At 35.9% G+C, this 234,401-nt stretch overlaps 2 protein-coding genes across 2 annotated transcripts; both read left to right on the forward strand.

Moving 5' to 3' along the window:
* Positions 1 to 3,792: 3,792 nt before the first annotated feature.
* Positions 3,793 to 140,210, forward strand: LOC150095644 (pescadillo homolog). Its single transcript, XM_090409919.1, has 15 exons — positions 3,793 to 3,992; positions 10,293 to 10,372; positions 22,432 to 22,585; positions 29,874 to 29,983; positions 33,062 to 33,189; positions 39,375 to 39,508; positions 56,066 to 56,182; positions 63,066 to 63,131; positions 68,936 to 69,019; positions 72,217 to 72,350; positions 99,853 to 99,978; positions 108,992 to 109,176; positions 123,815 to 123,922; positions 131,621 to 131,850; positions 140,050 to 140,210. The coding sequence occupies exons 1-15, from the start codon at positions 3,969 to 3,971 to the stop codon at positions 140,143 to 140,145; spliced, it is 1,776 nt and encodes a 591-aa protein (XP_090266045.1). The 5' UTR covers positions 3,793 to 3,968; the 3' UTR covers positions 140,146 to 140,210.
* Positions 140,211 to 155,193: 14,983 nt separating this feature from the next.
* On the forward strand, positions 155,194 to 185,340 carry LOC150095645 (glutathione S-transferase theta-1-like). Its single transcript, XM_090410021.1, has 4 exons — positions 155,194 to 155,354; positions 171,182 to 171,269; positions 179,357 to 179,507; positions 184,794 to 185,340. The coding sequence occupies exons 1-4, from the start codon at positions 155,243 to 155,245 to the stop codon at positions 185,115 to 185,117; spliced, it is 675 nt and encodes a 224-aa protein (XP_090266147.1). The 5' UTR covers positions 155,194 to 155,242; the 3' UTR covers positions 185,118 to 185,340.
* The last annotated feature ends 49,061 nt before the right edge of the window (positions 185,341 to 234,401 follow it).

Genomic DNA, 234,401 nt, shown 5'->3' on the forward strand with positions numbered 1-234,401 from the left:
TTTGTTGTTTATTTAGTCTCATTAACAGTAACTTCAAATAGTTTGCTGGAGCTAAACGAGCACTGGCTATCCCCTTTGGAGAATAAAAGGCGTTAGAGGATGTATCTTTTAATTTATTTTTAATGGAGTCTAAGAAGATAATCAGTTCTTAGTGAATAATAGAAAACATCAGCATTACAAGGAATCGTGCTAATGTAGGGGCTCTTTACGAGGATTTGAATAGTCTAGAAAAGTGAGCAAATAAATTGGGTAGTTAGTGTAAATGTTTAAACTCTAGAATTCACAGATGGAAAGGTGCCTATTCTACAATTGGAATATAAATTAAAACGATTAGGTGCAAAACATGTGACGTGTTCGTTTGAATGGAGGTTATGTTTTTTGGACATATGACAACATTGTTTTTCCTTTCTATGTTTTTGCTTTCTTCCACCTACGAAAGTTAATTGGAGACCTATAGTATATTCTGTACTGTGGATGAACTAAGGATATAATTATATAATCATAAATCCTTTAGTCATGAATTTAAAACCTTAAATTCCTTACTGTATAGTAATTTAATTAAATTTTATTGTTGAATTGTTTCTGGATGGACGCAGGAGATTATCGGGCCCTTTTTATTCCATCAGACGACGTTCCTCATACGAATGAATTGCAGTTTCTTTCATCTAGAATGGTGTTATTATGCTGATTGCTTGGTTTAGATTTGTTATGTGTGATGATTAGTGACAATTAGACGCGTTACTGTTGGCATTAACGTTTTTTTAGAGTTTTTTTACGTCAACTGAGGCCTGCAAATAATAATTATTGAATAATCTCATTTTATTCTGTATTAAATTTCTCTTTCATTTATCGTGCTTATGACAGTCTAAGTTTAATTATGATAGCAGTGTGTAGAATAGATAACTTGTATGGGTAGCTTTATCTTGAAAAGTTCAACAACAAGCATTTAGTCTTTTGGCAATGTTTTTAATACTGATTTCTGGCATTTTGTCAATGTTTTTACATATAGAAGCAAGTCCATTTTAGGATTGATTCTGGTCTCCCAGTAGAACGTTTCTAGGCACTATATTTTTGCTTCCCGCCGACAAATTATTCGATATTTGATGCTCAAAAAGGCGTCATTTTTGTTTTACTTACATAAACTAGGTGCTTTAACTCTGCATTGAACTAAAATGAGTATTGAATTTAGACTGTTTGCGATATAATTAGTCTTTTGGCAATGTTTCTAATACTGATTTCTGGCATTTTGTGAATGTTTTTACATATAGAAGCAAGTCCATTTTAGGATTGATTCTGGTCTCCCAGTAGAACGTTTCTAGGCACTATATTTTTGCTTCCCGCTGACAAATTATTCGATATTTGATGCTCAAAAAGGCGTCATTTTTGTTTTACTTACATAAACTAGGTTCTTTAACTCTGCATTGAACTAAAATGACTATTGAATTTAGACTGTTTGCGATATAAATTATGATTAAACATTACGGGATCGCGGCAGTTGCACACCGTACGCCTTCCCCTGTGTTTCTAAGGTCATCAGTAGACACCATTTATTTAGATTTCATAATCTAATCTACTATTGTAATTTAATCGTAAGCTAGTGCTCTTCCATTGCTAAGGGAAAGCATCAACTTTTCTTCCCTCAATTTTCAACAGTGAATTAATTCCAAAACATCTTATCTTATTCCTTTTCAAAAAAAAAAAAAAAAAAAAGGTCCTAGATGATGCATTTTTATTTATATTTTATAAATTTCCGTTTTGAGTATCTCAAAAATTTGTAATGCTATGGATCAGTGTTAAATATTATTATAATGAGTCTTATTTGAAGTCAAGACTCACCTCAGAAGTTTATTTATTATTATTTCACACCTTCATGAAATATCAGACACAATACCTGACTAATTCACAAAAGTACAACTCTGCACCACCCTTTAAATATATTAGGTAGTCCTCTAATGCCTTTTATCATAAATTGAGTAGGCTATTTAGCCTTAACTAACATGTGAAGATATTTTTGCAGCCAATCTCCTTCTTAACCATCACACATATGTTGTAACGTTATTAGCTGCTACTTTTGTTCTTAACCATAACCCCATAGGTTATTGTCTGAAATATTATGAATTACACAGTCGTTTTTCTTGAGCTGTAGGATTGCAGTTCTCAGTTGCTGTATAAAACTAATACTTGGCGTACGAGAACTCCACTAACTCTGAACCTATACTAGGCGACTATAACCGTCGTCTATCTTCTGGCGACCTAGCATGGTGGATGCAATTGCAAAGAGATGCATAGACCTAAATAAATAAATATCAAAAATTCTGTGAACCCCTCCTATTTTCCGTAGAGTGTAGTAAGACGTTTTAGCCCTATCTTTTGGACACTGAGGGCAATCAATATCCACCGTTAGCCTATCAGAGGTTGCTGGACCAAGAATATTACTAATTTAATGGCAATGCCGCCTTCCCCTGTCCCCTAACATCAATATATTATTATTATTATCATAACGGGTTTCGCTATGGAGTCAGAAGACATCGCGGGAGCCCCTGCATTAACACGCTAGCCATTATTCACGCAATACCTGTCATACATCGTAAACTCATTCACAGACGAAGCACTCACAACCCCCCTTTGGCAACCCACGCCACAAATTCACTACCTTCAAATTATTGGTTACACAAACCCTGGAATCGGTCTATGATTTGTGATATTCTTCGGCCAGCTATCTATGATTTGATACCATTGGCGATTGAACTTCTCACTCACCTCCAAAAGTTGGATAGGGCTAAACTGGTCTCGCCTACTCTCTCTTTTAGGGAATAAAAGATGTTAGCTGATCTTTCTCCTTTTTTTATTGTGTATAATTTCAATCTGATTTGAGTTCGAATTTTCCTCTGCAAAATAGCAGAGAAAAAAAGTGAATCATTGTCTACTATTGTGTGAGACTAACTAATCTTTTCAAAATGCCTTACAAAATTTCCTGGTGTCATTCGAAATTCAGATCCACGCGTTGCCTATTCTACTGACTAATCCGACTTACTTTGATCTTCGTTAAATAAATATTGTCATTCTATTCACTTTAGAATTTAAAAACATTGTTAATTTCATTAACAATGTTTTTAACTCTATATGGCATTAATAAGGCCGCATTTGGACTATTGTGCACAGATCTGGTCGCCAGGATGTGATGCGAAAGTGGTAGAGAGGATTCAGAGGCGGTTACAAAGATTGTTGTAGGTCTGTGGGATGTTCCCTATGAGGATAGATTGATGATCTGTGGGCTCCAAAAACTAGCTGATAGACGTAGGAGAGGAGATATGATAGAGGTATTTAAATTGTTAAAGGGATTTTAGAGGATTGATACTGATGATATTCTTAAGACCAGTGCAGGATGTGAGAGAACGAGGGGCCATCCCTGGAGATTGTGTAAGAGTGTGGTTAACAAGGGTATTAGGACTAGATTTTTTACTTGGAGGGTTGTGAATGGGTGGAATGCTTTGCCAGAACTGGTTGTGAATGCTTCAACTGTGAATGAATTTAAGAAGAGGTATGACAGGTATTGTGTAAATAATGTTTAGTGTGTCAATGTCGGGTCTCCGGCGATGAGTCTTTTGACTCCATTGAGACACCATTAAAATAATAATAATAATAATAATAATAATAATAATAATAATAATAATAATTAAGCTTTTCCTAATTTTAAACTCTACCATATTTACTGTCCATCTAATTTATTATTTAATATTTAATGTTCGTGTAACCGATGTGTCCTTTGGTAGATGGCGTACTGAACACGTGTTGTATTTTAATATTTTCTATTTGCACGAGGCCATGGATTTTATGAAAACATTAATTACTTAAATTTGAGTCGTATGCTATTTTAAAAAGCTATTACAGTTTGAAAGGTTTAATGCTGCATTTACAGATGCAGTATTATATTACATCTTGAGGAATTTCAAGACGAAATATCAGCAATGGCAAGAAAGCCTAAGAAGAAGGTAAGCAGTCATAGTTTCTTGTAATGTGGATACTTGATGTGTAAGACTTCCAGTAGATGATGTTAATAAAACATGTAAAGCTCTCTCTCTCTAACACTAACAGCATTGACACCAGGCATATTCATCTATTATGGATCATTAGCTAAAATAAAGCCATATTCAATTACAGTACTTTTTTCTAGGAAATGTCTGACTGCTATGAAGTTCTGTGTAGAAAACCTAAGCGACAAGCGTCATTATACTGACCAATACTGAATGTGTTGTCTGGTTGGGTTAGAAGCTCACCAGAGCGCATTATCCAGTTACTAAAAGAAACCGAAGATCAAAAGGCCGAACTGCTGTATCGGAACTGACCAGGAATACGGAGAATTCATACCTGGAATATAACATAATTAACCTAAAAATCATAATATTCATATTTGTGCATTATTAGAGACAAAAAAAACGGCAAATTGACTTATTATTTTTTATGGGATTTCCACCCATGAAAGGTTGTAAACTTATAGTACATTGGTATTTTATGGCTTTTTTATATATTTATTTTATTTATTCAATCCAGGAACTCTGCCCTAGAGACTAATTTTGAAATTTTTTCAAGTCACCTGAGTTCATCAATAAGTGGAATGATGAACTCGCACCATATAATGCAATTCATCCTCCTCCTGAAGACATTAACAAACCTCCATGTCCATAAGGATGTGAATCAATAACCTATTGGTTGAAAAGTGGAGCTGCTATCCACTCAGCCAACATAGTGAGCGTGTGTTTAATTACATATTAACATATATAGTGCAGTAGAAAAAGCATCAAAGGGAGTTGAAAAATACATAAAAATATAAGAGAACAAGTGCAAAAATATCATTATATATCAAGTAGAATATTTCATTTAAAACTGAAGGAAGAATCAAAATGTATTAAATATTCTTAGTATATATATAGTCTGGAAGAAGAGAAACCAAACTGTAAAATAAAGGATATTATAACTAAGGTTTCTGATCTCTGGAATGTCGAATGAGGAAAGTTTGAGAAGATGCAAATTACAGAGTAGTGGATAGGAGGAAGGGGGTGATATGATAAGGACCTACAAGTTAGTAAGGGGTTGTTATAGGATCAATGTTGGAGAGGTTTTAGAGCAAATGGTGGGAGATCAGGGGAGAACCAGAGGACATCCCTGTAAGCTGTATAAGGAGGGTGTGACAAGCAGGTTTTTTGCATGCAGAGTTGTGAATGATTGGAATGCCTTTCCTGGAAGTGTGGGTGTCTGCAGAGAATTTGTGTTTAATGCATGGTATGATGAGCTGTGTGTATGACAAAAGAACCTCCTAGATGAGTCTTTGACTCCATGGAGGTCTTGGGATAATAATAATAATAATCTACAAAATATAATAGACAAAATAATTGTATGTGTGGAAATTTAAAGAATTGAACTTATGGCATATTCCTTGTATATGCCAAATATTTAATAGGGAAATAATGAAAGTAGAACAAATCTGTAGTCTGAGGTACAGTTTTATATGAATAATAATAAAATACAACATAAAGTAATATGGGAAAATACCAGAGGACAAATTTCTAACTGATCATATTATAACTAATAGTGAAATTATCCTATAAAAATGTTGATATAACAATTATAGCATCATTAATCTCAAATTTCAAAACCTTAGCTGTAAATCCCACTTTTCCAGCTTATTCAGATCCTCTTGAAGAACCAAAACATCAGCACTATTAATAACAACCTTCCCAGGTGTCACACATCTGCAAACAACTGAATATCTCACAGTCAAGTGTCCAGTATCATTGACATAAAGATTGAACAGTAATAGTCTCAGTACTGAATCCTGTGACTCTGCTCCACTAACTTCATATCCAGACCTATATATTGCAACTTAAATATCAACTTGTCATGTGTTACCCTGTCAAATACCTTTGAAAAACAAAGTACTTCTGCATGACAGCACATTCCTTAACCCTCATCCACTGCTCTTTCAAAAGAGCTTTAAGTAAGACTTTTAATGGGATTATATTAATCAAGTGCATATAATAAACAACTAAGTTATACCAACCAGTTTCACCAACTAAGGCTGTTGGCATCTTCAGGGTACATAACTGATGTAAGGCACTAAAAAGTAAAAAACTGTTACAAACTATAATCAACCGATTCCAATTATATTAAACAAAGAACAGAGCACGTACAATACATTCATACAGCGTGGATGATATCACTTGTTGTTATTTAGGAACGTTCTATAGTTGGCACTATAATTCAGTTCTGGTGAGTTGAAGGATCTGATAAGGGTCTTCCAGATCATGGGCAAGATTAGTCCTTGGTTCCTGTTAAGGTTTTGTATACAGCAGGCAACTGTTGTGGCCTCCTTAAAAATTCGGGAGCAGAAGTCCTCCATGTAAGGAATTCTGCTTCTATCCCACTCTATGGTATGGTTCGTTCTTGAGAAATGAAAAGCTAACCCCGATTTTTCTTCTCTGTTATTATTGACGTCACCTATGTGTTCTTTTTGCCTAATTTCAAGGCTCCTTGAAGTTTGGCCAATGTAATTCAAGCCGCATGAGCAGGGTATGTCCAGCATATTTGGAGAAAGGATGGCTATCTTTAGAGATCTTAAGAATTGTCTAAACGTTTCTGTGGGTTTAAAGGCCACTCTTATTTTATGTGGTCTAAGGAGTCTAGCAATCTTATTGGAAACTGTCCCTAAGTATGGAATGACGATGGTAGAAATATAACGTACATCATCTTGTTGTCTTTGTCGGGGTTCAGAGAAAAGTATCTTATGGACGAGTCTTCGAGAAAATCCATTCATGGTAAGGTTGGTGGATATCAGGGATAGTTCTTCCTGGAGGTCTCGTTGATCTGTTGTAAGGAGAGAGGCATGGTTCTTCAACATGTATACAATACTAAGTTTCTGAGAAATGTGGTGGCAGGAAGTGAAATGTAAATAACGTCCTGTATTGGTAGGTTTGCGGTAAAATGAGAGGTTGATACCACCATTCAGAAGCTTCTTAATTAAAGTGTCCAGAAATGATAATTGGTTATCTTTTTCAAGTTCTAGAGTGAATTTGATTGCGTGGTGTAGAGAGTTGATTTTGTTAAGAAAGTCGAACAGGTCCTTTTTTGTGTGGTTCCAAATGATAAAGATATCGTCTACGTATCTCCACCATACTGTGGGTTTAGGGTCTGTTTGAGTTAAGATTTTATTTCAAAATCCTCCATAAAGAGATCAGCACAAGATGGAGAGAGGGTTACCCATTGCAAGGCCAGTCAATTGCTGATATATGGTTTTATTCCATAAGAAAAAGTTTGATGTTAAACAATGACGGAACAGAGAAGTAATGTCTTGTGGGAGTAAACTTCCTAAAATGTTGATGACTTCCTCCACAGGGATGTTAGTGAATAGAGATGTAACATCCAGGCTGGCGAGTAAATCCGTATTGGAGATAGAGATGTTGTTCAGTTTCTCAACGAAATGTTGCGAATTTGTGGATGGAATCAATTCGCCAACTTATCTGTTATCTAAACACCTGGCAGGCCTCCTCAAACCACACATCCATAATTCGGATACTTATATACGAAATTCGCAACATTTCGTTGAGAAACTGAACAACATCTCTGGCAAACCGGCCCCGTGAACACACAGGATACAGCCATAGGATATAGTATGGCAAGGAAGGCAACGGGAAACCACTTTGCTCATAATCATCTTCCTAGTATGATAGCATATAGCTACCCCCCCAGCTGTATGGCAGAAGGAAATAGATAGATTTATTGCCGGCCTGGTTGGCCGAGTGGTTAGTGTATCTGCTCTCCACCCAAAAGGCTGCTGGTTCGAATCCCGCCATGGGCATGGATGTCTGCGATTGTCTGTAAAAATACTAGTGGTGGCGATGGGCGGTAGATGGCATTGGTGTATATGATGATGGTAGTTGCGGTTCATAGTAGTTGGTGGATTGAGTGGTGGAAACAGAGAGTTGTAGAGTAGGTGCCCTCCCTCGATGAGTCTTTGGACTCCCTGGAGGTGGCATGTAATAATAATAATATATTAATTAATTCAAGATATAGAAATGTAATAAAAAATGCAAAAACTTATCCTGGGGAGACTGCAATAGTGACCATAACCTGCTCACAATTAAAGTAAAAATCAGATTAAAAAGAATAAAAAAAAAGAAAATGCAACTAGAAAACTAAGAATTGATGGACTAAAAAAAAAAGATATCAGAGAGAAAAATCAAGCTGAACTAGAAAATAAGATCAGCAGTATTGATACTGATAGACCCCCTAGAAGTAATCTGGACTGATCTAAGAGAGAAAATCAAGGAATGTGCTAAGTCTTCTGGGTGAAGCAGAGAGGAGAGGAAGGAAGTCCTAGATTACTGAGAAGGTAACTCCTCAGTAATCCAAGTAATATCTTACAAATGAAATTTTTGATAAAATTCCAGAGTATGTTAAAAGAAGAATTTGAATGGTTGGATGTTGATAACACCTTGAAGTGGTGGCTACAATGACAGTGTCAGGAATATGTCAAGCTGCTTGCGATGAGAACTTTAAACTAATAGAAGAAAGTGAATCTAATTCAAGTATAGAACAAATTTTAGAAGCTCCTCCAATCAATGCAAGAAGCTCTACGAATACTTCGTCGCGGTGTGCAACATAGAGCAACAAACTTCGAAAGGCATTACGAGTATGAGCAATTTATTCATGAACTACTATATTCAAAGACACAACAGACAACACTAGATAAATGTTTTTAAAATAAATTTTATGTTGTAGTTTATTAAAAAGTTGTTTATAACAATAAATTGAAATAAATGATGCAATTTTTTATATCCTTTGCTTAATGTTATCAGCCGGTTATTGTTATCGAAAAGTGATCACAATAAGCGGCATTTACTGTGTGTGTACACAGGTATCCCTTGATTAACGCACTTAATTAATCCCTTGATTAACGCACTTAATTAATCCCTTGAGGTTACCGTAGATATCAAAATCGCGTTAATCAAATCTAATAATCAATGGTAAAAATTACAATTCGTCCATGATCGATTACTGTATTAATAATTCGTTTCATATGGTACTCTTTTAGGAAAGATAAAAAATGAATGCAAAGTAAATGTTTAATAAATGGTTTTATCTACATTAGTTAATGCATTTTTTTTTTATCAAAAAAAAGTTATCAAGAGTCGTTTGAAGAGTTTTAGTTTTTTACTTATCAGCATAAATTCTACGATAGCAAGCAAAATGACTCTAGACATCAGCAAAAAAGCATTCTGCGATTAACATCTGGATCCATATCCATTACTTGCTGCTTAAGCAATTCTAAACTGCGAAATATTCCATTTAGTTTTTTGATTGTTATCTCCTTTGGAACCTCATCTTCACATTCTATTTGTTCGTTGTCTTCGTATGCATGTTGTTGTTCAATTTCAAGAAGATCATTGTCACTGAAATCTTTTTGAATTTGAATCCAATAATTCTTTAACATCTTCTGCATCAACACTATCAAAATCAAGGTCTTCACCAATGCAAAGATTTCTTCAACCATGTTGTTCACAGGATTTTGAAAACTACTTAAGTCATTAGCGCATTCTGCAAAAGGTTTTTCCAAACAGCTCTCATGCAGCTAGAAGACAAGTGTCTTCTAACTCCTATGAGTCATGAATGTTTTCAATTGCATGCTTAATGTTAAAATTTTTCCAAAATTCTTGGAGCATAATCGCATTTTCTCCTGTTGTTGTTTCTACTGCCTTTGAGAATGCCTTTTTAAGAAAATAGGCTTTGAAAAGTTGCAGTGATGCCCGTGTCCATGGGATGCAGCAATGATGTCGTATTTGGTGGAAAAAAATAAACCGTTCGCATTCTCACACAGATCGTTAAGAGAATTTGGATTAAAAAATTAGTAAATTTTTTGGATGAAAAATTATCTAAGAACATAATTTGTAAATACAGCAGAACAATTGGAGCTTGTAATACATCCGCTCTTAATGCTTAATGGAAGGAATGACGTCATCATGCTCATGACTTTCTTTCTCTCAGCCAGGAAACACTCCTCGAGGCTTGCATGTTTTTGCTTGGTAAATTCAAAGGCGGGTTAATTAAAACTTGTCACGTATATAAAGGGATTGTCACAATTAATTTTGCTGCGTTAATCAAATCTCCTGTTAAGCAAGGGTGTATGTGTGTGTGTATATATATATAGTAATATAATAATAATATAAGAAGAAAAAAATTTATTAGTTTATAAGTATATGCTTAGATATATAAACATTTTATTATATACATTTTTTTAGGGAGAAAGTGGTGCAGCTGCCACTTATATCAGCAGGAAACAGGCATTAAAAAAACTTCAGCTATCACTTAAAGACTTTAGGTTAGTTTTTTTTCTCCTCTTGTTTCCTTTTTTTTTTTTTTGTTAAAAAAAAACCTTGATTATACCTTTCTTAGTAGAAAATAAAAGCATATTTTTTAAAAACTTTTTAACTTTAGAAAATACTGCTATTTATTTTTCTTAATATAAAGAGTTATATTTCTTATTGTTTATATATAAATGCTTTAAACTTGATTTTTTAAATAAGAACTTGAATAATTCAGTGATTTATATTTATTTATTTTTAAATAGCATAAAGTGTTCTGTATTAAAAATCAACCTGGTGCTAGGAGATAATTTTGCTAATTAACTGTAGAAGGTATGGTGTCCATTAGCATTCTAAGTTGTGTGAGTTAGAGATTATTCTCTCTTATTTTTCTTTATTCATGTCCAGCACATTCACTGGATCTGAGTAGCTTACTTAAGAAATTGACTGTATCACTGTTGTCTATTCGGTATCTTTTCTGTTATCTATTTTTAAATACTTTTACTCTAATAGTTCTGAGTGGTTGGTGATCTTTCTTGTTAATAATAATAATAATAATAATATATATACAGGGGGTCCTCGACATGCGTCATTTCAACTTTATGGCGGTAATCCCATAAATAATTTAAAAAATAAATTTTGACTTGAAGCAGCACGACATAAAATTCAAACGTCGTGGGCAAACTTGTTTGTGAGCATAGCGGAAGAATAGGGCGTTACGCAGCGTTTGTTTGGGAGAGGTGGTGTCACTTGGATACCACGTGCTTTGTTTACATCCGCTCTCTCACTTTTGCGTTCGTGTTTTTTTTGTGACTTTTTACCCTTCAGTATGGCTCCCAAACATAAGGCGGACTCTTCCGATGGCAGTGTGTCGAAGAAAAGGAAAGCCATTACATTAGAAGTGAAATTAGACATTATTAAAAGGACAAAAAAAGGGAGAAATGGCAATGAACATCGGCCATGCGTTGAACTTAAGTTGTCCCACAGTCAGGACTATTATCAAGGATAGAATTCGCATCCTTGAACACGTGAAAGGATTGGTGCCCATAAAATTGACTGTGATTATGAAAAACGTAGTAGGCTCATGATTGAGATGGAAAGGGGCTTCTTGTTCTTTGGCTGGAAGACCAGCATCAATGCTGTATCCCAATTAGCCTCATGTTAATTCAAGTAAAGGCGAAAAGATTGTTTGAGGCATTGAAAAGTGAAAGGGGGGGAAACAAGTGCAGGTGAAGAGCTTAATGCTAGTAAAGGTTGGTTTATGCGGTTTAAGGCTCGGGGCAATTTACATAGCCTTAAGGTGTAAGGTGATGCTGTTAGTGGTGATGATAAAGTAGCTGGTGAGTTTCCTGAGAGGTTGGCTGAGATAATAAGGGGCTACAGTGCTCAACAAGTGTTTAATGTGTATGAGATAGGCCTATTTTGGAAACATATGCCTAATCGTTAGGTAAGTAACTTGGGCTATGGTAATTCCGACTTGCATCGAAAATAACCTTATGTCGGTCCTTAGGAATGGATCTCCGACATAACTCGAGGACCCCATGTATATATTTATGAGCCTCCATAGCTCTGTCAGTATAGATGAAGCCCTTTGGTCCAAAAGACCTGGGTTCAATTCCCATCAGTGATGCGAGGAACCTTTATCAAGTCTCTTTCGATGAAAAGTGAGTTAGCCATACACAGGTAAGGTTTTTTTTTAACCTGGAAGCTTGGGTTTTTCATCCCCCAGAACAGGCAAACTGGCCCCATGAATGCACACATCTACAGACATAGGACACACCAGGAGGCATAGGGCTAACCACCTTATCCTCAAGTTACATTTGTGGTTGCGAAGTCCAAGAATATTTGGAAAAGTCGTGGGCACTTAAGTGCCTGTTAGAACCAGATAGGGTATATATACACACACACACATATATATATATATATATATATATTTATTATTATTATTAAGAGAGACCTCCAGGGAGTCAGGGGCTCATCGAGGGAGGCCACATACCACACGCACCAGCTATTATACTTATTCTTGCATTCATTCACACTGCTTGCACACACAACATTCAATGGCAATCCATTCTGATCACTTACCACCCTATGAGAGAAAAATCTAGCCCTCACCCCGTTTTTTAGTGACGTTCATTCTCAGTTTCCAAGGATGCCCTCTTGTCCTTTTCCTACCCTCCATAAAATGAAAAATTCCATCAGCTAAAATCCTTTATTACCCTTTTAGAAGTTTGTAAGTTTCAATCATATCACCCCTCTTTCTCCTGTTTGCTAGTGTCTGCAGTCTACAAATTCTCAATCTGTCTTCATAATCAGTATTCAATAATCTGGTATCATTATTAACACTCGCCTTTGCATTCTCTCCAATATATCAGAATCACAACAGAAACCAGTAGACCAGACCTGCACATAATAGTCCAAGTGAAGTCTGCAAATACTACATATCAGCAGCATTCCTCATTAACCTACCTATCTTTGCATCATCAGCAAATAGTTGTATGTTGCCTGTCAAATCCTTCAATATCATTAATGTATATATTGAAAAAAAGGACCAAGGACTGATCTTTGTGGTACACTACTAGTTACCTTAAATCTTGCAGACTGGCATCCCCTGTATACCACTTTTTGATATCTGTTAGTCAGATATCCTCATATTATTATTATTATTATGTGACACCTCCAGGACGTCCAAAGACTCATCGAGGGAGAGCACCTACTCTACAACTCTGTCTCCACCACTCAATTCACCAACTACAACGAACAGCAATTACCATCATTATCTGCCGAAAAGTCTCATTCAAATAATGCCACTCAATGCTTTGTTGGTACTACTACTAATATAAATGTGAATGAATGTAGAAATAATTCGAGTGGTTTCTCTAAAGAAAGTAAAGTAATACAGGGATTAACTTTACCTATTGAGAAACTTTTAGGTGCAGCAATTGCTCAGAAGTCTTCAAAATTAAGTTCATTTACTTTGTACATGTAACTATAATGTTCAGATTTCTGTACAAAGGGGTATGTAGAATTTGTCCATAGCAGATGCTTTGAAAACAGACCCATATTTAATAACCACTCATAGATTGGAAACTGTTGATCAAGGAATATTGATTGATTCCCTCCAAAGTTGTTTATGGTTAGATTCAAAATCGTCTTTAAAGGAGATTGTTGTTCAAACATATGAAACAGAACAAAGCAAAAATGCCATACATAGTATTTTTGAAAGAGAAACACCATTATACCTTGAGAAAAAGTCTGAAAATCTTTTGATACCTGAACAAAATGAAACTGCAGCTCAACAAAAGATAGTTTTAGAACACCCAAAAAGTGAAAACAATTCATTATTTATTATTCAAACAGTTGATATTGAATCACATTTTCATGTCCATGCTAATATTTTGTAATCCAAACTCCTATTCTCCAATTAATGCAACAGTCCTCCATGTTGTATTCTGTAATGCCTTAGCAAAATCCAAAAGTATCTTGGTGTATCCATTCCCCTTGTCTAACTTGATGGTAATATTGTTATAGAATGTGAGCAAGTTGCTAAAACATGACCTTCCCTTTGTTGCTCATTGCAAAGTAGAGATTCACTGTCAGCCTATTTCTGAATGTGAGCCCTGACCAATGTTTCCAAAATCTTCACCACCACTCCTGAGATACCGATTGGTCAATAGTTGGATATATCGATCTTTGCACCACTCTTGTGCAATGGGATTACCATATATTCTTTGCATTTCTGTGGAATCTTTCCTGCTCTGAGACTCAAAATATATAGCCTGGTCAAAGGAATAGCCAGTTCAGCTGAACACTTTTAGCACCTGTGCTGATATCTCACCAGTCCCTATTGCTGAATTCTTATGTTTGTGCTCTAATACTTCCTCTTTATACACCTGAGTTTCTTCATTCAGTGAAGAGGTAGCAATGAGCTCATTAGTTGAATAACCTCTTCATCTGTCACCCTCAGACTATATGCATTCATTAGATTTATTCTGTCATATTCATTCTTTCTTTAGCTTGCAGAGCTAATTTCTTTTCTCATAATTTTCATACCGGACATCATCCTTATGCACACAGTATTCTTTCAGCATCATCTGTTTCTTATGAATCTTTTGCTTAATAAGATTATACATCCATTTGACTTCTATCCTATTTATTCTTCAAACTCTTGGGATGCATTCTGATATTGCATCATTTTAGTATTTTTTTAAATGCCTCATGCACTGTTGATGTTCTTCCCATCCAGCGACCGATGTCATTCCATTGAATTCAGTATACTCCTTTAATTTTTTTTTTTTTTTAGTAGGCATATTTAAATAAATTATAATACTGGAATAAACTCACATAAAATATTTTATTAGTATAATTTTTGTCTAAGTATCAAAAGCATCTTCAGGAGATGTAAAAAGCTAATCGAGCAATAACCGACAATTCCGAAAGGTGTTACCTAAGTAGCTAATGTAAGATAATTAAAAACTAAACTCACTCATATCCAAAAAGTCGCATCCATTTCTCCTGCACAGCCTACACATCGAATCATTTGCCATCATAGTCTATTTTCTTAATTCATTTTTATCATATCAAGGTGATATACTTGCTATTTTCACTTTCTCACTCTTCACTCACATCTTCCAACAACCCTTTCATATCCCCTCTCAGTGTGTGTTATTTTATTTTAATGACAAAACTATCTCGATTTTCGATGATGTTATGTACACTAATCATAATGTTTGATTATATTTTATATTATTGTAATAAAGTGTACTATAAACTATGTAATTTATTTTTTTTTTAGTGACAACATGTGCAAACCTATAATATGATGTGCCATAAATGAAATAAAAAAAAAAAAGCATAGATATAAAAATTATACACATTTTTTTTCATTGCCATCCTTTATTTTTGAGGGGTTTCAAGTTTTTGATCTACTGTTCTAATTAGCACCTTTTGGTATACTCTGTTAATAAATATCCACTTCTTTCATTGAATGAGGACTGAGAGTTTAAGGATTGCTTTTCGTGACCCATTCAGAAGCTTAATACTAGTGATGAATTCAGAAGGCAATCATCTTTTCTAACAAATGATTTAAAAAAATGTGAATTTTCAGTTAAATATATCAAAAACACTTACTCATATGTATTTTTTTAATTAAAAAAAATTTAAATTTTGAAATAAATATCATCAGTGAAAGATTGTCTAAATCTTTTTTATTCTGTCTAAGATCTTAATTTCCCTGTTTGCTAACTATTCATCTAAAACTAGTCTAGATCTAATTCATCTTAAGTTTTATCATGCTAAATAACACCGAGAGCAAACTAAATATTAAGTAGCTTATAAACCACCATCTTCAGACTGCAAAAATCTCAAGTAATTACTATTAACAGAGACCCCAAGGGAGTTGGGGGCTCATTCAGGATGGCCATATATACCTGCACCAGTTGTCATCTCTCTCTCCACTGTATCAGAATCGCAATGGAAACTAGGAGACCAAACCTGCACACAATAGTCCAGATCTTATCACAGCCTTGTAAAGAGGCAAAATGACTTCCTTACATGTGAAAGTTCATTTCAGCATTGCAGTTATTCTCTAAGTTGTATTTGCAATCTTTGCTATATCCCCCCTCCAACTGTTGTTGGAAATTATTCAAATTGTAATGAACAAAATAATTAAGTGAGAAATCCATAATAACTTGGCCTTGTAAGAACCATGTAACTTAGCTTTATATGAACTTAATTAATGCTTTTAAAAGGGAAGTTCATTCTATTTGCATAGTCTGTTGTGTATTTTCTGGCCAGTTTGCTTTGCAGAATGAAAAAATCGAGTTTCTGGGATGAAACCTTTCCATTTCTGTATGAAACCCAGCTAACTCACCTTCAGCTAAAAAGACCTTATAAAGTTCTTCACATCCTATATAGCAGGGGTGGCCACAACATGATGTGCATCACACAGCTCTTCACAATTTACCAGGAAAAAATAAACAAAAAGAGAAGAGGAAGAAAATAGAGAAGAGAGAGAAAAAAACAGGATTAATAAAAATTACTGCAATTAAAAAGTTTAATTTGAAACACATTAAATGAAGTTTACTTTGAACTATTAAAATAATTTTAAAGTTGAAACAATAATTTTAGTTAGTTATTTACTAGTAGAGGCCTTGTATGTATTTTCTTAATAAGCTCCTTAAAATTAGGTGTGTAATTAGTCAAAGCAGTTCTTACAAGCTCATTACAATCTCGCCATGTGCACGCTCACTTACTCCCATACCATCGCATCGGTCAAAGGATGCGGCTCTTTTAAATCTTAATGGAATTATTTTGGCTCCAAAAGTATGCATATTTGGCCACCCCTGCTATATAGGATTTGAAACCAAGTCAACTTTCTTATCAGAGAACATGTTTATTGCTGCTGATGTATGGAAGCCTTTGTTAAAGACATTGCTTAATCTTTTTGCAGTTACATTTCTACAGCATCACCACCCACTTTTCACTATCAATCCTGTAAGTGAGAAAGCCATGATAACTTATGGCTTAGTACCTATGATGATAAATTTATGACCGCAATCTCACTGAAGTTGTGATTGGAGCGTAGTACACTTGTGATATTGTAGGATTTCAAATTTCTTCAATTGCTTGTTTTTAACTTTTGTTAATAATATAACTACTTTGCCTTCATAGAGTCGAAAATCTCATCATATAAGTGCAACCTAGCTATTAATACACCTTCTTGATATTCTTTAAATTCATTTGAGATCAATGCACTCTCTATGGCAAAGCATTCTACTCACTCAGCATTACTGAAAATGCCTTTCAACTGCCTTCCTGCTCTGCTATGAAAAATATTGTGCAGATCAGCAAGTCATGCATTAAACTAATATAACTTCAGTTATGAAATAAAATTATTAGTTTGACATTTGTGAAAATGTTATCAAAGATAAAATTTAATACAAAATATTTTCTGCTGTAAAAGTATCTTCCCTTGATTTGATAAGCATATCTGCATGCTTATGATTAATTTTCACTAATAAATATAATCAATACAAAGTGAAGATGGAATTACTGGTTGTTTAGGTTATGCGAGTATATTCTATATAAAAACTATTGGCTTTGACTAGCCTGCATGTTACACAGGAGGATAAATCTGTGATTCTGAGAAGAAAATCATGTTACCTCTATGTGAAATCAATTAATTACGAAAGAAGGCACTATTTGGTATAGATAGGGTCATGCTCATTTATACTCAGCTACATTTAACACTTTTTTTGTGAATTCAACACAGAATACATAAAATCTGTTTTACATTATTGCATTCAATACTTGTTGGTGGATGTAATAATACTTGACTGATAAAATGATGTAAGCAGTGTTTAATATGTAGCGATTACTAACTAGTATGTATAGATGAAAACTACATCTAATTGTACGAGGTGGTATCAAAAAGTTTCGAGACTAGCTCTGTTTACGAAAAATTACTTTATTTATCTATGTTTACACACTATCACCTTCAAAATAGTCCCCTTGCATAGATACACCACTCCCAGCGTTCCTGCAACTTCTGGAATGGGTCCTGGAAGTCTTCTTTTCGAAGTGTGTCAAGCACCTTCTGCGATTCGTGCTGGATTTCCACAATGGTGTCAAAACAGTGACCTTTAAGCTGGATCTTCATCTTTGGGAAGAGGGCGAAGTCCGCAGGAGCCAAATCCTTCAAGTAGAGTGGGTGCAGAAGTTAGATCATGTTGTTTCCGGCGAGAAACTCACGTGTGGGAAGAGCTTGGTGATATGGTGCATTGTCATCGTGGAGCATCCAGTTTTTCGCACGCCACAGATCCGGTCATTTTCGCCGAATGTCCTCCCTCGGATGCCTTAAAACCTAGCAGTAGAACTCACTATTGATGGTCTGGTCTCTGGGGACGAATTATCGATGCACTTGGTTGAGCTGCAGCCCTGCCTCGCCTTTTTTGGTTGTGGAGATGATGGGCTCTTCCATTGTGAAGACTGTTGCTTCATCTCAGAGTTGTACCCGTACACCCAAGTTTCGTCACCAGTAATGATCCTTGACATGAAGGATGGGTCATCCATGGCACGCTAACGGAGTTCTTGCCAGACTTCAAAGTGGTGTTCCTTCTGTTTCTGGATCAGCAGCCTGGGGACGAACTTGGCAGCAACACAGCGCATATTCAAATCACACGTGAGGATTGCCTGAACTGTTCTGTATGACACACACAATGGCAGCAATGTTGTGGAGTGTTCTCCGACGATCCTCATGTGCAAGTTGCCGAATGGTTTTGACATTTTCAGGGATTGAGCTCGTTGAAGGTCTTCCTGATCTCTCGTCGTCTTCCAGTGATGTTCTTCCACTCTTGAAGCACGTGTGCCACCCAAAACACCTGGAACGACTCATTGCAGCATCGCCTTAAACTTGCCAAATTATGTCAGATGTCTCTGTGGCAGATTTGCCCAGTTTCACGCAGAATTTCACGTTCACTCTTTGTTCTAACTTGCTGTCCATGATGAAATCGCAGTTGTTGTAATGCACGTGGTCAGAATAGCACCAGTTGCACAGCTCCTGATGTACACAGGATGATGTCTTTTGGCACACTGACTTATGAAGGTCAATGCTTCCTGTGACTGTGCGTGCAGCCTTTTGCTGCTATCTGTTGATGTGTTACAAAACTAGTCGCGAAACGTTTTGATGATTAGGAAGCCAGTTCAGCAGAACAGCACCATGAAAATGTCTACAGAAAAAACAGAGACAGATTGGCAACAGGAAAGTGATCATAGTGAGCTTTTAAGAGAGGGAGTTAACAGTTATTAAACAGATTGCTTCTGGATGAAATCAAGAACTGTTAGAGATTTTTTGATCCACTACCTGAAATGTGAAAACAATGTTCTAAAGCTGGGCAGATTTAGGATATGTATAGGGTTAGCAGTTATAAAGTGAAAAGCAGTTCCTTGAATCAAAAAAACACCCAATTTTTTTTTATAATTCATGAATATTCAACTTAATGATTGAAGAGTTCTGAAGAATTAGATATGATATGGTATCTATTTCTAAATAGTAAATGCAATAATCTTCTTAGGAAATCTATTAGTAAAGTAGAAAATATGAAGTATATTTGAAAGTAGAAGATAAAAATTGCAAAACTGAAAAGAAACACTGCACATATCGGTGTTTGTTTGTAGTGCTACTATTATAAACCATTATGGAGAGATATCTGAAAATAATCCTTGTAGTGGAATAGTAAAAGCAAATTATTTTCATGTACTAGCTGTTTTAATGAATGGAAAAAGTCTATGAAACAGAAGTAGGATGCAAACTGGCAGAAATGAGCAGATGATAAAATATGGAGGGAAAATTGTTGATGTTAGAAGAATTAATTCCAGGAGTATTTCTGATATACATCAGGGCAGACAAATCTAGGTGAGAAAGAATGTATAAGTGGAACTCATGCTAATGAAAGTATTTCTAATAAACAGAACCTTACCTCCAACCTGCTCTCACTTACTTCTATTAGCAGTAAAATTATTTATGAAAATTACAAACAGCACTGCCCATAAAAATGTTACTTGAATATGTCTTGACTGGAGCAAGGTGCAAATACTGAAAACCAACAAATGTAAGAATGAAAAAAATTCTGAAGCATTCATACTGGCTAATTTAGAGTCTTAGCAGTTATATTATTAACAAAAGTTAAAAGCAAGCACTTAAAGAAATTTGAAATCCTACGACAGTGCAAATGTACTACGCTCCAGTCACAACTTCAGCGAGATTGCATAGTCGTCAATTTATCGTCACAGGTGCTTACAGAAGAAACTAAGAATGCTTCATAACACTTTCATTCATGATCATAACTTTGCTGTTACACCTAAACAAGTTCCAAAACTAGAAATTATGATGAACATAGAGCAGGATATCTATAGTCATCCGCCTTCAATAGCCAATAATTTAGGAATAGCTAGCATCCTGATCAAATCTAACTCACTTAAAAGTAATATACCACAGAATGAAATAGTTGCTTTAAAAAAGTTATATAAGAATAAAAATATTGTGATTACTAAAGCTGATAAGTGAAATGCTACAGTTATCATCAATTAAGAGGATTACAACAGAAAAAAAAAAAAGAAATGCACAATCTCCTAGTTGACAGGAAATTACAACACAGACAACTGTATTAACTAAAATAAATTTAATTAATACTTCCAGTATTTCAGCAGTCAAATTGTCATCAATAGGAAATAAAATAAAAAAAAAAATAAAAAATACAAGAGCTGTGCAAGTCCTAAATAGTGTCTTCTAGTATGCCAACTTGGATGTCCTTGGCTGTTGGGCTGAAGTGTAGAGGATGAGAGCTTCCCAAATTTGGTACAGTTTCATAAAGCAGAAGCAGATTCAAGGAAAAGCTTTTCATATTTATATTTGCTGTAATGGAATAGAGTGGCTTTCTTCCAGTGTATTCTAAAGCAGGGTCAGCAAGTCCTGAGTGGCTGTAGTGATGAAAATGGACATAGTCCTTATGTTCAGCAATTCTGATGTTGGCTCTCCTGCCTGTTTGCCCATATTAGGATAGTTTACTACTATAAGGAACCTGATAAAAACCTGGTAGGTCTAAAGACTGAGGCTGGTCTTTAGTGGAATGGATAAAGGATGATAATTTTTTATATGGTCTGTATGTGGTTGAAAGGGTGTGCTTTTTTAAGATTTTTGTTAGTTTTTGGATGTTCTCTGGATATGTGGAATAGTGATAACTTTGATGTAGTCTGCTGTGGAGAGAGACCTACCACCAGACTTACCAAATTATTATTTGAGGCACCACTATGTCTCAAAAGAAAAGTCCATAAATTATTGAAAAACATGTCTTCTTGGCCCAAAGAAATCATCAACAAAATAAAACCTGTTTGTGTTGAACCATTCCATATTTATGGAGTATACCTAAACACCACAAATCTAATATTCCCCTATGCCCTATAATTTATAGCATAAGTGGTTCTACTTATAAACTTGCTCAACAGTTAGCTAAGTTTGTTCCCTCCCCGTTTACTGGCAACTTCTCTACTTTTATTTTTTTTTTAAAAAGTCCATTTCAAATTACTAGTCAGAAATCGTATCCTTAAAAATTCAGACATAATAGTTAGTTTTAATGTCATGTCTTGATTTACTCTAATATACCACTCTTGATTTAATAACATCTAAAAATCTCTCCCAATATCTTTGAATTATTCAAATTTACTATTATGCATGCAGATTACTTTGCATGGCAAGAAAAATGTATAGACTAATGGTACTGCCATTGTTTCCCCCCCATCCCCCCAAACATACAAGATCAAAACATCACTATTCCCTATGTCCATGGTACATCTGAAAAGATTGTCAAAGTATTAATAAAATATGACCTTCACACCACATGTTAAATTAGCAACTCTGATCTGCTCTCCCAAGGATAAACTCCACTCCCTGGTATATCCTGTAGTGTATGAAGTTTCATGTGAGTGACTATGATTTGACATACTGTGGACAGACTAGAAGATCTGTTAACATCCACCTTAGAGAACATTAAAAAAATACATTCACTACCATTATTTTGGCTAGTCTAGACTGGCAGATCATGCTTTTGGACACCCTTGCAAACAAGATTAGATGAAAGAAAACAAATGTACTATGTAAAAGTTCATTACAGGCCAGAAAGATTATTTTTAGAGTCAGTCATGGCTATGAAGTATTCTCGTAGCCTGAACAAGTATGGTTGCATTAATTTGTTAAGAATTTGGGGTGCTTGTGATAAACTCCAACATGGCTGTAATACTTCTTTTTTACAAAATTAGAGGGCACCAAATGAGTAGTTTAGATCTTTTGTCCATTACAATTTGAATTGTTTCATTTACCCATTGTTGCATATTAACTGTAACATGTAGTGTGCTTTAAAGATGCTGGTTTGAAATCCAGTGAAACATAATCCAATTGATAAACATTTTATATATATATATATATATATATATAATTTAGTTCATTTGTTTATGTAATACCATTAAAATAAGTTATGCATTTTAAAAGATATTTGTAATATAAATTATTTCATTTTTACAGACGATTGTGTATACTGAAAGGGATTTATCCTGTTGAACCAAGACACAAGTCTAAAGCTAACAAAGGAAGTTCCACAAATAAAACATATTACTATTTAAAGGACATTCAGTTTCTTGCTCATGAGCCACTTATTGAAAAATTCAGAGCTTTGAAGGTAATATATAATTTAAAATAATATGCTAAATCTTGAATTCATTTTAAAGTAAAAATACCATCATTTCAGTATGCAGAATATCTTTATTTATTGTTTATTCTTATGAAACTCATCAGGTGTTTTGAGAATAGAAGCACATCTGCTGAAAATTAAAACTTTGCATGCATTTTCTATTCAGAATTATTAAAAAGATGGGTTTTATTATTTCTAATTAAAGCCAGTAAGTTTGTTAAACAGAATTGTTTGAAAAACTAAATGACTGTTGCTTGCTGTTTCATATTTTCTGTACGTGCTTTTATTCAGAACCAATCTGAAGATGTCACAATTAACAATCACACAGTCATACTTTTTTTTCTTGTGTTTCTCCATGTGAATTTATGTGTTCTTTCCGTCTGAATTTATGCACATCTTTATGTTGGAATATGTTGTTAGTGATGACTAATTCGTGATACTTATTAGGAATCCTTTTCATCAAATTTTCCCATGACTCTTTGAATGGGATTTGTTTTTATCAGGTAACCAAAAAAAAATTCATGTGGTTTTTTAATAAAAATTAAACAAGTGCAGAAATTTTCATAAGATGTTTTATTCATTAAAATAAGCACCTTCACAATCTACAACTCTTTTCCAGTGAGATACAAGTTTGTAAATTCCACTTTTATAAAAACGTTTTATCTTTAGAAGTAATAAACCTAGCAACCTTCGCTTCAATCTCTGTTTTATTGTGGAACTGTATTTCGCATGTGACTGTCTAGCATCAAAAAAAGATAATCGCTTGGAGAAATATCAGAAAAATATGGAGGATGAGGGAATATCTCCCAACCTAAAGCATAAATATTTTCACGGGGTAAGTTTTGCATTATAAGGTTTTGTGTTATCCTGTAGGAATAGCACTTTCTGTCGATTAACTAGTCTTGGCTGTTTCTGAAGTAATGCATCCTGCACACACACACACACACACACACACACACACACACACACACACACACACACACACACACACACACACACACACTTGAGTTGCATCGAATAGATCTCAGCCATAATTTTTTGGCCTGCAGCGAGAAACTTGTAGTGGACAATACTGGCTCCAGTCCACCACAAGCAAAGCATAATCTTCTGGGGATGAAGTGGTGCCTTTTATAGCTTAGTACTAGATCGTTTGGTGACATCGAATGATAACTTTGCTTCCTGTTAGAGTACAAGATCCTTTTTTCATCACAAGTGAGCAAGTAAATCAAAAATGACTCATTTTTATGACGTGAACAAAATGGGAACAATGAGACTTATTTGTAGCTGCAGTCCCACAGAGAGTTCTAGTAGAGAAGTAAAAAAAATTTTCAAATCAACAGCCAGTTCAATTGATATGAACAAAATAGGAAAAATCAGTTATTTTTGGACACCTAAACAGCAGAGTATTAGGTAACCAAAAAAGTTTGTGAGGTTTTTCGTAGAGTTCACTGTAATGATTTTATTTTATTTTGTAGTGGTTTGCAGAGTGCAATTTTTTATGTTCAATTTGTCTTCGCTTTCACATAATTGATAGCCTTTGAAGTTTGTCATCTAATAATGCATGTGGGACCCATTTGCTTAGCTTCCATGATTTCCCCAGTTGATGCAAGTGTAAACAAATTATTTCACCACTCACTTTAAACATTTGTGAAAATTTTTGACATGTTAATCTTGAATTATTTTCAACAGTAGCACATAATTTTTCATTATCAATAATGGAGGGTCTTCTTGAACATGGTGTATCTTCAAGTGATTCATCACCAGAAACCAATCTTTTAAACCATTTCTGCACAGTACATTATGCTACGGCATCGTTTCCAAACTACAATTATATTAATGGACACTTCTGAAGCCTTCGAACCAAGTTTAAATTTGTAAAGCAGAAAAGCCCAAATTACACCAGGTTCAACTGACATTTTAAATGGGTTCAAAGTCACAGCAAAAGAGTACATTCTAAGTTAGAGCACACTGATTGACTGACACATATCTGCCTTACAGCGCACATAAAAAATTGCACTACAACCGCTACTAAATAAAAACAAATCATTGCAGTGAACTCTATTGAAAACCTCACGAACTTTTTTGGTTACCTGATACTCTGCTGTTTAGGTGTCCAAAGATAATTGATTTTTCCTATTTTGTTCATATCAATTGAACTGGCTGCTGATTTGAAAATTTTTTTTTACTTCTCTACTAGAACCCTCTGTGGGACTGTGGCAACAAAACCTCTGTGGGACTGTGGCAACAAATAATGTCATTGTTCCCATTTTGAAACTTGCTCACATCACTACTTGAATATGGAAATATGACTTCTGCATTACTTCAACTTTGGTATCACTTCTGGGTCTGTGGCTCCCACTGAGACCTCAATAAAGGTCGAAACTGGTCTGGGTAGTGGCCCTTTTCATAATACATTGCATTATATGAGGTGATCTGAAAAGTTCTTGGCCTCGATCATAGATGGCAACACTATTGGCAAGATTTTTTTTTTCTAAATTGGTATGTCATAAGGCATCCATGTAAAATTGCAAGTCATTCTATCAAGTAATTTGGTTTATACAGTTGTCTGAAGCAAAAGTGTTGTCTGTATCCCTTGAAATGGATAAAATTGAGTATCGTGCAGTTATAAAATTCTTCGAAGTTCATAAAAGTTTATAGGCACTCTTCTCCTTTGTTTTCGACAATTAAGAAATGGGCTGCCGAGTTTAAACGTGGCCGTACCAGCCTTGAAGATGATCCACATGAAGGACATCCAAAAAGTGTAACAACACCAGAAATCATTGACCAAGTGCATGATATGGTATTGGATGACCGGTGAGTGAAATTGCTGAGACTATAGGCATTTCAAAAGAACGTGTAGGATATGTTTTGCATGAAGAATTGCAAATCAAAAAGCTTTGTGCAAGATGGGTACCGTGCTTGCTCACAGCAGATCAAAAACACACTCGCATGAAAATCTCTGAACAGTGCTTGGAGCGTTTTAACAAGAATAAAACTGATTTTGTGCATCGATTTTTTACTATGGATGAGACTTGGATTCACCATTACATGCCAGAATCCAAACAGCAGTCAAATCAGTAAACAGAATCTGGTTGTTCAGCACCAAAAAAGACAATGTCGATTCCATCAGCAGGAAAGGTCATGGCATCGGTGTTTTGGGATGCTAAAGGCATTTTGTTTATTAATTATCTTGAAAAGGGTAAAACAATAACTGGGGAATATTAATCCGATCTTTTAACCAGACTAGACGAAAAGATTCGTGAGAAAAGATCCGGTTTGTGGAAGAAAAAAATCATCTTTCATCAGGACAATCCATCTCCGCACAAAGATGTTTTGGCAATGGGAAAATTAAGGGATCTGCACTATGAATTGTTGGAACATCCACCCTATTCCCCAGACTTCCTTCGAATCAAGACGTGATTGCAGCTGTGGTGGGGTATTTTGTAGGTCTTACTGAGAACCACTACAGGGACGGGATAATGGCACCGGAGCATCTCTTGGATAAATGTAGTAGTCTTAAGGGAGATTATGTTGAAAAATAAAAATAATTTTTGAAATTATAAATTTGTTTTTTCATTATTAGGACAAGAACTTTTCGGCCACCCTCATAAATGTCCATAAGGATATTTGTGTTGCATTATGGGATACTAAGGCAATTGATGTTGAATATTATAGCTACATTTTTCTTTTCACAATCATTGTTGTCTGAGTATAACATCTTATAAGTATTATAAATTTCTCACGTACTTTGTTCTTTGTCTTAGTACATTGGTTACTTAACTTGGTATTTTTGTATTTCTTCTGCAAACTCCACATCTTCCATTGATGCCTCTTTTGTAGTTGGTGGCATCTATCTTCATTTCTGTTGAGTTTGAGTGTGTTTCAGAACTGACTTTTCATTGTTTATAGATAGAAACAACTTGGGTCTGTTTAAGTAGGCAATGCCCTATCCTCGTTATTCATTATTCAGTTATAACAGATACCTAATAACAGACCACTAGAAGGTGTGCAGATTGGACATTGGATCTGAAGTTCCCATCACGTCTCTTTTCTGTACAGACTGCACCCTATTCCTTTATAGGTTAGGTCTTTTCCGGAGTTATTATTTTCTCAGGCAGTTCCATAGAATCCGACTGACTGCTGCAAGCCTGCTCTATTGTTCACACAGTTCAAATCACTTCTTGAACTCATTCACTGATGCACTCACAACTGCTTTTGCAACACAATTCCAGTCATATGGTACCTTCTAATCAAAAAAATTAGTCCTAATACTCTTGCTAAGTTTCACAATTTCCAGAAGTGACCCCTTCTTTCTCCCTGCCATGTATCAAAAAAAATCTTCATTGACAATCCTATAAAACTCATTTGATATATATTCTTCTATCACGTCTCCTTTTTTGCCTATTATCTAGTTTTTGGAGTCCACAGACCTTCAATCTATTCTGGGATTGAGGAAGTGATGGAAAGGATCCAGAGGTAAGTGACCTGCTACAATTTTGGTCACTTACCACTGGATCCTTTCCACCACTTCCTCACTCCCATAGATTCCAGATGCCCAGATCTGCATGCAGTAATTGTCCAGATGTGACCTTATAAAGAGGAATAATAACCGTCCTATCCCTGCTTGTCAGTGTGTGTTCAACAACCATGTACCTTTGAATTATGCATTCTATACTTCAACTACAATACCCCCCCTCCTCCAAAAAAAAAAAAAAAAAAAAAATTCTGGCCTCATCAGTTTTCTGCAGATCTGTTCCATCAATCCCAACGTGCATAAATTTATACTTGATCATGTTAAACGGGTAGTCATGATCCTTTGCCCATACTGCCAGTATTTAAGTCATCCTGCAAAATCTCTACATCATCTCTTTATTGACTATGGTTATTCCTAGTATTGCATCATCAGCAGACAAACTGAATATTTCCATTAAATCATTTCCTATATCATTGATTTATGAAATAAACAGTAGATGGTTGAGGCCTACAGTTTACCACTAGTCACTTGGCCTTCTCCTGAGTATGCTACTATTTGATATGTAACAATCAATCACCCTTTATCCATATGACCTGCTTTGTATTCTTTCCCATTTGCTCCAGTTTTTTTTATGCAGTAGAGTTCCTGTCATTTGCAAAGTCTAGCAGTATTGTATAGTCATTTCCTTTATCCAGCTTAATTTATACAAAATAGGTAAGTAAAAAAGTAAGCATATTACTAAGGTAAGACTTATATAGAGTATCATATTCCTGTCCATCTAGTCTTGAATTCTTTTCTTAACTTTTACAACTACTCCTGAGATTGGCCAGTAATTTATAACTTCTATCTTGGAGCCATCTTTATGCATAGGAACCATTTTACCCTCTTTCTTCTGTTTTGGAAACTTCTTAGAGCTGAGGCTTAAATTAAACTGCTTGGTCAGTGTAACTGTCAGATCTCTTGGGCATTCTCATAATACACTGGCTGATATCCCATCTAATACCTTGGCCATATTTGCATTAAGGTTCTGCAATGTCATAAGCACTTCCAATATGTCTGTTCTCACATCTAGCTGGAATATTTCCACTCTTGGATGGTTATACACTTGCAAAATGATCTCAGTAAACTCAACTCTTTTGTTTGCTGCTGTTATATCCTTAACATCACCAGTCATTAAAATCATCCTTCTGTAGTCATTCTTCCTCCACATAGCAAAATAACTCTTTGAGAAATTTTTTTTGGCTTCATCTCATAATGTGCTTTAGCCTTCCTTCCTGTGGCATAATCACTTGTCCTAATCACCTGCTTTGTAGTTCCCTATGTGACTGAAAATTCTGCATGTCTGCAATCCCCTGGGTTAGGACTGCATGATCACAATTTCCCAATTGGAGTATGGCTATCTTGGTTACTGCTAAGTTCTCTGATATTCTTTCCAGATCAAGCACATGTTCCCTCGGATGAAATTCCATTTCTTTCTGTAACTATTCCTCCTTCCAGTCTGTGTCCCCTTGATTGAATTCCCCATTATAATTACTTGTCCTGCACTCAGTGCTAATTTTCCAATTCATGCCATCTACATTCTCACTCTCATACTCCTGGCCTATATCAACAACCAACTGTATATTTTATTCTGTTAGCTTCTATCTCACACCAGATAGCCTCAATTGAACTGCCCTCTGCATCTCTATTATCATGATGCTCTCCTCTCTTTGGCTCATTTCTGTTCTGCTATCATTAGCAAAACTCTTCCCCAATCCTGTTTCCTATGAAAATACTGTACCTACCCCATGCTTTCTGTTCCTTTGTCTATATCATCTTCTATCAACTAAGTCTTATTAATGCCTAACTTTTTGGTCTTATTGAACCCATCAATGCCAAAAACACCTCTCCTTTATTCTAAAAACTTTTGGCAATAGCATACATCAACTGCAATACCTTCCCTCCCCTTTCATCCTGCAACCGTCTTCACACCTTGTGTTAATTATCCTACTAAAGTTAAGAGTCTGGGAGCTACATTCAGCAACATGTGATCACTCTGCCTCTAGGTTGCCTGGACTCACACTTACCTGCACCCCCCCCCCCAAAAAAAACCTAGTTTACCTGACTGTGCTGGTGAACTCTCACTTAACAACACTTCTCAAGGCACCAACTCTGAAACCATTCAAATGTAAGCCATCTGCATTGCATAAGTTCTTTCAGCTACTCTTTCATATTTTTACATACTGCACTTATCACCTGATAGCTCATTTGCAACTGTGAAAATAATAATCTCTTTTCCTTTCTCTCTGCATCCTTAACTTTGCCGGGTAATATAATCTCATCAATCTGTCCTCAAGCATTCAACCTATCATGCAATCTCCATACAAAACTATCCTTGTCCTCCCCCTCTTTTGCTCTTTCATATCAATGTTTATCATGTTTATCAATGTTTGCTGCAAGCCCCCCCCCCCCCCCCCCAGAATCTTTTTTTGCTATCCAGTTTAAGAACTGTTATTCTGTATAATTTGCCAATTCACTTTAATGATGAATTCACATTATAAAATACATTCAGATTTATTCAGCATGTTTTTCATGTCAGTCAGCCAGTAATAACTAATTATTTAATAATTAATTTATAGGAGAGGTATAAATTTATTTTAGCTTTGTCCTTTATTAAACAGCTGTGCTTTCATTATTTATACAAATTCAGCACAGTTATTGAAGAAAAGGTATCAGAAAAGTTGTATATTCTGCAAGGTTTTGCTTATGAATGATTTATATATTATTTATACTGTACATTCCAAGCTTTTTTTTTATCTGTAGGTTTTTATTAAAAGATTACGAAAAGCAGTTGGCAAGAAAGATTCAGAAGCAGCAACAAGGGTCAGAAATAATCAGCCCACTTATAAACTTGATCACATTGTTAAAGAAAGGTAAATTATATGTGCAATATTTTTAGATGCTGTATCTATAAAACTTGCAGTTGTAATGTGGTAGAATTTTCATTTTTTAATTTACTTCACTGTAAAGAAGTGCAGTAAATATTTTCTATCCTATAGGGATTAGACATCAGAAAAAGTGCAGTAGTATGAAAATGACTTCATTTTGAAAATAGCTTATGGGTTGAATTTTCAAGAGAAAAATTATTTAAATTACTGTATTGGTTCACTTTATTCCAGTAGTTTACAATAACAATGCCATTTGGTTGGATAGTGCTCCTGAGTTTGAATGCCATTTAAGATGTGAAGAACCTTTACATAAGGTCTTTTCAGCTGAAAGTAGGTTAGTTGATGTTGCAGAGCTGGCAGGGTTTCCAGAAGTGGAAATCCCCAGCTCCACATCAGCTGTTTTTCATCCCACAGAAATAGACAAGTTGGTCTTAGAATATATGCATTTGACATACATGGTAGACTGCTTAAATTAGATGAACCACCATGTCTGAACATTACTTAGGATTATATACTCAATGGACAAAACATTAAGGATAGGGGTGATGTGAAGTTGACACGGTCATTCCCCTAGCAGAGTGAAACATACTTAAACTGAACACAGATGGTAAATAGGCAGACATTGGGGCTTCCCAACGGTGTATCGCATTCAATGAACATGGTAAATGTGGCAACTTTGATTATGGACATTTTATCAGCACAAGACTGATGAATCATTATATTGCCCAGATTCTGTATCAAGAATCTATTGCAAGTATACCATCAATTGATGTATCAGCACTCAGTGAGCAAGTGGTAGCTGACCACATGCCATTGATGACCAGGGTAGACGTAGACTGTTCAGACTTATACAGACCACAGGGTAATGGCTTCACAAATCACATTCAGTTTCAATGTTGGAGATCCAAGCAGCATCAGCGAGCAAACGATATGGCATACCATGGGCTACAGGACTGACATTCTAATCATGTACCACTGTTGGCAGCTCTTCATCAGGCATTGTGCCTTGCCTGGTGTTGGAACATCAAACTGAACCTCTGCAGAGTAAACCAGAGTTGTGTGGTCTGATGAATCTTGTTATCGGTTGTACTGAGCTGATGGGAGGGTGTGGCGTTGACAGCATGAGGTCATTGCCCACATCGGCTTTATTCAGAAGACGGCTCTGTGATGGTTTGGGGAGCCTTCTCATGTGACACATTAGGTCCCTTAGTGTGTGTGTGTGTGTGTGTGGAGAGGTCTTTAAACACTGTGAGCTACCAGAATGTGCTGGATGATCACCTACACACTTTCTTGGCCTTTGTGCATCCTGCAGCCAATGGTCTGTTTCAGCAGGACAATGTGTTGCCTCACTGGGCAACAACCACTCAAGGCTTGAGGAAAATTCATCTGAATTTGTGACCATCCAGTGGCCCCAAGATATGATTTAATCTGATTGAATCTCTCGGATGCCATAGAGCAAAATATCAGATCCCCGTTTCAGGGACCGACGTCTAAAGTGCAGTTGTAGACACTGCTGTAACAGTTGTGGCTGGAATTGCCTCCGGCATCTGGTGGAGTCAATGCCTCGGAGAGTACAGGTTGTTATTTGCTTTAAAGGAGAACTAACATGCTATTATTTAAGTATCTGCAATGTTTTGTTCATTTAGTGTATTAAGCTAAGTTACTTGGTCTGATAGGCCATTGAACCAACATATTAAGGTGAATGAAATAGTAAAGCAAAGCTTTCTTAAAAGGAGACACTAAGTAAGGATTTCTGTGCCTCTTGCTTATGCTTTGCCTGCCTCTGAATATCAAACACCATGGAGATCTGAAGAAAAGCATGTCATTGCTACGTTTGACATTTTGATTAGAAAGGTAACATTGTAATTATCTCAATAAACAGGTGTTGTCTGGTCTTTTTTAATTCTTGTGTCTCCTTATTTATATAACAATGACTGTTTCTCCCATCTCAAATCCAATCCATACCTTTGATGAAAGTGAACTTCCTCTTTCTCATTTATCAAATAGTGCTTAAGGCTTGAGAACTACCACTTCTGTCTCACTTCTGGTATTAATGTTCTCTACATTTCCCAAAACATTCTGGGATATGTCAAACAAAAAAAAAAGTTTAAGAAGCTATTATTAAACAAGCTATATCTTGCTTTCTTGCTCCTGCTGGGGAAAAGGAGAGAGAAAAAAAATCACTTCACCTCTCCTTTCCTTTGATAATACCCATTTCCTGAGATAAGGTCAGATTTCTCTTCTCAGGTTGTCATTTACCTCCAGCATTTCTTGACACGATCACATCGTTAACTTTCTCAGGATCCAAAATCACTTCCCCCCCCCTTCTGCTTAAGCATTGCTTCTTTCCTGTACATCTAACTTTTCATGAATCCTTGATTTCCATTTCTGTAGAATACTGTTCATATACAAAAAGATCTTCCCTGAACCTGAACTGCTTTATAGGCTCACTCTGGCTTTCAGGTAGCCTGATTCTGTTATTCTGCAGGTATGGCCATGGAAACTGTTCTGCTAAACTAGCATTTGTGCATCATCCCTTTTTGCAGGTTTATCTCTAAGTCATCAGGAGATAGTGTCTGTAGTCCAAGTTTGTAATCTTTCAAACAGCTGTTTTGATGTTCTAGGATTACAATCTGCAACTGCTTGAGAAGAATATTGGTAAGTTTCCTCTGAACCTACAGTTATTAGCTCACACACAGTATTAATGACCATAGGTGCTACAGCCTTTCATAAGTGGGGTTAATATTTTTTTTAAAAAACAAAGTTAATAAAAATCAATCAATCCTTGAATGCCTTTTCATTTTCCAAAGGCAGTTGTTGGCATCCTTTAAACTTCCACTTTTGGGAAGTGGAAGTTTAATTATTTCCACACCACTAGATGATGGGATGATGTTCCTAATCCGGGCTAGTATTTATATGTACTTGTCTAGTCTACAGTTGATTTTGTTGAATTGCAGTATATTGAAAAGATGTTTACTTCCTGTATCATGTTGTTTATTATTTATGTATTGCTAATTTCCTCATATGAATTTGTTACTTTACCAAGTACTTGTATTTTTGAAGGTATCCAACATTTATTGATGCCCTTCGTGATCTTGATGATGCTGTTTCTGCCTGTTTTTTATTTGCAACATTTCCAAAAAACAGGCTTTTGAAAGTTGAGCTAATTCATTTGTGTCGGAGATTAACAGGTAAGTTCATTTATGCTTTCTGCAGACTTTTGCAGTATATTTTATAATTGCATACTTTTAGTATAAATTACTGTATTAAATATTTGGTAAGTGCCCAACACATGGAATCCCAAATGAGCACACACACACAAAAACTTTCTTTGTTATCATTAAAATAATTATGGTAATTCTTAATTCTCTCATTATTTGAACCTAAAATGGAGCTAGATATTCTTCTTGAGATAGCCAAGATAAAATGCATATGCATGGCATCTGTATTAAATTTCAGAAGTCTTAAAAACTGTTTTAGTTACCACATTTTGAATATATATTAAATTTGGAGTATGTGTAACAACCAAATGATCTGCCTAATTAACATTAATGAGCCTGTTAGTCACCTGCACATCAAGCGGACATTAAGATGTCTGGGAGTGAACCACCATAGGTAAGGGTTAACGTGTGGTTCCCCTCAGAAGGCAAGCCACCATGGTGCAGGAGACATGCACTACAGCAAATACCACTATAACAAACTCTGGAAAAATTCAAGCTTAAGTTCCATAGAACCAAAGTTGATATAAACTCATTGCAAAAATAATGAAGACTCAAAAGCTTTATGATAGTAAAGTGAATTTCATAACAGATGGCATCGCAATCCATGTCCAAAAATTTTCATTCACTAAACAAGATGTTGTGGTGTGGGTCTATCCATAAGCATAAAATAAGAAGGAAAGAAGAAAACAAGATACCTTTTAACTTTAACCTAGAACATCGATGTGCAATATTTGCATTGGTGTGGCAATAAGCATGAAAGGGGATCATGTGTTTACGGGGGGGGGTAACTATGCATAATGTGTGGATTGATTGCTGAAAACCAGCAGCTGTTGTGAATAATGCTATGGGAAGAACTACTACATAAAATTTATTAGCATTTTGGGTTTAATGTAGAAAGTGTATTGACAGAAACTAAATTTAAAGTCATATCATGAATCATCTGTAAGCTGGTTGTTTTTATTTTTGTCTTCAGTTATAGCACAACAAGAAAAAATAAACTAAGGAGAGATAAGTTGCTATTTTGATTACCACAGTGCACAACTGGTACTTAAGAATTAAAAAGAAAGGTTAATAAATATTTAATAGGTAAGACAACATCATTTTCTTCTGAAAAGAGAAGTGAGATTATTTCGATGAGAAATCTGTGGTGAGAAGCAGAACATGAATGAAATCATACATACATAAAGTACAAGGTGACAACATAAAAAAAGTGCAAATTCCAACAGTAATGGCAAACATATAAGATAGAAAAAGGAGGATAACCAGAGTAAGAAATTATAAAAATGAAAATTCAGAATTATCATCATCAAATTCCTGATATGTAGCCTCAGGTGGAATATTATGCTATTGTTACATGAAAAAAGTTGCATCATTACTAAACTTCTTATTGGCAATTTTCCTTAAAAGTAATCTTTTGTGTCAAGAGTCCAAATAATCAGATCTCATATATCTCAATGGGGTGCTTAAGGGTTACAGCTGGATAACTGGGAGGAGACCTCCGCATAGCCTTTTAAAGAATATGGAGAATTCTTTAAAAGACTATGCAAATTCTGACCTATCTACCGCCTAATCCTCATCTCGTGCACCCTGTTTAGTATCTGCTTGGATACTGAATGAATGAGGATGGGCTAGCAATTTGGGATTTAGCAGACCAAATTAATTATTAATTTTTTTTTTTGCTTGAACTATAATGTAAAGCGATGGCACAACATGACAGAATTTCATGCCAGTTGGGGCATTGTTCAATTATACAACTTGATTCCCCTTTTTTTTTCATCAGGAAAAAGGGTGAACAGCGAAAAGTCAGCTACTGGAACAAATCTCAACTCACCATCAGAAGAGTTCAAGATGAGCACCATCAACACAAGAAACATCAATGGAAAAGAAATGGAACTAGTGAAATATTTGGGAAAAATTAAATGAAAAGTACAGTTCAAAATACAAAGTCCAGTACAAAGATCTGGTTAATTCAAATGAAGTAAATATAAAAACGTGTTCTAAAACAAAAGGTTTTAAATTTCAGTGGTTACAAAGACATTCTTCAAATTGCAGATAGAATGACACATGATGAGAACTAATATTAAAATTAATAATCATTAATAAATAATAAAAAAACATATGGGGGTGTTTAACGGTAAAAGCTGAATTACAGAGAGAGAACTCCACATAGCCTTTTAAGGAATGTGGGGAACCGACCACTGCTTCTGACCTAATGTCCAATCCTAACCTCGTGGAGCACAGTGTTAGATATTTACCTTTATACTGAACTAATGAAGGTGGGCTAGGAATTTGGGATTTAGCCAGCCAAATTTTATTCTTATTGGCTTAAACCATGATGCAAAATGATTGTACAACATAACAGAATTTCATGCTCGCTGGGACTTCTACCAGCTAAACAAGGCACCAGTTGTTTTCGTCATGGAACCAGAATAGAGAACCAGGGATCACTCCTTGAAGCTGTGTAAATGTGGTTAGTAACAATGTGCTAACTAGTTTTTTTTTCTTGGAGAGTGATGAATAAGGTAGAATCATTGCCAGAAACAGATGTGAATGCCATGACAGTGGATGAATTTAAGGAGAGATATGATAGGTGGTGTGTGTATAAAGGTTAGTATGGATCTCCTTTGAGTCTCTTCAATCAGCAGAGATAACTGTATAATAATAGTGTTTGCCATTAATGCTCTGCGTATATCAACTTACTATTGAATGGTTTGATCTATGATTGGAGAAATAATTTTAAAAAACTTCACCACAAAATGCTTGTCATAATTTACTGTCTCTGAATGGAAAACATATTACATATGTTCTCGCAAGATAGATTCCCACTGCATTAAGTGCATTCATGCTATGTATGTGAAACATTTTTAAAAAAAAAAGTGAAAAAAAAATAAGGATTATGTTTTTATGAAATGAAAATAATAAATTCAGAAGTTTGAAGAAAGTTTTTCTTTTAATATAACTTTTCAGTAATAATTTTGATAAGCATTAAGTATTGATACATCATATCAGTGTTGGAGGGTTAATGAAGGAAGAAAGAATAAGAATAGGGATAAAAGTAGAAAATGACATAAGGACATCTAAAAAAATTGAAAAGCATAATAGGGTTGCCATTTTAAATGCAGAGTGAAGAGTAATGAAAATAGAGCAAAGTGAAAAATTGCCTTTTCACTCGAATGAAAAGCAAAGGGAAGAAGAAAAAAAAATTGCATTTTCTGCCTTCTTCCTTTATTTTTGTGGTTTATTGTTCTTGTTCTCTGATGGTGTCTGTGGGAGCAGCTAAATATTGGATCCATAATTAAACCAAAAAGTGAGTACTGTTGTTTCCTTCCTTTTTCAATGGAACTGTATTTTTCTTTCAATGTTATTGTAATATTTTAGAAATTTGACTCAATGATGTTACTATCATCGAGCCAATTAGTCCGGGTAATCGGTTCACCGATATCCCGGACTAATCGAGGAACTAAATGCATACAAAAAATGATAATGGGTTCCAAAAAAAAATATTCTTCCTGTCTTTCAATAAATAAAACGAGATTCATAAATTCAAATATCTTTATCAAAAATAATTAAACAAAAAATACATGTTTTCGTAATTCATTTTTTATTCTCTAAAAATTGCAATATCGGTGTCTGCACATTTTTCTTCTTTGGTTTTTTCTCTTCATACATTTCTTTGTAGCAACGAATTGCATTGTTTATTGTTCGGCGAATTGTAAGGCTACGTTCAACTTCCATAATATGCTTGACAAGGTTTCAACCATTCCAATAATTTTTGATAGCTGTTAATTCTTGTGCAGGCACTTCAACACAGTCGTCGTTGTCTAAGTTGTCCTCCCGCTCTTCATAAGCTCGTTGTTCATCCATGTTAATAAGTGTTTCATTATCCAGTTCATTAGTGTTTGATTCAATGCACTCAATTACGCTGACGGAAAATCTAACTCTTTGAAATCAAGTTGCTGTCCGATTTCCATTATGTTATTAGTGACGTCAGCAAAATGAGTTTCAAAACCAATGAAATCATTTGCACAATGTGGTATGATATGTTTCCATACTGCTCTCATATGGCTTGCCATTAATTCATGCCATGCTTTGGCTATATTTTCGATAATGTTTCTGATGTTGTAGCTATTCCAAAAATTCCGTTAAAGTAGGCGCATTTTCTCCTGTTGTAGCTTTTATGGCTTGCGAAAAAGTGCGGCGTAAATAATAGGCCTTAAATGTCGCAATGATACCGTGATCCATTGGTTGGATCATCACCGACGTCGTATTTGGTGGAAGAAAAGTTATTTGTACATTTTCATTTAAATCACAAAGACCAGTCGAATAACCAGAGACATTATCTAAGATTAATAAAATCTTAAAATCTAATCCTTTTTGTCTGCAATAACGTTCTGTTGTAGAGCAAAAATAGTTGGTGAACCAATCTTCAAATAAAACTCTTGTGACCCATGCTTTCTTATTTGAATGCCACAACACTGGGAGATTATTTTTTGATACATTTTTAAGAGCTCTAGGATTTTCTGCATGGTACACAAGCATCGGCTTTAATTTGAAATCCCCTGCTGCATTTCCACCTAATAACAGTGTGAGACGGTCTTTTGAAATTTTATATAAAGGGCATGACTTTTCATTGGCTGCTATAAAAGTGCGTGATGGTAACTTTCTCCAGAATAATCCCGTTTCATCAACGTTAAATATTTGTTCATCTTTGTAGCCACCTTTTTGTATGATTTCACTCAATTCCTTCGGATATCTTAAAGCAGCCTCTTTATCTGCACTGGCAGATTTGCCAACAATACGAACATTGTGAATACCAGTTCGTTGCTTAAAATGAAAAAACCACCCACGACTTGCCGTAAAATTTTCACTAGTTCCCTGAACTTCGTTTTCTATGTCATCAATATAGTATGCCTACAAATTCGAAATCCTTCAACACTTCTGTGCATGTCAACAGGAGGAGAATCCATTCCGATAATAGGGTAATCAGTCCCTATTGTGGGATGAGTTGTTTATTATTATACGTCAGAAAATTAACTTTTCTTTTATGATCATTGTAGTTAACTATGTTGCTTGTATAACAGTTGGAAAATTTTACATATAAAGCACGTGATTTCGCATGTTGGTGACCAATTCGTATGTCTTTCATTTCTTTCTCCCCTTCAGCATGAATCGACTATTCTTGGCAAGGTACCAAGCAGAGATCTACAAACTGTGGGCAAACTATAGTCTTCAAGTCATTGTAAAGACTTAATGCTTTGGCTTGAATTTCCATTTGACTAAGCGGAACTCGCTTTTGAGTTAAGTCTTCGATTCATATGGATAATAGCCGCTCCATATTTACCATTCGAGTGCTTCTGGTTTTAGTCACTATTTTTGATAAATAAGAAGCCATAGCCATACCTTGCGATTTGTATTGATCTTTTTTTTTGATAAGTTTTCAAAATGATGACTCGTCCATTTCTTTTTCATGGCCTATTTTAGCAAAGGATGCACCTTCTTCATGAAGCTTGATTATATCGAGGCTTTTGTTCTAAAGTGAGCCATTTACGTTTCTCGGTGACAGAATCACTTTCACGTTTTCTTTGTGCACTTGTTATGTAGTTTTTTTTAAATGGGATTAAAATTTAATTATCTCAAATCAACTTTACCGTAGATTTGCGCATCGAAACCTGATAGACATAAAAATTAATTCAACATTAAAGTTCACAAACTTCCACTGCTTACTCGTACTATACATTGCTTACACATTAAGATGTTGAACACAATGCTGCGTTTACATTCTCACCGAGTCTAGGTACATACATATACAACGGGGAACCTCCAAAAAATTGAAATATCGTATCGCATAACTTTAAAACCGCACAAAAAGAGACTTGACTGTATAAAGGGAAAAAAGCGAACATTTATGTATAAAAAAATAATTTTGTGTTCTAATTTTTTAGGATTTAAAACCAGACTGATCGAAGCTGGACTATGATTTGAATTAACTGCATAAAACTGTATTTTCCATTAGTCTTTTTGCTTATATATAAATAAATATTTATATACACATAAGCTTGGAAACCCAAGATTTTAGTCTATTGCTAATGTAGTATTGAGAATTAGTTATACAAATTGATAGTGGCTAAAGCTGAAGTTTTTTTATTTATTTCCAGTTGAATTCTTGCACTATGTTATACAGTCTAGATCATTGAGAAAGGTATTTGTATCAATTAAGGGTTACTATTACCAAGCAGATATTATGGGTCAGACTATAACATGGATTGTCCCACATCCATTTAGCTATCAGGTAAATTTTGTTTTTCTGATTTTTATAACTTTTCAACTGGCAGTTTAATACTTTCAAAAATTTCATAGCTGAATTTTTTTTAAAAGCTTTTTGAGAATTGGCTGACAACATCACAGTTGCTGACACAGTGCCTAAGGCTACACTATCTCCCAAACACTGATGGAATGTGTAAAGTGCTGGTCCCAGAAACCATGAATAAAGGACAGCACTGACACGTGTTAACTTCATCACATAAAATATTGTCTTTTAGCTATTATAAGGTTTGCTGCCTGAAGCACTAAAATGGTATTTCTTTGATCAGTTACAAATCAACTTGTTGCAAAAAATTCATGTACAATATTTTTGCAGGTGGAAATCACCTTTTCATTTTACATTTAATGAGCAGTTTTAATTTATTCTTCACAGATGGATGCAGCAGTTTCCATCATGTCTTCGAACTATTTTTGTAAGGGGCAATTTAAGTTACTGCATTTATATTGTTTACTTTAACTTTGGCATTTTATAAAATGGTGAAAAATAAAATGTTTAAATTGCAGTAGTGCTAAAGTAATCCTGCCTCATAACGATATCATAATGTATAAACATTGGTCTGATATTAGAGATCAGCTACTGATTTTATATTCAACTTCCATTATGGAAGTCTACTTCACTTAATAGATTTATAAAATAAGTTACTCCAGATATCTGGAATAACTTTGGCTTCAATCTGTCACCTTTATGAACTGTGATTCCTTTTGTGGTGTACCATCTCCATTTCTAAAGTTTCTTGTGGAAGATGTTGACTGAAGAAAGCCATGCTAGTAAAATCGCAAGTGTTGATGCAAAGAGTATATGTATCTATTTTTATACAAGCTCCCTGCGTATTCACTTGTTTTGATAATAATCATAATTTTAATAATGACATTTATTTCACAATTTCTCTGAATTGAAAGTATTGATTTGAAGGAAAATTATGAGGACCAAATGAGAGATAATAACTTTTAATATGTGGGATATCTGAATATTCTAAACATATGGGATTTAACTCATATATTTTATTAGAATGATAAACTTCTACATGTTTCACTGTATTATAACTAATAACATCTTCAGGATGTTAACGAGATTAGAAAAAGTGTAAAAAAAAAAAGGTTCAATGAACTCCTAACACAATATATTTTGGTATTTTGGAAAATATAACACTGTAGTATGAAGTACCCACATGAAACATCTGGCATATTAGGTGTAAGCTTCATCGTTGCAAATAACTTTCAGATGGTTGCTAGCATAGTAGAGATTCTGATATGTTATATATGAGAAACTTTCATTTGTTATAGAATGACATCTTGATTTCTGTTCAAGGTGATTTGAGAAAATATAACTTGAGTTGATTCCTTAGAAGTCCTTAATGGAATGTCTTCTAAGTGTAGCACATGGAAGTGGGCCAATTCATTTCTTGGTATTCTGTAAAGATGTGGGAAGTGCAACCAGTTTTTTATCTATCTCTCCTATTGCATTCACTGTTACTCATTTTATATTTTAAAACTTCCAGTTTGATATGTTTAGGCTTTTACCACAAGAACAAAAAATCTCATTATACACCAGGGCCTTTTAGGAATGAAATGTTATCTTTTTTTTTAGAGAATGTAGGAAATTTTGTAAGAGCCAAATGGTTCTTAAACCAGCCCTCAAACCTGTTGTAAAGCTTGAGATGCACCTGTATCCAATATCCAGTAAGGAAATGGAATTTTTGTATTTCATTTCGGTGAGTGCTCGTATAAGTTTCTCAGAGGAACAATAATTTGTTTAAAACTTCTTTCGAATAGCCATTTTAAAGAAATTGTTGAAAAAAAAAAAGTAGTTCATTTTTCTTTTTATTTTCATCATCTTTACTGAAGCTTGAAACTTTAAGATTATGATAATTCTCAACTCTGTCAACTCCATTTGCTATTCATAATGAGTGAATAAACTTCTTAAGACTGGCTACATGCTGGCAAGTTCTCACAACAAGTCTTAAATATAAACTATATATGAAGGGTGTTTGAAAAGTTTGGTAAATTTCTAATAGATGGTAACACAATTTGTTCATTCATACCAGTGTTGGCACGTATCATCTTTTTCATGACCCCTTGCAAAGTTTTAGTCACGTGCGATGCATAGTTCTTGTTTGGCAAACATTTAAAATGACCGTGTTCACATTTTTCATAAAAATGGAGAAAAACGAGTTTCGTGCAGTAATAAAACACTTTTATTTTAAGCAGTGGACGGCTGTGCAGATCAAAGCCAAATTAGATGCAGTTCATGGGGACTGTACCAGAACTAAAAGCTATTTTTGGATAAATGAGTTTAAACGTGGTCATAAGTTCATCGAAGATGTAGCACGCTCCGAGGTCACTACGAAGGAAATGATTGACAAAATCCATGGTATCGTTATGGAAGACCACTGAGTGAAAGTGCGCGAGATTGATGAGATTGTAGGCATTTCAACTGAACGAGTGTATAATATCCTGCACGAAAAATTGCTCATGAAAAAGCTGTGTGCATGATGGGTGCCATGATTGTTGACTGTCGATCAAAAATACATGCGAAAATACATTTCAATGCAGTGTTTGGCTATGTTTAGTTGCAATTTACAGGATTTTTTGCGTCGATTCATGACTATAGATGAAACTTGGATCCACCACTACACACCTAAGTGTTCAAGCAGTAGTCAAAACAGTGGACAATGCCTGGTGAAAGAGCAAGCACTAAAAAAAGCGAAGACCGTTTTGTCAGCTGGGAAGGTGATGGCCACTGTTTTTGGGATTCCCAAGGAATTATCATGATCGACTATTTGGAAAAAGGTAAGACAATAACAAGAGTCTATTATGCGTCATTGTTGGACCGTTTAAAAAAAAGAACTGAATAAAAAACAGCCAACATTGGCACACAAAAAAGTGCTCTTTCATCAGGACAATGCACCTTCTAACACATCGGCCATCACAATGGCAAAATTGCACGAATTGGTTCCACATCCACTGTATTCTCCGAACTTGGTCCGTGTGACTCCTTGTTCCCAAACTTAAAAATTTGGCTTGGTGGGAAAAATTTTCTTTGAACGAGGATGCCATCAAGGCTGTCAATGACTATTTTGTACAATTTGGCAAATCCTACTTTTTAAATGGGATTTAAAATGGGAAATAAAAGTGATTTTTTCCAAAAAACGTGTTCAACTTATTTTTTTATCAAACTTTTCAAACAGTTGTGGAAGAAAAGCTTAGTGAAAAACAAGCTGAATTCAGGCCAAATAGATGCTGTCAGGATCAGATCTTCACTTTATGGCAAATAGTTGAGAAAGCATTAGAATATAACAAAGATCTGTATTTAAGTTTTGTCGATTTGGAAAAGGCATATGACAAGGTGCCAAGAGAGAAGCTATTCAATAATACGCTGCAGTTATATGGTGTCAGTGGGGCATTACACATCAAGCAATACTTAGTCTTTATTTGAGTTGTAAGTCAGCAGTTAGAATTGAAGGTAGTACAGGAAGATGGTTTAATGTTAAATCTGGTGTGAGACAAGGATGTACATTATCCCATCTGTTATTCATTATCTATATGATCACATTATGAAGGAAAGTGGTATTAAACATGATATCAAAATTGGAGATGTTAATGTCAGCTCTTTGCTTTATGCGGACGATGTACTTCTAAATAAATCTGCTACAAGTCTGCAAGATTCTCTGACTAAATTGAATAGCTGTTGTAATAGATATGGTATGAAGGTCAGCAATAAAAAGACAAAGACAATGAAAATAGGCAGAATCATTGAAAATGTCAACTGTGTTGTGAATGGAGAACCTGTGGAACAAGTAAAACATTTCAGCTACTTAGGCACGATTTTTAGTGAAGATGGTAAATTAAATATGGAGACAGACAACAGAATCAACAAAGCTGGTATGGTAGGAATTCAATTGAATAAATTCATATGGAATAAGAGAAAAATTAGTTGGAACACTAAATTAGCTGAGATTCAACACTGTATACAAGACAGTGTTGAAACCTGTTTTAACTTATGGATCTGAGAGCTGGGTCAGAAATAAAACACTTGACCAAAGACTAGAGACCACAGATATGAGAGTCCTGAGAAAGATTAGATGCATTAACAGATGGCATGAATGGCAATATCGTATTAAAAACGAAGATATTAGGAAAGAAGTTGACATTGTCAATATCCAGTAATGTGTTAGCAGAGCTAATCTCAGGTGGTATGGTCACTTAAACAGAATGGGAGAGGAAAGATTAGCAAAACAAGTGTTCTCTGCCAGGTTGGCAGGAAAACGACCGAGAGGAAGACCAAAATATAGGTGGATCGATACGGTACAATGTGCCTTGGACGATAGAAATATAAGATCTGATAATGTTGGAGTCTTGACAAGTGACAGACTGATTTGGAGAAAAATTGTAGATACGAAGTTAGTAATGATGTAAATTTTTCATGTAGTACTATCATATCCTGTACACTCCTTGAGGGTACATGTCAGGAATTTGATGACTTTTCAAACAACCCTCATGCTGTATATAATGTCCCATTTAGACTGTATTAGCATTTGTTTCTAACATTTGTATGATTTTCCAACTGTTTGTTGCATAGTAAAAATCTGATCATGAAAATTCCTATTATCCCCAAATCCAGCTTGTTCTTCCCCAAATTTCTCTTCATCGATTTTTCTTAGCTTCTTTAGGATGCTTACAATCTTACCTGGAGTAATCAATAAGGAAATTCTTCTGTAATTCTCACATTGTTGTATATCCCTTTTTTTTTTAATAGATGCTCTGAGAATCAATTCCAATAATTTTGAATGTGGTTTTCTGAATTATTCACTATAGTAACTGCATAATTTTTTTCACCTCCATATTTGAACATTTCTGGTCATATGCCTTGTATTCAAGTCGCCTTTCCACATTTGATATTTGTGATGGGCTTTTCTGCCTTTTCCTGACTGTATTTCTGTTGAATATTTCCTATTGCTGCTCTGTTACTATTTGTTTCACTTAAATCTTTCAAAGTAATTTGAAGTGACTGGAAAAAAAGTTCAATTTTTTATCTCTAGAGCAGAGTTTTCAGACTATGTAAATAAATAAATAAATATTAACATATAAAATTAATTAAAAAAGTAGGGAAAAAACCTTTTACTAAAAGTTTACTAAAACCTTGTGTGGGTATGATCCACAATTAAAAAAAAATTTTTTTTTAGTTACCCATATATCTAGAATATCTTTAGTTTTCATGTCACTTTGATCATCTCTGCTCCTTTTGTACTCTTTCTTTGCTTTTAAGATAGTCAGCAAAAATTTTCTCAACTTATGATATTTATTTTCTATATTATACAAGCATTCTTGTGGAATTTTTTTTTTTTTTTAAGAGCATTAGCTAGCTAACTTTTCAGGAACTTGCAATCTGATTTCCTCTGTCTGTCTCTCTCCCTCTTTTTCATGACTACCATTTCTTGTGTTCACCATATTCTGATTTTTTTATCTTTGTAGACAGTTCCACCTTCATGCCTCCCTGGCAGACTCATTCTTTCTTCAGATTTTTGTTTGCCACTGAGTGTCAGAGGTTTGATTCTTGTTTTCACTCTTTCATTTTTCTTGAAAAATATTTTTAAATTTGAGTAGAGTTCATCTCTGAAAGTTGCTTGATTTTGAAGAACTTTTATATAATTTGTTTTTTTTTATGATATTTGTTTGCATCCAACTACTATCATTAACACCATGTTGAAACATGGTGCTAGTGATGATTTGCATAGGAATATATTGGTTTTACATGCACAAAATGTAGAATGACTAATAAATATATCATTAGCACTCTACATAGGTTCATGCTTTAATAAAAATTAATAATAATTTTTCTAAAATCAATTTTCACATTCAGATATAACATTCATTATTAATACTGTCTATGATTATTAAAATTATCCCTATGTTAATCACTACTAAAATTTTAAACTATAAAATTTTAAAGTTTCTTACTGGCTGTTTGTCTCAGAAAGTACTTAATAAATGTGTCTCTCTACTTCTTCTCTTCTGTCTAAGATGGGTTGAGTCTTCTCTTGAGCAGGATCTTCCAGTCTTCTCTATTCCTTGTGTTCAAAAAAGTTCCTTATAAGTTCTGCATCCCAAGATGGTCTTTATTAATTTCAGCCAGGTAATTCTTGGTCTTCCAGGTCTTCTTTTTTCAGTTGGAAAAGTGTTGATTAGACGTTAGGAAGTCTGTCTGCATCCATGCGTACAGTGTGTCCAAACCATCTCAGTTGTTGTTTTCTAATTTTTTCTATTATTGTCTTTTTATACAATAGTTCTTGTCTGACTGTGATGTTTGTTTTCTTTTCTATCCAACTTATTCTATTTATTTTTCTTAAGCATTTCATTTCAAATGCCAGCAGTTTCTTCTCCTCTCTTTTTTTAACTGTCCACACTTCTGCTCCATAGATGACTGTTGGTATAATTATTGCTTCATATAATTTGATTTTGGCTTGTTTAGATATCTTATTTGTTTTCCAGATTTTCTGTAATTTTCCCATGGTGGTCCATCCTATCGCTATTCTGTGTTTGATTGTTTTGAGTTCATCTATTGTTTCTGTTAGTTTTGATCCAAGGTATATGAAGTTGTCTACTTCTATTTGTTCTCCGTTTAGGGTGGCTGAGATGGTAGTTTTTGTTCCTCCCTATTTTCATCACTTTTGTCTTTTGTATATTTATTGTCATGTCATATGTTTTACAGGTTTCGTTTAGCTTGTTGATCAGCTTTTGTAGTTCATTTGGGGTTCTTGCAAGAAGGACGAGATCATCTGCATATTTGATATTATTTATGTTTAAACCATTGACATTGATTCCAGACTCATTGTCTATTGCTTTCTTTACAACTTCTAGATATATGTTGAATAGGCATGGGGATAATGGGCATCCTTGCATTACTCCTTTTTGGATCTCTATGGGTTCTGTTGTGAGTGTGTCCTTTTTAATTATTGCATTTGTCTTAGAGTAATATTTTATCAGAAACTGTATTATATATTTGTCTATTGCTTTTTCTAGTAGAATTTTAAGATGGATTTCTCTGTTGATGTTATCAAAAGCTTGTTTAAAGTCCACAAAACAACAATATAGTTCTTTATGGTCTTCCCAGCTGAGCTCTGCTAGTTGGTGCAATGTGAAAATTTGGTCTATTGTTGAATAGTTTCCTCGGAAACCAGCTTGTTCTATGCCTATCATTTCTTTGTAGGTGTTTTTTAATCTATTTTGTATAATTCTTATAAATATTTTATAGGTGTGAGAGAGTAAATTGATTGGTCTGTAATTTCTGCAGTCTCTTTTGTCTCCTTTCTTGTATATTGGGATGATCTTTCCAGTTCTCCAGTCATCTGGGATCTCTCCTGTTTGTAGTATTTTATTGAATAGGGTTGTTAAATATTCTATTGATATACTGCCTCCATATGACCACAGTTCAGTAGGGATAGTATCAATGCCTGGTGCTTTATTGTTTTTCATCTGTTTTATTGCGTATCTAACTTCTTGTAAAATTTTTGGGTGATCATTATTTTCTTCTTTTGTTGGCATTGTAGTTTTGTTTCCTTGGTGGAAGATAGTCTTAAAATGGTTTGACCAGATTTTTCTTATATGTTCAATATTCCTGGTTTCAGCCATCTTGTTGTTTATCATTGTTACTGCTTTTGCTGAGAATTCCTTTGTAATTTCTCTTACAGTATCATGGAAAACTTTTAGATTGTTTTGTTGGTATGCTTCTTGGCATTTCTTAGCTTTTTCTTTGGCTTTTTTGCATAGGTTGTCAACTTTATTTTTTAGTGCTCTGTATTTTTCTCTATTCTCTTCATTGTTTTGTTGGTTTACAAATATCTTGGCTTCTCTTTTCTCTTCTATGGTAACTATGATTTCTTGGGTTATCCACGGTTTGTTTATTTTGGGTTTGGAACCTAGAGTGTCTTTTGTGATTGATAACACTGTTTCTTTTCCTTCTTCCCAGTATTTTCCGCTGTTCTGTAAGATGGAGGGTTTTAATTTCAAGCACATCTGTTCTAAAAATCGACTTCTGTTTAAGCTGTCTTTTAGTTTTGATCGGCTGATAATTTCTTCTTTTCTGATATTATTTTTCCTGTTGAATTTTATCTTTACTTTGGCAATTAATATTTCGTGGTCAGTGTCAAAATCAAAACTTCTTAATGTTCGTACATTATTTACTGATCTTTTCCATTGTTTGTTTATGATGATATAGTCTATGCAGTTCTTTATATTACCATCTGGAGATGTCCATGTATATTTATTATTAGGGCGTTGATAGAACAATGTGTTTGTAATCATTAGATCGTTTGCTTTACAGAAGTGGAGTAATTGTTCTCCTCTGTCGTTAAGCTCTCCGTATCCAAATTTCCCCATCACATCTTTTTTGTCTGCTGTGAACTGTCCTATTTTAGCATTAAATCTCCCATCACTATCATGAGTTCTCTAGTTTTGGGATTATCTATTTCCTGTTGTAGTTCTTCATAGAAATTTTCTATTTTTTCTTCTGAATGGTTACTGTCTGGTGCATATATTTGGATTATTTTAATTGTTTGACCTTTTTCTTTTGCATGAAGTTTGGCTGTTATTATTCTAGGAGACAGTGGGTTTATTTCAATTACTGAGTGTGTAAGTTTCTTCTCTGTGTATGTTATCTTTTCTTCCTGAGAAGTACAGTCTTCCTTCTGGTAAATCCATGAATCCATCTCTGCACCAGTGTGTCTCTGATAAACCTAAAATACTCCATCTCAGTCTTTTTAAATTTTCCTGGACTAATTGTAATTTTCCAGGTCGGTATAATGATCTTATGTTGAGGGTGGCTACATGTTTCACATCCTTGGCTGACCACATTGCTGATTTCTCACCTACTCTATGTGGTCTTTGAGTAGGCGCGTCGGTTGTCCTGTACGCAGTAGCACTATCTCGGTTTGTAGACTTTCTCCTGCTCATGAAAGTTACTGGCATAATAATGTAGCCAGCTTGCCATGCCTCTGCTACATCCTTTGGTCCACGGCTCTTTATTCTTTATTCAGAGCAACCCATTTGGGTTTCCCCCCATCTGCCACCCGGGGATGCGCCTGGTAGGAGTGCCCCCCCCCCCCCCCCAAGAATGTGTCTCTACACATGAAATAAATTATTATTATTATTATGGGCTACTCCAAACAGTCCTTAGACTCATCGAGGAAGGCTCCATATATGATGTTAAGAACTATTCAATATTTGTGCAGTATCTCTCTAATACTTTGCTTTGAACTTATTCACAGTCATGGCATCCACAACAGACTCTGGCAACCTATTCCATTCATTCGCTACTCTCCAAATAAAAAAAAACTTAGTTCTAACACCCTTGCTAACTATACTCTTACTCTGTTGCCATGGAGGGCCCCTAGTTCTCCCACCACCAGACCTGTTCTGAAAAATTTCCTCTGAATTAATATTGTAAAAACACCTCATTAATTTGTAGGTCACAATCATATCATCCCTTTTCTGCCTCTCAGCCATTTCTGTAACCCACAAATTTTCAACCTGTCATAAATTTCATTCCACAGATTTGCTACAATCTTGGTCACTCGCCTATGGTTCTCCTCTTCATTCCCCAAGAAACCCAGGTGACTAGATCTGCACGTAGTAGTCAAGATGGGGCCTTATCAGGACTCAGTAAAGAGAAACAATAACCTGCTTGTCTCTGCTCTTCAAAGTATTCTTCAAGTAATATGAGCTGCTTTAGCCACTTTTGCTATGTGCCCTCTAAACTTTAACTCATTATCCACTAACAATCACAGTCATCAATTTCCTGGAGTACAGTTACAGCTGGTAATGTTTTCATCCCAAAATGCATAACCTTACACTTTGTCACATTAAACCAACATCCATTCTCCTTTGCCCAATCTATTCAAGTCATTCTGCAAAATTTTGACATAATCAGCATCTGTATTAACCATTGCTCTACCCAACTTTGCATCATCAGCAAACAACTGACTCCCAGATCCTTTCCTATATCGTTAACGTACAAATTAAACAGTAGCAGTCCAAGAACAGAACCATGCTGCATGCCACTACTCACAGACCTTCTTTTGGACTCTACTCCTGAATAACTACTCTCTGATATTATTATTATTATTATTTGTCACCTCCAGTTAATAGTAAAACAGAGGAGGGAAAAAAAGCAGTATAAAGACTTCAGTAGGGAAATACAAAGAGAGAGAGATAAGATGGAAAAAGGAAGAGTGGTTAGATGAAATAGGTAAAGATACAACAGCAAAGGCAGAAAGAAAGGACATAAAAGGTGTTTATAAAAACATTAATATGATGACAGGAAGGAGAAAGATGCTAAAGACTGGAGCAATCAAGAATGAAAGAGGTGAAATTCTGATAGAAAAAGAGAAGATGTTACAGAGATGGGAAGAACATGTAAGTAAACTTTATAAAGACAGGGAAAGAGGAGAAAATCAAAGGAAAGAACATAGGGCAGAGACTGTGCATCATGAGGGAGGAATTGAATCTAGCAATTCAAAAGATGAAAGAAGGAAAATCGCCTGGAATAGATGGTATACAGATAGAACTTATAAGGAATATAGGTGAAAAAGGTATGGAAGTGTTATGGCAAATTATTAATGGAATTTATAAGGACAAGAATTACCAGAGTAGTTTAGAAGATCAATTTTTATCCCCATTCCAAAAAAATATGGGAGTTTTAGACTGTAACAATTTTAGAACGATAAATCTTATAACTCACATAGCAAAAATTCTGATGCAAATAATTTTAGAGAGAATTAGGAATAAAATAGAAAAAGAAATGAATGAGGAACAGTTTGATTCAGAACCAACAAAGGAACTAGAGAGGCTATAACTTGTCTAAGAATTATTGGGGAGAAAACACTAAACCATGGTGGAAAGTTGTTTTTGGGATTTCTAGATTTTGAAAAGGCATATGATACAGTGAAACATGAAAGGCTTTCTGACATTCTAGAAAATACTGATATTGACTCTCATGACTTGGAAATTTTAAAGAGATTATATTGGTCACAAATAGCGTCAGTATGTGCAAATAGAGAGGAAACAGGAGAATTCCCGGTGGAGAGAGGAGTCAGACAAGGATGCAAGTTAACACCATTATTGTTTAACTTTTATAGTGAACAAATGTTTAGAGAGGCACTTGAGGATGTAGAAGAAGGAAAATAAATGGAAGAACCATTAATAACTTAAGCGGATGATGTAGTGGTGATGGCAGAAAGTGAAAATGGGTTACAACAAATTATTCAAAGAATTGAAAACTCTTGTAAAGAGTATGGACTAAGAATTAACACAAAAAAGACCAAGATAATGATAATGGGTAGAAAAATAGGAGATAATGTAAAAAGAAGATGTGGAGGAAAGATTTCAATATTTAGGTAGCTGGATCTCAGAGAAAAGAACTTCAGAGTTGGACATTAGAAATAGAATAGGCTAAGCTAAATCGGCATTTATGGAAATGAAGAGAATTTTAATAAACAAGAACACTAAAATAGCCATTAGAATTGGAATAGTTAAAGCAACAGTTTGGAGTATTGCAAGTTATGGAAGTGAGTCATGGATACTCAGAAAGAGAGATATGGAATGAATTAATGGATTGGAAATGTGGTGTTATAGAAAGATGGAAAAGATTAGCTATACAGAAAGAATATCAAATCAAGAAGTTTTAAAACGAGTTGGGATGGAAAGAACACTGCTAAAGAATATTATGCAAAGAAAGACCAGATTTGTAGGCCATTTGAGAGGTTCTTTGGGACACCTGACAAGAACTATATTACAAGGGAAAGTTGAGGGGAAGAGAAGACGAGGAAGACCAACTAGAGAGTGGTTTAATGACATCGTGGAATGGACTGGTTTAAGAATGATGGAAGCAACAGACAGAGAGAAATGGAGAAGAGCTGCTCATCTGCTGCAACCCTCTTGCTAGAGGATGCTACCGGACAACGATGTCACCTCCAGAGAGTCCAAAGACTCATCAAGGGAGGGTATCCACTCTAAACTCTGCTTCCACCACTCACAATCCACCAACTGACTGCAACTACACCAACACCATCTACCGCCAACCACCACCACTAGTATTTCCACAGACAATCACAAACATCCATGCCCACGTCGGGATTCGAACCCGCAGCCTCTTGACTGGAGAATCGACGCGCTAACTACTCACCCAGCCAGGCTGGCTTTCCCTCAGTCACCCTCCTATTCACCTCACCAACCCTACATCCATCCCCATGTGCTGCTGTTTTCTGATTAGAATTCCATGTGGTATCCTGTCAAAGGCCTTTGCAAATTCCAGCACTATCACTATAAACCCATTACCTTTATTCAACTCAGCTGCCACTGTATTATAAAATCCTTCACAAAATCATGCTGCCCCTTCCCATACAGTATCCCATTTCCATCTATCCATTCCTGTTATTTGCTTTTGACCAACTTCTCCAATACTTTGACAACTCCTAATATGCTGATGGGTTGGTAATTTGCTACATCATTCTTGGAGCCTCCTTTATTCAATGGAACTATTTTCCCTTCTTTCTGGACTTGGGACTAACCCAGAGCAGAGATGTAGATTAAACAATATGGTCAAGGGAACTGACAATTCCTTTGCCGCTTCATGTAAGACTCGAGCTGTTATACCATCCATTCCCCACAGCTGTATTCACATTTAGGTTCTGTAATATGCTATGCACCTTCATTTCATTTACTTCTGTTCCCATGTAAGCCTTTGCTACTCTCATTCCTGCAATATCACCACCTGGATGATATACTCTTTGAAAAGTGTTCACTTAGTAATTCTACTATTTTGGCTGATTCAGTTACCTCCCTACCATCAGCATTCATTAAAATCATTCTGCCATATACATTCTTTCTTTTACTTGCAGCATATCGAAAGAACTATTTGGGATTATCTTTAGCCTGCATTGCTAATTTCCTTTTATACTCTGCTTTTGCCTTTCTTACCATACTAGTTACCCACCTAGGTAACTTGTGTCGTAAGCATGGTTATCAATCTGCACCATTAAAAGTTTTTACATTTGGCAATAAGATTGTCACAGTTTATGGATAACTATATTGTTAAGTAGTGTGACACTTGTCACTTCACTTAGGATTATCTTTGTTTTTTAATAACTGTAGCAACAGTAGTGAGGTAAGTTTAGCCTGCTGCCTGTCTCAGTGTTCTATTTGATCATGGACTCAAACATTAAATTTAATCATTTCAATGTTAGTATCTAATCTAATAGATTTACAGATCTTTTTTTCAGTGGAAGCAACAGCACTTTTACTTTGATTTTTTTTACTATGTTCTATTTTTTATTAATTATATCTATATATATATATATCCGTACACTGTAGGTAAAGGGCACTATGTCCATTTTTTTATGCATCCGAAGTAAACAGCTACTTGTCCACTTAGTGCTCTTTACCTTGTGATACCATGATGGCACATAGTGCCCTTTCCAACTGGCTAATCTACTTTTTATTACACACAGGAGATAGTGCTTTGCACAACTGAAAAGAGCACGAAACAAAATATTAAAATATACCTAAAACTCAATTCCGTAAAAAAAAAAAAAAAAAAAAAAAAAATATATATATATATGTATATATAGACATAGTGCCCTTTACCTCCGGTGTACAGATATATATATATATATATATAATTCACCTATTTGGGTAGCATACAACATGGATGGCCAGTCTGTGTTGCATGCTACCCAACAAACATGATATTAAAGCAACTATTGGCCTTCAAGATGAAGTGTTACAGAAAACTTTGGAAGAATCCATATACTGCACATGTAACAAATGACAAGGTTATAAGGAAAATCTGCTCTATTTCCAGAACACAAGAAAATATCATCACTAAAATGCATTAGAAACAGCTCCAGTGGCTAGGCTGAGTGGTTAAATCAGATATTTTACCTAAAAAAAAGCACTAGAGGGCCTGACTTCTGATTAAAAAAAAAAAAAAAACTGGGAATGACCTAGAATCACTTCTGGATAGATAATATTAGAAAATGAACAAATTTTTATTCTCCACCTTGTTAAGGAGATCCTAAGACAGAAAAAGAAGGGGGAAAGAGAGAATATGTTTGGACTCTCACCTTTATATTGCCCCAACAGTCTACATAGTCCAGAGACCCAGCTCTCAAGACCAAACATGGAACTTTTTCAAGCCACTTCAGGCCTTCATTAAGTGGGGCAGTGATCTCACACCAGGTTATGAATTTTATCTCCTGCCTAAAGATATTCACAAACATCCATGCCATGAGACAATTTGGACTGCAATCCATCATGATGAACTGACACTACTCTTAAAAAATAATTCACCATAACATTAAAATTCTCAACACTTAATGAAGTTTGATTAAAGGGTAAGCAATGTATGGTCTACCTTTAATTCTAGTTCTTGGCTGTAACAAAACACCAGGGAAGCTTTGTTTAACTAATGACATCACAGCTTGTATTACATTTGATCATCGTACCATCCAATTTGTGTATGGTTTTAACCAATACAGGATACAGTTTTATCAGCAAAGCCCTAAATTGCCAGCTCTTCCCATTCATTCATTAACTAGGTATGAAGAGGTTCAATCTTCACCACATTGAGGTGAAGATTGAACACATGGACTAAAGCACTGGTTGGTTGGCTGTATTTCATATAAGCTATATGGAGGTCTTCTCCCAGTTATCTAGAGTTATCCCATAAGTATTCCAGAGAAATGACAAGAAATATAAAGACTGTACTAATTATGCAAAGATGACATAAGACATGAACCTGAGAATGCATCATTATATCTCATGATATTCCACTTCTGTATCGATCCTAAAATCTTTCCAAACATTTGTGTAGCTACTTTTAGAAAATAACTTAGCTTGTCTACATTTTTTTTCTATAATCTTAGCCAGGAGCTTTATGATTTCTTTGTTTCTTGAACTGCTAATGTGAATATGAAGCAGTGTTGCATTGATTTTCTTATAAAAGAAAACGGCTTAAGTTTATTTTAAAATACTGTATTAAAGTGAATTTTAAGTTTGCATTGATGATACGCTGTATATGAGAGAGATTTTTTTAGATTAAATAGTAATCAGTGCTTCTTGTGATAGATTTTAATAGTTTTTAGGTTAATTTTCTAATATTGTTTGAGTTACAGTGTATGTGTAAATTAATGTATTTATATTATTTTATTTTTTTAACTTTTTCTCTGACTTGAACTTGTATTTTGTAGGATGATTAACAAGTTGATTATGTTGAAATATAAACCTAGATCAAGGTTTATATAAAGTTTACTTTTAATAACGTATAAAGTGAATATTGAATGTACAGTCATACCCCAACTTATGCGAATCCGGAGTTACACGGTTTTTTATATGTACATATTCCCGTCCCGCTTCACGCCTCACCACTAATCGTATCTTTCCGGCGCCAGCCGCATTCGGCAGTGTCGCACATGCTGTGAACAAGCACTGACGTGTTTCGTGCAGTCTCCATTTATACACGATTTTTATAGTCTACAAACCTTGCGATTGTTTAATGCTATGTTCTTGGTAAATATTTTATCACATAAAAAATAATAATGTCGTCCAAAAGAAGCAAGTCCGATTCTTCTACAGCTACTAAGAAAAGAAAAACATTAACTTTGGAAACAAAACTCAACATTATTAAGGATTTTGAAGGCAGAATGAAAATTTGTTTGCTAGCAAAGAAGTTCTACAGGAATCGACAGTAAGAACAATCATAAAAGAAAGGTTTTCAGATTTTGGAGGACATAGATTCTAACGAGGAACGAATTGTAGCCACAAGGCAAGGAATAAAAAAATCATTAGCTTGCTATGAAGAAATTTTGCATGACATGAAAAAGACATAATGCTGTCAGACGAATCTATTGGATTTTAGGAAACCATCAACATCGAAATAACTTTCTTTTTTTTTTTTTTTTGTGTACGAAAAAACTACAATTATAATTATATTTCTTAAAAAATATAGGTGTTTTTGTTAACCTTTGGTCCCTATTAACTAATATTTTGTATGTTTGTATATATAAATTACATGCAAAATTATATCCTGAGTTACGCGAATTCGACTTACGTGCCTTTTGTTGGTCCCACCTACTGTGTCACTTCATTGTATGACTGTATTTGAATCTAGATGCATATAGTTTATGTGAATTTCACCCATTAAATGTTTTAAATTGATGTATGTTAGTATTATGGGCACACTGAGTTGGATAATCTGCTCTGGAGACCAAATCTAGAATTTATTTGTAGCCACTTCTATTCATGTAAATGAAGTGGTAATCTTATACTAAGTGATGAAATTTATCTTATTGGATTTATTTTAAAATCGTATTGAAACTACTCAATACAACATGATGCAGTTTTAGAAAACATATATGTAAATTATGGTATACTTTATTCAGTTGAATATGTTGACTGCAAAAATGTTGTTTTTATGTACTGTATAAAAATTCTGCATTATTTTATTCTTAAATTTTGATTTATATTTATATAGCATCCTTCAGAAGTTGATTTCAAGATAATGGTCACCTTCACAGAATTCTATGCAACATTATTTGGTTTTGTGAATTTCAGATTGTATCATTCTTTGAATCTGTTTTATCCTCCCAAGGTATGTTTCCTTTTCAGCAGTATTTTACAAGTACTGTAAATAAGAGGGATGGGGGGGGGGGGGGCTGAGAAGTTCTGATAAACACCTGGAACAAAAATATTTTCTGATGAGGCTTTTTTCTCAGAAGATTGCAAATAATGCAGCAGCACTGTAAGAAGTGTATCGCATTTCATGAGGAATATGTAAAATAATGTGTAAGTTACACAGTTCTTCCTGAATTCTTTCATGGTGATTATCAGAATTTCTCAGCCTCCCCCCCCCTCTTATTTATCATATTTATGACTTGCATAATATTTAATAAAAACCAGGTACCTTCTGGTGGTTTGACAAATAATGTAATATACCCACTTTCTGTTAATGATGTAATCAACCATCTTATAAGTAGTGTAGTGCCTTTATAGTGAAAAAAGTTTTTCCTTGCAATGAATTTGTGTTATTCACTTGTTTCCCTTAAAACGTATTATTTATTATATTAGACTGTATTATTTTAAATTATGCTACACATGCTGTATTTATTTTAAGTTTTTTTGAACTTTATCTGTGACTTGATTCTTGAACTTATATTTTTCAAGAAGATTAACCAATTAATTATGTGTTGGATAGTAAACGTGGATAAAGTTCAGTTTTAATGTGGTTATTGAATCTGAATAAATATACTTTATGCAAATTCCCATTAGGTGTTTTAAACCTGTGTCCGTTTAAAAGGAGAAAATAAGATATTTCACCTTCTCCTTAAAGTATTAGGCTTATTGTGTCAAGACCATAAATTGGTTTCATATAAACCTCTTTTAAAGTCCATTAACATCTCTTTTCTTCTGAAGGGAGCAGGCGTGATTGTTCTAACCCTATCTAACCTCTGGAGACTGAAGAGCAGTCAGTCTTCACCCTTAGCCAATCAGAGATAGCTGACCCAAGACTATCACTAATTTTAAATGGCAGACATGTTCTTCCATCTCATGGTCCCTTACTTTAGCACAGTGTGTTATTGACTGAAATACTGTACAGCCACAGAAGCGAGAGCTGTTGCTGGCAGATTTCTAAGAAGAGTTGTTCATGTTGAAGGGGAGAAAGGAATAAAGCAATATATGAATGCATCACCAACATGCGAAATCACGTGCTTAAACGTAAAATTTTCCTAAAAGAAAAGATAATTTTCTGACGTATAATAATAAACACTCATCCCATGAAACGCACATTGATTACCCTATTATCGGAATGGATTTGCCTTCTTCTGCCATGCGCAGAAGTGTCGAGGGGTCTCGCATCTGTGGTCACACTATAGTGTGGGTTATACTCGTACAGTCAATTGTTTTGAGTTTCAGGATTATAAACCAGATTCTGGGAGGGGGAAACCCTATGTGCTTGTGCCAGAGATTGACTAACTCTGGAACCGGTTTGAAGAAAAGCTTAGAAAAAGCTCCCCTAGTTGGCAACTTGAATTGAACTTTGAACACTCTTTCTTCAGTCAGTCTGGTGCTGTGGATGCAAACACCATTTTCCACAGAGCGACACAGGCCTCTTTTCTGTTTTCTAAGAAGAATGTTCTTTTATTCAATAATGATTGTTATGATTAGTGTATACTTTTTTCTTTTTTTTTTTTTTTTTACATAGTGATAAATCCTGGACATGCTAATATTTCGTTGGATATCACTAGACACATTTGTTTTCTCATAAAACATAGGAAGATTCATTTTTATTTATAGGAATAAATGAAATATTACTCACTGTATCTGTTCTTTCTGAAGACTGGAAATGGAAAGAAATTCCTTGTATAGTGAAAAACATCCCCTTCACAAACACCATATTGCATAGATATAAGAAAAACAGATAGGAATATGATTGCTGTCTCTGCACCTCTTCAAAAAAAAAAGAAAAAAAAAAGCCAATCGATCAAAAGTGAAACACCTAAGTGCAGCTTGTTTCTTTGTATGTGTATGCTCCAGATGATGACCTTAATGTGAAGGTCGAAATGTCGAGTGATTATTTTGGTTTATGTTAAACTGAAGTTTTACTCTAACATGATAATCTCCATAATTTTTATGATGAATTCTGATCACTGTGTAACCATGAAGGAAAGCATATTAACTTCAGATTTGAAGACCTGTAGATTGATCTTTAGTAAATGCACAACAGGAAAGATTGTTTCAATTTGTTTTGTAGGTTTTAGCTTTGAAATTGTGTGGTATTATAGTAAAGGCAACTAAAGGTGTGAAGCTAGTGTATTACAAATGGAAAATCTGAGTTTCCAGGAGGAAAAACTTACATGATAGTTGGACAGGTTCAGATGTAAAGTAACATCTAGAACATGATGGGGAGGTGGGGGGGAGAAAGCCTAATTTTTCTTGGTTGTTGAGGAGGAGATATGCAAAGAAGAGAAATTCTATCTTGTCCAGAAATTTGGATCTTGTGAAAAATAAGAAAAGGTTCATTTTCCCACAAGAAATAAGATAGGGGTGAGTTTTATTAGCATTGAAACAGAATCCCACTGAAGATTGATTTAGAAATTAGAATTTAGGGTTGTAGAAATAGATATTCTAGGGATTGCATGATTTAAATAGTGCAAGGTTTGTCAAATAAGAAAGAGTATAGTATATTATCTTCAGCAAAGATACTGGATTGGATTCACAGCAAACTGGAGAAATTCACATTTCCATGAAAGGTCATGAATTATAGTACAAGTACACTAAACACTAGATAACCTGGTATCCCTATGCTAGAGACTTGTGATGGTAGCTTCACACTGAATAACAAAATTCATCTACTACATTACGTATCCTAAATATTGATGACTGTTTATTAGTTGTTTCCAGGTAGCATGGAATTTTCCATTACTCTAAGGAATTGAGTAATGGAAAAGTGAGTAATTGGGTGGTAATTTGATAATAAAGATTTGTCACCCTTTTAGGAATAGGTTGAATGTGGACGATTTTCAAACTATAATTAAAACTTTTTTAAATAACGAAACCTATGGTGAGATCATAATTAAAAGAAACACACGTATCAGCCACAGTGAAAATTGTTTACTTATAAAGATTTCATCCTAAGTATCTTAGGACATTGTCAGTAGAGTAGTTTAAACAATAATAGGAATAACATATAGTTCGGGCGCATGATTACAATAGAATCTCATTAAACGTGCGTAACATGTTACAGAAGTAAAATAAAAAAAAACAAACTAATAATAATTATTTTACACAATTTTGTATGACAGTTTCCCATACTTTAGGAATAGTAAGAACGTCGTTGCAGTTTAAATTTGATCTGTGTGGTAGGGCTTCAGAACTTTCTTTATATAAACATGAATGTTTATATAAAGATCTATGTAAAATTTTAGACTTTTCCCAATGGATCCTATGGCTTGGATTTTCAATTCCGTGTTGAAAGAGGCCAGATTTCTGCAGTTTAAAAAGACAAATGTGGTCTTGATGTTCTTTGGACAGACCTACCTGTCTGTCCAAAGTAAGACAATTTGCATGAGCATGGAATCTCATAAATGCCAGGCAACATCAAAGGTGAGAGTTTGTCCTTAGGAGAAGGTAACAAGTTGTAAATTTGGTTGATAGGTTTGTAAGTAGTGGCAAAATTGTATTTCTTCATAATTTTAGAAAGACATTCGGAGATGTCTTTGATGTAAGGCATGGGAATCCTATCATCTTCTTCCTGCCTGGTTTGATGTGTGGAGAAGTGACTGATGATTTTTTGAGTTGTTTTAGGATTATATCCATTTAGGATGGCTGTATTTTTGATGACTTCTAATTCTTGGTTTAGAGATTCTTCAGAGAAGCAGAATTTGTGTACTCTGGAAACTAGTGATTTAATAATGCCAGATTTCTGAGATGGATGATGAATGGAAGAATTGTGAATGTAGTGACCTGAGAATGTAAGCTTGCGAAAGACAGATGTAGCGATGGAACCATCTTCTTTTCTTTGAATGTGTAATCTCTTTTTGTATCCAAAAAGGAGCTACCCTGTGAAGATTCTTTTTCTAACGTTAAGTTGATGCGATGATGAAGAAGGTTAATTTTATCTATAGTATTAATTTCAAACTATAGTATGAAAAGGCAAAACAAGTTGGCAACTTTTTAGTATGCATAAATTAAAGACTTAATTCGGTATCTTAGTCAAGTAAATAATTGTTTAATATCCGACATGTTTCACTGACTAATATCTGTCAGCATTTTCAGGGATACACTGGTAAACAATGGAAAGTAACAAAAACTAGGAAACTAACAGACAATTCTAAAAATTATATAAAGTTATCACTGTGCGTGATACAACACGCGTGTCGCAAGTACAACCTTTTATTTGTTAAGATATTTATTGTAATTTTCATGAAAGTTCATTTCTTTTTGGTTGAATGATCTAATTAGAGTTTTTCATATATCTGGTAGGATTAGGCCTTGATTCTTATTTAGGTTACCTGTTGAACGGGCAGCTTCTTTGAATGTTCTGGAATGGTAGTTTTCTTCTATGTAGGGCATATGACTCATATCCCATTCAATATTATGGTTGGTAGAAGCAAAGTGGGAAGAAAGGTCTGATATATCTTGTCTGTTATTCCTTACATAGCCTATGTTCTTTCTTTCTTGTTTCAAAACTTCTAGATGTGGCTATCTTTCGGGGATCTTATAAACTTTTGAATGGTCTCAATAGGTTTGAAGGTTACTCTGATATTATATGGTTGTAGAAGAAGAAGAGCTAATTTTTTGGATATGGTACTAACAAATGGAATTGTTATAGAGCTGATGTATTGGGTTTCATCTCGTTGTCTTTCTGGTATGTCATTAAAGAGAGTCTTGTAGGGTAGCCATTTAGGGATAGATCTCTGGATATTTTCATTAATTCTTTTTGTAAGTTGCCAGGGTCTGTGGTATACTGTATAGCTCTTTTTTTAAGCATATGGATAATTCTGAGTTTCTGAGATATGTGGTGAGAGATGAGTCGAAATGGAGGTAGCGTCCAGTGTTGGTAGGTTTACTATATACTGACAGGTTGATGCTATTGTCAGTTTGTGTCTTAATAAGGATGTCTAGGAATGGAAGTTTATTATCTTTTTCTAGTTCCAATGTGAACTTGATAGTGTTGTGGAAGCAATTAATTTTGTTTAGATAATCCTTTAGTTCTTCTTTTTTGTGATTCCAAATGATGAAGATATTGTCAACATACCTATACCATGTGATTGGTTTAGGGGTAATTTGGGATAAAATTTGAGTTTCTGAATTGTCTAAGAATAGGTTGGCACAAGAAGGAGAGAGAGCTACCCATGGCTAATCCAGTAAGTTGTTTGTGGTAGGTTTTTTGCCATGTAAAATAATTTGGAAAGATGTCGATGACTTCTGAAACAGGAATATTTGTGAATAGAGATGTAACAATATTATCTTCAGAGATACGGGTGTTTTTTTAATTTCTCCAAGAAATGTTGTGAGTTCTTGATATAAGAATCCGTGTTGTGAATGTGTTCTTGTAACATTTTGGCTAGATATTTTGATAGTTTGTAAGTAGGGGAATGGATACCATCTACTATTGGACGTAGTGGTGTACCTTTTTTTTTATGAATTTTGGGAACACCATATAGTCTTGGAGTTAACAGATGTATAGATTTTAGTTTTTGATTTAGTCCACAGGCCAGTTGGTCATATCATGTAATAGTTCATTGGTATCAAGATGGTTTTTGTGAGTAGGATCTGTGTTAAGAACATCATAGACAGATGTGTCCAATAACAGATTATTGATCTTTTCTTCATATTCCTTAGTATTTAAGATGACAGTGTTGTTGCCCTTGTCTGCTCTCAGTATAATGAATTCTTTGTTGTTCTTTAATTTGAGTAGTACTTTTCTTTCCATACTGCTAGAGTTGGTGTGAGAATATCTAGCAGGAGCAGAGAGGATTAAGCTGCTTTTTAATCATAGGTCATTGGCTATTGTGTGTGGAAGTAATGAGAAGGCTTTCTCTAAGTTGCAGATAAAGTCCATTTTTGGAATAGTAGTTGGTTTTAAGGCGAAGTTGAATCCTTTTTTGAGAATAGAAATCTCTGGTTTTGTTAAGATGTGATTAGATTGGTTCACAATGACTTGGTTGTCTGGTAGGGAATGTTTAGAGTTGATGTGATTATATTATAGTGCATTAAATTTTTTAATTTGTGTCTTTTTACTTAGATTGAAAGTTTTTGTATAACTTTTGTGAATCATGTTGTCCAAAAGTTGCCAAGTTTCCTCATCTAGGTTATTAGAAACGTCTGTGAATAAGTCATAGCATTGAGAGTCTATTTGGTTGAGTATGTATCTCAAATGACAAATTATTTCTCTAAGTAGAACGAATGCTGTATTGTGGTAAATGATATTAGCTTTTTTTGACTTAAAAAGTTGTTTTTGGTAAAGAAATTTTGGGATAATGTTGTTGTCATGACACCTTTTTAAGAATGTCAAATGGTTCAAATACCTAGCCTTTTTACTTTTTAAACTTTCAAGATTGCATACCTTTCGTTTTGTGATTTTGTCAATTCTATTTATATTATGACCTTTTTTCTTGACCACTAGTATTATTAAGAAACAAACTGACAATAGCATCAACCTGTCGGTATATAGAAAACCTACCAACACTGGATGCTACCTCCATTTTGACTCGTATGATGATATTTTCTCTCAGCTAACTAATGCATTACTGTTTGTATACTTTTTTGTACCTGTATGTTAGAAGCTGACATCCAAATACTAATCTTTATGATAAAAAAATTTATCTTTACTTGATGAAATAAATTGTAAGTAATGTTGTATCATTGCCATTAAAATACAACATAAAAATGTATGGAGTAAAATGCATTATTTCTTTTTCATGTTTTTATAATTCAGTAAATTGATTATGTAAAATTTATTTATTTAACAGCTAGATTTGGATGCTGATTCAAAAGACCATTTAACAGAGGCTGGTGAGAAAGGTGATGTTACAGAGGTAAGTCAAAATGTATATAATAAGCTAGCTTCTTTAAGTGCTACTGCTGTATACATATTTGAATGCTAACTGAACAGGTTGTCAGGCACTCTCTCTCTCTCTCTCTCTCTCTCTCTGTGTGTGTGTGTGTGTGTGTTATTTCCACAAGAAAGTGGAGCACTGTAAGTTTCTGATTATCTTCTAAACAGAAGTTTAGATGATTATCAGAAACATAAGAATTGGAGCCAAAACAGAGAACCATAAAAGATGAAACAGGTGATGATCTTTGAATGCAGAAGCAGTATCTTGTCCATCTCCTATATGAATGTCTCCTATATAAGAGATAGGCAAGGCACTGCTTGGAGTTATATAAAACATAGGAGTTGCTGAGGTCCAAAAGAGGTTAATTGATGAACTGAAGGAAATATCCCACCAAGAACATACTGAGAGAGGAATTTGTAAAGGCAGTGGAGCATCTGAAGAACCATAAAAACCACAGGAATGAGATCAATATGATGACAAACTATGCTAGTTGTGTAACATCGCATCAGATGAAGGGGAAAAAATTGATAAGATCAATTTTAACACCCATTCACAAAAAAGAAAAAAATTAAACCAAATGGACTGCAGAAATTACAGAAAAGTCACCCTAACAAGTCACGTGGAAAAAGTACTTATAATGATATCGTTGCCATCATGCTAAACAAATGAATCTGGATTAGGCTGCTTTTCAGGAGAGCAAAAAAAAATTTCATTCTCGAATTAAAAATCAACACCTAGTGTTACAAGTCTCAAATTGTACTCTTTGATGATGTCTCAGTGACTGAGATGAAATATTGGAAGAATTAAATATTATTTTTAATCATTTCTGAGTGCATTTCACTCCACTAAGCCTCTAACATGAGGTTCTGGAAAATGAGAGGCATAAGACCCAACATCTCTGAGCTTTTTTTTTTTATCTTGCTTTTGGAAAGAACAATGAATATTATAAAGGACAATATAAGGGGAATTTGAGCTCAAGATTTGCAGAGATTAAGAAAAACTAGGAACAACGTGCTGAAGTTAAGTGAGGAAAGAAAGAATTTGATTGATAATAAACATTAAAAAAACTAAAACTGTAATATTTATAGCAAAGATGATGAAGCAGCAAATAAAAGTCAAGAAACATGAGCTAGAAAAGGTAAATCATTTATAATATACATTTTTAAGTATTTTTCTGAAATGATAAAAATTACAGAAAGTCAATTCTAAGCACATCCACATAGCTGTCATCAGCCCTTCAAGTTTGCAACAACAGACCTTAAAACAACTATGGGAAGAAGCGGCATTTTTAAGTATCATTTCAAACAGTCAGAATCTGATTCCTCTATCAGGTAGGTATGCTCTCCAGATACATTCTGAACTGCCACCAAGATATGCATTTAGGCTTAAGTGCTGAGATTGATATCATGATTTAATTGAATGAAAGCACCACAAGGAATGAATTAAATAACTTTAATGGTTCCAACATTTTGCTTCTGTCATTGCTCAGTTTATCTCTATCATACCATTGCAACAACAGGTAACTCTTAAAACAGCCAGCTGAAATGGAAAACTGGAGTTGATTAGTGATTCCTCAACTGAATCTTCCAATATATTTCTAGTTTCATCTTTCTTTCTTGAGCAGATGTCCTGTTATCCCTGTGATTATCCTTAACTTACTGTTGTTTTTTCTCTCTCTCTCTCTCTCTGTCATTACACTCATAATTACAATCTCTTAATTGATTGTAAGCATACATGCTTTCATGAAACCACTCAAACATATCTAGTTTTCTTAACTACTCACATTCATTCTTTCAATGAAGAACATCCTCAAACACCTAGCACCAAATTCATTCAGATATCCTGCATCTGCAAGTACAGAGCCTTCTGACCATCTAAATTATGCCATACATCAACATACTGCACACCATTTTCTTCTATAGTCTTCTCACTAAATCACCTCTCCACCTCAGTTCACTTCTGTCATAAATGTAAGAAACTATTAATCCTGATGCTTTTTTTCCCTTCCTCAACCGTTTCATCTTGCATCAAATTTGTCACCTCTCAAACTATTCATTCCAACTACATCATCATCCACTCATTCTACTTACTAGCTTTGGTTGTAAATCTTTGCTTTCCAAAAACATGTTCTCATAGCTTGTTTGTTCAGCACACTCCTAATCACAGAATCACCAATTACAATATATAATTTTTCTTCCATATCTGTTTTATCATATCTTTGTCTACTTCTTTTATGTTAATGCATTTCATTCTTTCTCTTGAATATTTCTACCACTATCATTTGTTTCATTTGCAATCTTTCAAAATAATCTTTATTTTTCAGTTTTCATGTCATCTTTATTATTTCTGATTCTTTTCAATGAACTCTTTCCTTCTTTTCTAAGCTTTTTCAGTAGCTTCTGAACATATTTCCACTTTTCTGATTTTTATCTTCTATGTTCTTCCAACATCTTCCCATGACTTTTGTTTAGCTGCTTTTACACATTGCTTCACTTTCAGCACATGGTCTCTATATGCTCAGAGTGTATGCTGACTTATTTCATACGAACTTTTAATATGCTTTTTTCTTTTCCATGATTATTTTCTTAACTTCCTCATTCCACCATGAAGGTTTGATTTTTTTCTATCCTTGGAGGCAGCTTCTCCACATTCAGTTAGTGTTTTCTTCAGAGTCTATCGCGTTCAGAGGTTAGTTCTTATTTACAAATTCTTACCTTTTTCCTCAGTAATATTTGAGTATACACTTCACCTCTCATAGCTGATCAACTTGGATTTTTTTCAAAAACCTTACTTTTCTTTTCAATATCGCATTCAGTTTTATCCTACTCAAAACTAAATGGTGATCATTTCCCGTTTCTTGTATCTGTTGTCTTCTGTCATTGTGAATTTGTGCACATCTTTATGCTGAAAAACATGGTGTTAATGACTTTCGTGTCCTGAACAGAAATCTAGCAGGTACTTTCCATTATTATTAGCAGGGGCGAATATTCCAGATGTGCTAGGGTGCAGTGCACACCCACAAAACAACAGTATCATTGATATTATATTTTTGCATTTATTCCTGTTAAAGACTCCCCTAATTGTTTCCTGGCTTTGTGTGATTCCTAAAATTAAACACAAGATACTTATGCTTAATGAAGAGGACACTTTTTTGACACATAAACATTGCTTTACATTCACGTTAATAGCCCGGGTTTGCACTCACAAATACAAACACCTTAGAACCCTTTTAAGCAGATGTGCAGATGGCACAGCATGCCAAATTCTTAACATTCCATTGGCTTTAAACAGCCCAGAAGGCGAGGCAGGATTTGTGCCAAGACAATAGCACCCAGAAGTCATTAGTGGCTGTGATTGGTTATTGTGTGAAGCAATCCAATTGGACATTGTTATTTGACATCAGTTGCTGTTTTTGTTTTCTGACTTTCATCTGTTTTACATGAAGTGTGAACTCAAGTGTTTATGACACTGATATAGACAAGTTTTTAATATATATTTATAATTGCTATAAATAATTTATAACTTTTTTGCCCATATTTACAATGGGAAACAGTGTTGATGATGTACTGAATGTCCTGTTTTCTGCCAGAGCTTTCACGGATTGTATGTTTATAGTCAAATGAGGTTGGAACCTGTGTATAATAAGTAAAACAAGTTATTTTGGCCTGCCTCTGGTTCAATCTGGTTCTGGAAAAATAAATAATTTTTCTAAGTGATTACTGTTTTCCAATTTCTGTGCATATTATATGGCTGCATTTAAAAATCATATCAAAATTCAAATTATCTGTCTCACTTTAGTATTTGCCAATGATAATCTAATCTCACCATGAAGCATAAACCTTTTGCATCTCACATAAATGGTGCGTGTGAAGCATAGCTATTGTTCATTTGACCTTTATGCTTTCCATATTTAAAATTATATTAATTGATAAATTAAAATATTCAAAGTTATCCTACACTTAATTGCATTGAACCAATTAAGATGAGCATTGATGTGCAATGCACTCTTACAACTTTCATGCATCAATAAAAAATGCAATCGTACTGTTAAATTGACATGAATTTTGTAGCACACATTGCATAAGCCACACAACAGCACACCCACCTTAAATGGGCATGCAACATCACAGACTTTGCTCTTTTCTCCAGAATTTCTCAAAACATTTCTAAATGTTACTCTAGTAATCATCTCCAAAGAACCAACTTTTCATTTTTCTTTGTATAAGCTACTTCCTCCATTGCCTCAAATGAATTCCTCAGTAGTCTCACTCTCCAATTCCACGTCACTCTACTTGATATTATTTAGAGAGTTTACAAATCCATCATAATGAATTTATTTATTCATTTGTATGGAACCCCCCCTCCCAAAGGGAGGGGGGGGTTAAGCCCTCCTAATGAGGGATTAGGTGTATATATATATTTTATGACTGTAAATCTGCTGTGTTCATGGGGGCCCGGTTTGCCTGTTTTGAGGGATGAAAAACCAGAGTTTCCAGGTGGAAAAAACCCTCTATCTCCATGTGAGACATCTTGCCACAGTTTGTCCAGATATCCACATACTTGATTACATTTTGCTGTTATAAACAAAGAACTGTCTTCATCCTCCATGGTAGAGCGAGGACAACCTCTTAGCAAACGTCTGCAACACATTTCATTGGTTTGAAATGCTGGCCAGAGGCTGGATACAATGCTGTTTGAGATTCCAAAGTCTCTGGCAGCATCAATAATTCTGTGCCTTCTTCAAGCTTTCCAATAATTCTTCCCAACATGAAATCATCTAGGTGATGTCTTTGAGATATTACAAGACATACAAGTTTGCAACTTTATTCCTTCACCAAAAGAGCTTTCTTCAAACACAATTTGCTTAGTGCAGCTTTTTGTCCTTTATCCTGTTCAGTGCTAACGTGTGACCTCTTTGCATGCAATTCAAAAATTTGAACATATACCTGCTTTCTACATGAAATAGTTATACAAATTGCCACAAGCTGATTCGTCTGAATTTGTGGTTGTAATCTTCAGAAATAGTGTTTGTCCTTAGGTTTTGGACACGGTGTACATATGAAGTACACTTGTTTTTAGAAAACATGGAATATTTGAATTAGATGACATTAGCAAGAAATGATCATCCCAATTCCCAGTTCTTTAAATATTTAACGAATCTTGTGAAGATATTCTGCACCATCCAAACCTGAACAAGGCTGGTGTTATGTTGTGTTCTTGTCTTTCAGAGATAGTTATCAGAAAGATGAATATCTCATTTATTGTTTCTTAAAATATGTATTTTATCGTGTTAAATCTGGAGTCAAATTTGTACTTTTTTTTTTTTTTTTTTTTGAGTTATCAAATAAGATTACATGTGAAAAGTAAAAACTAAAATAATTCAGTTGTTTTTTTGAAATTATTGATTTAGCTTCAAATCACTTGTGGTCCACCAAAATTTAATAAGTCTTGATGTATGCTGCAGGCTGCTATTGGATGCATTTCTCCTTTGGATTGTGTTGTTTAAGTAGTACAAGGTCATACTGAAGGTTGTGTATGCTTTGTAAATAAACTTTTATTTATTTGTGTAAATGTCAGTTTGCCAAATTAATAATTAAAAAGAAGTAAATATTTTATTCTCATGTAAAAAAAAAAAATTAATGGTTTTACATTTTGGCTTATGATACTAAATGCATTAAGAATTTCCTTAAATTTTTAAATCTATGTTCTTTAGATGAAATTCACTAAGCAGAATGATGAAATGTTATTAACATTCATGATAGATTTGGTGTTTTTTAATATAGTATTTGGAAGCTTTGAATCTGAGTTTGAAAAATGTAAGAAGCAATGTTGAAGATTGTGAGCCTCAACTTGATGAATTTCCAGAGGTAAGACAAATTTGATTAATTGCTTATTATACTTTTGATACTTACAGTCAATAAAGTAGCTGTACATTGTGCTGAACACTGTTATTATGAAATGAAAAGGCATTGGTTTGAACTATTGAAAAGTTCCGGCCACGGTCTCTAACAATGCTAGACCATGATACTAAACCAATGGGTAGTAGTGCTATTTTTAACTTGATATTGCAAATGAGAAGTCAAAATTATCAAACTGATTTATTAACAGATATCAGAGTCCACAGATAGATGAAATTTTCATTAACTTCACACAAATACATTTACTTTTAATTAATCCACCCAGATCATCAACTGTTCAGTGTGACAGCAGATAAGATAAGGTCATCATACTTTAGATGCAAGCTCAACTCCATGCTACATTAATTGGCTAATGCTTCAGCAACCCTCTTCTTTTCAGCCATTTTCTGTCCACTGCTGGACAAAGGCCTCCTCCAGTTCTTTCTACCTTTCTCTGTTCTTGGCAATGGTTGACCAACTTTCCCCAACAAAATTTGACAATTCATCACTCCACCTTCTTTTAGGATGTCCTCGTTTCCCTTCTTTGGTATCCAGTTCATTAGTATGTTGGTCCATCGCTCATCTTCTCTTCTGGATAGATGTCCAGCCCATTTCCATTTTAGTTGCTTATGGTGAAAAATGATGTCATTGATGTCAGTCTGGCTTCTTATCCAGGTGTTTCGCTTCTTATCCTTTAATGTGATACCTAGCATCAACCTCTCCATTTTTCTTTGAGTTGTTGTTAATTTATTTGCCAGTGCTTTTGTTAGCGACCAAGTTTCACAACCATATGAGATGATTAAAAATTCAAAGTTTCTGATAACAAATGGGCATAATTATTTAAGATGTTCATTTTTCAGATATTCTTGTTGGAGTGTAGAAATATCTTGCAAGATTCTTTGAACAGTTTTGCAAACTGAAAAAAAATTTTGATAACTATAATTTCCTGCTGTTTAATATGGGGGGGGGGGCTAAGCTATGGTCTCCTAATCTTGATTGTTCACATTGTGCTCAAGGAGCAAAGATGCTCCATGAATGCAATGTGAATATAGCATTAAAGTGGTTTTTTGTACCATTGCATAAAATCTCCCAGATTCTTACATCCACTAAAATCTCCACATCATCCAAAAAAAAAAAAGCATTTATAGGATTCATTGCTCTTGTGGCATTTGCCAGATAGGAAGATAAGGGGAGATTCACATGTGTGAACATGTAAGAAACATTGAAAAAAGAAGACAGCATAAATCAGGTTTGTATCCTATACAATTACCATAGGCCATCCAATTGGAGCAGCAAACAAAAATGCATTATATTGATCATAATTGTTTTTCAAGAAAGTCCAAGGAAATCTGAAATGCTGTATATCCCTGCAAAATCAAGGCTTAATCATACATCAATAGGATTTTAATTTCATCAAAAATTTTAACTGTTGCAGACCTAGGATACAACACATACGATGCTACAGAACATGACAGCAGCAACTAGCATTGTTCCAACCTGTACACAGTAATAATTTAATGTTTTTATTCTGGTTGTTTATTTATATGTACAAATTGTGAAGTTCTGATGACATCTAATATTTGTTATTGTTTCTAGTCTGTTTTCTGTACAACTTTTGCCAGTACTCCTGACAATGTAAGTCTGCCTTATGAAACTTGCAGGATTATATTTTATTAAACTCGTTATTTATCTTAAAACATGTGGTCTCAATACCAGAACTGTCTGCAAAAGAGTAAGTTTTCTTGCATGATACCACAGGAAGAAAGAAACAAAGAACTAGTTTCATATATGAAAATAATTATTCTTGGACAGCAGTCGTCTGCCATCTGTTGTTTTAAACATCATCATTAGTAGGTTATAATGCAGTGCAAGAAAACTGGTATATAGAAGTTGTTTGAAATATCCAGTCAAGGACATAAAATGATAAAAAAAAAAAAAATCCGTGTCAGTTTGTTTATCTTTCATTTCATAGTTTTCTCTTCACAAGACAATTTCAGAAATGTTTTTCTTCTTGTAGGGAACAGTTTTTAAAAGTAAACAAAAGTGAATTTAGAATATAATTTTTGTTATATTGAACTTAAATATAGAATCAGCAAACAGCTGGTCTGATGAAAGAGTCAGTTTTTTATGTGAATCCCACTCATGAAAGGTTATAATTGTAAATCTATCATGTTTTAGTACCATTGGGTGGACTAAGGGTTAGATAATGGTTTGCCTGCATGGAGACTAGATGTGTACATTTTTACTCTCAAAACATTTTTCTTCACAGATTCATTAATTTCTTGATATGACAGCAGATTCTGCTGTCATACCAAGAAATTAATGAAGATCCCTTCAGTCACTAGTTTTACTAGTGAAGAATTTAGTCAGATGCAGTCTATTAATCCATTCAACTTGCTGTATCCCATCTGATCTTGATCAGCCTGTTTGGCTCCATCAGTGGTATATGAATCCCTGTGATCATAAGTTCTAAAACACCATAAAAAAGTACCTATTGATCATCATTTACCTGGGGAGGGATACATATTTTCATATTCCTTTACTACATAATATGACAAATTTTACTAGGTTTACGAAGACAAAAAAAGATCGGTTAAGTGTTAAGGAAGAAGTTGCATGATAAACAATTAAATATGTTGCAGGTTTCATTCATTTCCCATTCTTCTCAGTTCCTCTTTTTTTCATTGCAAACAACAAAAGTATGTCAATTTTTTTCTCATGCAACTTACATTGAAACTCTGTTTTCACTTTTTTATTTCTTGGATATACTGGACACATGCATGTACAGTACAAGATTTTTTTTATTCACTTGTTTTTGCATTATCTGTTCCACATTGTATTTTATTTTGTTACATTTTTAATGGTGTGATTGTTAAAAGCAACATTCAGTCACCACTAAAAATCGATTTTTAATTATTTTGTGTGCATGAGCATATATGCACATCTGAAAAAAATAAACCAGTCTCATGTTTATGAAATAAACAATAAAATTGATTAATTGAAGTCCATGTCTTTTGTTATGAAATACTTAATTTGATAAAGGATCAATGAATATAGATTAAGAAAAACATGTTGTGCTATTACACTAACTAAAGTTATTATAAAAAATGCCATTTGTTACATGTTTTATTGTTATGGTTTGTTGTTTCATGAAATTTACTTTACAGGCAGAAGATCATGACAAATTAGAAGAAATAAGGAAAGCAGAAGAAAAAATTAAAAAACTGCAAAATCTATTTAATGGTTTAAAGTTTTTCTTAAATAGAGAAGTACCTAGAGAGTCTCTAGTATTTATAATCAGGTAAAGTTTTTGGTATACTTTCTGCATGCGTGCTGCATTAATAAAAGTATTTGTATTTTCTGTTGCCATCACCAAGTGAGTCAAGTCATTTAGTACTGTGGGTGGGCAAGTTATCTTAGGCCTCCAATGTAGATAATCACTAGGCTCTGCATGTATCTCAAATATGTAACTGAATTCAAGAGGGCATATATCAGAATTTCATTTACCTCTATAGTTACATATAGAAATATGTAACTGTGTAGTGAAAATTACGTAAATTTGTGGCAAGCAAAAGGTAGAATATGTGTTAATTCAGAATGATTGGCTATGGACATTTGATGGTTTGTAAAGTGCAGCTGTGTTTATATACTCTTAAAGAGATGGTTTGGCATCAGCCTTATATCTACACATGCAAGGTATGTATGTGTGGTGCAGTATGAATATAATAGTTCAGATTTCTGTTTCTTTTTTATGTGAATCCCACACACAAAAGGTTATAAACATATAGTACATCAGTACTGTGATTGGAATAAATGGTTTTCTTCTTCCAAAACCAGAAGATAAACCCAAACATTTTTTTAACATATCTTAACCAACACCTTACCTTTTGTTTTGTCATAAAGAAAAACAAGTCTCAACCCCCTCCCTTTCCTTGCACTCTAGTTACTCATTTACTTTATGCAGTTTTTACATTTCCTAACAGATCTTTCTCTTTCATTAAGAAACTTGCCCACACCAATGGGTATGTCAATCATCTTTCGTATCATCTCTCCCAGCATATGCTGGATTAGTAAAAATTATCCGATGGTAGAACCATCTGCTCAGATCATCATCATCATCATCATCAAATTATTGCCATGTACCCTCAAGGGGTGTACAGGATATGACAGTACTACATGAAAAAATTACATCATTACTAACTTCCTACCTACAATTTTCCTCCAAATCAGTCTGTTACTTGTCAAGACTCCAACATTATCAGATCTTATATTTCTATCGTCTAAGGCACTTTGTATCGTATAAATCCACCTATATCTTGGTCTTCCTCTGGGTCGTTTTCCTGCAAACCTGACAGAGAACACTTGTTTTGCTAATCTTTCCTCTCCCATTCTATTTAAGTGACCATACCACCTGAGATTAGCTCTGCTAAAGCATTCCTGGATGCTGACAATGTCAAGTTCTTTCCTAATATCCTCATTTTTAATATGATATTGCCATTGATGCCATCTGTTCACGCCTCGAATCTTTCTCAGGACTCTCATATCTGCGGTCTCTAGTCTTTGGTCAAGTGTTTTACTTCTGACCCAGCTCTCAGATCCATAAGTTAAAATTGGTTTGAACACAGTCTTGTATACAGCTAATTTAGTGTTCCGACTAATTTCTTTCTTATTCCATATGAATTTATTCAATTGACTTCCCACGATACCAGCTTTGCTGATTCTGTTGTCTATTTCTATATTTAGTTTACCATCTTCAGTAAAAATTGTGCCTAAGTAGCTGAAATGTTTTACTTGTTCCACAGGTTCTCCATTCACAACATTTTCAATGATTCTGCCTATTTTCATTGTCTTTGTCTTTTTATTGCTGACCTTCATACCATATCTATTACAACAGCTATTCAATTTAGTCAGAGAATCTTGCAGACTTGTAGCGGATTTATTTAGAAGTATAACATCATCCGCATAAAGCAAAGAGCTGACATTAACATCTCCAATTTTGATATCAGGTTTAATACCACATTCCTTCATAATGTGATCCATATAGATAATGAATAACAGAGGGGATAATGTACATCCTTGTCTCACACCAGATTTAACATTAAACCATCTTCCTGTACTTCCTTCAATTCTAACTGCTAACTCACAACTCAAATAAACACTAAGTATTGCTTGATATAATGCCCCATTGACACCATATAACTGCAGTGTATTGAATAGCTTCTCTCTTGGCACCTTGTCATATGCCTTTTCCAAATCGACAAAACTTAAATACAGATCTTTGTTATATTTCCATGCTTTCTCGACTATTTGTCGTAAAGTGAAGATCTGATCCTGACAGCCTCTATTTGGCCTGAATCCAGCTTGTTCTTCACCAAGCTTTTCTTCCACAATTCTTCTCAACCGTTTCTCAAGTATACTTGCATAGATCTTGCCAGGAACACTCAGTAGGGAAATAAATCTGTAATTCTCACATTCAGTTTTATTTCCCTTTTTATATATGGGTACTATGATAGCTCTACTCCAATCATCGGGAATTCGTCCCTCTGTCCAGGCTTTTTGAACTATGCAGTGCAGCAACTGTAAGACTCTTATACCACCATACTTCAGCATTTCTGGTCGAATATCATCTACTCCTGCTGCCTTTCCACATTTCAAACCTTTGATGGCTTTTTCTACTTCAAGTATGGATATGTATTCCTGACTGCATGCCTGGTCAGTGTTTTTTTATCACTGTGCTGTCATCACTGCTTGTTTCATTTAGCAGTTTTTCAAAGTAATTACTCCATACTTCAAGGATATCTTTTTCTCCTGTTTTCATTTCACCTTTATCATCTCTAATTCCTTTTACAGCACTCTTTCCTCCATTCCTAAGCCTCTTCAACAACCTCCAGAAAATTTTGCCACCTTCTTGATATTTATTTTCTATATTCTTGCCAAAGTCCTCCCATGACTTTTGTTTAGCTAGTTTTACACACTGTTTAGCTTTCTTACATTTGTCTCTGTATTCTGTAAGAGTAAAAGCTGACTTATTTGCCAGCAACTTTTGATATGCTTTCTTCTTTTCCTTCACTGCCTCTTTAACTTCCTGTGTCCACCAGGGAGTTCTGATTTTTTTATCCTTGCACACAACCTCACCACATGCCTCTCTGGCAGAATCAATCAATGTTTCCTTCAGAGTTTGCCACTGAATCTCCAAGGTTTGATTCCTGTTCTCAAACTCTTTCATTTTCTTTTCAATAATATTTCTGTATTTTAGTCTACAGTTCACATCTGAGAGCTGCTCAACTTTTATTCGCTTTAAAACTCTCTTACATGTTATTCTTTTCTATATGAAATTCAATTTTATCCTGCTCAAGACTAAATAGTGATCACTTCCAATTTCAAATCCTCTGAACACTCTGGTGTCCTGCACCAGGGAGAAAACATCACTATCAACAATAACATAGTCAATGAGACTTTTCTTATTCCTAGCCTCTTCTCTCTTCTCTCCATGTGAATTTGTGCACATTTTTATGTTGGAACATGGTGTTAGTAATAACCAGTCCATGTCCTGAGCAGAAATCCAACAGATATTTGCCATTATTATTAGCTTTGCTCTTTTCTCCAAATTTTCCCAAAATATTTTTGTATGTCTCACAATCATTTCCTACTCTACTATTTAGATCCCCAACAAGGACCAACTTTTCCTTTTTCATTGTGTCAGTTGCTTTTTCTAAAGCGTCAAAAAATTCCTCCACTTCTACCTTAGTAGAACCTTCTGTGGGACCATAGGCACAAATAAGTCTCATTGTCCAGTTCCCCATTCTCATATTTGCCCACATTACTCTACTTGAGACTGACTGCCATTCAAGAAGATTAGCCTCGTATTTTGTGTTGAATACTATGGCTACTCCTTCTTTTCCTTGATTGTCATTGCCTGAATATAACATTTTGTATTTATTGCTCAGAAAGATCTCGCCAGTTTTGGTCTTTTTTTGTTTCAGTCACCCCTATTATGTCGATCTGGTACTTATCTAATTCCTCAGCTAGCTCCATTTCTTTGCCATTCAGGCTTCTTACGTTGATAGTACCGATCTTTAACTCTGGTGATGTTGAGTTGGGGTTTGTTTTCAGATTTGTTCCAGTAGCTGACTTTTCGCTGTTCGCCCTGGTTCCCTGGCGAAAACAACGGGGGCCTTGTTTAACCGGGCGACGCCCAAGCCGGCATGAAATTTTGTCATGTTGTACCATCATTTTTTATTTTGGTTTAACCAATAAGAATACAATTTGGTCGGCTAAATCCCAAATTGCCAGCATATCCTCGTTCGTTCAGTATCAAAGTATATACCCAACAGGGTGCACCACGAGAAGGTGAGGATTGGACATTAGGTCAGAAGCCCTGGTCGGTTCTCCGCATTCCTTTAAAGGCTATGTGGAGGTCTCCTCTCAGTTATACAGCTTTGACCCTTAAGCACCCCTGACCCTTAAGCACCCCCAGCCTAACTACTAAAATCAACATCTATGGCACCTTGTTAGTCAATGCCTCCCACTAGTGAAATCAACAAAGTTATGCTCTTCACCCAAAATCCAAATCATAAGATTGTAGTCTGAGCTGCCAAGAGAAGAATAGACATCTGCAGTGTATTATTTGATATTCTTTGATAGTTGGACTGTTTATGTTATGTCATTGCTAATAGCAAATACCTCAGCATTCCTATCAGTAATTGGTGAAGAGAAGCTAGTTTGTGTTGTGGATGTTGAGACTCCACAGGAAGAGCACCTCACTGTTTGGGTATTGGGGTAGAAAATCAAATATTAGATAGGGTAATCAAATAGGTCAAAGTGGTTATCAAAATATATTTAGAAAGTGATAAAGGATATGATCTGAAGCTCTGCTTTAGAGACCAAACATGGAACTTGTTCATACCACATCACATCCAGTGAACACTAGGTCACCTGAGGTTCTTTTGTAATAACATATTTTACCACGAGAGGAGGAAGTTGGTATTTGAGTGAGAGAGCTAAACCAGATCAGGAACATTGGGATTCTCTAAATGCTTTCCACCAGTTTCTTATCCTATTTGGTCATCATCATCATCATCAAATTCCTGCCATGTACTCTCAAGGGGTGTACAGGATATGACAGTACTACATGAAAAAATTACATCATTACTAACTTCCTATCTACAATTTTCCTCCAAATCAGTCTGTTACTTGTCAAGACTCCAACATTATCAGATCTTATATTTCTATCGTTTAAGGCACTTTGTACCGTATCAATCCACCTATATCTTGGTCTTCCTCTGGGTCGTTTTCCTGCCAACCTGGCAGAGAACACTTGTTTTGCTAATCTTTCCTCTTCCAATCTATTTAAGTGACCATACCACCTGAGATTAGCTCTGCTAACACATTCCTGGATGCTGACAATGTCAAGTTCTTTCCTAATATCCTCATTTTTAATATGATATTGCCATTGATGCCATCTGTTCACGCCTCTAATCTTTCTCAGGACTCTCATATCTGCTGTCTCTAGTCTTTGGTCAAGTGTTTTACTTCTGACCCACCTCTCAGATCCATAAGTTAAAACTGGTTTGAACACTGTCTTGTATACAGCTAATTTAGTGTTCAGACTAATTTCTCTCTTATTCCATATGAATTTATTCAATTGACTTCAAACCATACCAGTTTTGCTGATTCTGTTGTCTATTTCTATATTTAATTTACCATTTTCACTAAAATTCGTGCCTAAGTAGCTGAAATATTTTACTTGTTCCACAGGATCTCCATTCACCACAGTTGACATTTTCAATGATTCTGCCTATTTTCATTGTCTTTGTCTTTTTAATGCTGACCTTCATACCATATATGTTACAACAGCTATTCAATTTAGTCAGAGAATCTTGCAGACTTGAAGCGGATTTATTTAGAAGTATAACATCATCCGCATAAAGCAAAGAGCTGACATTAACATCTCCAATTTTGATATCAGGTTTAATACCACATTTCTTCATAATGTGATCCATATAGATAATGAGTAACAGAGGGGATAATGTACATCCTTGTCTCGCACCAGATTTAACATTAAACCATCTTCCTGTACTTCCTTCAATTCTGACTTACAACTCAAATACAGACTAAGTATTGCTTGATATAATGCCCCATTGACACCATATAACTGCAGCGTATTGAATAGCTTCTCTCTTGGCACCTTGTCATATGCCTTTTCCAAATCGACAAAACTTAAATAGAGATCTCTGTTATATTCCCATATTTTCTCGACTATTTGTCGTAAAGTGAAGATCTGATCCTGACAGCCTCTATTTGGTCTGATCCAGCATGTTCTTCACCAAGCTTTTCTTCCACAATTCTTCTCAACCGTTTCTCAAGTATACTTGCATAGATCTTGCCAGGAACACTCAGTAGGGAAATACCTCTGTAATTCTCACATTCAGTTTTATTTCCCTTTTTATATATGGGTACTATGAGAGCTCTACTCCAATCATCGGGAATTCGTCCCTCTGTCCAGGCTTTCTGAACTATGCAGTGCAGCCACTGTAAGACTTTTATACCACCATACTTCAGCATTTCTAGTTGAATATCATCTACTCCTGCTGCCTTTCCACATTTCAAACCTTTGATGGCTTTTTCTACTTCAAGTATGGATATGTATTCCTGACTGCATGCCTGGTCACTGTTTTTTATCACTGTGCTGTCGTCACTGCTTGTTTCATTTAGCAGTTTTTCAAAGTAATTACTCCACACTTCAAGGATATCTTTTTCTCCTGTTTTTATGTCACCTTTATCATCTCTAACTCCTTATACAGCACTCTTTCCTTTCCTAAGCTTCTTCAACAACCACCAGAATATTTTGCCACCTTCTTGATATTTATTTTCTATATTCTTGCCAAAGTCCTCCCATGACTTTTGTTTAGCTAGTTTTACACACTGTTTAGCTTTCTTACATTTGTCTCTGTATTCTGTAAGAGTAAAAGCTGACTTATTTGCCAGGAACTTTTGATATGCTTTCTTCTTTTCCTTCACTGTCTCTTTAACTTCCTGTGTCCACCAGGGAGTTCTGATTTTTTTTATCCTTGCACACAACCTCACCACATGCCTCTCTGGCAGAATCAATCAATGTTTTCTTCAGAGTTTGCCACTGAATCTCCAAGGTTTGATTCCTGTTCTCAAACTCTTTCATTTTCTTTTCAATAATCTTTCTGTATTTTAGTCTACAGTTCACACCTGAGAGCTGCTCAACTTTTATTCGCTTTAAAACTTTCTTACATGTTATTCTTTTCAATATGAAATTCAATTTTATCCTGCTCAAGACTAAATAGTGATCACTTCCAATATCAAATCCTCTGTACACTCTGGTGTCCTGCACCAGGGAGAAAACATCACTATCAACAATAACATAGTCAATGAGACTTTTCTTATTCCTAGCCTCTTCTCTCCATGTGAATTTGTGCACATTTTTATGTTGGAACATGGTGTTAGTAATAACCAGTCCATGTCCTGAGCAGAAATCCAACAGATATTTGCCATTATTCTTAGCTTTGCTCTTTTCTCCAAATTTTCCCAAAATATTTTTGTATGTCTCACAATCATTTCCTACTCTGCTATTTAGATCCCCAACAAGGACCAACTTTTCCTTTTTCATTGTGTCAGTTGCTTTTTCTGAAGCCTCAAAAAATTACTCCACTTCTATCTTAGTAGAACCTTCTGTGGGATCATAGGCACAAATTAGTCTCATTGTCCAGTTCCCCATTCTCATATTTGCCCACATTACTCTATTTGAGACTGACTGCCATTCAAGAAGATTAGCCTCATATTTTGTGTTGAATACTATGGCTACTCCTTCTTTTCCTTTATTGTCATTGCCTGAATATAACATTTTGTATTTATTGCTCAGAAAGATCTCACCAGTTTTGGTCTTTTTTGTTTCAGTCACCCCTATTATGTCGATCTGGTACTTATCTAATTCCTCAGCTAGCTCCATTTCTTTGCCATTCAGGCTTCTTATGTTGATAGTACGGATCTTTAACTCTGGTGGTGTTGAGTTGAGGTTTATTTTCAGATTTGTTCCAGTAGCTGACTTTTCGCTTTTTTCGCTTTTCGCTCATTTTTTATTTTGGTTTAACCAATAAGAATACAATTTGGTCGGCTAAATCCCACATTGCCAGCCCATCCTCGTTCGTTCAGTATCAAAGTAGATAACCAACAGAGTGCACCATGAGAAGATGAGGATTGGACATTATGTCAGAAGCCCTGGTTGGTTCTCCGCATTCCTTTAAAGGCTATGTGGAGGTCTCCTCTCAGTTATACAGCTTTGATCCTTAAGCTCCCCATCCTATTTGGTTTTGGTCTTAATTCAGCAAACCTGCCCACACCTGTTCTAACATTCCATTAAAGTCGATCTGCTCCATGTATTTTTAAGTTGGCTAAGCTTCCTCTTTCCTTGTTTATTCCATTCTAGAAGTATACTGTACAGATAGCAGTTTATGAATGTTTGTAGCTTTCTTTGTATTTTCTTTGAAATCAATCACATTTCACACCCACATAAAAGAAGTAATTTAATATATGCATTAAGTATTTTTATTTTTGTATCTGTGTGAATATTTTTCATTTTCCATACTCTACTAAGTTTAGCACATGCATTTCGTGCCTTTTGAATCCTTACATCATCTCTAGTTGCTTCTCCATCCTCCTATAAAACACTGCTGAAATGTGTAAAATTTGAAACAGCTTGTTTTTTCATTTTTAATTGTGCTTGATACCTTGTTGTCCATATTGATTCTCATTTCTTTCATTTTGATGTATTTATTTTCAGGCCAATTCTTCAGTGATTCTTCTTGTGATGTCAAAAAAAAAGAAAAAAAATTAGCTAATGCCTTTTATTCCCTTATAAGGAGTAGGTGAGGCTGTTTTAGCTCTGTTTAACTTTTGGAGACTGAGTGGGCAGTTCAATCTCCACTGGCAGCCAATCAAAGATAGTGGGCCCAAGACTGTCACTAATTATAAGCAACATCCGATGAAGAGATGACTGACATGCGATTGGTACCACCTTGTGTCTAAGGTGTTAGACACACTGTTTGTTTTTTCATTTTAACTTAGAGCAAACAGATATACCACATTTACAGTATAATATTCTATTTGAACTTGTTTTTAAATGAAAAAAATGCAATATCTCAAAGCATCTAAAATGAATAGGTGAGATACTTTAAGAAATATTACTTAGTATTAGATTTTGAAGTAGGAAAAATGTATGTGTGTCTCTGTCTTTTATTCTGAACAAGTGTGGCTTCTACAATCGAATTTCTTGTGTTTCCAGGAGGGGGGGGGGAACTCACCTATGCCAGAGATTGACCAACTCAGGAACCAGTCAAAGAGAGGTTTAGGAAAAGTTCCTCTGGTCATCGACTAGACTAGAACTTTCTTCAGGCAGCATAACACAGGTGGCACAAATGCCATTTTCACTGAGCTACACAGGCTTCTTGTAATGTTCGTTTATTTTGGATATTTGCATGTCTGTGAGCAATTAGGCATACATCATCTGCATAGCCTGGATCACCCAGAGTTTTATTTCTTTTCTATGATATTCCTCTGGTATGTGTCATTCCTGTCTGTTCAACAAGGTGATCTGGCACAGTATAAATAATAACGGAGATATCGGACATTCTTGTCATACTCCAGATACAGTTTGAAAAGGCTGTTTCTCGTATCCATCGTGCAGCGCCTGGCATTGGAATGTATTATATTCTTTCCTTTATGGAGTTAATAAACTCCATAATATTATCTTCTGTGGCAATACTTCAGGCAATGTCAATCAAGGAAAAGAAGGAGTAGCCATAGTATTCAACACAAAATACGAGGCTAATCTTCTTGAATGGCAGTCGGTCTCAAGTAGAGTAATGTGGGCAAATATGAGAATGGGGAACTGGACAATGAGACTTATTTGTGCCTATGGTCCCACAGAAGGTTCTACTAAGGTAGAGGTGGAGGAATTTTTTGAGGCTATAGAAAAAGAAACTGACACAATGAAAAAGGAAAAGTTGGTCCTTGTTGGGGATCTAAATAGCAGAGTAGGAAATGATTGTGAGACATACAAAAATATTTTGGGAAAATTTGGAGAAAAGAGCAAAGCTAATAATAATGGCAAACATCTGTTGGATTTCTGCTCAGGACATGGACTGGTTATTACTAACACCATGTTCCAACATGAGACTTATTTGTGCCTATGGTCCCACAGAAGGTTCTACTAAGGTAGAAGTGGAGGAATTTTTTGAGGCTTTAGAAAAAGCAACTGACACAATGAAAAAGGAAAAGTTGATCCTTGTTGGGGATCTAAATAGTAGAGTAGGAAATGATTGTGAGACATACAAAAATATTTTGGGAAAATTTGGAGAAAAGAGCAAAGCTAATAATAATGGCAAATATCTGTTGGATTTCTGCTCAGGACATGGACTGGTTATTACTAACACCATGTTCCAACATAAAAATGTGCACAAATTCACATGGAGAGAAGAGGCTAGGAATAAGAAAAGTCTCATTGACTATGTTATTGTTGATAGTGATGTTTTCTCCCTGGTGCAGGACACCAGAGTGTACAGAGGATTTGAAATTGGAAGTGATCACTATTTAGTCTTGAGCAGGATAAAATTGAATTTCATATTGAAAAGAATAACATGTAAGAAAGTTTTAAAGCGAATAAAAGTTGAGCAGCTCTCAGATGTAAACTGTAGACTAAAATACAGAAATATTATTGAAAAGAAAATGAAAGAGTTTGAGAACAGGAATCAAACCTTGGAGATTCAGTGGCAAACTCTGAAGGAAACATTGATTGATTCTGCCAGAGAGGCATGTGGTGAGGTTGTGTGCAAAGATAAAAAAATCAGAACTCCCTGGTGGACACAGGAAGTTAAAGAGGCAGTGAAGGAAAAGAAGAAAGCATATCAAAAGTTCCTGGCAAATAAGTCAGCTTTTACTCTTACAGAATACAGAGACAAATGTAAGAAAGCTAAACAGTGTGTAAAACTAGCTAAACAAAAGTCATGGGAGGACTTTCGCAAGAATATAGAAAATAAATATCAAGAAGGTGGCAAAATATTCTGGAGGTTGTTGAAGAAGCTTAGGAATGGAGGAAAGAGTGCTGTAAAAGGAATTAGAGATGATAAAGGTGAAATGAAAACAGGAGAAAAAGATATCCTTGAAGTATGGAGTAATTACTTTGAAAAACTGCTAAATGAAACAAGCAGTGATGACAGCACAGTGATAAAAAACACTGACCAGGCATGCAGTCAGGAATACATATCCATACTTGAAGTAGAAAAAGCCATCAAAGGCTTGAAATGTGGAAAGGCAGCAGGAGTAGATGATATTCGACCAGAAATGCTGAAGTATGGTGGTATAAGAGTCTTACAGTGGCTGCACTGCATAGTTCAGAAAGTCTGGACAGAGGGACGAATTCCCGATGATTGGAGTAGAGCTCTCATAGTACCCATATATAAAAAGGGAAATAAAACTGAATGTGAGAATTACAGAGGTATTTCCCTACTGAGTGTTCCTGGCAAGATCTATGCAAGTATACTTGAGAAACGGTTGAGAAGAATTGTGGAAGAAAAGCTTGGTGAAGAACAAGCTGGATTCAGGCCAAATAGAGGCTGTCAGGATCAGATCTTCACTTTACGACAAATAGTCGAGAAAGCATGGGAATATAACAAAGATCTGTATTTAAGTTCTGTCGATTTGGAAAAGGCATATGACAAGGTGCCAAGAGAGAAGCTATTCAATACGCTGCAGTTATATGGTGTCAATGGGGCATTATATCAAGCAATACTTAGTCTTTATTTGAGTTGTGAGTCAGCAGTTAGAATTGAAGGAAGTACAGGAAGATCGTTTAATGTTAAATCTGGTGTGAGACAAGGATGTACATTATCCCCTCTGTTATTCATTATCTATATGGATCACATTATGAAGGAATGTGGTATTAAACCTGATATCAAAATTGGAGATGTTAATGTCAGCTCTTTGCTTTATGCGGATGATGTTATACTTCTAAATAAATCCGCTACAAGTCTGCAAGATTCTCTGACTAAATTGAATAGCTGTTGTAATAGATATGGTATGAAGGTCAGCAATAAAAAGACAAAGACAATGAAAATAGGCAGAATCATTGAAAATGTCAACTGTGTTGTGAATGGAGAACCTGTGGAACAAGTAAAACATTTCAGCTACTTAGGCACAATTTTTACTGAAGATGGTAAACTAAATATAGAAATAGACAACAGAATCAGCAAAGCTGGTATGGTGGGAAGTCAATTGTATAAATTCATATGGAATAAGAAAGAAATTAGTTGGAACACTAAATTAGCTGTATACAAGACTGTGTTCAAACCAATTTTAACTTATGGATCTGAGAGCTGGGTCAGAAGTAAAACACTTGACCAAAGACTAGAAACCGCAGATATGAGAGTCCTGAGAAAGATTAGAGGTGTGAACAGATGGCATCAATGGCAATATCATATTAAAAATGAGGATATTAGGAAAGAACTTGACATTGTCAGCATCCAGGAATGCGTTAGCAGAGCTAATCTCAGATGGTATGTTCACTTAAATAGAATGGGAGAGGAAAGATTAGCAAAACAAGTGTTCTCTGCCAGGTTGGCAGGAAAACGACCCAGAGGAAGACCAAGATATAGGTGGATTGATACGGTACAAAGTGCCTTAGACGATAGAAATATAAGATCTGATAATGTTGGAGTCTTGACAAGTAACAGACTGATTTGGAGGAAAATTGTAGATAGGAAGTTAGTAATGATGTAATTTTTTCATGTAGTACTGTCATATCCTGTACACCCCTTGAGGGTACATGGCAGGAATTTGATGATGATGATGATGATGTTCCAACATAAAAATGTGCACAAATTCACATGGAGAGAAGAGGCTAGGAATAAGAAAAGTCTCATTGACTATGTTATTGTTGATAGTGATGTTTTCTCCCTGGTGCAGGACACCAGAGTGTACAGAGGATTTGAAATTGGAAGTGATCACTATTTAGTCTTGAACAGGATAAAATTGAATTTCATATTCAAAAGAATAACATGTAAGAAAGTTTTAAAGCGAATAAAAGTTGAGCAGCCCTCAGATGTGAACTATAGACTAAAATACAGAAAGATTATTGAAGAAAAAATGAAAGAGTTTGAGAACAGGAATCAAACCTTGGAGATTCAGTGGCAAACTCTGAAGAAAACATTGATTGATTCTGCCAGAGAGGCATGTGGTCAGGTTGTGTGCAAGGATTAAAAAAATCAGAACTCCCTGGTGGACACAGGAAGTTAAAGAGGCAGTGAAGGAAAAGAAGAAAGCATATCAAAAGTTCCTGTCAAATAAGTCAGCATGTGCTCTTAGAGAATATAGAGACAAATGCAAGAATACTAAACACTGTGTAAAACTAGCTAAACAAAAGTCATGGGAGGACTTTGGCAAGAATATAGAAAATAAATATCAAGAAGGTGGCAAAATATTCTGGTGGTTGTTGAAGAAGCTTAGGAATGGAGAAAAGAGTGCTGTAAAAGGAGTTAGAGATGATAAAGGTGGCATGAAAACAGGAGATAAAGATATCCTTGAAGTACTTTGAAAAACTGCTAAATGAAACAAGCAGTGATGACAGCACAGTGATAAAAAACACTGACCAGGCATGCAGTCAGGAATACATAACCATACTTGAAGTAGAAAAAAAACCATCAAAGGCTTGAAACGTGGAAAGGCAGCAGTAGTAGATGATATTCGACCAGAAATGCTGAAGTATGGTGGTATAAAACTCTTGCAGTTGCTGCACTGCATAGTTCAGAAAGCCTGGACAGATGGACAAATTCCCGATGATTGGAGTAGAGCTCTCATAGTACCCATATATAAAAAGGGAAATAAAACTGAATGTGAGAATTACAGAGGTATTTCCCTACTGAGTGTTCCTGGCAAGATCTATGCAAGTATACTTGAGAAACGGTTGAGAAGAATTGTGGAAGAAAAGCTTGGTGAAGAACATGCTGGATCAGACCAAATAGAGGCTGTCAGGATCAGATCTTCACTTTACGACAAATAGTCGAGAAAATATGGGAATATAACAGAGATCTCTATTTAAGTTTTGTCGATTTGGAAAAGGCATATGACAAGGTGCCGAGAGAAGCTATTCAATACGCTGCAGTTATATGGTGTCAATGGGGCATTATATCAAGCAATACTTAGTCTTTATTTGAGTTGTAAGTCAGCAGTTAGAATTGAAGGAAGTACAGGAAGATGGTTTAATGTTAAATCTGGTGTGAGACAAGGATGTACGTTATCCCCTCTGTTATTCATTATCTATATGGATCACATTATGAAGGAAAGTGGTATTAAACCTGATATCAAAATTGGAGATGTTAATGTCAGCTCTTTGCTTTATGCGGATGATGTTATACTTCTAAATAAATCCGCTACAAGTCTGCAAGATTCTCTGACTAAATTGAATACCTGTTGTAATAGATATGGTATGAAGGTCAGCAATAAAAAGACAAAGAAATAGGCAGAATCATTGAAAATGTTAACTGTGTTGTGAATGGAGAACTTGTGGAACAAGTAAAACATTTCAGCTACTTAGGTACGATTTTTACTGAAGATGGTAAATTAAATATAGAAATAGACAACAGAATCAGCAAAGCTGGTATGGTGGGAAGTCAATTGAATAAATTCATATGGAATAAGAGAGAAATTAGTCTGAACACTAAATTAGCTGTATACAAGACTGTGTTCAAACCAGTTTTAACTTATGGATCTGAGAGGTGGGTCAGAAGTAAAACACTTGACCAAAGACTAGAGACCGCAGATGTGAGAGTCCTGAGAAAGATTAGAGGCGTGAACAGATGGCATCAATGGCAATATCATATTAAAAACGAGGATATTAGGAAAGAACTTGACATTGTCAGCATCCAGGAATGTGTTAGCAGATTAGCAGAGCTAATCTCAGGTGGTATGGTCACTTAAATAGAATGGGAGAGAAAAGATTAGCAAAACAAGTGTTCTCTGCCAGGTTGGCAGGAAAACGACCCAGAGGAAGACCAAGATATAGGTGGATTGATACGGTACAAAGTGCCTTAAACGATAGAAATATAAGATCTGATAATGTTGCGCGTCTTGACAAGTAACAGATCGATTTGGAAGAAAATTGTAGATAGGAAGTCAGTAACGATTTTAATAATTTTTTTCATGTAGTACTGTCGTATCCTGTACACTCCTTGAGGGTACATGGCAGGAATTTAATGATGGTGGTGGTGGCAATACTTAGTTTTGAAGTGAACTTCACACACAATTTCTAGCAGTGGATCGAAGGTTTTTTCATAATCCACAAACAGCAAATATAAACAAGTTAAAGTTTATACAAATATAAAGTTAAAGGCTGTTAAACTTTTCCTCTTCTTCAAAGGGTACTTTCTCAGTTGGGGCATAGTACTGAACAACTGTTAGCCTTCCAAATTTAGTTTTAAAATTTGCTTTTATTGTTAGTTCTGAAACTGGTTCCCACCTAATCATTGCTTGACTCAATCTTTTGCTCCCGAGGAGGATTGCATGTGTATCAGTTATATTAGGCATCCATGAATAAAGAAATACATTCCCATTGGGACAATTTATTCTACCATTACATCTTATTTCGCTAACTCCTAATAATTCAATCTTATATTTTTTTCCATCTCCTTTCTTAGTTGTGTTACTTTTCCTGTTGTCAGTGCCTTGACATTCCATTGGTTGATTTGTGTCCTAAGTTTCCAAGCTCTAATTGTTATCAAGGAGTTTATCTGATTTTTGCATTTATCTGACTTGAAAACAATATTTACATTTTTTGAGACTTGTGCAGGTTATTAGCCCACAGAGTTCCTATCCTGGTGGTAGGGCTGCTACTTCAGCAACCAGACATGCATTTTATACACAAGCATTTCATCTTGTGCAAACGTTTCAGCTGTATTACCCTCAGGTGAGGTCACCTGAGGCTCTCTTGTAATAACATATTCTACCATGAGAGGAGAAAGTTGGCATTTGAGTGAGAGAGGCTAAACCTCTCTCTCTCTATGTTCACTCGGCAACTACAGATGCTGTATGGTCACTCCGATGCTTGATGATGTTTCACACCAGGCCTTGCCATGTAGTCCTATTGTTTGCTTTTCTGGCAGCCTCAACTCTCTGAAGATCAGTCACTCCACACATGCCATCCATCCATCTCATTGATAGCCTACCCCTGCCTCTTTTTCCAGGAACTTTACCTTCTATTACTGTTCTGAGAAGTCCTCCTTCCATCCTTTCTATGTGTCCAAAATATTTTAACTTTCTTCTGTCAATATCCTTAAGGAGCCTTAAAGTTCTACTAATCTTTTCTAACACCCATTCATTTGTACGCCTTTCAGTATATGATATCCTCAACAGCCTTCTGTAACACCACATCTCTAAAGCAGATATCCGTTTCTTATCTGACTTCTTTAGGTTCCAAGTCTCACATCGACATAATAGGGGTGACTGAAACAAAAAAGACCAAAACTGGTGAGATCTTTCTGAGCAATAAATACAAAATGTTATATTCAGGCAATGACAATCAAGGAAAAGAAGGAGTAGCCATAGTATTCAACACAAAATACGAGGCTAATCTTCTTGAATGGCAGTCAGTCTCAAGTAGAGTAATGTGGGCAAATATGAGAATGGGGAACTGGACAATGAGACTTATTTGTGCCTATGGTCCCACAGAAGGTTCTACTAAGGTAGAAGTGGAGGAATTTTTTGAGGCTTTAGAAAAAGCAACTGACAAAATGAAAAAGGAAAAGTTGGTCCTTGTTGGGGATCTAAATAGTAGAGTAGGAAATGATTGTGAGACATACAAAAATATTTTGGGAAAATTTGGAGAAAAGAGCAAAGCTAATAATAACGGCAAATATCTGTTGGATTTCTGCTCAGGACATGGACTGGTTATTACTAACACCATGTTCCAACATAAAAATGTGCACAAATTCACATGGAGAGAAGAGGCTAGGAATAAGAAAAGTCTCATTGACTATGTTATTGTTGATGGTGATGTTTTCTCCCTGGTGCAGGACACCAGAGTGTACAGAGGATTTGAAATTGGAAGTGATCACTATTTAGTCTTGAGCAGGATAAAATTGAACTTCATATTGAAAAGAATAACATGTAAGAAAGTTTTAAAGCGAATAAAAGTTGAGCAGCTCTCAGATGTGAACTGTAGACTAAAATACAGAAATATTATTGAAAAGAAAATGAAAGAGTTTGAGAACAGGAATCAAACCTTGGAGATTCAGTGGCAAACTCTGAAGGAAACATTGATTGATTCTGCCAGAGAGGCATGTGGTGAGGTTGTGTGCAAGGATAAAAAAATCAGAACTCCCTGGTGGACACAGGAAGTTAAAGAGGCAGTGAAGGTAAAGAAGAAAGCATATCAAAAGTTCCTGGCAAATAAGTCAGCTTTTACTCTTACAGAATACAGAGACAAATGTAAGAAAGCTAAACAGTGTGTAAAACTAGCTAAACAAAAGTCATGGGAGGACTTTGGCAAGAATATAGAAAATAAATATCAAGAAGGTGGCAAAATTTTCTGGAGGTTGTTGAAGAAGCTTAGGAATGGAGGAAAGAGTGCTGTAAAAGGAATTAGAGATGATAAAGGTGAAATGAAAACAGGAGAAAAAGATATCCTTGAAGTATGGAGTAATTACTTTGAAAAACTGCTAAATGAAACAAGCAGTGATGACAGCACAGTGATAAAAAACACTGACCAGGCATGCAGTCAGGAATACATATCCATACTTGAAGTAGAAAAAGCCATCAAAGGCTTGAAATGTGGAAAGGCAGCAGGAGTAGATGATATTCGACCAGAAATGCTGAAGTATGGTGGTATAAGAGTCTTACAGTGGCTGCACTGCATAGTTCAGAAAGCCTGGACAGAGGGACGAATTCCCGATGATTGGAGTAGAGCTCTCATAGTACCCATATATAAAAAGGGAAATAAAACTGAATGTGAGAATTACAGAGGTATTTCCCTACTGAGTGTTCCTGGCAAGATCTATGCAAGTATACTTGAGAAACGGTTGAGAAGAATTGTGGAAGAAAAGCTTGGTGAAGAACAAGCTGGATTCAGGACAAATAGAGGCTGTCAGGATCAGATCTTCACTTTACGACAAATAGTTGAGCAATCATGGGAATATAATAAAGATATGTATTTAAGTTTTGTCGATTTGGAAAAGGCATATGACAAGGTGCCAAGAGAGAAGCTATTCAATACGCTGCAGTTATATGGTGTCAATGGGGCATTATATCAAGCAATACTTAGTCTTTATTTGAGTTGTGAGTCAGCAGTTAGAATTGAAGGAAGTACAGGAAGATCGTTTAATGTTAAATCTGGTGTGAGACAAGGATGTACATTATCCCCTCTGTTATTCATTATCTATATGGATCACATTATGAAGGAATGTGGTATTAAACCTGATATCAAAATTGGAGATGTTAATGTCAGCTCTTTGCTTTATGCGGATGATGTTATACTTCTAAATAAATCCGCTACAAGTCTGCAAGATTCTCTGACTAAATTGAATAGCTGTTGTAATAGATATGGTATGAAGGTCAGCAATAAAAAGACAAAGACAATGAAAATAGGCAGAATCATTGAAAATGTCAACTGTGTTGTGAATGGAGAACCTGTGGAACAAGTAAAACATTTCAGCTACTTAGGCACAATTTTTACTGAAGATGGTAAACTAAATATAGAAATAGACAACAGAATCAGCAAAGCTAGTATGGTGGGAAGTCAATTGTATAAATTCATATGGAATAAGAAAGAAATTAGTTGGAACACTAAATTAGCTGTATACAAGACTGTGTTCAAACCAATTTTAACTTATGGATCTGAGAGCTGGGTCAGAAGTAAAACACTTGACCAAAGACTAGAAACCGCAGATATGAGAGTCCTGAGAAAGATTAGAGGTGTGAACAGATGGCATCAATGGCAATATCATATTAAAAATGAGGATATTAGGAAAGAACTTGACATTGTCAGCATCCAGGAATGCGTTAGCAGAGCTAATCTCAGATGGTATGTTCACTTAAATAGAATGGGAGAGGAAAGATTAGCAAAACAAGTGTTCTCTGCCAGGTTGGCAGGAAAACGACCCAGAGGAAGACCAAGATATAGGTGGATTGATACGGTACAAAGTGCCTTAGACGATAGAAATATAAGATCTGATAATGTTGGAGTCTTGACAAGTAACAGACTGATTTGGAGGAAAATTGTAGATAGGAAGTTAGTAATGATGTAATTTTTTCATGTAGTACTGTCATATCCTGTACACCCCTTGAGGGTACATGGCAGGAATTTGATGATGATGATGATGATGTTCCAACATAAAAATGTGCACAAATTCACATGGAGAGAAGAGGCTAGGAATAAGAAAAGTCTCATTGACTATGTTATTGTTGATAGTGATGTTTTCTCCCTGGTGCAGGACACCAGAGTGTACAGAGGATTTGAAATTGGAAGTGATCACTATTTAGTCTTGAACAGGATAAAATTGAATTTCATATTCAAAAGAATAACATGTAAGAAAGTTTTAAAGCGAATAAAAGTTGAGCAGCCCTCAGATGTGAACTATAGACTAAAATACAGAAAGATTATTGAAGAAAAAATGAAAGAGTTTGAGAACAGGAATCAAACCTTGGAGATTCAGTGGCAAACTCTGAAGAAAACATTGATTGATTCTGCCAGAGAGGCATGTGGTCAGGTTGTGTGCAAGGATTAAAAAAATCAGAACTCCCTGGTGGACACAGGAAGTTAAAGAGGCAGTGAAGGAAAAGAAGAAAGCATATCAAAAGTTCCTGTCAAATAAGTCAGCATGTGCTCTTAGAGAATATAGAGACAAATGCAAGAATACTAAACACTGTGTAAAACTAGCTAAACAAAAGTCATGGGAGGACTTTGGCAAGAATATAGAAAATAAATATCAAGAAGGTGGCAAAATATTCTGGTGGTTGTTGAAGAAGCTTAGGAATGGAGAAAAGAGTGCTGTAAAAGGAGTTAGAGATGATAAAGGTGGCATGAAAACAGGAGATAAAGATATCCTTGAAGTACTTTGAAAAACTGCTAAATGAAACAAGCAGTGATGACAGCACAGTGATAAAAAACACTGACCAGGCATGCAGTCAGGAATACATAACCATACTTGAAGTAGAAAAAAACCATCAAAGGCTTGAAACGTGGAAAGGCAGCAGTAGTAGATGATATTCGACCAGAAATGCTGAAGTATGGTGGTATAAAACTCTTGCAGTTGCTGCACTGCATAGTTCAGAAAGCCTGGACAGATGGACAAATTCCCGATGATTGGAGTAGAGCTCTCATAGTACCCATATATAAAAAGGGAAATAAAACTGAATGTGAGAATTACAGAGGTATTTCCCTACTGAGTGTTCCTGGCAAGATCTATGCAAGTATACTTGAGAAACGGTTGAGAAGAATTGTGGAAGAAAAGCTTGGTGAAGAACATGCTGGATCAGACCAAATAGAGGCTGTCAGGATCAGATCTTCACTTTACGACAAATAGTCGAGAAAATATGGGAATATAACAGAGATCTCTATTTAAGTTTTGTCGATTTGGAAAAGGCATATGACAAGGTGCCGAGAGAAGCTATTCAATACGCTGCAGTTATATGGTGTCAATGGGGCATTATATCAAGCAATACTTAGTCTTTATTTGAGTTGTAAGTCAGCAGTTAGAATTGAAGGAAGTACAGGAAGATGGTTTAATGTTAAATCTGGTGTGAGACAAGGATGTACGTTATCCCCTCTGTTATTCATTATCTATATGGATCACATTATGAAGGAAAGTGGTATTAAACCTGATATCAAAATTGGAGATGTTAATGTCAGCTCTTTGCTTTATGCGGATGATGTTATACTTCTAAATAAATCCGCTACAAGTCTGCAAGATTCTCTGACTAAATTGAATACCTGTTGTAATAGATATGGTATGAAGGTCAGCAATAAAAAGACAAAGAAATAGGCAGAATCATTGAAAATGTTAACTGTGTTGTGAATGGAGAACTTGTGGAACAAGTAAAACATTTCAGCTACTTAGGTACGATTTTTACTGAAGATGGTAAATTAAATATAGAAATAGACAACAGAATCAGCAAAGCTGGTATGGTGGGAAGTCAATTGAATAAATTCATATGGAATAAGAGAGAAATTAGTCTGAACACTAAATTAGCTGTATACAAGACTGTGTTCAAACCAGTTTTAACTTATGGATCTGAGAGGTGGGTCAGAAGTAAAACACTTGACCAAAGACTAGAGACCGCAGATGTGAGAGTCCTGAGAAAGATTAGAGGCGTGAACAGATGGCATCAATGGCAATATCATATTAAAAACGAGGATATTAGGAAAGAACTTGACATTGTCAGCATCCAGGAATGTGTTAGCAGATTAGCAGAGCTAATCTCAGGTGGTATGGTCACTTAAATAGAATGGGAGAGAAAAGATTAGCAAAACAAGTGTTCTCTGCCAGGTTGGCAGGAAAACGACCCAGAGGAAGACCAAGATATAGGTGGATTGATACGGTACAAAGTGCCTTAAACGATAGAAATATAAGATCTGATAATGTTGCGCGTCTTGACAAGTAACAGATCGATTTGGAAGAAAATTGTAGATAGGAAGTCAGTAACGATTTTAATAATTTTTTTCATGTAGTACTGTCGTATCCTGTACACTCCTTGAGGGTACATGGCAGGAATTTAATGATGGTGGTGGTGGCAATACTTAGTTTTGAAGTGAACTTCACACACAATTTCTAGCAGTGGATCGAAGGTTTTTTCATAATCCACAAACAGCAAATATAAACAAGTTAAAGTTTATACAAATATAAAGTTAAAGGCTGTTAAACTTTTCCTCTTCTTCAAAGGGTACTTTCTCAGTTGGGGCATAGTACTGAACAACTGTTAGCCTTCCAAATTTAGTTTTAAAATTTGCTTTTATTGTTAGTTCTGAAACTGGTTCCCACCTAATCATTGCTTGACTCAATCTTTTGCTCCCGAGGAGGATTGCATGTGTATCAGTTATATTAGGCATCCATGAATAAAGAAATACATTCCCATTGGGACAATTTATTCTACCATTACATCTTATTTCGCTAACTCCTAATAATTCAATCTTATATTTTTTTCCATCTCCTTTCTTAGTTGTGTTACTTTTCCTGTTGTCAGTGCCTTGACATTCCATTGGTTGATTTGTGTCCTAAGTTTCCAAGCTCTAATTGTTATCAAGGAGTTTATCTGATTTTTGCATTTATCTGACTTGAAAACAATATTTACATTTTTTGAGACTTGTGCAGGTTATTAGCCCACAGAGTTCCTATCCTGGTGGTAGGGCTGCTACTTCAGCAACCAGACATGCATTTTATACACAAGCATTTCATCTTGTGCAAACGTTTCAGCTGTATTACCCTCAGGTGAGGTCACCTGAGGCTCTCTTGTAATAACATATTCTACCATGAGAGGAGAAAGTTGGCATTTGAGTGAGAGAGGCTAAACCTCTCTCTCTCTATGTTCACTCGGCAACTACAGATGCTGTATGGTCACTCCGATGCTTGATGATGTTTCACACCAGGCCTTGCCATGTAGTCCTATTGTTTGCTTTTCTGGCAGCCTCAACTCTCTGAAGATCAGTCACTCCACACATGCCATCCATCCATCTCATTGATAGCCTACCCCTGCCTCTTTTTCCAGGAACTTTACCTTCTATTACTGTTCTGAGAAGTCCTCCTTCCATCCTTTCTATGTGTCCAAAATATTTTAACTTTCTTCTGTCAATATCCTTAAGGAGCCTTAAAGTTCTACTAATCTTTTCTAACACCCATTCATTTGTACGCCTTTCAGTATATGATATCCTCAACAGCCTTCTGTAACACCACATCTCTAAAGCAGATATCCGTTTCTTATCTGACTTCTTTAGGTTCCAAGTCTCACATCGACATAATAGGGGTGACTGAAACAAAAAAGACCAAAACTGGTGAGATCTTTCTGAGCAATAAATACAAAATGTTATATTCAGGCAATGACAATCAAGGAAAAGAAGGAGTAGCCATAGTATTCAACACAAAATACGAGGCTAATCTTCTTGAATGGCAGTCAGTCTCAAGTAGAGTAATGTGGGCAAATATGAGAATGGGGAACTGGACAATGAGACTTATTTGTGCCTATGGTCCCACAGAAGGTTCTACTAAGGTAGAAGTGGAGGAATTTTTTGAGGCTTTAGAAAAAGCAACTGACAAAATGAAAAAGGAAAAGTTGGTCCTTGTTGGGGATCTAAATAGTAGAGTAGGAAATGATTGTGAGACATACAAAAATATTTTGGGAAAATTTGGAGAAAAGAGCAAAGCTAATAATAACGGCAAATATCTGTTGGATTTCTGCTCAGGACATGGACTGGTTATTACTAACACCATGTTCCAACATAAAAATGTGCACAAATTCACATGGAGAGAAGAGGCTAGGAATAAGAAAAGTCTCATTGACTATGTTATTGTTGATGGTGATGTTTTCTCCCTGGTGCAGGACACCAGAGTGTACAGAGGATTTGAAATTGGAAGTGATCACTATTTAGTCTTGAGCAGGATAAAATTGAACTTCATATTGAAAAGAATAACATGTAAGAAAGTTTTAAAGCGAATAAAAGTTGAGCAGCTCTCAGATGTGAACTGTAGACTAAAATACAGAAATATTATTGAAAAGAAAATGAAAGAGTTTGAGAACAGGAATCAAACCTTGGAGATTCAGTGGCAAACTCTGAAGGAAACATTGATTGATTCTGCCAGAGAGGCATGTGGTGAGGTTGTGTGCAAGGATAAAAAAATCAGAACTCCCTGGTGGACACAGGAAGTTAAAGAGGCAGTGAAGGTAAAGAAGAAAGCATATCAAAAGTTCCTGGCAAATAAGTCAGCTTTTACTCTTACAGAATACAGAGACAAATGTAAGAAAGCTAAACAGTGTGTAAAACTAGCTAAACAAAAGTCATGGGAGGACTTTGGCAAGAATATAGAAAATAAATATCAAGAAGGTGGCAAAATTTTCTGGAGGTTGTTGAAGAAGCTTAGGAATGGAGGAAAGAGTGCTGTAAAAGGAATTAGAGATGATAAAGGTGAAATGAAAACAGGAGAAAAAGATATCCTTGAAGTATGGAGTAATTACTTTGAAAAACTGCTAAATGAAACAAGCAGTGATGACAGCACAGTGATAAAAAACACTGACCAGGCATGCAGTCAGGAATACATATCCATACTTGAAGTAGAAAAAGCCATCAAAGGCTTGAAATGTGGAAAGGCAGCAGGAGTAGATGATATTCGACCAGAAATGCTGAAGTATGGTGGTATAAGAGTCTTACAGTGGCTGCACTGCATAGTTCAGAAAGCCTGGACAGAGGGACGAATTCCCGATGATTGGAGTAGAGCTCTCATAGTACCCATATATAAAAAGGGAAATAAAACTGAATGTGAGAATTACAGAGGTATTTCCCTACTGAGTGTTCCTGGCAAGATCTATGCAAGTATACTTGAGAAACGGTTGAGAAGAATTGTGGAAGAAAAGCTTGGTGAAGAACAAGCTGGATTCAGGACAAATAGAGGCTGTCAGGATCAGATCTTCACTTTACGACAAATAGTTGAGCAATCATGGGAATATAATAAAGATATGTATTTAAGTTTTGTCGATTTGGAAAAGGCATATGACAAGGTGCCAAGAGAGAAGCTATTCAATACGCTGCAGTTATATGGTGTCAATGGGGCATTATATCAAGCAATACTTAGTCTTTATTTGAGTTGTGAGTCAGCAGTTAGAATTGAAGGAAGTACAGGAAGATCGTTTAATGTTAAATCTGGTGTGAGACAAGGATGTACATTATCCCCTCTGTTATTCATTATCTATATGGATCACATTATGAAGGAATGTGGTATTAAACCTGATATCAAAATTGGAGATGTTAATGTCAGCTCTTTGCTTTATGCGGATGATGTTATACTTCTAAATAAATCCGCTACAAGTCTGCAAGATTCTCTGACTAAATTGAATAGCTGTTGTAATAGATATGGTATGAAGGTCAGCAATAAAAAGACAAAGACAATGAAAATAGGCAGAATCATTGAAAATGTCAACTGTGTTGTGAATGGAGAACCTGTGGAACAAGTAAAACATTTCAGCTACTTAGGCACAATTTTTACTGAAGATGGTAAACTAAATATAGAAATAGACAACAGAATCAGCAAAGCTGATATCGTGGGAAGTCAACTGAATAAATTCATATGGAATAAGAAAGAAATTAGTCGGAACACTAAATTAGCTGTATACAAGACTGTGCTCAAACCAATTTTAACTTATGGATCTGAGAGCTGGGTCAGAAGTAAAACACTTGACCAAAGACTAGAGACCGCAGATATGAGAGTCCTGAGAAAGATTAGAGGTGTGAACAGATGGCATCAATGGCAATATCATATTAAAAATGAGGATATTAGGAAAGAACTTGACATTGTCAGCATCCAGGAATGCGTTAGCAGAGCTTATCTCAGATGGTATGGTCACTTAAATAGAATGGGAGAGGAAAGATTAGCAAAACAAGTGTTCTCTGCCAGGTTGGCAGGAAAACGACCCAGAGGAAGACCAAGATATAGGTGGATTGATACGGTACAAAGTGCCTTAGGCGATAGAAATATAAGATCTGATAATGTTGGAGTCTTGACAAGTAACAGATCGATTTGGAGGAAAATTGTAGATAGGAAGTTAGTAATGATGTAGTTTTTTCATGTAGTACCGTCATATCCTGTACACCCCTTGAGGGTACATGGCAGGAATTTGATGATGATGTCTCACATCCATAAGTCACTGTTGGAAAAACAACTGCATCTAAAATCCTCAATTCGTTCCCATGGAGATAGATCCATCCTTCCAGATTTTAGACAGGTCCTTGACTGTTGTTTTAGCCATTCTTAACTTTTTTCTGACATTTTCTGAACAGCAATTCTTCACATTAATAATGGATCCCAGGTAGTCAAACTTGCTGACTTCCTCAATTCTTTCTCCATTAAGATGCACTTGTTTCTCAAGAGCTTCTCTGTTTGTTTTTCCTTTGAGAACCATGATCTTTGTCTTGCTAGAATTGAGTTGAAGTCCTCTGTTAACATTGATCTTGTTAACTTTGTCAAGAATTAGTCCTAGTTCTTCCATGTCATTACAAAGGAGTACTGTATCATCGGCGTACCCCAGATTACTGATCAGTCTACCTCCTATCGTAATTCCTGTCCTGAGCTCATCCAATGCATCACGCATGATGTCCTCTGCATATATACTAAACAAGTGAGGAGAAAGTAAATATCCTTGTCTAACTCCTTTTCCAACTTGAAACCAGTCAGTCAATCCAACACCTGTTCTTACTGTGGCTTCTTACTCCTTATACAAGTTGGCTATCAACCTGGTAGTGTGTTGAGGAAAACCCATTCTTTTCATTACTTTCCACAGTTTCACATGCTCAACAGTCAAAAGCTTTAGAGTAGTCTAAGAAACACATTACCAGAGGGAGTCTGAATTTTTTATATTTTTCTATGATCTGTCTAAGGCAAACGATCTGATCTCTGGTGCCCCTACCTTTCCTAAAACCTGCTTGTTCCTCAGGCATCTCTGCCTCAACTTTGGCCTCAATCCTGTTTAGCATGATCTTTAATAAAATTTTGCTTGCATGAGATATCAAACTAATAGTTCTATAATTCTTGCATGCCTTCTTATCACCTTTCTTGTGTAGTGGTATGAAAACTGACTTCTTCCAGTCTCTATGCCATGATCCTGTCTCCCATATCCTTGTAATCAATCTATGAAACACTCTTATCCCTCCATCCCTTGTGGCCTTAATTAACTCTGCTGGGATTTCATCTACACCTGGGGCCTTATTGCTTTTGAGCTGCTTAACTGCTCTTTCAACTTCATGCCTAAGTGGAGGAGGGTCCAAATCAACATTTTCTTGGTGGGAGGACTCCACATTTTCTTTAAGAAAATGTGGAGTCCTCCTAGGAAAGGCTAGACCTCCTTTCCTAAAAATGTATTTTGTTTAAAATAACAGTTGTTTTGGCCTATGTTACTTGAAATGCACATCATTTCACATAATCAATAATCATCGTTGCACAAGTAAACTTCTTACTAACTGCAAGAAAATGAAAGTAATAGTCATTTGGTCATCAACTAGAGATACAATTCTTCAATCACAAAATCTTGTACTTTTGGTATCATCCATACTCCTATCAATTTTCAAAAGTTAAAAACAAAAGTCCTTTTAGCATTCTTGATAACAGTAAATGTTCTAATCTGAAACTAGCAAACTGTATTTACAGCATATACAGTATGTGACTATTTTTATTCCCCATAAGTTATATTAGAAATGCAAATTAAATTGAAAGAGATCATGTATCTAATTTTCTGAAAACACTTTCAATTTACTTTCAACAAGCATTGAATATCTTATTTATTCATTCAGCCTCTTTTATCTTTGGTGTATTGGAAACTTTAGCTCATGTTCATCCATCTTCTAAAATCATATTAATATTTTTTTTGCTTTTTTTATTTATTTAAAAAATATCTGACATTCCTGAGAAGCAGCAAATATATATCTGTGATCTAATAACTCTTTAGATATTCATATAGCTATTAAAATAATGCATTTGAAAATTTCATCAATATTGCAAAATTTACAGCATTCTTATGGTGTTAAGTGATTTTTTTAGATCGTTTGGTGGTGAGGTTTCATGGGATAAAACTCTTTTTGTTGGAGCCACTTATGATGAGTCAGATGCATCTATTACACACCAGATTATAGATCGACCTAACGTGAAACAACAATATTTAAACAGGTATGATATGTTTACTACACTGTTTGTTTTTTCATTTTAACTTAGAGCAAACAGATATACAACATTTGCAGTATAATATTCTATTTGAACTCGTTTTTAAATGAAAAAATGCAATATCCCAAAGTACCTAAAATGAATAGGTGAGATACTTTAAAAAATATTACTTAGTATTAGATTTTGAAGTAGGAAAAATGTATGTGTGTGTGTCTCTGTCTTTTCAGGGGGAGGGGATATTATCTCTGGCATTATCAATACAACAAAAAACACTAGTGTCAGTTCTCCAGGATAAGAATTTGACTATTATTTTACTATTTGGATTATGTGTTTAAGAACGGCCAACATCTGGCTTGCCAAACATAGCAAATTTCTTAAAAAAATTGAAATGCATATTTCTTCAAGGAATCACTGGAGTGAGTATGGGAGTGGCGAACTCCAGGTACCTGATGCTGGACCATGCCTTACTTCATGTAATATATGCATCTTATGTTACCTGCAGACTGGGTCCCATTTTTTTCTCTCTTGTGTTCCCCCCCCCCCCAATGCTATTAAAGCATTCTAGAGCCATGAGAACCTTTCCTATTTCACTTGATTTTGTCTCGGCCTCTTCTGAGCCACTAGAACATTCTTAGGTCGTGGTTAGCACAGAGGACAGCATTAGGTAGGATGACATGTAGAGGATGGTCACAGAAGAACCCACAAGTCAATGGCAGCATTCCTAAACCCCAGTAAACAAGGGTTACTGCATGCATCAGGTTTCAACCAGCTGTAAAACTAAAGCCATTATTGAAAACTCCTAATCATGAAAAGTATATGGGCAAATAAGAATGCTAGGGTGTCCCTCTCAAGCAATGAAACGTTCAGTTGGGCTCACCAACAGATAATAAAATTGCAAATAGCAGCCGGGAATGTGGGCACATTGATCAGACACAGTGCTGAATTAAGTGAAGTTTTAAATCGAAGATCCATCAACATCTGTTGTATTCAAGAGATGAAATGAGAGGGATCTAAATCAAGGAATATTGGAAATGGATACAAACTCATCTACCATGGCAAGGTAGCAAATTGTAACAGAGTCAGTATGGAAATCAACAGTAAACTTCGGAAGCATATTGTGGAAGTTACTTGAATAAGTGATTGCACAATTCTTGTTAAATTAGCACTCGATGAGCAGCCATGCATGAATGTTATCTCTGCTTATGCCTCACATACTGGCTGCAGTGATCTAGAAAAGCAGTCTAGAGTGATCTTGATAACTGCTTTCAGTCTATACCAGCAAATTAGATAAAATATATAGGTGGTGATTTCAACCATGTAAGAAGGATGAGTGAAACCTACCAATGAATTCATTCATGGTAACCAAGGTCTATCAATCAACAGCGCAAAGATATACTGCGCTTTGCATCAATATATAATTGCTAAATTATATAATCATAAACTGCCTTCTTCATGAAACTTACAGAACACCTTATTACATATAAAAAAGTAGCAATGTAAGCACTTAAATCAGTTATATTATGGCAGACTGCCTATCCCTCAAGACGCAAGGTAATACCAGAAGAACTGCTCACCATAGCAGAGCCATGACAAAGAATTAGAACATAAGAAAGAGATGGAAAGAATATTACTGTCACCTGCTACCTGAAACCTACCAAAGCATAGTTCTGTCAAATCTACCAACAACAGAAGGGCCTGTACCAGAGATCACAGAATCAGAAGTAAAGAGAACAGTTGACAAAATGGCAAACTGGTGATATCCTGGATGAATTATGGAAAAGGTTGGATGTGGTAGATGCAACCTTCCTGATGAATCTTTTCAATGGGATCCTCGTAAAGCAAATGCTAGGGGGATAGAGGAAAAAGCTATCTGAAATGGTTCTATAAAAATAAAGGACGTGTGAGAATGAGAATTATATCTCTCGCACATTCAAAATATGGGAGCAAGTGCTTAATCAGAGATTTCAGGAGCTAACAAATATCACAAAATTGGTGCAGGTTTGTCTCAGGAAAATCACTTGATGCCATATATTCGATCAGAAATTTACTAGAAAAGCACAAAGATAACAAAAAGACCCTGCCTAGTATTTATGTACCTTGCAAAGGCTTTTGATTGGGTTCCACAAAAATTAACATGACAAGTACTAAGATCACAGAAGGTCCCAGAATATTATATTGATCAAGTGAAAGACATGTACCAGAGTGTCACAAACAAAGTGCAAGGCCCAGCAGGAACCAACAAAGTATAGGAAATCAAGGTGGAAGTACATCATCAGCACTAAGCCCACTTCTTTTTAACTTGGTCATGGACTATCTAACAGCAGACATTCAACAACCTGCACCAAAATGGTTTCATTTCTAGGCTCTGTGAAGGACAGACTTCCCATGTTAGCCTACCCATGGCAAGATCTGCAACTGCTGTTGTGAAGAACAGTTAAATAGAGCTGGAACAATATACACTTGTAGAATGTGTAATCTTCTCCAAACACAGGATTCTTGAAAATGACTAATTAAGTCCTATGTAATAGAAACTACCTTCTCATAGAAATGTTTGTACAAAGAGCTATAAAACTTTACATCACCCTGAATAGATCTAATGATCTTATCTTATCTCCATTATGGAAAATCATACTCCTCAACACCTGGCCCTACTTAATATATTTTTTTCATACATCATTAGAATTTTAGCCTAGATTTGATCATGCTACTTTGCAATATTCACAGTTTTACCACATGTTCACACTTGTTGTATCTTCGATTACATTTGCTTGTGCCTATATTTCATTTTTAGATATTTAGAAAGACATCAACAGGGAGAGAAAATCAGTTGACAACATTAAAAACAAAACATGAGCCATGTAGTGTGCTTATTTACTCATTCTCAGTCGCAGCAGAATAAACAGAATATAGTATTAGAGTTCGGGGATGGGGGGAGACAGTGGTTAGGTTTTGGTTTTTGTAATTCATCTACAGGGTAACGTAAATCATTCATTATTAAAAGAAAAATTATGAACAGTAATTCATTACCTCCCAAAACTTTGAGACAGGCATCTAATCAATATGGTTGAGATTCAGATGGTCGTAAAGTCTCACAAGTTTCAAGGAAAAAGATGATCAAATTTAAATCGACTGGAATGCAGAATCTTGGTTTGATTCCCAGAGCTATTTAGTGTCAACAGTATGAGAAGCAAGCCCAGACTTATCAGATTTCAGGAAATCGATGTAGTCCTGATGTTCTTGGATCTGATTTTAACCTCTACAGAATGACCTGCCAGTCCAAAATAACAGTTAGCATAAACAGGGTACCTAACAGACATAAATTAAAGAGAAAAGTGATATCCTTGCTGAAGAGTAGAAAAGAAAATTCCCAAACTGGTTTGCATGTGATGCATAGATTATACTTTCAAAAAACACATGCAGTTGGGTTTCATGCTCCTTTAAGATAGGGTATGCAAACTTTTTGCATGAAATTGTTGTCTGATTAGTGGGGTCGGGGGGGGGGGGGGTACCTGCAGATTTTCTTGATGACAGCTTTGATTATATCCTTTAATGATCACGGTGATTGTATTTTATTTAATTCTTCCAATAGAAGGGAATCAGTAGAACAGGGAACAGATAGTGCATAAGAATTTTGATAATAGCTGTCTTCTGTGATGGATGATAGTGTGAGGACAGATGGATATATCTGTCAGTAAAGGAAGGTTTTGATAAACCAAAAAAATTAAATACTACCTTAGAAAGAGAGATTGGTTGGCAACATTCAAAACAGACACGAGTCACATGGCATCTGCTTACTTACTCATGTCACAGTCACAGATGAGTAAACAGGAGTGGTCAAGGTTAGTTTTTGTAATTCAGATACAGTACGTAACGCTGTAAATCAGAGGATTACATAGCTCATTTGTGATTACAAAAAATGAAAACTCCATGTACTCACATATCAAGTGTACTATTGAATATGAACCTAACAAGAGCCTTCCTTTTCTGGATATTATTAAATTATACAGGCATGAACAAGTAATCACGTGCTATGTGACTCGTGTTTCTTTTGAATGTTGCCAACCAATCTTCTCTTTTCAACTCCCTTATCCAATAATGTCTTTGTAACAAAAAAGAAAGTATAATCTAGTGGATTGTGGTGTGGAGATAGAACTTCAAAATTGTGCAAAAGTAAATTTAAATCAGAAAGACTCTTCCCTTAAGTGTTGTTTCAAAATTAAAATACTAAACCTTAACAGTATTGGTTACATCAAACCACCCAAAATTTTGGCGGCTCCAATCTAATTAATATCAATCAAACAGCAAAGGCTATCATAACTGTGTTTACAGTGTGTTCCCTAACAAAGTTATAGAATTTTTCTCTTTACTAACTTACCTGTATGGCAGCTTTCATATGTGATGTTTTGCATTCATAGGCAAGCTACGTTTTGCTGTAGGTGGTTGTCATCTGTCTCTTGAGATGGAAATATTGAACATATTTTCCTTTTAGTGGGTTGGGTAACATCTGAAGTGGTAACAGTTCTTTTGGTTTCCTAGTACAACTGTTAATATCCAGTCACACATAAAATTCTGGAGCAGCAAGATAGTGTATGCAGAATTCAAATGAAAAATGTTAAAACTATTGTTAAATCTTTCTTTAAAATGCAACTTTTCATCATCATCAAATTCCTGCAATGTACCCTCAAGGAGTGTACAGGATATGATAGCACTACATGAAAAAATTTACATAATTACTAACTTCCTATCTACAATTTTCCTCCAAATCAGTCTGTTACTTGTCAAGACTCCAACATTATTAGATCTTATATTTCTATCTTCTAAGGCACTTTTTACCATATCAATCCACCTATATCTTGGTCTTCCTCTGGGCGTTTTCCTGGCAGAGAACACTTGTGACTTTTCACATTCTGTTTAAGTGACCATACCACCTGAGATTAGCTTTGCTAATGCATTCCTGGATACTGACAATGTCACGTTCTTTCCTAATATGCTCATTTTTAATATGATATTGCCATTGATGTCATCTATTCACGCCTCTAATCTTTCTCAGGATTCTCATACCTGCGGCCTCTAGTCTTTGGTCAAGTGTTTTACTTCTGACCCAGGTCTCAGATCCATAAGTTAAAACTAGTTTGAACACTGTTTTGTATACAGCTAATTTAGTGTTAGTTGTATACAAAAGACTGCCTGCCATTCAATAAGATTAGTCACGCAATTAATGTTGAATACTCTGGCTACTCCTTCTTTTCATTGATTTGCATTGCCTGAATATAACATTTTTTTATTTATTGCTCAGAAAGATCTCACCAGTTGTCTTTTTTGTTTCAGTCACCCCTATTATGTCGATCTGGTACTTATCTGATTTCTCATCTAGCGCCATTTCTTTGCCATTCAGACTTCTTATGTTGATAGTACCAATCTTTAACTCTGGTGATGTTGAGTTGTGATGTGTTTTCAGATTTGTTGCAGTAGCTGACTTTTCGCTGTTCACCCTGGTTTCCTGGCTAAAACAGCAAGGGCCTTGTTTAACCGGGTGATGCCCCAGCCGGCATGAAAATTTGTCATGTTGTACCATCATTTTGTATTTTGGTTTTATCCAGTAAGAATACAATTTGGTCAGCTAAATCCCAAAGTGTCAGTCCATCCTCGTTTGTTTAGTATCCAGGTAGATACCCAACATGGTGCACCACGGGAAGGTGAGGATTGGACATTAGGTCAGAAGTCCTGGGCGGTTCTCTGCATTCCTTTAAAGGCTGTGTGGGGGTCTCCTCTCAGTTATATAGCTTTGAACCTTAAGCACCCTCATTTTTTAAATAGGCATTTTATTTATTGAATCGCATCCTTGAAAGGATGCAAACAAACCTATAACAGATTAGCATGTGAATGGCTGAGGGTTTTTTAAATTATTTTTTTTGTTTGCATTGTTATTTTATTTTACATGCAAAATAAATGATGAAAAAGTTCCATGTTTGGTCTCTACAGCAGGATTTACAAAGTATGTACAATCTGGTAACCCTGCTCTGGAGACCAAATGTGGAGGCTTCCAATAAGCAGGACAATGGCCTCACACTGTGTAATGAATTTCAGTTCCAGTGACATGTTAAAACATTTTTCATTTCAGACTAGCACTCTGAAATAATTTAATTTACTGAGAGCTATGCATATAAAGTATAAACAGTAAATACTCTGGTGTTATTTAGAAATAAAAGGTTTGAAAATTTAGACTGAAATCTCTCTGCCAAAAATAGCATTAAAAAAAATTGGTTTATTTAAAATGTGCTTTGATGTTACTTTCAAGAAGAGATAATGAATTTTGTTTTGTATAGGTTTTTTTTGGACAACAAATAACAGACAGAATGATTATTAACAATATTTATAGATAAGTAAAGCATGTGCAGTAATGTAGTGTAATTTTGTTTATCAATCAAACTGAGAAGACAGAAAAACACAGACATCCTTCATCCCTTAATGCTCCAGAGCATACAGGATTCATTTCTGCAATATGATGAACTTGATGAAAATGACATTTGAAAATATGTAGAGTGAAGAAAATAATGTAATACTTAATCAAATACACCTGAATGATGATTTACACATTATAATGAACTAAAGTGGTCATGTGAGAGTTTTTTATATACAAAGCCCATACATAAGAGGTTGCAAAATCTATAGCACATCACTGCTGGCATGGAGAAAGTGTAAAGAAGGAACCTGTTATGCTTTTTTGAATGGCTGTAGGTTGTAGTTTTTTAGGGAAAACTGTTTATGGAAGAATGTTCCGGAGCACAGAGAAGGTATAAAAGAAGAGAATTAGAAGCTGGTTTTTCAGTACGTTTGGAGCTGAACAGTCAATGGATGTTCAAAAAGCAGCTGCTTATATATTTATGAGTTTGAGGGAAAGTGAAAGAATGGTGTTGCCAGTACAATGAAACACTGCCCATAAAAATATCTGCAGAAGAAATACAAAGCAGAAACAGTGTGTGTATGAGATAATGGCTGGAGTGAGTCTGTAAGAGAAAGATCGCTAATTAATCAAACTGTCCTCCTCTGGAAGGCATGAAGCATTTTTAGAGGTTTTCAGTGCATCACGTCATATGTGAGAATAATATTCTAATGTAGGGCAGATTTTATAGATGTTGGGTATTGAATAAAAAAGGATATTAGTATTTTTGGATGCAGAGAAGCTATGAATGTGATGTGCTTATAATAGGAGAGGCTAGAGGTGTAATTAAGTCCAAGAAGAGATATACAAAAACAATTACCATATATTTCTATTTCAACTATGTTTCAGGCTTAAATGATTGATAATTTAAGTTTATGAACTACCACTCACTCTAGTTGGCTGAGTAGAGAAGTGTTCATTGTTTTTGCTCTTTAACAGTAGATCATGGGTTTGTATTCCACTATTGCATAGATTTTTATATAAAAGGCAGTAGATGAATTTCTTTCTCTAGTGAGAGACCACATCTTGTTTATTGGATGTCTGAAGTGTCTTGAAATAAGAGTTCCATGTTTAATTCTAGATAGCTAATCCTTAGGCTATCCTTGGTACTAAATACAAATATAGGTTACCAACCTTTTGTGGATAGGATAATTTTGTATTCTTCACAAATTTATCTGAAGTTCTGTTCGCATAGGATATTGACATCACTAAGCCATGTAAGCCTCCCAAGCCATCATATTGTTTCTGGTCAGTCATTCGGATGGAATTGATGTTTTCCAACTTGCAGAATGCTAATAAACACTAACAGGAGTTGACAGTCCAATGCAGGCAAGTCTTTTTAAGAATTAATTACACCTCCAACTCCAATATATCTTCATCAGTGTAAATTCAGTATGAATCTGTAGTGACTAACTGCAGTCACTACAGTTGTTCTTTAACATCCATCCTTTGTTTTACCTGCAGTTGAAACAAAAAGATCCAGAAAACACAATATTTTTTTCTCATCACTTTTTTTAATGTGAATCCCACCCACAAAAGATTGCAAACTCATTATACATCATACATCAAACTCATCAAAGAATGCAGAGAACTGAACATTGCTTCAGACCTAATGACAAGCCTCGCCTTTTCATAGTGCTTCCCATTAGGAGGTATCTAAATGGAAAGTGGATGAAAATTTGGGTAGAATGGGGAATGATGGCCTTCATCCCGGTGAGGATAATTTCTGCAATTTGCCCACAGTAGAGATTTGGATCAGAAGAGCAGAAGCAATAGTAAGACCATGGAAAGGAAGAGTAGAAATTTCAGAGCTCATCTCCCTTTTGTCCTTTGGTGCATGCTACTAAGGACAGAGATTGGGAGTCATTGGAAAGAGGGAGATTCTATGTGAGAGGAGACATGCACAAGATTGTGATCTAAGTTTCCAAGATGAGGGATGACTTCTACTGTACATCTGGAAGAAGAACTACTGGTTAAAGAGAAATCAAGGAAGGGTGAAGAGGTTTATCAGGAATTTGGGTAGATACATGTACAATTTGCATTAGATCATTGCTTATGGTAAAAATTTCTGCATCTTGTCTAGCTTGGTTTGATGTTGGAAAAGGGGAGCCAGAAAGTCAGAAGGTAGAGGATTCAAAAGTAGGCAGTGTCTGATAGCAATATCAGAACTCACAAAGGCACTACTATCCTTGTGGCAAAAGAAATCATGAAGTATATAATTTGGACATTGAAAATGAATGGTTGGTATACCTGCACATGCAATTTGGGTTTGTCAAGAGAACTTAGTGTGGATAATCGAGTGACAGTGTGATTTTTTTTTGTATAAATTCTGCTATGTTTTGTATATTGTGCTTGGTTTGGCTTTTTTTTTGGGGGGGGGGGTATTTCGGTCACATTATCACTGCAAATGTTTTTACATTGAAGATAGAGATTAAGTTAATATCTTTAAATACTTTAATTTTATTAAACTATTATATTATTTTATTGAAAATTTAAATTAGTAATTACTTACCTAGTTAACTTCATGTTTCTTAGTAAACACAGATTTTGATTTATGGACTCTTTCATGTATTTTAGGTATTATATTCAACCTCAGTGGGTGTATGACAGTGTTAATGCTAATATGTTGCTGCCAGTAGAAGATTACTTTCCTGATGTGATTTTGCCTCCTCATCTTTCCCCATTTGTAGTAGAGAAAGAAGGAGACTATATTCCCCCTGAGAAACAGGCTTTACTTGACATGCAACAAGGAATTAGTACAGGTGAGTGGATGAATTTATTATCTAATTAATAATTTTATATTCTATTAGAATGCTGTAAAAACATCTTTACCTGATTTGTCTACAGACTAATTGAATTATTAGTTGAACAAGAAAAATATGTAGGTAATTATTATGTTCATAAAAATTTAAGCTGTCTTGTCAGAGCAATATTCCATCGTAAAGAGAATAAAACAACAGTGATTACAGATTTGCTCTCATTTGAAAACTAGCAAGGTTGTTAAGCCTAATCTTGCCTCACAAAAATGTCACTGATGGAAAGTAACATCTTGCAGTGAAAAGAAGAATCCACAAAGTGTACCTGCCTCTTTACATCGTTGGAACTAAAATACCTGTAGACATTTTCTTTACATTATATTAAATAGGCATGAAGTGAATAGGAAACTTTGTCTTGATTGTGCCACAGATGCACATACCTTGTCTCCCATGACTGAACTGCTTTTTCTGTTTGTGATACCCGGTTGTCATGACATTGCATTCAATGAAAATACATAGTATTCTATATTGTTATATGAGAAGGACATATTGTCAAGATTTCCCTTAAAATAATAATAATGATGACGTTTTCCTACCAGAAATTCAGGTTTATTACTCCAGGTTTAAAAAAATCGACTGTAGAACTCGCATTATTATTGCAGACCAAACAATAATACAAGTGTTAGGGTTTAGGACCATAAGATTGCAACAGTTGTCTGCCATACTTAAAAAGCTTTTGATGCATTCATAGCTTGGGCTGACTATCACTGGTTACCCAGCTGTCTTCAGAAAGTTGGAGCTAAAGCAGCTCCACTTACTCCCTTTGGGGAATAAAAGGTGTTAAAAGATTTATTTTTTTTAAAGGAATATTGGTTTTCAATGTTATTTTAAAAGTTCCTGTGGAAAAATTAATTTACCTGTGGTTGACAGTGGAAGAAAAAAAAAACCATATAATGTGCTCATGCTCCTAAAAATTGTGAGATAGAAACATAGGAATGTTTCAAAATAATTGTTTTTGTGCATCACTAGGAATTTGAAGCTTGTCTAAAGAATAATGTGCTTGGATCCTGAGATTAGACTAAATTAGAGACTAAATACATTTATAGTAGGGTAAAGCTGAAGGTTCAGTTTTGGAATTTTATTGGTCTGTATATGTGACTTTGGACAAAAACGTTTGCTACTGCTGTTTTAAGTTCGAAGTTCAAGGACAAGAGTTCTGAATTTTCTTGAAGTGTGTTTAAGTCATGGATTGAAACTGCTAATTTTTGTCTCTATTGACAATTTAAAAATATAAGAAAAAGCTTGAAAGAAAGAGAGAAAAAGTAAAATGGTTAGGTTATATACATACCTATAAGATTCCAATTCTAAGTTTTAGTTATACATCATATGGATAAGAACCTGTATGATTAAAAAAATGGAGAAATTGACTTTGTTCTAGGTCTTTTCTTCTTCAGAAACATTTCTCATTGACAAAGAGATTAGCATTTTTGTGCAATCTGCGACAGGCTCAATTAAAAGAAATTTAACATTGTAAAGTAGGCCTCAAGTTTAAATTATTAGTTTAAGCATTCTTGTTATATGCTGAGTGATCAGATATCACCATCATCCACAAAATCTGCTCCTTCAGAAATATTGTAACTTGCCTGTTAGGCAAATAACACAGGATGTGAGTATATGCCTAGAACAAGCAGCATAATTTAGTGACTTTAAGAGTAGTACAATAGTCAGCAATACATTACACTGTAAACATCACAAAAACTGTTGTATAACTGGGATACTTATCCTGATTGATTGCAGAGGATGATTTTAGTGATCTACTATCCTAATAACATCAGTCTATTTCTGAAATACAACTAGTGAAAGTTGTATAATAATTCTGGTCAAGCAGAGCAGTTGAAGGTTAGCATCATTGCCTATTTGCATCAGTCCTGTTGACTATATTGTTATCTTATTTGAAGAGGTGATCACCATAGCTTTTTCTTCAAATTTTATTTGGTTTCTCATCAATTTTTATAATTTTTTGTTTTCATAATATATGTCTGTGTTAATTGCTTATATTCAACAGTTTTATGTATTTGTTAATTTAAAAATTATGATTGAACTTCCCCATGTTATACTTCATTATTTATGATCCCGCTTTGGTCATAAATAAAGGAGAATAACAAGTTGACAGTAATACTGTCAACCTGTCATTCTCCTGAATGTACTTAATATTATAAGTATTCTCCTGAATACTTGGAATATTAGGTACATATATTAGTAATAGCCATAAAGCAAATTGCTCGCATCCCTGATTAACAACAGAATCTGATTGACAGAATGAAAACAATAAATCAACATCAAATTCTTGAGATATATCCTCGGGCATTGTACAGGTTGGATATACGATGCACATACCCAACCTCTGAAGTGATGTTAGTTAGTGTGTAGGTGGGAAAGCAGAGATGAGTAGGTTGAGATTTAAGTATGTCAGGTTTTGCAGACTGGAGGTAGAAGTGAACGTTGTTAAGGTTAGAAGACCACATATATTCGTGAAATGGATTGTCTGGAAGTTTGCTTTTGACCACACATTCCCTGTGCAGTGTTTGGGATCAGATTTCCACACTGATTATTTACAATTTGATTTTCTCACTAGTATCCCTTCTTTATAATTGATTGTTCATGCTTCATCTCCCCTTTTTTTGTGTTGTGCATAGGTCAGATCTGGCTGGGTTCTTATACGTGATGCAAGGCTGGTGCCTTCCAATTTATTGTTTGTGGTCAATGTGAACACCACTCTGCTGTATTGCAGGTCACATTTTATTATATTAAATGTGTGAAATTCATTCCATATCTACATGTAATTGCGGACCTGAAGCGGTGACACATGACAATTTTCTTGTAGTTGAAGTTGCATTGTTCATCAAGCCTGTAAGCATCATCATTTAGCATTGTGTCAGTTTCCGAATGGAAATTTAGGATGATGGCATTGTACTTAATGTTTTCTTGAACTGATGAAGCAATGAAATCACGAAGCTTGTTAGCAGAGCTTTTTTCAGATTGTGTCAGTTTTCCAGGAGAAGGTGTTTGTCGATCACAATAAGCTGTGTTCCAGGTTATCTATGTGCTTGCTGAGATATAGGAGATATTTAAGGAATATGGCTGGCTGGTTGAGAGTGGCAATTTGTCGATTTTGGTAGAACTAGCCTGAGTCTACTGATAACAAAAATCACAAAGTAAATCTTTTTCTTTTCTGTAATATCAAGTCTGCAACTTCAGCATTTTAAAGCTTTAAGAGGTCTATTTGCAGTAGTGAGACTCGAAGTGCTTTGTCATCGTTCTGTTTTGTTGCTGTCATCTTTGCTTTGTGCTGCAGGCATGGCTAAATATTGGCTGCTAACACTTGCTAGGGCTGGTATTAAAGTATAGGATTTTTTTTATTTTTATTATTATTATTTTTTAATGCTTAGAGTACTTAGTTCTCAAGGGACTGAAGGTTTAGTTACCTTCAGTCCCTTGAGAACTATTGCTATACTTTATTTTGGGGCAGAAGATTAAGTGAAATCATTTTTAGAAGATTATAATAACAAAGCACAATTTCCAAGTAACGGAATTCGAAATACCACCTAGTTTTGATCCTTTAATCGTCACGCATTGAAAAATAAAAACATGTTACTGGTATATTGGAAAGCAAATAAAGAAGCTTGCATAACTGATTTATTTAAAGGGTTTCTAAATTGCTTTATGTGAGCTGTGTTAAACTGTTTAAAATGGAAAAATCTAGATTCCAAAGTTTTATTACTATCGGATAATGTGCGAGTTCATCCAAATATTGATGAAGTAACACTCCTATTACAACTTCTTTGATTCAGCCATTAAATAAAGGCATTATATCTCACTTTTAAAATTCATTTAATCTGATAATCATTACAATGGATTTTAGAAAAGAAAATTGATTCCAAACCTATTGAAGTGATGGAGGTATGGAATTGTTTTCAATTTTGGATGGTATCAAAATCATATTTCTCTCAAAGAAATAAGCCAGGTCAGAGTCAGTTCAATCAGGAAATATTTTCAAACCAGAAAAAATGGAAAAGGCTTTGATAATGTGACTAGTGAAGCAGATTTGGTGGAAATGGCATTGGAAATAAACCAAATCAATTCAGAGGATGTAGTATAGATAAAAATTCTGAAGTTCCAAATTTTTCACTAAAAGCATAGGGGAAAGCATAAACTTAGCCAGTCAATTAGATGCAGAACCTTCAAGGGCGAAGTAACTGGAAGTGGGTAGAAGGAACAACAGGATCATGCGAATGAAATTGGGTCTTGGAGAAGAGTGGGTGGTCGTATTATGTGCATGTGCCCCGCATATTTCAGCAGAGGAGAAAGATGAGTTCTGGAACGTGTTAGATGAAGAAATGAAGGAACTAGAAGAAAATGAGATGGTGATTGTCGGAGGAGACTTGAATGGACACATAGGGAGACAGAATAGAGACTGTGAAAGGGTGCATGGTGGCCATGGAGTGGGAATGGTGAACCAAGAAGGAGAGAGGGTTGTGGACTTTGCAGTAGTGTTTGATCTGGAAATTGTGAACTCGTTTTTCTACAAGAGGGAAGAACATTTGATAACATTTAGGAGTGGTAACAACAGTTCACAAATTTACTACATTTTGACTAGATGAAAACATCTTAAGGTTGTGACAAATTGTAAAGTAATTCCAACAGATCAAGTGGCACAGCAACACTGACTGCTGTGCGCAGACTTTAAAATAAGATCAAAAATAAGAACCTCTGGAAGCCATGGGATGAAGACAATTAAGTGGTTTTGCTTAAAAGAAGAGAGTGTGAGGAATCGTTTTAGGGAGAGAGAGTGTTAGAGAGGATTTCGGATGGACTGGAAAGTGTACAAGATTGGTGGAAACATAATTCAAAAGTAATCCTGAGCTGTGCAATCGAGGTGCTTGGTGAGACATCTGGAAAGATTAGAGAGCAGAAGGAGGGTTGGTGGTGGAATAATAATGTACAAGTGGCAGTGACTGTTAAGAGGAAGGCAAAGCAGAAGTGGGATGAGTCAAGAGTGGAAGAGGACAGAGAGGTGTACAGAGAGAGAAAGCAAGAAGCCAAGAGTTGTGGCACAGGCGAAGGCCGTGGCATATCAAGATCTGTATGATCAATTAGAAACAAAGGAAGGACATAGAAAAATTTACCAACTAGCGAAATGTAGAAATAAAGCAGCAAAGGACATCTTACATGTGAGGTAGATCAAAGACTCTGAAGGAAGAGTATTATGGAGGGATGTGGATATAAGAAACAGATGGAGAATATACTTTGAGGGAATTTTGAATGAGGAAAATGCAAGGACTCACAGAGAGAGATGGGCAGCCTTCTGAGGGGATGGTGCAGAACATCAGTAGAGTGGAAGTGACGGAGGCCATGAAGAGGATGAGGAATGGAAAATCGGTGGGCCCCGACAGGATTCCAGTGGAGGCATGGAAGGCACTGGGGGTAGAGGGAATTGACCTGCTGTGGGACCTGTTCATGAAAGTTTGCCAACAGGAAAATATACCCGAGGAATGGAGGGAGAGTACTCTTGTCCCCATCTACAAGGGTAAAGGGAATGCACAAGACTGTAAAAATTACAGAGGAATAAAGTTGATGTCCCACACAATGAAAATCCTAGAAAGGGTTCTTCATGGAAGATTGAGGAAGGAGGTGAAGATTGCAAAAGAACAATTTGGCTTCATGCCTGGTAGATCAACAACAGATGCTATTTGGTTACGGCAGATGATGGAAAAGTTTTGAGAGAAACAATGGAAGCTACATCTGGCATTTATTGATCTGGAGAAAGCATACGATAGAGCGCCAAGGCAAGAAGTCTGGAGGTGTCTGAGGAAGAAGAAGGTTCCGGAGAAATATGTCAGGTTGGTGCGGGAGATGTACAGAAATGTGAAGACAATTGTTCGGACCTGTCTGTGACAGACAGAAAGTTTTCAAGTAACAGTTGGCTTGCATCAAGGGTCAGCATTGTCCGTTTCTGTTTAACATTGTGATGGAGGTGGTGACGGAGGAGGTGAGAGAAGATGCGCCTTGGACAATGTTGTATGCAAATTCAAGAGAAGAGGCGGGAACTAAACTGGAAAGATGGAGAAAAGTACTGGACGAGAGAGGTATGAGACTGAGCAGAAGTAAGACAGAGTATATGTGTTGCACAGTGGGCGGCGGCCAGGAGAGAGAGATCTGGAGCTGGAAGGAAATGTCATCAGGAAGGTGAGGGACTTTAGATACTTAGATTCAACAGTGGAAGAAGATGGAGGAGCTGAGAAGGAAGTGGGATGCAGGTTGGAGGAACTGGAGAGAGAGATGGCTGGAATGTTATGCGATAAGAGGGTGCTGATCAATATGAAAGGCAAAATCTATAGGACAGTAGTGAGGCCAGCTATGACGTATGCTATAGAAATTGTGGCCCTGAGGAAAAATAACATCAGCAGGATGGAAGTAGCAGAGATGAGAATGCTTAGGTGGATGTGCGGTGTGACCAGAGGATCGTCTGAGAAATTACTATGTGAGGGGAACAGTGAAAGTTACGAACTTAGGAGCAAAGATACAGGAGGCAAGGTTGAGATGGTTTGGTCATGTGATGAGGAGGGAGGACGAATATGTGGGAAGAAGAGTCATGCAGATGGATGTGCAAGGAAGGAGGAAGCGTGGGTGTTCAAAGAAGAGATGGAGGGAGCTGGTAGAAGAGGACTTGAGGATGAAGAACTTGGATGTAAAGAGAACAAAAGACACGTGAAATTTAAACGCTGCAGAAGAAAGTTTAGGAGGTGAATGAAGATATTCTGCAAGAGAGAACACATTCTTGTTTGAGTGCACTTAGTAGTGATGAAAAGGAAGAAAATTAAATGAACTTAGATTATCTGACAAATATCTATCATAGTTTGTGAGATGTTTGTTCAGCTGTTACTATTGGAAACCTAATATTAATTTTATAAAAATTAAGTTTCCAGTAGTTATGAGAGGGGGGGGGGGGCATATGTTGGTTAGCTTTGGTCAGTTTGTCACTATATGACATTTTATAGGAATCTAACTTTTATGTTATATGGGGGTCACCTGTATTTGAGTCTACAGTTCACTTTAAAAAGCCTCTCTTTGCTTCTTTTTAAAACTTTTGCACATATTTTTCTTTTCAGCATTAGTATTCATTTTTATCTGAACTCAAAATGGAATGTTCACTTCCTGTTTCAGATACTGTGTTTACTCTTGTACCCAAAATTAAAAACTAAGAAAAGTGTTAACTTTTCTTAATTTTTGTGCATGTGTTCTCTCTCTCTGTGAATCTATGCATTTCTTTATGTTAGGAATGACTAGCCACTTCCATGAACAGAAGTCCAGCAAGTATTTGATCATTGTTATTAGTTGGTATATATTTGATAGTCCTTTAAAATATTACTAATTCAGAGAGACTGGGATATTTTAATAAAAGAAGCAGTTTCTATAGACATTGCTAAATTTATAAAATGGTCATCACAATGAGAAATTTGTGTGTTACATACTTCATTGGCATCTACTTAACTTGTGTAAGCATATAGAGTAATGATGACAGCATGCAAAATTTCACAAGTGGATAATAAACAAACTGCTGCAAATTTCCAGTTAATGCAGAAGCATGGCACAATGACGTTCACAATGCTAACTATGAAATATAAATATATAGATGCCATGCCTTTGTAGCTCAGTCGATAGTGAAAATACCCTTTGGTGTGAAAGATCTCAGTTCAAATCCCGGATGATTTAAAGAACCTTTGCAAGATCTTTTCAACTGAAGGTATCTTCCAGTTTCAGAGTTTATCATCCTGCAAAATAGGCAAACCATCCTGAGAATAGAATGGACAAATGTAGCAGGCTATGCAGGTAGAATTAACTACCCTGTTGAGCAATAATTAAATTTATATGAAACTATGTTACTTGGTGATAGGCCTTAGAGCCTAACCCAAAAGAAAAGTTAAGGCATCTCTATTGCACTCACTGTCTACAGCCAACCTAAGAAAGAATGATATACTCTATCAGTAAATTACTCCTGTCATTTACTCTGGGTAGTTAATACTCTCATCTAATTGTACTTGCTTCAGTGCTTTTCCTCCCTTCATCTACATATATTTTTAAAAGTTTGTAACCTTGGCACTTCTCTGCTTAGAGCAATGTCTTCTAATGCAGTCATTATTGCATCATTAAATTTTGACAAGATAGCAAAAAGACATACTTATATAATAAGTACAATAATAGTAGATGATGTAAATAATTAAAATGACTTGACAATAAAAATAGATACATAATAAAATAAAACTTACCAACTTGTAACACTAGATGGGCTAATAGTTAAAAGATAATATGGGAACCTTGCTTTAGAAACCAAACATGGTATTTTGTTCAAGCCATTTCATTTCTCCAGTAAGCAAGGTGATGGTATATCTTACACTGAGTTGAAAATCTTTTCTGAGAACAGTCACAAATTCATATCACAGCAGAATTCAAATTCCTAGTCTATAGGTAACAAAGAAAAGGAAAGAGGTTAATCTTGATACATCAGCCAACAGCAGAAAGTACACTGATGTAAAAATCATGACTGGTGCATAAATTATGGGAAATCAGTAATATGGAATGATGAATTACACCATAGTCTTTTTCTTACGTAGTATCCAGATTCCTTGCTTAATTAATCACTTTTTTTATCTTGATTTCTCCTGTAATCTGCGAACTCATATTCCAGATACATATGAAATAAGTATTGTGCCTGTTGCAATTTTAGAAGGAAATATTCTGATGTTTATATTCCTCCCATCACACATGGCTGCTGTGTAAGGCAAAAAGATATGTCTTAGAGACAAGTCAATCCTTCTTTGTAGCTTATACTGTCAGTAGCACAGAAAAGAACTTAGTGAAAGATGATCATACTTTAGTTACTCAGGAACTAAATATGCGCAAGTGGTATGTAAATCTTGGCAGTCTAATGTGGAACCTATTAACCAGGAGTTCACAAAATAGAATATACAAGAAATCAGGTTAGTGGTGACATTACATAAAAAGCTATAGAGCCTTGTTTTTTTTTCTGGGTGGGTGCTAGTTTCACCTAGTCACCTTTTTCTTTCCCTTTGACACCTTTTCTTTTGTTGTTGTTACACCTTCAATTTTTCTTAAAGTTTTCATCAGTAGTTCATTCATCTAATTTATCTTGATTCTTATTCATGATTTTTATTTTTGACTCATATTCTTATTCTTTCAGATGAGGTTATTAAGACATTGAGATATTCTACTAGCATATGTAGCTTGTTTTTGTACTGGGTAGATGCACATAAACCAAACATCAGTCAGTTGTGGCTATCACCAGTGCATACTATGCTGACGTAAAAAATGGTATGGCTGGTCCTAGAGCATTAGAAATTACTGACATTGAAGCAGCAAATCATACCACTCTTTTATGATGGCATGGTGTGGTAGCCTTAAGCCCAAAGTTTTATGAAACAGACCCATGCATCTTTCAACATAATACTGCAGATACTATTGCAGTGTAGTATGGAACAACTTGATTGGTTTGCATACAGTCCCCTGATCGCAACTCATTGAACATTTTTGGAATGAAATGTTGGGTGCAAGCTACTTTTACTACGTTAAAGCAACAGTATGTTGTCTGCAGTCAACTGAAGGAAGACTAGTCCATAATAACTATCCTTGTCAGTAGGATTAAACTTCATGACATACTTCCTCACAAAGTGAGTATATACCAGAAAAAATTATTGGTCTGTTATTTGTCAGGTGTCTGATTTAATCAGATGTTGCATTGTGATCTTCTGAAGCACTCTTAATTGCATCAACCTACTTATATTGGTCCTCCCAAATATCTGACTCATTCACATTATCACACCAGAGGAGGATATGCCTGGAAGGGTGAAAGGTATGAACAAAGCCATTGAAGGACTGGTGTTAAATTTAGGTTTAGTATCTGAAGTCTTTACAATCTCATTAGTTATGTCAACATAGTGTATACCAGGGGTGACCAATGTTATTTAACATACGAGCCACATACATTAAACTTAAGATGTTTGAGAGCTAAAACAAATATTACACGTTTTTATTGTTACATGCATGTAATAATAATAATGCTTATTCGCGTATGTAGTTGTCATGTTTAATCGTTTGCATTTCACTTATTTACAACCCTGCTTCGTCTTTTTTTTTTGTTTTGTTTTTTACTTAAACTTCATGAAAATGTCATAAATGGTCGACTGCTGTAACTATCAACTACTACCATTTATTTATTTCTACTATATCTTGTGCTCTCACACTGTAGTCTAACAAATTTGTTTTCCGACTGTGTCAGTTAGACCATGTATTGAGTGTGAGATAATAAGATTTTTCAAACTAAAGACAAAGCTGATATTGTTTTATTCCCTGCTTATGTTAATCTTTACCTTTAATAATTAGTCATGGCTTGATTATCGATAACTTAATCTAATGCAGGTTAGAATTTTTCAGGATAGTGCATTGACAGAATCAGTTCAATGTGTTGTTCACAAACCATTTAATTAAATCAGGAGCATTATTTACACAGCCTGGTCCACATTAACATATACGAGGGTGGTCTGAAAAGTTCTTGACTAACAATGAAAAAACGAATTTATAATTTTGAAATTATTTTTATTTTTCAACATAATCTCTCATAAGACTAATATATTTATTGTAGTGATGCTCCAGCGCCATTATCCCATCCCTGTAGTGGTTCTCAGTAAGATCTGCAAAACACTCCTCTACAGCTACAATCGCCTCTTGATTCGAAGAAAAACACTGACCAAGGAAGAGTTTTTAGGAAGAGATAAAAGTCAGAGGGAGCAAAATCTGGGAATAGGGTGGATGTTCCAATAATTCATAGTGCAGATCCCTTAATTTTCCCATTGTCAAAACACTTTTGTGGGCAGGTGCATTGTCCTGGTGAAAGATGATTTTTTTCTTCTGCAAACTGGGTCTTTTCTCACGAATTTTTTCATCTAGTATGGTTAAAAGATTGGAATAATATTCCCCCAGTTATTGTTTTACCCTTTTCAAATGCCTTTAGCATCCCAAAACACCAATGCCATGACCTTTCCTGCTGAAGGAACCAACTTTGTCTTCTTTAGCGCTAAACAACTGACTTCTGTCCACTGTTTGGATTCTGGTGTGTAATTGTGAATCCAAATCTCATCCATAGTAATAAATTGACGCACAAAATCAGTTTTATTCTTGTTAAAACGCTCCAAGCACTGTTCAGAGATTTTCATGCGAGTGCGTTGTTGATCTGCTGTGAGCAAGCGTGGCATCCATCTTACGCAAAGCTTTTTCATATGCAATTCTTCATGCAAGCCTACACATTCTTTTGAAATGCCTATAGTCTCAGCAATTTCACGCACTTTGACTCGCCGGTCATCCACTACCATACCATGCACTTGATCAATGATTTCTGGTGTTGTTACACTTTTTGGATGTCCTTCACGTGGATCATCTTCAAGGGTGGTACGGCGCATTTAAACTCGGAACCCCATTTCTTAATTGTCGAAAACGAAGAAGAATGCCCATGAACTTCGAATGAATTTCTTTTGGCATTAAACCTTCTTTTACAAAGAATTTTATAACCACACAATACTCAGTTTTATCCATTTCAAGGGATACAGACAACACTTTTGCTTCAGACAGCTGTATAAAACAAACTACTTGAGAATGACTTGCAATTTCACATGGACGCTTATGACAGATGTACCAACATAGAAAAAAATCTTGCCAATAGTGTTGCCATCTATGGTCAAGGCCGAGAACTTTTCAGACCACCCTCGTATATATACAATTGCATTACATTGTAATTTAACTTCCTGGGAGTTAAATTACAATCTAGAAAATCTTGCTAGTTATACATACACAACTGGAAGTAAAACATAACTTGAGTAAGCTTAATTCAGTATTAATTTACATTATCTAGTACAGTTGAGATTAAGACACACCTTGAGTGAGCTTTCGATATTAACTTACACAATTGTATTGTACCTATACACTTGATGTACTTTCTTGCTTGGAAATATCATATATAGAAGTACTTGCAGTTCTTGCTCAGCACTGCTTTTACATGAATCTTTTGTCCAGACAAAAGTGCCCTCTTTGTTATCTTTCTTTCTGCCAGCTCGTTCTTGATCTCCTGCCAAATTTCTTCTTTGTCCGAATCAATTATTCTCTGTCCTCCCTAAACATGGCGGCAATGTGCAGCTCTTTCCTAGCGAGACATCTTGACGATCAACACATTACTTCTCATGCCAGTTGATCCAGGTAAGAGAAAATTGAGAAACCTAAGACTTGCGATGCTTCTCTTTCGATTACTGACAATGGATCTCACGTGGCGGCAGACTCAGGTACGAGAAGATTGAGAAACCTAAGACAAACGTTTTGGCGATTTTGCTTATAAAGGCCTGGACTTCCATTGTACACATGCACGTTTCTCTAAACTTCCATATGTGTGTTGACATCTGAATATGATGACATCATACTTTGCATGTCTTTTGAAATTGCTATGTATCGACATGGGTTAACAGCATTACATGTGGTGCATGACGTCATGCACCACATTATTTTAACAAAAGGCCTATGATTAAGTTATTACAAATACAAAGTTATTACAGACAAAATTGACATTTCTTGAAGGGCGATTCCCCTAGAAAAACATGTAAAAAATGAACATAAGTTATTGATCATGAGACATTTTACAAAGGCTTAATTTTTTTTTTTCTCCAGGAATATTGAACTTCGCTATTCTTTGAATTAGACTCACTACCTTCTTTAGGATTAATCTCACAATTTGCTGGATTATCAAAATTAAGGTGATTTGTCAATCCTATTAACAATTATTCTTGTCTTAAGCTTAGTTAGTGTTATATTCATGATGGACTTTCCCCAATTTTGTAACTTGAGTGTCTCATTCACATCATCTATCTTGATGTCTTGGATTTGTTCGACCTCCTTCTGAGGATTAATTTGGGCAACATCTGTATTACTAACTTGACAACTTATGAGCATAATTTCCTTTTGAAAGAACTCACATTTTGAACAATTCAGGGATAGCTTTTCTTCATCTAGTCTAGAAAGAACCTTTAGTAAGGTATGGGACATTACATTCTTAGAGTGTAATTTGTCCTGGAAACAATTTACTCCTTCACTTAATACATCTGAAAGGACTGAAGAACCAGCTTAATGAAGACTTTTGTTCCTTCTAAATTATTTACTATTTGTTCACAGTGAATGAAAAATCTTCCTCCTACTCTTGATTAAATTTTTTTTTTCATCTTCATACTTTTGCTTCTTACAATTTGATGATGCCATCTTCCTTTACAAAATTTTCATAGACACTTCTAAAAAAATTAAAGTTAAAAAAAAAAAAACAGTAAGTTCCAACATGCGCAATGAAAGTCAACAGTACCAAGTATCCCGCTAATGTTCCACTAATTTCAATGCCCACAACACGGCTATACATGCCACAATCGTGCGATCACAAGCCACACCCACTAAAACTAACTTTGTCAGCACTGACTTGTACAATTACTGATTCTCCAGCAAAATTCCTCTGTAATCCTTGTTAATCTGAAATTTCTTTCATCCCTGATGCAAACTAGCATTAAACTTACATTTTAATCCAGTGGACTCTCAATGTATACCCAGTAAATAATTATAAAGCTTGAAATTTTTTTTATTTACGTGTTATATTAATTGTGATGCAAAAAGGAGCTCAACCAACATATTTCTGCAAACCACACATTATTTGTCAATATAATGTGTGGCTCACAAGTTGCAGTTTGGCCAACCCTGGCGTATACAATCCCTAGATCAGGGTATGATAATGTTAACCCTTAATTCAAGTTTCAACTTAGGCAACCATTATATAAAGTTTGGACTATTCAATATTTGTTTTTAACAGTTCCTTGTGGGTTTGCTGTAGTAAGAATATGCTCACCTTTAGTTTTTTTCAATTGAAGGTCAGTTAGTCCTTTTATTTCCAAGACAATCCTAGTTTTTTCCATCCAAAAGATTTAAGATGAGTTATCATTCTGGCTGTGCTAATGAATTACTGGGGTAAAGTGCACATTACTATTCCATTTGTATTCTCACAAACTGCCTTTATCTGTAGTTTACTAGTAAATATCTCATTCAGATCTAGTGTTCATCTTGTAAATTTTAAGGTGTGATTTGTACCTTAAATTTCCATATTTACTGATATGAACTCAGTTATACCAACAAGAAATTAGCAATGCATAGCTAACTGATCTGATTTCTCTGTTTATGCCTTAAAAATCTGTTATCAACTTATGTTAATATAATGATAATAGATGATACAGTGAGCTGTAATGAATTTCCTTTAGAATAGTACTGGACTTTGTTGTGGACTTTTTTTTAATGGTATTATGGTGTATAAGTTCACCTATTACAGCATATGTTATAGTGCAATTAGACTATTAATATTAGAGGTTGTATAAATAGTTTACTGACAGACTTTTGTGTGTGTGTGTGTAAAGAGGAAGAGGTAATTATTGTTAAAATTCTTAGTCATCACATTCTCATTTTTTCTTAATTATATTCAAGAGTCCTTTTTTTTTTCCCTTAGGTAAAAGAAAGCCTGATTCAGAAAGTGAAGATGAATTCTCTGAAGAAGATGATGATGATGAACAAGAAGAAAAGAAAAATACCACTAATGACGATAGTGGTGTTGAAGGTTTGTAAACTGCTGTCTTTGTTAATTTTTTTTTTCTTGAATCATAATTTGATTCAAAAAAAAAATATCTAAAAGGAATTCAGAAATGACATATAACAGTGTATCCAGAATTACTGAAATCAGCCAATGTCCCAATCATCTAATTTCTGATATGTATCCTCTATAGATAGATACCATGATAATACTAAATGATTGTTTACATTATTACTTTCTATCAACAACTTTCCTCCAGATTATTGTCTTATTTGTTGGTATTCCAGGTATCATCAGCATTTATATTTTATCATCATCATCAAATTCCTGCCATGTACCCTCAAGGGGTGTACAGGAAATGATAGTACTACATGAAAAAAATTACATCATTACTAACTTCTATCTGCAATTTTCCTCCAAATCAGTCTGTTACTTGTCAAGACTCCAACATTATCAGATCTTATATTTCTATTGTCTAAGGCACTTTGTACCGTATCAATCCACCTATATCTTGGTCTTCCTCTCGGTCGTTTTCCTGCCAACCTGGCAGAGAACACTTGTTTTGCTAATCTTTCCTCTCCCATTCTATTTAAGTGACCATACCACCTGAGATTAGCTCTGCTAACACATTCCTGGATGCTGACAATGTCAAGTTCTTTCCTAATATCCTCATTTTTAATATGATATTGCCATTGATGCCATCTGTTCACGCCTATAATCTCTCTCAGGACTCATAACTGCGGTCTTTGGTCAAGTGTTTTACTTCTGACCCAGCTCTCAGATCCATAAGTTAAAACTGGTTTGAACACTGTCTTGTATACAAGACAGTGTTCAAACCAGTTCCGACTAGTTTCTCTCTTATTCTATATGAATTTATTCAATTGACTTCCCACCATACCAGCTTGCTGATTCTGTTGTCTATTTCTATATTTAATTTACCATCTTCACTAAAAATCGTGCCTAAGTAGCTTAAATGTTTTACTTGTTCCACAGGTTCTCCATTTGCAACACAGTTGACATTTTCAATGATTCTGCCTATTTTCATTGTCTTTGTCTTTTTATTGATGACCTTCATACCATATCTATTACAACAGTTATTCAATTTAGTCAGAGAATCTTGCAGACTTGTAGGGGATTTATTTAGAAGTATAACATCATCCGCTTAATGTCAGCTCTAATTTTGATATCATGTTTAATACTACTTTCTTTCATAATGTGATCCATATAGATAATAAATAACAGAGGGGATAATGTACATCCTTGTCTCACACCAGATTTAACATTAAACCATCTTCCTGTACATCCTTCAATTCTAACTGCTGACTTACAACTCAAATAAAGACTAAGAATTGCTTGATATAATGCCCCATTGACACCATATAACTTTAGCTTACTGAATAGCTTTTCTCTTGGCACCTTGTCATATGCCTTTTCCAAATCAACAAAACTTAAATACTGATCTTTGTTATATTCCCATGCTTTCTCGACTATTTGTCATAAAGTGAAGATCTGATCCTGACAGCCTCTATTTGACCTGAATCCAGCTTGTTCTTCACCAAGCTTTTCTTCCACAATTCTTCTCAACCGTTTCTCAAGTATACTTACATAGATCTTGCCAGGAACACTCAGTAGAGAAATTCTCACATTCAGTTTTATTTCCCTTTTTATGTATGGGTACTATGAGAGCTCTACTCCAATCATCGGGAATTCGTCCCTCTGTCCAGGCCTTTTGAACTGTGCAGTGCAGCCACTGTAAGACTTTTATACCACCATATTTCAGCATTTTTGGTCGAATATCATCTACTCCTGCTGCCTTTCCACATTTCAAGTCTTTGATGGCTTTTTCTACTTCAAGTAATAATAAATATTAAGTAATATTAAATAAATATTTAGTAATAATAAATAATAAAAAGTATGGATATATATTCCTGACTAAATGCTTGTTGAGTGCTTTTCACCACTGTGCTATCACTGCTTGTTTCATTTAGCAATTTTTCAAAGTAATTACTCCATGCTTCAAGGATATCTTTTTCTCCCATTTTCATGTCGCCTTTATCATCTCTAACTCCTTTTACAGCACTCTTTCCTCCATTTCTAAGCTTCATCAACAACCTCCAGAATATCTTATCACCTTCTTGATATTTATTTTCTGTTCTTGCCAAAATCCTCCCATGAAGTTTGTTTAGCTAGTTTTACACACTGTTTAGCTTTCTTACATTTGTCTCTGTATTCTCTAAGAGCACAAGCTGACTTATTTGCCAGGAACTTTTGATATGCTTTCTTCTTTTCCTTCACTGCCTCTTTAACTTCTTGGAGTTCTGATTTTTTCTATCCTTGCAGACAACCTCACCACATGCCTCTCTGGCTGAATCAAGCATGGTTTTCTTCAAGTCTTGCCACTGAATATCCAAGGTTTGGTTCCTGTTCTAAAACTCTTTCATTTTTTCTTCAATAATCTTTATTTGTGTATTTTAGTCTACAGTTCACATCTGAGAGCTGCTCAACTTTTATTCGCTTTAAAACTTTCTTACATGTTATTCTTTTCAATATGAAATTCAGTTTTATCCTGCTCAAGACTAAATAGTGATCAGTTCCAATTTCAAATTCTCTGTCCTGCACCAGAGAAAAAACATCACTATCAACAATAACATAGTCATAATAATTAAGGGGATACAAATCCCTTGTTGTTCAACTGCCAGTAAGCAAAACTCTAAGATCGAGAACTATGAATCTATGAGTTTCATATATACCGAAAAACTATTGGCGAATCCAAATGTAATGACCACTTGGTAGTACAACACCAAGGCAACTCGAAGCAAAGGTGGGGCAAGCTCCCCCGCTATCCCTGATATTTTCTCATGATGTAATACTGTAATTACATTATGAGGAGAGGTCACTACCCAGACCGGTTTCAACCTTTTTTTTTTGAGGTCTCATCAGTGAGTAGGTAGACCTGGAAGATAACAAGGTTTAAGTGAAAAAAACTTGCATACCTTTACTATACGAATGCCATAAAGGTGTGTTTGTATATTATAACATAAATTAAAAGCCAAACCGTTTTTCACTTAAACCTTATTATTTTCCAGGTCTACCAACTCACTGATGAGACCTCAAAAAAGGTTGAAACCGGTCTGGGTAGTGACCTCTCCTCCTAATGTAATTACAGTATTACACCCCCCTAGGGGCTGTGTTTTTACATTATGAGAAAATACCAGGAATAGCGAGGGAGCTTGCTCCACCTTTGCTTCGAGTTGCCTTGGTGTTGTACTACCACGTGGTCATTACACTTGGATTCGCCGATAGTTTTTCGGTATATATGAAACTCATAGATTCGTAGTTCTCGATCTTAGAGTTTTGCTTACTGGCAGTTGAACAACAAAGGATTTGTATCCCCTTAATTATTATTAAGGATGCCAGAAAAATAGCTGTTTGTCTTTTAATTTATTTAATAACATGGTCAATGAGACTTTTCTTATTCCTTTCCTCTTCTCTCCATGTGAATTTGTGCACATTTTTATGTTAGAACATGGTGTTAGTAATAACCAGTCCATGTCCTGAGCAGAAATCCAACAAATATTTGCCATTATTATTAGCTTTGCTCTTTTCTCCAAATTTTCCCAAAATATTTTTGTATGTCTGACAATCATTTCCTACTCTGCTATTTAGATCCCCAACAAGGACCAACTTTTCCTTTTTCATTGTGTCAGTTGCTTTCTCTAAAGCATCAAAAAATTCCTCCACTTCTATCTTAGTAGAACCTTCTGTGGGACCATAGGCACAAATAAATAAGTCTCATTGTCCAATTCCCCATTCTGATATTTGCCTACATCACTCTATTTGCGACTGCCTGCCATTCAAGAAGACTAGCCTCGTATTTTGTGTTGAATACTATCGCTACTCCTTCTTTTCCTTGATTGTTATTACCTGAATATAACATTTTGTATTTATTGCTCAGAAAGATCTCACCAGCATGTTTTTGTCCACCAGTTTTTGTCCTTTTTGTTTCAGTCGCCCCTATTATGTCAATCTAGTACTTATCTTACTCCTCAGCTAGCTCCATTTCTTTGCCATTCAGGCTTCTTATGTTGATAGTACCGATCTTTAACTCTGGTGACATTGAGTTGGGATGTGTTTTAGGGTTTGTTCCAGTAGCTGACTTTTCGCTGTTCGCCCTGATTCCCTGGCAAAAACAAGGGGCCTTGTGTAACTGGGCAACACTCCAGCCAGCATGAAATTTTGTCATGTTGTACCATCATTCATTTTGTATATTGGTTTAAGCCAATAAGAATACAATTTGGTTGGCTAAATCCCAAATTGCCAGCCCATCCTCGTTCGTTCAGTATCCAGGTAGATACCCAACAGGGTGCACCACGAGAAGGTGAGGATTGGACATTAGGTCAGAAGCCCTGGTTGGTTCTCCACATTCCTTTAAAGGCTATGTGGAGGTCTCCTCTCAGTTATACAGCTTTGACCCTTAAGCACCCCCAAAAATAAATATAGTGTTTTAATTTATTTCTCTATACGTCGTTTTGATTTTTTGTAGTATTTTTGGTGTGCATTGAGAGGGGCAGCAAAAGCTCTAGCTACACCACTGCCACCATGAGAAGGTGAGGATTAACCATTAGGTGAAAAGCCGTTGTCAGTTTTCTATGTTTGTTGAAAGTTATGTGAAGTCTCCTCCCAGTTATCTGGTTTTCACCCTTTAGTTTTATATCAATGTATTTATATACACACACACATGCACAGTATGAGTATCTTGCAGTAGGATTGCTATATAATAATAAAAAATCAGGTAACCACGGTTTAATAAGTTGTAGGCTAAATGATTAAAAAAAAAAGTGACACAAAATGGGAATTAATTTTTGAACATTGGTTAAATTTGATAACAAGTGTAAAATTATCACTGGATACTAAAGACTTTGTATCCATTTTTATATATGTATGTATGTATGTATATATATATATATATATATATATAGTCATTGAGAATTCAGTCCTTTTTTTTAGATGAAAATAGCAAATTAAATATGAGGCATTGTTCAAACTATTTGTCATTTATGGATCTGAGAAACAGGGTTATAAATAAAACAGTTGATCAAAGAAGACCATATTAAACTTTTTTTTTTTTTTTTCCCCTCTCCCACTCTCTGATAAATGAACCACAAAATGTAAAGTCGTTTGTTGGCTTGTTTGGCCAGATAGTTAGCATACTTGCTCTGTCACCAACAGGCTGTAGATTCGAATCCCATCATGATTGGTCTCCAGAGTAGTGTTGGTAGATTATGTAAAAAAAAAATGAAATAATAACAAAAAATAAATTTTGAAAAATTCCAAAAAAAATAAAAAAAATATTACTCCATCCACAATGCTAATAAATTATAGGTTTACAACCTTCATGGATAGAGGCCATAAAAAATAAACTGTTAAAGTAATAGGTATGAAAAAGAAAACTGTCTTGATCATTGTTATAGAGATTTGTCATGTTACTTTTTTATTGTCATATAAGTTACAGTAGAATTATTGTGTTGTGAAAGAAATAGCAACAAAACTAGAAGGCATAATCATATCTGGTATGAATCAGGTTTTCTGCTAGGATCTTCCAAAATCAAATATTGATCTGTTGCTGCTGTAATTTCATTATAAGCAGAAAAGGATTTTATTTTAAAACATTTGTTATGTTGCATTTTTATCTTCCAGCAGTTGATCACTTGTTGGAAACCAAGGAAAGATTAAACTGGGATGAGGAAACTATTCATTCTATTAAGAATTTCATGAATTCAGTAACAAGCAACTTGTTTGTTTTATTCATTTGTAGAAAACAACAGCCAGTAAGAATTCAGTCTTTTTTTAACTAAAGATAGCAAATTAAATATGAGGTAGTGTTCAAACTAGTTTTCATTTATGAATCTGAGAAAAAGTGTTAGAAATAGTTGATCAAAGTTCAAGACTATAAATAAGAGTTCTAAGAAAAATTAAGGGAGTGAACAGATGGCATTAATGGCAGAAGTATATTAAAAATGAGAATATTCGGCCTAGTGTTCCATGTGGTTAGCATATCCGAATCCTGCCATGGATGCCTGTGATTGTCTGTGCAAATACTAGTGGTGATGATTGGCTGTAGATGGCATTAGTGTAGATGAAGGTAGTTGCAGTTGGTGGAGACAGAGAGTTGTGGAGTAGGTGCCCTCCCTCGATGAGTCTTTGGACTCCCTGGAGATGTTACGTAATAATAAATATTATGATGAAAGGCCTTGACATTGTTAGCATTCAAGAATGTGTGAGCATGGCTAATCTAAGGTGGATGATCACCTAAACAGAATAGAAAAAGAAAAATAAGCAAAGCAGTTTTTTTTGCCAAGATGGTAGGAAAAAGACCCAGAGGAAGACCAAGATCCAGGGGAGTGAGAAGTGCTCTAGTAGATAAATACAAGATATTGATATAAAGTGATAAACTAATTTGGAGGAAATTGTGATAGAAGGTTAGTAATAATGTAAACTTAATCAAGTAGTGCTGCCATAGTATCCCGTACACCCTCTTAAGGGTACATATTAGGAATTTAATGATGATTTTTTTTTTAAATCCAAAACAAACCTAAAGCAAATTGCATTCATGACAGTGTAAATGCCAGTGCTTCACTGGAACATGCTCTTAATGGCTGCTGTGCAAAGTATAATACTTTGTGTGATAATTTATCCTTGCTGGCATCTCGTCAGCAATTGGAAATCCTATTAATTAACAAGTTATAGGAAACAAAAGGATTTATATCCAGAACTTCATTAGATAAAGCATTTTTGCTGAAAATGATGAAAGTTCTTCCACTTCTTTCTTAGTAGACATAATTGTCTGAATATAAAAACACTGTAGTAGTTATTTAGAAGAATCTTGTCTCTTTTTGTCTTTCTTTTCTCTTGATGGTACTTACGTTGAACTCTAATAATTGTTGAGTTGTTATAGTTTGTTCCAGTAGCTGACTTTACACTGTTTGCCTTGATTCCTGGACAAAAACAGTGGATACCTTCTTTAACTGGAGAATGTCCTGGTCACATGAAATTTCATCATGTTGTATCTCCATTTTCTTTTGGTTTGAACCTATACAGAAAGAAATTTGGTCAGCTAAGTCCTTAATGGCCAGCCCAGGTAGATTCCTACTAACAAGGTGCACCACAAATAAGTGAGTAGTGGACATGTAGGTAAGAAGTCTAGTTAGCTATCCACATTCCAGTTATTTAGCTATAACCCTTAAGTGACCCTCCTTACTATAAAGATACTTTATAGGAATAACAGGGAAAAAAAAGTAGTATGTAGTTTTACAAAGAAACAATATATATGGTTAACAGGGTAAAAAAGTACAGAAAAATCCTGTGCATTTATTTTCATTTAGTATTATAGGATCACTGCACTAGATAGATTATCAGCTTTGCTACCCTAACTTGAACAGAATTAATCTGTAAATGCACAGAATTTGTCTTAGCTGTATGTTATGTTAAAATGAAAGATATTCAGATGGTAATTACTTATATACATATATTTATGTATGTATTTATACCATGATTGTATGTTGTGCACTTACATGATAGCAACATTGTTATTGAAGACATGTTCATATATTGCCTGTTGATTAGAAGAAATTAGAGCACATTAGACTGCCTATTCAAATTAAAAAAAAAAAAAAAACGAAATTAAGGAATGTTTTTTTTTTAATCTTAACATTTTGTTCATTATAGATGAGGATCCAAAACAGAATGCCAAAAGAAAAAATAAAACAAAGACATCTATAGGTAATAAAAAACCTAAAATGGTTGTTACTGAGGGAAAAGTAGAATTGGGAAACAAGCTAAAAACTGAAGAGATTCAAAAGGCTGAAGAAAAGAGGCTTGCAGTGCTTATGATTCCTAAGAAGAAGAAGAAATTGTACGATAAGATCATCTTTGGACAGAAAAGGAAAAACAGAGAGGTAAGCTAGATAATAAGATTCACTAAGGTGTTAAAATTTAAATTATTTGTCCTACTTCGCACCATTGATCTTTATCTCTTTAGCATTGTACATTTTTGTTTCCTATCTTTAGTTGTTATGTATTGCCAATTAAATTTTAATTAACTGATTGAGTAAAATGCACTACTGCACTTAATATCAGTGGCATATTCTTTGCCAGTGTAAACGGTGTCAACAGGCTGCAAGTTCAAATTCCACTGTGACATGAATGTGTTTAAGTGGTGGATTATTTTCATTGCCCTGTGTAAAACCACCACTGTACTTATTGAAAGCCTGAAAATGTTCCACATTTGGTCTCTGTAGTAGAATGTAGAATTTTGATATATATATTTATTTATGTGATCCCACCACAAACGATTGTGTAAACCTATAGTGCATTAGTACTATGGTGGATTGAGGACTGGATAATATGGGAACCCCATGCTAGAAAATAAACATGTGATTTTTTCCTAACCACTTCAAGCTTTCATTAAGTAAAGGAAAATTAATTTTGTTGCATAGTCTCACACTGCAACAAAAATCATCTATAACTTAAGATCTTTCCTTAGCATATTGATTATATTGCTGTCGAGGTGAATATGGTGATTCTGTGGGAAGATCCTGCATAAAAAGTGTGTCAACAGCAGTTAGTCTTTCTCTTCAAATTTAACTCTTCAGCTAAAAGTTAGTATCAGTGAGTCAGTGCATCTTTGGGAGCAGTTCTTGGGTTTTAAAGAGTTATTGTCCTCTTCTTTAAGTCTTTCATTGAGCATACCGATGATGTAACTAAAAAAATCTTATTCTTCGTTCCGAAGTTCGCTGGCTAAGCAAAGGAGAAGTACTTTCAAGATTTGCGAGTTTGATTGAAGAGATAAGAATTTTTCAGTTCTAAAGAACTGTGAGCAGTTTCTCTAAACTTGGAACTTCAAGGAAAGGATAATTGTGATGATGATAAGCTCGATCAGGTCATTCAAAGAGAAGCTGACTTTGTGGATCATTTCCCAGATCTGAAGAAAATGGTTGACAACAGAGAGTTTGCCCAAAATTGTTTGTTAAATTGCTTAAAGTGCTTCAGAAAGAATTTGACAAGAGGTTTCAGCAGTTCAACACCATTGAGCAAATGGTATCATTTTTTAAACCTTTTTATAGACTTTAGAGTGATCAAAATTGCTGAACTCATTACGAACTTTAACAATGCAACAAGAAGAAGCAGAACTGTAAATTTTAGATCTCAGGAATGATATCACATTAAAGTCATATAAAGGTGATGAAAACTTTTGAAGGTTGGTGGACAGAGAAAGATTTCCTGTTTTAAAAAGTTGTGCATACAAGATAACATCTTTTTTTTTTTTATCGACATGCTTGTGTGAGTCATTTTTTCCACCACAAACATCATAAAATCAGATTGCGACTAAAGGATGAACATCTCAACGATTGTTTGCGAACTGCAACATCATCTTATATTCCCAACTATGAAGGACTTGTCTATGATATGCAACTCCAAGAATCTCATTAAAATCTATTTTTTTCACAATTTATTTAATTTGTTTAAAACATTTTTGTTCCTTTCCAATAAAAACAAAATTACAATGATCTTTTTGTTTATTTATCCACAACATAAATTTATCTAGATTGTTGATTGCTTTAAGAAAGATGGAGTATGGGGGGGTGGGAGTGTCCCTAGTACTGCTTCCTCATCTTAAAAAGTGCTCTGGAGCTCAAAAAGGATATTAACCCCTGCCTTAGAGGCTAAGCAGCAAGTCTGAAGAAAATATTGATTGGCTTAGCCTGTGAATGTGAAGTTGAACTCACAGTGGGAAGATATAGATACAGAAAGTTGAAGAATTCATAAAAAAATAAGCTATTTGCTGTCTCACAAATGACATGTGTATATATATATAGGGAATATAGAGAAAAATACATGAAAGCTAAGTTATATGTAAAAATAGATAAACAAAGGCCATTGGAATATTTTGAAAAGAATGTAGACGATATCATGAAGGTGGCTTAAAAATGAATGAAATAGTACTACAGAAGTAATTAGAGATGATCAATGTTGTATAAAAATTAAAGATAACGAAACTTTTAAATGAGATGATAAATTATTAAACAGTAGTAAAAAGCAATCAGAAATAAATCTAATCTATAAAAGGTACCTGTGGCATGACTATAAATAATTTATACGATAACCACAGTAATTAACTTTAATAAAATGAGAGTACAGATATTTTGTACTGAAAATAACAGTACATCAGTGTGTAGGAACAAGCAAATCAAAGGAAAGGGAATACAAAGTACATACAGCAGTCAGTGGTTTACCAATTAAAAGCTGTTGCCAGGCTGGAAATTAATATTAATAAATAATACTGTTAAAAATATTATTAAAAACTATTTTCGATGGTTATATAAGATAAGAATCTCCCAAAATTTTGGGGGAGAGAGAAACAATCATTCCAATTCAGATTTGACCGATGTAAAAGGACACAACTTTCTTTGAAAAGACATTCATATTTAAACCTGCATCTATGGAGAAGACGAGCTTTATCAAACTGGATGTTGTGCCAGACCAGACTTTTGAGGTTTCATGTATTCAATATAATATTGATGTTCATTAATTCTTTTTTACACAGAACAGCCTGTTTGTCCAAAGTATGTCAGATTACATTCACACGTTATCTGGTAAACGCCAGCTAATGATAGAGGTTCCAGTTTGTCTTTTGTAGATGGCAACAGATGATAAATTTTGTTGATCAGAAAATATGTGGGAATGAGATTATACTTGTTCAAAATTCTACAAGTCTGTTCCGAGATGCCAGAAATATAAGTGATTGGAACCCTGTGGTCTGTTGAAGAATCCTGACGTGTTGGAACATAGGAGTCATCTGGTCCTGATGGTATCCCACCTATTGTGTTAAAAAATTGTGCCCCAGAACTAACACCTATCCTGTATTGCCTCTTCAATCCAGCCTACTCAACTGGCATCTACCCAATATTATGGAAGCAGGACCACATCCAGCCTGTCCCAAAGAAAGGCGATTTATTTATTCTTATTGCAAAAGGAATAGAAAGAAGCTACAGGTCAATGCCCAGTCCAGAAAGCCAATCCAGGGCCTCATCCATCACCTCTTGGATGCCACGACCATGAGACCACGACCTCGGCAGTCATTCACAATATGAGTGATTGTCTGGGCCACGGGGGAACAGTCACAACGAGGGTGGTCTGACAGTCTCCATTTATATAGTAGGTAGCCACATCTGCCCTGGTTAGTTCTGATCCTGTTGAAAGATGACTAAATCTTCTCAGGAAGAGCAAAAGCAGGCTGCAGAGCACAGGGATCTTCAACCAGGAAGCCATTTGGTGGAAGATTGTTGGACCAGTGTTCTTTCCACATGTCGTTGATGGTAAGGCAGCTGAAGAGAGTTCATCCATGGACCAGAAAGGGTTTCTTAATTTTAGGCAAAGACTATGTGGATTTATGGGAGTGATAAAAGTCAAGCAATGAACTACCATCCAATTACTCTCACTTACACTTTGTTCTCTCTAAAATTATAGAGAAGGTCATCAACACCCAATTCTTGAACCACCTAGAGTCATACCTACTAATCAGTGACCAGCGGTATGGATTCTACTACTTGCAACTACAGCTGATCTTCTTGCTTGCTGTTATCCACCCACCTCTGGTCTCAAGCATGGAGAAATTTGGAGAAACTCACATGGGGGTGTCCTCAACATTTCAAAGCATTTGATTAGGTTTGGCACAATGGCCTACTTAACAAACTGCCAACCTATGGTCTGCCTTCCTCACTCTGCAACTGGATCACCAACTTTCTCACTGATTGCTCACTACGTGCTAAGGTGGCTAGTTTACTCTCCTCAGATTTCCCCACCAATTCAGGAGTATCCCAGGTTCTATTCTTTCACCCACTTTCTTCCTCTTGTATATAAATGATCTGCTCTCTCAGACTTACAATCTTATCCATAGCTTTGCTGATGACAATATACTCCATTCCTCCTTTTCATTCAACAAACCATGTAGTGCTCAAGTATTAGAACCCTCAAGATCTACCATTACCAGGGACCTGAACTCAGATCTCTTAGCTATATCCCAGTAGGGCAAGAACAACCTTTTAAACTTCACTGTCACCAAAACTCAGTTCTGTCTGATTTCTTACAAGAAAAAGCTCGTATCCATTTCCCTTCAGTAATACTGAGATATCCAAATGTGATCAGATTTCTCTTCTTGGACTGACATGCACCTCCAGTCCTTCCTGGCACAACACACTACTTTACACCTTCACAGCTGCTCACTCTATACAAAGCCTAAATCTGCCCACCCATGGAATATTGCTCCCATATTTGAGGTGGAGCACCAAAATCCTCTCTAAGATTGCTCAATTTTGTTCAAAAGAGGACAGCCCAGTTAATTGATCCCTCTCTTACAGACATTCAATTTCTGCCTTATGCAACCCTCAGCTGTTCAAGCAAAATGTGAACAGACTCCTCTTTTCTTCTGTTCCTCTTGCCCACACATGGCACCAATGTGCTCTATTTCTTGTGGCCTTGTATGTGTGGACCATATATATATATATATAGAGAGAGAGAGAGAGAGAATGTTTTTAGAAAATTTGGAGAAAAAAAGCAAAGCTGTTTTTTTTTCTCCAAATTTTCTTTAAACATTTAATAATGGTAAATATTTGCTGGATTTCTGTTCAGGGCATGGACTAGTCATGTTCCAGCATAAAAATGTGCATAACGTTGAGAGCATACACAAAAATAAGAAATCTGATTTGACTGCTATTATTGCTAGTTGCTGTATTCTTGTTTAGGACACAAGAATATACTCTTGAATAGGAAGTGATCACTGCTTAGTTTTAAACAGTAAAAATGAATACCATATTGAAAATAAAAATGTCCAAAGTTTTAAAAATAATTAAGAATCAGCAGCTAATGTGAGCCTATTAGCCCAAATACCTAAATACTATTGCAGAAAAAAATAAATTGTTTGAAAACAAATCAAATCTTGGAGAATTATTGACAAAATCAGAAGAAAATGTCAATTGAATAATTAAAATTTTCTCGATAATAAGGATTCATCCATGGAGGCATATGGTTATCTCCAGAGATAGAAAATCAGTGGTGGTAAAGAAGAAATCGTACTTATTGAAAGTTCCTGATAAAACAGCAAATGTCAATGTTAAATAAGAAAAAATGCAAGGCAGGTAAGACCAAAGTATTGCCATGACTTTTGCTAAGTTGTGGGAACACATTGGTGATGCTCTGAAAACTATTGAAAAACTTGTGTGGGCAAAAAGTGAAGGTGGGTATGATAAAAGGAATCAGAGATGATAATGGTGACATAAAAACTAAAGATATTCTGGATGTTTAGAGTAATTGCTTGGAAAGATTGTTAAATGAGAGTGAAAACCTGGGGGTAGAAAACATTCAAGAGGAATGCAATCAAGATTACACATCAGTAGTTTAGGTGGAAATGCAGCTGGAGTAGATGATATTCAATCAGAAATGCTAAAATCAGAAATTATAAAAGTTTTACATTGGCTACACTGCATAATTCAGGAGGAAATGCTTGAGACGGGAGTAAAGCTATCAGTAGGTACATACACCGTATCTGTAAAGCAGGAATCAAAACTGAATGACAGAATTATGAATGAAGTTTCCTGTTGAGTGTTTATGCAGTGCCGCGCCGGGGGTAGGTTTCAGCGCCCCCATAAAATAAGTTTCCATGAAAAATTTTATTTTGTTAAAAGTACAAAACAGTTTATACGCATTTATAAAACTAAATTTTATTTAACAGTAGTAGAACATTGTAATCACTGAAATTCATAAATAAGAAATTTTTAATAATAAATATTTTCAAAAATGTTTATTCCTTAATATATAAACAAAAATTACTTTTATTTTAATATAAAAAGAAATATTACATAACGAAGATAATTTGGATTCATGCTTTTAACTATATAACAATTAGTATAAATATAGATTTATTTTACATATTTATCTGTCTTGCTTTGGTCGCCACAAAATTTTTAATAATGTCTCATGAATCCATAATATTATTTTCAGTTGATATAATTGATAAATCCGTTAGATGCTCTGCAGACATTGTTGACTGCAAATAATTTTTTATTAGTTTCAGTTTTGAAAAACTTCTTTCCCCTGATGCTATGGATATTAGTAATGTTAAATAAATACGCATCACGCAGTATTCGGAAACGTGTCGGTTAATTTATTTTTGTATATATAATTTAAAACATCCTGAGGAGCCGACTCTTTTTTAATAAAACATTGCAAAGTTTTTAATTCCTCAAATAAAGTCATACCATCAATATTTGTCGGAATTTTGATTGTCACTCAGTTTTAAGTGCAAATCTTTACAATATTTCATTAAATCTTCATCGCTCCAATCTTTTAATTTGCTAATGTCTCTTTAAAGTTATGTCTTCGCTATGTTGTTTTAAGAGTATGAATCTTTCCGTGACTGAAATTATTGTCGTGTCTAAAATCGCGAAGAAAAAAATTATTTTAAAATTTTGTTTAGGATCATGCATTGTCTCATTTGATGCTTTGTAACCAAACTTTTTTGTTTTTGTTCTTTTGCGAATGTCTGGAAAAATAGGATCAATATTAAGATTGCTTGCTGCTACTTTTGCAGTTCTAATAATATTTTCAAAATATTAGTCTGTTCAGCAAGTATTTAATTCTTGTATAACATAATCAAGATTTTCTAATTTTTCCTATATCAAATGTCAGATTCTGCATTATTTTGCTTGCAACATTTACGAGACTTAAGATTTCGTACCAAACATGAATAGAGCAAATAAATTTAAACGAATAAATCTTTGAAATTAAGTTGTCTGCATGAACTCTAGAATCGATATCTTTAGTTTCATCTCTGTATTATCAAAAAGAGCCTGGTAAATTTCCTTGATATTATTTTTAAGTGGCGTTATTGCTTCTACTCTACTTTCCCACCTAGTAGCAGAAAGTGGTTTCAAATTTAAAACACGAATGTTTTTTTAATATAGCCCAATGTTTCACAGATATTGAAAAATAATTATATAATTCCTGTATTACCCAAAAAAAATTTACAGTTTCACAGGATATCTTAGCTGCATCATTAACTACCAAATTTAATGAATGAGCAGCACACGGAATAAAAAAAAGCCCTTGAATTTATTTCAAGGATTTTTTTCTGCAGTCCATTATGTTTGCCTCGCATGTTTGAACCGTTATCATAAGCTTGGCCGCGTAAATCCGAAATGTTAATATTCAATAATTTTAAATAATTTTTTATAAATTGAAATAGTCCTTGCCCAGTGGTATCTTCTACAGATTGAAAACCCAAAAAATGTTCATGAATTTCTGCTATATTTGTATCTTTATTTTGATTAACAAATCTAATAACAATAGATAATTGTTCTGTGTGGCTTATATTCAGAGTAGTGTCAAGAATTAATGAAAAATATTTTGTTTTATAGCTTCAGAAATTATACGGAAGATTTCATTTTGTATTTTTTCACCTAAATAATGAGCAATGTTCCTTTTTTTGTGATGTTTGGATGCAATGCAAGTGTTCTGCCATTATTGAATCAAATTTAGCGACAGTTTCTACTAACTTTAAAAAATTGCCGTTATCATTTTCAAAAAGTTTTTGTGAAGAACCTCTAAAAGCTATACACTGTCTTGATAAATATTGTATTATGTAGATTAATTTCAGAATTTTTGAAAGTTAGGAGCAATTTTTTTTAATATATTTTTGTTGCACCATACCACCTACACATGTATGTAATTTGAATTAAATAAGCAGATTTGTAATACCAGTGATATTTTTGTTGTTACTATATGATATCATTTAGGCAACAAGCAATGACTAAGTGTGTATTTTCTTGTGGCAAGTAAACTCAAATAAATACGTTTCTGTCATTTAAAGTTTATATTTTGTAATCAACATTTCACATGCAATATTTTTGGTAACTGTTGATGTATATGATTCAAGACATTTTGTTTTCCCTTTTTTTTTTTTTTTACATATTTTAATATATTAAAAATTACAATATAATTACTATGGAGTTTTAATTTATTTCAGTTTTGCTTTGCGTGCATATTCATTCTTCTATAATGTTAATTTTATATAAATGGGCACTGTTTTTTTATATTTACAGGCTCAGAATTTAAAAGCAAAGCGAGAAAATCATGAAAAGTTGGTTCGACTCGAGAGAAAAAGATCAAGACGGAAAGCTGTAAAAGAGACTCCATAACTAATCTGATGTATATATATTTTTGAACATCTGTAAATCATTCAATAAAATATTTTTTACTTAAACTTTTTTTAATGGTATTTGTTTACAGACAATTTAAAATTGCAAGTTATAATAGTGAAAAAATGAAATACATAATCAGTTTAGAACAGTAATTTGCATGCAGATTTGGTCACTAGAGTTTCTTGGGAAAGTGGACACGATGGAAAGGATTCTGATATAAATGGTGACTGTTTGTGGTGTGCTTCTTATGAGGATACACTGAAGGTTTGTGGGTTACAAAATTAGTTGGAAAAGAGGGGGATATGATGGAAGCATAAGTTACTAAGGAATTTTTTCAGTACATGAATAGAAGGAGAGTTAACCCATGGCAGTTGTATAACAGTCTGGTTGGGAAGGCCGTAAGGATTTTTTGCTTGGAGAGCAGAGTAGGTTACCAGAAGTGATTGTTGGGAATAAATTTAAGGAGAGGTATGTGTTGGTTGGCCTTCCATAATGAATCTTTGAACTTCATGTAACAAAAAATTATTTACTTTTAATTTAAAGAATTAAAATAAAGAGTAAAGCTAGAAAACTGAAAATGACCCATTACTTTCCCCATTGTGTCCATTTCTCATCTTACTGTAGTGGGTCCTGTTAGTAGATATCCAGTAAGATACTGAATGATAAAATGTGGGCTAGCAGTTTTGGAATTTGCCAACCAAATTGTATTCTGTACTGAAGACAGATTGTTGGAGTCCAAACCTCCAAGTAAGAAATGAATCCAGGCATAGTGAAATATTTGGAAAAAATTAAGAGAAAAAGACTTAACATCTTTGTACTTTGAACTGTACTTTTCATTAAGTCATATGGAGTAAACAAAAATTTGTGTTCTTAAACACAAAGGGTTTTAGATTTCAATGGTTGCAAAGACATTCTTCAAACTGCTGGTGTAATGATCACATGATGAGAACTAAAATTAAAAAGTAATAATTAATAAATAAAAAAATTATGGAGTGTTTTAAGGGTTAAAGCTGAATAACAGATGAGACCTCCACATCGCCTTTTAAGGAATCTGGGGAACCGACCAGTGTTTCTGACCTACTGTTCAATCCTCATTTTTAGATATTATATATAATGAGATAGTAATCCAACCAAATTGTATTCTTATTGGCTTAAACCATGATGCAAAATGATGATGGTACAACATAACAGAATTTCTTGCTGGGTGGGGCCTCTACCAGTTAAACAAGGCACTGTTTTCATTAAGGAACTAGGTAATAAAAAAATAAGTAATAATAAAAAGTTGAACATTTTTGATGTTCAACTTTTCTATTATTGGAAATAATAAAGAAGTGGAACTAGGAAGAATTGGATGTCAGATTAACATGATAGGTGTTAAAACAAAGAAGACAAAAATAGGTGAGGTCTTTCTAAGCAACAAGTATATGTTATTCATCTTATATTTACATACTCTACAGATATTCACATATCTGTAGAGTTGATAGTTGTAGTGAAGATGTGTTTCCTGTGTTCTTCAATATGGATGTTGTCAGCTCTTCAAATTGGCAGCAATACAAATGGCTAACGCATTCACTCTCTAACCAACAGGCTGCATGTTTTATTTTCATCGTGGACACGGATGCCTGTGGTTATCTTTGGGTTGGAAACGAATTTCACTGCCTGGTGTGAAACCACTATCCCTTTTATTAGAGATCTAAAGTGGCTTGAAATTTTTCTATGTTTATTATAGAACAAATTTTCTAAAATATGTAAAAATAAGTAAAATTAAATTGAAAAAAAATCCTTAGCTAACCCAGAGTACTGTTATACTATAAGTTTACGTTTTGTGAGTAGAAGTCGCGTGAAAATTTGTACTTCACCTTTCCCAATTGAAGCAGACTCGAATGCACTTTTTCATGACGTCCTAGATTAAGCTATTTCTCTGAGGAAAAACACTGTCACCTCTGGATGAGACAGTCTTCAGAGGGGCAATTAACATAGTTATATCAAATAAGTTAAAAAAAAAAAAAAAAAAAAAAAAAAAAAAAAAAAAAAAAAAAAGTTAAATCAAACATTTGTTGAGATAAAATTTGCTTTACAAACTAGAAAAGGATACCGTCGATATAGTTGTATGTAAATACATAACGAATGCCAAAAAATGAACATTCGAATCAATGGAGTTAAGCTGGTGATTACTTTTATTTGCTAAAGAACTAAATTGAGGCTCTGATTGGTCAGGCGCACACACATATAAGCACTACTTTGAAAGAAGTCAAAGAACATCCACATAGGCAAAATGCATCATGCCATGTAACGAGTCGTAGCCGGTATAAATAGGAGGAATATGATGCTCCCAAGTCAGTGCAACTGACTTGTGTTCAGGTGAAATGGCTGCGAGAAGGGAACTGACGAATTTTGAATTCTGCTACGTTGAATGCAGAGTTCCAGGTATCGACTGGAACAGGAACCTGCACAAAAACATTCAGAACCAAGGCTCATGATGATTTACATAGGCATCGCAATATGCAAGACAAAGTGCCATCTTGAGTTGTGCAACTAACAGATGTGGGACTTTGGAACGCTGTCTTATGGAGCGAGGAATCACTCTACTGAGCAGATGGATGGATGCCCTGTGAACGTGTCTTACCAGAGTAAGTAACCCCAACTATGAAATTCAGAGGTGGGGTGAGATGGTATGGTCCTGTTTTTGCTCTGGGTCTCTGTGGTACTATGAACACTGAACTCAGAGGTTTCTGGACAATGCAGTGCTTCCTACTTTGTGGCATTTCTACAGAACTGACTATTGTCTCTTTTGGCAAGACGATGCATCATTGTCATAAGGCCGTGGTTTGTGGACATGAGTCATCACACTGAGAGTAGACAGTCCAAAGCTATGCGTTGCTCTATTGTAAAACCGAATGAGCTAAGGGGTCTTAATTTTTTTTTTTTTCATAGTAATGCTTTTTTTGAGGGGAAGGGGGTGGTCAGTGAAGTTACTCTTCTGTAGCCGTGTAACTGCGTTTTTTGTACCAAAATTCTTGACCTCCAGAAAAGTTTATGCTTTTAATTCTATTCACAGACGAAGTAATTTTTCAGCAGTCCTCTAATAGGCATACAACGCTTTCTCCTGAAACTTAGATTTTTAATGCCACATGTAAGAAGTTAATGGATTTATTTATTTCATTTATAGGATTTACAATGACAAGCCGGTGGCAGTGGTTAGCATGCTTGTAAATCATTCACTAACCGTGCACTTAGCAATTGTGATTGCAAAGGTTGGAGGCGACTTCTCCAATTTCCAAAAGCTGATTAATGTTAACAATGCTCTGCCTATTCTCATTGGAGCGTACAAGGCATCATATAAATTGTTATTCCGTTGTTACCCTTCCACTAAAAGAGTCTACTTGATATAGGAATAAAAACACGTTAGATCCATTATTATTTTTTATTATTTAATTTGATTTTTGAGCATTTTCTTCAAAACAGGTATGTCCAAATATTTCCAGAATTTTTAAGAAAAAATCAGAATCGTGTTTCGCCATTAATTTGAATCCCGTCGTTTTGAGATACGGTCTTTGTTCCACTTAATTGATTGTTCATTTTCAATTAAAAAGTCTTTCAACCTTAGCTTTTGAGTTCAGTATCGATAAAATGAACTGTGTGAATTCAAATCGGTCAATAATATCAAAAGCCTGGTTCCAACCGTGTTTAAAAGCACGACAGCCACCTGTCCTCCAACCACGTGGGGATCGCAACGTTTCCTTCTCTGAAACTAGGACCTTCCACTCACACAAACTGTCCAGAGAATATTCACTTACTTATAGTCTCATAGTTGTAATTCTAACCAACCCATTTCATCCATATTTATTACAAGATTTATTTCACCCATATTTATTACAATTTCTGAAAGCAGAGGCGTAGCTAGAAGGAGGCAGAGGGGGAGGTCAGCCCCAGGCTGCACTTTGAACCTTTTTGAACTTTTTGCAGTTAATTCTAAAACAGTCTCGAGAACTCATTTCCAATTATTGTAATACTACTGCGAATTTTCCTCACAATTGCTGTACGTGTTGCTAGTTGTGAGAGGAGTTTTACTAAATAAAATTGATTAAAAATTACCTCCATTACCATGAAAAATACTTTTCCAATGTCTTCGACGATTTTGCTAACAGAAACGCAAGAAAAATAATATTTTAGAATGTTGAAATTAAAGTTTTACTTCAAAAATAAACACAGTGTTTTAATTTATTTTCCTATACGTCGTTTTGACTTTTTGTAGAATTTTTGGTGTGTACTGTACTGTGAGGGGTGGAAAACTCAGGTACTTCCCTGGGCTACAAAAGCTCTAGCTACACCACTGTCTGAAAGTCAGGATTATCGTAATTATAGAATCACTCGCTAACGCTGTTATTACCACAGGGAGTAACTGTTGAGCTAACTACTTTTTGAAGACCAGAAGAAAGGCCAGCTTACACCCTCAGTCAGTCCCACATAGCTGTCCCAAGAAGACCATCAATAATTTTTATAGGCATTCTGGAAGAAGAGCATGGCAAACAACTGTCGCTATCTCATACTCTCGATCACTAAATATTTCGGATCTGTTCGGAGAATAGAATCAAGCTTATAATGGTCTTTATTATTATTATTACATGATACCTCCAAGAATTCATTGCAAAATAGCACTCTACTTATTATAATCCACCATACATACGATTTAATCTTCCATCTACATACAACGCCACAACCTGCAGACTACTACCGCTAACTGAATTATGGATACACCTCCGAATCAACGCTTTAGAAGAATCAAAGAAAATGTGTTGAATGATTTGCAATTCTAATTTATTGCATGGAAAATAATTATTACCAAATATGAATTAGCATCATCTAAAGCCTGTGTAGCTCAGTACTACGCCCAGAAGTGGCATAGTAGATGTGGCGTGGACTCTGACCAGAGCAGACGTGTTTTTGTGTGCTCCTTAGTGTTCGAGCGTAAGAGGATTAGTGCTGCTTAAGCCTTACCAGTGCGGGCACGTTGCCCTTAACGTACTGTCTGCTATCATACAGCATGTCGTCGATCGCGGGAAAATTATCAATTGATATTACAAGCTCACCTATTAAGGCTACTAGCTTTCAACAACTACCGGAAGGAAATGTTTCATCTGGCAATACCTCTTCAAGTACCAAGGCTACTGGATCTCTGAAGGATACATCCCCAGTCTCTACAGTAACAAGTCTACATAACACAATGGAACAGGCATCAGCAACCGTCTCTCAGTCACCTGCTGCCAGTACAACGAAGGATTTCAATTCAGATGTTCTCTCATCGTTGAATCTCCCAGATGAACTAGATTGGAGCAAGGCCTGCATCCTAAAGTGTGATCCTTCTGGCGCCCCATATTCAGAACTGGATATCATCGAAAGTTTGAAAGGCAAGGTAAGAGGTTCCGATGTATGGCACCTTGGCTCCTTAAAGTTCAGTTATATTTTCATAATTTCATTTAAACATGTTTCCTTGAAAGAAAATTTTGCTAAATTTAAATCACTTAATGTTAATAACCATACATGTGAAATTATCCCCATTGTGAGATCTAGGAAATTAGATATTTTAATTCGTTGGTTGCCCCCCCCCCCAAATATCTAATAGATTAGTTGGCATGCACTTTGAATCATTTGGTAAAATAGAATGTATTGAAAATGTATCCAATATAAAAGATAAAGAATAGGCGCATGTATTATCTAACAAAAACAGATTGACTATTACATTGAATGATGATGCCAGACTAGAAAATATCCTGTACATTATAAAAGTTTCTAAAATGCCAGGCTTAGTGATCATTCCAGGAAGACCTCCTGTGTGCTTCATATGCAGGCAGGTAGGTCATCTAAGAAGAGAATGCACAGCATCGAAATGTGAGCGATGCAAGAGAATCGGACACGATATTAAACAATGTCCAAGGCAGACATATGCCTCCATGTTGGCCGCACGCCCTTCGGGTAGTCAACCGAACACATGCGATGAGCTTGAAAAAGCAGAAGACTTCCAGGAAATAACTTCAACTATTGAATATGAGGCAGAGAATCGGGTCAATGAGAGCAGCACCCCAGGGCTTAACACCCACGGGCACGAGGAATGTAATGAAAATAACTCTCCGCTAAAGGCAAAGGAAGGGATTATCCCGGCGGGTGAGCAGACTAACAGGCAAAGGTCAGTTTCAAATTCAGCAAAAGTAACAAAACCTGAAACTACAGAGAAAAAAAAATCACTCCGAATAACACAAATGAAGAATTAAATAATAATTGCCCGGTTGAAGATGAAGAATTTCCAAACATTGAAACAATTCAAACCATCTCGGTAACACAAATTACAGAAAAAAGTAAAACGGGTTTAGAAAACGAAGTAGAGAAATCAGAATGGAATACTAAACAGACCCCAGTAAAGAGAGCAAAAATGAAGTTTACGCCTAACATCACCAAAAGCCGGAAGTCAAAACCCAAAGAAAAAAAATTAACTAAGAGTCCGGAAAGAAAAGGCTCTAGAAAACTTTCAACTTTCTAACTATGACTCACAATCTAAAAATCATTACACTAAATGTAAATGAACTAAATAATAAAACATCGATTCAACTAACAGTGAATTTAATATTTCAACACAGACCCGATATACTTATGATACAAGACACTAGACTACACAACAACACTGACCCATCAAACAGCTTCAAATACAAATTACAAACAATGTACCATATCGTTGCCGAAGAGGCTCAGACCAATGGAATAGGTGGAGTTACTACACTAATAAAAAAATCGGGTAACCTCCAAATATTTTCCATAATGTCGTAATCAGGCATAGAGTTCTGGAGGTCGAGCTCCTTTGGCAGAAAAAAATACACAACATAATTAACATATATGGACCAGCCACACATAATCATAAGACCACCTTCTGGGAGGAAGTGCGACACTATATTCAACAAAAAAATAACCCAATAATAGAGGGTGATATGAACTTTACAGAACAACCACAAAAGGATCAAGAACACCCAAACTTACTTCCGCAGAAAAATTTCACAAGAGTTTTCACCCACCGTGGCCTATCAGATGCCTTCAGAATCTTGCATCCCCAAAAGAAGGAATTCACATATTTTGCACCCGGAAACGCCTCTAGAATAGACCGCATATACATCCAAACATTCAGAAATATAAAGGTCAAAACTGTACAACACACACCTGTCATGTTCAGCGATCACCATATGGTGAGCTGAACTACAATATCAACAAACAGAAACAGCTGATAAGTTTACAAACAGAAATTCCCCCCTATGGAAATTTAATAAACACCTTAAAGATGACGATGAATTCAACAATAACATAGAGAAAATAGTTGAGGAAATAGAATCCATAGAAAATGCTGTAACAGCCTGGGAGAAATTTAAATGCATGACAAAACAAACAGCAATTAAAATTAGTAGAATAAAAAAAAGCAGCAACAAAGGAACAAACAGAACGCTGACACGAAGAAATTATCAAAATTGTATCACCACCATGATAGAAATAATGAAAACATCAGAACAGAAATAGAAGAAATTAAAAACCGCATCACAGCGAAACAGTTTCAGGAAATAGAAGGGGCGTAGCTATGTGCTGGTCTCAAAATAACTGAAAATGATGAAGGGAAGACCTTGACAGCATGGCTGTTTGAGAAACAACGGAATGCAAAACAGAGAATAAAAACCATAACATACGAAGGCCAAACTCTAAACAAAGACTCCGAAATAATTCGTGGTGTTCAAAAATACTTTTCTTCACTATTTCAAGAAAAACCCAGCAGTCAGGAAGAAAGAGAAAGATTCCTTTCACTCCTCCCCAAAATCACCCAGCAGGAGACTGAGGAGATCGACGCACCAATCACCTTACCAGAATGCTGTCTTATAGTGAAACAGCTCCCAGATAACAAATCACCAGGTGAAGACGGACTAACAGGCGAATTCTATAAAGAATACTTCCCAAAATTTGAACATATTTTTATCAAAATGATCAACACGATGATTACAACACAGACAACGCCAGCAAAATTCAACACAGGACACATTGTACTACTACCAAAGGTTGGGGATCAACAGAAGCTACAAGACATAAAAAACTGGAAAGGCATAACCCTACTGAATACTGATTACAAAATAATGTCTAAAATACTTACAAACAGAATACAAAAGCACCTCCATAAACTTATCTCACTGGCACAATCATGTGCAGTGAAAGGAAGAAATATTCTTGACACAATAATGCACCTCCAATGCATTTGCGATTATTACAGCCTCACAGAAAATCCATGTATTGTAATGGGGCTAGATATTCAAAAGGCATTTGACACAGTTAGCCACCAATACCTGTTTGAAACACTAGACCGAATAGGAGTTGGAGTAAACTGGAAAGAAACTATTAAGCTTTTGTATACAGAAACGCAGAAAGTAGGCTGATCATTAATAAAAATCTCTCAGCCTCTTTCCCAATAAAATGTTCTATCCGGCAAGGTGACCCACTATCCATGGCTCTATTTGTTCTAGCCCTAGAACCACTCATTATAGCCATTAACACAAACAACAATATCAAAGGAACACATATACACGGAGAAAGTGACACCAAAATTTTGGCATATGCTGATGACGTCACTTTAACACTAGGAACACAAAAATCCTTGGACACAACACTCAAAATAATAAAAGACTTCAGCAAAGCCTCGGCACTAGATGTGAATCTGGCAAAATCCCACTGCAAAATAATTGGAAAGTGGAAAACCAACCAAGGATTCCTTCAGGAATACATGTGAATAATTACATACCGGTTCTGGGCATCAACATCGGAAGCTCAGAATCACAGTGGAAAGAACTCCATGACGGCATAAAGAAGAAAATTAATGCAATGCGCCCTAGACAGCTGTCCGTCAGTGGAAGGGCCCGGGTTTGCAACATCTACCTAACATCTCGCCTGTGGTACAAGATACACAACACCCCGTATCACGGAAGGTGGACCGAAAAAATACACAGGCTCTGCGTTACATACATCTGGGGCTCTCAGTATGAACCCATGCGCAGATCAACACTCTTCCATGAAGTTGAAGCTAGAGGTTTAGCATTGCTAAACATCCATCTGAAAACTCTCATCGGCAGGGCAATAACAGCAGCCCGAGCACACACAAAAACCTATCATGCCTATGCGGCAACATTCTTACAAAAGTGTTTGCCGCATAGGTTTATAAGCTGACTTTCAGATATAAAAAAACCAAGCCCGAGAATGTTCAAAGAAATAGCCGAAGGGTACACATATATAATGAAACACTCAGATACCGAAACCTTACTGACAATTAAACCAAGAAAACTATATAAAACATTAAGTCAAGTGACATTCCCACCTCCCCAACACAGGGAAATAAGAAAAGGAGAAATTAGGCTAAGTCCGGTGCTTAACAAAGTTTTCCGACTTCCAATATCACCAAAATACAAAACATTCTTCTATAAAGTACATCATGCCTGTCTCCCCACAAAAATGTGGTGTGTAGCAAAAAAAAATCCCATTACAAGGCCCAGCGAAGTGTCATTTCTGTCCCAACCCAGAAACAATATATCATATTATGATGTTCTGTAGCAAAACGTCCACAGTATGGAACACCATACAAAAACTCCTACATAAGACACAACCATTCTCTGAAAACACATTATTTTGGTTGGAAGACCAAAAAATGAAAAAAACAGAAATAATAATCATAATAATAACAATGTATGCAATATGGTCCCACAGATGTGACAAAATACACGGAAGAGACACCAGACCAGACATACTAGCAAAAATTAACAATTATTTAAAGGAAATTATCATAAACACTACATAAACCAAAAGCATAACAGCACAGCAATGGAAGAAACTCGGCCTAATTGAAGAAGGAGATGAAGAAGGAAAAATAAAACTTATACCGATAATGGAACCCCCGTAGTTAGTGGTAAACAATAATGATAACCCACTATCTGAACAAAAAGCATAATCCCAGACAAAGGTGCTGTTAACGTAGGCCCATTCGCCACAATGAGAGGAATAATGACAAACAAGATATCACATCTAATAAAAAAAAAAAAATAAATAAATAAATTAAAAAAAATATATATATATATAATAATAATAATTAAAATAAATAAATAAATACAAGTTTAAAAAAATAATAAAAATATTAATAATAATATATAGGTACGCCTATATATAAGGAATAGGAATGTTATATATATGTATATCTAATTGTGTAAGGGAAAAAAAAAAAATGGAAATGTAAATAGCAAATTACTCCTTAAGATAAGTCAATACTATTCTAGTAATAAATATGTAGATTAGGATATATTACCACAAATATGTATATGTTCTTGTATATACAGACACAAGGACGGTAGAAATGTCAATTGTAAGAAATGCAGATAACATAAGTTCATAACATGATAATAACCCAAAATGTTAATAGGATATGTTATCCATTTATAGACCTGTAACTAATTCTGCAATTCAGAAAACTTTGTATATAAGAAATTACAGATTTACCTCTTAAGTTAAGCAAACAATATAATGTTAAAGCAAGATGGAATTCATTTTTGTAAAAATAAGAGTGCCTACAAAAAAATAAAATCTGCATGAGATATAGAGATACTACCAAAATATATGCATACATAAATGTAAATAAAAACATAAGCAATGTATGTATTTTAAGAATAAGATGTGCATTTAAATTAAGTTAATAAAATAATCATCCAAAATATGTGAACAAAGATATAGAATGAAGATATATGTAAAACGAATTGTACATATGGAAAATGTCAATACTAACATATATATGTATGTGTATATATATATATATAAACGAGAATAGACTTATTATTATTATTATTCGTGACACCTCCAAGGAGTCCGAAGACTCATCGCGGGAGGACACCTACAACTGTCTCAACTACTACACCCAACCTCTACTACGAATCAACGCCATCTACCGCCCACCTCCACCACTACCACAACTAGTATTTTTTGTCTGTAAATTGCGTGTGTTCTGAAGGGCCAATCTGTCTGTATGCGGAATGAAAAAGCCAGTTTCCGGGAGAAAAAACCCTGCTATCTCCGTATGAGATCGGCTAACTCACCTTCGATTGAAATCGTCCAGATAAAGATTCCTCTCGTCGCGACGAGAATCGAACTGATCTGATAATGGAACTTATAAATAGACTGAAATCACTATGTAACATATACCAAACAAAAATAACAGCTCAAACAATTCAATAGGACAACAAGGAAAATAGAAATTCAGCATGTGACATGCTGTATCTTATTTAAACAGTGATTGTAAAACAGGTGTCATAAGTATATTTGTAACGAGTAAATGAAAATGCCTAATAGAATTAGCAGCCTATGTACAAATTGTAAATAGCTGTATAAATATTTATTTTTAAATGTACACAGCTGCTGTTGTTGATACAAATAAACTCAGTAGAAGTGGCGTTTGCACTCTACGGCGCTTGACCGCATGAAGAAAGGATTTGGTGGTTCAAATCTAGTCACCGACTAGAGGAAATTTTTCTATGCCTTTTTTCGACTGGTTCACGAGTTAGTCGATCTCTGGCATGGGCTAGCGGGTTTTTTCTCCCGGAAACTCGGGTTTTTCGTCTCGTAAACTCAAGAAAATCGACCGACGAACCCAGACTATTTTCAGACATTAAAAATAGTGTTAGGGTTAGGGACCACGAGATGGCGGCACTAGCTTGCCGCGTTCTTCACTGCGTACCGATGAATCAGTGATAGCCTTGGGCCAGCTATCTCTCTGATTGGCTACCAGTGGAGATTGAACTGCCCACCCAGTCTCCAAACGTTAGATAGGGTAAACAGCCTCGCCTACTCCCTATACGGGAACAAATAGGCGATAGCTGATTTTTTTTTTTAAATCTACATACTTTGTAGATTATATAACCATGTAAACACATAAAAATGTAATATAAATTATAAGAAACGGTTACTTGATTCACAAAATCAGAAAATTTTTAATGTGGTTCAAAATATTAGAATGCGAAAATAAATAAATAGCACAAAAATTACGGTCAAAGGGTCCTCTCACGACTTCAAACCTCAATAAATGACCTAAACATCCTTCCAAAAGAACAGTTTGGTTTTAGGCAACACCATAGTACTACCCAGCAAATCCACAGAATTGTTGAATACATCACAACCAGCTACAACTGGCGCCAGTGCACAGGTGCTGTTTTCCTAGATTTATCCAAAGCATTTGACAAAATCTGGCATTTTGGACTCCTGCACAAGCTTATCTCAGCCGGCATCTCACCTAAAATGGTTCATTTAATCCACTCATATCTTCAAAATAGATCAATGCAAGTAAAAATCAACGGTTCTACATCCTCCCAGCGCCACATCTTTGCTGGAGTGCCGCAGGGATCTCTGCTGGCTCCATTGCTGTTCTCTGTATACATGTCAGACATCCCACACAATCCGATGACTTCCATTTTGGCCCTATATGCAGACGATACGGCAATACTAACCAGATCTCTCAGACCCCTTTTCATTACCAGAAAGCTTCAAGAAAACATTCTAAAGCTGGAGGGTTGGTTCTCTAAATGGAGATTGGAAGTCAACCCCCAGAAAAGCTCAGCCGTTCTTTTCTCAAAAAGGCCAATGTCTCCTGTAGGAGATTTGTTACTATTCAATATTAAAATTCCCTGGCAGTCAGAAACAAATTACCTGGGTGTAATTCTCGACAAAAAGCTATCTTTCAATCAACACACCAAGTCTGCATGCACAAAGGCATCTAAAGTCATAGCACAGATCTATCCGCTAATTAATAGAAATAGCAAGCTCAGCAACAGAATCAAATTGCAGCTATACCAGTTGACGATTCGTCCTATAATCACCTATGCCTCTCCGGCCTGGAGCCACACCTCTAATGCTAACATCATCAAAATACAGCGAGTGCAGAACAAGTGCCTGAGAATGATTTTGAATGCTCCGTGGTATGTTAGAAACATTCAACTCCACAGAGACACAAATATTCCCTATATCTTCTCTTTTCTACGATCCTTAGCCACCAAGTTTTTCCTAAAGACGTCCACACATCCCAACGATTTGGTTCAACAAGCTACAGCATACGATCCAACGGACATATTCAAATACAGAAGACCAAAAGCTATATTGGCCTCCTTTAGTGATGCATAATCTCCATGCCCAATCAGGGCGAGCATTCTGCTCATAAATTTTACCTTCACTGCAACCACAACAGATAGCGGGGAATATGAAAAGCATCTTGCTTCACCCCTAAAGACATAAATGTCAATTGTCAATTGTCACGGTCAAAGGGAAACAACATAATTTTCATGACCGTTCGTAAACGGGTGGGCAGTTCACAGTTTTTATCAAAACATGCCCACATGGTCTGCAGACTAGAAACAAGTTCATTTTTGTCTTTTGGGGCAACTTCTTGTAGACGTTTCTTCATAATTCCCCACAAATTCTCAATGGGGTTTAAATTTGATGTGTTTGCCGGCCAAGGATTACATTTATTTGCCTTTCTTTGAGCCATCTAGTAGTCTTGGAAGTTCGACAAGAAGCTGAATCTTGCTGAAAAAGGAAATCACCATCACATAAATTTTCCGATGCCGGTAACAAAGTGCTCAATACACTTTGAAATTGACTCTTTCGTACACAATGCACACCATATCTGGACCTTCTGCGGTCATACAAGCCCATACGATGATAGAGGTTGCAAATTTCACCGAACATTTCATGCATTCGTTATCAAATGCTTCTTGCTTAAGATATAAACACATCCCTTGATGACCATGAGCCACACAAAACACACTTTCATCGCTAAAAAGTACCTTTTTTCCGGTCCTTTTGACTCCACAACATTCTTTGCTTTCACCATTGCACTCTAGCTGCCTTTTGCTCGGAAGTCATACGCGGCTTCGTCTTAGGCACACATGATTTAAGAACCAACTTGTGAAGTCGTCTCGCCGTCGTAGATTTACACACATTCACACCTGGTTCTTTATTTCCATCTCCTGTGAAAATACCCTACACTTCGGAAGCGATTTTTTCTTCACGATATTCTTCAATCTCCTCTCATCTCTTGATGTAATTACCTTTCAACAGCTATTGCAGCGATTATTTTGAAAACTTCGGTTATCAGAATATTATCTTAATACTCTACTCACGCTGGCTCGAGAACATATAAATTCCTTAGCTAAACTGAGTTTGGCTTTCTTTGTGTAGAGACTCCATACGAAACTTTTTAGCTCCGATATGTCACTCGTTCTACCCATGTTTAGTAAATGATTAACTGAAATCCACGCTCAAATGATTCCTCACACACGAGTCAGTCCCGCAGCTACTGAAATATATGCTATTTGTATGCTCTCCTCAAAACTAATCGGGAAAATTTGGCATATTCTAATATTTTGAACCCCGTTAAAAATTATTCTAATTTTGTGAATATTTTCAAATAACATTTTCTTATAATTTATATTACATTTTTACCAATAATTACTTTCTACGCAATAAATTAGAATTGCAAATCATTCAACACATTTTCTTTGATTATTCTAATTTTTTGATTCGGTTGGGTATATAAATGAAATTGCGTGTGTTCATTGAAAAAAAAAAAAAATTCTGTGTGAGATCGGTTAACTCGATTTCTGAAAAATACATATAAAGATTCCTCCATCGCGATGAGAATCGAACGTCATAATATCCCATCATTTTTCTAATATGCTAGGGAGGCATATAAATTTTAGTAATTATTTTACAAACAATACCAATCATTAAACTATTTTTGTGCATATATTTTCTTATATATATATTGCATATATATCGCATATTATTTTCTTATACACCCCTAAAATTTGACAGAGAATTAATAAAAAGTTGAAAGGAATTTTGCGGATTTTCTTAAATTACAGGGGCAAGGTCTTTGCATTTTTATAACAGGAAGGACGGCACTGTATACTCATCCACTTGAAAATATAAGATAAAAACACCTTCTGCACCGCAGAAGTCATTTTCTGTGTAACTTCGCTTATTTTGTATCAGTAAAATGACTCTGAAAGTTTATTACGATTTGATATCTCAGCCGTGCAGAGCTTTATTGCTGCTTTTAAAGGCGAATAAAATACCTTATGAACCATGTGTAATTGCACTACGAAAAGGTATACTTATTTCTTTTTTGCTTTTTTAAACAGCATTTTATTAACAACGCTACTTATCCAGTACAATGTGACCGGGGAAAAATATTTCCGGACATATCAAAAATTTCGTAACAAGCAATTCCTCCTTTCTCTACACTATGAAAGAACCACAAAAAAGTTTTTACTGATCGACCTGTTTTACAAAAATATCGAACTTTGAAAAGTGCACTCTTTTGTGGTTTCAATCTACCATGTACGCGTCATGGTAGATTGTATCCTACCTATGATGGCGTCTTCCTACGCTCAGGCGGCGTAGCTCACCGGAGATTTGCTATTCACCTTTTTGCAAAATAGGAAGCGTGGATAGGCGTTTTGAAAAAAATGCAAGCAGAAAGCGTAAAATTAGATTCACTTTTAAGGGAATATAGATTTGGAGAAGGCATGAAATTACTTTCCCTATATTTTCTGGTTGCGTTCTATTTTTAAATGTCTGCCCATATACTTTGCAGTATATCCCCTTGTAAAAATACGAAAATTAATTTCATGCATTCTAACAGCGTTTACTAATTCTGCATGTTTTCTAGTCGTATATGTTCTTAAATGCCTATCCATTTCTCCTTGTGGAAAAAAAAAAAAAAAAAAAAAAAAGGATACAGGGTAAACAATTAGAAGTAAATGCAACTAGAAAGCGTGAAATTAGTCCCACCTCCAGTTAAGTAACCTTCCAGTAATGGGTAACATGTGGCATTCTTGTTTGTTGGAGACCAGTGCAATTCCTAGAATTATACCTTTAGGTCTTGAAGAGGTCTCTAATTACAAGGTTCCTCAATGATAAAGAGGAATAGCGCATACTCATTGAAAAGGGGGGGGGGGTTGTTTCCCCCAAAGAAAAAGAAAACACTAGAAAATTTTCCAAAAATCTTTTCCTAATTAAAATTATTATTATTTTTAATTTATGTTGTGTTGTGGCTTCTCTTTCTATACTACTTATGAATTAGTGATCACTGCAGATGCTCTGTCATAGGTCATATACGATGATTAGTGTGTGTTCTCAAATCGTCTACTCAACCCCCCCCCCCAAAAAAAAATGAAACCCTGAGTGCGCTACTGCACAGAAGATAGGATTAGAAGTCGCTGATAGTAGGTCACTTACATAAGCCAGTAGGAAAAAGTACAGAGTCCTGGAGTATTGGTGGGGAAATCTGAGAAGAGGAAACCATCTACTGTGGTTTACTCTTCTTTGATCAAGAAGGAAGTTGGCAACCCAGTTGCAAATGCAGAAGGCTGATCAAAAGCATGTGATAATGTCTGGCATGAAGGCCAGACCTTACTTATCACATGCCTTGGAAATGTTGAGAGCAATTGCATGAGTCTCCTCATAATAAAATTTAATGGAATAAATACAGCACAAATGGAAATAATTAAACAGCGGGTTTAATCATTTCAGTATATTGTCTCTGTCACAGAAACAGAAAAATATTACATTTTAATATTGTAATAACATGCAAAACAATAAGTGAAAGAAATTAGACTATATATATATATATATATATATATATATGTTAAAGATACCAAGCAATTTTAAACCTGGTTTTACTCCATTTCCCAAGTAAGCAAACAGACAAACAAGTCAAGTTTGCACCTGCAAGTGTTGCAAGTCTAGCTGATCCTACAGGTAGTGCAAGACCAAGGCAACTCATGGTAAAAGTAGAATAAGCTCTGATCACTAATCTTAATATTTACCCTTAATGCCAAAACACATCTCGTAGAGGAGATGTATGATGTTTTGTATTAAAGGCAAGGGGGCCACTACCCAGACCGGTTTCGACCTTTATTGAAGTCTCATCAGTGGCAGCCAGGCTAGAAATACCAAGATTTAAGTAATACAGAGTTTTAGTAATTTAACATTTATTATACCCAAGGTAAAATACTTTCTACATTTATATCTCCTCCTGATATTTTTATTTAATAAGGTTAAAACACCTTATGGTAACTTGTTCTGGTAAAATACTTATAAGCTCTGTATTAATAAAATCTTGGTATTTCTAGCCTGGCTCCCACTTGCCTTTAATACAAACCATCATACATCTCCTCTACGAGATGTGTTTTGGCATTAAGGGTAAATATTAAGATTAGTGATCAGAGCTTATTCTACTTTTACCATGAGTTGCCTTGGTCTTGCACTACCTGTAGGATCAGCTAGACTTGCAACACTTGCAGGAGCAAACTTGACATGTTGGTCTGTTTGCTTAGTTGGGAAATGGAGTAAAACCAGGTTTAAAATTGCTTGGTATCTTTAACATTTATTATACCCAAGGTAAAATACTTTCTACATATATATATATAAAGACTGTCCAATGAGGAGAAACCTATATGGGTGCTGTTGGCTAGCCTTAGATGTTTGGCTAAGAATTAATGTTTCCCAAATCTTGAGAAGTTCAACACAACCGTATATATTAAGATAGGCTGGTTTTTTAAATCTGTTACAAATTTTCTAAAATGTCTTTTAAGTTTGTGCATGTTTCTTCAACCCACTCCATGGTTTGAGTCAAAAGGGGTGTTGTGACTGGTAGATCAGCTATGGATCGACAATAAAATCCATAATAATGCCAGTCCCTAATTAGTTGGTGTGTCTCTAGGTATTGTTGTTTGCTGATGACTACCTTCTCCATAATTATAATTATTATTATTATGATTAAGGACTGTGTAGCTTAGTGGAAGTGGTACTTGCGTTCTCTGTGCTTGGCCACTCGAAGTTAGACCTAGGTTCAAGTCTAGTTGCTGACTGGAGGAACTTTTTCTAAGCCTATCTTTGACCGGTTTCCAAGTTAGTTGATCTCTAGCATGGGCAAGTGGGTTTTCCACCTGGAAACTCGGGTTTTTTGTCCCATAAACTCAGGAAAATTGGCCGTAGTACCTACATTATTTCAGACAATAACATATCCTGTTAGGGTTAGGTACCAAGAGATGGCAACACTTGTTTGCTGGTCTCTTCAACAGTAGCTGCCTATAATTAGTGATAGACATGGGCCAGCTCTCTGATTGGCTAACGGTGGAGATTGAACTGCCCACTCAGTCTCCAAAAGGGTATAAAGGCCTCGCCTACTCCCTATTAGGAAATAAAAGGTATTAGCTGATTTATTTTATTATTTATGATTAAAGACCACACAGTCTTGTGACTGTGTGGTCTTTAATCATAAATAGTAACTACCTCTCAATGGTTTAAATGTCTCAATCATACCACTTCTCCTTCTATCTACCAAACTCTATAGTCTACATTCCCTCATGGGACACCCTAGAAAACACAGTATATTATACCACTCCTTGAACTCATTCACTGTTCGTGCTCTCATCCACTATCAGACATTGAAGTCCACAGTTCAACTACCCTCCATGCAAGAAAAAACACTCCTCACCTCTTGCTCACAGCTTCCTTTCATAACTTCCAGGGATGGCCCCCTTGTCCTTGCACCTCCCTGTTCAACCAAACGAAAGAACTCCCCAGTGTCAACCCTGTAACTACCTCTCAACGGTTTAAATGTCTCAATCATACCACTTCTCCTTCTATCTACCAAACTCTATAGTCTACATTCCCTCAGCCTATCCTCATAACTAACATTGTACAGCCCTGATATCATCTTTGTTATCAGCTTTTTCTGCAATTAATTTATCTCCTTCAAATCCTGGGGACCAAATTTAGCACAATAGTGCAGGTGTGGTCTGATCGGAGCTTTATATAATGCAATGACAACTCTGTTATCTCTGCAGGTCAGCATCCTTCTCAGTATTGCAGCAATCCTCGGAGTTACTTTAACCACCGTTGTGATAGATATGGTCCCTGAATTTCAGGTTTCTATAACTCATCACTCCAAGCTCTGTTGCCTCCCCCACTTCCTTCAGTGTACCTCCAACAGGGTATGCAGCCTCTCATCGATGGATCCCAAACTTCAAGACTTGACATTTTGCTGCATTAAACTGATATCACTAATTCATTTTCCCATCTGTCCAGTTTATTCATATCCTATTATAAATGATCCCTCATTGTTACTGATAACCCTTCCCAGCTTCACGTCATTGCATACAACTGAATATTATCCTAAAACCCATTGACATTGTCATTGGTACAAAGATTAAACAATACAGGTCCCAGTATTGAGCCCTATGGGATCCCACTTCTAACTTTCTGCTTCCTTGATACTGCTCCCTCATACACAACTCTCTGATACCTATCAAACAGCCCTTGAGGTGGATATCACTAACCTGATATCCAAACTCATATACTGTAGCTTAACTAACAGCTTATCATGTGGCATCCTGTCAAATGCTTTTGTAAAATAAAATAAAAATTAATTAAAATTAAAAGGGGGGGGTCAGAATATGCCTTTCTCTCATCAACCGCTCGTCACTTTATTATAAAAATGACAATCAGATTACTAAAAGAGCACCCCTTAACAAATCCATGCTGACACTCACAGATAACATTACCCTTATCTGCCCAATGCTGTAAATGATCCCTCACTAATTTCTCCAAAATCTTAGCATAACTACTGAAGAAATACAAACTAGTGTATAGTTTGACACTTCCATTCTACTACCACCCTTATGCAATGATACCAGCTTATCCTTCTTCCACTCCTTGGGCACCTTTCCCATGGCCAGATTTTCATTGAAAAGCCAGATTCTCTCAAAACCCATGGTGAAATCCCATCCAGTCCCATTGCTTTATTGACATTCAAAGTACTCAGTATTTGAAACACACTCACTGGAAATTATGATCAACTTAGGAGAATACTATCTTTGGTCCCATGGTATCAGTTACTGAATGGGAAAAATATCAGCACTGCATGGGAATCTTTGAAAATGTACTTAAACGAAGTGGTATCTAAACACACCACTTCATTTAAGTGGTACCTAAGTTCAAAGAATAAATAGGGTGGGAATGAAATGGATGTGCAACCTTATTAAGCAAGAGATCACAAGAAGTTGATGTGGAAAGCATATCATGAGAATAAGAATGAGAGGAGTTATTATTATTATTATTATTATTTGACACCTCCAGGGAGTCCAAAGACTCATCGAGGAAGAGTGTGCCAACAGCATCGAACGATTGGGCCCCTTCCAACTACTAACCGTGCTCAAACTTACTTAACTGAGCCATTAGTAGCAGAGGCTCTACCAATCGATCAACCTTTTGAAAATAAGTTGCTCACTTCGCTAAGATATATCAACCAGATGTATGTAACATGGTGCACAGTGCTACTATTGCATTGGATGAAGAGCTGTTGCATAACACCTAGATAAGAATTTGTCAGTACGGGCAGATGGAATATCGGCACATTTGCTAAAGAAATGTTCAGCTGAATTGGCTAAGCCTTTTATATGTTTGTATGGGGGGGGGGGACTGGAAAGCTCTGATAAACACCCAGAACAAAAATGATATTAAAGCAACTGATATAAGCACAGGAAAGAACATACTAGTAGCAGAGTTATGAAGGTAACTTATGTTCTTATATTCTCATATGTTATTTCTTGTGGCTATATCAGTTGCTTTAATATCATTTTTGTTCTAGGTGTTTATGAGAACTTTCCAGACTCTACTGACCTATCAGTATCTCTGGTGTGGTGGTGAAGATTTTAAAGAAGTTGGTAAGAACTTGCATACATAAACGGGTAGACAAAAAAGCTATACTCTGCAAGGAGTAGCATGGGTTTACTAAAGAAAGGCCATTTAGCAATTTGCTCATGTTTTATAACAATGTTACGGCCGAGTTGGATAAAGGGAATGGATGTACTATGATAATGATGGACTTTTGCTAAGGCAAATTTGATAGGATACCACACAAAAGATTGTTGCATAAACTGGATAATATGGGATTGGAATATAAACTCTTGACTTGGATAAGTGGAAGGTTGACAGACATCAAAAAGTGATATTTAGTGGATGTGAATCTGCCAGATCTGAGGTGGCTAGTGGTGTACCTCAGGGCCATTGTTGTTTGATCTATACATTAATGACATATGGAAGAGTCTAACAGGTAATGTGCAACTATTTGCCAATGAAGCAAAGATAAGCAGGGTAATCAGGGATGTTACTGATATCGAGCACTTATTGACTGATTTGAATAAGCTGAAATTTGCACAAATAAAATTGTCTGCCAGTTTAATATTACTAAGTGTAAAGTTATTCACTTTGGCATGATGAGATTTCCAGTGGCATATCATATTAGTGGGTTATGCTACAAGAAACTGATGAAGCTAGGAATCTTAGCATAATTGTGGATAGGAATTTGAAGTTCAAAAGCCACATAGCACAAATACAAGTCTGAGGATAATTGTCGATATTGAAGCAGACCTTGACATGTAAGGATGAGGAAGTTATTTTGCCTCTTTATAAGGCCTCGATAAGACTGCACCTAACTACTGTGTGCATGTTTGGTCTCCCGAGTTCCAAGGGGATAAAAAAGCTGTGGAAAGGGTGCAAAGACTTACAAAGATTGTATCCAGATTATGGGATTTAGCTGTTGAAAAATTTTCCACTTGGTTATATTATAAATTAAAGATGCCAAGAAATTATATTCTCGGTTTCATCCTTTATCCAAATGTAAGAATTTGCACATGAAGTAACTTCATGCCAGGGCAACTCTAGAGGTTAATGATTTCACATCAATTGCCTTAGTATTCCACAATGCAACGCACACATCCTCACAAGCATATAGAATGCTATGCATTATGGGAAGGGCCACTATCCAGACCGGTTATTGAGTTATTGAGGTCTCATCAGTGGGAGCCAGACCCAGAATTACCAAGATTGAAGTAATGCAGAAGTCATTTCTTTTAAGCTTACACGGTGATCCGAATGCATTTTTGAAAATTATGGAGACAACTATCGTGTTTGAATAAAAACTTTAGTTTATAGATTGAATGTTGTATATATGTGTAATAATGATGTTATATAATTTATAGCATTATACATGTCTGTAGGGATATGTTGTTGCATTATGGGATTCTATTGATGTGAAGTTATTAGCCTTTATATACAAGTTGCCCTGTCACGAAGTTACTTCATGTGCAAACTTTGTTTGCTTACACTTGGATAAAGGATGAAACCGAGAAAATAATTTCTTGGCATCTTTAATTTATAATATGGCATTTGCATTATGAGGACAGATTGCAAGTATGTGGATTACAGACTCTGGTTAACAGGAGAAAGAAGGATGATATGATAGAGGTCTATAAGACCTCTATCATATCATAACTTCTGAATGGGTGTTATAGGATATTGTATGATGAAATTTTTTGTTATATAGAGGGTAGGAAGAGAATATGGGGCTATGGAAGTTAAGAAAGGGTAAAATCTAGATTTTCTCTCAGAGAGCAGTGAGTGGAATAGTTTCCTTTTAGTAGTGAGTGCATCTAATGTAAATGAATTTAAGGAAAGGTATGACAGCTGGTGTGAGTGATGTATAGCCTCTCTCAGTGAGTCCTTGACTCCCTAGATCACAGATAATAATAATAAAACATCGGAAGATTGTCAAATAACATACAAACCAAAAAGGCCTTTTGTCCTGATGCTCCCCCCCCCCCCCAACTGTACTTAAAAGTACAGATGGGGAGAGGACATCAGTACAGTTAGTACAGTAAGTACCCAGCTTAAGCAAAATTTTTCTAATCACTTTCTGGTGAAAGATCAAAGGCAGTGTTGAGTGTTTGACTGGAGGAGAAGTAAGAAGCCAAGAGGTTGGCCTTTTCTATCAGTGATAATGGAATAGTACCATTTGGGTGTAATAGTGGTCAGAGTGGTGTTGAGCAGAAATTATAGCCAATAGCTCTGGCTGGAGCCCAAAAGGCATGGTTGCCATTTGGGCAGGATGCAAGGTTCCTGCTTTTAGCTCTCTAAATCAGTTTTCGATGTGAAGATAATTTTCTTAAAACTATTCTGGGATTTGGTTTAGGCTGTATACTGTATTGTTTATTGCATTTCTCCACTCAGTTGATAAACCTTGCAGTATTCAAACATCCCAAGCTTCAAGATAGTCTACAACCAATTATCACTTACATGCCATTCTTCAAATTGACAAATGAATGTCAATTTGCTTTTTTTTTTTTTTTTTTTTCAATACCTTGGTTAATACTAACTTTAGAAAACAAATCAAATCCCTCTTTTTGAATTTTCCTGAGTTTCCTAAATTTCCTGAATTTTGAAAGTTGTACACAGCTACACCACTTGAACTGCCAATTTGTCTAATCTTAGAATACTGTTCTCATATTTGGAATACATCAAAAATTTCTTGATTCTGTCCAAAAGAGGATGGTTGAGCTAATCATTGATTCTTCTCTCTCTCTCATACCAACTCATTTCCAATCACTGTCTTACAGCATACTCTCTTTTGGCTTTGTCTTTTCTGCAGATACTTCCATGGTACTGTTCCACTAAAATGGCATCCATTATATTGGCCAGCCTGGTTGGCCAAGTGGTTAGCATATCCACTCTCCAGCCAGAAGGCTGCGGGTTTGAATCCCGCTGTTGGCATGGATGTTTGTGATTGTCTGTGAAAAATACTATTAATGGTGGTTGGCAGTAGATGCTGTTCATGTGGTGGAGATAGAGAGCTGTAGAGTAGGTGCCCTCCCTCGATGAGTCTTGGGACTCCCTGGAGGTGTCAGTAATAATAATAATAATTATTATTCCTCTAATTTCTGCAAAGAAATGAGATCCATCAAACCTGTTTCTTCTTCACTTTCATTCTATTTGCTGTACTTCTATTCTCTGCATCCTCATGAGATGTTCTTTAAGGACTACAACTGCAGCTATTCAGAAACATTATTTGATATCCTCTCTCTTTGTTCCTGTCCATATATCACTAATGGGTTCTGCAACCTCATATCAGCTTATTGCAGGAAGGTACTCTACTCTGCTACATACATCTGTCTCTCCTCCTCCTACTTATTTCTCCTATTACACACAAAAATCGTCACAACTACACATGCAATTTACAGATTTTGCAATTTTTCTCCGAGTTTCTGGAAGAAAAAGCCCTGCTACTTCTATGTGAGATTGGCTAACTCATCTTCAAATGAAAAAGCACACATATAGGTTCCTCTTATAATGATGAGAATTGAACTTAAGCCTTTCCAATCAAAGGGTTCAATATGCTGTTGTTCTTCCAATTGCACTATGGAGGCACTTACGTGAAATTGAGTTTAAAAAAATTATTTATTTAATTTATTTTATTTATTATAGACCAAGTAAGGAAAACATTAATCAGAAACTATATCCAGGATATCACTGATAGGATCACCATCTAATTGACCAAATATATAATGCCTCTACTTTCCAACCAGTAGGTCAGGTTTGAATACCACTAGAAACAAAAGATGTTTAGAATGTCTTTAGGCAATAGTGATAGATCAATTTCATCACCTGGTACAAGACCACCTTCCTTTTATCTGAGAACCAAGGTGGGTTCCAAAAGTTCCATGTTTGGTATCAAAAATAGTTTTCCAGTTTATTATTATTGTTATTATTACGGGTATCTCCATGGAGTCAGTAGACTCATCGCGGGAGACCCAAATTAGCAAAACAATATCTGTCATATCTCTTCTTGAATTCATTTACAGACGAAGAGCTCACAACTAAGTCAGGCAATGAATTCCACTCATTCACCACCCTCCAGGCAAAAAACCTTGTTCTGACACCCTTGTTAACCACACTCTTCTTTAATTTCCAGGGATGACCTCTTGTTCTTCCATCACTATCACACAGCTGAAACATTTCTCCTGCATCAATCTTATAAAAACCTTTCAGTAATTTAAGCGTTTCTATCATATCTCCTCTTCTCCACCTATCAACCAACCTCTGCAATCGACAACTCTCAGTCTATCAATATAGGAAGCATTTTTTACATCACTTACCAACTTAGTCACTCTTCTCTGAACCCTCTCCGCAGCCTCCTCATCTCCAAGGAATCCAGGTGACCAGACCTGAGCACAGTAATCCAAATGTGAAAGTATCAATGCTTTATAAAGGGGAATAATAACCTCTTTATCCCTGGATGTCAGTGTGTTCCTCAACAACCAAGTAATCCTATGTGCAATCTTGGACACCTTAGCAATGTGTCCTCTGAACTTCATCTACCTATCTACCAACACCCCTAAGTCCCTAGCCTCATCAATCTCTTGGAGTACTGTTCCATCAATGTAGTACATAGCTGGTAATCTTTTAATCCGAAAATGCATGACTTTACACTTTTCCACATTGAACTGACATCCATTACCTTTTGCCCATTCTACCAGCTTATTTAAATCATCCTGCAAACTTTCATCAGCTTGCTTTTTTATTGCACTACCCAACTTTGCATCATCAGCAAACAACTGAATATCTCACTGTAAGCCATTTCCTATATCATTTATATACAAATTAAACAACAATGGTCCAAGCACAGAGCCCTGAGGCACACCACTGGTCACCTGCCTCATCCTGGACTCGGCTCCTCCATACACCATCTTCTGGTATCTCTCCCTGACCCATTTTCCTATCCACATCACCAATTTAGTATCCATTCCCATCTGCTCCAATTTGCGTAACAGTGTTCCATGGGGTATCCTGTCAAAAGCCTTAGCAAAATCCAAAAGTACCACTGTGTAGCCAGTTCCTTTGTCCAACTCAGATGTCATCTATTATGAAAAGTTAATAGATTGCTAAGGCAGGATCTACCTTTAACAAAACCATGTTGGCCACTATAGAGTACCATATCCTGATCCACCCATTCTTGAATTTTGTCTTTAACCAACTTTTCCAATACTTTTACCACTACTCCTGAGATGGTGATTGGTCTGTAATTAACTAACGCAGTTTTAGAGCCACCCTTATGCAAAGGAACCACTTTGCCTAACTTCCACTCCCTAGGGAGCGGAAGTTATGCAAAGGAACTTAAATTAAATATCCAAGTAAGAGGGGTTGACAATTCATTTGCACATTCATGCACACCCAAGCTAATATTCCATCTAAGCCTACAGCAGTGTTTGCATTTAAATTTTGCAATATATTAAATACCTCTGATTTCTTAGCTTCAATTCTCACATTAGTACAGGTACAGAAATATCCTCACTCGGGTGATAGACTTTTGAAAAGTGATCACTCAAAAACTCTACTATTACATCTGATTTTGTCACCTCAATACCATCAGCACCCACTAAAGTTATCCTTCCAAAGTCATTCTTCCTTTTACTTGCCACATAGCGGAAGAACTCTTTGGGATTACCGTTGATCTCTTTGGCTAAGGTCTTCTCATAATCTGATTTAGCTTTTCTTACTAACTGGTAACCTTCCTAGTTTGAGCCTTGTACTGCTCATGGGTGTACTGATCGCCTTTCTCCTTGTAAATTCTCCATAACATTTTTTTTTTTTTGCAGGTCAAGCTTGATACTACTGCTCATCCATCTAACGCCTGCCTTGTTTGACTTCCTGACCATGGGGACACAATCTGATATTGCTTTCCTCAGATACCCACTGATTTTATCCCATGCACTGCTAACATCTTTCCCCTGCAAGCTCACTCCGAAGCTTGTTATAATTGCCTAACCTGTAGTTCCATATATACCCCTTCTTAATAGAAAAATCCACAGATTTTGCAATCTCCCAAGTCAATACCACATGATTGCTTTCACCAATTGGAGGTAACGAGGACACCTTACTTATGCATATATCCTCTGAACCAATAACCAGATCCAACACTCTCACACCACGTGTCCCTTCAGTTATGTGCTGTTTCAAGAAATTATTTCGTAGAAGATGTATGAACTCCATTTCCTTTTTGCTATGTGATATTTCCTCCTTCCAATTTGTATCACCGTAGTTAAAATCCCCAATAATAATCACTAAACCTGCACTCATTGCACTAATTTGCTGATGCATGAATTCAATATCTCCCCCTGTACTCCCTGGCCTATAGCAGCATCCAACTGTATATTTGGTTGCATTGGTCACTATTTCGCACCAGAACGTCTAAAATGAACTCTCATTTACATGTCTATTCTATCATCTTGATATACTACTTTCTTTGGCTGCAACACATCGGCTATCATCAACAGTACTCCTCCCCCTGTTCTATCTTCTCTATCCTCCCTGAAAATACTGTACCCATCATATTCAATTCCAGTGACCACATCTTCTACTGACAGCCAAGTTTCACTAATGCCTACAACTTTTGGTGAGATTGCACTGACTAATGCCAAAAATTCTTCTCTCTTATTTCGAATGCTTCTTGCATTGGTATACAAAAATTGCAGATTCCCTCTAGATCTTGTACCGGCTTTAGAACTGATATATAAGTCACTAATTTCAGTAGTTCCATGCCAATTTTTATCCCCTCTCTTCTGCAATTTATTCTGCGAATAACGATCAATAAATATACAATCAGTGCTAAAGTTTCTCTCTCTTACACTCAACCTTTTCAATATTAGTTTCCCTGCCCAATTACTTCAACTGGTTCAGAAAACAGTAACTTCTTCAATCGCTTATGTCCTTCCATGTTCAGATGCAGCCCATCTCTAGCATACAACTGTCTTTTTCCTTCGAACACACTCCAAACATCAACAAATTCCAGACCTCTTTTTTTGCACATTCTTGCAATCATATCATTCATTATCATCGCTCGTCTACTTAACTCATAATTGTCAAAACGAGGCAGTACACACACTATCCTCCCATTGACACTTTTCCTCTTCACAATATCTAACAATGTTCTTAAATCTTTTCCTACCCAATTTATACCACCACTCAGGTCATTTGTACCCCCCCATAACTATCATCTTGTCTGCTTCATGCCCTCTCTTTATTGCTAAAGCCGAGGCAGCACACACACACACTATCCTCCCATTGACACTTTTCCTCTTCACAATATCTAACAATGTTCTTAAATCTTTTCCTACCCAATTTATACCACCACTCAGGTCATTTGTACCCCCCATAACTATCATCTTGTCTGCTTCATGCCCTCTCTTTATTGCTAAAGCCAAGGCAGCACACACACACACTATCCTCCCATTGACACTTTTCCTCTTCACAATATCTAACAATGTTCTTAAATCTTTTCCTACCCAATTTATACCACCACTCAGGTCATTTGTATCCCCCATAACTATCATCTTGTCTGCTTCATGCCCTCTCTTTATTGCTAAAGCCACTCTTTCTATTGTCCCACCAGCCAAGCACTCCTCATGCATACCACTCTCCATACCTTTAATCATAGAATCACCATGTATCTTACCACTCTTAACTTCATTCAAGTCCACACAAGCGTCACTCATGGACTCATTTTCTACACTATTCAACATGACTCTCCCAGTTTCATTACTCAACGCTCTATTACTTATCCCCCCCCACTCTCACGACATCTCATTTCTTCTAGGCCTCTTGTGGTTTTATTTTGTTGACTCCCAATCACTCCCATACTATTTATTACTACATCATTCACCAAAGACTCACCCATACGTAATCCTGTTCTAGTTACGTCAACTAAAGTAATCTCTATAGTCCTAATTTCTCTGTTTAACACATTAAATTCAGTTTTAACTTCCTGTATCTCCTTACTGAGCACTTCCAATTCCTCATGCAGAAAATAAAGGTCATTTTTCATTTTCATGAACTCCCGCTGAAGTTATTCCACTGTGGTCCCAATGTCAGCTTCCATTCCTAAACGCTCCAGCCTATCCCGACACTTCTCACATACATCGACATTTTCGTTCTTCTCATTTAGCCAGACCGACCACAGCTCCTTCATTCTTCGGCGCATACATGTAGCAGTTTCCGCAACGTATCCATTGCGAAAAATCTAACGCAAAGCCAGCCTTTTGTGTAGAAGTAGAAGTCCTGCATGCTGCTGACGTACATTTCTTGTTGGACGCCATCTTTACACGTTGAAATAGTGAAACAAACGGCAGCGAAAACACAATATATACAACACAGTTCCAAACAAACACTTGTGTCTAACCGATGCACAACTGCAGCACAATTTGAGACAAAAAGCCACACTTTATGTAACTCTTAGCAACCACAGTACTACCACCAAAATATCCATTGACAAGATGCATAAAAAACCATGGACAACAGTGGATAGGAACAGAAATTCAGGAATACAACACAGCAGACTGCTGCAATGCCAACCAAGGGTTATTAAGTATCACTCTATTGATCTGGTCTTATCTGAAATCTGCTATTGCCCTTTATTCCCCTATAGGGAGTAGACAAGGCCATTTTAGCTCTATCTAACTTTTGAGAAACTGAGAGGGCAGTTCAATATCTATCGGTAGCCAATCAGAGTTAGCTGGCCCAAGACTATCACAAATCTTAACCAACGTTTGTTAATGGCCCATAACTATCACTAATTATGAATGGTATCTGAGAGATGTGAACGTGCCTCTATCTTATGATTCCTAACACAATATATTTATTGTCTGAGTTTATTGTAGCTGAAACCAAAATGTTACGGTATCGCTAGCCTTGCTAGTCATTGAATAGCATACCTGCCCTCCAGGTATGCTGTTCAATGACTAGCATACCTGCCCTCCAGTTAGTAAGTCGTGGGTTTGAATCCCACCATGGATATGGATGTTTGTGAATGTCTTCAGGTAGTAGATGAATTTCATTGCCTAGTGTAAAACCACCATGCTTCTCCTAGACCTAAAGTGGATTGAAAAAGTTCAATTTTTGGTTTTTAGAGCTGGATTTCCAGATCGTCCTTAGCTCATCCACAGTACTAAATATGCAATAATTTGCAGCCTTTTATGGGTAAGATTCACATATATATAAAAAAATAATAATAATAAAAATAAGTATAAAGGTGAGAGGATATATATAGAGATTGCCCGAAGAAGGAATATCTTTTCTCCCTCTCTCTCTCTCTCCTCTTCTAAACATATTTGGGAAGAAACAGTTCTCCAGAATTGTGCAAAATTATTATTATCATGATTACATTGAAGCCTCCATGAAGTCCAGGCTTATCATGGAGGAGCACTCTACACTACTTAATCAACCACCCACACATTATACCATCTATTGTTTAATAATAGTATTTTTATGTTTTAATTGCATGCTCTCTGACCACTTGGTTTGTTTGAAAATAAAAACTCCTTTTCAGGAGAGAAGCCCCTTCTACATGAGATCAACTAGGTCATGTAAAGATTCATGGTGATGAGAATCAAATTTGTGTCTTTTTCTAATCAAAGGGCATAATGTCTCTGCTTTTCTAAAAGCACTACAGAAAAAAATAATAATAAAAAATATAAAAATATTCGACCTTTAGTTTCTGAATTATTTCCCACTCGATACCAACCTTCACCACATAAAGTAGCTTGTCTCATACAGAGGTGGCAGGGTTTTTCATCCTGCAAAACAGACAAACTGGCCAGAAGAACAGATGTAATTAGCAGTCAAAATACATTGGCCTCATGGCTCTAGTTGCTTTTGCCAAAACTCCAAATAGCACTTCACCACTAAATAGAAAGAAATAAAGTTTGTCTGTGATGGCTGAAACCTAAGTCAATAACTGCTTGCACATATTTACTTTTGTAATGCAGCCATACTGTTGTCAGCTTTCTTTACTCTGAAGATGGAATTAAATAGTATTCTAAAATAACAAAAACTTATTATCAAATAGATTTTCTACATAATATGTAGAAAAATAGCTATTTTTCTACATATTATGTTAATTACATGTAATTCTGTTCGTCCTATTTTAAGTAATAACTAGCATTTTCCTATTTCTATGAAACTTCCTATTCTCATTACAAAATGTTTTTATTTCTTTATTATTTTTATAGCACTGTATTAATAGTTTATTTTTCAACAGGAGACCATATGACTGCTGAATTTGCCAAAATAAATCCCTTTCAGAAAGTGCCAGTAATTAATCATGATGGATTTGTTTTAACTGAAAGGTAAGATGAGTCACTATTAAGTGTTTTCTGGAAGAGATAAAATCATTTTTATTATTAGTTGATGCACACTGAATTACAAAGACATCAGATCTTACAGCTGTTTAGAGTAGCAATTTGCTCAACTTAGCCAATTTACTATTATTATTAACATCTGACCTCCATGGAGTCAAAGGACTCATCTTGGGAGGTCTATATTTTCTCATGCCAAAAGATCATCAAACTGTGCCTTGAACTCATTCACAGTTTCTGCACTCACTACACTTTCAGGCAATGCAATCACTCACCATGCAAATAACATGCTACTCACTCCCTTGCTCCCACTCTCTTTATACAGCTTCCATGGATGAAATATCCTCTCCATATTAATCTGGTAACAACCCTCACCAACTTATGTCTCAATCATACCCCCTCTTCTTCTATTCACAAGGCTCTGTAAATTGCATTCCCTCAATCTCTCTCTCTCTCTCCTTATATCTGACATGCCATACACCTGACTTAGCAAACCTTCTTCAATACATCTTCATCCCCCTGAAAACCAGGTAACCAAATCGGTGACAGTAGTCCATATGTGGCCTGATCAAAGCCTTATACAAGGGAACCATAACTTCTTTGCCTCTTCATTTTGCATATTCTAAGATAACAGAACTAAAATTTTATAAAACAATTAAGGGAATGATCACAAAAGTTGTTTAGGATGACATTCGTTCATTACCATTAAAAATTTAAATCTAGAGTTCTTTTATCATACACTATTCACATTTTGTTTCACATTAAGATCTTGGAGAAAGTAGTGAGGGACCGTATACAGCATTCGGCAGATTGAGGGTAATGTTATCTGTGAGAGTCAACATGGATTTGTGAAAGGGCGCTCTTGTTTTTGCAATATGCTAGCCTTTTATAATAAAGTTACAAGAACATTAGATGAGGGAAAGGCATATACTGCAATTTTCTTAGACTTAGCGAAGGCATTTGACAGGGTGCCACATGATAAGCTGATGTTTAAGTTGCAGCACATGGGTCTGGATGTCAGATTGGTCAACTGGATTCAGGATTGGCTGTCTGATAGGTATCAGAGAGTTGTGCATGGTGGAGCAGTTTCAAGGAGGCAGAGGGTTACAAGTGGGGTCCCACAGGGCTCAGTTCTAGGACCTATATTGTTTAACCTTTATATCAATGACATTGCCAGTGGATTGCAAGAGGATATTCAGTTGTTTGCGGATGATGCGAAACTGGGAAGTATTATTAGTAATAGTGCAGATGTGGTAGCCCTGCAAGAGGATTTGAATAAGCTAGATAGATGGGCAAATGAATGGGGGTGTCAGTTTAATGCAACAAAATGTAAGGTCTTGAGGTTTGGGAAACATCGATGGGATGCTGCATACTCTATGGGAGGAGTTATACTGGAGACAAGAGATCTGGGGTTGATGATTGATAGAAACCTGAAATTTAGGGGACATATTGCAAAGGTGGTGAAGGTAACACAAAGGATTGCTGCAATTATGAGAAGGACACTGACTTGCAGAGATAAAAGGGTTATCATTCCATTGTATAAGTCTCTGATCAGACCACACTTAGACTATTGTTCTCCGATTTGGTCCCGAGGATTTGAAGGGGATAAATTAACTGTGGAAAGGGTACAAAGACGGATGACAAAGATGGTTTCAGGACTATACAATTTTGGTTATGAGGATCAGCTGAGGGAATGTGGACTGCAGAGTTTGGTGGATAGAAGAAGGAGAGGTGATATGATTGAGACTTTTAAACTGTTGAGAGGTGGTTACAGGGTTGACACTGGGGAGTTCTTTCGCTTGGTTGAAAGTGGGAAGGAGTGATGACATGAGGCCATCCCTGGAAGTTACGAAAGGAAACTGTGAACAAGAGGGTGAGGAGTGGTTTCTTTGCATGGAGGGTGGTTGAACTGTGGAATGCATTGCCTGATGGAGTGGTGAGAGCGAGAACGGTCAATGAGTTTAAGGAGTGGTATGATAGACTTTGTGTTTCTTAGGGGGGAACCTCCCCTCGATGAGTCTTGACAGACTATGTTCTTAGGAAGGTCCTCCCACAATGAGTCTTTTGACTCCATGGAGGCCTGAATCATAATAATAATTTTGCCAATAAAGCAATACAATGACATGACGGATTTGAATCATAATTTCTAAATAAATACTAAATTTTGTTAAATCCCAGAAAATAATTTTTTTAAATTTTATTTTTTATTTGCAGAACAATTTAAAATAATAAGTATGAGCGCATCAGTCTTCAGTTTAGTCTTGAACTACCAACTGATTCCAAATCTAAAGTTTGCTTCATTGCACCATACCAGTATGCAAAAATATATGTTGGAATACAGCTTTTTTGATTGGTTCATATAGTATGGCAAATTTGTTATTATTATTATTAGTAGTAGTAGTAGTAGTATTATTACATCCTCCATGGAGTTAACAGACTCTTTGCAGGAAATTCATTTAACTGACAACGTATTTATCATATAGAATCTTAAAATACTTAACACTCCTTGCATTAACAACACATGTTGGTAATGTGTTCCATTCACTGATAATTCTTCATGTAAAAAATATACTCCTCACATTCCTCTTCACCACACTTTTACTTCCAGGGTTGACATCTGGTTCTTCCCCTTTCGCCTTCTATTCTTTTCATAATCCAAATGAAGATCCCCTGTCAGTCCACATGATATATCCTTTACAAACCAGTTAACACATTCACTGCCATGCATAGTTTGTTATGACACGGCAAGCACTTTCACTTCTACAAGGTCAGCGGTAATCGACATACGAGTATATTCAAATTGGCTTGTGAGGCTCATATACCAACTACGAGTATACTCGTAGTTGGCAGCAAATGTGTTAAACAGCAAGGGGGGGGGGGGCAAGAACAGAACCCTGGGGCACGCCACTGGTTACCCTCCTTTTTTTGAGACACTGGTATCGTTCAGAGAGCCAAATCTCTGATTCATCTATCCAATATACTATCTATTCTACCATAGATACTATAGATTTCTACCATATATATATGGTAGAAATCTATCAAATGCTTTTACAAAGTCCAAGAATATCACTGTATATGATTCTCCCATATCTAACACACCCATTATCCTATCATAAAGTGCAAGTAAACTGCTAAAACAGGACCTATCCTTTACAAATGTCCATATGGAGCAGCTAAAATTCACAAACAAGGTACACCCCTATTGTGGATAGTATAAACAGTCCCACAAAACAAACTTGCTAAACATTTAGCTAAATTATTACTAGCCACCTTCACAAGTAATTCTCCCAGCTTTGTTAGAAATTCTTTTCACCTAAAAAAGTATTTTAGAAAACCATAACTTAAAAAGTTCAGACGTAATGATTAGTTTTGATATCACTTCACTATTTACAAATGTACCATTAATTGAAACCCTTGATTTACTGAAGTCACATTTTCCCCTGGATATATTTTAACTACAGTAGGTTATTTTACATGGAAAGGGAAGATATACAAACAACTAGATGGAGACAGCAATGGGCTCCTCCCTTTCTCCCTAAAATCCACTTTGAAATGGAATTGAAAGCTAATGACTGTCTGTCCTTCCTGGATGCACTAATCACACAGCTTCCAAATGGTTCCTTATCTTTATTATTATTATATTATGTGACACCTCCAGGGAGTCCAAAGACTTATCGAGGGAGAGTGTGCCAACAGCATATGATGATTGATCCCCTTCCAACTACTAACCGTGCTCAAACTTGCTTAACTTTTTGCGTGAGCCATTAGTAGCAGAGGCTCTACCAATCGACCAACCTTTGCCAGCAAAGGTTGGTCGATAGAAAACTCACACATAGAGGGAGATATTTGCACAGACAAGTCACACTGTAAAATCTCTTATGGTGAAATAAAGAAATTTTTTTTTTCACCTGTATCGATTTTACATAGGTCATAAAATATATAAAATTAGAAGTGTATATACCTGCTTGAATATATTAAACTTTGTATTATATTGTGAAAATAACTGAATGTAGAACTAACTAAAAGGATTAGACAGGATTATGCTATTGAGCTGGAGGTGAACAATAATCTCAACAGAAATATAGGAGTTTTGCCACCAAGACCTAAAGTAAGCGTAGGTGATGTCAGAGTGCTTCCAGAAAATCCAGGAAGCTTGGATGGTAAGACAAGGGACGTCGAATGATATAAAAGGCTGCAATTGGCAAGCGAAAGGGGCTTTTTCCTAATTTTTTTATAGTCTTAGGAGGAGAAGAGTAGGGAGTCCCTCGAGAAGTCGTCTGGAAGATCTTGGGAAGTTCACTGGTAGGTAACCCCAGTGCAAGGGGGAGTCAGGAGAGACCATATGCAAAGGAACCTTCAGAGATGTTCTTCACTGAAAGTACCGATCCACATACATGCTGATATGGATCAATTCTGATCGATCGATCCACATACATGCTGATATGCTGCAACCAGAGCAGTACCAACATTGCCAAAGAATTATATTACTTTTCCACAGGAGAGAACTTGCAAGACGACAACCGTCAAATAGTACCTGATCGCAGCCGTTCGCAAGAATGAGGAAGGAGCCAGCAGAACTCACCCATACCCCTCGAAGACCCTAGGACTTTACTAGATACTGAGAGCTACTAAGTAGATTGCTCTATGTTAAATGTTCAAGATTGTGTGTGTGTAGATAATTGATGCTAGTCCTGTTTAATCAATTGTATTACGTGGCAAAGAAGTTAGAGAGCCGAGCGTTAGTCTGTACATGCATAAAGGAATGGTATAAGTTTGTATATTGCTTATGTTAATTAATGCATAGAAAGTGTTACATATAATTTGTCTAAATTTTATAAACTTAATGCAAGGCTATGCATGCTAAGGACTTTCACGTGGTAATTAAGTTGAGTGTGAGATGTCTTTGTGTAATGTCTCAAGTGACTAGCTTTAGTTCATAAATTGTGATTCGATCAAGTTATATATATGTCCATTGTTGTTTGTAAAATATTTGCCTTAGCTAAAATAAACATGTTTAGTTTTATAAATAGCTTGCCTGATCTTTGTTATCCAATGCACTGTGTCACAAAAAAAAAAAAATAATAATAATAATAATCGGACCTATGTGACTAAGCTAAAGTAACTGCCATGACTGTACAATTCAGAGTTGCTTAAGATTAATGAACAAAAGGTTTTTATATGTGCTTAGCAGAAAAATTCTCATGTTTGTAAAGACTAAAAACATTTACATAGTCTTAATGGTGCAGTCGTTAACTAATATAAATTTTTCAAGGATTATTAAACATGAGCATTAGCAATCTAAATTGAGGATTTGCCCTTAACTAGAGGTTTTTCCTAAACTTGCGACACCAGCATGTATAAGGGTATACCTTATGATGTTTAGAGGGGGGGGGGGGCAAGTTAAGCGGATTACAAGCAGACTAAGGTCAAATAATAATATTAGATGCGAGTTTTAAGATTAGAACATTTTAGGCAAGGATAGAGGTTACCGTCTCTGAAGAAATTAAACTTAAGCTCAAGCAGACACAGATATCAATGTAAGGGGGGATTCATTAGTGATAAGAGTTACTAAACAACGAAGATGAAATTACATATGAGACAAAGATAATTACAAATGGCGCAGTTCAACATCACAAAATAAATAACTAATAATATTATCAACAATACCATCCTCCAGCTCAACAGTATGGTATCCTAAAAACACTAACTCACAGATTTCATTTTAAAAATTTTATGGAATTTACAACCGTGTTAAAAAAACTTTTTTTTATTATCCCGACGTTTCAATCTTCACATCAAGATCATCATCTGGAGTGTACATAAATATACAGGACAAGCTGAGTTACATCATTAATTGTAAGATAGAGAAACAATGATTTGATTACATGTTATTCTACTGGCGTGACCTCTGGTGGGGAAAAAAAAAAAAAAAAAGGAAGCCTGTGAGATTATCAGCAACCACCCCAATCTGAACAACAATGATGGTTTAACAAACATATGGAAGGTATATATTCGACCTTCCTCACCAAGAACAACTATAAACAGGACTGAGAAAATACAGTATTGTAAATCAAAAATAAAAATTGTAATACTAAAAATAGGACACCAATTGTTTCTGAAAGAAAAACATCTAAAAGAATGTTTATTCCTGTCATTGTAGAAATAGAATTTAGCTTGATGTAAAAATTTATTTTTTATTTTATTTTATTTTTAATTTATTTATATTTTATATATATATATATATATATTTTTTTTCCCCCACCAGAGGTCACGCCAGTAGAATAACATGTGATCAAATCATTATTTCTCTAGCTTACAGTTAATGATGTAACTCAGCTTGTCCTGTATATTTATGTACGCTCCAGATGATGATCTTGATGTGAAGATCGAAACGTCGGGATAATAAAAAAAGTTTTTTTTAACACACGGTTGTAAATTCCATAAAATTTTTAAAATGAATGCTGATCACCGTGTAACCCTAAAAGAAAGGACTAACTCACAGAGCTAGAACTATTTGCTCCAATGACAATGCTTTACTGCTCAACTCGCTTACTTATATCACACCTTCTTAGTCAATCCTCACGGGATATAAAAGATACTAAATGCTCCCCAGAAATCTCCTCCATTGCCTACAAGACTACAGCAAAACCGCTACCATCCCATACATTCAAAGCACATCCAAAAAGATTTCTAGAGTGCTTAATAAATATCAGCTATGCACCATATTTAAACCTTATGTCAAATTGGCAACTCTCATCCATTCACCTAAGGACAAACTCTCTTCTTTATCACATCCAGGAGTTTATGAAGTGCACTGTTCTTGTGATCAGGCTTACTATGGACCGACAGGCAGAACTTGACATTCACCTTGGTGAATATAAAAAATACATCTGGCACTATCGATATGGCAAATCTGGTCTAACAGACCATGGATACCCCTTCACATAGGACCAATTGGAAGAAAATGAAAATTTTACACAGAAGTCATAAGTCAGAGAGATTGTTTCTGGAATCAACAGAAGCTTTAAAACATATTCCAAACCTCGACAAGTACGGCTGTATAAATTAACCAAAAATCTCAGAGACAGTAATTTTAAGATATAATCAATACTTGTTTTTTCTCTCTTTTCTCAACATAGATAGTGCTTAATCAAGACCTTAGTTCCTTGTGTTGTCCATTACAATTTTTTAAACTAGTCTCACTGTTGTACCAAATTGTTGTTGTTTCACATACTGTGACAAACTGTTTTTGTGCTCTTAAAGATGCTGGATATAATACCAGCGAAATATCAGCAAATAAGTTAATAAATATTAATTATTTTCTTATCATTCTGTGTTGTCATCAGTACTGTGAAAATAAATTAGCAGAAAGAGAGAACAAGAGGTCACTCATGGAAATGTGTTAGAAGCATATGGGCAAGGGAGTGAAAGGGTTTTTTTTTTTTTTTATGGAAGATGAGTAGCAAGTGGAATGCATTGCCAGAAAATGTGATTGCTGCAGAAATATTGAATAAATGGCATTGTACTTTAGTGACATCCTCTCCAATTGATTTCTTGATTTCATTGGTCTGATGATTATTATAATAAATTATGAAAAAAAGTGCAGTTGCAATTATGAGATTATTATTTTTTAATAGCAATAAACATCAAATGCAAATAGCAGCTATGCACATACCATTTATAATCATTGCATCCCTGCTGACCTACCACAGAACTATCCAAGTTCTGCTTCAATTTATCAGTAATTTCATGTGTAAATTATTTACTAAAGTGTTTTACATTTCTACCATGTATCATTTAATACAGCATTCTCTCTAAGATGAAAGACTGGCACAGAAATTGCTCATTATCTATACAATTCTCTGCACTCTGCTAATTATCTTCCTTTGACCACTTACTAAGAATAATTTACTAAATTCATTCTTTACTAATTACATCTAAAAATTCTTCTGGATTCCTTAGATCTTTTGTATCGTCATCATTTTTCCTTCATAACACTTCTTGTAATGCTTTATTGTGTCATTATTATTGTTATGCTAGATTTTTTTCTTCTAATAAATAAGTTTGATTTATTACAGCATTGCTATCATTCGATATCTAGATCGAGAATTCCAAATAGCTGATCACTGGTATCCTCGTGAAAGCAAACATCGAGCTAGAGTAGATGAATATTTGGAGTGGCAGCATCTAAATACACGCCTCTTTGGAGCAATGGCTGTTATGAAACGAGTAAGTTACCTTTATTCTAAATTGGAAAAAGAGAAAACTTGTCTAGAGAGGAGTTACTTTTAACTTTCCAGTAATATTAAAAATAAATAAATAAAAATATATCTAAGTTAATAAAATTTAAAAAGATTTACTCATTTCCCTGTAGGATGTGCAGAATTTACTCATTTCCTTTAAGTTTTGCAGTAGGAATAAGGTGCAGTTTTGTAGATATGCAATGAATCAAATGCACTACTACTACATGATTAGATAAGAGTACTTATATATGACTGATGGCTGCACTTGAATGATTGTGGAATTAGGTATCTATAGAGAATATTTTATTTAGTGAGAGAAATGCAAAATTAAGGAAGCTAAAGTAGTGAGGTGGATAGAGAGGAATGTGTATGTGCATGCACACACACACCTTTGAGATTTTTGTGTGTGAGGGAATGGAGATTTAAACAATGCTGAATTAGTTTATTATTATTATTAGCATCCCAAGACCCCTATGGAGTCTTGCCTTATCTTCCCTAACTTCCGCTCTTTTGAAACTTGACCCAGTGTAAGACTCATAATAAACAAATATACCAAAACAGATGTCAACTACTTGATATATTCCTTCAAAATACGTGGTAATATATCAAGTCGCATAACCTTATTAACATCACGCTTGCTCAATTACCCATTCACCTCTTGCTCAGTCATAGTCAGTCTCTCTTTCTCATCATCCACTGTTCTCGAACTCTCCATGATGTCACATTCATAAGGATGAAAGACCTTTATGAACTGCTCAATATACATATATCAACTATATTCTCTGCAGCAGTCATCCTTATACCATTTTCTCCAATCAATATCATCCTACTATAATCGTTTTTTTTTTTTTTTTTGCTGGCTACATATCAAAAGATTTCCATAGAGTTTTTACTACTGTTGCTCATACTGCACTTTTACTACTCTTACCAATCAACTCTCCCTCCTTTTCTGTTCTTTGTACTCCTCATGGAATTAATTATTATAATTCATCTTATGTTGCCTTGCCTCCATAACGCCTTCTTTCTCTGTTGCATGCTTAATCCCTACATTCATCCATGTCACACCTGTCTTATCTAACCTTCTGACCTTTGTAATCCATTTAGTTGTGTTTATAGAGATAGTTCATGAATAGCACCCAAGCAGCATTCCTTTCCTTTCCACCTAACTCCTCATTATATATATATATATATATGTTACAGCTGAAATTGGTCTCCTGAGCGTTAATTACCAGCCTTGTAATTCCACATATACCCTTTCCTTACGGAAGTTCTGACACTGGTAACCACCCAGGTAATCACCTCATGGTTACTCTCACCAACTGAAGGGAGATTTAACACAGAGGTGTCAAATCTCCCTCCTGTGGACGTTTATAATGACATCTTCTGATGAGATGATTAAATCCAAAACTTTCAATCCTTGCACATCCTATGTTACATACTGTCTAAGGTAGTTGCCCCTGAAAACTTGAGAAATTCATTTTCTTTACTTTCAGTTGCCATTTCATCATCTCAATTTCTATTGCCATAATTAAAATAATTCTTTTCCTATTTGACTAATTAACTTATACATTTCATGGTTACTACCTCCACATGGCCAGACTGATAGCCAGGGCTGCCCCAGGACTTTTTGCTGCCCCGTGCAGTAGCATATTTTGCCGCCCCTTCTCCTTTATTTTTCGTATAGTCGCCCCGTGCAGTAGCATATTTTGCCGCCCCTTCTCCCTTATTTTTCGTATAGTCGCCCCGTGCAGTAGCATATTTTGCCGCCTCTTCTCCCTTATTTTTCGTATAGTCGCCCCGTGCAGTAGCATATTTTGCCGCCTCTTCTCCCTTATTTTTCGTATAGGTTATGCTAACTTTGCCGCCCCTTGCAAATGCACATCTTGCACCATCGGTAGAGCCAGCCCTGCTGATAGCAACATCTGAATAAGTAATTCATTCTATTCACCTCTATCAGACACCATAATGCCTCAAAACCACTGCCACTATTTGGCCTTCAATTCTACCTTATATAGACATGACTCATTTTTCTATCATCAATAGCACTCCACCTTCCTTTTTACCCTTTCTATCTTCATGAAAAACATCATACCTTTCAATCTGCATTCCTGTCAGGTATCTTCATCCAACCATGTCTCACTTATTCCAACAATTTTTGGGTGAATAAACTCAAATTTCTCACATTTTAAATCTGAATAGGACAGTCATTAAAAGATGCAAAGGTACTTTACTTGTAGGCTAAAGAGTATATTGCACTTCATCTATACTAATACCAGAAGCATCAAGGAATAAAGGTGAAGAGGAGTTGGCATTGGTTGATTAGTTAGTTCAACCTTATCAAAAATTATCAGCATTATGATATTCATAGACAGATGATCAAATAGAATAGAATTTGTAAGTACTGTATTTTCAGGAAGGATAGAGAGAACAGGAATGGGGTATTGTTGATAACAGGATTGCCACCAACAAAAAGGTCAACAGAAAGTCAGAGTTGTGGGAGGCACTATGTATGAGGCTATCTGGAGTGAGTAGAGGTCATGGACAAAATGTATAGCTGGTTGCTGCTGTAAGCCAGAGGATATGAAGAAAATGCAGATAGCATGGATAAGCAAATTATTATAGGGGAATAGTTGAAAGAGGAAAGACACATGGCAGGAAAGAAATCGAACTGGTGCTGGATCCTAAGAGAGAATTACTTGAAAGAGCTTGCATGTGATTGGCATGTGGAGTTTTGGAGTACAGTGTTAGATATGGTGATGATTTGTCTCTTGTTGCATAAAGTGGTCATGTGATCTTCAGCTGGAAAGTGGTTAATGACTACATGTAAAATTTTTAGTTAAGAAGAGGTATATGTAACTACACAGCCGACCGACAATTATAGGAGGCATTGCATGGGAAGTGGTCAATTTGTGTTTGAGGGAAACAACATCAGAGTGCATACTCTGGGTCAGAAATGAAATTGTGTGGTAATTAAATCGATGAATAGCAAAAGCTGCAGAAAAGAAAAAAAAATCTTTTGGAAAATAGAAAGCTGATCAGCAAACTCACAAGCAGTAAAAAGCACAGGCATGGAGTAAGACAACCAGTAAGGATGACAAAATCAGATTATGAGAGGAAATTAAGCTGAATGGAGTAAAGGAAACACCAAAGAATTCTTATGCTACATTTTGAAATAAAGAATGATTATGAAAGCATAACTTTAATGACTGATATTCGACCAGAAATGCTGAAATATAGTGGTATAAAAGTCTTACAGTGGCTGCACTGCATAGTTCAGAAAGCCTGGACAGAGGGATGAATTCCCGATGATTGGAGTAGAGCTCTCATAGTACCATATATAAAAAGGGAAATAAAACTGAATGTGAGAATTACAGAGGTATTTTCCTACTGAATGTTCCTGGCAAGATCTATGCAAGCATACTTGAGAAACGGATGAGAAGAATTGTGGAAGAAAAGCTTGGTGAAGAACAAGCTGGATTCAGAGCAAATAGAGGCTGTCAGGATCAGATCTTCACTTTATGACAAATAGTCGAGAAAGCATTGGAATATAACAAAGATCTGTATTTAAGTTTTGTCGATTTGGAAAAGGCATATGACAAGGTGCCAAGAGAGAAGCTATTCAATACGCTACAGTTATATGGTGTCAATGGGGCATTATATCAAGCAATACTTAGTCTTTATTTGAGTTGTAAGTCAGCAGTTAGAATTGAAGGTAGTACAGGAAGATGGTTTAATGTTAAATCTGGTGTGAGACAAGGATGTACATTATCCCCTCTGTTATTCATTATCTATATGGATCGCATTATGAAGGAAAGTGGTATTAAACATGATATCAAATTTGGAGATGTTAATATCCGCTCTTTGCTTTATGCGGACGATGTTATACTTCTAAATAAATCCACTACAAGTTTGCAAGAGTCCCTGACTAAATTGAATAACTGTTGTAATAGATATGGTATGAAAGTCAGTATTAAAAAGACAAAGACAATAAAAATAGGTAGAATTGTTGAAAATGTCAATTGTGTTATGAACGGGGGAACCATTGGAACAAGTAAAACATTTCAGCTACTTAGGCACGATTTTTACTGAAGATGGTAAATTAAATATGGAAATAGACACCAGAATCAACAAAGCTGGTATGGTAGGAAATTAATTGAATAAATTCATATGGAATAAGAGAGAAATTAGTCGGAACACTAAATTAGCTGTGTACAAGACAGTGGATCTGAGAGCTGGGTCAGAAGTAAAACACTTGACCAAAGACTAGAGACCGCAGATATAAGAGTCCTGAGAAAGATTAGAGGCATGAACAGATGGCATCAATGGCAATATCATATTAAAAACAAGGATATTAGAAAAGAACTTGATGTTGTCAGCATCCAGGAATGCATTAGCAGAGCTAATCTCAGGTGGTATGGTCACTTAAACAGAATGGGCGAGGAAAGATTAGCAAAACAAGTGTTCTCTGCCAGGTTGGCAGGAAAACGACCCAGAGGAAGACCAAGATATAGGTGAATTGATACAGTACAATGTGCCTTAGATGATAGAAATATGAGATCTGATAATGATAATATTGGAGTCTTGACAAGTAACAGACTGATTTGGAGGAAAATTGTAGATTGGAAGTTAGTAATGATGTAAATTTTTCATGTAGTACTATCGTATCCTGTACACGTCAGGAATTTGATGATGAACTTTAATGATTGGAAATATGACAAAACAGAAAAAAAATCTGGGAATATCTTTAGAAATGTCCAAAAAAACTAGATGAAATAGATCCTGACTACTTACTTATAAATCCCAACATGAATTCATCAAAATGCCTTCTAGCTATAGAAAACACTTAAAAGTAAACCAAACACTTAAAAGTAAACCAAACACCAAACACTTAAAAGTAAACACACAGTGTTCAAAACAATGAACCTATATCTAGACATAGGTTCATTGTGGTAACCACTTTAAATTCAATTAGAATCATGCATAACTGTAAAGTGGTTGCCACCTTACTAATCTTTTAGTGTTTGCCTGTTAGTTTCCTATCCTACACCTGAAAAAGTCTTATGTAAATATGACAAAATGTTACATATCTTTAATAAACTATTTGTTTATACTACTCTAATTAGTGCAATAAAAACTATCATAGTGTGTGTATGTATGTAATTTTATATGTAATTACAAAGTGTGTGTGTGTGTGTGTGTGTGTGTGTGTACATATATATATATGTATGTGTGTGTGCATGTAATTTTATTTATTTTATTTTATTTTTAACAGCTTATTGAACCACTACTGAAAAGTGCTCCAGTTGATGAAAAGCAAGTCAGTTACTATTTAGGACAGTTTGATAAAGCTTTAGATAATATTGACAAAGGATTTCTAAAAAATCAGACTTTCTTGTGTGGTGATACCATTAGTGTAGCAGACATTGTAGCTGCCTGTGAAATTGAGCAACCTCAAATGATTGGTTTTGATATTAATAAAAAGCCAACAATTAAAGCTTGGATGGAAAGAGTCAAAGATGCTCTTCAGCCACATTATGGTGAAGTGCATGCAATTTGTGGAAAAATTCAACAAGGTTTTCTTCAAGGAAAATTGTAATTTTGGAAATTAACATGATTCAGTATGCTATTTCCAGTAAAGCATAATTTTGATTGAGATAAAATTTTATTATTTCTAATAATCATTTTTTATATACTACAAATCTTCTTGAAAGCAGTACAATTTTCATTAAATGTTATTGTAAAGGGATGTTCTATAAGAACCTCAATATTTTGCTACGGTGTTTTACTCAATATTTTGCAATAAAAACTGTTATATTAAACTTTGTGGGTAACAATTCTGTTTTATTCTGAAGCATCATTTTCATTTTACTTGAACATTAAAAATAGTAGGCATAATTATTTTAGTGTAGTATTAATTTCATGCATGATGAAATACAAGAAACAGCAGTTAGCAAAACTGGAGAAAACAAGTCACAGTGAAATATGTTCTATATTGAACCCAAATCACTAGTGGGCATTTTGACTTTTATGACAGTGATGAAACAGTTTTTTCAGAATCAAACCTAATCTAGAAATATATATTAATTAATATAACTTCTTTTTTTAATACAGGTAATCAGACATGCACAAAAAATAGCAATTTACTTAATAAATGAATTATTCAGTTCTGAATTAAAAAAAAAAAAGCCATCAATAAATTTAAAATGTGAAAGGCAGGTGGGATAGATGATACTCAATCTGAAATAATAAAATATGAAAGTATAAAAGTTGTACAATGAGTATACTGCATAATAACGTGGAAAGTTGGATCGAAGTCAAATTGCATATAATGAAGAAGGGTTCTTTCGTGACACCAATTTATGAAAAAAAGATTATAAAACCAAATCCGAAAATTACAGAAGAATTTCTTTGCTGAATGTTCCAGGAAAGATTTATGAAGCATTCTTGATAACAGATAAAGAAAACTTAAGTATAAAGAGCTAATAAGCTTCATTTCGGCAATGAAAACATTACTAAAATTAAGGGGATATTAAATCCCACATAGTTTTAAAACCGAATAAGAAACTCAAAGATAGGAATCAGAGAGTTTCTTGCCGAATATAGTAAACTATAAAGTATCGGCGAACACTAGCGTTAGCAAATGCAAGTGATCCTAGTACGTCCTAGTCCGAAATGAAGCTTATTAGCTCTTTATACTTAAGTAACTTAATGGTTGCACCTACTTGGTAAACTCGTTCGCAGAGTATATAGTTCTTTTCGCTATACACTTCGGTATTAGGTCTAGCCACTCACTGATGAGGCCTCAAAAAAGGCTGAAACCGGTCTGGGTGGTGACCTCCCTCCATAATGTAATAACAGCATACTTTTCCTAGGAAATGTGTTTTTACATTATGGATAATACCTAAGAATAGCGATCTGAACTTTACTCACCTTTGCAACGAGTTGCCCGAGATTGTACTACGTACTAGGATCACTTGCATTTGCTAACGCTAGTGTTCGCCGATACTTTATAGTTTACTATATTCGGCAAGAAACTCTCTGATTCCTATCTTTGAGTTTCTTATTCGGTTTTAAAACTATGTGGGAGATAAAGAAAAATTGAACAAGCTGGATTTAGACTAAATAGAGATGTGCAAAAATCTGCCTGTCTGTCCATATCTTTACTTTAACAATAAATAGTTGAGAAATTATGGGGATATATTTAAAACTTGTTGTTTTCATAACACATATGATAATATACCAACTAATGTTTGTGTGTAATAGTGTGAACCTCCCATGATGAGTCTGACTACATGGAGGTCAGATGTTATATACAAACATTAGTTGGTATATTATCATAAGCTCATCCAACTGTGCCTTAAACTAATTGAATGTGTCTACATTAAATGCCTACATGGAAACCACTGATTTCTGTGAACTTATTTATGTTGGAGGTTTAATGGAATATTATCAGCACTGAGAAAGGATTAAAACAAAGTTTAATGCTTCCCATATTTCATCTCAGTCACAGAGACATCTTCAGGGATTACAAAATACTTTTTGTAACAACACACACAAATACAATACAACAGTAAGTGAAACTAAAGTCCTATCTAGGTGGTGCACCCTCTATGGGCGTTTGCAGGTGGTCTAGGATGTAAAGAGGGATCTCTGATAATTAATGTTTCCCAAATTTTGGGAAGTTTTAAGCCACCGTATTTGTTTAAATTAGACTGATTCATGAGTGCAGATGCAGATTCAAAGAACAGTCTTTCTTTTTTTGAATTCACTATGGTGGAGCATGGTGTTTTTTTCCATGAGATCCTGTGGGTTGTATCCAAAACATGGTCTGCAAGGCCAGATTGACCATAATCATGATTGCAGATGTATGACTTGTGTTCTTCTAATCGGATGGTTGCTGATCTGCATGTCTGTTCAAAGTAAGCCAGGTTACAGGAACAAGGTACTCTATATACTCCAGGCACTGAGAGAGGAGGGAGCTGATCTTTGATGGAATGGATAAGGGTAGCAATGGGGCTTAAAAGCTGTATGGAGGTTGTACTTTTTTTAATGATCTGGCTATTTTTCTGATGTGCCACAGATGTAAGGTACGGTGATGGCATTTCTGAAGAGATGGTTGGGGAAGGACTTGATTATTTTTTTAATTCTGTAATCATTGTAGCCATTGGAAAGGAAGGTGTTGTGGATGTGTTTGAAAGGGCAGTTTCACTGGAACAAAGACTGTGGGCTCTATTGGTTAGAGTTTTAATAATGAGTTGAGTGAGCTTCCCACAGTGAGTCTACTGATGCCATGGAGGCTACTGCAATAATAATTATTATCATGTACATGAACATTAAATTCTGCAATTGAATTATTTAGTGTGTAACATTCCATTTAATAACAAAACATGATATGGGGGAGCAGAAACTTAACAGATTTCAAAATGTATATCAGACAGTACTCTAAATGATAAAACCAGGAAATAATGACATAAAATTTTATAAATTAACCGCCACAACTACATAATTAATGCATGAATCAGAAAAACTGAATCTTAAAATTTAATTAAAATATAAATTGCAGAAATGAAATTGTAAGATCAGAATTTAAGATATTAGGAAAGAGTTTAAGTGTACATCCCAAAATATAAAATATTTTATCATCTTACCTGATGAAATAGCAGAACATAGCGAAAAATGGAAAGAATGGCAAAAAGAAAATGGTCCTACAGGAAAGCAAGACCATGGAATACTGAGGTGATGATAGAAAGATCATTTTGAAGCCAAAATTGCATATTTGCTTATATCAGAACCTAACCTCCATATTAGGGCAGTTGTACAAAACTACATGGCATGCACCCTGTGATTAGAAAAACCTTACTTCAATTCTCGTCATGACGAGATTAATCTTTATATGGACTTTAATTAAAGGTGAGTTAGCCAATTTCATATGGGACCTTAAATTAAGTATAACTAAACTGATATAATGTAGTGGATCTACCACAATGAGTCAAACTCTATGGGAGATGTCAGTGTAATAATATTAATAATTATTAATTTCCATTAAGTGACATGAAAAAGCTTTCATAATCAAAGTACGGTTAAAGTTACATAATAAACAAGACAATAAGCGTAAGATTCACATTTACGAGAAACGCTTAAAATTACTGGCAAACAACGCAACTGCAAAGTGCATGCCACATGCTCAGAAAAAAAAAAGTTAATTTAGTCTTCAAGTTTTAGGGACATCACTATGGTTGAGTTTCTGGAATTAAAAACTGCTTGCCAGAGATCCACTAACTTGCGAACTGGTCAAAAAAGTTTGCAAAAAAGTTCCTCTAGTTGGCAACTAAAATAGAACTAAGAATGGTCTTTCTTTCGGTAGTCTAGCACTTTGCATGCAAACGCTATTTCCACAAGGCTACATAGACCCTTAAAATCAGCAATCCCCTGATCAGTTGCTTGGAAGGCAGCTATGCTAACCTATATTTCCCATCATGTATTTATTATTATTATTGGCTTGTAAATAATTAATTTAATTAATAAATTATTTATTTTGATATCAGATTCACATGTTTTCGAAAAATATCGACACGAGCCCCCGTGGTGCAATTGGAAGAATAGAGGAACAGTGCATGCACTCTTCGACTGGAAAAGAGTGGATTCAGTTCTCATTGTGAAAAGAATCTTTATACAGACTTTTTAAATTGAAGGCAAATTAGCAGATCTCTTATGGAGGTAGCAGGGGTTTTCTTCTGGAAACTCAGCTTTTTTTATCCTGAGAGCGGATATGCTAACCACTCAGCCAACTAGGCCAAATTAAAAAATAGTAGGGGAGATGGTGTCTTTGTTTAAGGCCTTAAACAAAGAAGACTCCAGAATCAAAATATATGGGGAAAACATAACAAACTTAAAATTTGCAGACATTGCATTACTTGCAAGCAGTAAGATCTACAACGAATTTCTGATAAAATAAAATAAAATAAAGGAAGAATGTATGAAATTTGGATTAAACCTAAATATAGACAAAACAAAAATTATGCAAATAGGAAAAAGAAACTCAGTCTGAAAATTGAAATTGATAGTAACAATCTAGAGCAGGTAGAAAACTTGACCTACCTCAGAGGAGTAATTGAGTATAATGGTTAAATTACAAAAGTTATAAACAGACAAATTAGCCAAGCATCCCAAACTTTTGGATGACTAAATAAAATATGGAAGTCAAGAAACATTAAACAAGTAACAAAAGTAAGAATCTATGAGACAATGGTCCTCCCAATATATACTCCAAGATTACTTGGAGTATCTCTGCTGGACAGACTAAGAAATGAAGACATAAGGAAACGACTAAAACAAGAAATAACAATAATAGACAAAATCCAAGAAAGAAGACTGCAATGGTTTGGCCATGTGACCAGAATGGGAATAAAAAGATTACCAACTAAAGCCCTGTATACAATGATGGAAGGTAAAAGATCCAAAGGATGGCCCAGAATTAGATGGATAGACAAAATAAAAGAGGACCTGAAAACCAAATCACAACAAGCGACACCAAACTGGACAGAATTGTTTGGGCTCACCATGGACAGATGTAAGTGGAAAGAGTTCATTCGGCCTCATTATCATCCACATAGATGTTGGAAGAGAGAAGAAGAGGAGATGGTAGGGTAATTTGGATATACCCTATGTATAGCAGAGTGGAGTTGAGTACCCTCCTATGATGACTCCTCTTAGGGCAGTCATGTAATAAGAATGATAAAATTGCACCACTAACCCTCACCCCAAGATTTATAACATTTCTGAATACTGCGTTGTCAATTTATAGTAAAACTGGAAATAATTCTTTACGAAATTTTTGTTGGTAACTTAGTACTATGCATTATTATCGGCAGCTCCTCAATAATAATGTAGCATACAGTCGTGTGTACATGAGAGCAGAACACAATTATAAGTAAGAATGTTAGTATTTGCACAGTGCCTCAGGTGCTCGTTTCCAAGATATGAATCTTTTTCTGTAGAATCGTACACATACACACACACACACACATATATATATATATATATATATATATATATATATATATATATATATATATATATATATATATATATATATATATATATCAGTTTTCACCGAATTTATAGATATTAGGGTATATGCCGCCCATGGGTAGGCTACTTTGCCACCTTTAAATTCATGAGGAAAAGAAGGCGGGGCAAAGGATATTTTATGATTCACGTACAATTTAGTTAACATTAAAAATGAAACATAATTTTTAAAGTAAGAATATCAGCAAAGCATAATTTCAATAATCAGTATAATAAAATAACATACAACAAAACAATCAAGCATCCTTGCAAACCTTTGTCTGAATTTATTCAATGCACGAACAAACCACAAACCGCTGTCCAAATATAATTTTGTTCAAGAGTTTCTGCATTATAACGACTGCTTTATTAAACCAGATGAAATATTTAAAATAATAAATAAAATAATAAAACTAATAAAAAAGTACAGTTAACCCTTTAACAACGCGGGGGGTTAAGGGCACCGAAACCCCCCCCCCGCATTGTTTGAAAATCCGCGTATAAATTTTGACTCCCCAAAAACTTAACTGTACATTCTGTTGACAGAAAGGAAGTCTTACCAATAACATAAACAGACGATTAACACATATTTTGTAAGGTATGTATGTATTATATACAGGGGCGACTCGGGCATAGGCGCTGAGGAACTGCAGCACCCACAGTTTTTCTCGACGATCAGCTAGACTTGCAACACTTGCAGGCGCAAACTTGACTGACTTGGCTGTTTGCTTACTTGGGAAATGGAGTAAATAAAACCAGGTTTATATTTAAAATAACTTGGTATCTTTAACATATATAAATTTATTTATTTATATTTGCTTATAGTATTTAATTTTATCATCGACAATCCTATACAATTCTCTTATTTTGTATTAAAAAATAATAAAAATCCATCTTGTAGCACTTAGAAGGGCAAAGGATGCCAGCAGCACTGTGTTTACCACAGTGCCATATTGCTATTGCTACGCGCGCAAGCATATGCACGTAATAGTGAGATGCAAGCTATTAGCGTAATGCGGCACCATCCGTCGCACAGTTCCACTATTGTTTATATGCAGTTTGCGCCAGTAGTAGAGTGTTCAGAAAATGAAGAACGCTTACCTCTATATATATATCATTCAAAACTATCACACTGATACGCGAGCCGCCATTATTGTTTTTTTTTTCTTCACTAACTCTTTCCTTCCAAGAGCTAACTCCGTAGTTCACAAAGTGCGATCATAAGACTCACAACCCCCCCCCCTCCTCATCAAGCTTCTCGATGCAGATAAAGGGGGAAATAAAAAGCATTTTATGCTTCACTCAGCAAGCTAGTAACGTTGTTGTTATGGTAATATAGTTCACCCACCATTTGTAAATCCCTCCTTGGCATTATGCCAAGAATAGTCGATTCATGCTGAAGGGGAGAAAGAAATGAGAGTCGCCAACACGCGAAATCACGCTTTATAGGTAAATTTTTCCAACTGTTATACAAGCAACATAGTTAACTACAATAATCATAAAAGAGAAGTTAATTTTCCGACCTGTAATAATAAACAACTCATCACACAATACGGAATGATTACCCTATTATCGGAATGGATTCTCCTTTTTCTGACATGCGCAGAAGTGTCGAGGGATTTCTAATCGGTGGGCGAGTGTTCGTAGTGCTTATCGTGTTTACTCCGTCTCTTTAAATATTTGGACATTACAATTAGGATTTAATTGTAATGTCCAAAAGTTGTAAATTTATTACAATTAAAGGTATGGATTTTATTTTTAAGTAATTTTGAATTATACTAAACTGTATAATTTTATAGATAATAAACAATATTTTTTCATGAAACAAAAACAATAAGAATATATTTTATTTTTAAGTAATTTAGAATTATACCAAACTGTATCATTTTTATCCATAATAAACTATTTTTATGTTTAATTTTTTTTTTAAATTTTACCATAATTTTGATATTTTATCCAAACACGTATACACTGTACTTACAGTGTGTATGTATATTTCAAAAGTTGCTGCACCCCACGATTTCAAGCCGCGAGCCCCCACTGATTATATACTACTGTATATTCTTACAATAAAGTAAGCTAGAGAAAAGAAAATGTTATTAAAGAAAATCATAAGGAAGTGAAAATACATTTACAGTACTGTATTCATCGATACCGTAAGTTTGCGTCGTCTGATTACAAGGTGAATCGTCTATCTGTCAGAGCCTACATCAATATTGTCTTAATAGATACAAAACACGGTGTATATATATATACTGTATATATATTACACCGTGTTTTTATATATATATATATATATATATATATATATATATTATACGTATTACTAATACAAAGTAATGCAAAAATGAAAAGATAATGTGAAAAAGAAATTCATATTTATTTATAGGTATAACAAAGAAGCAGCAATATTAGTAGCCTAGTGCAATCGATACGATTGCTTCGCGGTAGCCCAACCTATACATTAATGAATGAATCGTTATAAAATTTTTATTTTATGTTAATAACTAATTAATGACAGTTAATTTTATGCAGTCATGATTTAATACTGCATCTTTTACTTTTGTTTGCATTTCTCTCGACTGCAGATTGCCATGTCTGTAAGTGTTTGCGTGCATAAGTTTTGATAAATTTAAACTTTTTATAAACAGATTTGTGTATACTTTATTATTATTATTATGTGACACCTCCAGGAAGTCCAAAGACTCATCATGGGAAGATACACTACTCTACTTCTCTACTAACCTTAATTAGATGTAGGACCTCCTTTCGCTGCTGCAATCCTACGGAACATACTTTCCACAAGAGTATAATAGCAATCAATGGGGATTTTAGACCATTCTTCCAATAGGCTTGTAATAAGGTCCTGGACTGGTGCATTGTTGAAGTTCCTTGACCTCATCGATGCTCCAGTTCATCCCACAGATGTTCAATAGGACTGAATGCTCTGTAGAGGCCAGTCAAGTGTGTTTGCAGTGAGATCCATGTCCATAAATCATGCGGTTGCAGCAGCAGCCTTATGACATGGTGCACTGTCTTGCTGAAAGACACAATAGTTAGTTCCGTAGAAACACCACAAAGTAGGAAGCATTACATTGTCTAGAATGTTCATATACCTCTCAGAGTTCAATGTTCTTGGCACCACAAAAAGAGTTTGAGGCAAAATGAAGAAAAATAGGACCATACCATCACAATGATGGCTCCGAATTTCATAGTTGGGGTTACACACTCTGGTAAGAGATGTTCGCAGGGTATCTGGCTCGGTAGGTGTAGTGTGATTCATTGCTCCATAAACACAGCTTTCCAAGCTTTTACATCAAACTTTACATGCTTTTTACACCACTGAAGATGATGCTACATGTTGGTTTGGGTAATGTGGGGCTTGCATATTGCAGTCCTGCCATGGAAATCCATGTTGTGATCTTTGGTTCTGAATGTTTTTGTGCAGATTTGTGTTCCAGTCGATGCCCGCAAATCTGCCTTCAATGCGTCCACCAAGGAGTGGGGGTTTTTAAATATTATCCTTCGTAGCACTCTATGGTCACGTTAGTGAGTGTGGTGGGTCGTCCACTGAGGGTAACACTTGTACCCGCAGTGGGGGGGGAGCAGATTTTTTGCATGGAGAGTGATGGGTGATTGGAACACATTGTTTGAAATTGTGGTGAGTGAAGAGACAGTGAATACGTTTAAGTCAAGGTATGGTGAGCTGTGCGTGTGAAAGTGGGATGTCCTGCGAGTCTCTTAACTCCATGGAAGTCTGATAATAATAATAATTGTCCCCGCTTGGTGAGGATGATCATATAGTCTTGATTTAAAGACCACGTGGTCATCCTCACTAATTAATCTAATCTAATCTAAGACAGTACCCATTCCAGATGCTGAAAAGGTAAGAATGTTAGAAAACAAATCTATTTCGAAATGTGATTTATGACTGTAATGAATATTATTACAAATATCTCCTAGGGGCAAGACTTATCGAAGGAAGTAACGAGTAAAGTAAAGGGAAAGCTAACAGTGATAACTCATTCTTCCTTACCTTAAATTGGTTCAATGTCTGTGTGCTATGTATCTCGACCAGCAATGCATTCCATTCCACTCACAAAATGGTCATCTCTCAGACTCTTATGCACCACCACACCTGAATGACCTCTTGTCCTCCCTGTTCTTTCTCCACCATCAAGTCTTTAAAAATATTTTGGTTACCTATCTGATAAATTCCTTTTAACAACTTATGTCTCAATCATATTTACCTCTCCTTTACCTATTTAACAAACAATTTACATTTCTTCAATTTACCATCACAGCCAATATTACATAAACCCACTATTGCTGTTATCTCCCTATGAACATTTTCCAGAGTTTGTTTCCTCTCCTAGAAATATCCAGAGAACCAAATCTGTGCATGATAGTCTAAATGAAGTTTAATGAAAGCCTTGTACACTGGAATGACCAATTTCTTATTTTATTTGTCAATGTTTAACTATGGAAGCATTGTTTGTGCTGTTTAAATCACTTGTGCAATGCATCCTTTAAACTTGTTGGAGAGGGTTCCACTTTTATCCATCAATATCCTAATATCTCTCACCATCATCACCTCTTGCAATATATCAACAATATGATATAGAGTTATATTTTCAAGTTCTAAAGCCTTACATTTATTAGTGCTCAGCTGGAATCGCCATTCATTTGCCCACATACCTGTTCGTATCATTCTGAAATACCAGTACATCAGCATCATTCCCAATAGTTTGCACTGTTATCTTCATTTATAAGCAAATAGAATTTGAACATAAATGCAAATTTATATGGAAATGCAATTATAATATATTGATTTCCAAATATAAATAAAAAGTTCAGTCATAAAAAAAAAGTGTTATATTTATTATCTGAAAGATAATAATGTAATAATAGTAAAAAGGAAGCGAAATTCCAGAAATCTGGTTTTAAATTACAACACGTTATACTATAATATGCATGAAAATTCCAGAAATCTGGTTTTAAATTACAACACGTTATACTATAATATGCATGAAAATTCCAGTTCCCAAAACTAAAGTAATGGCTTTTATTGGAAAATTTCCTGTTAGAACCTAAACAGTTGTCCATAATGAATATGTACTTCAACTTTCAGTGTCACAGTTCAATGATTTCTGGTTGAACTTGACAAAGATTTCAGAACTGATGGGGAACAATAAGAGAGGTAACTTGAGAAAGATCGTATCGAATCTAAATTCCGATATTAGCATGTCATGCAATTTGTTACCTTTCAGTGAGAATAGCGCAACTTACTAAAATTGGGGCTCGTTTCAGGTTTGGAAATTAATCCATTTCCAAAATAGGACTCTTTCCTTTCAAACGGCTGGTTCTTTAACATGGTAGCCTATGGGAGACTGCAGCGGACGCATTAATGCGTGAGCGGGCACCTCGTCTTCGTTCGCTACCGGAAATGACGTCACCGGAAGGGGGACAAAGCGGAAGTTACATCACATGACGTCATGGTGACGCTCGTATCTCTCTCTCCGTCGGTGACTAGCATAGCGGCGTGGTCTCCCTATGTGGCTGTAGTTACTATCGGTCGCTTGCGTGCATATGTGGCTGAGCACACGCGGCATGTTTGCTCTTTTATTAAATATATGAAAAGGGTTGTTCTCAAACAGCAGCAGTGTATCTGAAGCTGTAAGCATACATCTGTCTTGAAAATCACCAAAATATTAGCTTGAATTTCCTAATTGAGGAAATCCAAAGTAACACAGGTTTACTCTTCTAAGCCAGGAGGTCAAAACCATTACAAATCCACTATAGTTAGTCATTTCCATGATTTCCGATGTTCAGTTGACACTAATAGCCAGAAAATAATGATGTGCACTTTTCTAAAATCACACAAAGAAAGTACATTATAAATTACTTCATTCTAATAATCTCCACTCAATGAAAGTACCGCATCTTTTCTTATCGCTATTATTATCATCATCATTATCTGACATATCAGTACAAACAAGAAATGACCGCATATTTATAAAAGATATTTCAGCTAGTTTAGATCGGTGGCAAATTTTGAAATAGCTATGCACTTTTAGTACAATAAAATGCATGAGTATGCTCCCTAACCTAATCGCTTTTCGTTCGTAACAATTGTGTTATGAACGATGCTGAAAATAATTTTTTTTTTAACATCAGCAGATTAATCAAAGGGAAAAGCTGGGTTCTTATGCCAAAGTCCGGTTTTACCATTAGGCGAACTTCTGGGAGCCAGATATTTTGCTACATATTTCGGGGGAAAATTACAACCTTCGAAAAAAATTGGTGAAAACCTTGATTACTAATAAAAAAAACAAAAAATTAAATACGCCAGCCGTCCTGCTGCTTGCTGATGATCCTACATAATTTCGCAATTTTTCCCCCGAGTTTCTCAAAATTAAAACTTAAAAAAAAAAAAAAAATCGCTCTACGATGCCTCAGGAATGACTCACTGGTCTAATAATAATATCTATAGAGCATGAAATTGCATCTACAATCAATATACATGAATTAATTCGAAACTGCTTGAGGCTGTTTAGTGCGACTTCTGAACGAATACAACCACTTTCTCAAAAGCATTGAGAGTAATCTAAGCTTTTATCTTTAACCTCCAGCTGAGAACATTATTGTCTAGTATTTCGTATCATCGTTCTATATATATATATATATATATACATAGAAGATCGTTATTTATATATATATATATATATATTCAGGGCCGCATTTACCATTAGGTGCATGATGCGCAAGCTGGGGCCCTCACTCTCTATGGGGGGCACATAGAAAAACCCTTACTCCTCACAGAGAACAATAATAAAAAAAAGCATAGGACGTATATACACGTCCAGCAAACCTGGATAGTTATTATTTTTAGTTATTAGTGATTATTTTTTTAAATTTTAATATTTAAGTTTAACATCTAAGTTTTGTAGCGGAACAAAATGGGATGTAATATCACTTAATTTTAATTATCATTTTATATTATAAAGTGTGTGTGTGTGTGTGTGTAGAAGAACGATCACAGACATATTTAATGCACGAATTCCCAATTTCAAATGTAACTATTAAATAAGCACTTCGTAGATTAAAATGTGATATTAACAATATATCATGTTCATCGCTCTGTAAATGCTGCTATATAAATCGCCCGCGATAACAATGACCAAAAGCGGAAGTTCCGATTTATTTTGAAAATGGCTGCTCTACCTTATTCTGAGGGCGCTGGTGCGTAATGGCGGTTGCCAAGTGTTTATATATGTGATCAGTGATTTAAATAGTTGTTATGAATAATTCGGAGTGTTGAGTCAGATTTTTGATATAAGCGGAAAGCGAAGGTAATCAAGTAGCTGATGATTGTGTTGTTAATTAGTGATTGCGGTCTCGCGATAGTCCTTTAGTGTGTTATATTTTGTGTTTATACGCTATACGGAAATCCTTGAGATCCAGCTCAGGTAAGTCATTTGAAATTACTAGCGCGATTCGCTAGGTTGCTAGTAGACTAACTCAGTCTACAGGACATTTGCTGGCAGGCTTCAAGCCCTGCGGGATCATATATTGTAATAGTCCATTTAGGTCTACAGGACACTTTGCTGGCAGGCCCCCGGCCCTGTGGGATTATTATACTGCTTTTACCCCATCTCTGGTGGCAGGAAATGTCCACTTTGAGATGGACAACATTAAAGATCATATCCAGTTCCTTAACAAGGAGCAGTCTCTAGAAGTGCTCAAACTTATAAGCAAATTAGAAACTGACTGGCCAGGATTCATAAAAGAGTATATTCACTCTAATGATGGAGAGGAGGAGGAGAATGAGATCTCTCAAGAGGATCTCATTGCTGCTCTGTCACCAAAACCCCCCTGTCAAAACATCTCTCAAGGGGAGCACACTTACAAAAGAAGAAGAATCACAGAAGACCAGATGGATGAAGACTCAAGTGCATTAGAAGTCCCAAAGAACACCGAAAAGGTACCACCAGTAATACTTAGGGACAAGGACAAATGGACCACTGTCACCACAGCCCTTAGAGAACACAAAATTGCATATTCCTGGGCCAAAAATCAAGATGGTGTCAAAATTCAACCAGCCTTAGTCACTGACTACAGACAGCTAACAAGACTAATGGATAACAAAAGTCTCCCATATCATACTTTTGCTTTACCCAGCGAGAAAAATCTCAAGGTCGTGCTTCGCGGAGTGACCGAGGGGGTCACCTGTGAAGAAGTCACCACTGATCTCATGAGTCGGAACCTAACACCAGTGAAAGTGAGCAGGATGCTCAGGGCAGATAAAAGACCAATGCCACTAATACTCGTAGAAATTGATAAGACACAGAAAGAGATATATGAATTAACAACGATATGTGGCCTCAGGATTTCAACTGAGCCACTGAGGAGGAAGTCGATGGCTGGGCAGTGCCATAGGTGTCAAAGAATTGGCCATGCCCAAAAACTCTGCAAAGCAAATTACAGATGTTTAAAATGTGGCGAGGGCCACCAGACAGTCATGTGCACAAAACCAAGATCCGCTCCAGCTAAATGCGCAAATTGTGGAGGACCTCACCCTGCAAACTACAAGGGATGCATTACACATCCAAATAACCAAGGGTTACAAAAAACTACCCCTCCAACACAATTCAGCGATGCTCAAGCCAGCCGTGCTAGTTATACCCCAGCTAAAATTATCAGTAACCCAACAACTCAAGAAAGGAAACAAATGCCTAAAACTTATGCAGAGGCAGCACAAACAAAGACTACTCCAACTCATGACCATGTAATCTTGCTTCAGTACTAACTGCCTCACTAGCTACCATGTTACAAGAATTCAGTTTGACAAATCCTTCACCTTCCTCCACGAAAAGATTCCTACAAGGTACCCATTCAATTCTGACAGCCCTCAGCAATGAATAGAAGAAAATTCCATCCCAACTCTCTCATGATCACGGCATGGAATGCCAACGGACTCAGCAATAAAATCCTAGAACTACAAGAGTTCTCTCACAGGCATAATCCTGACATAATACTGGTAAACGAAACACATCTCAGGCCAGCTAACAATCCTAAATTACGGAACTATACCATGTATAAAACAGATAGACTAACTGGAAGTGGAGGAGGAACAGCTATATACATTAAAAACTATCTAAGCCACAATGTTCTGACCAATCCCCAAACCAAGAACCTAGAGATAACTGGCATAGAAGTTAATACCAACAACGCTGGAAATATCAAAATCTACGCTGTATATAATCCACCCAGCATTCCATTGCTAGTATCCGATTTGGACCCCATTCTCGGCTTCTCCGATTCCATCATCATGGCTGGTGACTTTAATGCCAAACATACAGCCTGGCATAGCTCCACAATTAATGACAAAGGTCGAATTCTAAACCATTACGCAACACAAAATTCTATTGTTGTAACCGGACCTACAGAGCCCACCCATCATAGCCCAACTGGAAGTTCATATGTACTTGACATAGTTGTCCTCAAAAACATCAGATACCAATACCAGCTGGAAGCAATAAATGAACTTTCATCAGATCACAACCCTATTCTGCTTAAACTTTATGTTGGAGGTTTAATGGATTTTTTACAACACTCAAAAAGAATTATAGGAAGTATTAAAATAGAATTTAATACTTCCTATATTTCGTCCTAGTCACTAGGACATCTACGGGGATTACAAAGACAATTAATGTAACATGCACACAAAAACTTACAATACTAAGCCCAACCACGTGGGTGACAATAAAGTCCTATCTAGGTGGAGCACCCTCTAAGGGCAGTTGTAGGTGGCCTGGAATGTAAGGTGGGACCTCTGGTGATGACCGTTTCCCAAATCTTCGGAAGCTTAATACAACCGTATTTGTTAAGATTTGGTGGTTTTTGAGAGCTGCTGCTGCTTCTAAGAAAAGTCTCTCTTTCTTGAATTTGCTGTGGTGGAGCATGGTGGTTTTCTTCCATGATACTCTATGGGTAGTGTCCAAAACATGGTCAGCCAAGCCTGAATGGCCATAGTTGTGTTTAGCGATGTACGACTTGTGTTCCTCTAGGCGGATGGATGCTGATCTGCCTGGCCTGTCTTTCCAAAGTACGCAAGCTTACAAGAACAGGGTACTTTGTAAACTCCAGGCAGAGAGAGAGGAGGGAGCTGATCTTTCGTAGAACGGATAAGGGTAGCCAGTTTGCGGTAGGGCTTATATGCTGTGTGTAGGTTATACTTTTTTAGTATCTTGGCTATTTTTTCTGAAGTGCCACGGATGTGGGGTATGGTGATGGCATTTTTAAATTCTTGTTGACGAGAGGGATGGGGAATGGGGGAGGAATTGATTATTTTTTTGATGCTGTGTTCGCTGTAGCCATTGGAGAGGAAAGTTCTGTGTATGTGGTTAAGTTCAGTAGTGAGGGCAGTTCCACTGGAACAAAGATTGTGTGCTCTCTTGGTAAGGGTTTTAATGATGCCATATTGTTGTGAGGGGTGGTGGTGGGAGAGTTTGTGAATGTATCTGCCTCAACAAACTCTCCCACCACCACTATTAAGAGACTAAAGCAGCATTCACACACTGGAAAGATGGCTAATGGACTGGAGAATTCAAGCCAATCCACAGAAGAGCTCAGCCATGCTGTTCACCAGAAAAAAGCCTCAAATCAAGGAAGATATACATTTATTAGGTGTTAAAGTCCCATGGCAGAATAGAGTCAAATATCTTGGAGTAATTCTGGATAAAAAACTACAATTCACCAACCATATAGAACACATAAGTTCAAAGACGTCTAAAGCAATAGCGCAGCTCTACCCTATGATCAACAGAAAAAGATACTCAGAACAAACTGCTCGTATACAAGATGGTAATACGCCCAGTCATAACATGCATCTCCTGCGTGGAGTCACACTTCGAAGGCAAATATTCAGAAGCTGCAGAGATTGCAAAACAAATGTCTGAGAATGAGTTTAGATGCTCCATGGTTTATCAGAAACTCCCAAATTCACAGAGACGTCAACATTCCCTACATCACAACTCTTCTTCATGACCTAGCTGAAAAGTTCTTCAATAAGTCGATTAATCATCCGAACCCACTGATCAAACAAGCATCAGACTACAACGAAGCAGATTTCTGCAAATACAAGAGACCCAAGTCAATTCTATGCTCGGCTGAAAACAGTTAATCTCGCTGCCCTTTCAGGGCGAGCTTAAAGCTCAATAATTTTCCACCCAAAGAACTTTCCTTTTCAGATGAAGGGGAATATGAAAAGCATTTATGCTTCACGCATCAAATCAGTACCGTTATGCGTTAATGACCAAAAGGGCCATTTTACCACAGGTATTGTATTTACTGACCATCTTCATCCACGTGGTAGTTGCCTGCTGCAGGGAGTTAGTTTCTGTTCGTGATATGTGCGCATTCGTTTTGTAAAAAAATCTAACTTTGTCCTCATGGATATCGTGAGGTTGTCGTGTCCATACAACCCACGACATCCAGCAATCGCACCGACGTCTGCATATGGCGGATACCATGTTCGGCTGCATTTTCCCGCCAGTGACGGAACCCTAAAAGTAGCCAAAAATTTTGAGTCATGATAGCGTTTGTGTGGTGCTAACAAACACGAAACGAATACCCAACTCATTTTTACTTCATTTCTTGTATGCTTTATTTATATTCCATAAACTTGACATATGCGGTATCAAATTTGATTGGTGCGGCCCAGAAAGTTTCGAATTAAGCCAAGCGTTAGACTTGGTCAATGAAACCGATCAGATCACTTGGTATGAGTCGTGCTCCAACGTTAGTAACTCTCGGCTTCAGTTCTTCAATTTATCAGCTTACTTTTCCACTTTGTGTAGCTCATCAATGTGGCGTTTGCACACTACGGCGCTTCACCGCACAAAGAAAGTCTTGATTTCGAGTCTAGTCGGCGACTAGAGGAAATTTTTCTTAGCCTTTTTTTCGACCGGTTCCCAAGTTAGTCGATTTCTGGCACGGGCAAGCGGGTTTTTTCTCCTGGAAACTCGGATTTTTCGTCCCATAAACTCAAGAAAATCGACCCTAGAACCCACACTATTTCAGACATTAAATATATTCTGTTAGGGTTGTGGATGACGAGATTGCACACTTGTTGAGCCATCTCTCTTCACTGCATGCCGCTTAATTAGTGATAGCCTTGGGCCAGCTGTCTCTGATTGGGTACCATTGGAGATTGAACTGCCCACTCAGTCTCCAAAAGTTGGATAGAGCTAAAAACGCCCTCGCCTAATCCCTATACATACGGGAATAAAAAGGCATTAGCTGATTTTTTTTTCTTTCATCAATCACTTCCATCACAATATTTGCGAATTAATTCCATGTTCTGGATTAAAGTAGTTCATTCTAAAAATGTTTGCAACAAGAAATGATGTTTTGGTAATAATAAAAAAAAAAAAGCATATGAATTGATCTCATATATATTTATTAAATAACATTATTTTTATGTTTTTAGGAAAACAGTCGTTTATGTGAACGTGATGCAATCAGTTATTTGAATTCATAATAATCCAATTATTAATATAATAAATATAATAAAGACAATATTTTTTTTTACAAATTTTATTCTTCCGGATAAAGAACAGCCGTAATATGAATTAAGTGTCATTTTGGCAGAACTACTTCTATAAATAAAATTTAGTATTACAAATTATAACATTACTAATTCTCTTAATCTTTTTACGAATTTTTTTTCGGTCTCATAATCTAATTTTCTTTTTTTTTCCTATTGCACCACCATGACAGCTGGAGGGATCGACCACTTCTTCTGTTTCATCAGACACGTTTTCGATAAGTGGAACAAGATCAAGAGTTCCATACGGCACTATTGGACTCCCGTGACAGCTGGAGGGATCGACCACTTCTTCTTCTGTTTCATCAGACACGTTTTCGATGAACGGAACATGCTCAATAGTTCCATACGGCACTATTGCACCACCATGACAGCTGCAGAGGTCGACGTCTTCTGTTGCACCAGGTAAACGATCTTCATCTTTAGAATGCTCCTCCATGCTTGCAATCACTAACGTTAGCTGAATTAACTGACACACCGTTATTATAAATAATGGAACGATTGCTCACTGTTAACGTTCCATTGTTCACGTAGCTTGTGTGCGTGAATTATTGCTGCGATTATTTCAAATAGTGGTGCACTGAAACGAAATTTATGATAACTAACTGGGAAGATGACAGAAAACGGAGGGATCGACCGCTTCTTCTGTTTCATCAGACACGTTTTCGATGAACGGAACAAGATCAAGAGTTCCGTACGGCACTATTGCACTCTCATGACAGCTGGAGGGATTGACCACTTCTTCTGTTTCCTCAGACATGTTTTTGATGAACAGAACACGCTCAAGAGTTCCATATGGCACTATTGCACTCCCGTGACAGCTGGAGGGATCGACCACTTCTGTTTCATCAGACACGTTTTCGATGAACGGAACATGCTCAATAGTTCCATACGGCACTATTGCACCACCATGACAGCTGCAGAGGTCAACAACGTCTTCTGTTGCACCAGGTAAACGATCTTCATCTTTAGAATGCTCCTCCGTGCTTGCAATCACTAACGTTAGCTGAATTGACACTGTTATTATAAATAATGGAACGATTGCTCACTGTTAACATTCCATTGTTCACGCGGTTCACGTAGCTTGTGTGCGTGAATTATTGCTGCGATTATTTCAAATAGTGGTGCACTGAAACGAAATTTATGATAACTGGGAAGATGACAGAAAACGGAGGGATCGACCACTTCTTCTGTTTCATCAGACACGTTTTCGATGAACGGAACAAGATCAAGAGTTCCATACCGGCACTATTGCACCACCATGACAGCTGGAGGGATTGACCACTTCTTCTGTTTCATCAGACACGTTTTCGATGAACGGAACATGCTCAACAATAGTTCCATACAGCACTATTGCACCACCATGACAGCTGCAGAGGTCGACGTCTTCTGTTGCACCAGGTAAACGATCTTCATCTTTAGAATGCTCCTCCATGCTTGCAATCACTAACGTTAGCTGAATTGACACCGTTATTATAAATAATAGAACGATTGCTCACTGTTAACATTCCATTGTTCAGGCGGTTCACGTAGCTTGTGTGCGTGAATTATTGCTGCGATTATTTCAAATAGTGGTGCACTGAAATGAAATTTATGATAACTAACTGGGAAGATGACAGAAAACGGAGGGATCGACCACTTCTGTTTCATCAGACACGTTTTCGATGAACGGAACAAGATCAAGAGTTCCATACGGCACTATTGCACCACCATGACAGCTGGAGGGATCGACCACTTCTTCTGTTTCATCAGATACGTTTTCGATAAGCAGAAGAAGATCAAGAGTTCCGTACAGCACTATTGCACTCCGGTGACAGCTGGAGGGATCGGCCACTTCTTCTGTTTCATCAGACACATTTTCGATAAACGGAACATGCTCAAGAGTTCCATACGGCACTATTGTACTCCCGTGACAGCTGGAGGGATCAACCACTTCTTTTTCTGTTTCATTAGACACGTTTTCGATGAACGGAACATGCTCAATAGTTCTATATGGCACTATTGCACCACCATGACAGCTGCAGAGGTCGACAACGTCTTCTGTTTCACCAGGTAAATGATCTTCATCTTTAGAATGCTCCTCCATGCTTGCAATCACTAACGTTAGCTGAATTAACTGACACACCGTTATTATAAATAATGGAACAATTGCTCACTGTTAACATTCCATTGTTCACGCGGTTCACGTAGCTTGTTTGCGTGAATTATTGCTGCGATTATTTCAAATAGTGGTGCACTGAAACGAAATTTATGATAACTAACTGGGAAGATGACAGAAAACGGAGGAATCGACCACTTCTTCTGTTTCATCAGACACGTTTTCGATGAACGGAACATGATCAAGAGTTCCATACGGCACTATTGCACCACCATGACAGCTGGAGGGATCGACCACTTCTTCTTCTGTTTCATCAGACACGTTTTCGATAAACGGAACACGCTCAAGAGTTCCATACGGCACTATTGCACTCCCGTGACAGCTGGAGGGATCGACCACTTCTTCTGTTTCATCAGACACGTTTTCGATGAACGGAACATGCTCAATAGTTCCATACAGCGCTATTGCACCACCATGACAGCTGCAGAGGTCGACAACGTCTTCTTTTGCACCAGGTAAACGATCTTCTTCTTTAGAATGCTCCTCCATGCTTGCAATCACTAACGTTAGCTGAATTAACTGACACCGTTATTATAAATAATGGAACGATTGCTCACTGTTAACATTCCATTGTTCATGCGGTTCACGTACCTTATGTGCGTGAATTATTGCTGCGATTATTTCAAATAGTGGTGCACTGAAACGAAATTTATGATAACTAACTGGGATGATGACAGAAAACGGAGGGATCGACCACTTCTTCTGTTTCATCAGACACGTTTTCGATAAGCGGAACAAGATCAAGAGTTCCGTACGGCACTATTGCACTCCCGTGACAGCTGGAGGGATCGACCACTTCTGTTTCATCAGACACGTTTTCGATAAACGGAACACGCTCAAGAGTTTCATACGACACTATTGCACTCCCGTGACAGCTGGAGGGATCCACCACTTCTTCTTCTGTTTCATCAGACACGTTTTCGATAAACGGAACACGCTCAAGAGTTCCATACGGCACTATTGCACTCCCGTGACAGCTGGAGGGATCGACCACTTCTGTTTCATCAGACACGTTTTCGATAAACGGAACACGCTCAAGAGTTTCATACGACACTATTGCACTCCCGTGACAGCTGGAGGGATCCACCACTTCTTCTTCTGTTTCATCAGACACGTTTTCGATAAACGGAACACGCTCAAGAGTTCCATACGGCACTATTGCACTCCCGTGACAGCTGGAGGGATCGACCACTTCTTCTGTTTCATCAGACACGTTTTCGATGAACGGAACATGCTCAATAGTTCCATACAGCACTATTGCACCACCATGACAGCTGCAGAGGTCGACAACGTCTTCTGTTGCACCAGGTAAACGATCTTCATCTTTATAATGCTCCTCCATGCTTGCAATCACTAACGTTAGCTGAATTAACTGACACCGTTATTATAAATAATGGAACGATTGCTCACTGTTAACATTCCATTGTTCATGCGGTTCACGTACCTTATGTGCGTGAATTATTGCTGCGATTATTTCAAATAGTGGTGCACTGAAACGAAATTTATGATAACTAACTGGGATGATGACAGAAAACGGAGGGATCGACCACTTCTTCTGTTTCATCAGACACGTTTTCGATGAACGGAACAAGATCAAGAGTTCCATACGGCACTATTGCAACACCATGACAGCTGGAGGGATCGACCACTACTTCTTCTGTTTCATCAGACACGTTTTCGATAAGCGGAACAAGATCAAGAGTTCCTTACGGCACTATTGCACTCTCATGACAGCTGGAGGGATCGACCACTTCTTCTGTTTCCTCAGACATGTTTTCGATGAACGGAACACGCTCAAGAGTTCCATACAGCACTATTGCACTCCCGTGACAACTGGAGGGATCGACCACTTCTTCTTCTGTTTCATCAGACACGTTTTCGATAAACGGAACACGCTTAAGAGTTCCATACGGCACTGTTGCACTCCCGTGACAGCTGGAGGGATCGACCACTTCTTCTGTTTCATCAGACACGTTTTCGATGAACGGAACATGCTCAATAGTTCCATACGGCACTATTGCACCACCATGACAGCTGCAGAGGTCGACAACGTCTTCTGTTTCACCAGGTAAATGATCTTCATCTTTAGAATGCTCCTCCATGCTTGCAATCACTAACGTTAGCTGAATTAACTGACACACCGTTATTATAAATAATGGAACAATTGCTCACTGTTAACATTCCATTGTTCACGCGGTTCACGTAGCTTGTTTGCGTGAATTATTGCTGCGATTATTTCAAATAGTGGTGCACTGAAACGAAATTTATGATAACTAACTGGGAAGATGACAGAAAACGGAGGAATCGACCACTTCTTCTGTTTCATCAGACACGTTTTCGATGAACGGAACATGATCAAGAGTTCCATACGGCACTATTGCACCACCATGACAGCTGGAGGGATCGACCACTTCTTCTTCTGTTTCATCAGACACGTTTTCGATAAACGGAACACGCTCAAGAGTTCCATACGGCACTATTGCACTCCCGTGACAGCTGGAGGGATCGACCACTTCTTCTGTTTCATCAGACACGTTTTCGATGAACGGAACATGCTCAATAGTTCCATACAGCGCTATTGCACCACCATGACAGCTGCAGAGGTCGACAACGTCTTCTTTTGCACCAGGTAAACGATCTTCTTCTTTAGAATGCTCCTCCATGCTTGCAATCACTAACGTTAGCTGAATTAACTGACACCGTTATTATAAATAATGGAACGATTGCTCACTGTTAACATTCCATTGTTCATGCGGTTCACGTACCTTATGTGCGTGAATTATTGCTGCGATTATTTCAAATAGTGGTGCACTGAAACGAAATTTATGATAACTAACTGGGATGATGACAGAAAACGGAGGGATCGACCACTTCTTCTGTTTCATCAGACACGTTTTCGATAAGCGGAACAAGATCAAGAGTTCCGTACGGCACTATTGCACTCCCGTGACAGCTGGAGGGATCGACCACTTCTGTTTCATCAGACACGTTTTCGATAAACGGAACACGCTCAAGAGTTTCATACGACACTATTGCACTCCCGTGACAGCTGGAGGGATCCACCACTTCTTCTTCTGTTTCATCAGACACGTTTTCGATAAACGGAACACGCTCAAGAGTTCCATACGGCACTATTGCACTCCCGTGACAGCTGGAGGGATCGACCACTTCTGTTTCATCAGACACGTTTTCGATAAACGGAACACGCTCAAGAGTTTCATACGACACTATTGCACTCCCGTGACAGCTGGAGGGATCCACCACTTCTTCTTCTGTTTCATCAGACACGTTTTCGATAAACGGAACACGCTCAAGAGTTCCATACGGCACTATTGCACTCCCGTGACAGCTGGAGGGATCGACCACTTCTTCTGTTTCATCAGACACGTTTTCGATGAACGGAACATGCTCAATAGTTCCATACAGCACTATTGCACCACCATGACAGCTGCAGAGGTCGACAACGTCTTCTGTTGCACCAGGTAAACGATCTTCATCTTTATAATGCTCCTCCATGCTTGCAATCACTAACGTTAGCTGAATTAACTGACACCGTTATTATAAATAATGGAACGATTGCTCACTGTTAACATTCCATTGTTCATGCGGTTCACGTACCTTATGTGCGTGAATTATTGCTGCGATTATTTCAAATAGTGGTGCACTGAAACGAAATTTATGATAACTAACTGGGATGATGACAGAAAACGGAGGGATCGACCACTTCTTCTGTTTCATCAGACACGTTTTCGATGAACGGAACAAGATCAAGAGTTCCATACGGCACTATTGCAACACCATGACAGCTGGAGGGATCGACCACTACTTCTTCTGTTTCATCAGACACGTTTTCGATAAGCGGAACAAGATCAAGAGTTCCTTACGGCACTATTGCACTCTCATGACAGCTGGAGGGATCGACCACTTCTTCTGTTTCCTCAGACATGTTTTCGATGAACGGAACACGCTCAAGAGTTCCATACAGCACTATTGCACTCCCGTGACAACTGGAGGGATCGACCACTTCTTCTTCTGTTTCATCAGACACGTTTTCGATAAACGGAACACGCTTAAGAGTTCCATACGGCACTGTTGCACTCCCGTGACAGCTGGAGGGATCGACCACTTCTTCTGTTTCATCAGACACGTTTTCGATGAACGGAACATGCTCAATAGTTCCATACGGCACTATTGCACCACCATGACAGCTGCAGAGGTCGACAACGTCTTCTGTTGCACCAGGTAAACGATCTTCATCTTTATAATGCTCCTCCATGCTTGCAATCACTAACGTTAGCTGAATTAACTGACACACCGTTATTATAAATAATGGAACGATTGCTCACTGTTAACATTCCATTGTTCACGCGGTTCACGTAGCTTGTGTGCGTGAATTATTGCTGCGATTATTTCAAATAGTGGTGCACTGAAACGAAATTTATGATAACTGGGAAGATGACAGAAAACGGAATATATTTACATACAAATACTTTCACAAACGTTATCTGCATATCTTATAATTAATGAAACTTGGCAATTTTACTGCATAATTCAAGGAAAATAAAAAGAATAGTTTTATTTTCAGTTAACCAGTTAGTGATTTGGTTGATGTCGTGTTGCACATTTGTGTTGTTGTGAATGGATACTATGGCCGTGTCATCTGCGTAGGAAGCTAGATTATGCCCTGTGTGTGTATATGTTAAATAGAATGCACAGCTCCTCGCGGTACTCCACAAGCAGGGTAAAGCCAAGAGTATTTGCCACCTGGGTGAAAACTTTTAACGACCACCCCTTAAAAAATTATTTTTCTTCCGTCTGACATCTAAAAGTAAGGGTTATTAATATTATATTAGTTAAATTTTACGATGTAGGATATACCAAGAAATGAATATTATTACTATTAATGATTCTACTGCATTGTTTAAGCCAACATAAAATAAATATTTGATATTTGTTTCTTGTCACCCAGGTGCGTCGCACGCTCGGGTTGGTGCGGCCCTGTCCAGAGGTTACCAGTACATCTTTGCTGTACGCTGATCCTATACGTGTGATGCGTTTCCTGTTTTTTCATGTATGGTTTAATCCACTGGAGTAGATGACCTCCGATTCCGATATGCGTTAGTTTCGTTAACAAGGTTTTGTGTGTTAGTGTGTGAAATGCTTTCGTTAGGTTAATAAAAACGACTAGTGTTATTCTTTTTTTATCCAATGCAGCGTTTATTAGGTCAGTGAAATCTTCCAGGAGTGTAGCTGTTCCTTTCTTTTTGAGAACCATATTGTGTTTTGGGGATGATTTGGAATTTTTCAACGTATGTGGAGAGTTTGTGATGCACGATGCGCTCCATGATTTGGTTGATTACAGACAACGTGGCAATGGGTCTGTAATTACTTACGTTTCTTTTTCCCTGTTTGCGTATGGGTGTGATTAATGCAGTCTTTAGTGTTTCAGATATGTAGCTTGTTTCGAAGATTTTATTTAACTTTAGTGTAACTGCACATATGTTGGTTGAGTGCTTCTGGAAGTCTTTTGGTCTGATTCCCTCTATCCCTGGTCCTTTGTTAGGGTTAATTTGTTGAATTGCGAGTGATAGTTCTTTTATTACTGTGGGGAACCTCACTGACTGGGTTGCTCGTGGACCTAGAGGGGAATGTTTTCTGCTGTTTTTGGAGAGTTCGCGAAGTGCTGATTAAAGTCGTTTGCCAACTGTTTGAGGGATTTGGGGTCACAAGCAAAGCTGTTTTATTGTTTCTGAGGCAGTGGTTCTGTGTATATTGTCCAGCATTTCATTAATCAGGTGCCAGGTTTCCTTTATGCCGTTCTGAGCTGTTGTTAATTTGTTTCTGTAGTAGTTTCTTTTTACCGTTCCAATCTGTGTTGTTAAGTATTCCATTTTCTTATGTATTCAACTTGTAAAACGATATTGTTTGGCGACTTCTTAAGTTGTTTCCATAGGGTACCTTTTCTTTTTGTCTATTAATATGTTGTCTCTTATCCATGGATTCTGTTTAGTTTGAGAACGTATTTTTATTTTGTTAGTGCTTGGTTATATATTTTATTAAATGCAAGTTTAAGATTATTATATACAGCATCAGAAGGGTCTAAAGATGCTATCTGCTTCCAATCTGTTTTTCTGATTTCATCGTTTACTATTGTCATTAGGACGGTGGTTGTATAAAATATATTTATTTATACATAACCAGTTGTTTTAGAAAACAAAGGGGGAGGGAGTTTTAAGGATGCCATATAATTTGTTGGACAATTTGTATAGTTGGTGAATGTTAGCGTTTAATTTCGGTGTTTAAAACGCTCTACAGAAATGTGTCTTTACTAGAATGTTTGTAATATACAACGGGTTTAGAAAAGAGGACGAAAGGTTATTCTTGTTCATAGAATTGTACGCGGATGAAATTCCTTTGCCCCAAAATTTGGTTCATTGCTGACATTGGTATATCTCGTAGTTCAGTCGCACCTAAAACTCAATTATTAAAATACTTTGGCATCTTCGTAATGTGATATCATGTTAAAAGTTAGGTCCTTTTCAGTGTCGCATTTTATCGTCTTTTCCTAAGAGCCCCCACTTAAATTGACTTCCTTCTAAGGCGAATGTCGAAGAGATTGGAGGAAAATGATGAAAAACTTGTTGGCTTTGCAGTGGAATCTTCCATTTACACTTTCTGTATTAAAAGGGTCATTTATGTTTCTGAAATTTCATAACCACAATCGCAATCCAGGATGGGACATTTGATAATTTTATGTGAGCCCCTTTGTAGCTTTTGTTGGACCTAATGGAAGTTTTTATCGCTCCCCCCCCCCCAAGCTCTTTTTTATCACTGTCTGCAAAGCTTCCAGTTCTCTTTCTGTGATCGTCAAAAATCAGTTCAATTATTCCCCATCTGTCTCCAGGATTTATTTCTTATGCAGTAAAATCATCTCAGATAATTATAATACTGGGATGATGAAATGTCTTCTTCCTCAATTTCCTTCCTTCATCGCAACCAGGAGCAGCCCTCAGATTTAAATTAAATAAGAAATTTCATAAATTAAAAACAGCGCAAATGCATTCAAATATCACTATAGTGCAATACCTTCTTTCTCGGTTTCATGGTCTTCAAACAGGCAAACAAAATAATATTAAATCAGTCAATCCGAAATGAACTTATACAACACTACTTCCACACGTGTAACTCCCCTGGGAACTACTTATACATAAGAACGTCAATGGTTCTGTAAAATATGTGTGTGTGTTTTATTTAAAGTAACGTGAAGTTCTTTGAATATATATACGATCCCAAATGCTGAATAAAACAAATTACCCATTCTTCGAACAAATCACCACGCTCTCACATAAAGTTCAATATTCGATTAAAACTAAAATAATTCTCTACTTTCATGTTAGTACAATTGCAAAAAATGAAATAAACTAATGCTAATACTGCACATGCGTGACGTGTAATCACATTAACAAACTGTTTTGCTACAGACAATACTGCAAACAAGGTAAAGGCTGTTATTTATGTCGGTTCTTGTTAGCGGATAATAAAAGTCCTAAAATACTGCACAACATGTAATTAAATAATGATTATAATGCAAAAGACTTCAAGACGGCGAGAAAATTCTAGCAATTCTGACTTAAGCGTCAATAAATAAATATATTAATAAATAAAATGTGCATCGCCCTCATCACATTAAGCGGGAAAAATCGTTACTTACCGAAGTAATTAGCTTAATTCGTTTAACTTCCCATACTTAGATACTCAATTTTTTATGGAGATCTTTGGTTCTTCTCAAAAATTACTTTGTAAATTATTGTTCCTGTGCAAAGTGTTGACGGAATAGTTTGTTTGGTATCGTTATTTTATTCTAAAGTCGTCGTGAAAGTTGACTATAGTACTGTATTTGTTTATGGCACATATTTTGTCACTATCTTTATTTCGACATGCTATTACAATGATCATGATCTACTGTAGCTAAACAAGCAAGTCGTGCATTAAATAGACCGAAACTATTGTGAATCGGACTGCAATTTTGTTATACCTTTCACTTTCGTATGGTCCGCGCGGTTAGCCTAGTGGCTTTGCGCTTCGCAACCATATGCCTGGGGAAGGAGTGTCCTAGGTTCGATTCCCGTCGGAGACGTGAGGAGCTGAAGGATCTTCCTCAGCCATAGCCAAGTTAGCCGGTCTTGGGCGCGGGCAGTAGGGTTTTTTCCGCCAGTTTATCTGGTGTTTTTCATCCCGCAAGCAGGCAAACCGGCCCGTGAATACACAGGGATACAGCCAAGAATACTTCGAGGCATAGGAGTGACCTTTCTATCCTCGTATTTCGGTTACGAAATCCAAGCATGCTTGGAAGGTTGTGGGCCTTAAAGGCCTGTTAAAGCCATTGGGATAGATAGATTTCACTTTCGTATGACGTTCTCTTTCTTTCAATGTCTCGAATCAACAAGCGCAAAAGATGGCTGCCGAATGGCAGCACCGCCGCATGCTAAGTGTTGTTCCATATAAACATGAACATTATATAGTATTCATTTAAACAAAAACGCATCTTGGCTGGAGTTCCACAAGGGTTCTTACTAGCACCACCAATCCTTATTCTCCTTATACTTATAAGATATACCACAAAACCCATTATCTTCAATTAAAGCCCAGTACGCTGATGATACAGCGATATTAGCCAGATCTTTAAAGCCTCACCTAGCCATCAAGAAACTGCAAGAAAACCTACTGCAAATTGAACAATATTTCTCCAAATGGCGACTCCTAATGAATCCCCTGAAGAGCATAGCCGTCCTATTTTCAAGAAGATTACTGCTTCCCAAAGAAGATATTCTCCTTTTCAACTAAAATTCCGTGGAAAACAGAGATCAAATATCTTGGTGTAATACTAGACAGAAAATTGACCTTCAGTTCACATATCAGCAATCTTTGTGACAAGTATCAACCCATCAAAAGCCATAGCCCAGCTCTACCCGCTAATAAACAGAAACAGTAAGCTGAGCACCAGAATCAAATTTCTCATATACGAACTGATGGTTCGTCCAATACTCACATACGCCTCACCAGCCTGGAGTCATACTTCAAACTCGAATATTATCAAATTACAACGTATCCAGAACAAATGTCTCAGAATGATCCTGGTCACCCCATGGTTCATTTGAACTGTCCAGCTGCATCGGGACACAAATCTCCCCTATATTTACACTTTCATGCAGACTATAGCAATCAAATTCTTCTCCAAAGCAACTGTGCACCCTAACAGACTGATCCAACTGGCTGCTGATTATGACGCAATGGACTATTCTAAGCGCAAAAGACCTAAAGCCATCCTAAACCCCAACACTGAGGATTAATCTCCTAGCCCACTCAGGGCGAGCAATTAGCTCATAAACTTTCTCAACTCACAGCTTCTCCCAAGATATCCGGGAATATGAAAAGCTTTTGCTTCACCCGTTATGTCAGTAATGTTGTCAATTGTTGTATTCATTTAAATGGATGGATAATGATGGAGAAGATAGCGTTAGTGTTTACACGTTTTTATTACTAGTCATACGTTTTGATGATGTGATATTTTTGGGATTTCCGAATGATATTTAGAGGTACTGATCATTGTCTCTTTCAGCAAGACAATACACCATGTCATAAGGTTGCTGCTGTAGCTGTATGGTTTGTGGACGTGAACATCACTTGATTGGCCTCCACAGAGCCCTGATCTCAACCCTATTAAATATTTGTAAGATGAACTGGAGCATTGGGTGAGGTCAAGGGACATCTGTCTCACAACAGTCTGGAACCTCATTAAATGCCTACAGGAAGAATGGTCCAAAATTCTCATTGATAACTGACATACACTTGTGCAAACTATGCCACATAGGATTGCTGCAGTGATCACAACAAAAAAAGGTTCTACATCTTATTAAACTGGCTGCCATGACTGTTTGTTCCTTTCACTATGGTGTCCACTGACATGTTTCCAAGCAGGGTATATTATATATTTGATTGGATTAAATTATAATTAGATTCGATTAGATTTGGGTTACCTTGCACAATGTATGGGAAAAACATGCGAGATGTGTATGTTGCATTTATTAATGTGTCAATCGTGATAATAGATGATATCACCATGACAACTGATGCATGTTTCAGATCAGGTCATTAATGGCAATGTCAGATGGTATGAAATGGATGAATCATGAAATTATGCAGGAGCTCCTGATAATGTTATGGAAGAGATTTAAAGAACAGGAAACTCCTGAATAGCCTACAAGGAGTAGAAGGCAGTTTAGGAAGTTAATGAGGAAGGATAAGTTGCAATAGCATGAGATTGGTTGAGGAAGCAAAATAAAATCCTAGAGTTCTACAATTATGTGGCTAATAGAAGAAAGGTTAAATATGGAAAACTGCCTTTATTTGCTTTATGGTGTATGGGGGGGGGGAATAGTTCCATTGCATAAGAGAGAATCCAAAGTTAATGGTTCCGTGGTATAGGCCAGTTTGTGTATCAAGTGATGCTGTGGTAGATGCTGATAGAAAAGAAACTGGCTAGTTAGAATACAAACTCAGGCTGCATGGAAAGTAACTGACATATATCTCAAAATACAGTGACAAGTATCTTTGAGATACTTATACAGCAGTTTTTCTAGATTTTGGAAGTGCATTCGATAGCATACCACATGACAAATTACTGTAGAATTTCAGATAGGAACAAGCAAGTTGTATATGCTGGTGCAATATCTTAAAAGGTGACAAGCAGTGTATATGAGATTCTGTTCTGTGACTCTTTGTTTAATTTATATATTGATGATATACTTCAACATTCAAAATGTTTGAACATCGTTTCAATTGTTTGCTGACAATTGCTAAATTCGAGAGAGCTAGGATGTTATTACAGTAGACTGGTATCTCCAGCATCAATACCAACCTATTCCATAAGAAGTATATCTTAAGGATATCCTTTCAAAGCTGCTGTGTGTAAAGACCTAGGCCAGAAAAAATGAAACAAGGTGCTATATTGAAGGAATTTTGCTCCAAAAGGTGAAGAAGAAGAAAGGGACTTGCCAACTGTGGAATGCTTAATATTCTTATCATATGCATCATCCTAATTGATATCCAACTATCATCCCTCTCTAAAATGCCGTTAGTCAAATTCCATGTACCTCGAAATGACTTCTTTTATATTTCTTCTTTTAGTCTATCTGTCTCTAGTCTAATCTTTAGTCTGTCTGTCAAGACACAAGTATTGTATCAACCCACCTGCATCTTGGTCTTCCTCTGGGTCTTTTTACTGCCATCCTGGACAAAAATACTTCTAACTTTCCATTTTGTTTAAGCAACCATACTGTCTGCAATTAGCTCTACTCACACACGCTTGAATGCTGACAAGATCTTCATTTTTTTTTCTCTGATGCTATCGTCTGTTCACTAAATTTTTGCCAAACTCTGCAGTCTTTGATCAATTGTTTTATTAGTAATCCAGCTCGCCCACTCATAAGTGAAAATTAGTTTGAATTCTATTTGTATACTGCTAGTTTAGAGTTTTAAGTAATTTATCTTATTTCACATAAATGTATTCAGTTAACTTCCTATCATATCAGCTTTGCTAATTCTGTTGTCTATTTCCATATTTAATTTACATCTTCATTAAAAATTGTGCCTAAATAATTGAAATATTTTACTTGTTCTACAGGATCCCCATTCAGAATGCAATTGAAAACATCAATTGCATTCAGGATGCAATTGATGTTTTCATTTTTCCTACCAATTCTCAGCATCATTTTTCACATTACTAATTTTCACCAAATTCACTAAGAAGTTATTCAATTTAGTTATGGAATACTGCACATGTACTACTGCAGATTTATTTAGGAGCATAACATAATCTGCATAGAGCTCAAATAAGCATCAGCAATTCTGATAAGAGGTTTACTGCTACTTTCCTTCATAATGTGATTCATTTTGATGATGGAAGGTGAAGAAAGTGCACACTCTTGTCTTATACCTGAATTATATGAAATAATTTTGTTACATATATAATGCCTTCATTTCTAACCGCTTGCAAATTAACTACAGGCTATGTATTATTCAGTGTAATATATCATATAAATGTCTTGAATGGCACCTTATCACAAGCCTTTACAGGATCTTCAAATAAAGATCCCCAAGAAAATGTGATCCTGATAATCCCAATTTCGCCTGCGATAAACTTGTTTTTTTCCCAAATTTTTCTTAGCATCTGAATTATGTTTCTGTGTGCATAAATCTTCTCCATATCTGGAGCAGTCAATAAGGGTGATTTTTCTGTAATTCTAGCATTGTTTTATTTCCCTTTCTTTTATACATGCATACTTGCAGTGTACATGTATAAAAAATTTGCAAAGCAAATTTCTGCTGCAGAATGGACTCTCATGTAATTAACTGTAAATTTTAAGGATTTTATAGTTTACACTACATTGACTATATTCAAATTACATTATAATACATATTTTTATAGTAAGACATGGACAGTGTCTTCTCTCCATGAGAATTTGTACCATCTTTATGCTGGAACATAGGATTAGTAATAACTGGTTTGTGTCCTGAACAGAAATCTTTGCTCCTTTCTTCAAATTTTCTCAAAGCATTTACGTATGTTTCATATTCATTTTCAACTCTGCTACTTAGATCTCTGATTAGGACCGACTTTTCCTTTTTTCACCTGCCTTCTCTAATGACCCAAAAAATTTCTCTACTTCTTCCTTAGCAGAGATGTACCTAGTAGAGTCGATCCTAGAGTTGAGTTTATTTACATCAATTTAGACTTATTGGGTGACAAGAGTATTATTATTATTATTATTCAGGCCTCCATGGAGTCAAAAGACTCATCGTGGGAGGTCCTTCCTAAGCAACACAATCTATCAAGACTCATTAAGGGGAGGTTCCCCCCCCCTAAGAAACACAAAGTCTATCATACCACTCTTTAAACTCATTGACCGTTCTTGCTCCCACCACTCCATCAGGCAATGCATTCCATGGTTCAACCACCCTCCACGCAAAGAAACCACTCCTTACCCTCTTGCTCACAGTTTCCTTTTGTAACTTCCAGGGATGGCCTCTTGTCATCACTCTTTCCGGCTGTTCAACCAAGCAAAAGAACTTCCCAGTGTCAATCCTGTAACCACCTCTCAACAGTTTAAAAGTCTCAATCATATCACCTCTCCTTCTTCTATCCACCAAACTCTGCAGTCCACATTCCCTCAGCCGATCCTCATAACTATCCTTGTACAGTCCTGAAACCATCTTTGTCATCCGTCCTTTCCACAGTTAATTTATCCCCTTCAAATCCTGGGGACCAAATCTGAGAACAATAGTCCAAGTGTGGTCTGATCCAACTTATACAACGGAATAATAACCCTCTTATCTCTGCAGGTCAGTGTCCTTCTCATAATTGCAGCAATCCTCTGTGTTACCTTCACCACCTTTGCAATATGTCCCCTAAACTTCAGGTTTCTATCAATCATCAACCCCAGATCTCTTGTCTCCCCTACTTCCTCCAGTATAACTCCTCCCATAGAGTATGCAGCATCCCATCGATGTTTCCCAAACCTCAAGACCTTACATTTTGCCGCATTAAACTGAAACCCCCATTCATTTGCCCATCTATCTAGCTTATTTAAATCCTTAAATATTTAACCATTAAACACTTATAATGGCCTTTCTTCTGTTAATCTAGCATCATGTCACTATTGAGGGAAAAGTTTTTAAAATAAAGACTGAAAATTAGGAAAAAATTTGTGCACACAGAAATGCTGAAATTAATTTATTTTCTATAGTTTTTTAAACAAAAATTATAAAAAATTATATTGTGTATATAATGATGATGCATTATATAACTTTTTGTAAGAAAATACCATATCATAACCTGGACAAACTGTTGCGCTTAGGTTACATATATGATTGTCAAAATTTTGTACTAGAATATTAAGCTTACAATATATGTAAATATTTTGAGATCAATAAAAATTATTTATATTTGCATAACTTGAATATTCAACAACTTCAGTTTTGCTCCATTCTTCTCTAAAGAAGAAAATTAAAAGCCAGAAATTAAAAACATTTTTAAGTAACTTTTCAAATCTTCTCTCCAACTCAAAGGTGTTGAAATCCCGCACAAGGCACAGATGTTTGTAAATGATTACTCTGGATAACATTGTATAGCTGCTTGAGTTTATTTATTTATTTTTTTGATTTTGTGTTTTTAACAAAGATATTTTACTTTATAATATCACTATTATTAAATAAAATAACTGATTTCATGTGAACAGAATAAAATGTAATGTTCTCAGAGATGATTGATGTAATACAGATATATTCAGTTGTTTGCTGATGATGGAAAATTGGTATTTAATGTTGCAAAATGTAAGGCACTTCAGGTAGAAAAAGTTACATACTGTGATGGTACTGGATTGCAGGAAATTGATGAGGCTAGGGATTTGGGGGGGGGGGGGTAACCGTGGGGGGGGAGAGCTGAAATTCAGAGGACATATCGCAAAAGTTTGCAAAATAGCTCCAAGGATTACTTGGATGTTGAAAAACACATTAAGTAAAGATAGGGAGGGTTACCTTCCCTCTTTACAAGGTTTGAGTACTGTGCACAGATTTACAGATTTGGTCACCTGAGTTTACAGGGGATCAGGAGGTGGTGAAGAGGATTCAAAACCAAGTGACCAAGGTGGTGGCAGGTCTGTGGAATGCTCCTTATAAGGATAGGTTGAAAGTTTGCAGGTTGCAAAGTTTAGTTGAGAGGCAAAAAAAAAGGAGACATTATAGAAGTTATTACTTTTAAGGGTTTTTCAATACATGGAAACAGAAAGAGAGAGAGAAGTAAGGGGTCAATCCTGGTAGTTGCGTAAGAGTGCGATCAGTAAGGTAAGCAGACTAGATTTTTTTGCATGGAGAGTGGTGAATGAGTGGAATGGTTTGCAAGAATTAGTTCCAAATGAATGATTTTAAGGAAAGGTTAGTATGGGTCTCCTGTGATGAGTCTTCCGACGCTATGGAAATACTCATATAATAATATGGGAAGTTAACAGATGGATGATAATATATATATATATATATATATATATATATATATATATCAAATGTAATGAAAGCAGATAACATGTTCTGCTTTCCCAATAATTCACTAATAACATTAATAATGATATAGTAAAAAAGATTAAATAAATAAACGCTTCAAATACCTTTCCATACTTGTTAGAAAAGTTAGGGCTGAAAGGAAGGAAAGTACTTCCTTTCAGCCTAAACGTTTTGCCAATCATTAATTAGATGATCACCAAGGTGTTGAAGAGTGCATTCCTACAGTTGAATGACATTCCCATAACCTTAACTTGTATTTGTTTGTATGTACTCGTAAATTGGTCTACACTCAATCTGTCTGAGTTATAGAATTAAAAAACCTTACTTAAATGTGCTTGCTAAGGTATTTGATAGGATGCCATGTGAAAAGCTGTTGCATAAATTGAATATAAATTCAATTTCTTGAATTTATATTGACTTATAAGTGGATGGTTGACAGACAGCTTATCAAAAAGTGGTATACAGTAGGTGTAAATCTGCCAGATTTAATGGAACTAGTGGTGTGCTCCAGGGATCAGTCCCAGGACAATCGTTGTTCAATCTATACATTAATGACATTCAGAAGAATCAGCAAACAAATGAATTGGACTATGTTCAATTGTTTGCTAATGATGCAAAGATAGGCAGAGAAATATAGGGATGTTACTGATATCCAGCACTTACAAAATGATTTGAATTTCAGCAAATGAAAATGGCTATCAGTTTAATATTAGTAAGTGTAAATTTATGCACTTTACAGTGATGAGATGTCCAGTGGCATATTATATTGGCAAGGTTATGCTATAAGAAACTGATGAGGCTAGGGATCTTGGCATAATTGCAGATAGGAATTTGAAGTTCGAAGGTCACATAGCAAAAGTTGCAAATACAACTCGGAGGATAATTGTGATGTTGAAACAAACCTTGACATGTAAGGATAAGGACTCCATTTTGCCTCTTCACAAGGCTTTGATAAGACTGCACCTGAACCACTATGCACAGATTCGGTCCCCTTGGTTCAAAAGGGCTAAAGAAGCTGTGAAAAAGATGCAAAGAAGAGCTACAAACATATCAAAATTATGGAATGTACATTACAAGGGCCAATTGGGAGTATGTAGACCAGACACTGGTAAACAGGAGAAAAAGGAGTGACGTGATACAGGACTATAAACTTATGAAGTGGTGTTATTGGTTATCAACTGATGGAATTTTTTGTTATATGGAAGGTGGGAGAGAACACAGGAGAATCCATGGAAGTTCAGTTTGTTCGTGGTTAAGAGAGAGATTTTTCTCTCACAGAGCAATGAGTGAATGCATCTAGTGTGAATGAATTTAAAAGAAAGTATGACAGCTAGTGTGGGTGATGTATAGCATCCATCAATGAGTCCCTGACACCTGGTGGTGTCAAGTAATAATAATTTTTCTGAATTGTAGAATTAAAAAGCCTTACTTGCCTGTGCCAAAGAACTTTAACTGCAGAAATGGAAAAAAACTACAACAAAAAAAAAAAAAATTAGTCATCAGTGACTAGAATCAAATCTATAAGGCTTTCCTTCTGCGGACTTGTCCTCGATTGTGAAAGCAATCTTTTCTAATGATTTACAAACCTAGATTAATTTAAAACAGCAAGAAGTTTAATTGATTAAAGTGTTCAAAAAATAACTATGCTGAAATCTGGAATTTAATAATATCTCATTTTTATGTACAGAAAAAATCGAAACTTCTTTTTTTGATTTTTATTTGGTTTTTAGATTATAAAGCAAGGATGCACATTTTGCAACCTATATGTCAACTGGCAAAATAAATTGAAATTATGTTCAAAAAATTTTTTTATTAAAATAATGTTATTTACATTATCTTAAATAATGTATATAATATTGTATATATAAAATAACACTACTTAACATTTTCAAAAATGTTAAACAGTACCTTGATATTATGGCACAATAATACTGAAGATGTAACATGACAAATTCATTTTATGTATTTGTCATGTTACATCTGTTACATTTGCAGCCATTTGCAGTTATAGTTCTTAGCCCACTAAATTTTATTTAGTGATATAAACAAAATTTATATTACTTATTAATTTTTACATGAAAACAAATACTTGCCAACTTGCCATCAAATGTTATTTAAAAAAAAAAAAAAAAAAAACTTGTTATGCAGCCTGCATAAATATTAAATTCTATACTTTGCATAATTTTAAGAAATAAAAGTATAATTATTAAAACTGTATCTCAGTATAATCTTTAGGGGTACCTGTGGCATAGGTGTTCTATTTATTAATAGAACACCTAAAGACCACAGTAATAACTTTTAATTAATAAAGGTACAAATATTTCATACTGAAATTTACAATACATCTTCAGTGTCACACAAACAGTTAAAAGAATGGAATACAAAGTACAGAACAGTTGGTGGATCACCACATAAAATTGTTGCCGCGTGCTAGGAGAATAATTACTAAATATTATTAAATAGTCCTTTAAAGATAATTAATTTTTATTGATGGTTGCATAAAATAAAAGTCTCCCAAATTTTTGAGAGAGAGACAGTCATTTCAATTTAAATTCGGCCGATGCAAAATAGCTTCACAACTTTCTTTAAAAAGGTATTCATATTTGAATCTGCATCTATGGAAAAGAACAGCTTTATCCCACTGGATATTATGAGTAGTGTCAATGCTGTGTTGTGCTAGACCAGACTTATGAGGTTTCATGTATTCAATACTTGCTGTAGAAAATGATGAAGTTGGATGCCTTTAAAAAGGTCTAAAATGTTTCAATGGAGAATACAGGAGAAAATTCATTGGAAGAAGTGTTTTTTCAGAGTAGCTATGAGCTTCAAATTAATCAAAGTTCAATATAATTTTAATTCAAATAACATCTCCATCTCCACTATTAATTGGGATACAGATGAATTTCAATTAAAATAGAATTATATTTCAAAATAATGAATTGAAAAGCATACAAAATAATATTCTATACGTAGGCAATGTAATCTGTGGATCAAACAGAATATTGAATTTATGCCTTTACCAAATTCATACCTTTAAAATGAAACAGGATTTACTGCATGTATGTATAAAAGTGCATGAAATATTATTGGAGGCCTGAAGTGGCTTGAAAAAGTTAAATGGTACCAACATGCTATAGGACTATAGAAGCTGTTTGTGGGTGGGAACACACATATTAAAGGTGCACTTTTTTCTTTTTTTAAAAGATGTATATGTAACAACGATAACATTTTTTAAAATTGTATTTTACCTGTGCTAATTTTTGGAATCCAATGTTCAAGCCACTACAAAAGAGATTTGAGACCAAACAGGACCATTTCATCACACCTCCACCCCTGAATTTACACCATAACTATCATCTGGTAAGTGATGTCACTGGGCCTCTGCTGCACCCACGCCCATCCACCTGCTCGGTAGAGGGTGTAACATGATTTGTGAGGGTGTAACTTTCCAAGCTTCCATGTCCCACTGTACATTCTCTTTGCACCATTGAAGACGATGCCGCATGTTGGTTCAGGTAATATGAAGCTAGCATATTGTGGTCCTACCATGGAAACCCATGTTAAAATAATGTTAGCCTCAGTTCTGAAGATTTTTGTGCAGATTCATGTTCCAGTCAATGCCTGGAACTCTGCATTCAATGTGGGCAGCACTTGCAGTTGACTCCCTGTATCTGACTGTTGATCTGAGATGGCCCAATTTGTCAAACAGATAAGCCTGCAATGTAGCATCCTATCACAATGCCTCTTTCAAACTCCATCAGTTTCCTTCTTGTAGCTATTTCACCTGGATATGGGTGCACTCATATTCCTCCAATTTATACTGGCTACAAACACGTGACTCATTACATAGCATAATGCACCTTGCCCATGGTGGCATCCATTGACTTCTTTCAAGCAGAGTGAGTGTGTGTGTGTTATAAAATAAAATTTACTCATTATCTTCTGCTATTGAAAATGAATAAGTTTCTGCTGCAGATTTTGTAATTATTTTAAATAATAATGAAACTAGTAAAAAAAACTTAGATTCTCCATTAAAATAATGGATTTTCAAATGCCACAGTAAAATGAAAAAAAAATGCTCATTTAGGCATAGTATCACAGTAATTAGTAATTAGCTATAAACAAACATAATAAGAAGGTGGACAATATGGATTAGTCATAAAGAAATTTAAAAGTTCAGATGTCTCTTTCTGAACTTTTAAAAATCTATCTGGACACTATTCGATTATAAATTATGTTGCAGTGCATGGTCAACATTTTTTCCCTTAATATTTTATTTCCAGATTTTTTTGGATTTGATTTGCTACAATAAAAAACTGAATTATCAACTACCGACAGTAATGCTCATGTCATTATCACAGAAATTGTAGCACCTGTCTTAATTAAGCAACTGAAAGCTCCAAATCTGCAAGCATTTCTTTATTAATACATTAACACCTATAATAAACACTCTACATATTTTGATTTGTTAGAATCTAAACAAAGAATAAACACATATAACTGAGAAAAGAGAGGAAAAGGTTAATTAAAGGTCAGTTGAGGAGTGTGATGTAAGGAAAGAAACTGATCTTTACAGATTATGAAGGGACAAAGGCATGGAGAGTGGTCTCTGAACAAACATGGGATGAAGGAAAAAGAAATACAGATAATGCCTAATGCAAAACTCCTTTGCATATAATATCATTGTTCTTGTAACTAATTCTTTCCTCTTTCACAGATTCTAATTGCAGTTTTTTAAAAGTTAATACAGTTTATGCATATTGTTGTGTTTGCATGCACACAAAATGTATTTAAGTATTTATGGCTATGTGTGTGTGTCCATCAGTTTGACAGTATTCATTTACATGCATATGTAACTCTCAAAAGACTGTTCGCAAATACTTGGTTACCTGTGTATTTGGTGAGGGGAGGGAAGAAAGAAAAATATGAATTATTTTATGGCCTATAATGGAAGTCAAAGAATTCCTAGTGGAAAGCTGCATGACTATCTGAAACCAGATAACTCACAAGAAAAGTCTCCTAATTTTTTTTTTTTTTTTAAATAATGAAACTTAAGCATTCATGTTAGTAGTTAACAAGTTAATGGGAATGTTACAAAGGAATGAACTGTGATCCTACTTTTACAAGTTGAGTGGCTTGCAATGCTCATGATAGTTCAACAGATTGTAAGACATATGTAGTTTTTCAGTGTAAGAGAGGATGTTACATTGCATATAGTAATGTTACAAAATTCAATCATACATAAATGATGATAGCTTACATGATTTTAGAACAATCTAGAAGAATACTTTGACTTCCATTATAGTTTACTTTTTTTCCCCTTTATCATGTCTCCATATTATGTTATGATAGGTTTCACGGTATAGAAAGAACACAGATGGTTAAGAAAATAACTAATTTATTAACTTAAAGGCTAATATTTCGCTGGTCTTATATCCAGCATCTTCAGAGCACACAACACAAAGTTTGTTACAAAGGCAAGACAACCACAATCTGGTGTAACAGTGGGGACAGTATAAGTGATTGCAGCGTGCAACACAAGACTAAAGTCCTAATATGGCGCCATCTAGGTTATTAAAAAAAAAAAAAAATCAAAGTTTTGAAATAGTAGTCCAAGTGATAAAAAATAAAAAATAATAGTAATAAATATTAATTTGGTCTTAGGATGACTGTCTCTCAAATCTTTGGTAGATTTATACAGCCATACTTGTTAAGGTTTGGGGTATGTTTCAAGGCTTCTGTTGATTCCAGGAATAACCTCTCTGACTTGTAGAAGCTTCTGTGCATTACTTTTGTTTCTTTCCAATTAATCCTGTGTGCAGGGGTATCCAGAGCATGGTCTGCCAGACCCGACTTACCATAGCGAAAGTGTCGGATATATTTTTTGTGTTCACTGAGGCGGATGTCCGCATTTGTCCACATTTGATATCAAAACTCACCATTAATGGTGAGTTTTGATATCACCTCATTATTCACTAATGTACCACTGATTGAAACACTTAACTTACTAAATTCACAATTTCCCCCAGATATATCCCAGCTATTTAAATTCACAGTACAGGCAGGTTATTTTACATGGAAAGGGAAAATATACAGTTAGATGGGACAGCTATGGGTTCACCTCTTTCTCCCCCCTTAGCCAACTTCTACATAGAACATCTGGAAAAATTAGTGATCATCACAGCCACTCTCAAACCTAGCCTCTGGCTACGCTATGTTGACGATGTGTTTGCCATTTGGCCACATGGCCCAGATTGAATACATTTTTAGTGCACCTAAATACCCAGCATCCTAAAATCCACTTTACAATGGAACAAGAAGCCAATGACTGCCTACCTTTCTTGGACACACTGATCACACGTCTTCCAGAAGGTTCCTTATCGTTTTCTGTTTACAGAAAACCCACACATACAGGGAGATACTTACACAAACAATCACACCATCACCCTTCTCAACAATATGGTATCTTAAAAACACTAACCCATAGAGCTAGAGCAATCTGTTCCAATGACAGTGCTCTCACTGCTGAACTTTCTCACCTACGTCAAACCTTCTTAAACAATGGTTATAATCCCCGTAAAATAGATAACATACTAAATGCTACCCATAAATCCCCTCTACCTACACAGAAGACTACAACAAAACAATCACCATCCCATACATTAAAGGCACATCTGAAAAGATATCTAGGGTGCTTAACAAACACCAATTACGCACAGTATTTAAACCTTATAAAAAATTAGCAACGCTCATCCGTTCACCTAAGGACAAATGCACTCCTTTATCACATCATGGTGTCTATGAAGTGCCCTGTTCTTGCCATCAAGCCTACTACGGACAGACAGGAAGAAATGTGGACATCCGCCTCAGTGAACACAAAAAATATATCCGACACTTTCGCTATGGTAAGTCGGGTCTGGCAGACCATGCTCTGGATACCCCTGCACACAGGATCAATTGGAAAGAAACAAAAGTAATGCACAGAAGCTTCTACAAGTCAGAGAGGTTATTCCTGGAATCAACAGAAGCCTTGAAACATACCCCAAACCTTAACAAGTATGGCTGTATAAATCTACCAAAGATTTGGGAGACAGTCATCCTAAGACCAAATTAATATTTATTACTATTATTTTTTATCACTTGGACTACTATTTCAAAACTTTGATTTTTTTTTTTTTTTTAATAACCTAGATGGCACCATATTAGGACTTTAGTCTTGTGTTGCACACTGCAATCACTTATTCTGTCCCCACTGTTACACCGGATTGTGGTTGTCTTGCCTTTGTAACAAACTTTGTGTTGTGTGCTCTGAAGATGCTGGATATAAGACCAGCGAAATATTAGCCTTTAAGTTAATAAATTAGTTATTTTCTTAACCATCTGTGTTATTTCTATAACGTGAAACCTATCATAACATGTCTGACGAACACATAAGCCTATCCACGCATGTCTCCATAATTTTGCTTTTTTATTAAATTGACAATATAGACTTGTAAAAAATGAAAAAAAAAGTGCATTCTGTGTCCAAATTTCATGCTTTTAATCTCTTTACAGATAATGAAGGCTGGTAATTCTTAGCAAAAGGTCTAGTGAGGAGACAGTCAGTTTATTTTATAGGTAGCCGAGGGGGGGGGGAGAAAGAAAGAAAGAAAAATATGAATTATTTTATGGCCTATAATGGTTAAATCTGTAATAATAATTACAGATTTAAAAAAAGGATTAAACCTGTCCTCATCCAATTGATATGCCTTCCTCTATTCCAGAAGTAGCAATCCAATCTTGACCATAAACAAAGCAGTATTTACAGTAAATATCATCAAACGCAGGAAATTCGGCGCTTTCTATCTGACCTCCTACCATTATAAGAAAAACACTAACCGAATCAATTTCTGTGCTCATTTTCAGTAATGACAAAGCGTGAAACAGAATGTCTCGACTGGAAATTCCGAAATTAGCATTTCATGCAATTTCTTACCTTTCAGCGGGAATAGCGTCCTTCGCTTTTTTTTTTTTTTTTTACAAAATAAGAGAATTGTATAGGATTGTTGATGATAAAATTAAAATAGAAATAAAAAAAAACAAGAAAATATAAATAAATTAATAAGTGTAAATAGTAGGTGTCCTCCCGCGATGAGTCTTCGGACTCCTTGGAGGTGTCACGAATAATAATAAAAATAATATATTTATATATCGAGAAAAATTGGGGGCGCTGCAGTTCTACAGTGCCTATGTACGAGCCGAATCTTAATTTTTTTATAAGAGAATTAAGATATGTCTCAGGGCCTAGTTAAAGGAAAACCATGAAGCTGAAAGACAATAAAACATATTCAGAATGTAAATTTAATTATTCTGCTTCTTAACAAAGAATTGAGCTAACGTAGTTTGACTGGCATTTTTTTTTTTTTTTTTCCATACAACCGACGGCATGGCCCTATTGCCTCGTCTACTCTGCAAATTCTGCTGCTTCTCTCTGCTTAAAAACTTCGATTGTACGAAAACTATTTTCAAGTTGTTTCTGTGAAAACTCTTTTGGCTGACTATCAGTGGTTAAATTTTCTTCATATTCTTCGGGATATTCCCGCTATGCATCTAAATTTAGCAGGTCGGGATCACTCAATTTCTCAGAATGAGATTTAATTAACGTTAATGATCATAAAAGATAAGTTAATTTTCCGACGTGTAATAATAAACATCTCACCAGAAGGGGATTGATTACCCTATTATCGGAATGGATTCTCCTTTTTGTGACATGCGCAGAAGTGTCGAAGGGTTTCAAATCTGTGGGCGTAATATAGCAGACGACATAAATTTTAACGGTAAAAAGTAAAAATTTGGAACATTGTATACATGAAAGTAGTGTAGTATGTCATTAAAAATAACTTTGTAAAATGCTTTAAATCGGTAACTAAATTATTTCATTCTGGCGAGTGATTTTTTAAAATAGTTAGCCATAAAAATGAAGAGATAGAAATTTTTTAAAATCGGTAACATTTATTTTTAAGATGTATTAATCGAATTTGGGTATCGAAAAAAAATAACGCACTAATCGAGGGATTACTGTAACTTAAAATTATCTCCCTTTTTTTCAAAAAATATCTCGGTCATCCTATCTTAATACTCTGCCGTCGATATGTTGTCTAAAGTTTAAGAAATAAAGTGTGTGTGTTGTGGGGGGGGGGGGGGGATTCATCCAGAGCTACCAGACCAGACGGCTCTCTGTTCATTACAAGACATATTGATGGAGCTCTAGGACTCATCGGGAGGAAGCCGCTACACTACACCAAACGAAATTTAAACAGGAAAATAATAATAAAAATTTAATCCGTTTAAGAACCGGAGAAACATCGGATTTTTTTTTGTTAGATTAATATAAATCAAGTTCCAGTAATCATACAATGTTTGCACTTCACAGAGAGAGATGGGGGGGGGGGGCTTATTTAAAGCATAAATACCGTTACATTTTGCCTGCTCAAAGCTTGCACTTGTTTGGCTTTTCTTTTAAAGTAAGGAATAGCCAGTAAGATAATACAACCCGTGACAGCTGGATCAGATGCTAATTGAATAAATGGTTTTAACTGAAAAGGTAAAAATCATTTCACCTTTCTTCGTGTATTACAATGCAAACAATTACGTATTCAGAACAGAGAAATTAATTTTCTAAAGGAGGTAAAAAATATTCCGTTTCAGATCGTTTACACACACCAGATTTTTTTACTTGACATTCAGAATTTATGGGAAAAAAAGATGATATGATACTAACTCGCAACCTTGCGGTCAAGGGCGTGAGAAACCCTAGAAATGCAGAGTATCAATATCGAACCAATATCCGAAGAGAGCCCATATAACCGTCTTGCATAACTTGATTTTTAAGATTCCAACTGTTTCGCCCTCTTGGCGGACAGTATTTTGTTGATTGTTACTCGAGGCCTGCAAAGTAAGTACGACTTTCTAAAGTAAATATTTCTTTAGATTAATAATAAAACCTGAAACTGTTGTCCCAATAATGTATCTCGAATTTGCCAGTAACACAAACAACTCACCTCGTCGTAGAGAGGAATTCTTTAAGAACGAAGTTAATACGGACAGATGTTATGCTGACAAAATATAGAGATGTAAGTTCAACAGCAAACTTTTATCCTTCAGTCATTTGAATCAAACATGTTCGAAGGTAAATGATGAACCAGTCTGACAATTGACAATTGACATTTATGTCTTTAAGGGTGAAGCAAGATGCTTTTCATATTCCCCGCTATCTGTCGTGGTTACAGTGAGGGTAAAATTTACGAGCAGTTTGCTCGCCCTGAATGGGCATGGAGATTATGCATCGTTATAGGAGGCTAATATAGTTTTTGGTCTTCTATATTTGAATATGTCCGTTGGCTCATATGCTGCAGCTTGTTGAATCAAATCATTGGGGTGTGTGGACGTCTTTAGAAAAAACTTGGAAGCTAAGGATTGTAGATAAGAGAGAATATATGGAATATTTGTGTCTCTATGGAGCTGGCTGTTTCTAACATACCACGGGGCGTTCAGAATCATTCTCAAGCACTTGTTCTGCACACGCTGAATCTTGATAATGTTAGCGTTAGAGGTGTGGCTCCAGGCTGGAGAGGCATAGGTGATTATGGGACGAATCGTCATCTGGTAAAGTTGCAATTTGATTCTGTTGCTGAGCTTGCTATTTCTATTAATTAGCGGGTAAATCTGAGCTATGGCTTTAGATGCTTTTGCACATGCAGACTTGATATGTTGGTTGAAAGATAGCTTTTTGTCGAGAATTACACCCAGGTAATTTGTTTCTGTCTGCCAGGGAATTTTAGTATTGAATAGTAACACATCTCCTGCAGGAGACATTGGCCTTTTTGAGAAAAGAACCGCTGAGCTTTTCAGGGGGTTGACTTCCAATCTCCACCTAGAGAACCAACCCTCCAGCTTTAGAATGTTTTCTTGAAGCTTTCTAGTAACGAAGTGGGGTCTGAGGGATCTGGTTAGTATTGCCGTATCGTCCGCATACAGCGCTAAAATGGAAGTCATCGGATTGTGAGGGATGTCTGACATGTATACAGAAAACAGCAATGGAGCCAGTAGAGATCCCTGTGGCACTCCAGCAAAGATATGGCGCTGGGACGATATAGAACCGTTAATTTTAACTTGCATTGATCTATTCTGAAGATATGAACGGATTAGATGAACCATTTTTAGTGAGATGCCGGCTGAGATAAGTTTGTGCAGGAGTCCAAAATGCCAGATTTTATCAAATGCTTTAGATAGGTCTAGGAAAACAGCTCCTGTGTACTGGCGCCAGTTGTAGCTGGTGATGATATATTCCACAATTCTATGGATTTGCTGGGTAGTACTATGGTGTTGCCGAAAACCAAACTGTTCTTTAGGGAGGATGTTTAGGTCATTTATTGAGGTTTGGAGTCGTGAGAGGATGACCTTCTCTGCAATCTTACCCAGGTTGGAGATGAGACTGATTGGACGATAATTCTGCGGTAAGTGTGGGTCTTTGCCTGGCTTATGTATAGGAATCACATCAGCCAGTTTCCAGGTGGAAGGAAAATAGTGAAGTCTTAAGATTGCATTTATTATACTGGTCAGATGCACTATAGCTTTTCGAGGCAGCAGCTTGATCACCCTGTTTGAGATGCTGTCTGTTCCAGGAGCTTTATTGTTCTTAAGTTTTTTAATAATATCATATAATTCAACAGGTGATGCGGGTGCAATATGATCAGCACTGGTATCCGGGAGGTTTAGTGCATGTCTAACCTGTCTGTGGATTTTATACAGATGATTGAAATCAATGTTGTTATAAGATGGTTTGCACTGATCCTCAAGATTTTTAAGTATGGCTTCTGCCTTATCTGCATCTGTGTGGATTAGGCCCTGGTTTGAGATTATAGGGGGGAGGGATCTGTTTTTGTTTTTGATGTTTCTCAGTAGGCCCCAGATAGAGTGATCAATAGGTGAGATAGAGGCTAACTTTTTATCCCAAACTTCGTTTCTATGCGTTTTAAGTGCATCTCTTACTGCTCCATTCAATCTATTAAGCACTGTCTTATCCTGAGGAGCGCGAGTGTTACGAAATCTCTTCCTAGCTCTGTTCTTCTCTCTGATCAGGTCCATAATGTCCTCAGGCAAACGATCAGGCTTGGGAACAGGTTTCTGGAAGGTTGCAACCATTATAGCGGACTTAATCTGTTGGGTGAGGCTAGTCACTGCAGAATCCACATCTTCTGGTGTGCATATGTGTGGGACGGGTCCTATTTGATCCCGAAGTGCTTTAGACAATCTCTCCCACGATATGCCTGAATGAGGAGGAGACAGGCATTCTTGTTCTCCCAATTGCAGTAGAATTGGGTTGTGATCCGACGACAGCTCGTTTAGTGATGTAAGGCTGTACTGTAGTTTAATGTCTTGCAGGATGGCTATATCCAAGATGTCAGCAGTGCCAGATGTACTGAGATGAGTTGGTTCGGTAGGTCCAGCCACAACAGCATGGTTTAATCCTGTGTAGCTAGAAAGGATACGACCATTTTTGTTAGTGGATTTACTGTTCCAAGCAGGATGCTTTGCATTGAGGTCTCCAGCGATGATGATCGGTCCTTTTACTCCAAGGATGGCATCCAGATCTGAGGTCAATAATGTCTTTAATGGAGGGTTGTAAGCAGAAAAAATTTTGAGGTTCCCAATTGAGTTTGTGAGAACATTGATTCCTGTGATTTCGAGGTTGGTGGTAGTAGGGTTGGTTATTGAGTGATGATTGATATAGCTTTTGATAAGAGTGGCTGTACCTCCACCTCTATACCCAAGCCTGTCGTTTCTGTAAATCTGATACCCTCTGATTTTCAGGGTGTCAGCAGGCCTCAGGTGAGTTTCATTAATTAGCAGTATATCTGGGTTGTATCTATTATTAAATTCCTGGATTTCTAATAGTTTGTTTTTTATACCGTTGGCATTCCAACCGATAATCCTAAGAGAGTTTGGGACGATTTTTTTCCTATGCATCAGAGAGTGCAGATAATATGGATTGGGTTTGCTGTAGGAATCTTTTTGTGACACTTAAGGATGGATTTGAGTTGCTGAAATCCTGGAGCATGTTTGCAAGAGAAGAGGTGATAACAGCTGATAGATTTGAGTGTGGAGTATTCCGGTTCTGGGTTTGTACTATCTGTTTGGAGCGGGCCACATCAGCATATGTTCTTACTTGATGTTGAAGATTCGTTTTCTTAAGGGGCTCAGTTAATGATGGGCGAGCACCAGTTGTCATGTTCTCACTCTTGGAGAACTGAGTAGCCTGAGCTTCAGGAACTCTCGCATTAGATGACGAGGTAGATTGATGACTGGGATCATTCCATCTGTTTTTGGGATGATGCATACACCCTCTATAATTAGCAGGGTGGGGACCCCCACAATTAGCGCACTTAGCCGGGGTGGTTTTTGGCTTGGCGCAGGTGTTTGTGGGGTGATTCTCGCCACATTTTACGCATCTGAACTGAGCTTTGCATAGCTTCTGGGCATGGCCAAATTTTTGGCACCGGTGGCACTGCCCAGAAGATGATTTCTTTCTCAATGGTTCTGTGGTGATTTTGAGTCCACAGATTGATTTTAAATTATAAATGTCTTTGTAGATGTTATGAATTTCTACTAAGACTAAAGGCATAGGTGTCTTATTTGATCTAAACATTCTAGTGACCTTTATGGGGGGTAGTTCCTGTAGGTTAAGGTCAGTAACTATTTCATCTGTGTCAATATCCTCAGAGACTCCTCGTAAGACTACTTTCAGATTTTTTTCAGAGGCAAGTGAAAATGTGTGATATTGGGTTCCTCTAGTATCCAGTTCCTTTGTAAGGTTTCTATAGTCAGCCACCGTGGTGGGCTGAATTCGTATTCCCTCGTCTGCATTTTTAGCAGACGTGTAATGAATTTGT

Source organism: Typopeltis vanoorti, chromosome 20, assembly GCF_054136105.1.
Source record: "Typopeltis vanoorti isolate ZY-2024b chromosome 20, IOZ_Tvanoo_1.0, whole genome shotgun sequence".
NCBI classification, from domain to species: domain Eukaryota; kingdom Metazoa; phylum Arthropoda; class Arachnida; order Uropygi; family Thelyphonidae; genus Typopeltis; species Typopeltis vanoorti.

What these genes read in the sequence shown, in the direction of transcription:
- LOC150095644 (XM_090409919.1), top strand. Translation starts at nt 3,969, where the DNA reads ATGGCAAGAAAGCCTAAGAAGAAG. An exon ending in GATCACATTGTTAAAGAAAG is followed by an intron (nt 29,984 to 33,061) that starts GTAAATTATATG and finishes GTATTTTTGAAG; the next exon opens with GTATCCAACATTTATTGATG. An exon ending in AACTTGATGAATTTCCAGAG is followed by an intron (nt 69,020 to 72,216) that starts GTAAGACAAATT and finishes TTTACTTTACAG; the next exon opens with GCAGAAGATCATGACAAATT.
- LOC150095645 (XM_090410021.1), top strand. Translation starts at nt 155,243, where the DNA reads ATGACTCTGAAAGTTTATTACGATTTGATATCTCAGCCGTGCAGAGCT. An exon ending in TGTAATTGCACTACGAAAAG is followed by an intron (nt 155,355 to 171,181) that starts GTATACTTATTT and finishes ATTTTTCAACAG; the next exon opens with GAGACCATATGACTGCTGAA. An exon ending in GGATTTGTTTTAACTGAAAG is followed by an intron (nt 171,270 to 179,356) that starts GTAAGATGAGTC and finishes GATTTATTACAG; the next exon opens with CATTGCTATCATTCGATATC.